Source organism: Poecilia reticulata, chromosome 13 (genome assembly GCF_904066995.2).
Source record: "Poecilia reticulata chromosome 13, P_reticulata-male-v2, whole genome shotgun sequence".
Taxonomy (NCBI): domain Eukaryota; kingdom Metazoa; phylum Chordata; class Actinopteri; order Cyprinodontiformes; family Poeciliidae; genus Poecilia; species Poecilia reticulata.
Window position 1 is genome coordinate 8,754,426 of NC_088842.1, and position 205,306 is coordinate 8,959,731.

The window sequence follows — 205,306 nt, forward strand, 5'->3', positions numbered from 1 at the left end:
CTTGAAGGTACAGTATTAAATCAAACCAGCTCACAATTCAAGACGAATGAGCTGCCATAACTTAAAAAAACAATCTTCAAACAACCTGTCTCTTGTTGTTAATTCATCTTGAACTTTAATTACAGAGTAAAAGCAAAAATAAAATTCTAGTTTACTTTAGTTGCATTTTCAAGGCAGCAGGTGAAGCTTCATTTTCAAGTTAAACCACCTTCAAATGTTTTGCAGTGTGGATGACCCTGCCAGGAGCATAAAGTGCCTGATAAGTTGGTTCCTGCAGTGGTGGTTCTAAACCAAATTTACCAGAGGCAGGCAGAGTGAGGCCAGTGTTTTTTTATTTTTATTTTTATTTTTTTTTTGGGGGGGGGTGTTTATGAAGCACAGAATGAAATAATAATTTTTAAAAAAACATGTAATATATTAAGTGAGCCAAAGAGTCACTTTGGAATGCTTGTGATCTAGGGTTTGTGGGTTAGGTAACGGAAACACTTTTTTTTTTTTTTTTTTTACATCCCACGAGTCACGTGATCAACAGCGGGATGTTGCCACTGGCGCAACTCACAAAGAAGAAGGCGACAGGAAATAATTGGAGGATGATGCTTGAACAAACTTCACGTGTGTTTCATTGATGTTTCCTGGAATTGCAAAAGCCACAAAATTGGGAATTTTCTCCTTTTGCCATTAGTGGACCATAGACAAAGTTTTGTGCACATTTCTAATGGAAACACTGCTACTGTCATCTGCTATCTGAAAACCTGATTGCATTTCCCCCATTTGGTATTTAATACTAAACAATGCATCATCAGCGTACAGTGGGTTACAATTTATTCAAAGAAACGGGAAGAAAATATTCCAACTTTAAACCAAATGGATTAAGCCCACAAAGAATAGTGGATAATTTACATTCTTATGAAATTAATTCAAGTTGGGGGGGGGACTTTTGCATAATCATTCAGTATGTTATCTAAAAAAAGAATTGGTCAAAATCACTGACCTCTTAAGTGATTTTGCAAAACATCAAGACCAATCAGTGGACATTTACTGAAGAATAAATTCAAACACTGTTCCCCCCCCACCATTTCCAACAGCAGCTAATGATCATCTGCAAATAAAAAATATAGAGAGAGTCTGGATACTTGACTTTTATTATGCTGGCAAATTGGCAGCTTCTCTATCTAGAGGATAAACTCTTATCTTTGTCTCTGACCATGGAAGAGATCTGCATAATGGATCGATCAAGTGAGCGCTGAGCCCAACAAGACTGTAGCAATTGTTTTACACTTCTGCACACAGCAGAAAATGTTGGGTTGTAATGTCGGAGTCAAAAATAAAAGTGTTACTTTGCAAAGTAAAGTTTCAGGAAAGTGCACAAAAGAAGTAAAGAACGAGCAAAACCAGAATCATTCATACATGGCCTGTGTTTACTGGCTGGTTGAGGGATTACATGGATTCCTTCTGACCTGGAAATGCCTCAGGGTTCGCCCAGGACGAGCTGAGTGGAGTTACTTCACAGAGAAATGTTTTCTGCTTCCTCTGCAACCTAGTCTCACTTTTTTAATCTCCTTTGAAAAGATGAGCAGCTTTACTTTGAATCGGCTGCAGATGACTGGTCTATGTGCTAATACAAGTGTTGTCAAAAGTTGTCAAAGATATATGCTTCTGTGATCCTTATTAAATTAATAGAGGTGTCGATAATTACATTGCGCTACTTTAATGTTCATGAGCAAATACATAAATGGTAAAGTAGATATAATCAAAAGTGTATTTGTGGAAAACATCTTGTGTATTCCTAAATTGGAATCCCCAAAGGAATATGTAAAAACAATAATAGTTCCTAGGATTAACCCATGAGGGACACCGTAGCTATATGTAGCTGCTGCTGAAAAATAAACATGCTGAATGAGATGTCAGCCAAAAGTCAAAATTAGCAGTATTTTAATGATTTTTGGCCAACCTAAATGTCAGGTTGTTGTAAAACACGTCCACATTCTAAATATTCAATTGTAGCTCCTGTTTGTATGAATTACTGCATCCATGCAGCGTGGAACGGAGGCGATGAAACCAAACTGCTGCTTGACGAGAGAAGAAAACTCATCTGCGTCGTTGTCTCCAAAGGAGTCCATCTTCCTCTTGACAATAGATTCTCTCTCGTGGTCATTAACTCTGGACTTTTGGCTCTGCCGTCCTGCTGCAAAATAACAGCATCTCCATAAAGTTTGTCAGTAGAAGGGAGCAGGAAGTGCTCTAAAATGTTCGAGAAGGTGGCTGCAATGATTTTAGACTTGATAAAACATAACTTCACACTGGACCTGAAGCAGTTTGGATTCTGTCCCTCTTCACTCTGCACAAACACAAACTCTTACCAAGTATTTGTGGTCTGCTTTCTAGTGCAAATATCTTAGTATACTTTAAATAAGACAAAAATGTCATTAAAGTAACTTTTCAGCAACATGTTGCTAAAAAAATATCGACTTCTTTTTTTAAGTCGATAAGTCCTTAATGTTGATGAAAAAGAAATAGTTCCACTGGTAGATTATTTCACTTAAACCACCATTTTGCCCATGGTATAAGGGAAATACTCTTCCAGTGAAACTAATACTCTTTAATTAATATTAAGGAATTATTGACTTATAACAAGCTCATATTTCTTGCTAAAAAGTTACTTTTAAGTGAGTTTTTGTCTTATCTCAGGTTACAAAGATGTCTACACTAGAAACTAGTAAGGTTTTGTGATTTTGGTAAGGTTCGGTGTTTTTGCAGCGCACTCTTCCTCCAGACTTTGGGATCTTGATTTCAAAGTGAAATGAAAACTTCACTTTCATTTGGAAAAAAAAAAAGGACTTTGGACCACTGAGCAGCAATTCAGTCATTTTCTCCCATCGTCCAGGTGAGACGTTTCTAATGTTGTCACTACTTGAGTGACTTAACACAATAACTATTACAGTTACAATGAATTAAGTCATTTTAGTGATTTTAGCTCCTTTGTTGTCTTTTTTGAATTAGAAGAGAGGGGCTTTGAATACATGCTAAAGAATAATTGGCCAAGATGTTGTGCTGCACAGGCCTTTTGCTGTGTAACTCTGTCACAATAAAAGTGCAGCAGAGAAGGCAGGAAACTTAATGCTTAATTAGTTTCGAATTAACCATTCAACATTAAGTTTTAAAATGTTTCCTAGTAGATAATTAACAACTTGGAGGATTTAGGAAAGATTTGTTGAGTATATTGTTGTTCCAATACAAAAATCTCAGGTACACAAAACTGTTGGAATGTAAATTGTTTTATTTTATTTATATTTTTATTTTATTTTATTTTTGGCAGGAATATCTTTTGACCCCTTGAGCTCTGCAAGAGTTAGTTTTGGTTGTAATGTTTTAATTCCATCACGGTTTAGGGAGAAATTGATATTATTTTAATCTCTGATGCATTAATTTGATGACTGTCACATGGCAGATGACGGATATTAGCAGGATATTATAGCTTTAAATAATCACGTTTTTTTTTTCAGGCTGCTGGAAGAAACTTTTATTATTCTGGAAATTTGGTTCTCATTAAGTATAAAACATTTTTGTTTCTCTAGCTAGTATGTGAGGTAATTTATTACTGGACTCAATAGACTAAATTTAGAGCAAATAAATAAATAAAAATCGGACGTCATCTAATCAACGCAATCGGCAGAGTTAAAGTGGGCCTCTGCTGCCATCCTGTGGCAAAAGAGTGTACTGTTCTCAGACAGGCTGGAGGAAAGACTTGCTTCCTTTTTTCTTTTCTCCCTGATCTTAAACAGCACGCTTCTTCTGAAAACCCCTCTAATGTGGCTGATTAATCTAATCTGACTAGTTGAAAAACAACTGTGATTAGAAGACGGGGGGCAAATACCTCCACAGCAAGCAACTCATTGATAAGTATCATAAAATGTAACAATTATTTATTTTTGTTTTGGGAGGCAAATATATATATATATATATATATATATATATATATATATATATATATATATATATATATATATATATATATATATATATATATTTTTTTTTTTTTTTTTTTTTTTTTTTTAACACGGAACCAGTTTGGTTTGGATAAGTGTTCTTCATTAATAAAATAACTCAATAATTTGGACAAAAAATATATATTTTCACATCTCCCAGTATTAGTGACGATACTTAGCAATGTTTCGCTTTTAGTTATTTATCATGACAAAATAAACCATAACTGAACCATATTGCATTTTATTTAAAACGAAACAAAACAACCACTCGTGGAAATGAACAGAATAGGTTTTCGCTTTGTGCTGACTATCAACATTATTTAAGTACTTTTCCAAATTCCTAATGCGCGCACTTAAAAAAAAAAAGATGTTTGTTGCAGCAGTGGCTGGCACAAGGTGGGAATTAAAAGTATTACATACTTGTCTCTCAGCTGGCTGGTTATAATAGTCTCATGCTCTCTCAGAGACAGACTCGGTCAGACCTTTTCAAAAGGCCTCTTGGGTTGCGCCGGAGCTTTTCAGGGAGCAGGGAGTGCGCAAGATGGGGGTTCCGGGGTGGAGAGTAACTTCGGACATTTAGCCAACTTCACCGAACCCAAACCCGTTTATTCATCCAGCCACCGGGGGGCGCTCTGGCTGTGCATGGCAAGAGTGAGCTGTTTGCCTCTTACGTCCCAAAGTTGAATGAAAACTTGATATGGAGTTACAAAATTTAGCGGTAAGTTGCTTGATATCCCTGTTGTTAGGCTCCTGTTTTCAAGAGTTGTTCATTTTACCGCTATAGGAAGTGTTGTTTGGTTCTGTTTTCTGTTTTATCACTTCCACGTTCACAGAAATGCACTCCGTAGTGAAGTTTATTTATTTTTGCTAATTTTGTGTATAAAACTATTTCAGATCCTGAAATACAACTGCTGATTTTTTTTTTTTGGTTAATGTTAAGGGTCTTTAGCTGTTTAGCTAAACAGCCATTGACCCATTTATTTATTTTTATGTTTTTTTGTTTCTTTGGGGGGGGGGGGGGTTACATCTTTTGAAATAATAATGCTGGGGTGGGAGATTGTTTCTGTCAGTCTATATTATTATTTGATGTCCATTTATTAAAGTTGATTGTATTGCCTGTTCATTCACCACAAGCTCCTATAACAAATCTAAAACATCAGTAAATCATGTATGAATGAAATATCAAATAGAAGAGCAGCACAAAGTTTACAGAAATAATAGCAGTAATGTAGTTAGGAGGGGCACAGTTGTTGATTTGCTCCCTAAAGGGGGGCTAGTTCTCCCAAATTCTGAATAGCACTGGAGAGAACACCAGACTCAAATGTAGCCTGGTTGAAAAAAACATTTTACTTTGTATTAGTGCGTTTTGTATTGGATGTTATGTTGTGTTTGGCTGAAATTTTTATTTAGTCAGTTTGTATTACTTGTTGTCATGTTGTTATTTACTTTGAGACCTTTTACTGTTTTGTTTTTTTTTTTTGGGGGGGGGGGGGGTTGTGAAAAAATTAAAATGCACGTTCAAAGAAACAAACCTGACCATATTTTATGACAGTTAAAGCTCAAGTGATTTTTTTTTTTTTGCTCTTGTATATAAACATCCTTTCAACTTTTTATTATTCAAATCAGTTCAAATGTGTGTCAGACCAATGAAACACAATAAAGACAACTAAAATGCTATCGGTATGATTCAAGCATCTCCTTGAATGTCTGGTTATTGTGACAGATATGTCACATGACTTGGATATTTTCTATATTTTCTATTTTAACTCTTCAGATGGAACACTTTCCTGTAACCTGCTATTGTAAATTTGTTTAAAGTGTGCTCTAAAGTAAGCTAAGAATAATCTAGAATGTGTTATTCAAGTGTTTTAACCGTTTCTTTGATTTGACCGTTAGAAACAAACAAAAAAAACAAAACTATTTTTTATAAATCAGTTGATACAGTCACAGTACCTCCATTTTGGAAATTATGTAGTGCTATATAAAACCCCACACAATATAGCACAACTGCTGTGGGAGGTCAAATAGATGCTGCTTTAGGTTGTGAAGGATTAAAATGAAAGAGAAAGCCGAATGAAGAATTTTCATTCAGAGCACCAAAATCGTATATTACATGTGCATCTTTACGGCTTTAAAGAGAAGAAAGGAAGTCTTTCACAGACGAAATAAAATCTGAAGATGAACATAATGTCAAAGAAGAAATAACAAATAATGTTGTTGATTTGAAGCAGAAATAAAAACATGTCTGTTTGTCAAGGCTGCTTGACAAAGACCACCTGGGAGTCAATAGTCAGTAAATAAGTTATTTTTCCTCCTGGCGAAACGTAACAAAGGGAACAGCTTGAATTATCACCTAAGTGAACAGATGTAAAAATTATCTGATGTGTAGAAGTAAAAATACATTTATCTTACATTCTTTTAATACCAGACAAAGATCATCTGAGTAAATGCAAAATGCATATTTTAATTGATTGTTTCATTTATTAGGATAAAGTATTATTAACTGGTTGCACGCCTTAAACTGACAATGAGTCTTGTTCATCAGTGTTGAAGAATTTAACCTTTCTTGGCGGGATTGTTTTTTTGTTTGTTTTTTTCAGACAAGAGGGTTGTTGGGCAGTAAAAGTCTATTCAATTTCATGACCCCGCATCTTATTTGGGTTTTAGTACCAACTTCACTTTGACTCTAAGTCAAAGTCTTGTCTTTAAAGAGTAGCACGCTCTAAACTTCATGGGGCTAAATTAAAAAATTGATACTTGACTGAGCCGTGGATACCTGCAGGCTCTGCTGTAGAGCCATTGTCCTCTGATAATGCTGCTTTTAGACGGCCTGTCAGTTTGGAACAGTCACGTCTTCCTGGGTTTACAGTTGTGTCATATTCTTCCCATTTTCAGATAACAGACAGACAGACAGACTTCTGAGAGACGCCAAAGCTTAGGATCTTGTTTTAGAACCTAAATCTGCTTTAAGCTTCTCCAGACTTCACTTTTCTTACGAATTTCAGATGCCTTCACAGAACACTAGAATTTACACTATATGATCTTTTTTAGCAAAGCACTTGTTTCTGTTTAAGATTTTGCAGACGCATTAATCGATTTTGCACCATTGACGGCCCCCTATTTTCATCTGACAATAGTTTTGTTTAGTCTAATATTTTCAATGAGGGTGGACTGGAACCTAACACCAAGTCCTTTTAAACTGACACTTTGAAATTAAAGTCTTAAAGGGAGGTATTTTGTAAAATCGACATTTTGAGCTCTTTATCGTGTTATAATGTTAAATTGGCTCTTTCGGCAGCCCTACCATGCCCTACCATGGCAGATCCTACCATTTGGTGGGGATCCTACAAATCCCCACCTATTTCCACAAAGCGTCCCTCCCCTGCACTTCCCCCATTCAGCTCCTCCGGACTAGCGGCTGCAGCAAGTAGCAAACACCTGATCGAACTGCTCAGCTGCTGAGCTCATCATACAAGCTACATCTCAGTCCAACACTCCTAAGAACAGTTGTAAAGGGCATAATGAGAAGCATTGCTGTGACGACTTCCTGAAGGCGGAGTTTCGGAAAGAGTAAGTAGTAGCTTCTTAAGGAGACAGAGGCCCAATTTCAAGGAGTCAAATTGCAAAGCCAAATTTTGTGCTCATATATACAGCTTGTTCATAACAACTGAAGCTAACATCGCTATTTTTCTATGTAATGGCTGGAAAATACATGCTTTAGTGTCCATCTGTGCACTTGATGGTAAGTAATAACAAATCAAGATGAATGAGTGAATTAAAAATCCAGTAGTGATGGGTTATCTGAATCCAGGCTTCGAGTAAAAAGGGGGCGTGTCCGATGTGTATTGATGATGGCACTCATCAAAATGTAATGTCTGTTACTGGTTTTCTCAATTGTAGATTATGTTTTTTTATGACTTTATATTTTTGAGATTTTATGAACTGCATTGTTGCTGAAATGTGATACAGAAGTAAACTTGATTAATTGTCTGAAATGGAGCCAGTGAGAGGAAAATCTCTGACATCTGGGAATACTTTGAGATGATCGCTCACAATAAAATTCTTCTTAGATAACAATAATTAACCCCTCCACCTCCCAATTTCTCACCTTCTGCAAAGTTCCACTATTATTTGTAGTTTGATTAGCAAAGATATATCAGCCTTGCACAGCAGAAACAGATTTAATGGTGTTGCAGAACTAAAATTCAACATGTAGCCAAATATAAGGGATCAGAGCCAATTATAAATTCAAGAAAAAGTGAATGCTCCAACAGGCACTGCACTCCCAAAACACTAAAACATCAAATGTCTTTATTGTCAAATCAGTCTGACATAAAAGAAAACCCAACACAACCACTGACGTTCAACATATACCAGGATTAGATTGGCTGCAAATCATTTTAATAATTAAAACATATGACAATTAAATATGGTTTCATTGATTCTTCTGCTACTAAATATGAGTTTGATTAAAACTTTGTGTTTTTAGAAGTATGATCCAACTGAGTGACAAGGCTGTTACAGTTTCACCAGCAGATGTCACTAGTGAGCCATGAAGCATCGAGTAATGAACCTTTTTGCAAAGCAAAGGGCTGGAAAGGTTCATTGCTTCATGAGGCTTCATCTGCCCATCACTAATATCCAGGTCAGGTCATCACTGCTTATAGAAACTAAATGCTGCTAGCATAAATTAGCGACTAGTGTTTTGTTCTGCATCTTGGAGCGAATCAGGTTCTTTGGAAAAATGTTCAGAGCTTGAACTGGACGCGGAGGTGTTGCTGAGGATAGAGTTCAGCTTGAGGAGCGTTACTCACCTCTGCCACCTACTGATCCCTGGCTGGTACTGCTCCCACAGGTGGAACTTACCTTCCAGATCAGCTGATGCGTCCTGTTCTTGCTTTTACTCTGACTTGAGTCCATTTTTTGAATGATAAATTTTGGTTTCTACTTGAGCTAAAATATATTAAAGTGTTTATTAAAGTTTCTCTCGATGGCCAACCTGTTGAAACTGTGGCAAATTTTAAATACCTTGGGTTGTTCCTGGACAGTCAGCTCAACTTTGCTGAAAACACTGACTATATTTTGAAGATCCGTTCTCAGAGACTCTACCTTTTAAGAAGACTTAATGATCATGGGGTGACCCAACTAGAGTCTAGTTGGGTCACCCCTATGTATTGAATTTTGGGGGGAAAAAAATCATATTTTATTTATCACTACAGAAGGGTTCAGTGAATGTGCATATGAAACTGGTGGGTTCGGTACCTCAAAAAAGGTTAAGAACCACTGATCTAGACTTTGATGTTGAGATTTTCTTTTTTTTGTTATTTTTTTGGTTTTGTGTCGTATCGTAATTGCATGGCCCTGGCATGGGACTTGTTTCGCTTCTGTTCATATAATAAAATACTTTCCTTTAATCTTAATTTTAAACTATATATATATAGTTGGTATATACCAAGAGTGTAGCAACAATGACTCCAAAGAACTGCAGGCCTCACTTACAGTACTCATAACCTCAGTTATGAGTACTGTCCATTCTTTGACCGTATAGACGGGAGAAAAATGGTTGCAAGATGAAAACAGCTGCTGAGCAAAAACAACAGTAAAATGTGTCTTATTTTTTCCAGAACACATCTTGATGATTCCCAAGACTTTTTGGGAAAGCATTCCGTAGACTGATAAGACTAAAACTGAGCTCTTTTGGAAGGGGTGTGTCCTACTAGCTCCGGGGTAGAAGTAACAACTTATTTCAGAAAAAGCTACATCGTACTCACAGTAAAAGTGACAGTCTGGGGATGTTTTGCTGCTTTAGGACCCGGAAGACTTGCTGTGATAAATGGATCCATGGATTCTGGTGTCTACCAAAAAAATCCTGAAGGAGAATGTCGGGCCATCTGTTCGTGACCTCAAGCTGAAATCAACATGGGTTTTGCAGCAGGACAATGATCCAAAACACACCAGGAAGTCCATCTCTGAATGACTGGAGAAATATAAAATACAGATTTTGGACTGGCCTAGTAGCCATTAGAAATGCAATTCACGCCCGAAAACCCTCCGATGTGATTGAATTTCACAATTCTGCAAAGTGGGCAAAAATTCCTCTACTGCTTTGCAAGTTATCACAAACATTTTATTGCAGTTGTTGAAGAACCTTGAAATAAGTTAAAGCAACATTTAATAAAGTATTTTTATGAATTTGAATTTAAATTTGAATTAAATTTGTTACTGCTAAAGGTGGCCCAGTCAGTTATGAGTTTTAGGTGGCAGTCACTTTTTCATACAAGGCCATAGATTTAGATTTCTTTTTCTTCCTTAATGACAAACATCTTCATTTAAAAACTGCATTTTGTGTTTGCCGGTGTTGTCTTTGACTAATATTTAATAGGTTCTATTGTTCTGAAACACTGAGATGTGACAAACATGCGAAAAATAAGGAAATTAGGAAGGGGTCAAAGACTTTTTCACACCATTGTACATACACTTATTCTTTTTTTAAACATCACAAATTTGAAGAAAAAATTAACGAAAATAAAAATGAATGAAAGCAATTATTCATTTTTATGTATATATACAATTCTCACTTTAATAAATTGCCTTCATGTATTAAGTTTTTTTTTTTATTCAACTGATTTTCATGCATGATTATAATTATATGGACCTAGAAAGTCCCATCTCACTTCACTTATCACCACATTTTATTTTTATTTAACATTTTCAATAAAAAGAACAGTAGAATATATCCCACAACAGTATTATTATCATTATTACTTAATTTCTATTATTTGTAGAGTCTCCCTCAGTTTGTGTGTGTGAGCGATGTAACGCTGGCCAGCTCAGAATTTATTCGTCATTGGTACATCCGGGTCCTCTTTTTTTTTTTTGATTGACAGTTGCCATGGCAACAAGCTAGAGCATCGCCATTTTGTCAGGAGGCTTTTTCCCCCCCCCCAGCTCAGTCTTTTTCAAATGTTCTCTCTTCCCGCCGGAATAATGCTGTCAGTGGATATATGTTTCAAGTTTTCGGATTTCGAAACGCGTCTACTGAAACGGATTAAGAAGATCGAGAGGCCGACGTTTTAACAGAGTTGGGAATAATTAGGCGGCGCCGCTCTAACTCAGTTGTCCGTGTCTCTGGTCCACCGGGCCGGTTCACTGCGCAGGTTTGGACCGCGCGCCATTTTGTGAAAATTGACACAAAATTCCTGACCAAAAATTATAAGAGGACGCTGCTTCTGTTTGGTGACTAGGATGCTCTGGATGTAACCGCGTTGTCGCGCCCGTCGAAGAGACCGACGCATTATCTGCAAAGACGGCGTTAAATCAGAATTTGGCGTAACGTTTATTTAGCGGCAGCTACAGTCGTTAGCTTCAGGCTAGTAGTCAGGGCAAGCGGCTAACGTTAGCTGCGTTCATTTTGTCAGCTAGCGCTAGTTAGCATGTTGCTTGTCATCAGCTGATAAAAACATTTGATAAATTTGCTTCGATTGTGGATGTTGGTCATCAAAGCCTTGGACATGAAGCGCTCACAGGATATGACTGACGAGTTTTTTTAAGAGTTTTTTTGCCGGCCAGAGGACGGGGGATTGGATTTACTCGCTAACCCGTACAGGGAGGGGAGAATCTCGAACTGGATAAGTTTCCTCATCATACAGTTTATTGGACTTTAAATGAAGATCGTGCCATCAGAGGTGAGCAATTCCAAGCTGTCCTGTTGCGTATTTATCGTTCATGTATATTGCCTTTTCTCTGATGTGTGCTGTGTGAATGGTTAACAATGATGGACGCGGTAGTGAAGTTGAAAATGGTAGCTTTTTTGGTGTGGCGGCTAGCTAACAATTCGCGAATCCGGTTCTGCTTAACGTTTGTTTTCAGTCAGTAGGTCAAGGGATGGCTTGTAATGTCGGACGGGAGGAGCATCCCAGCTGACTGTGAGTTATATGTCTGAGTTTGGACGGAGTGTCATGCTGGCACAGTTACTGCTAGCCCTGCGATATTAGACCTTGTCATTGTATGATTGAAGCTCTGTTAGCTTACCTCACACGATTTGATCTGCTGTCAGTGCTTAACTTTGGTTATATCGGGGGGTATGTTTCGGGTTTAACCGTTCTAATTGAGCTAACCCGGCTAATGGTCAGCGTTGACTTGTTGACGAACCAGCTGAACGGGCCCCACAGCCCGCTGGCTTGAACACAGCGTCACCAGCTAACGTCGGGTTGGTGAGCAGATATGCTCGTCTGTCCCGCAGTTTTCAGGGTAACGACGACAACGTTAGCTAGTTGGTCTGCTAACGGTAACGTGAGCCCGAATCCGTTTGTCATCTATTTGAGGATTTCGAGTCTCCCACGAACGATATGTAGCAAGAGAGGTGGGGAAATTAACTCTGAATATGCATCCTAAATTCTAACCATGACGAGATCTACCCAATCTACTGTAAGTATAGAGCCATTTGGGATGCGTCTATTTACATTGGGGCTTTCTTTTCCTTTTTTCCCCTTTTTTTAATTGTTAGGATGAGTTCTGTTTGATTCAGCTTTGGAATGGATCTATCGGTTGGGCGTGAGAAGATGACACACAGGCTCGTTGCTGGGATCTCTATCCATCTCTTTATGGCTTCTAATATCGAGCTAACCATCGTTATATTTACACATAAATAGGCCCGCGGATGCCGTAATGACTAGAGCCAGGAAAGGAACTGTTCATACGTTGGTACTGAACATTAAGGATCTAGCAGACGTTTAGAAGAAACTAAAAAAAAAAAAAAAAACAGCTACAAGTGTGCTTACAAAAAAGGTTTTTCTTTGCCATTACTGTTTCAATTCTCTAACCTGGACTTTTGTTATAATTTTTTTTTTTTTTATAAAATGAAACCCATAGTTGTCTTAGTTTAATGCTAGCTGATGTGTTTATAAAATAAAATATAAACAAAGTTTATATATTTCAGTTTTTGGTAAATTTGCAAAGACCTATATTGTAAATATAGCTGCTCCACCGGGGTTATGGCTAACAACTGCCTATTTTAAGATGATTTCATGTCATAAATAGCAGATTTTAAATAGCATATGAACTGAGAGGAGACCAACCTTCTTTTAGGCCCTCAGCAGTAATAATTTCTATTCCACTGTTCAGGGCTCTGAGCTTCTCCAAGCTAATTTATTCTTCAGCATTTATTTATCTATTTTACAACAGCTTCATGCCCTTTTTTAAAATGATCATTAATTACATATATTTCTCTTTGAACCACATGAAACTCACTTTTTCAATTATATATATATATTTTTAAAAAAAATAAGGAATTGCATCTTTAGTAGTCGAACTCCCACAGAATCCTGGCGCACCCAACGCACTTTAAAAAGTTTTCGGGGTGTCCTCTTCGTCTGTCCGTTTCTCACCTTTTCCCCAGCTAAAGTTCTAGTTTCAGCGCAATTAGATGAAACATGAGCAGTAAAGATTTGTAATATTTGTGTTTTTATCCTTTATAGTGGGTTGTGGTTTGCTGCTGGACTCTCCTCCCAGGATGATATGAAATTTTACAGAAGATGCACCCAGGTTAGCTGACGTATGGTAAAACTTAAACCCATTGGTGGGGGCATAGGTTACATTTCATTTCTTCCTTCTCCCCTTGTGCGGCTGCTTTAAATTCGGCATCTGATCCAACATTTTAGTACAATTTTAAATCAAAATTTATATATATATATATATATATATATGAGTTAAAAGAACAGTGCTCGAAGGGGTTAACTTATTTTTAAAAAGCAGAATAATAATTGAAGATGACGTCCTGAAAAAATATCCCTGTTTTTATTTTTCTTAAACTGCTTTGTTTATCTAGTAAATTTTTAAGAGCTAACATATATCTATTTTCTAGTTTGTAAATGTAAATATGACAATACAATGGATAGGAAAGGGGTATGTGCTAGTTCTCAGATGCGTTGCTGATCTGTGGTCTATCATCTTACAGTTCCTCTTCTTTCTGCTAGTGGATGTGTGGATTTTTTTTTTTTTTTTTTTTTCATTTTTTATGCTTTTCCATAGCTGGGTCAGGTTTCTAACGCTCTTAGACGGAGTGCAGGTTTTGGGCTGTGCAGCTATTTTGCTGTCAGGCTCTTGTGTTGAAAGCAACGTCTAAGTGTGCCAAAGTTCAATTTTATTTCTTGTTTATTTCTTGTTTTCTCATTGGAAAATGGGAGCAGCTCTGCCCTGGCAACAAAAGTAGGCTATTTGCATACTGCGTTGTGATTGGTCTGTGCATTGATGGGCTTGCCAAATCACGCTGTATCTCTGTGGTGATAGGCTATGCTAATTAGGTGCTGTTGCTGGGATTCTGAATAGTGGTTACTGTGTAGCACTGGTGAATTGTGTTGTCTGGAGAGAGATGCTGATAGCTGAACATGCTATTTAATAATTTTTTGATTCCTTCTGGCTTAAAATGAAGGATGATTCACTGTACAGTGTGGAGATGCTGTGTTTTCACCCCTTCTCACTGCTAAACCTGCTGTTTTTCTCCCTTTTCCTCACAAAGGTTGATTTATTGCTGTTGTATTTTACATTTGTCTTATACTGGAATGCTTTTTTTCTTTTTTTTTAAAACATGTTTAATAAATCATTGCTATTTATTAAACTGACAATTATCTTAACAATTTACTGATTTTTTTTTGTTATTCTTCACGTCTTTTAATGTGTATTTCTTATGTCTGGGCTTTATAAATTTAACAATGTGTAAATGTTACACTTTACTGCATTTTGTAAATGTCTTTTATACATAAAGATACATTTATAAATTAAAATTTTTGTTCATATTCGCTCCATTCAGCCAAATAAAGGTTTTGTTTATATTGTGCCCATACAGTAAGATAGAATCTTTTATCTGTTTTATTTGTAGACAAAAAAAAAATCTGATGCTACATAAATAATGTGCAATTGATTCCTATGTAAATGAATATTTTTTTAATTGCTTGTATTTTTAATAAATTCTATGTGTGAATCAATGCAACTTCTAACAGTGTTAATTTCTCCCAGGAGGAGAGACTTAAGCATGCAAACCTTCGTCCGTCCGGCTTGCGCCCTCTTTTTCTTTACACACTGCTGGTCTTCAGATGGCTGCTCCAATGCCCCATACGCACCAGCAGTACAGTGACCGCCACCAGCCAAGCACTGACCAATCTGTTACGGTCTTACCGTACAGCGACCAGACACCACAGCTCACTGCCAATCAGGTATCCTAACCCCATCCTGCTGCACCCCTTGGATTTAAAACACCTAGAACCGTCATACTTACTGTAACGTGCAACACTGCTTCCCTCTTTTTCCCCTCTGTCACTAGGCAAAAGTAGCAGCTTGTCAAATGATGTCCCCTTCAATTTAATCATGTTGTGCTGAATTACTCATTTTAAAATTCAATGATATGTAAAGTTAATAATTGTGATGTTATCTTTTTTTTATGTATATTTTAATGGGTTGTGTTTTTTATAATTTTTTTTTTTTTTTACTTTTGACACTCCAGAGGCACATGCCCCAGTGCTTTCGTGACCCAACTTCAGCTCCCCTGAGGAAGCTCTCCATTGACCTTATCAAAACATACAAACACATCAATGAGGTTAGTATGTTTATTTTTGTTTCACTCCATCCAGTTCTGTTAGATTTTACCATCTAAACGTGTAAACAATTTGACCTGGTCATGCAAGCCTACAGAATTTCTAAATGTAATTTGCAAGCCTAAAATAGACTAATAAAGCAAAATGCCAGATTAAACAATGTTGTAAATAAACTTTTAAAAGCTAAATCGTAGTCAGTTGTCATATTTGCTCTGTGTGTGATTTTTATGTGGGTTCATCTGTGAATTCGCAGGTGTATTATGCAAAAAAGAAGAGACGGCACCAACAGGGTCAGGGTGAAGACTCCAGTCACAAAAAGGAGAGGAAAGTCTTTAATGATGGCTATGACGATGATAACTACGACTACATCGTCAAGAATGGGGAGAAGTGGATGGACCGTTATGAGATTGATTCCTTGATAGGAAAAGGGTCATTCGGACAGGTGAGTTTAAAAGTGATTGTGATTAAAAATACTTATTTAAAAAAGGTTATTTTTGCCCAGTGTAAAGATTTTGTAAAACATTTCTCCCTCAGGTTGTAAAAGCGTACGACCGAGTAGAGCAAGAATGGGTCGCCATTAAGATCATCAAGAACAAGAAGGCTTTCCTCAACCAAGCCCAAATAGAAGTGCGCCTCCTGGAGCTGATGAACAAACATGACACGGAGATGAAATACTACATCGGTACGTACTCCCAGTCTGACAAAAACGCGGCTTTCTTTTGCTTTTACTAAAACAAAAATCAAATAAAATTCCAACTTGCTTCGCCGCAGTTCACCTAAAGCGACACTTCATGTTTCGGAACCACCTCTGCCTCGTGTTCGAGATGCTTTCGTACAACCTCTACGACCTGCTCCGAAACACCAACTTCCGCGGCGTCTCGCTCAACCTCACCCGGAAGTTTGCCCAGCAGCTATGCACGGCACTACTCTTCCTGGCCACGCCTGAGCTCAGCATCATCCACTGTGACCTGAAGCCGGAGAACATTCTCCTCTGCAACCCCAAGAGGAGCGCCATCAAAATAGTGGACTTTGGCAGCTCATGCCAACTGGGACAAAGGGTACGAAGCCGCGAGTTGTCTTTATCGGTGACTAAGATGAGCGATAAAGCTTCTCGTTTGTTTATTTTGTTTTCTTCTTCTCCATTTCTGTGTAGATTTACCAATATATCCAGAGTCGCTTCTACCGTTCCCCAGAGGTGCTGCTGGGAATGCCCTACGACTTGGCCATCGACATGTGGTCCTTGGGTTGCATCTTGGTAGAGATGCATACTGGAGAACCTCTCTTTAGTGGAGCCAATGAGGTAAAAGATTACTAGATATGTTCTGCCTCAGGATTTATGATGTATAGCATGATCAATTAATCTTTTTTTTCCCACCAGGTTGACCAGATGAACAAAATAGTCGAGGTTCTTGGCATCCCACCTAATCACATAATGGACCTAGCCCCCAAAGCCAGGAAGTTCTTTGAGAAGCTTTCAGATGGTACATGGAGTGTTAAGAAGACCAAAGATGGCAAAAGGGTGAAGCCAACTTTCTTCTTATGAACTGAAAACTATTTTAAAAATATTTGCGTTTTAAATTTTTGTCGTTTTTATTTAATTTTTTTCATTTCTCTGCAGTATAAACCTCCAGCTTCGCGGAAGCTCCACTCCATCCTCGGTGTGGAAACAGGGGGTCCAGGTGGCCGGCGGGCGGGGGAGTCCGGCCACGCTGTTGCTGACTACTTGAAGTTCAAGGACCTGATTCTTCGGATGTTGGACTACGACCCCAAGAGTCGCATCCAGCCCTACTACGCCCTGCAGCACAGCTTCTTCAAGAAGACTGCGGACGAGGGGACCAATACGAGCAGTAGCGTGTCTACGAGCCCCGCGTTAGAGCAGTCCCAGTCTTCGGGAACCACCTCCAGCACCTCCTCAAGTTCAGGTAGAGGTCACCGGAAGCAGGGACACGCCCCGATTAGAGATGCGCCAATCATTGTCTTTTCTGGCTTTTTACCAGTTTTTGCTTTTCTTTGATATTTGACTACTTAACTCCTGTTTTTTTAATTTTGTCTTTTCCTTTTTTGTTTTTTTAAGTAGTACAAAAAAGAATTCAGAAATACTTTATTGATCCAATAGGGAAATTAAATGCTGTTGTAATTCATATTCACTCAAGATTCTTCAGAGTTGTTTCTTAGAATGAGATTTGGTTGAAGTGGTAGCTTCTTTCTCTACTCAAGATAAATAAATTGCAAGATCATCCTAATTTAAGTATTAATCTAAACACTTTTGGATGTTTTGAACAATTCAAAATACTCTGAAGATGGCAAGAAGTTCCTTTTTTTGTTATTAGACTTACCAATCATTGACCAGATCAGAATAGAAATGGCCTTTATCATCCCATAAAGGAGAAATTTAGGTATAAGTTAGGCAGCCAAAAATATAACAGTTCATACAATAAGTGTTACAAATCAATGAAGTATTGTCCAATACCAATTGACTGGTGCATCTCTGATTGTGATAGTTTGGTTTCAGGATAATTTAGTAATCATATTTAAGGTTTGCAGCATGGCACTTCTAGCTACTTGCTGTTTTCTTTATCCATTATTTTAAAGTTATAGCCAGACAACATTGTTGAGGCTGGTGAAGATGTGCTTGTGACACTTGTTGTTTACACTCAGGAGGATCGTCTGGAACTAGTACCAGTGGCAGAGCGAGATCAGACCCTACCCATCACCACTTGCACAGTGGAGGACACTTTGGCACGACCATGCCTGCCATGGATGGTGACAGCCTTTGTCCACAGGTCAGTAAGTCAGTCGGAAAGATGTTTGTTCTTCTTTCAAATGAAGTTTTCTAATGTTGCTATATTGGAATTAGAAGTTTTAATATTGGCATAATATGTGCCATATTGTAAAATGTTATAATATTGTTTTAGTTCATTCAAAAGATTTTAACATTTGCTTAAAAAAGCTTTTTCCAGTTTAACATCTTAAAGGAATCATTTGGGCTCTGTTGAGAGTGTAGCATAAATCTCACATGTTGGATTACTTTGGTTTTATCTTTTTTTTAGGTTATTTACTACAGTTGACAGTTCCAATGAAAAAAAAAAGATTACCATGTCAAAAATACCCACCATGTGCTCCTTCATAAAGGTTTAAATGATTCTAAAAACGTTTTGCAGTTTTTAAAATGTAATTATTTTAACGCAACAAATTTGTTAACTGGAAAAACTAATTTCTGTTTCATTGACATCGTAATGCAAAGATGGTCATCTAATAAGGGTGAAACATTGTAATGCATAAAATAATTTTTTAAAAAAGTCTCCAGGTCATTTCTTATGTGGCCAATTTTATACCTACACATTTCCATTTTGTCACTTTCTACTTCTATTTCTCAATTATTGAAACAAGCCAATGTAAATTAAACCATGTCATATAAATTTATTTTCTTTTGTAGTGAAGTATTTTATTGAATTGTGGCAGAAAACGCCAAAGACACAAATATACTTCATTTCAGTTGGATATGAATACCTTCAAACTTTTTAATACAAGCGCTTTTCTGTTCTTTTGTGTCTGATTCCAGTTTGGACCGGTTGACTCTAATGTGACAAATTAGGATCCCAGATCAAATAAAACAATTATAGTTTAGGAATTTGGAGTATTTCCTTACTTTACACTAGGAGAAATGAAATGACATCAGAATGATAAAGTGCTTTATTAAGACACTCAAAGACATGGAAAAAGAAGAATAATTGAATTTAATGAATAGAAGAATATTATTACCTTCCTAACATTAAAGACATTTTTTACCAAAAGTGATTTGGGCCATTGTTTTTAGGAAGGTGACAATATAGAACACGACCTCATTCAGGGTTTCCCCCAAAGTATTATGAGCCTGGTGGGCTGCCAGGCTTTACTTGCCACCCCACAAAGCTGCCATGCAAGGACATGGAGTGCCCAAATAGAAGTGGAGTGACGATTGAACCAGCAACCTGCTGATTGCAGGGCAAACTCACACCACCGTCGCCACTATAGTCCCAAAGATGGATCAGGCTAAGTTCATAGTGGCCGTGAGGGGGTACGCACCAAATGTGCCGTGTCTGCATGGTATTGTTTTTAAATTATGGTTTCTGCTTGTGCACCTCTAAATTTTTGTAACTTGTAAAAAAAAAAAAAATTTTGACAAAAATACAGCTTGCTGCTGATGACCTGCCACTGGACTTGGCAGGTTTTCTGGGGGAAACCCTGGACATTATTGGATGTCAGAGTGGGTGTAACCAGGTGGATTGAGGTTGTTCTCTTTAGATTGTGTGATACTGACTCCTCTCTCTCACCTGCCACTCACAGGCAAGACAGCCTTACCCACCCCCACTGGTGTGGGGAGGCGGCGTCGGACCCGAGTCAGTCACTGGAGAAACCCACCCAGTTCAGGAGACCACCTTCCACGTTCCCCCCCAGCACCCGAAGGCCCTGCACCCCCACTCCCACTTCCACCACCACCACGGGCAGATGATGGCGACGCGTCCGCGCCCGCGCCACTACACCTCCCCGACACACAGCTCTTCGACGCAGGACTCCATGGAGGTGGTGCACGGCCACCTGTCCATGACCTCCCTGTCTTCCTCTGCCTCCTCTTCCTCGACATCGTCCTCTTCCACTGGGAACCATGGGAACCAGGCCTACCAGCTCCGCCACTTGCCTGCCGGAGCCCTTGACTTTGGTCAGAACGGTGGGCTGAGCATGGGGCTAGGTGCCTTCTCGAACCCACGGCAGGAGACTGGAATGGCAGCGCACCCTGCATTCTCCATGGGCACGAACACGGGGCCTGGCCATTACCTAGCGGAAGGCCACCTGGGCATGAGGCAGGGCATGGACCGGGAGGAGTCTCCAATGACTGGAGTATGTGTGCAGCAGAGTTCTATGGCCAGTTCGTGACTGCACTGACAATTTGGCTGTGTGTTTATTTTATTTTAAAATTTTTTTTCTTTCCTTTCCCTCCTCCTCTCCCCCCCGTGCGTCATTTTTAAAGGTGGTGTTTTTTACTACAAGGTGTGTTGAGAACAAAAAGCTGCTCACGTCAGAAGGGAGATATCACTGAACCGCTACTACAGAGAAAAAAACAACAACAAACCCTTTGTTAAAAAGTATATATGTAATTTTAATCCTTTTTTTTTTCCTTTTTTTTTTCTTTTTTTTTTTTTTTTTTTTGGTTTGTTTTTTTTTTTTTTCCTTTGCAATCATTAGGCACAAAATAATACTGCGGAATAACCATAGTGAGATTGAGACATCCATCTTACCATTTCACCAGTTTCATGTAACCACAAAGTAATCACCATATGGTATTATGTGGCAAAAAAAATGTCTTTGTTTTGAAGGAGCATTTCAGGAGCAAAGGTCAGAGCTTGTCTCTCAGCTAGCTTGTTGGTGAAGAAATGCTCTGGCGTCCTCTTTAGGTTCAAACTGTGGAGCGCCTGATATTACTCTTCCACTCGGTCAGTAATTAATTTTGCCCTTTTTTTTTTTCTTTTTTTTTAAAGTGAAATTTCACATAAAAGCTGCTTGTAAATCCTGTAGCTTGACAACAAGGGGGAAGTGTTTTTGCGGTGATATTTCTTGTTGGTCTTTTTTTTTTTCCTTCTTTCTGTGTGTGTGTGTGTGTGACTGTTAAAGGGGGGCACATAGCAGTGGAGTCCCTATGCGTGTGCTGGCCTGGTGGGGGGGCAAAAGGAAGGGATTCCCGCTTGGGGGAGTGAAGTGGGAGGTCGGATACTGACACCAGCCGACATTCAAAAAGGAGGAGGGAAGCACCACTACCACCACCCCCCCACCCACCACCACCACCACCAACAACAACAACCACCACCCCCAGACCCAGACCCCACCCCACCACCTCAGGCCTAGAGGCCCTGTTGTCCCCAACAAGACGCAACCCAGGGGGCGCGGGGGCCCGACACAGGCGAAGAGCAGCGACGGGGCACAGGAGACGAAAGGATCCGGCCCGGTTAAAGGAAGACAGTCAACGGCTGGTTCTAGATAACCCTTTGGCCTTATGACTCATGGACTTGGAATGGAAATGGAGCTGGACATTATCATTTGAATTAAGATGGCTTTTCTCTATTTTTTTCTCTCTCTTTCTCTTCCTCTCTCTCGGTCTCTCTCTCTAGACAGCCCTTAATTCTTTAAGGAAATTTAAAACAACTTAGAAAAGGTAAATAAGAATGGTAATCTGAGGCCTTTCTCGACAAAGATTTCGTCTTCAGCAGGGGCCCCACATAACAGGGTCTTATTGTACACAACAACCTCCTAAACATTACTTCCTTGAAATTCACTGGTTAAGGATTTTGCAATGGAAAGAACTTTCTATTCCAGAGTCTACCTTTTTTTTTTTTTTTTTTTATTTCCTTCCCCCCCTTTTTGCATGTAGTCCCTCATCAGAACCACCTGCACAAGTCTCTCCATCCAAAACATGGAAACTGAAGAAAAAGAAAAGAAAACAAAACAAAAAAAAGGAGTTAAGTGACTGCCTTTTTTCTCCTCAAATTATGCTGTGAATTTTACAAGAATTTATTTTCCCTTTGGATATGTTTTTATACCAAAGCAGTTGTTTTATAGCATATAGGTGTCTGTAACCAATAATGTAGCAGTTCACCACTTTGACGCAAAGTTTATCGAGATCTTATTTTAATGTCAACACAAAACAGCTGCAATATATTTACTTTTAGCAAAACTGGAGACCGTTGGCTATTGTGTACTCTGGCCAGATTTGTTTGCAACGTTTTACCAAAACTTTTTTTTTTCCATATTAAATTGGTAGATTATTTTGGGAGTCTTTAAAAAAAAAAAAACAGAAAAAAAAACTTTGGTATGTTAGAGAACTTGGTAGTTACTCTGCAGGCTACAGAGTAGCAAGATAGAGGCTGATGGTTTAAAAAAAAAAGGAGACTAATGCGATCTATTTCTGTGTTGTCGTTTTTTTTTTTCTTTTTCTTTTCTTTTTTTTTCTCTTTTTTTTTTTTTTTTTGCCCCTTCCCCCCCCATCATACTATTTCAAAGGGTGTTGCTGCCTTTCATACATCATTTGGTCAACTTAGCTAGTTTCTGCCGTGATGCAAGACTTTGTCATTGTCTTGCCAGGGTAAGGGTATTTGTGGTAAACCAGTTTGTGTTGAATGGTATAGTTCTGATTTTGGTAGGGCAAATCCCCATGATTGTTGTCCTATTCAAAGGGAAAAAAAAGGTGTCTTGTCAGCCCCACCATAACAGTGCTTTGCCTAGGCAGACATGCATGTCCTCAAAACAGTCAATAACCAGAATATTTTTTTTTTTTTATATCAGGGATTTTAAAGTGCTTTCTTTGTTCTGTTGTTCATTTTTACCACTTTTGAAATTTGAAAAATAAAAACAAACGTATAAAAAAAAAAAACTGCCCACTGTCACCTTGCCAATTAAGGGCGGGCCACAGGTCATGCTGTTGTCATTTTCTAAGAGAAACCATCCTTTCAGCAGTCATGCTCGGTATTTCCACGAACACAAATGTAAAGCTACCTATATTGAAGATTGGGGTTTGATCTGGATGTCAAGGTTAATTGCAGATTTGCAATCATTTTATTTCATTTTTATTTTCATACCCCGCTGAATTTGAGACATTTAGATCTTTTGTCAGTGGTTTTTATTACTGGCACTCATACTGGTACTAAACATTCCAAAAATAAAGACTGAAAAAAGAAAAAAATTTGACTGAAGTGACTCGTAAGTGTGCGCCTATTTCAGATCATGCTGATTGACCTCTTATTTAGAGCAGTTGTCATGAAATGCAGCCCCTTTTTAATAGTTGAAATAGAATTTATGTATATATTTATATTTTTTTAATAAAGGAAGTATAGAACTCACTACCTTGCTCCTGCTGGTATGTTGATTATGTTTGTCAATTTGGTGACCATTCAGTGGGCAGGAACTCCTGTTTTCTTAGTGGCAAAACCTTGCCTTTTGGCAAAGGTACTTGACTACATCAGGACAACACTATGAGGTAGGGTTTGAATCAAACAGGGAAAGCTAGATCTTCAAACCTTAATAATTTTCACAGGGTATATTGTAAGTGCATGTACATCACAAACCTTACTTTTGGTTATATGAGAAGCACATGGTTGAAAAAAAATGGTTCCATCTTTCATAATAAGCCTGTTGAGTTTGTGGGTTATACACAAACACAGATAATTGTCGACATATCTGAACACCCAACCGAAGTTGAAATCCTTTTTATTTAACTTGGATTTAGCTTTTTTTTTTTTCTTTTTTCTTTTTTTTTTTTTTTTTTCATTTTTTGGTTTCACTTTTTTTTTTCCCACTTTTTTTGTACATGCAACATGCACTATAGAATTGAACAGCATGGGGGAAAGGATAAGTCCATGTATCCACAGATTGTAAGATCTAGTCAAGACTTTGCTGTGTTTATGACAATGCCCTTTGTATTATATTAAGACAGTCTTATGTATGATATATAAAAGAAGTTAATTGAATCGCTTTGTGTCATCATTGTTTTTCTTTCCAACATTAACACCGCTGCTGCATTAAATAAAAACCATACCGAAAAAAAACGCACATATAGACGGTCCATGAAAATACTGTAGTATGAACACAAACGAGTATCGATACTCCTTCAGTAAATATTTAATGATATGTTGCGCCGTTGATGACGCCGTGGCTCGTTGGTCTAGGGGTATGATTCTCGCTTCGGGTGCGAGAGGTCCCGGGTTCAAATCCCGGACGAGCCCTTTCCATTTTGGCTCAACTTTGCAGTTTTAAAGACGGGTACATCTTTCACAAACTTTGAATAGATAATTGGATTTCTAGCACTTTAATAATGTGAATGGTGAAGCATAATACAGTTTATACTGGACACGTAGTCCTGTGACGGAGAAAAAGAGTGTGTCGTTCTTACCTAACGTTATTGAACTTGAAAAACGAATAAGGGAAAACTAAAACAATAAAATAAGGGCTCGTCCGGGATTTGAACCCGGGACCTCTCGCACCCTAAGCGAGAATCATACCCCTAGACCAACGAGCCTTCGGAATACCGGTCTCACAGTAAGAACTTCAACAGGGCTATGTGCGTCGGAAATTTCGTGGTTTTCTAATATGTTTTGACAACGTTTATTTGTAATTTTATAATAAGCACGTATAATAGCTACATTAAAGCTGCATAAACTATCAAGTTGCTTCAACAGCTGGAGAGAATTATAAATAAATACTTATAGCCTCAAAACCATCGACCTTTTCAATGGTATTCAACTTTACATATTTCATACTTAAAATGTTACGTTCAAAAATACGAAAGACTAAACAACAAAGCCAAATGAACGTCCGACTTCCACGTAAACGTCACCGCCATATTGTGATTAGCATTTTTCTTAAAGGCATGCACAGAGTTATGCAAAACAGCTTTCTTAAAAATATTTTAGGTTAAGCGTTGTGACTGTGTCGTCTCTTCAATGGATTGAAACCAAATATCTCTGCAACAGGACATTTTCTGAAACTAGAAAGATTTTTCCCCATTGGCTCTCCAGTGGTGTGTCTCATGGGTCAACTTGGGGGTCAATCATTTTTGCTCTGTGAATGCTCTCCCTCTGAAACATCAACAGAAAGTTAAATATATCAAATGGATAAAAATAAATTGTCTTCTTCTGACACTAAAGTTGTTCTGGATTGAGATTTCTATTAGGTTAAAGTGACTGACACAGGTGTGCACAGCTTGCACTAATTAAGTATCATTAAAACACAGATATTCCCTACATTAGGTTTTTAGGTACACAAAAATTCTGCTGTACCTAAAAATATGACCACATCACCCTCGGGATTTTTGAAGTCCAATTCAGAATTTATTTTAACATTCTGTTGACTGTAAATGCTGGTGTAGGTTTTTACAACCAACAAGAATATTTTTCAAATTGTTTTAAGATCTCCTGTATAGCACTTTGGACAACATGGACTGCATTAAAATCTGCTGTATACTTGCTTACAAAGCTCTAATTGTTTGCATGTTAGACAATGAATAAAAAACTGTGTCCTATCTTGATTTAAAGATTTAAAAAATGAAGATATTGTGTTTGTGGCACAGTAATCTCAGTTATTATCGCTTAACTACTATGTGTTAAAACTATTTCTAGTTAAATAGTTAAGCTGTCTCTCGCCCGGAACGTTAGCTGGAGATGGGCACCAGCACCCCTCCCGACCCCACTAAGGGACAAAGGTGTAAAGAAAATGGATGGATGGATAGTTAAGCTGTTAGTTAAAGGTAAACTTTTGTGATGTTTTGTTGAGAAAACCTAATTTCAAAGCATGCTTCTTTTTGGACTACAAGAAGAACATACCACTCACAATATGGCAGACGCACAAACGGCCTGTGTTTTATTTGCTCTCATCAAAAGCCTGTGGGCGGCAGTAGAATGCTGTAGGAAGTTAAGGTAGATAGAATAAAGAAGAAAAAAAAAGCCTGGCTGAAATTCTATTGGCCTATCTAATTATTCGATTGACCAATAGTTATACAAATGGTTCTCCATTCGTCCAATTACATTCGTCGTGGGCGGGACATGGCGCCGCAAAATGAAGTCGCATGAGTCTAAATGTAACTGTTGTTTGTGTGGCGGTTTTTTTGGGGGTTGCTGATCTGTTTTTGAGATGTTTGTGAGACATTTCTTTGCCAAAGTCATAGTCCGGCTTTGATTTGAGAATCACACCGGTGGACTTGGCTTCTTGAAAGGATATCAAGCTATCAGAGGACATTAGCCAGCGAAGTTAACTAAGCTAACTTGCCAGACTGAAACATGCCGAATTTTTGCGCGGCTCCAAACTGCACACGGAAGAGTACACAGTCCGATTTGGCATTTTTTCGTTTTCCTCGAGACCCAGAGAGGTAAAGGACCATAAAACGCATCGCATACAAAGACGATCTTAAAGTATTTCTAAAAGTCCCGCTAACTTTACAAGAGTTCCTTGTTTTGTGAATGTTGAGCTCATGTTAACTTAAAGTAATGTTTTACCTACGACCACATCCTCTTAGAGGTTTAAACTTTAGACATTAAAATACATGTCTGTTTGATTAGGTAAGTAATACATATTAAATTAAATCACTTATTCAGTCCTTGAGTAGCTTTTATCCCGAATATTAATAATTTATTTTTTACTTTTAATGGAGTAAAACTATGTTCAAGTAGTCCCACTACTTTTTGGGTACTCTGGTCGTTTTTTTCTGTCAAAATTCTATACTTTTTGCAAATTAAAATCCCCCAAGTTGCATTTAAAATGTAAATATAAAAGCTTAATGCTGATATTGTTACAGAGGCCATTAGATAGGACATCGTGACAAACAACAGACTTGGGGAATGGATTGGACAGGCAAATGATTGGAGGGAGAATCAATTGAGTGCTGGAGAAGCAGATAGCTGAATAAATAAATGGAGTGAAAAATGGATTGATGAGTGGATTTTGAAAATGGAACAGGAAATACAACCTAGTTGTACATATTTTTCCTGATGTTCTGTTTCAAAACTTATTTAGATTTGGAAAGCACTTAAATGTAATTCCTAAATCCTTGTTGGTTCTGAAATACTTTAGCATAGAACTTCAGACTTAGCATCTATGTTGGTGAGGAGAAGGAAAAACTAATTCTATTTTAGAAATTGTCCTAAATTAGACTCATTTGCTAAAACATTCACCCAAAGCATACATATGTATTTACATATAATTGTACAGTTTCTTGCTATAAAACAGGCTAAATGGCATTTTATTAACACATTTTAGGGGTCAAGTTTCCACTGGCGGAGAAAAATGAAGAGAAAACTTTTTCTTTCCACAAAAATATGTGGAATGTGGTTCTTACAATCATAATAGTCTAAAAGATCTATATTAAAAAACATAAACACTTTTACTTGGGAGAGTAAGGCTACATTATCGAAATTTAAAGTAAAATGTCATGTTGTAGAAACCTATTTGTTTTTGTTTCTAGATGCAGAATCTGGGTGGAGAATTGCCGTCGGGCGGATCTCGAAGCCAAAACAGCCGACCAGTTGAATAAGCACTACAGATTATGTGCCAAACACTTTGACCCTGCCATGGTGTGCAAAACTGTGAGTATCGACGCCCGTGACAAATCTACATCTGTGTAATTCTGCATTTGTATAATCTTATTTGGTTGTTTTTCATCTCAGAGCCCCTATAGGACGGTCTTGAAGGACACGGCCATCCCAACCATTTTTGATTTGACAAGCCATCTGAAAAACCCGTACACCAGGCATCGGAAGCAGATAAAAGAACTTGTAGGGAAAAATCTTGTTTAATAATTTAGCTATTAGCTATTTATATTATTGGCTATTTATTTATTTTTTTTGTGAGTTAATCCCAGTTTCTTAATTTTTCCTAGACTGATGAAGATATACAGAGGATTAAAGAGAGACGATGTAAGTATTTGAGGAGCCGTTTATAGGTACTTTTGTGTCGACATGACAAAATTGACTGGTGACTGGAATCGATTATTGTGACAGTTAATGGAATAAATAAAACGGCACATTCTGTTGATTTTTCATTTAACCTCTTAAGCCTTTTTTATACGATATTAGAAATGCATCACGTTGCTAATAAACAAATGTAATTTACTTGTGTCTCTTTGTCTCTTTCCTCAGTGGCTTCTGCTGAGCAGACCATCAAAAAAGAGGATCTGTCAAACATTGCTGACAACGAGCCTCAGCTCTCGGCCGACGAGAAAGAGTACCGGGATTATTTGAGGTCTTTGTTTGAGATTCTGTTCATGCTGGCAAAACAAGCAATCCCTTTGACCACCGGCAGAGTATCTGATGAAGAACTCAAGTCCAACAACTTCCAGGCCGTCATAGATTACTGCATGAATGCCGGAGACGAGGCTCTGAGGAAGAGATTTGAGGTGACTGCAGTGAACAGCGAGTATCTCAGCGCTGCCCAGCTAAATCAGCTCCTCGACGTTTGCGAGAACACGGTGAGGGAGGAGATGCTCATGGAGGTGAGGGAGAGTCGTTTCTACTCCCTGGTGACGGGCGACCTGGTCGAATTCGCCAACAGCAAACACTTGCCCGTGTTCCTCCGCTTCGTCAACCAGCAGAACGTCCTCAGAGAGGAGTTTGTGGACTTCCTCCCGTTTGTGGACGGAGACGAGGCGGCGCTGGTGGAAAGCCTGGAGGCTCTCCTGGTGGACCGCTGGGGACTCAGCATGGAGGACTGCCGCGGTCAGGCCCACAAGGCCACCGGGACCTCCACCACTAAGATGAAAGCCGTGGCCGTACTGCTTATGGAGAAGTACCCTCTCGCGCTGCACATGCCTTGCTCGCATATGGCGCTGAATATCCACCTCGCCAACAACCTGCCTTTCCCCAACGTGCAGATCGTCATGGAGAATCTGAGGAGGATTACGTCCTTCTTTAAAACCCCACACACTCAGGATGAGCTGGACAAGGCCATCTCCATTCAGTTCCAGAAGAACGAGGAGAAAGGAAATGCTCTCAAAAAGATGTGCTCTTCCGGATGGACGGAGCAACACAACATCTTTGACGTGCTGCTGGATATATTGCCTTCACTCCTGCTGTGCATGGACAGCATTCGGGACAATGCAGACGGAAAGTTTTCCAGGTGCATCACCGCAGATGCATATTCCATCGGAGAAAGCATCGCGGACTTTGAGGTGATTGTCACCATCGTCATCTTGAAGAACGTTCTGACGTTCACCAGAGCCTTCGGGAGAAACCTGCAGGGGGAAACGCTCGACGTGTTCTCCGCCGCAAACAGCCTAACGGCGGTTCTGTACTCTCTCAACGAGGTCAACGACAATATCGACGTGTACCACGAATTCTGGTACAGCGAGGCCGTCAGCGTGGCCGCCCTCATGCAGATCCCCGTGTCCGTCCCGAGGCTCTTCCTCCGGAAGCAGCGGGCGGCCGACCTCGGCGAGATCCAGGCCGAGACCTACTTCAAGGAGTACGTGACCGTACCCGTGATCCGCGGCATCATGCAGGAGGTGGAGGACATGTTCTGCGACAACAACCTCCGAGCTCTCAAGTGCCTGTCGCTGGTTCCGGCCGTCATGGGCCACATGAAGTTCAACACCACGGAGGAGAACTTCGCCGAGGTCTACAGCGGCGACCTCCCGAACCCGGACACGCTTCCTGCCGAGCTCCACTGCTGGAGAATCAAATGGAAGCACAGAGGGAAAGAGGTGCGCTTGCCCACCACCATCCACGAGACCCTGCAGCTGCCGGATGTCAAGTTCTTCCCCAACGTGGACGCCTTCCTCAAGGTGCTGTCCACCATGCCGGTGCTCAAAGTCGAAAAAGGCACAGGCGATACCGCCACCGAGCGGCTGCAGGCGTACATCGGCAGCGTGCCCGCGAAGCATTTGAACAAAAGTCTGGCGATGCTCCACATCAACACCCACGTCAAGCACGACCTGGATGTCATGGTGGACAAATACTGCCGGCTGTACCCCGAGGATGACCCCGAGGCTGAGGCCGAGGACGTTGGCGAAGACGTTATTGTGACCAAAGTGATCTGAAGCTTTGGCTCAGATTTTCACTTGTTATCTTTGAGTAAAATACCACAGTTTTAAGTACAAAAAAAAAAAAAAAACGGTGAATATTATCTTATTACTGCATCTGTAATAAATTTGTCATCTTAACGCCTTGCAGTCGGTTGTTTTAACAGACATGGTGCTTCTTAGCCCGCTGGCTGTAGCTGCATAATAGTTACTATAAAAGAGTTAAAGGTGCTGATACCATGACTTTACTATGATGGAGAATTAGGGCCACACTATGAGAACAAAAATAATAAAATCAGAATAAAGTCATGAGAATTAAGTCATAATATTACAAAAATAAATTTGTACAATAAAATAATACAAGAGTAAAGTCATATTATGACTTTAATCTGTAAAATAATTTTCTTAATACTGTGACTTTATTATCGTACGAGTTTATTTGCGTACCATAACTTATTGTGATACTGCAACTTTACGCTCAATTCAACTATTCTCTTAATTCAACTTTATATTCTCTTTTATATAACTATTCTCGTCATATTGTAACTTTATTCTTGTAATTTCTGACTTTATTTTATTATTTATTTTTAGTATGGCCCAAATACTCTGTTGTACTTCATAACTTCTTCACCAGAGACATTTTCAAACAAACAATGAAATCTTTCTGGGAAGCATGAGAGACGTTGGTTTATAAAGGAACCAGCGAAGCTTCAGCTGGTCAGCAGAATGACGGCGATCTCTCTGTCCGCTCCGAAATTCAAACAAATGCGAAGTGGATGTTTTATTATTTTTTTTATCAGTTTATGGAGCTTACGTTTTTGAGTGACTTTTAACTAAAAATGATAGAAAGCGTTTATTGTGTGATGTGTAAATATTTAGTGTTTCTCCAACAGACTTTGAGTAAAGTTTGAAGTTTTTGTACGGATTTCATTTGAGTTCTTGTACGCAATGACGCCGTAATAAAATTAATCAAATCTTTGGGGGGGTTTTTTTGGTCTTTTTATTATAGTCTTTTGATATTTGTGACTTTTGTAATAAATCTGATAACTTCTGTGTTTTTTTTGTTGTTGTTTTCTTCTAAATCAAATGATATGATGCAGGCAGATCGCTCAGTTTTTTAGAAAAAGGCTCTTCATCCGGGTATCAAATGGGAGCAGCAAGTTTGGTCATCTGTCTCTACTGTGTTTCTTTATCCAGGTTTTTAATAGTCTTTCACATATTAAAGAGAAAGTATGTTGGAAGTCCGTCTGTACTATGTTCAATTATCGTTTTATGCCAGGATATGTCTAAACAAAATGTGATACTTGGTTTTTTTTCTACTTGTGCTTTGAACATGATTTTGTATATTTTTTGAGAGAAATGTTTTCACTTGTTTTAATCAAATCTGTTCCTTTTTGTGTTTAAGTCATTAATTAATGTTTTTAGTCCTGCAGAAATATTAAAGTTGTACATTAAAATAATCTATTGAAGCAGGACTGTTTGGTTTGTTTGTTAGGTGCACAGTTATGTCGACATTAAACTTTCTCAGCTACAGTCACGTCCCAACTAGCTCTAATTGACTCACAAACAGAAACCAAAATAGTTTAATACACAAAGTTGTCAGTCATTAAATTGTTAGATATAGAAAAAAATATATATTTTAAATATAAATGTTGACAAGCAACTTCCAGCAGAGGTCATATTGTCAGGCATCAAAGTTGCTGAGTCACACAAACGTCTAAAATAGATCAAAGCAATTTATCTATTTTAGAGATTGTACTTTTGGTGACATTACCAGAAGTAAGACCTTACATATTATCTTAAGTGTTTCTCAGTATATTAGAATAGAATTTAAAGCTAGATGTTATTCAATTTAAAAAAAGGAAAAATCAAAACAAAAAAAAAGTTTTCAAGGTTTTTTCTGTTCATTTTCATGATCATGGACGTCAGTTTTACCTGAGGTCAATAAAACATATTTTTCATACACTTGCCTTCTGAAAAAAAGTTTCTCCATGCGCATATATGCTCTCAATACTTAAACTCTGTAAATTTCTGCAAAAAAAAAAAAAAAAACTTTCCGGGGTTCTGATTTATTTCAACGCCACAAAGTTTCAAGAATTTCAATGAGGATTTTCTAATATTTTGTAACTGTATGAATGTAGGCTGTACATTAAATCCACTTTGTTTCACTGATTCTTTTCTGACACAACTTCAAGCTTTTCATGTTCTTTGTAAATTCAGTTTAGATTGTATTAAAATCATTTATGATGACATATTAAGCGGAAGCAGGTAAATGCCGCCGCGCGTGCTATTTAAATGTGATGAAATCTGGAAAGTCCTTGAATTCTATGCAACCGAGGTGTGACAACCCTGAACACACGTTTCACTTTTTGATTTACTACCTTTTCATTTGTAACTTCATTTAAATGTGCTCCTGTGTTGTGTCGCCTGTCAGCGTTCATTTTAAATAAGTTCTATTCCTTTTTGAATGTCGTAATGTCATGGCAGCAGGAGGGTTAACTGTATCTCCTCCCTCTCCGCGCTGGACGGACGCAGACGGAGTTCAGGTGATGTTTCGCCGTACAACCACGCAGGGCATCACACAAATGTGGGGTGGGGTCGCTTTGATGCGCAACCAGACAGCGATGCTCACTCCACTGTTAGCCCCAAAGTCTTAAACTTCACCAAGACCGAGCACCCTGCAGGAGGAGGCGATCTGTTCAAGGGGAACTGTAGAATTGGAGACTTTAGAATCGAACGTCGCGCGGTTTTTTTTTTTTTTTTTTAATTATTATTATTTACCTCCCTCCTCTCTGCGCGTTTGTCCACGGATAGAGCCTTTTCCTCCCCTTGCCCATCTTCTCCAGTCAGCTTCCTCTTCAGGTTGAGCGTTATGGCCTGGCCGTGCATCACGCGCGCTTGCTGCATCAACCGCTTTTGGACCGAGCTGGACAAGGCGGACATCGCGGTGCCTTTGGTTTTCACCAAATACTCGGATGTGGCCGACGTGCAGCACCTGCCCCACCACCCGCAGCCCAGGCAGAAGAAGGCCGCGGCCATTGCCATAGAAACCCAGCCGCATCCGGAGGAGCGAGAGGCCGCCAAGGCACCGCCCGCGGCGGGGGGTGCCGCAGCGGCCAAAGACGGCGCGTCCGCTGCGTCCGTCATGCGCCAAGACTTCAAGGCGTGGAGAGTGCGCCCCGAGCCCAGCTGCAAGCCCCGGAACGAGTATCAGCCGCCGCCGGCTCCGTTCAGCAACGAGACTCAGTACCAGAAGGATTACAAGCCCTGGCCCATACCGAGGAAGAACGACCACCCGTGGATCCCCAAGCCCAGTCCCACCGCCGGCTCCAAGCTGGAGCACGCGGCGGCGGCGGCTGCGGCGGCGGTAGCAGCAGCTGGCGAGAGCGAGAGCGGCGTGGAGAAGAGCGAAATCGAGGAGAAGATTCAAGAGAAGGAGTCAAAGGAGGCGGCGAGGAGGGAGAAGTCCGCGGAGAGGAAAGCGGCAGAGAAGACGGAGGGACCCGCAGAGGTGAGCGCAGAGCAGCGGAGAGGCAGAGCCGCAGCGGACGCTCTCAACAGACAGATAAAGGAGGTCATGTCGACTTCTAGCAGCTACAGGTAAGAGTGTGAGGGTAAGCCGGGACGAAGCTGGAGCTTATATCCTGTAACCCTTTCACGCATGATAGGATTTTTGCATTATATGGGAATAAAACATATTCCACTTGGGGTACAGGAAGTCTTTAGACTCGTATGTGGGGAAAATCCGAGCATCTAGGAAGGAACCATGCAGAATTTTACTTTGGGCCCACCTCCTTACAGCTTGATTTACAGATACAACAATCAATGCGTCGACAGTAAATCAACCGACACAATGGGTTTCGCTTAATTAACACAGCAGTCACGTCACAAATTTGATCAAATAAATAAAAGTATATTCTAAAAATTAGTTTTTGCATAGTGATCCTGTAGAGCTTCCGAGTTCAGAATTTAACAGGAAGTAAACAAAGAGTTAAAATCACCACATGGTGTGGTCCTTTATTTCCTGAATCAATGAAGTAAAAATTGAATTAGTACAGTTTTTTCATGATGATGTCTTTTTTTTTTTAGCCGTTGACTCAGTTTGAAGTAGAGGTGTGCGATACTTCATATTGTGGTATCGATATAGCAATTAAATACAACGCCACGACGATACTGACCCGATGCTTTTTATTCAAGTTTGATACAACCTCAAACTGTTTTTTCCTGTTAGGTGTTTATTTTTGTGGGTTTTCCTTTAAAATGTTTTGTTAAAACCTTATACTAAATTTGGAAGAAGGTGTCTGCAAAATACTTTAATAGCATATTAACATAATAAACGGAAATAACAGAAAAACAAAACATATTTGTGTGCATCTATAAAATTATAATTTGAGAAACCAAATCTTACTTAGAGTTGGGACGCTAGAATACCTAAAATAAAATAAAATTTCAAGAGGGAATTTGAAACTATCTCACCATGAGAGTATCGATCTGATGCTGTTATCAACTTAGTATTGATATGCTATGCTAAAGTAGATCATTTGTTTTTAGGAAGCGGCCAACCTATGTTACGTTCGCCATCAACTGCTAAAAACAGTGATTACTTGTTGATTTATTGACAATTTTTTTTAAAGGTATGCCTGAAATGAAGGACCAGCAGAAATAATGAAATTAGCGTTGAAGTATGACTGATAAAATAACTAATAATGTTTTTCTTATTATATGTGCAACTGGTTTGTCAACCTGCACTTTGTGAATTCAAGTACTTTTTGACCTAAGCAGCCACAAACTGTACTTAAACCTGTGTGGCAAAGACATGTTTATTGATTGTAAACTATAATCTGTAATTAAAGTAAATTCAGTATCAGAAAAAAAAATACATTTAGCTTCAATGGCTCTGCTTTCTGTGCATCCAAATCCTTTTTTTGGACATGATCTACAGCTCCTATCACTATCTTGCTAATTATTTTACTAAAATATTAACTGTGCTTCCCTTCCTGTAGGACTTTGTGTTATGCATGGCTTTTCTGGACACTAACTGAAACTCGCACAATTAAGCAGTTCTGCTAATGACATGTTTTTGATATGACAAAAACACATAACTTACAGTCCAATAACATTATCTCCTGGTGAAGTGTTTTTAAGAACAGATCAGCTCCATTATTGGTGAAAATATCTCTTGTAGATCGTAATGCATGATTTTCACTTTAATGGATATTTGATTATTTTCATTTTATTGCCAACATAAAATAAAAATAAATTTTAAAAAGTCAGAATTTTTGTAATTTTTTAAAATAATTGTTAGTGATTTATTTTTATTGAAAGTATTTTTTTCTTAACCTGTGAGGAAGGATGTGTTTAAATACATGTTTTCTGATCTTACTCTAGCTTGCCAGCAGGGGGCAGTGTATGGCACACCACACAAGACTGACTCAGAAGAAAACGGCTTTAGTGTAGCTTTCCATTGTAGTGAACAGTGGGGTCAAACGGTCGATTTTCTTTAACTTTAACCCTAACGGTAGAGCCTGGTGCCTCACTGTTTGGGCTGGTGTCGAAGATATTTTTTTAAATATAAAAATATCTTCATAAAAATATCTTTTTATGATCTTTTCATGGAGCTCATGAAAAGATATTTGGTGTTTCAATGTCTCCTATTTCAGTCTAACCAGAAAGCAAGTGATACTGCAACAGATAAGGGTTTCATCATCGATTTCACCACCGCCTTACACTTCCCAGGATTACTACCTAATCAATGCTCTTGACCCCGAGAGAATCAGGTTAGTAAAAGGGTCTGAAGGCAACGGAGTGTGTGCGTGACATTTTCTGCAGAAAAGCACCCATCAGTCTTTTGACCAACATCAATTTTCATTTTCCTTTAAAGTTCGATTTTAACAGACCAATTTTCTCTCAAAGGGCTTCAAGGCGTACAACATGATCGGTGTTGGTTTTATTAAATGTAACAAAGGTTGACCACAAAAGAAAAAAAAAAAAGGTTAAAAATTTTTTAAATTATATAACATGCTGTTTACCAAATGAAAAAGTAGGATTTTTCAGCTTTAATGCATTACACGAGCAGGAAAAATGCAATATGATTCTAGTGGACTATCGAATCATCAATCAGAACCTGCCAAAGGAAATCAATGCTATTGATAAGTTTGACATAAAAACAAGTTGAGCCAAAGAAAAGATGATTAGTATAAAAAAGCCATCCTCTAATGACGCCTAACTCACTTTCTGATTCATTTCAGGAAAACGTTTTGACTTCCAGATGTTTAGTTCTACAGTTTTGCCTCAATAATCACTGATCCCAATTTACTTGTCAAAGTCTTTGGGGAATATAGGAAAAAAGATGCTGTTCTAACCATCCACAGGTCTACACTTGGGCATTTACCATCCAGTTAACCCAGAGAAATTAGATTATACAAATTTTAAAGTAGAACTTGAAACATCAAGTTCTGACTTTAGTGCAAAGAGGCCGTTTCTAAGCAGAAATGAAAAACCCAGTCATTAAAGGAAAAGCAGGCAGAGATAAATAGAAAAAACCTAATAACAGGTCATTTCTATTCGTAAATGGACAACAATTAGCATTGAGTTGCAGTTAAACATTAGTTAAATGTTTAGTATCTCTCTCATAAATCTACTCGACGATGAGGAGGCACTTTTTACCAATTCATGACGGAGTTCCTTTCATCGATTGGTTCGGTTTTAACGTCCCGTCTGCTCCGTTTTGAGAAACGCCTTTATAAAAGTTGATTTTGCTGTTCTTCTTAGGACCGAGTTTAAGGCGTACAAGGATGTAAAACCAGTGAAGCCGATCAAAGCTCCCTCCCAGTATAAACCACCCGGAGAGGAGACCAGCCTGGAAACCAGCTACAGTGCCACATACAAGGGGGAGCAGGTGAAGGCCCAGGCCACTGACAACAAGCTGCTGGAGCGCCGGAGGATACGCAGCCTGTACAGCGAGCCGGGCAAGGAGCCGGCCAAGGTGAGAGACCCCCAAACCTGCAAAATCTGACTATCTGTCCTCCAAGTAGCCAGGCTTACTCATATTACAGTATTTTCCTGTGGTTGCAAAAGGAAACATGTTCATGCTTTGACCTAATGACAGGTCGACAAAAGCCTTAACAATCCAATTCACCAAGCAATGTGGCTTCAATGCAATTCATAAACTCCTAACCATACAAAGTATGTTGCTTTTCTTTTTTTTTTTTTTTTTTTTTTTTTTTTTTTTCCATTTTCTTTATTGTCAATTTTTCCATACAAGTGTACATACAAACTTTACACTTTTCTTTTTCCAAGTGTTACATACATATTATTCAAGAGAAGATGCATATGCTATCTATACCTGCCTTAGTCATAACTTTGCCATTCTAGATAATATCCAGTCTATCCATTCACTTGTTGATTTACAAAAAAGAAAAGAGAAAAAACATAAGACAAAACAGAGCAAATAAAGAGAGCATCCAATATTTGTTTGTCTTTTCCCTCTTTCTCCTCACTCCTCTCTTCCAAGTCATCACAATTTTAACTCTCTTCTCATTGGAAATGAACTGTAAGCAAACTATTTACAGTCTGTAGCTCTATAAGGGCTCCTGTAACCACACTATTAATCAATAAAGTCTGACCTCCATGGTGAAATAAAACCCTGCCAATTTCTCCAATAATTCTTAAATTTTCCAGATTCTAATCTGATGGAAAACGTCAGCCTCTCCATAATATAAATATTATGCATTACGTCAACCCAGTCTTCCCTTTTAGGAGCTTCTGCCTTCAGCCATTTCCTAGTAATGGCTTTTTTGATTGCTATCAACATAATCCTATACATATAACCATCACCTGCTCTCGTAAGCCTTTCCATCCCTCTTCCCATGTACAGATCCTCAAATGTAAGTGGAATATTCACCCCCAGTACTTTATCCATACAATTCTTTACGTCCTGCCAATAGGTTACCATGAAGGCACACTCCCAAAATACATGGAAGTGACCCGCTCTGTCTTTTCCGCACTGCCTCCAGCATTTTGTATCTTGGTATTTTCTTTGTGCTGGTGTACTGAAATATCTTACAATATTCTTCCAGCCAAACTCTCTCCACGAAGTATGTTGCTTTTCAAGGCTTCAGAATAGCTAAAACAAAAGGTGAAATAGTAAATCAAACAATGACAATTCAGTTTAACTGCAAAAGCACAAACCGTGCTTTGGATTACAATCCCATTGCTTTCCATACGTATCTCCACCTTTGATAAAAATATGAAAAATGTCCTAAAACTGGATTTATATTTTACAACAATTTCTAAATATCACATTGAATAGTTAAACAAAAATCATCTACCCTTGAAATCTGACTGCCTACTCTCACTAGAACCACTTTATTCGTAGTGTACATAGATTAGCTTTAAGACTAAAGGACACAATTTCTGCCAATTGTGTCATGCTGTTCATCGCAAAATAACACGTCAGGGAATTTAGATAAAATTGAAATTTTTGTGTTCCACTCTCCTTCTGTCCATAACCCTGACTGGCCACTCCAAAAAAAAAGTTAGCAACAATCCCATGTTGACGATCCCATAAAGATAAATGTAATAAATATTGTAGAGTTCATTTGTAGCCCTCGACTTCCTTTGTCCAAATGGTTTAAGTTTGAAACGACACAGAGGACTATTTCTCTCAGCAATTCTTCAAAACAGGCAAGACCAGAGAACACACTCTCGTTGGTCAAATCTTTCTAAGTCAAAAATTGTCTATGAGAAGAATTGTATTATTTGCAGTCAGAGCGCAGACACTTGGAACCTTGTTTGATTGCATTAAATTAAGAACTATTTGAAAATCCTTGCAAATGTTTCATATAAGTTTTTTGGCTTGTGCCAGAAAAGAAAATCTGAAATCAAAGAAATTAAACGTTTCTCATGTTCCAGACCTATATCCTGTAAAAGCCCCGTCAGGTTAACTTCAAAATGGACTACACGTAAAAAGCTTATTATGTGGGAAGCTTATTATTGGGATTTTTAAAATAAATGTACTCAAAATAAAGAGGATAAGTGTAAAATATGGATTATGTTATTTTAAGGTAAGTGGAATGGTGCTGTGTATGAGTTTTTTTTTTTCCTATATCACACTCACTGATGTGCAATGCAGTGCAAAAGTCTCGAGTCATCCCTCGTTTCTTTACATCTCACATCAAAGGAATCAGATTACAGCTGATAAAGACAAATGAGGGAAAACAACAGCCAAATAAAATCAAAAGACCTTCAGACACACACACACACATGCAGACGCTGACTGATGCCACTTTAAAATAAACAATAAAAAAAGGTCTCGCTTCTTGAATCAACTGACCAAACCGAGGGGTCGACTCAAAACTCTTGCACAGCACGCGTAAAGCTGGTTTCATCCTGTGTGTAACGCTGGTTTGTTCACGTGGCCGCTCCCTCTCTCGTTCTCCTAGGACCTCTCAGAGACGGAGAGCAGCTCTGCTCTCCACCTGCTGTAGTCAGGTGTGTTCTCTGTTTCTTCCAGACAAGCATGGAGACTGACCCCCGGGTTGATCAGACGAATGCAGACATGCATTCTGCTCACGCACATTCTCACGCCCGGAATGCATCCCGGCCTTGGCGAGCCTCAGACACATTTAGCCACCAGTCCAGTCCGCTGGAGAACTCTCAGTCACATGCGCACCCTAGTCTGCGCCCACCTCTCTGGCTGCCACGCCCAGCCCACCTCTCTGTAGACCCGATGGGACGTGAAACATTTGCTGAAGGAGATTTAGCATAAGTGACTTGCAGAAAAGTGAGACCTACAACACCTTCAGTGAGTAACAGATAGGAATAAGAGCAAGAGGGTTTTAGCGCTGTCAATCACCCACGTGTAAGCGCTGCTCATGATTGCCGGTTTGCTGCAGCTGTTACAGGAAAGCTGTTTATCTACTATCATCTGTGGCTATGCTAACTAGCTTGCACAGCTAGCGAACACCCTAGCTGTGCTATGCTACGACCCTCCTCCTGGCTCTGATTGGTTGTTTCTCACTTAGCTGCAGATAGCAGTAGGACCACATCTGTCTCATATTATGCTGTGACAGATTTAAGTTATGCAATGGCGACAGTTTGGACAAATAGGTAAAAAACACATTTTTATTTTTGTTTTACTGCAGCATTAAGCAAACATATACAATCCCTGCTGAATTTAGCATTTTTTCTTATTTCCTCTTGTAGACATTACAATAGGAGTAGATTATTGCTGTTGAGCTTTTCACAGAGAAACCTCTTTAATCTGCAGTTGGCTGATTAGCAGCTTTGTTGCCTGTACTTTGCACTAGCCTCTGTTTATTCACAACGTCATTATTACCACCAGATGCAGCCTTCCAGAAGACATCTGTCATCATTTAGATGTTTAAGTTTACTTTTTCAAACAAAAGTTGAGCATGTTTTGCAACTTTTTTGCTTTATAGGAGATCATTTGTAGAAGCTGGAAGGTCTTCCACTAGGCTATTTTTATTTATTTATTTTTACTAAAGAGCAGAACTACGCTCAGTGGCTCGCTTTCAGCAGCTCTCTGCTCTCACCATTCCAAAGTCTGTATGTGAGCCAACAACCTGCAGTTGCAAGCTTGCTTGTTAGGTCTCTACATGTTGCCACCGCCAACAGTGTCTGAACTACAGTATTTCATCCTTAAAGCCATAAGACTAACATTAGATTTCTGATGTGTTGTTTGATTAAAAATGTAAAAAAAAAAAAAAAAGAGACTGCATGAACCACCATTATGTAGGAAGAAAGGCACAAATACTTTTTTGTGCTTTTTCCTTTCTAACTGCACTAACCACATGTTTATATACATCACCTATGTCATGAGGAGACATTATTTTAAGAGGAAGGGTAAAAAAAAAGGTATGTATTGCATGCAAAAATGTGATTTTTAGTCTAATAATAATAATGTTTTAGGCACATTTTGAACAATGTGCTCAGTGTTTGTTTTTTCATATTGAGGAAGAAGAATAAAATGTCTTTTTTCCCCCAAAATAATTTTTAAATGTAAAGCTAAAGCCAGCAGCTGAATATCTTGCTGTACTCAAAGATTCACTTAGTAACTTACATGCAGACATGTCTGTGTTTTCATGACTGATGGAAGATGGCTACAAGAAAAATCTCTGAAATGTTTTCAACCAAAGGGGCTAAGACTAGGGGCATGTTGTCCTAACAGTTTTATGCTATTGTTTAATGAGTAAAATATGTTTTTTAAAATTAAATCACCAATCTAAATGTTAAAATAAGACTAGATATCAATATTTCAACACATTGTTTTCTTTTTAAGAACTGAGTTTTTCTTTTTTTACTTGTTATTTTGTAAAAGCCTTATAGTGATTTGTTTTTTGCAGTATGATAATCTCACATTGAAAAATTTGGAAAAATTACAACTTTGAGTACATTATATAGTCACAAAAAAATTGCCCGATTCTTGTATTGGCCAATATTTTCCAGGCAACAGCACAGAAGTTAGGCTAAAAACAACACAAACTTTAAAGTATTGACAGGATCCCCCAAATTTCAAGCAGGTTGTCTATTATTTTTTTTTAAACCAAAATATTATTATTGAGATTTTCCACTTTGAAAATACAATCATGTAACTATCTGAACAAGTTTTCTTTGTAGTTATTACATGACAGTAATTATTCGGTTGTCCATTTTTAACCATTATACCACGCTAAGATAAACAGCAGCTGGCTCTAGCTTCAGTTTAAAACCCAGACATCATCCGCTACGTTCACACAGGAAGCAAATTCAACCCAAATCCGATCGTTTTTTTGCAAATATCCGACTGAACAGCCCAACTACAATCTTTTCCCACACTAAGAAAATAGAATTTGTGCCACTTCCATATTCTATAGTTTCTAAAGTCTCTGCGGACTGAACGGCCACGTCGTATTTTCTGCGATTTTTACGTCATTGATGTGAGGCCTGCTTCATGATTCGGTGCCAGACGTGGTAAATCCAGACGTAAACAATGGCCGAGACCTAAAATTGTGAAATTATGAAAGAAGTCTCAGTCAGTGAAGTGCGTCACATGACAATCCCACCACTACACAGACTACGCATTCAAACAGATTTCTCTACATTAGTTGGGCCTTCTTTCTATTGCGTTCCTTCATCTTGTTATGATCTTGTGACAATACTGCCATAGCTTAGCAACTTCAAAATTGATCAACAGACCCATTATTATTTTCATAAACAGTGTCTGCGATTTTTTATTTTTATTTTTGCGCGTTTGGGGCCGTAAACTGTTCACACAGAAAGTCTGATTGCGGACACACTACACGATAATATGAAATGACCACAGAAAAATTGGAGGCTCAAGACCTGCCGTGTGAACGTAGCCCATTTTTTTTTCAGACTAAAGGTCAATGCTGTGATCTTTATCCTCTTATTTTAAAAAAAAATTTTTAAACCCATCTTCTCTCTTCCAGGTAAACAAACCAACGTCTCGCACCAAACCAAAAAAGGCGCCGACAACAACGACCGGGAAGATGGTGAAAAAAGCTAAGGAGAAGCAGATGCCTGGTTCCCACCTGGCCAAGAAGAAACCGTCTGCGAACACACCCGAAGCCACGCCAGAGGGAACGGTGACGAAGAAGAGCAAAGAGATCAGCAACAGACTGGCTGAGGCCAAACATTAGGAAGGGCTCAACTCGTACACTTTTTAGGGGTGTGACGACATCGCAGAGAAAATAATTTTCTTCCTCCTTCGTTCATCTCCTCACCTGTTGTCAGGTTTACACGTAGGATCACATTTGAATGATGTTGAGCTTTTAGGATAATGCAAATAATTTCACTGTAAACCGTGTGTGAACGTGTGAATGTTTGTGACTCCTTTGTACTCCGGCGCACAGAACAGCTTTTCTATTATTGAGCACATAATTTGCACATATGAGTTCAACTTGACATTAAACTGAAAAAAAAAAATTGAGACATAAGTGTGCTTGTACAGTGTTGTGACAAAAGCCCAGAGCTAGCCCTCGTTACTTTTCAATTTTGCCTTAAAACAGTCCCAACTTTTGTGTAGGTTTCAAGCCATATTTCTCCAGACTTTTCAAGGATCTCCTTGTTGGAGCTCACCTTTCTCAGTAGTCCTATTTCTTGATTGCCATTTTTTTTAATTCAATTATTAGTCTTGTTTTTTTTTTTCTTGTAAATGCTTTAGTTTAACTTTCAAAGTGCAAAAAAATCCTGGATTTTGTTGTATAAAGCTGTATGCTGGTGAACAAAGCAAAAGAAAGAGAAACAAAATGATTTGCCTCGGTTATTTTTGTTCCACTGGCTGGTACTCGTTAACACAAGACAGGTTAATTGCCTAACTTAGGGAACTTAACTTTTTATGTCTTACATAATCTGTGGGTCAGTTTGAAAACAAACAGTGACAAATAGGGTGTATCATAAAAAATAAGTGAAAAAGTAGTCACTGATTGATGAAAAAGATGGATATAAAGTCTGGAGAACGTTTGCTCAAACCTGCTTAAAGAACTCAAGAAAGTTTTGTGCAATGCTAACAAAATCTAAAGCTGCTGTCATGCTGTTTCTTATCCTATCATGTATGTTTGCAAGTTACCTTTTTTTTTTTTACCATACTTAGTGACTGACTGACCATCTTGGGTTGAAAGTCCGACGCTCGTTACTCGCCAAACGAGTGCCCCTTAGTAGCCTAATAATTCGAAGCCAAATTAATCAAAAACAGATCCAACTACGAGCATCTGGCATGTGAAAATCAATTCATCTTCGTTGGCGCAGACAGACCGTCTGCATGTCATAGCATGAGATAAAATATAATTTAGATAACAACGTATCATCATTTTGATGCGTTAGAAAATTATGAGACAGGCTCTTTGCTGGAGATGTGTGCTACAGTATCAGAAGCACAGAAAGGTGAACATTATTTACTCAAATATAATATATTCATGTATTTATGCAGCTTTAAAGTGCAAGGCATATACACAACAGTGTGACGAAGGTGTAATGAAATGAGGGATGGCTCAAGACTTTTACACAGCACTGAAATATGTCTAAGAGGGCTTTTCTTTCTTCTCTCTGAATGGATGATTACTGACATCATTGTATTAAAAAAAATACGTCAAGGAGATTCTTTTTTCCTCCGTGATGTATCATGTGAGTGTTTTTTTTTTTTTTTTTGTAAAAAGCTCTGTTTTTTTTTCTGGTTTCCTACTTACAGTGCCTCCGCTGTTTGGTCCTGGTTTTTATTTCATTGTTCCGGGTGATATCTGGCGTAATCCGATTGGTTGTTGGGGAAATTCAATTAACTGTAATGTAATTGCTACAGCTTGCATGCAAGACCCTTCTTTTGGTTGAGTGGCAGACTGTACGCGGTCACAGTTGCACTCTAGCTTGTAAATGGAGCCTTTAAAGATAAATGTATAGGTGAGATACCTTTTTCAAGTATAATGCATGAGTAGGAATAGATTCTGTTCACAACGAGACATACGTTTAACTAATAGTCCCATTGATTAGTGGCTGGTACTGCTGTAAAATAACCACACCGGCATTTATGGTTTCACTCTGAAAAATGTTTCTTTCGATCTAAATGCAAACAGGATCCTTTGATTGGTTTCTGAAAAAACTCTATATTTTGTGGCGTTGGCCTCCACACATTCCTCTAAGTTGTGATTACATAGTTGAGCTCATTCAGAAAAAAATAATCTAAACAACACACAAAGGTCTCAAAAGGAAGAAACTATCTTAGTGAACGGGCCGATCTCTCCAGGTGTTTAAGGGCAAGGAATGGGCCAGGACTTCAAGCTCAGCTCTTTGAAATGCTGCTGACAGTTTCTGCTTCTCTGTGTGAGCGTGTGTGATTTGGAAAGCTTGTTTCTGTGTCTGATCTCCTTCAAGCTTGCTGCCCGCTAAGATCACAACCACCAGAAGTGCTGCTCTGCACTCTTAACACCTTGGTGCTACCTCTCTCATCCTTCACGCCGTGGGGTTTGGACCGCTGCAGCTTCGGACCAGACGGAAGTGACGATGTCATCATACGGGCTGTAGATGTGTTGTGATTCAATTTTTTTTTCTTTTCTTTTTTTTTTTGTGCTTGTATCCTCAGCTTGCTCTGAATGAACTGAATTAAAATAATGGTGCAGACTCCAGTTGTGTGACTTGTTGAATTATTGCTAGGTGTGTAAATGTGACATTAAAAAAATCAGACATGGGTTAACATAAGACAAAAACAATAGAGCATGGTCACTTTATTGTTTTCAATTATATTATATATATATATATATATATATATATATATATATATATATATATATATATATATATATATATATATATATATCAAAGAAAACATTTCTATGTTTGGAATCTGTATTAAAATGTACTTTATCTTAATCACGTAAAGAAACTTTATATTGTTTTGTTTTGGGGGAATATTTTAGAAAACCTTGTTTCAGAATGACGTTTCTTTTACTTCTGTTCATTTTTACTTTAATAAAGGCAAGAAAAGATATTAACACATTAAAGCAATTTCTTTTTTTTTTTTTAGAAAAAAAAAACAAAACAAAAATTAAATTGTAACCTGAGCTCCTGAGCCATCACGACAAGCTGAAGCAGTCTCCACTTGTTCAAGAAACAAAAGGAAAAGACCTGAAACAGAACCTTAAGCAGATCATATTCTTCCTCCCTTTTCGTGCTGGTGGTCACATTTCTGTGATCAAGCCATCCAGACAAAAAAAAAAACTATTAATAATTCAGCACTTACGGGGCCTTGTTTTTGCGGAGCACCATGAAATATTGAATATGAGCTGAGTGATGGCTCTCGTCTGCTTGGTTAGGGTTTCATCTTATTTCGTGTTCAGTTGCAGTTCGACAGTGAAGGAAACTGTCATAGAAAGGTCTTGCATGCATTTCTGTCGGAAACCAATCCGTGTGACCCGTGAATGTGAAAACAGCATCCGGAGGTCCGGTCAGTCAGAGATGAGAGATGGTATATGAACTAACACACAAATGCAGCTACTGGTCAGGAAGGATAATTGCGCTGTAGCATAAACAGCTTTTAAGTAAACCCCTTTGTTCGCTATCTGTATGTGGTTGGAAGACTTTGAGCTGTTACATTGCTTTGCTTCTTGAGGCTCTCTTTTGTGGTATTAATGCCAGCAAATCCTGACCTCTAGTGGAGATGTGTGGAATTGCTCACTCACCAACTCCTTCGGTTTCTGTGGATTATGTGTATTTTTTATAATCTCCAAAACTCCTAATACTGAAGCAAAATGTAACTAAAAATGCTGAAAGTTTTCTTGAGTATATTGTTTACTTGGAAAACATGTTACATGTGTGGTGTTTAAAGACAAATCTTTATAACAGGGCTGGATTTTGGAAGATATGGTTCAGTTAGAAGATTATAGCTAGTTTTGGGGCCCAGCTTTTCTTTTTATATTAGATTGATGATTCAAGTACACATCTTCAGCTTCCATTTGAAGGAGGAGTTTCTTTTCTTTTTTAATTATCTTTAATTTTATATTTCTAAGAAGCTCTCCTCCTTTTTAGAAACTGTAACTACTCACTTTACACCAGAAAAGGATTTAGTCATTTAGCTTTTTTTCTTCTTTTTATTTCCTTTGGTTTGTTATTTTATTTGTATTTTCTTTTAATTCATGTAAAGCACTTTGAATTGCCTTGTTGCTGAAAATGTGTTGTATAAATAAAATGACCTTCCTTACCTTCATTGTTTCTAGAAATTTGTCACATCCATACTAACACATTAAAATGACTAAAGTGCCTATGCCAGGTCAATAAAGTTATTCATACCTCTGGAAAAGTTTGATGCAACACAAGAATATTATTTATTATACTAAATCAGATGGGAATCTCACAATAGATAACTAAAAAAAATCAAAATCTGTATAAATGTTTTTTTTTAAGTATTTCTATTTAGATTTTTTTAACGGTGGTATGCTATACATACTGTATACTCTTCTCCATATTTCCAGTCTTTATTAATTTTACAGCTTTCAAACTCTTTTTATAATTTCTGACCAGCTTTTTCCAAGTTCCCACTAGTATTTTGATTTATCATCTTCGTGATCTAGGCCTCATGCCATTGGGCTAATTTTCAGCCACCTTCAACAATCCTCTACTAGTTTCAAGTCAGAGAGGTTGGGCCAATCCAGATTGTTAGAACGACTTCTTGTCAGAAAAAACTGTTTGTCCAAGATTCTTTTAAACCTAAATGTGGCAGAAATATGACATTTTATGCTTAACTGAACTCGGTTAAAAACTACAAATAAAGAAGGTGTGGTGGAACTCTTAAAACATTATTCTAGTATTGCTTTTATGTTCTTAGGTTTGAAATGCTAAATGGTAAATTTTTTAATGTTTAAATATTATACAACCTTTAAATAAGGTAGGTGAAAACTGACATAAATAATACATACAGGTTCTTGCCATGGCATAAATAGTATTTAGTTTCATGTGGAAGGAACTGGCAAAAAAGCATTTTACTTTAACATCATAAAAGTGTCAAAACTACAAAAACAGGGCCTGAGTTCTCCAATTAAAGTGCCATGTCACTGCGTGACATTTAGGGTGATTTAATAATGGAGGAAAGTAGCTGGCGGTATGCTCCCGACTCAATCCGAGGGAGCGACGAAGAAGAGCCACTTCCGTTTTCGTGCCGAAACAGGAAATAAACAAAGCAGACAAGCTGCAAGGAGGGAAGGAGAAGGAGTAACCGAGAAGTAAGAGCTGCTGACGATTTATATAAAAATATAAGAAAACCTTACGTTTTTATCGCTGTATTCATAACGCGACTGAAACTATTAAAAATGTCTAGCGTCTTTTTAAGAAAAAAAAAAACACAAATATGCTAACTTATCCCAACTTCAGCAACGGTTATGAAACTGTTAGCCAAATTTCGGGTAAACGTAACAAATTGGTTCAAACAGCAACTGATTTCCTGTTGGATTAATTTCGTAGCGAAGGTTTTGGAGATTTTTGTTGTTAAAATAAAAAATATAAGTGGGGCTTGTTGTTTTTTAGCTGCGTCGGAGGAGCACTGATCACTTATCATGATGACAACGAAGAGGCTGGAGAGCTTCGAGGTGATCTGTGAGTGGGACTCCTGCAGCTTCAGGGGCCACAGCATGGAGGAGCTGAGCGACCACATGTCCCTGCATCTGAGGGATTATCTGGGAGACAAGGACGCCTTGGAGGAGCTGGGTGGGTCTGGAGGAAACTCCATGTTAGAAACATCATATTCATATATATATAATGAATTTCCAAAGGGAGAATGCTGTTGAAGTAGTTTGTTAAAACTGTACATTATTTTCTGTAACAAACAAGCAACATATCTTGCAAAAATATGCGAGCTATTTGGAGAGCTGTTCCTTGGGAATCTGGGTTGTTTATGAGTCAGTTTATCCCGTGGAGTTTATCCATTCTATTTTACACACGTGGCCTTTTTGCATAATGTGTAAAATTCAAAAATAAGGATTTTTTTTTTTAGATAATTTACAACAGGCATTAAAAATGCACAATACCTTTAGTATCTTTTAATTAGTGTGATATTTAAGGGGGAAACATAGCACAGATGTTGTACTTTTTAATTGCTGCTCTCTGTTTCATTCCAGACGAGTTTGCGTGTCTGTGGAGCGGATGCGAGTTCCTTTCCATGGGCAGCCCCACAGAGCTGGAGGTTCATGCCTACTTCCACAACTACCACGGAAAACTCAAGTTCATTGGCTCGCAGCTGCTGAAGTCCCGCCCCGACCTCCCCAGCTGCAACCAGGGCACGCACAGCCACAACCTGGTGCCAGAAGGCTCCGAGGGATACGTGTGCCAGTGGGAGCATTGCGACGTGGGTGTCTTTTCTCAGTGGAAGTCTCTGCTTGTTTAACGATTATTGATTATTATTAAGAGTACTTTTTAAAAATCAATTTGCAGAGCACTTTTAACAATCCCGAGTGGTTCTACCGCCACGTGGACAACCACGTAGAAAGTGCCGAGCAGCAGTCTCTTTCCCAGCAGCAGGCGCTCTTCTGCAGCTGGGCAGGTAGGACGGGGGGCGAGGAAGTCCTCGTCGGTCGCCACGTTGCCGCGTCACAACGCGCTAACCGCCCCTTCTTCGTTCCGTCCCAGGGTGCGACGCCTTCTTCAAGATCAGGTACCGTCTGAGGGAGCACATGCGGAGCCACACTCAGGAGCGACTGGTGGCCTGTCCCACCTGCGGCAGCATGTTCTCCAGCAACACCAAGCTGTTCGACCACCTCCAGAGGCAGGCCGAGCCCATAGGTGGGGACACACCATTTGTTTTTTGTTTGGGGGATATTGAAATGTTTTTAGGGATGCTATGTATTTGCTAATGTAATTTTTTAAAACTCTAATTCAATCAGAATCCCTTGTGTGTGAACATTGTGGCAAAGCTTTTCCCAGCGAGAGGCTCCTGAGGGATCACATTCGCCAGCACGGTAAAAAACAGCCGTCAGTTTGTTACCAAATAAAGGTTATTTTCTGCTGTCTGTGTTTATGAGATAAATCACACTTGAAATGTTTTTCCTAAATAGGTGTTTAAATTTAGACCGAAATAGAGATGGGAGACATAGATTTAAAGATAAATCCGTAGAGAATTAAAGAAAATCTTTACCACAGTATTAGTATATTGTGATAACAATAAAAAGGGCAATAAGAACTATTTATTACTTCTTTTTTAGGTAACTGTCTGGCTGTGACACAGCAATCATAGTCCCACAAACACAAATGTTGCTCATGAAAAACATTCCTGTATGTAATATGCTTTTTATGTGACACCAGTCACCTAATGAAGAATTATTTGTATCATTAAGCTGCACACAGTAACTGCATTTATGGTAATCATGTTTTCAAATTTATTGCTGCACCTTTATTAACAAAGCTATGGCTTTTAAATCAAAATCTACTGAGAAAACTGATAGATGAAATATGACGTGATCACGTTCTCCAAGCTTTCTGGTTTTCATCTATCGTCATGGTAACAAGAACTTCATCTTCTCATTAACTTATGCTCTAAAGTAAACCTTAATGCACCCAAATCTTCTGTATTAAAACAAGACTAAAAACAGCAAGTGTTTTCAAGTGAAGGCTGATCTAGATCTTGTTTTTATTACTGAGAAGAATCGAAATAAATTTTTCTCAGTTTTCTTCAATCGGGCCCAAAATTCTCCATGACAAAGTTTTGATTCTGTGATCCTATTTCTACAAAAAAAAAAAAAACATAGTAAATAAAATTGCTAGTTTTTACAGTGTATTGTTAAGTAGGCAGAAAAATGAAATAAATTGCAACATTTTTGGTAATTTTGCCCCATGTGACAGAATAGAAGTGCTAAACATGTTAGCATGACTTAAATAGTCCTGCTGGGCATTGTTTGTAAAAACTGTGGGTCTGTTTGGTTCGCAGTGAACCAGGTCAAGTGTCCCTTCTGCGATATGACCTGCACCACGTTGGCAGCTCTGAAGATCCACATCCGCTTCCGCCACTGTGACGAGCGACCGTTTCCCTGCGACTTCTGTGACAAAAGGTAGACGTCCAAAACTGATCCTCGTCTTTGTATTGTGGGAAGATTTCTTTTATTCCTTGTTGTAGTGAAGATGCAGCAGGGCATTTCAAGAAATCAAATGTATTAGTCAGTTTTGCTTTTTACTCAAAACAATCATAAAAACAACATTGTAGTCAAGAAATCGTTGAAATTTCCAGGCTTTTATTTTGTACTATGAGGTGGTGTTTGAAAAAAGGAGTCGGAAAGAGGAGGGAAGGAGTGGCAGCAAAGGCAGAGATGGTAAAATTAGTTTATTGTGTGGAAACATTGTAGATTTTAAGACGCAGATCAAAAACGCATAATGTGCAAGAAATGCTGCTTGGTGATGGTAGCACCACTCTGCAAAACAAATAATCTGTGCAAAAGCATGTACGGTTAGTTTCTTTTTATTATTATGAAAAAGTTATTTATGGAAAACTGGTAAAGAAAGTAACTGGAATTTATGAAACACAATTTCCGTAAATTTATGTTTTAGGACCTCATTTCAACTTTTTGTCTCTTATTTCACTTTTTTATGTTATCTTTATATACTTATCTTTTCTTTTTTTTTTTTTTTTTGTATTTATATTGTTGAAGTATTTGTCTGATTTTTAATTTTATATATTTCCCAACAGTTTGGAATGTGTGTTAATTTCATTTATAGTATTTTACAGTTCTGGATAAGTGTATTAAAGAAAATTTATATTTTTGTTCTGAAGACCACCCATTAAATGTTGGATTTGGACAGAAAAACAGTGCAGGAATTTCTTCTTGAGTTGCTTTAGCAGTTCAGTGATGTAGTTTGTTTGAAGAGGACAATTATTTATTTGCCAATATAATGATAGTAAGTTTTTTGTTTTTTACAGAGAGTAAGTCAGAAAAGAGGCAACCCGAAGGCATTTTGTCCCAACATGCCTCTGTTTTATGTTTCACAGACATTTCTTGCTGTAAAAGGTTGGTTTTCGAACCAATTTGGGCTCATTTTAAAGCTGTATTAATTTTTTTTAAATGACAGGTTTAAAAACCAACGTGATCTCCAGAAGCACACAGATGTTCACAATGAGGGTACCGTGTATCACTGCACAGTTGAGGGCTGCGATTATTCCTGCTACACGCTGCAAACCGTGAACCACCACTTCAAGAGAGTTCACGAGGTCGTCAACCGTTCATAAGCTGTGGACCCGCTGACACAATGACACCTTTTTAAAGATATTTTATTAAAATGACTGACTTTTGACCAACAGGCTGGCGGGATGTCCAAGTATAAGTGTCACATCTGTGACAAGGTCTTCTCCTGGTGTTACACGCTCACGCTTCACCTCCGAAAGAAGCACGAGCTCAAGTGGCCCTCTGGGCATTCACGCTTCAGGTAAACATTTAGCTGAATGTGCCTTTAATCGTGCCCACTGCATGATTCTGCTTCGACTGTTTTCTATTATAGGGAATGTTTGTACATGTGATTTTTTTTTCTGGTGCTTTTAATCTAAAATTTTATGCATTATTTTTGTTTTGCTCTGTCAGATAAAATCCTGATGCAATAAACTGTAATGTGAAAAAAATTTGTGTAAAAAAACAAAGCAAAAAAAAAAAAAAGCTTAAAAGCTGCCGCAGACAGTACAATTAGGCTAATCAATAACATGGTTTGCACACAGATACAGGAAGGATGTCGACGGCTTCCTAAAAGTAAACATGGTGCGCTTTGAGACTGTCGAGGTGACGAAGGAGATCATGAAGAACATGGCCGAAAAGCCGCGGAACCTTCGGCAAAGTCAGAGAGCCAGCAGCGTGAAGAAGAAAACCGCCGTCGCCCCAGAGAGCGGCCGCAGCTCTCCCGCCGGTTCCTCCTCGCCCTCTTCCAGCTCCTCTTCCTCGTGTTCCTCAGACCTCTCTGGAGGGGAGGAAGCGTCGTCCCAGCACAGCCCCAGAGGAGCAGACTCCCCGGTCTACTGCATGATGACGACCATTCCTCACATCGACGACGAGCCCGGAGGAATATCGCAAGACGGCTGCGATGGCGGCGGTACTTCCGGTGCCGTCCAGGCTCTGACGGAAGTCGCGAGGGGTCTGGGGATGGACGTGGTTTAATTGCTCGGAACAGCCGAGACTGTTATGTAGCGCCGCTTTTTTTTGTTTTTTTGTTTTGTTTTGAGCCTCGGAGCTGACAGCAGAAAGCTGACAGTTTTATTTTTAGTAGAAACTTTCTGCCCTGTGCGCCTTTTCCCTGATGCGACCCATTCCATTTTAAAACTAATTTTATTGTCCAGATGTCAGGTTGCGCTTCTATGAAAAAAGCCGGAAAATGCACTGCTATAGTTAAGCACCTATGTGAATATATTCTTTACATATTTGCTTATCTAAAATTTTATTTTTCATATTATGGTCAAATATGGTATATTTATAGAAGCATAAGCATTTTTTAAAATATATTTTTGCTCTGGTGCACTGAAATATTTTACTTTTTGTAAGGTGAGAATTGGATTCCAACTAAAAAACATGAATTCAATACATTCGATTTTTCTTAAGGAGGTAATTTATTTGTGATGAGAACTTATTTATTGAACTGTGCAAATATTTTAAGCCATTTCTAATTTCTTTAAATTTTGCTACAGTTAAGTAGCAAAATTACATTAGTCTTTTAAAGTGGTTCTTAATAAGTCTGAGGGTTTCATTTTGATATTTGCTAGTTTCTCAATTAGTTTTTGCCTTATGTTAGGAGGGATTTGTGAGCCAAGTGGTTGGGCTTAAAAAAAAAAAAGAACCCAAGAAATGTAAAGCATGTGAATTCCTGGTTAATTGTGTTCTTAGCCAGCTGTACATGGGTGTATTTTCAACTTAAGCATGATATTTTAAAGCAAATAAAAACTGAAGAAACCACGATGGCGTATTAAGGCCATTGTAGATCTTTAAAAAAATAAAATAAAATAAATTCTAGAAAATTTCTAGAAAAAAACGTTGAAATTTCAATGGTTGAAAATGTTCCATTTTTGAAACTCAGAAATTTTCAAGTTTGTTTTGTAGCAAATTCCCAACTTTTTCTAGAAAATTTCTGACTATTTAAAAAAAAGGTGAGTTTTTTGGCTCTATTGCCTTAATATACCGTTGTAGAAACCTGGTTTTTAGAGGAATGACATTTGTCATCAAAACGTTTACAAAGCAGATTAAGGATTATAAGCATTCTCTGTTGTAGAAACGATCGGCTCTCAGGTTTTTAAAAGTCCAGAGGAAAAAATCCAGAATGAGAGTTATGCTCTACAGCAGGGACAGAAACGGCGGGAGCGTGTTCTGGTCTGGAAGGTAAACAGTCCAGAGAAGAATAAACATGAGGTGCCAACGTAGGCGGAAACTGCTCACAGAAATACTCTTTGAAGGCTTTCTGCCTCAGATGGACATCCACTCTGTGGCTCCACCTTTGCTCCCATGATGCAGTTTGATAGGGACGCAGCTCTGCACCTGGGAAAGAGACGCATCTGCAGCGACAGGACGCGTACAGCCTGCTGATGCTCGATGGCTGCGCCTGCATCCTGCGTGTGGAAGGGTCTGTACAAGGTGCGGTGAATAAAGAAGGGTCAGGCCACTCGTCTTCCGTTTCCCGCGTCAGCCTCTTCACGCCGCCGGAGCTGCGGCCCTCCAGGTGCCGCTTCCTGTCGAGGGAGCCGCTCGTCGGGTTAGTTTGGCAGCTCTTGGGTCTCCCCAGATCCGCTTTCTCATTCGGGTGGTGGAAAGCAGGTGCAGATGATGGGTGAGGTTCTGGTTGATCACTCGGGTTATGGCCGGCATTTATTGCTTTTTCTCTTCCTGCTGTGCTTCTAAACGCAGAGTCTAAAAGCAGACGGAGAAGAGTACGTTTTAAAAACTACAATTTCAGTCGCAGTGAGCATTTCGGGATTAAGCTCACCTAAATATGGGCGTGTGCAGGAGGGCTGGGGTTCTTCAGGCTGTTCTGAGTCTAGCAGGTTTGTGATTGGAAATTTCATCACCGTCTCCTGAGGAAGACTGGGATTTTTGATGCATTTTCTGTCAAGGTCATAAAAAAAAAAAAAAAGTTGCTTTTTTTTGCCATCCAAGCATAAAAAAAATTGCAGTTTTTTTAAACTAATTTGTAATTCAGCTGTGATTTTGTTACCAGTTAATCAGCACTTTGTTGAAATTTAAACTTCACTTATGAATTTATTTTATATTGAAAGATACATAAAGTTGGATACCTTTAGTTTGTGGTAATAAATCCTCCATGCAATATCGACATGTAGACAACTGCTGCTTCTTTTTATCTGGCGGGAAAAAAATAAATTAGCCAATTGCTATGCTAACTTTAAATCAAAGATATCTCGACATACATATTTTTCTTTCAACCAATTTAACCCTAATGTTTAGCTCTTAATATGGACTTTGGTCTACTAAGAGTGCCTCGCAAAAGTGTTCATATCAATACGTTTTTAAAATGTTCTGCCAATAAAAATCTGAAAGGATGAGACGTGTTCAGCTGATTTGAGTCGGAACAAGGTTTTACTCCGAGTTTGATGTTTCTTTCAGAGTTCGGTCACATTCGGGAGAGAGACTGTAAACACGTTTTAGGTTGTTTACTACAGTTCAATGTGCCACACAAAGAATTTTGAATGTTGTACATAAGTTTTAAACCCCGACTCATTTCGCTAGAGTTCTTCTTCTTCGATTAATGTTTTGCTTACCTGGGACGTCACACGAGGTGGACGGCCATCTTTCCTAGGTTAGCAACTGTAGCATATTTATTTCATTTTTTTGTTTTTTTTTTGCATGATAGATTGAAAAGTCCTCTCTGTGAGATGTTCAAACATTTGAACTGTAGTCTTATAACTCGACCCTGCCTTAAATGTCTATTACTTCTTCTCTGACCCGTCTGTTTCTTGGTCCACCCTAATATTCTCTAGCAAACATCTTATTTGGTACTCCCCCCCAGGTGTATTAATGTAAAGTAGACTGAACACACACAAGCATGGAAAGAATTTTAAAATTTTATGTTATTAAAAAAAACCCTGCATAATCGCCTTGGAGTATTTTGTTTAACACAAAATACTCCATTTTGTGTTAAACATAAAAATCCCAATAAAATGCAGCAAAGTTTAGAAATTGTTGACTTTGCTGCTATTGACGTAAAAAAAAAGTGAAAAAAGTTCTGTGGTTCTTGAAAATGTATTGAAAGGTACAACGCGTGCATGTGACATCCATTTTGAATACGTGTCAAAAATATATGTAGCGTATTGACAGATTAGTTTTGATCCTAGTTTCTTCGACTCACTGGAGATGTGGAGGACTTCTGTGCTGCTCGGTGAAAGGCACTGTCAAAGTACGGCCTCTGTGTTTGTCCGGGAGGCTGCAGGCCGAACTGGAAAGATGACCAGTTTCAGTGGCAGTTGGGTCGAAACACAAACAGGACCATCAAATATGACTTCCAATTTTTTTAAAAATAGAAAAAAAAAAAATCTCCTTACATTTCTGCCCTGGTATCCCATCGGTGCATAGGCCGGGGGTCTGGCTGGGAGGGGCGCGAAGGCGTGCCGATTCATGTTGATGCTAATAAATTTGAGATGCAGACAAAACGATTATCCATATATTATTCTACAAACTAGCTTTATATCCAGTCACTTTTATGTGGGCGTCTTTGGGAGCCACTTTTCGCCTGACAAACAACACAGTATCTCGTTACAGAAGATTGCATTACAAATGGTAATCCTGTTCTGCTAATCAGAGTCAATCCATTTATTAAGTTTAGACTGTATCCACTCCAAGGACACCTGATTAGCGATTAGTTTGGAATACCGATGCTGTTTGTCGGGGTGACTCGAATTAACAAATATTTGTCGTCACGGGCGTGAAAATGTTTCGTTTAATGGAAAGGGAAGTTTGTGTTGCACATTTCAGTGACAAGTTTAAGGCGATTCAAAGTGATCTACATGATGAAAATGTATATATATATGTATATATATATATATATATATATATATAGGAGTACAGTGCAGTGACATAAAGGAAACTAAAGAAAACTTTTCTTAAAATAAATCATTTCAAGTTAATATTAAAGACAACTTTACATAGGTTTGATTTTTAACCTGGATTTAAAGGATCTCAGTGTTTCGACTGTTTTGCTGTTTTTTGGAAGTTTGTTCCAGATTTGTGGCAAGTAGAAGCTGAGTGCTGCTTCTCCATGTTTGGTCCTTGTTCTGGGGAAGCAGAGATCAGAACCAGAAGAGCTGGAAGGTTGATCCAACAGCAGCAGATCTTTAATGTATTGTGGTGCTAAGCCTTTTAGTCAGTTACAAACTAATAAAAATATTTTAAAGTCTGTTCTCTGAGCCACGGAGAGCCAGTGTAGGGACTGTACAACTGGAGTGATGTGCTCTGGCTTCCTGGTTTTAGTGAGAACGTGAGCAGCAGTGTTCTGGATCAGCTGCAGGTTTGGGTTTTTTTATGCTGACCTGTGAGGCTGCTGTTGCAGTAATCAATGCGACTAAAGATGAAGGTGTGAATGAGTTTCTCTAGATTCTACTTTCTCTTAGTGGGACATTAGTCCCCTAATCCTGGATATGTCCCTCGGGTGACAGAAGACTGATTTTGCAACTGTCTTTATGTGGCTCTGAAGGTTCAGGTCAGAGTCCATCACCTCTCCCAGATTTCCCGCCCGATCTCTAGTTTCCAGCTACAGCTGTGCGTTGACTCTAGATCATTCCTCTTCATGCCCAAAGATAACAACTTGAGTTTTGTTTATATTTATCTGAAGAAACTAATGACATCAGTGCATCACTTTGTTCCAAGCATCCACTCAAAGACGTCACCTGGTGACATCGTAACATAGAGCTGCGTATCGACTGCATAATTAATCTTGTCTGTTGTAATCTGAGCTAGAGGAAGCATGTAGATATATAAATAAAAGAACCACTGCGCATGACCTGAAAGAAACTGAAAAAATAACAGAAATGTTCAAAAACGGTTTCCGTAATCAATGTACCGACTTGCAAGATTTCTACTGTTATGATTTAGTTTTCCATTCAGAAAAGAAAACAATTACTGATCTTGCAACGGTTGATGGACAAAAGCATCTTTAATAAATACAGGATAGATCACTGCTGATATTTTTAGTTTTTAAGTGAAGCTCTGAAGGTTCACTTAAAAACAGGTTGGAAATACATTTAAGATTGTCCTCCATGACGCATTTACTGCATGACAGTAAACAGCTTTGGTTTTCAGTTTTTCAATCCTCACAAATCATTTTGTCTGATTCTAGATGAAAGATTAATCTTTTCTTTAAAGGAAACTTTTCTATAAAGGAGCAGAGACAAAGCACTTCTCATATAAACAAACTCATCTAAAATCCTCACCCGTTTTTCTTTTTAAATCATGACAAGATTAAATCAAGATTCCACATTGAATGTTTTCTACATTTCATCCCTGCCGTCACAATGATCAGTGCAGGAAAGAATTCAAGGTTTCATGATTTTGATAATTGTTGGGACCAATAACAGTTTTTAAAAAATCTTTAAATCTATATAGTTAAACAGAAAAAATAATGTATATATTGTAATAAGTGAAAATATCGGTCAGTGGAGCCACTATGTGTTCAAGAAATGGACTTAAAACAAGCTTATTTGTCTTGCCAAAAAGTTAATCTTCAAGTTATTTTTGTCTTATTTCAAGACTAAGAACTTAAGTAAGTAAGTAAACAAGCATACAATTTTGCATTTTTGCTGTGCAAAACTTTGAGCTACCTTACCTGGTCTGGTAAAATTAGTGAAAAAGTCGGGCAGAAAATCTAGAAAACAAACATATTTATGCCATAAATCTCAGTCCTACCTGATCAGGAAGCTAAAGTATCATCAAATCCCGTCCGTCCTTCAGTAAAAAGTCCGTGTCTTGGCGAAGAACATCCAGTGGCTCTTCATCGCATCCAAGCCTCAGCATCTCACACACGGTGCTGCTCCAGCGCTGTTTGTCTCAGACGCCACAGTCTGTTCCTGTGAGCCGGTGTCGGCTCTCTGCGGCTGGACCGGGCCAATTAGTCAGTGTTACTTATCAACACCAGCAAAGACCATTAACTACTCCCAGCTGCTTATGTTAATCTAATCAGCCCTCTAAACCTTTCTGATTGAGTTTAGGGGGAAGACGGCTTACTGTGGCAGCCAGGAGGAAGAGAAGACGCAGCAATTTGAGATGAGAATGAAATATACATACATTTAGCTCTAGGCCCATTTTTTAAGACGCGTTTGAAGATTTTAAATGGCATAACAAACATAATTTTAATCTTACTTGGTGATATGATTTTTGGAAACATTGATTTTTTTTTTCTTTGATTATTACTGATGATTTACTGTTGAGAATTTTCCTTGAAAGGATCTCGATTCTCTTCATAAAGATGTTTTTTCTTCTTGCTGAAAGGTAATAGCAATGCAAAACCAACATTAATAGCAATACTATACGTCCTGTAGCAAGTTTGGGAAAAATGTTTTAATGCCAATGTCTTGCGAAGGACAAGCATTAGCACTATAACTCTTTTTTTTTTTGTCATTTTTTTAGATAATATGAGAACTTGAACAGATTAAAGGACCAGGTATTTAACAGAAGTTATTGAAAGCCAACAAAAATGGCATCACATCCTACATTTTTTTGTCAAAAAAAGAAAAGAAAAAAAGCCACTTTTTTGCCATAAAATATCAGTTTTGGCAAAAAAAAAAATCCAACTTTAGGAAGGTGACGGTATGTTTTTTTTTTTGTAAAACAAAATTGATTTTGTTGGCTAATAAGGCCCTATTTTCATCACAATATTCGAGAGTACGATGTTTTTTTTATGTTTGTGTTTTTTAAAGAACATGATGCGTCTGAGCCAAACGGTATCATGTGAGGTCACCGTTAAGCTGAACAGGAAGGCTGCCATTAATCAAAGTTCCTCCTCTCCCGCTCCTGGTAACGAACGCAGAATTTGGGTTTTCTCGTTTAAACGTCCCGTTTCCACGAACCGTGGGGACCCGGCCTTAGGGCTGGTTGTCCCGTATGCGGCCCCCCAAAACCCCCAGATTCAGACGACGTGGGCCACCCTTCAACCGGATCCCATTAAGAGGAACATAAGATGGTGATTGGATGAGGCTTTGGGATGACATGTTCTCCTTGATTAGCTAATTCCATTCTCACAACCGTCTCAATCCTGTTAGTGTGGGCAGGGTTAGGGCTGCCACGCTGTTCGCCCGGAGAACTGAATTTCACCCGCGATAAGCCGCGTCTCCACCGGGTGCCAGGGCTCATTAGACCGGCCTCAACGGCTTCTCGGGGAAAAGAAAGAAATAAGTGAACAGGCCTCAAAGTCAGCCTCTCGTGTGTTTTCTTCTTGGCCTATGATACGACTGATTCTGCCATCAATACATGAAAAGTGTATTTTTTTTAATTTTTTTTTTTTTTATCGTTTTACTGAAAATATTTAGATAGCTTGGTCTTAAAAGTATTACAAGTTCATAGTTTCCCTTTTATTTGTGTTTTTTTAATACAACACATGCAGTCAACATAGAAATGCAAATTTGGGGTATTCAGTGATTTTCCTGAATTGTTTTTTTCGGTTAGCAATTATATTTTCAAAGTAGAACTGGGAAGCCTACACACGTTTGTATTTGGTTTAAAATTAATCATTTAGTCCTCCGATGTGGCTCTTCTGACTGGAAATAATCGTAATAAACCATTTCCAGTGATCCAGCCAGCATGTCTCTTTAACCTCATGGAGTTAAGTATTAGGGTTATGGTAAAGAAAACTTCCAACCCAACACACTGTTCAAGTTGGATCGTCAATGTCACTGAAAGCATATAATATTAGCAGTTATAATAATTGTTCATTTAAGTGAAGGATGCAAATAATTTCATCTTCCTACTTTTCTGATAAAAACAAATTATTTTATTCCAAAGTGAAATTTGTATTTTGTGAGAAGTGGCTAACGAATCTTTTTGACCGAGTGAAAATCAAAATCTGCCATTGGCAAAACTAATTTTGGGTGTAATTTTTTATTTATTTTAAAAAATATTAGTCTGAAGTGTGTCCCTTAAATCAATCAGTTGTGGCCCTGACAAGTTAGGTCTAAATATTTTGCAACCCTTTTCCATCTTCCCCATCTCTCTGCTGTAAATAAGCATCCCTGATGATAATGTTGCCACCGCTGTGTTTCACTGTGGGATCAATATTTTATCCCCGAAAAAAAAAAAAAAACAATTCTGGGTTGAACTTGAGCCTCATTTCCACGTCTTTTGATTATTAAAAAAAAATAAGACGGAAAAATTTTACTCCCACCTCGCATTTCAGTTCCACTTTTGCCGCGTTGCATCTTATAAGACACCGATAAAATACGTTGACAAAGTGAAAATGTGTAAGGTAGACGCACTTTATTCCTAAAACAGAAGCTGCACCATCAGTAGCGGCACACAGGTATATGTACACATATACACACACAATTACCTAAATCTGTTATATAAAATATATAATCTGACAATGTACCTTTAATTCCTCTTCAGAGCTCATCGAGTTACTGTGCGAGAGAGACAGACAGACAGAGAGGTAAGTCTCATCCACTCACTGTGTGGGACACGAGGGGGAAAGAAAAAAAAAATGCCCAGGCCAGTTTTTAACTTCGTTTTTACAGCATGGCAATAAAAAGGTATGTATCCCCCTTTTGAAAAAATAAGATTCTAAAAGCAATCTACAGCAAATTCACTGTAACAGGTGTCTCTCTCTCTCTCTCTCTCTCCATCCTCCAATTGAGAAAAAAAATTACACTTCTTAAACCAATTCCTTTACAGCGAGATGTACACACCCTCTAGGATTTGTAATATATAAAAGATATTAAGCATTAAAAATTCCACATTTAAAAACTTACAATAAATAATATATGCAGGCATTTTATTAAGATAAAATTTCTTAGATTGCAATCTACTGTCATTAAAAAGAAGTTGGTTTTTTTTTTGTTTTCTTTTCCTCCTTTACGAAACGTCCCTCGATCATCCAAAATGCTAAAAATGGATTCTTGGCATTTGATTGATTGGGGCGGGACTTTTCCAGGTCGGTGTGTGAAGAAAGACGAACACCGGGAGGAAGGGTGGAGGGGAGGAGAAGAAGTAGAGAGCGCCTTTGCCACGTTCGCTCCAGACGGGAGTGACGAGCGCAAAGAAAAAAAAAAAAAGGAAAAATAAAAATAAAAATCCAGAGTTTGTCTTTGTGATTCCTTGGATCAGCAGTTTGATCTCATTAAGACTTTCAGAGCATGTTCATGATGAAGTTGTAGATCTGTGTGAGCACCACGAAGTGAACGGGCAGACACGAGCGCCGGTCCTGGGTGGCGGGGTTGCACGTCAGCCAGGAGAGGGCGTTGTACTGCTCCAGGACAAATCTAAAAAAAAAAAAAATAATGTAAATATTGAGGAGTGACTGATCTCATCACTCCTCTTTAGAGACGGTTTAGGTTTGGTTTCCTACCTGAGCACGTCGGAGGTGTGGTTAGAGTCCAGAGGGTGGGAGTGTTTACTGTGCAGGAGCTCGTCTGATTGGACAGAAGACACGTGCAGGTGCAGAGACGCCTGGGAAAACGATGCAAGTACAAACAGTCATTCATGTCTTCTTGCATATAAAAGGATCAAAGGTCGCATCACCTGAACTTATGTTTAAAAAAAAAAATTTGCATTTAATGAATCCATTAAAATAATTGTCAACTAAATTAGTAACAGAATAATCCTTAAGCATACAGATTAAAAAAGGCCATTTGCTGAAACAGCACAGAGCAGTAATTAAGTCAAAATTTTACAAATATATACATTTTGCATTTATGATAAAAAAAACAAAACCTACAGAATATTTTTATTCAAATTAGCAATTAATTTTCTTATTTGCATATTAATGCATTTTGAATATTGTGATAAAAGAAAAAAAACGGTTAAATAAAAATGTGCAAATTGTGCCAATTTTTTAAAAAATGCGATTAATCGTAAAAATAATCGACAGAACAATCAATTGCTAATATAACCGCGAGCTGCAGTCCTAATTTGCACTGAAAAGACTAAAGTAAGCATCGGTACCTTGAGGAAGAGTGGACACTGATTCTGGGCTTCGGGACAGGCGGACCAGAACCAGTCGGGCAGCGGCCCCGCCTTCGCCGTGGAGATGAAGTAACCCAGAGCCATGGGCTGCTGCAGGATGCTGAGCGCCTCCTCATGGGACTCCATCCGATCCGCACCCTGGCCCTGACGGCACAAACACCAACACATCGACTCACACTGTGCTCAGAGTTGTACTGAACCATCAGGTTCATCACAGAGGCAGCTACTAGATACGGATAGTTTTCTACTGCAAAAAACACAAAACGATACCACATTAAAGTAATTATGGAAATGAGTCATTTTAGGCTTTTAAAATGGACTGAATCACTTTTTTTCCCCCAGTGTGAAATGATGACATCGATCACTTCAATTTGGGGAAAAAAGAAAAACACTTTCTGTAGCTACTCAGTAACAATATGTTGACATAGTGCTGCTCTTGAGTACTTTTTTTTTTTCCTGAGTACTCCATCTCTGTAGAACTCGGGTAAAAACTGATTTAGGAACAGATAAAGATTGTTATGTAGCTTCTGGAACAAGCTTAGCCCTACGCATAATAGTAGAAATACTGAATTTCCCATCTCAACCACTTCCCAGACATTATGAGAGTATGTATGTCGATGTTGAGCTCTTGTGTTTTGGGGGAAAACACTCAGAGTTCAGACTTGTCGACCCGGTCTTTTGGTAAAAGGCCTCAAACGAAAAACGACATTCATTTCAGACTCTTCATTCGGACCGACCTTGCCCGCCTCTCCGTGGTGGTAATGGTGTCCCGGAGAGTGGACGGGCGAGGTCGTCGGGGAATTGGGCAGAATGTTGATGAGCTCTGCATCCATGTCGCTGCCAAACAAGTCAAAGAGTCCCATCCCCTCGGATCCGTCTGCAAAAAAAAAAAGGAAGAGAGAAACGGTTTGACTTATGGCAACGGAGACGATCGGATGGGACGCCGATGACTCTTTGAGGGTGGAGGCCTACCGGGGTTGATGTGGTTGAAGCTGATGTCGATGGGCTCCGAGGTGTTGGTGTTGACCTGCACCATGGCCGACGTGGGGAACACCAGGATGTGCGTGCAGGACGTGTCCTGCGGCGTGCTCAGCTGCGACGTCTGCATGTTGAGGGTGGTGCTGCGACCGAACACCGAGCCGGTCGACACCGAGTCTGAAACGCCGACGGATTTATATCCGTTTAAAAACAAAGAAACGGAAGCACTTTTTTTTTATTTTTTTAATCCACCGAGGTGAGTTTAAGACTCATCGTCTCACCTGGCATGATCACAAAGGACCCCTGTGGCTCCATGGCGACCAGACAGGCGCTCAGGATGCTGGGCGTGTCGGCAGCAGAGATGCCGCACATCCGACACGTCTCCTTCAGACGCTTGCTGAGAGACTGCAGGTTTGTCCGACTCAGCAGAATACTCCAGTCTGAAACAGACAGAGAAAAAGTAAATATGAGACCAAACTTTAACTTACTTTCTAAATAATTTGTGTAAGAAACCCAACTGTCATGTTGCTTGGTTCCAGCATGCGAGTTTGTTGTTTTGTACTGACATTAGCTAATGACGCCCCATTATACGTACTGGTAGTCGATTTTTAAATATTAATTTTTAGCCATGACTTTGTTAAATACACTCTAATGAAACGCCTGGTGGAAAAGGTATAAATAAAAGAGAATTTAAGTTGGTAAATCTGGACATGTTGATAATTACAAGCCCTTAAATTGGGCTTGTAATTTAAGGGCGGTTTAGTATAAGTTTTATTTATAACTTTTACTACATCGGGTTCATCTTATTGAGAGCAAAGATCTCTTTTATAAGATACTTGTAAACGGAGCAGCAGCATAAATAACTGATTCAGCACAGATGAGGTTGATCTCATTAATTTAAAACACATCAACGAATTTTGAGTAACAAGATCTTGAATCTGAAGCTCAGTTACTGATTTATTCCAGGCGTTAGAAGAAGAAAAATGTAATTCTGTCTTTTTTCCCCCCCATTCAGTTCCTACACTGGAGATATGAAATTACAAAGTATTCATGGACTGAAGACGGCACCTTAAATTTTAAAGACGAGTCAAATAGGAAGGAATAATACCAGACACGACTTTATATATAAACTCACAGCAGTAAATGAGGACCTGAGGCACCAAATGAGCCATTAAGTAGGCAACAGGGAGCTTTACACAGAGTTTCCTCAAGTTACAAATTAAGTTATCTGCTCCCTAGAAGCTGATTAAAACAACAACATATTTCAACGGAGATATCGACTATTTGTTTACTTCTTGTTTTTTTTCCTGAACATCCTGATCTTTCAGTCTTTGAGGTGTCACAGAACATTTTGTTCAGTCGGGATTTAGAACAAGTAGCTGCTAAAGCTGTATTTGTGCTCCACCTAAATGTTTAATGGTACCAGGACACGACACCGCCATCTGCATAAAAACAAAAAGTTGCAAATATCTCGTCTAAAACTATTTATGCAAATACAGAATCTTCATGGGCCCAGGACAGAACTCAGAGATGCCTGGTTTTACTCTAGAGGAAGGGAACGCTGAAGAACCGGAGAGACTAGTTGAATAAAGAAAAGCAAAAACAAAAAAAGAAACCCACTATTAAATATATTTTAAAAAGCAATAAAGAGGGTTAAAAAGCAGGGACACACGACATGATAAATTGTCCCAGAAGTTATCACAATAAATGATAATGTCGTCTTTTGACACCACTTTAAAGTAATATACTCATGATGACACAATAATGATAGAACTCATTCTTAAAAAGATCAGTAAACTTTAAATTCTAATGAACATTTAACACTTTAATTGAAAGATATTCTAAATATCGAAAATAAATAAACAAAAACAGCAGAAATTAGTAAAATGAATTGTGATGCGTCTGTTAACAAAATTGTCCTTCAAAAGAAAAAAGGGACCAGTTGAGACCAAAGCACAAACTTTAAGACATTTGTCATACAGTTTTGATAGAAAGAGAAAAAACTAATAAATCATGCAAATGATATAAGTTGGATAAACAGATAATATTGATATCGGCCCAAACTTTCAGATCGGTGCATCTATATCAAAACGCATCAGATCTTAGGTGTGTTTGTCTTTTTGGAGAACAGCGTACCTCTTAGCTCGCCGTGGCCCATCCTGCCGAGTCGTCCAATCACCACCCTCCACGGTAGTGATGTCACCTGGACCAGGCCGACACACCACTCCCACAGCTTCTGCAGGCCGACTCGCCTGGCAGAGCTCTTTTTCCTGCGAGCCCTGTGGTAAGACAACAAGCCGTTAGCATCGACTAATCTAGCATCCCCACTGCGCTGAGATGTACATTTAGTGTTTGCAGAGAGCACACACACGCACACACACCTGTTGGGAACGTCAATACTGATGATGCAGGACTCCAGCAGCTCGCCGTGCTGGTCGGTGCAGGACGCCAGTAGCCAGCGCTGGTCGTGGGACAGGCAGTAGCCGACAAAAAGCACGTTGTACTTCTGCGACGCCTCGCCGAACGTCTCCCCGAGCTCAGTCTGCTTGTCTTTCACCGGGGCCAAAATGAAGGACGGCGTGTACAGACGGAGACACTCCGGCCGCTGTGTATGAAGAGTTTCAGGGAAAAAAAAAAAAAAAAAAAAGCTTTGTTAGTTTCTAAATCAACAATAGAAGTTTCGCGTGGAGTCATTAGATCCTCTGGTTTTACCTCCGGGTTCTTGAGTGCCATGTCGAGAGCGAGGCCGGGCCCGAAGCCCGTCAATGCCTTGAAGTTGGTGGAGTTCGGCAGCGGCCGGCGACACTGGGTGTACACGGAAAAGGCCAACGACTTGAGGTGCTGGCTGTAGATGTGGCGGTCGCCGCTGTGCACCGGCTGCAGCAGGTACTGGCAGGGAACAATCTGAAAGGAATTGGAAAAAACACAAATCTTAGGAACTGAGAACTGGTCCAGGATGAGAGACATTCCAAACCTTAAACGCAATCAAGAGATTTATGTTGCATAAGTTACACGAGTTAATCATTGACGAAAAAGTTAACCCATTCAACTTTTTATCTTATTGTGAAAATTGAGATTCACTCAGCAGTAAACTGTAACCAAGTACTGATTTACTGAAGCTCTGACTCAAAATATGCAGAGGAAGATGATGTTGTTAAAGTTTACATCTTTAAGGCTTCCTGTACCATCACATAAAAGCTCTAAAAGAGGGCTGTGAAAAAAAAAAAAAAAAAAAAGATTACAAATCTAAAAAATAACACTTTCTGATTCAATATGTTGCCAAACAACCTTTGGCAGATTTACTGCCAAAAATCTTGTGACTGAATATTTTAGTCATTTATAATTTTTCAAGCCCTAAATTTGACCAACCTTCAACTATTAGACATAAAACATTAATTTTGACTAGAATATTTCAGTCTTGGTTCCCAAACATTTTTTCCAACATCATAATTCCACGTCTTTGGTACTCAAATGAAAACGTGAACATGAACATTTTCAGTCCCTTTTTGCCAAATTTTTAAACTATCTGTGCTAAAGTTTCCCATGAATTTACAAGTCAACTAGTGAATCAAAACAAGCTCTAATAATCAACCCTAACACCATTTATAATTTCAGATTATATTATAAACCCATCCATCCATTTTCTTGACACCCTTGTCCCTCAGTGGGGTCGGGAGGGTTGCTGGTGCCCATCGGGCGAGAGGCGGGGGTCACCCTGGACAGGTCGCCAGTCTGTCGCAGGGCAACACAGAGACACACAGGACAAACAACCACGCACACACACACTCACACCTAGGGGCAATTTAGACAGACCAATTAACCTGACAGTCATGTTTTTGGATTGTGGGAGGAAACCTGGAGTACCCGGAGAAAACCCACACATGCACAGGGAGAACATGCAAACTCCATGCAGAAGGACCAGGGCCGGGAATCGAACCCAGAACTTTCTTGCTGCAAGGCAACAGTTCTACCAACTGCGCCACTGTGCAGCCCCTATATTATAAACCTTTGAATAATAATAATAAAAAATATATATATTATTGACATGAGAAATATCAGCGCTAAATGCAAATCTATTTCCTTTACTTGTTGATGCTGTTGCACCAACACTGAAGCCATTAGCTCATATAGTCATATCTCTTGTGTGTTAGAATCCCCTCTGGCAGGTTGATGCAACTTTGTGTCACCGTTTAACAAGTGGAAGCACCACCTCAATTAGCCAACGTTAATTACTCCCCCCAACCCCCCGCCTGCTCCGACGACGACGGCCACACAGGAAAAGCGCCGTACCTGCACGGAGACGGCGTTTCTGATGTGAGCGGGCAGGAAGGGGAGCATCTCCATGAAGCAGCGCAGCAGGCCCAGAGTGTAAGTGCTGGAGTGAACCTCTTTGTCTGCGTTCTCGTAGCTGAAGGGGTCGACAATGTAGACCACGATGGCGGGCGGGTACGAGATGGCGTGGGACTCTCCGTCCGTCGGCTTGCCCACTTTGTCCCTCTCCATTGTGCTGCATGGACAGGAAAACAAAAATGACACATGAGCAAAATGTCAACAAAAAAAAAAAATTATAATAATTTAAATATTTGAAAAACACTAAGTTGGTAAGTAAACTTGTCACAATAAGCAATTAATCGCAGGATAAATTACAATAAATTATTGCTTTTTGTTGTGGGTTTTTTCTTTGAATATGTAAAATTTCTTCCATTTCCCATGTTAAGTTTTCTTTACAAATTTTGAGATTCAGAACTCGGGCTGAAAGCATTAAATTTGATTAATTGTGATTAATCAATTATAGAATTGTCAACTAATTTATTAATCGATTAATCATTAATTGGAAGAGACTCAACCACAAAAAAAGGTGATTGAGCAATACCTTCAGAGCAGTAATCAAGTCAAAACTGTACAATACCTACAAACATTTCACATTTAAGATAAAAAAAAAAACTTTTGTAAACATGTTCTACCAAAAACTCCACAAATGGGGTCGTTTTAGCTTCATCTGGTTAAAATTCTGTAAAAGAAAAATTATTTTTAAAAAACATCTTGTATTAAGCACCGTTCGCTATCCAGTTATCGCCCCGTAAAGGAAGAAAAAACAGAATGTACCATCGTTTCATTTGATTAATCGACTGATCGCCAACTAAAACGATTGTTTGTTGCAGACCCAATAGGAACCAGATAAAAATCGGACTGTAGAGAAACCTAGAGCTCAATTAGGCGTAAAATTCGAGCGCAGAACCTACCTCTCCTGCGTTTCCGCGGAGACCTGAGGCTGGCTGGATGCGCCGTCACCCAGACCGCCAGCGCTTTGAGAGTTTGTCTGCTGCGGTCCGTTTTGAGTAGTGCTGCCCTGCAGACCACCCGACCCGAATGGCATGTAGGAGCCCGGCTTGCCCGAGGCCATCGCTCCGTTAGTTTGAGAGCCCGATGATGAAGACGACGATGACGACGACGAAGGGGGAGGAGTGCTGTTGACCTGTGCAGGCTGGGAAGAGTTGGTGCTGGTAGTGTTGGTGCTCTGGAGTCCTGAGGAGGCGCTGGAAGAGGTGGAGGTCTGGGGGGCGGGCTTGGTGGGATTACGCTGCGACAAGAGGGAGCTGTCCAACGGCAGCTCAGACAAGTTTGGAGCTGGGAACAAAAAACCAAAACCTCCAGTTATTACTTTTATAAACTAAAGTGATGACAAATGTGGTAGTATTACTAAATTAATTACCTAAATCATAGCGACACACTTGCGCAAAGAGTTTGAGCTTATGAAAGGCTTCATTGTTTGATTCCCTGGCAGCCATCTTGAGGAACCAGTCGCTGAGGGGCTGCTCCGTCATGCTCCTTCCTTCTGGGGAGCCGACGGTCAGGACCCCCTCTGGGTGGCTCTTACAGATGGGTTTGTGTTGCCCCAGCTGGCACGCCTGGACGCAGAACGATAGCGGTTGCATTAAAGGAAATATTATTCGTTTTTTTAAGTCTAAAGAGTAAAAAAAATAAAAAATTCTACACATTTTTTCCCAAGATGAACTTCAAGTTTTCAGGAGGTGTAAACAATTTAAATTTGGCAACGTTTTTCGTTTTGGGACACGCCAACACAAAACAATGACACCTACTTAAAAATGTACAGATGTAACAGAGAAAACTGGAACGGTTTTGATGTTTTAAAATGAGACATATTGGCGTGAACGATAAAAATACTCTGACTTAAATGCTAAATGTTACTACAGTCTGAAATGTCCTAAAAACAGACAAAACAGGGAAAAAAAGCTAATTAAAAGGAGGAAATTAAAGAATAAACATCCAGAGAAAATTGGAATCAAATTTAAAGAAAAGTGAAACCATTTTGACTGAAGGCGATCGATACGATGCGCACCTCGTACATGACGCTCAGATCTTTGAAGAAGGTCTTGGCTCCACGGAGCAGCGTCTGGTTTTCCGGGCAGATGACGACGTATCCTACGTCCCTCTGGGAGCCGAAAGGGTCCAGCAGCAGCTTCTCCCAGTAGGGCAACCCGAAAGGAGACAGCACCACAAAATCGTACTCGTAACCGACCAGAAAGGTTGGGATGGGCAGAGGCTCAGGAGACTCGTCTGTACCTGTACGGAAGCAGGAAAAACTAAATATATATTACTTGAAACCAAAACCACAATATTATCGTTTATTGCAGTAATTTCTAGAAGAACTTGGCATCTCTGTGAACACATTGCACATACCGTACGAGCCTCTCCCCGCCATTTTGTGGAACTGCTGCCAGGTGAGCGGTCCCTGAACGCCCCACGAGCGCACGCCCTTCTTCTGGATGGTGTCCTGAAGCGCGGGCTGCAGGGACAGCAGCACCCGCAGGACGTCCTGAGAGTACAGCTTACTCATGTCTGCAGCTACAGGAGGGAGATGGGGGAGGGAAAAAAATTAGAGGTTTAATGTTAAACAGGAGAAGAAGAAAAAAAAAAAAATAGAGGGAGAATCTAGGGCGGGTTGACTAATTTTATCAATACATTAATTTTGTGGTTTTTAAGGGTTTAATTTTTGAGAAGGGGAGGATTTTGATTTCTTTCCATCCATAAACTTTTAATTTAAGTAAAAATATAAGGGTTAGGCTGAGATATGCATATATTTAAAACAAAAATATAGTCATAATGTTCTAAGAATACAGTAATACGAGAATAAAGTCAAAGTAATGCAAGAATGAGGCCTTATTACAAGAATGAAGTCTTAATATCAATATCCTGACTGTATTCAAGAGACTATTTATGGTTTTCTCATAAAATGAGAAAAACAGCTTTTGCTCCTTAAAATGGCTTTTTTCTTTTGGCAAAATTACTTTTTTTATTCTGACAATAATATGACTATATTCTTGTAATTAAGCAAAAATTCTCTCCAATACATAGAAGTAATAGAAATAAGACTCTTTTTCAAAAATATTTTGTCATTTGTCATTTCTTTTCTAGAAAGAAGAAAAAAAAATTTAAATCAGATGCAAGATCTGGTATGAAAGAAAAAAAAAAAAAAAAAAGGACATTTCCTTTTTAAGCCAAAATGACGCCCGGCCCTAGTGAAACGTAAAAAGAAAAGATAAAATAAAACTCACATTTGCATTTTGGCCACTGATGAAGGCTGGTGCTTTTCACCAGCGTTTCGTCCACTTTGCCTCCCGACATGTTGTCCATGAACTGCCGGCCGTGCTCCAGCGCCATGTAGCAGTCGTTGTAGCAGTCCCTCTCTTCCACTCTGAGGAAGGAGCTGGGGGCGGCGACTGCGGCGGCGCTGGGCTTGGGCCACTCCACGCCCGCCATGGGCGCCAGCGGGTTGGTGCACTGGTCCTGCAGCAGCAGGATCAGCTCATCTGGTGGCTTCTCCTTCAGACTGCCCCTCAGCTCCTCGAAGCGGCGCTCCGTGTCGCGGCCGGCGTCCGAGCTGCGCCCCACCACGTCCAGCTCGTCCTCCAGGAAGAGCCCCGCCGACTGGCCGAAGCGGCGGTTGGCCACGGCACTGAAGCCGCAGGTGCACGGGTACTGGTCCTCGCCGTTGTCCTTGAGGTAGACGCCCACGTCGGCGCCGCGGATGTTCATGTTGCAGACGCACACGCAGCAGCTGTCGAAGTTGCAGTCCTTGAAGAGGTTCATGACCGACTCGGAGAGGATGAGTGTGACGTAGAGGCTGTGGGCCTCCGGGATGGAGGGCACAGTGGCCGGCTCCACGGAGCTGAGCGGCCGGCAGGTGGAGGGCGTGGACGCCGGCGAGTAGAGGTCGGAGTTCTCGTACTTGAGCGAGCCCTGGACGCTGGAGGGCCCGCGTGGTGTGCGGGGGGTGCGCGGCGTGCGTGGGGTGGGCACGGAGAAGCGTGGCGTGGCCGGAGACGGCAGAATGCCGGGGCCGCTGTTGCTGGGCGGCGCGCTGCCGGGCAGGAAGGGCGTGTTGGTCTGAGGGGTGAAGGGCTGGTTGTAGTCCGGCTCCACGCTGGGGACGTTACTGCCGACACACAGACAGACGGTCAGAGAACATCACCCCAAAGAAAAAACTCAAAAACTTTCACGGTGAATTTTCAAACGTCTCCAGCACCACACTTTGGAGATTGAAGCAAAACATATTAACCAAAAAACAAAACAAAACTTAATTCACTATTACATGATTTTATTTCGACTTCATAATCAGTTTTACTTGATGTTTTGGTTTACATCTCTGTTTTCGGTTGCTATTTTTTATTTTGTACATTTTTGGTCTTCCACTTCCAGTGGGAAGGGTTCTTTAGAAAGCGAAAGTTTGTCAGTGAGAGGTCAAACTTCCATTATTGTGCCATTATCAATATAGCACTTGAAATCATCTGGCAAAAATCATCAGTGTGACTGTTAATAATAATAATGTATGTTACATTCCACAGCAGGGTAACATATTTTTATGTTTTAAAATGTCTCTCTCTCTCACTCACACACACTAAAACACCTGATTGCTCTGAGAACAACAAAAAAAATCCCCAAATTTCAATTATATTGTAAAAAGAAAAACAAAGAAAGTTACAAAAAGAGTTTCTAAAAATGTTCTCACTAAATTTTCTGGCATTTAGCAAACAGAAATAATTTTGGTAATTGTATCAAAGCTAACACAAAAAAGGTGTAGTCTGATTTAACCTCAGACAGTGAGAACGAGATGCGTTTGTCTTTTTATTAGGTGTATGAAAATATCCGTTTTCAACCGTAAAAATCACTTTGTTACAAAACCAAACCTTGAAAAACACCTAAATGAAATTCAAGCATTTTCGAGGATTTCAGGCACCCATATGAATGCTGAGTGACGAACATCAGAGGCCCAGAACTTGAAAAACATGTTCGTTACGTTAGCGATCACTACCTGTCTTTGGTCAGGAGGCTGACAGTCGACACTGGAGGCATCAGCTCCATTTTCCCCATGGTCCAGCTCGGCGTGTACACGCAGTCCTCTGGCAGTTTGACAGGCAGCAGACACTGGCTGGGTAGCGTCTTCAGGGGGGCGTACATGGAACAGCCGATGATGGACTGACATGTCTCCGGCTTGTAGACGAAGGAGAAATCCTGGAAATGGAAATGACAAAACGTAAATGCTGGTTCTGTTTTATTCGCCCTTGTGTTTGTGGCCGGCGGCGTCCGGAGCGGCACCTTTATCTCAGATGGCTTGGGGCTGCAGAACCCCTCCTCCACCTCGATCTTGAAGTGGCTGCTGAGCTGACTGCTGTCCAGCAGGGCGAGAGCCGCGCCCATCTCCAGGCCGTCCTTGGTCCCGGAGTTCCCGGGGGAGTAGCCGTTTTGATCCAGAGAGGGTGGGGTGGGATACATCATCATGAGGTCTGCTGAACCCACACAAGTGAAGACATTAATGAGTAAAAACGACAGCGGGGCGACGCACAATGATCGATATGGCATTTACAACCCCCCCTCATTACAAGCAAACTTTAATGTGTTTTACTGGGATCTCATGCAATCGTCTTAGCTTTACCAAAGCAAAGATCCCTTAATAATTTGTATTCATCCCTTTTTATTGTTTTACCGTGAATACCATCTGTTCAGTATCTGATTCCCCCCCCACCATTTTATTTTTACCATGAACAATTTTCCTTCACCTTTCCAATTGTAAAATAACTTATAGTTTATCACACAAAATCCCAATGCTGTGCATTAAAGTTGGTTGTAGCACCACAACAAAACATGAACAAAAAGCACTGAACGGCTCGTCTACATACACGACGACAAGGGATCCAGGCGTTCTGGTTTGGGTTCTTTAAGGTTGGTCTTGTCGTCGTTACCGGCTCCGGCTCTTTTGGATCCAGGCTGAAGAAAAAAACAGTTGTTTTTTTTCCTCACCGACAAGCATCAAGAGATTTAAAATGGCATTCTGGAGCGGAGGAGCACTTCCTCCAACTCACCTCTTGCTCGTCTTCGTCAGAGTTAAACATTTTTTCTAGGTCGCTGAGGGACACGACCAGGTCCTTCTCGTGAATGAGGCTGGTCGAGGCAGAAGGTTTGCAGCTCGACTGGCCCTGACCGTCTGCAAAGTGGAACAGATTGCAGGGCGACGTTAAGCAAGGACACTGAATACCTCATTTAGGTGAATGTTCAGTTGTAGGATTCTCTCTGACCATCTGAAGAAGTCGCTGTTCCTCCATCGTCCAACTGAATCCAAAAAAAGAAAGAAAAAAAAAAAGAAAAAAAAATTATAAGAATGATTTAACTTGCCAACATCGGTGCAGGCTGATAAACCATCCATTTATTATCTTTACGTTTGTTATAATTTGTACACTTTCATGATGCGTTATGACTAAATCTGCACATCAGAATTTACACCTGTCATTCACAGAGTCTGTTGAAAATCCCACTGTGCCAGCTAATGGTAGCAAATATCCATAACAGATTAAGATGCAATATACATCGAAAAATACATCGGTATCGGTTCACATTATTGGTTTTAACATAAAAAAAGGTCCGATATTTATTTCCATTTGCGTCTGGAGGCAGAGCTGAGGTTAGTGATGTCGTATTTGCTCTGTAATACGATAGTGATAGCAATGTAGCAAAGGATTGTGGGTAGTTTAAAGCAGAAAAGCAGTGGTGAAGACGAGTTGTTTTTCATTAAGGCTTCAAAACACCTAAATATGATATCAGCAAATATCGGTTATTGATATCGGCCCAAATTTTCAGATCGGTGCATCCTCCGACAAACCAGATCGGATTGATGGACCCACCTTCTGCTTCTTGTTGCAGTCCTTCTCAGGTCCATTCTTGTCCCTCTTCTCCGTAATGCTGAACTCGTCGTCTCCGTCTACGAAGGCGTACGGGTCGGACTCGTCGCCGTCCTCGCCGTCGCCCGCGGAGGAACCGAGGTGGCTGTTCCTCCGCTGAGTGTAGGTCCTGACCAGCTCCTGTGACACTTTGAGGGGACGCGAGGAGTTGCACATCAGCCTGAGAAGAGAGGAACCGGTAGGATCAGCACAGGCCTTCTGCAAGTTTCAGCAAGTCACATTTAAGGTTTTTTAAGTCCTTCTCTTTTAATGCCAAAGAGTTAAATTTAAGATCGGAAAACAACAAATACGGGGAATGGTTGGGGCAATGATGCTGGATTGCAATCAAGAATAGCAAAAATTGACATTTCTGGGGTGTATTTGTGGCTCTTGGCAGCATCTTTGTGCTTCTCACACTGCGTATGGCTCTCTACATATTCGAGAATATGCAAGATTAAATAGCCCTGCAACAACACATTTAATAAGTTACATTTTTTTAGTAATCCAAGACATTTTAAAGCCTTAATTTTAGATATACAAGTTGATTGAAGACTCTTTAAGGATGCACCAACTCTCTGTTTTGATCTGTTTTAATGCGCATTTGATCTGTTTTTAAGAAGAAGAAGAAGGAGAAGAAGTAAGGCTTACTCTGTGACAGACACCACCGTTTCCAAACCTCCTGATGAATCATCTCGTATTTTATCCATTGGTAACTGTGGCGTCAAGAAGCTGGAGGCTTTCTTCCTGGGCAGGTTGAAGTACTTCCAGGGGTTGTGAGTGGAGTCTTCTCCGGGTTTTATCGCCGAACCAGTAAACAGCGTGGGCTCCAATGTCTCGTTGTAGTTTGAGGGATAGGCCGCGCTGTCCGGCTGCGGCTCCTCCGTCGAGCCCTTCTGAGGCATCAGGCAGGGCTCCACGGAAGGCGGGTAGAACGCCTGGTGGATGGGCGTAGAGGAATTCTTGGCGCCGCTCGGCATCAGCTCACCATCGACGTGGTCGCAGGGACGCGGGCTGAGAGGAGGGGGCGGTGGAGAGCCGACGAGGTCCGCGGGAGGGCCGTGCGCGTGCAGGGAGGGGGCTTTGGGCGGCGCCGTGTCCGCGTGGTGCAAGCTGGGATACGAGCCCTCCTCCTGCGGCCTCGGGCAAAGTCTCTGGGTCTGCGGCTCCATGGACTGCTCCTCGCTCACCGAGTTGCGGTGGTGGAAGGGCGTCTGCGGTCTCCGTTGCTGCTTCTCGCCCTTCTCCAGCTTCTCACCCAGCTTGTGCTTGGCGGCGGGCTGAGGAGGCTGGCCCGAAGACGGCGGGTGTCCTGAGGTGCTGCTGGATCGCTGCTTCTGGTTTTTAGGCCTGCGTAGAAAACCCCCCCCAAAAAAGGAATAGTTTATTTATGATTGACCAGAATAGAACAGCTTTAACCTTAAAAAACTAATAAGTAGCTAGCTGGAAACTAAAAGTTACAAACTTTTTCTGATCAATAAACGCACCATAAAACCTACAGTGCTTAGGCTGGATGTCGTGACTGACCTGACCTGCAACTAACAATTATTTTTGTAATTGATTATTCTGATGATTAATCGAATAAAAAATAAAAGCAAAAAATTGGGGCGGTCTGCAGATTTTCATTTAACCACAAACTTATTTTATACAATATTGGAAATACATTAAAACATGAAAAAATAATTCTTTTTTTTAAAACAAAAAAGAATTGTTTTGCCAACAAAAAATAAATAAATTAAAAAAAGGAATGACAAAATTTCACGAGTGTTAAATTTTTTTATTTTTAAATTTTGTTTTACAGAATTTGAAGCTAAAACTAAGCCACTTGAGTTCTAGACATAACATTCACAGGCAAAGATTTTTCTTTTTTTGCCTTAAATGCAAAACCTAAATTTCTATTGTATAAATTCGGCCTAAAATCCGAATATTTTATCATTATAATACGGAACGATTATTTCAAAAATCGATTAATCACGATTGTTTCAGCAGTAACTAAAAGCTTAATATTTAAAATGGTATGATTTTTACACAAGCGAGCATTCAGGCTGTAAGAGAGAAAAATCTAAAACGTGCAACAGGAAGGCTAAACGGTACCTCTGTTTCAAATTAATAAATAAATGGCAAGAGGTTAATGTTTTCCCTACCTCGAGCAGTTGCACGACGGCCTGTGAGTCGGTTCCACAAAGTCCCAGAGTCTGCTTCTGTCTGGCTCCTCCTCGCAGGCTCCGTTCGTCAAGGTTGTAAACTTCCTCCTGGTAATCGGAGAGAAGCCACATTTTCAGTGAAGTCGGGACAAAAAGAAAATGAATCAGCTGGGAAACGTTCGGTTCCCTTTACAGAAAGGGATGGCAAGACGACGTACTTGTTCCCTGCTCGGTTTATGTTGTACTCCTGCCACACGGTTTCCACCATCTGGCTGGAAAGCCTGCGGGGGATTTTTCCGCCGTGGAGAGTGTTGTTAGAGCTGTAGCAATCAGACCCTGAAGACATCTTCAGCCATCTCTGGGCAGGCTGATAGTCTAGTGGAAGGAAAAAAAAAAGAAAACATAAGAGCAACAACGTTAACCTGGAGAAATTTAGAATAGAAAGAGTTTATAGACACGTTGCAAAAGCAAAAAGACCTTTAAAAAAAATTTTTTTAAAGGAAAAATAACGCAGAAACAAGTCAAAACCACTCGTATTCTTTTTTTATTGCTCTTTGTCCACTATGCTACATACTGACCAGTTGCCATAGCAATTGACTGACAACAGCTCCACTAGTGCGTCAGGATTCAAACGCCAAAAAACAGAAATATTTTCCACACAAACAGAACATTCAGTCCATTACAGTCTCACGTTTTCAGGTTTGATGTTTATTTTGCGATTATTATTAAGTGATTGTTTGAACACATGGGTGGTTGATTAGATCATTTAAACACCTGCTCTACTAATTATCTGTCAGAGTTGATGCGTGGGTTGCCTTTTTATTCTTTAACTGAACCAAAACACACCAAATTCCACGGCACATCTCCATGGTTAAGGTTGTCAGAATCAAGCTAGCATTGCTTCCCTCTCCCCTGCCATTTCTTTTCCTTAATTAAGACCTTATCTAGTTGTTATAAAGTTGACCATTAGTAGACAATTAGTGTATCCCTTTTTCTTTTATAAATCACATGTACATTTAAAATTTAGCACATTACATTCACAACTTGACAGCCAAAACCCAATTCTAGTCATTGTCACAGAGCAGCGTTTTGCCCTCCAGTGCGATCGCGCACATGTGACGTCACATTGCAACGCGTCTATAAGATCGAGACGTGAGCCGAACCTGTGTGGGCTTCTTCTGGTGACGTGGGAGGAGTCAGAGTGACCGAGGACATGGCTGAGTCTCTGTGAGCCGCCTGACCCTGGTGCGCGCCGCTCTGCATTCCCGGAGTGTTGGCCGAGCCCTGAGGGACCACGGCGGGGAGGTCCGACAGGGGGAGCAGCACCAGGCAGGAGGGGTACACCATCCTGACTCCGGCTGGTGGCAAGCACATTTAAAAAATGTTTAAAAGAAAGAAAGAAAAACTTCAAAACTTACTGATGTAAGGTGCTTGAATGGAGTTACGTGGTTCATCAACATCATTTGATTTTCTTAAAGTTGTGTTAAAAAGTCCAAGTTTGAACAAAATTATTTTCAAATTTCTTCTAGTTTTAGTCTTTACAAAAAATTAAGTCACTGTAAAAAGATTTTCTGCGTCTTACCTGCTCGTATTCCTGCCGCCCATCGGCGCCTTACAAAGTAATTCTAAAACCTTACCGACAAGGACCTCCACAGCAGCCAGGGAGTCATCCTCCCAGTCTGCATCCTCCATCTTGTCTTCCGGGACCTCCTTCAGATTGGGGCAGATGGGATAAAACTGCCTCCACTCCTCTATGAGCTTCTGCGTTGGGTGATCGGACATCTTGAAAGCTTGACTGGTGAGCGTCCCGTTCAGGCCATACGGGCTGAGGATGACTGCGGGGGCGAAGATTCACAAGACATTTAAGATCCAACGCCCCCTTTAAAATTTTCATTTTGAAATGACATATTTCACTTCAGATCCAAATTTCTAGATGTTTCCCAGAAATTTCGCAACATTCTGAATTTTTGTGTACAAAATATTGACGTAGTTGGGGTTTATTATTGGCACGAATATCAAAATAACACAATCTGTCTAATTCTCATTTGAGAGGTAGGTCATTTTGAAACAAATTTGATCATTTAAGCAGATTCTGCAACGAGGTAAACGGCCTACTGAAGTCAATATAAAACAATATTTAAAATTGAATTCAATTAATTGTGATTATATATTTTTACACTGGCTGGAATTTTTTTTTAAACAGCTAAACTTCAATAATTTCTTCTCAGAAATGATTACTAAAATCTACATAAATTAAAAAACAAAACAAAAAACAGCAAGGCTAATTTTATAAGTTGCGAATGTAGCATACTTCTGTTAAAAACAAAAAACTAGTGATTTCGTTTGGCAAAGCAGGACTTTAATGCACTTTAAGCTTTAGCTACTTTTAAAACCTTTAAAAACACTTAAATCAAAAGAGATTATATGAACTTGTAAAATGACCATGTCTTAATGTCTTAACTTGTACAAAGAGCAAAAAAAAAAAAAAAAAAGAAAAAGTAAATAATTTTTTTGATTTCTACAAGACATTTTTGTCAAACATCATTGACAGATAATCAACTGACCAAAAAATGGGACTCTTAAAACTTTTAAGAATTCTGATTCGTATTTTTTAAAAATAATGAAACATTTTTAAAAAAGGAGTCATTACTTCAGAATATTAAACTTAAGTTCCAAACATTTCCAGACTATGTGCAAACCATGTAAATAAAACATAAACTTTTGACTGCTCCCACCTTGCAGGGGGCTGGAGCTCTGCTGGGCGAGGCTGAGATGCTCCTCGCCGAGTCTCTGAAGAGGCTGATGTTGGGCAATCTCCACGCTCGTGCAGACATTGCTGTCGCCATGGACGAAGAAAGTGAAGGCGCAGGACAGGTGCTCGCTGCAAAGCGAAACAACAAAACATTTAGAAATGTGAGCCAACAAATATGCAAAACATCAGTTCTCTGACCAAGGGACCAGAAGCTAAACATCTAATTGTCACTTATTTCATTGCGAAATTCTAATTTAAAAAGTACAAAAATGAAGGCTTGCTCGCTTGTTTTTGGATTGGATTAATGTTAATACTGTATTAATTGTCTAGAGATTGTTATTAAGAATTCATTTTAATCACAATAGCCTCTGAAGGACGACTGGCAGGCCAAATAATTAACTACTCGTTTACTCTTTAAATAATTTCGATCCAAGACCTACTATTTTTGGTCTATAAAAATGTCAAACAGATTAAAATTGAATAAAATTGGTTTAAAAAAAAAAGTCAGGAACTATTATACAAGTACAAAATCATACAAAATCTTGCGCAAGGTATTTATCTATTGGATTTAAAACTACAACTTGGGGGAGATGGGGGGAGAATTGGTCACAATCTGGGTCAGCAAGTCAGGCCTCAAAGAATAATGTAAAATAAAATAACTTTCGTTAATTTAAATGACAAATCTGCGTATAGACACCTTGATGCTAAAGTTAATGAGACCGACTTGTTCTCAATTCGAAGCCTGCATAACTCCCCACACTAGCTTAAATTATTCACCAAATCTTCCTGCAGAAATGAGCCAAAAATAAACATGGGAAGTGATTGTAAGCCTTAAATATTACATGCGTACTTCCTAACCGTCTAGAAATCTAGAAAATGCACTGAAATAGTATTTGTTGACACGGCTGCGGTAAAACCACAGTGCCCACTCAGCATTTTCCAAAGACTCGTGTGTTTACCAGCTAGAGAGGGCCGGCGACAGCGAGGCTAACACACAAAACACACTTCTGTGAAAAGGAGCCGCTGCGTGCTTGTTGAAGAGTTGGTGTAAGCGTGTTGTGATCGCTTTAAATAGGGAGGGGGGGAAAAAATAGAAAAAGAAAAGTAAAAGGCTCTTAAAGGTGATCACAAGTGAATGGTAAATCACACACTCTTATACGCAGCAGCTCTTTGAAATAGCTGCTGAAACACATCCCTGAAATCAAAGAGAGAGCTGCCAGATGGAGCCGGAGCGACGGGCCGCGCTTCAAACACAAGAGTCACATGAGCCCAGCCAAAACGGAGGGCTCAAATTAGCTCGTCAGGAAACTCTAGGGCTCCCCTGGCCCTTGTTTGAGAGCAGACACTAAAAAAAAAAAAAAAAAAAACCAAGCTCTGCATAACTATTTCAGATCATCTAGTTGCTTAGCTTATATGCTTTTTGTTTGCTTCAAGCTTTTGCTTTTATGACAAACAGAAGATTTTGATCAACAGATTTGTTTGAGGATTTTGATGATGGCATTTGACAAAATGTAAGGTTTACTGCTCGTTCAGTGACTGTATGATGCTTTCATGACGTAAAGCACTTTGAACTGCTTGGTTGAAGAAAATTGACTTGACGTTTGACCTTAGAAGGATCTCAGGAACCTCGAACACATTCACATAGTGATGTAAATCATCTAAAACCATTTTAGACTTATGATAAAGCCGGTTGGAAATGTGAATCAAGTTAAACTAACCCCAAATTCAGAAACTAAAATAAATCAAGACATAATCTCTTATTAAATGCACCAATAAAGCAATAGAAATAAGCTTAAATAACATTTGTTCACCTAAGAAACAACACATAAGACATTTGGGAGACAACAGACATTCAAGCTAGCATTCTGACATCTATGAAAGCCATCAGGGAAAATCTGACCTCAGAAATCAAACAGAATCTCTTATTATTACTAATATTTTAGAGTGGGTGCTGTAGACTCTCAAACTAAAACCATAAAACTTGCTTGTATAAAAGCATAAAAAAGAACTAGAAACTCCTACCATCTTTTGTTTACAAATGCATCACCCAACACCAAGAACTTTGACACAAATTCTTGGGTTTAATGCTATGACACATTAATGGCTTAATCTGGTAATTTCCCAATTCTGAGTTGGATTTAAAATTAATACCTCTATGCAACACTTTTTCTTTTTAGGTCTTCTAGTCACTTGAACAAAAAAAACAAAAAAACAACAAAAAACCCCCCAATCAGAATCCAGTCAAAATTTACAATTGGTAAAGCCATGAACAAACCTGAAAATCAGTATTGGCCAAATAAAAGCTATGTGGTGTACCTCTAAAGTCAGAAAAAAAGCCTATTGGGTGGCGTTCTATATACTGTATTTCTCCTTTAATTTGACCACAAAAAAAAAATAAAAAATCATCCCAACTCTAGAAAATTCCACAACTTAAAAAAAGTTACATGTCTCCCTAAAATACAGCTGGTCAGATGTATATTAGTGTTAACCGAAAGATGCAGGGAAGCCGCAGACAGCTGGAAATCTCTCCTCGTATTTGACCAAGACATGCAGTTTTGTATTAATCTTTGCCGTTTTTGTAAGATGAAGTCTCATAGCTAGAAACCAACATTCTAATAATAGCCATGCCAGTTTCAGCAGCACGTCTCCAGCTGAATCCCAAAAGAGAATTTTTAATCATTAAAAGGATGTGAAAGGCCACCGACTGTTGAGCTAACTTTCAACCACAACTTTCACAACATCTGCTCAGAAAAACTTCCCTCTGCAGGACTCATAAACACACATCTCTTTCTGACACATGTATGAGAAACTTGACAGTCTTAAGAAAAAAAAACAAAAAACTTTTCCGTTAAAAAAAAACGAAACATTAGCAGAGTCTTGCATGTTGAAAATCTGAAATAATACCCAAACAGAAAGCATAGACTAAAATTTGGCATGACTGCAAAAACATATCTGCAGTTGCCAAGCTTCTGCCTCACAAAGCACCTCAAACCCCAACTCGGCTCCTTTAGACTAGCCAGCAGCAATTAGAATATACCTCGTTAAACTGCACATCTGCTGAGCTCGTCATACAAACCATTTCTCAGTGAAATGCTGTTAAAAATGCTGTTAAAGGGCTAATAGAGGAGCAATGTTGTGGTGACTTCCTTTCAGAAAGACCAGGAGTTCTTTTAAGAAATATTTGATATACGCAACATTTTTATAAAAACTAAAGTTTACACAGTTACTTTATTGTACAATAAAATGTTACCATGTGCCTGAAAAGCGCATAACACTGCTCCTTTAAAAAGTTGGACATTTTAACGTGAAATGTCTAATGACTGTGAAAAAGTCCTTCACAGAGAAACTATGTTAAAAGCAAATTCTTAAGACATATTTGACCTATAACCCTTTTGAGTTCTTCCTTTTGAATAAAACCTGCACATGCTTTTTTTACTTAACCCAACACTCAAATGTGCTTTTACCAGAGACATTTTTCATAAAGCAGAATTTAACTCATCTGTGCTCTCAGCACCTTTTTTTTTCAACCACTGCTGGATTTGATTGACGCCTACCTCTTATTGATGATCTTCTCCTCCTTTTGGTATGGCTTGACGAACCACTTGCCGATGCGAACGAAGCCGCGGTTCATGAGGCAGCGCTCCAACAGGTTGTGAATGGCTTTGAAGAGGAGCGTCCGGCACTCGTAGGACAGGCCGCTCTCCCACTCGCCATTCTCCTCGCCTGGAACAAGACACGGGCATTAAGTCACGAGACCAACGAAGTGCCTGACGTTAAACGTAAACAGGGATGAGCAACACATGTCAGAAACTTGCCGACATTATTCGGTTTGCAAACTAAATGGGACCACTAAGGCGATTCCACGTGTGAAAAGATTTGGTGAGGTGCCAAGAAAACAGCCGTGAACCAGAAATTTATTATTTTCAACTGGACCTGCTTTGGCCGGAGACCGTTTGGTCTGAAACTCAAAAATCTGATCAGTCCATCGGTGAACACACCACACCAAGTGCTAAAAGGTCTCACTGGCTGCAACACTCTTTGGTGTAGAAGTTGTTACAGTGAGAAGAAGACGACTCAGAGTGAGCTATTTTCAGTTTCTGTGAGGTTTTTCACAAAGTCACAAAAGGTGTGAAAGGTTACTTAAGTTAAAATGGAAACTGAGGGCCCATTTCCTCAGGTTGCCACAACGGAAAGCTAGATTTAAGCAGGTGTCAGTCATTTCACTGCTTTGCAAGTCTGTATTTTTACATCTACAAGGAAACCATCAGCTACCTCATGCCAATTCATACCCACTTCAGGGACATGATCTCAAAATTACAAAACAGTAAATTGACCTGAACCACTTCTGTAGCTAAAAGGAAATATCATACGACAACGTTGGTCTGTTTTATCCTTTTGAGCATCTAGAAGTCTCTCTTGATGTGATCGTCTACTTATGAGAGCAAAGATTTATTTAATTTTTTTCCCTTTATGGGGAAAAAAAGGTGTTGTTGCAAACTTGCATCTAACAGTTTTGGGTCTGAATGTAGTCATGTATCCCCACTGATATATTCAAATTGAACTCTCCTTAATAGCAAAAACAAATACGTTTTTTAATAACTGTATGCATGTTTACACAGATAGGGCTCCGTTGTGTGATGCTGCTTTTGCTTCAAGCATAAATATTCATCTTTTATGACAGGAAATCAGAAAAGAAAAAAAAGTAATGAATAGAAAACAAAATTTGAGATTAGAAAACAAACTGCAAATCTTTAATCTGAGCATATCTATTCTTTGTATTTAAATTTTAGTATTAGATTTAAACACTATAGAAAAGAAAAAAAGTCTTAGCAGTCTTTCATCAGGGATCAGTTATTCTTCCAAAGATAAGTTAAGCATTACTGCTGTTTCAGAAGCTTAGCTGAGATTTCTCAAAAACCCTCATTCTGTATGTGTAATGGCTAAACTCTGCAGTCTGGCATTAATACCTGATCCAGTCCAAAACTTCTCTTTTTAAAGGAGCAGGGCTTTATTCTCAGATCTTTTATTATCAATTAGCTCTTGACACAGTTTATAATGAAACGGCTTGAGTGTCAAACATGAGCAAAGTTCCCACAAATTGTAGACTTTTTCCCACAAGTGCTAGCACAGCAGCTCGACTGAGAGCAATTTTCAAGATCAATCATTTGCAAATATTAGTCCTGAGCAAAATTGAATAAACACACACAAATTAGGGCAGATGACGGGCTGGACAATAAGTCACTGCAAAAAGTGAAATTCTGTGGGGGGGGAAAAAAAAAAAAAAAAAAAAAAGGCAGCCAATGAAGATCAGCACTTCCTCTGCTGGCACTCAAACACAAACAGCAGTCTGCAGTTATGACAGTAATGAGAGCTGTCGTCGTTTCCGTGGTGACGCCTGCAAGTACGAGCTCTGCAAGTCAACAAGTTTGATTAATGACAAGAGTCCCTGAGGGCAACACGGTAATGCTAAGGAGAGGTGGTAGTGTGATTCCCTCAGAGAGGGGGAAATGGCTCGACGTGAACCAACCGCTGCGCCGTCGAAGCTTTAAGTTACGTACGGGAACTAAGAGAGAGAGAGAGAGAAAAAAAGAAAAAGCACAACAAAACTGTTGCAGCACTACTACGGAAAGGCATGCAGTGGAATGCATGCGTCATTAATGGTGCCAGCCACTTTGATAACATCAAGATGGTAAGAGAGGGCAAATACTGAAGCACCTACATTTTGTGCTGGAAAACAAGACCAGGAAGTCCGTCTCCATGTGCAAGAACAAAACAATAAATGCCAAATGATATCACTGGGCTGAGCAGTGCTGTCACAGTAACATTTCACTTGTGGTTTTGTCCAAACCAATGCACAAGAATTTTGTGGCACATACTGGAAATGTGCTGCACTTCAACATTTTAGTGTAAATAATAGGACGCTTTGTGAAAAAATGGTTGTTAGAAGAAAGAAATGTGTTGATTTGCTTGCTGTTGTACAGTGTAGGATTGCGCATTTAAGTCGAATTTTCATGAGTTCATGCAATTAAGGCAAAAACATCTAAATTAAAAAAAATTATAAAAATTGCCCTCTGCCAGACGATAAATTGTCCCACAAAATACAGCGATAATATTGTTGTTTTAAGACAATTTTCATGTATTGATAATGGTATAGCAATTCAAGTTCAGCCTCTCAAAGGCTAAAACTTTGTAAAGAACACTTAACACTGGAATGTGTTAAATATTCTAAATAAATCGCAACCTAAATCAATAATTCAGATTGGCTCTACTAGTTTTTATGTCTTTTTTTTTTTTTACTTGCTGTAACATTAATTGCCCTTTAGGACTCGAATAAAACTGAACCTGAAACAAAAATAAAAACCATACACAGCCAAAACCACAAATAAAATGAATTATGAGGCCTCGGTAAACAAAATTTAACTTAAAAAGGTATCAGAATAAAAATTATTGAGCTCTTTTCAACTTATGTATCCCTTAACAACGAGTGGGTCAACCAGGAAGTGATGAAAGCAAAAGTTGCTGTGATTTGACCACAGAAATCTGTCGACAGTTTTAGTCGACATGAATTTTATGATCTCATCTTATTTTCCTTAAAAAATAAAAATAAAAAAATTGGCACAAAAGTTTCTGCAGTTTTCCTCTAGGCTGCCATATGTGTGTGTGTCATGTTCTTTCCCTACAGTCTAGAGAAGTAAATACACACTTGTCCCTTTATGTCAGTCAGGAGTTTGGCTCCAGTGATTGGACGGCGCGGTCTGAGCTACAGTTTCAAAACAAACTGGGACTGAACATCTGATAACTGCATAATAAAAAGCTCTTCTAAGGTCAGAGTGGTCTAAAGTACAGACATGCTTCTAGTTAGGCAGCGGCAGACGTAGATTTTGATGATCTGTAAGGTTTTGTTAGTTGCACAACTGCAAGAAGCTGCAGAAATAAACTTAGGGCCTATCTAAAACTTGGGGTATTTCTTTTTTTATTTTTTTTTTACCCAAGAAAAAAATATTTCAAGTTTTGGGTTATTTTAAGTCTGCTGCACCACTCGTTTGTCTGCTTTTGCTTTTCTCACAACTTCAACTATTTAGATACATGGCTGCGCCTGCATGTGTTAGGATGTTTTCACACTTGATGGGTCTGGTGGACTTGATTTGATTAGGGACCAAAGTTGCTACATTTGTGACATTTTTCAGCTGCTGTGGTTCACTTTCACACTCTGTATGGAAACAAACCATACAGAGTTTGTTTGCATGGTCTCTGTTTTCCGTTTTTTCAAGCAGAGATTTGAAAAAATCTGTTTCAAACAGAGATTTGAAAAAATCTCTGTTTCCCTCCCTCACTCGCAGGGGCCGCTGCACCAAGAACCACTGAAGGAAACGACACAAAAACCTCTGAATCAGGCAACGAGCGCAACTTCGCTCGTCCCAAAAATGTAAGCAAATTTAAGCGGTTGCAGGATTTCTCTGCTCGTTAATAAAAGACCACAAACCATTTCTCCCGCTAGTGTTAGACTTGTTTGTTTGTTCTGGTAGCATTTACCCAGAATGCAAAGCGCTAAAGTCATCTTCCTGCTTTTTGGAGCCGTCTCCTGTCCTTCTGGCATTCGCATTCAAACAGCACCAGGCCGATAGCTCGGTTTGTAAGCAGGGCAGAGTTTGCTTATTTTGTCTGCAAAAAAGTTTCACTGTGCATTCACACCTCCCTAAATGAACCAGACTTTCTAGCAAAACAAAGAGGATGAAACAGGGCTGGTGTGAACGCAGTCTTAATGTAAAGCACTTGCACTTCAACTTTTATTAATCACATTGGTTTGTGTAAATAATGTGATTAAACTAAAACAAATATGTAGTTAACATATTTACTTAATGCTAGTCATCTTAGTCATTAGGTTGTAACCAACACATGCAATGCAAACTTTCTTTTTTCCATCTGGGGGTTCACTTTGAACTAAATCCTAATTTTGTTAATTTTATTATTTTGTGGGAGTCAAAAAAAATTATGTTCATTGTGGGGGAAAAAAATTACACATTTTTCAGGATGAAAAATAGTGTTTTGAAACATACCATGCAAGCAAAACTAAGTAAAAGAAAGCTAAGCATTTGCTGGCGACACTAGGTCTGCACTCCTCATCAGCTGGCTGAAAGAAGGCACCTACCAAGACAGATTCCCTCAGCAGGTGACAAACGATTCCCTTGCTTACAAGAAAGACGAATTTTGCTGTTTGGAAATGTTTCTTAACATATAAAGAACACAGATAGCCATGGTGTGGACTCTAAAGGAGCTCCATCCATAACTCTTTATTAACCAAAGCCATTTTAAACGTAGAGTTGGCAGGCTTACGAGTGACTGCAAGTGGACAACCTCAGCAGATAGCCTGACTAATTAACCGGTTAAAATCAGTTTGCTTTACTGCCGATTACACAACGGCACATATTTTAGTTTCAAATGATTCCGCAAACGCAACGTTATTTAAAAAAAAATCTTCTATAGACCAATGCACTTCTGCATTCCAAAATGACCACATCATGTAGTGCGACCCAAATCCTGCTGAAAACATGCAAATGGATGCATTTCACTTACTCGAGAGCTCATTGTGGATAAGCTCAGCGAAACTGGGGTCATCCCCCCACCAGAAGAGCCAGAGCTCCCTGCGACCCGGGGTGTGGTGCCTCCTCCACACACTCAGCACATCCGCTGCCAGGCATCGGCTGAAGCTGCACAGGATGGGGTCCTCCTCGGTCACCGGGAAAAGGATGGGCGACGAAGTGGGCCCCTGCCACACGAAACGCCGCCACTTTATCCCCGTCAAGTCAGCCTGAGAGGAGGAGGAGGAGGCAAACAAAGTGAGGATTTTAACAGTTTGGAGGCAACTGTCAGTTGTTTACTGCATGGCTACGCATGAGCGCATTTCCCTTTACAGTAAGCTGAAAGCAGGTACATCCATATATATTTTATTTTTTTATTTTTTATTGTACACAATAAAAAAGACAAAAGGAAGAGAATTGCTGACAATAATTAAGACAACACAAACAGGCCTCAAGACAACTTTCTCACTGCTTTATAATAAAGAGCTGGTTCATGAGTGCAATTTAAGACAGTAATTGACCTATGTGATCCAAAGTGTAGGATTATGAAAAAAAGAAAAAGAAAAAAAAAGAAGAAAAAAAGGGTGTTTAAGTTAATTCGCCTGTTGACCCGACCTGTTACAGTAGCTAGCTCTGAAAATTCCTGTAACAACTGCATTGTAAACACAGCTCGACTCCGCACTCATAAACAACTCTTTTATATAAAACTGCGATGCAACATGGAGTCCCCCATGTTATGAAAGTTAGCCAGGTCACGGTTTTCAAGTTACAGGCCCGGTAATTCCTTCACGCCAATCTGCAACTGACGTTACAAAGCTTGTTGCCTTATTAGCCAAAATGGCTTTCTGGCCTCTCAGGAACATAGCAGCTAGTGCTAGCAGCGGAGACTTACTAGGCAGAAGATGTTGGAGTGGCAGTCCTCCAAACTGGCCCCGTTAGGTACAAAGCAAGAACTCATCCTTTCACACCGTGACGGCAACGTTAAAGTCCATTGTTTCAATCGCCTTTCGGGGCAGGAGCCGATAGGTGTAAAACTCGGGTGTCGAAGCGACGTTTGAAACGCTCAGCAACTTCTAACCGGCGCTAGCCGCCGCTAGCCTGGCGGCTAAGCTAACGTTAGACAGGCAGCCAGGGAGCGACAACTGTAGGCTTGTAGCAATTTGATTCATCAATCCTATTTGAAATGTATTGTCTGATCCGGTTAGGCTCAAGCCCACAATACCGAAGGATCAGCCAGACAACGTTAACGCAACCACAACATTACAAGCGTTAAAATCCAACATGAGAAAAGTTAAATGCGAAAGGAGAAAAATGAGCTAGAAAAACTTCATCACAAAAGCTTGGTCCCTGGTATGCTAATGCTAATGTCAGCTAGAAACAATTTCAAAGCAAAGGAACTCTCCCCTCCCCCTGATCTCAGCTAGCCTGTGCTAACACCCGAGCTAACATACCAGAGCCTCAATAAAACAATGAGCTACACCGCCCTGATGTACACTAAAAACACCACGTCGCTCCGTCATTATAAAACTGAACCTAAAACAGATTAAACGTCACAATCTCCGAGACTACTCGTCGGCTGCTCTTGTCTGCCTGGATCCATGGCTCCTGCAGATTTCCATTATTTCACTACATGGATTGAATTCTTTTAATGGCGGCCAGGAGGACAACTCTGCCTCTCAGCTCCCATTGGCCAAAATGTGTTGATGGGGGGCGTCATCCGGCTTCAAGAAGCTCCATGACTTCACAGTTTACAAGATGAGAGCTCCAGAGCGTCTGTCATAGCTGCTAAATGCACCTTTTGTAACGCCGAACAACAAACGGTCATTAAGCTGAGAGTTTGGGTATAATGCGGAGGAGTTCATGTCTGACAGAACCGGATGTTCTGTCACTTTTGCATCAAGCAGAAGACGAATTAGTGGATCAATACATTTTCAAAATTAGCAAATCAAGTACTTTTCAAAAACTGCATGTTTTGCTTCTTCTTATTTTATTTTTATTTTATTTTATTTATTTTTTTTGCTTCTGACATATTTTTGATATATTTTGGCATATTTTACATGGCAAAAAGTTGAACTATTTCCAGATTCATTACTGTGAAAGTAACAATGATTTCTCTGACAGTTACACATGTTATGTTATGGTTCCAAATGTATAAGAGAAAAATAGATTTTTAAAAATGAATTTTGGTCATTAGAATTATTTTTCACAAGTTTAATTCTTTGGACTGGAGGTTCAACTTTACTGTACTTTATAAATATTTAGAAAAATGTATACATACCATTTCCAAAAAGCAAGTAAAACTAAATATATGACGCAGCAAGTAATCTAACTTTAGATTACAGGTAATCTAAAGTTAGATTACCTGTGATTCTCAGATGTATTTAGCATAATTCACAATGCACATTTTTGTTTATAAATAGATATAAAGATATCCTTTGGTTAATAATGAAACAAATTATTAGAAGAACAAATCTTATTTAATGTGAATGCAGAAAATGACATAAACAGCAATGCAAACACTAATGATAATGGATAAAGTCATTAACAAATTGAATACTTCTTTCCTCCAAACAAAACATTTTTCTTTATTTACTTCTTTATTTACTTTGATTCATATGTGTATTGTTATAATTAATGTATAGCACATAACTTAATTATTGAGCAATTAGTGAGAACTAATAAAACAAACTCTCAGAATTTAACTAAAAAAATGTAATCCACATTTACATTTTTGCTTCTCTGCAGAAACTTTCTCAGCCACAATACTTTGCATTTACTAAATTGAGGTCAACATTTAAAACGCAACCTATATCTTTGAACCCCCTATCTAAAAATCTTATTTGTTGAACCATTTAGATTTTAACTCACCCTTTTAGTGTTTAGTGTTCTCATTTTCAGACAACATAACAAAAACATGATGCATGAAACTGTTTTGTTTACTAGGAGCATAAAATGTAAGAGTAGCTTCAGGTTAAATGGCTCTTTCTCTGAATGGGCTTCTACAGTTCCTTCTAGTTCCAGTTGACAAAATTAGATCTTTTTTTTTCAGTAGGAGGGAGCGAGGCAATTCAACATCTTACACAAAGACAGATATAGACTGGCATGAGATTCTCACATAATCATATCCCAGTAAAATCTTGATTATGCTATCAGAACCTAGTGCGTGCTATAGACAAAAACAATACGCAGAACAACATTTACCTGGTTAAAAAACAATTCATGTTCAGTTAACAGCTGGAGTGACACTAATCTTTCTGGCCGTAGTTTTTTCTTTTTAATGTTCAACTGATATAAATGTGACAAAATCATTGTTGTCACGCAGAACTTTGAAGCCTCGGTAGATTTTTGTTACCTGCAGATTCGATATTGATCTCAGTGACATTCAGTGTATTCTACACCCTTAGAGAAATGTAACCACTTTCACAGATGACTGTAACAAACATAAAAATTAAAACCTGTGATGCATAATTGAGAGACATAGTTAATCTGGGTCAAACTTGTCAGACAATCTTAGCGCTATGCCACGAGTACAAAATCTGCAACCTTGTTGAGCGATGGCAATGTTTTACCAAATCTTGTGTTGAAAGTTAACTTCAACACTCCAAAACCACAAAATACCACTGTCATGATTTGTGGTTGATTGCGGTGAGAAAGAACACTGAGACCCAGGTTGAAGAAGACAAAGATGAAGGTTTAATGTAGAAACAGTCCAGATGCAAGCAGCTCAGGGGACACAGACAGGCAACGTGACACTATGAGACCAACACTTGACGAGGATCCGACAAGAGACAAAGACAACAGGTGGACTTAAATACACAGGGAAGGTAATCAGGGAATGAGACACACCTGGGAACAATCAACAGGGAAGACAGGACAGGGACAGGACTAAACACAGAAAACCTCCAAAATAACTACACAGAAAACACAGAACTCAACAACCACAAGTATTTTTGTCTGGTTTCTTGTGCAAATGTTTTGGTACTCCTGAAATAAGACAAAACTAACTTTCACGTTACTTTTAAGCAAGATACGATATAGATAATAGGTCAGTTTTATCTTATTTCAAGGGTATGAAGATATTTGCACTAGAAACTAGACAAATATACTTTGCAAGATTTTGTGTTTTTTGCAGTGAAATCATGCTTAGTGGGAGGCTTAGCAGAAGCATAATAATTGTTGAAAATATCGAATGAGGTATTGATTTTAAGCTGGGAGGAATCTGCAACTGATCATTGTCTATTGACTTGTAATTTTACCAAAATGCTGTCTGGAAGTAATATTAAAGTTGTAGCATGGCCCAATCAGAGCCCTCAACTGAATCTGACAGGATCTGTAGAGGTAGCTAAACTTGAGGGTGATACCAAAGAGCCCTTACCGTCTCGAAAACTTGGAGTTTGTGTTCACAAAATCACCAAAAGTGCCGTTGAAAAATGCATAAATCTGGTCGGCAATTCTAAAAAGAGTTTGACTTCCACAGAGCTTGAATTCCTCTAGAGATTTTTCCAGGTATAGATGTTGTTTGATATGTCATTTTAAAATAAAATGTTGTTATAAAGCATTTAAATTTTGAGAGATGCTTCTCAAATCAGAAACTAATTTCTTGGTTCAATTAAGTATAATAAACAAATGATTGTTCATTTTGTACATTTATTCAATTTTTTTTTAACATTCCTCCATTTTTTTTTACTTAAATTGTACAGTATGCACAAATTATATGCAAAAAATGTTTTTAAAGGATTTATGTATCTGTCAGTTTATGGCAACCTGGTATTTTAATCAGATGTAAAGAGCCACTTATTGACCAATGTGTTACATATATCGAAAGCTGTGGGGCATGTTAGAAAATGTTTGAAAAAATGTTTTAATCCCTAAAAACTTTTTGGAAACACTTTGATTGAAAAAACAACTCTGACTGGGGTTATCCTTCGTCTTGCATCAAAGGTTAAATGTTTTCATTATATCTTTTACTTGATGCGCTCATGATGCCTGCCTGTCATTACCACATTACACCACAAGGCGGAGACTCAAAGCCAGCCTTCCTTTTGAATGACCCTCCCATAAAGGCGGGCACATCAGATGCATCGAGAAAATGTCAACAACATGCCGGAGACTTCCAGAGAAACAGAAACCGTGGAGAGAGGGAGGGACAGACAACAAAGAGACCAAGAACACCAGACGTCTCGTAACGTAGTGTCAGTGATATCTCAGTTAGCGGACGACAATTTGACTCTTGTGCGGGTAGGACGCTTTGCTTTCGGTTTGTTTGGAGGCAGCGCGATAGAGAAGTGGAAGTAGCGCTGTTATGAAACATTTTTTCTTCGAAAGGGGAAGAAATTGGTGGTTTTCTGTGAATAAAAACGCTTACAATTACCTCTAAGCACTTCCTCTCTTGAACATGGTGTCAATGATTCAGTGCACTGTATGCGCGCGCCCCACCACCACCACCACCATCATCAGCAGCAGCAGCTTCTGCTGCTCTTACGCTGTCATTACCAAACAACATGCTCTGCTACGTGTAAGATTTCTCCCCTCTTCTCACCTGTACACAGCCCTCACAGCTCTCTCCTGTCTCACACAGAACATTAGCACTGGTCTGGCTGTTGCCGGTGTGGTTGTAATCGCAAGGAGCATCAGAGTGGTAAGCTGTAGGCCAAATATGTCCTTTATAACCAATTAAATCTCAATTTGGGTACCAAAGGATCATTTTGAAGTGGGAGAATTGCATGAAACGGATGAGCAAATCACAGTGACTGGCAAAGGCATTCACAACCACTGAACAATTTCACATTTTGCCACATATCAACCACAAACTAGCACGCGTTTTATCAGAATCTCTATTGATTGAGAAAAAAACAAAAAGCAAAGCAGCCGAAGAAATGATTTACTCAAGAAGCTTGAGACTCTTGAGAGAAACATGAATGGAACCTTCAAGATAACAATTGTGTGCCCAAATATTTTATCCATGAACTCAAAGCAGTTTTTATATGTATTCTGCCAAATTACATTATTGTAAAAAAGAAAGTTCAATGCTACTTAACTCTAAGAAAGACCAAATTTTAACAATTTAATGGGAGATTGCATCAAATTTTGCCACAACTGGCACTGTATACATACATTAATGATCGGTATGTGGGCCGAAATAAAAATGGGTTTTACGCCTCTGGTCTATATGGTTTTAAGATCTCGTTTAATGACAAATTTCTAAAAGTGTATCTTGCTTTAGCACCCAAACTCTTTACTCTGATACCCCTAAATAAAATATGGTATAACCAACTGGTTTCAAAGTTTACCTCATTAGTTACCTCATTAGTTAATCTCAAACTAACAGATCCCCAGGTTTGTTAGCTGTGTCTTCAGCACTATGAAGACAGGTCAGAGAAAAGATCAAATTAGGGTCAGGTTACACATTTCACAGAGCTCTGTTTAATCCATCATCTGATAATAGAGAGAGGATAGCAAAACTGCACTTAGCCAAACAAAACAAGAGTGAGCTACATCCCGTTCTTGTTGCTAAAAAAGTTGCAAGTAAGAAAATAAAGTAAATAAATAAAAAAAAAAGATGAAAAGTTTAGGACAAAATTATTTTTTTTAAATCCGGAAAACCTGCATGACTGTTTTTTTGCAACCCTTGTCTATAGAAATCTGACTGCTTTGCGTATCATTCATGTGTCTAGTTTATTATTTCTTTAGCAGGTCAAAATCAAAAACTACAAAAAGTTTTGCAATTATAATTAAGAAGAAAAGTACTAAAAATGTTTTTGCACCTGTTGCACTTTCAACTTGACATTTTTGGCCCAAATGCCAAAAGGTTTGGACACCACCGGCTTAGATCAAATAAAACCAGTGTATTAGAATGGCCCAGTCAAAGTTCAGATTTAAACCACGTTGGCAATCTGCAGCAAGAGTTGCGACTTGATAAAATGTGAAGCAGTTAATGAGGTCTGAACGCTTTTGCAACACGCTGCTGGACGTATTCCGGGGATTCCTTTAAATGTCGTCACTCCATCTTATTTCATCTCTCCAGATTACGAAATTTCAAGCCGCTTCCGAGATCCCGCTCCGTTTCATTGAGGGGAACGTCAGCCTTCGAGGAAAAGTTTGTTCCATCACAGAGAGAGGAATAGAAGTGGAGCACGTCCCAATTTATCTGCCAATCATCTCTCCGTTACTGTCAAAGCACCGGGGTAATATCTACTGTTTTATACTGGATTTATATTTGCTCGAGGATATGCACTGATAGACCTTAGATTTTGTTGATTCTAATAGAGGAACAAGCAGGATTACTGTGGAAGAAACATTTTCTAAAATTCATAAAAATATTAGTAAAATCAATTTATTTAAAACTAATAAAATGCTAAATAAAAATAAGCAAATGCAAACTCAGTAATGTGACGGAGTGGTAAGGCCATTGTAGATAAAATAAAACAATAATACAGAACACAAAATGCTGAAATTTTTAGATCGATTTCACATATTTACAAGAAAAAAATGAGATATTCTCTGATGTTAGGAAAAAACGTAAATTTGGGAGAAAAAAATTTACGTTTTCCATGACCGACGGCTTAAATTTACAATACTAAACTGTTAAAACCAGCATATTCTATGACATTATAAAGTCAGGAATTCAATAAAAGCTTAAATCATGGTTGTTTGTTTGAATCTTTATGTGCTAGATCGCTAACAAAATGGTTTTTGGACAGAGTTAAGACGTTGTTTTTATTAAGCTGGAATTGTATCCTTACAGAACAACAGAAAGAAAACCACTTTTACCAAAGTGTTAAATCGATTGCGCATTTATAAACCATAAATGTTGAGAGCACACAGTCTAGAGTCTTTATTTCCAACGTAAAACATTTCAGGCCGTGCAGTGGAGGATAAAGGACAACAGCTCAGTCGTAACCAATGATTTACTCTGACATGGTTCATAAATGCCATTTCTCTCCTCTCTCCAGATGCGTCGACGACTCCGCTGCTGGTGCATCTGGCTGGAGTGGAGCTGACGCCGGAGGGAAAGACGTGGCTGCAGAAGAACCTGGTTCCTCCTCAAACCGTTTGGCTGAAACTCATCAGCAGAGAGGACGACATGCTGCACTGTCTGGTGTCCCAGAGCCGGGTGAGGCATCGAATCATCCTCATACCTGCCACCGATGGTGTATATAAACCTTTAAATGAAATTAGTCTTTAATTGAAGTAGCACCCCACTGCTTAAAAGAAATCTACAATCGGAGTGGCAATTTAAAAGTTTAAAACAAACAGAAGTGTGTCAGACAAAACTGGGAGAGACACCTTTTTTTTTTTTTCTTTCATTTTAAGCTTATTGTAAGTTCTCATTAAGAACTTCCATTAACTGAAGAAGCTTTTCTTCTTCAATGGGTTTTTTGTTTTGTAATTTTCTAGCCTCCTTCCGTCTGTCCAGCAGGGGTCGATGTGGAGCTACTGCATGAACGAGGAGCTCCTCCGGCTCGGCCTGGCCCGCAGAGCTCCCATCGCGGGGCTCCCGCCGGGCTCTCCCCTCTACTGGCGCCTGCACAGACGACTGCACAGGGCAGAGGTGAAGGCGGAGAAGAAGGGTCGGGGTCTGTGGAAGAAGGAGGGCTTGTGGGAGAGGGCTGCCAAAGCCCTCAAACACAATCCGCTGCTCAGACTGATGGGGAGGATCTTTAGAAGGACTCGCGCTGAGTGACTCATTAATCCAAGTCAAACACTTCGTTGTCGGGCGTTTCGAAGGCCACCGCTGCTCAAGGACGCAAATTAATTTTATTGATGGAGACTGTCCACAGCTTAAGTAAGCTTAGAGACGTCGCAAAAGCTCGAAAAATGTGAATACAAAACTGGAAACAGTGGGTCAAACTTTCTTCTTTTGTCCTTTGTATGGCAAGAAGTCAATACACTACATTCCTCTTGCACATGTTTAAGACGTTGGTGTCATTTAATAAGCTGAACAGTGTTTGGAATATAAATTAAAAATAGTGTTAAAATCAACATTGTAATCTGTAAGATTTCAAAGCCTATGTGTTAATGTGTGTGTGTGTTTGACTGGGACTTCCCACTTGGGGTGGGATCACTTAATGGTGTTCAAAATAGAGAGGGACGGCAGGGGTCCACTTGTCCACTGTTGCTATGGAAGCACTAAACGGGAAACACAAAGCGCCCTAAAGGCTAAACTCTATATTGGTTCCTCTCAGATCCCAATGGGATCCCAATATAAACCATGTAAGGAGCACTTAAAAAGTTGTTCCTTTTGTGTGCAGTTTTACCAAGTCTTTTGCAACGTTTAAGCTTGAAAGTGGAAATAAATGGGCCATAACCTCCCTTTCCAATTTGAAATCTATATTTTATAATTAGAAATTAATGCAAAAATCCCACAGGGTAATAAACTGCAGTTTTAGCTACTTATTTTATTCCAATAAGGCACCTGCGGTCTGACTCGCACATATACCATCTGTTCACAGTTGTGATTGCGCTTGCTCATGTTACAGCTTTCTGCCAGAGTCATACTCCATTTATTTCTTAGCAAAGGAGGGAGGTCTGTAAATGAGGCCAAACCACAGTGTGCCCCGTGGGGTGCGGGGGTCCTTGGTGCAGTGAGAGTTAGCGCCGTAGCGCTCCATCCAGAGGGACACAGGGAGATTAGTGCAGAAGGGAGGAGGGTCAGAGCCGTGGAAGGGGATTTTGGATCCAAACACAAAAGCGGGAGAGGAGGAGTCACAGAGGGAAGGGGAAAGGGAACCAAGTAGAGTTGGGGGGGAGTGAGGAGAGTGGGATGGGGGAGAAAAAGAGAGGGAGGGGTGCCGATGAATCAGTTTGTCGTCTCTTTTGTTGTGCAAATGTCACGGGGGACTGTTGCTGCCATAGAGCGTTGTGATTGGTGGGCAGGTTTTAAATTGTAAGGTGCATTCGGGGGGCTGATGGGAGACTTTGAACTGTCAGCGAAGTGAGGAGCAGGAGGGAAACCACGGCTCAGACAGAGAAGGAAGAGGAAAGGTTTTAACGGCAGAGTTATTGATGCCGATCACTGAACTGATTAGTTGATATAGTGTATGTTTGTTTTTTTTTTGTTTTCTTAAATCTGGTAATGTCTGTGGAGACCAATTGTTGGAATCAATGTGCTGACTGCCTTTTGTATTACGGCTTATCTCGCCGACTTAGAATGTCATAAAAAAGTAAATTTGTTTCTACAATGCAATTCAAAAGAGGAACTCAGGCATTATGGGGTTTTTTACAGGCAGAATGATGTATTTCACTTATTTATTTCCAATAATTTAGATGATTATGGATTACAGCAAATGAAAACCCACAACTATGTTTCTTACAAACTGAACAGTTTTAGATGATTAAAATCGATAAGAAGGATTTTATCATTTACAAATGTTTACTTTCTAATTGAAAAGAAGTTTCTTAACAATAGCTCTTTGCTGCTGTTTTTGTGCTAATCAAATATGGTGGTACAGTTGTCATTAATCATCTTTTGATCAGAATTATACATAGTTTGTAGAGTTTATAGATGGTTGTGTTTCTCCCCCTTCTTCCAGGACAAATTTGGACTTCAATATCGGCCAATTCTGTCTTCTTGACTGTGCAGTACAGGCCTATCAACCAAAACAAAAACTGCATTTAAGTGATGGTACATTTTAATCGTTTACGGTGTCGTCGGATTTCAGGTCCTGGTGCGAAATGAAATCAGCATCTCTACAAAGTTTGCCACCGTGAGGCATGAAGAGAATAGACTGCTGCACTCGATAAAACACAGTGAGTGGACTAATACCAGTGGATAAAATGGTTCCTCAAATCATCCCTGCCTGCTAAAATGTCACACTTGACCTCGTGCATCGTGGATTCTGACCCTCTCCACTCTTCCTCCAGACTCAAGGACTCTAATTTTCACATTAAATGCAAAATTGGCTTGAATTGTGCAGAGGTCTTTAGACCATTGAACAACAGTGCTGTCCTTTGTCTCTGATTCAAGATTGGTTTAATAGAAGGAATGCAGCAGTCATAGTCCATGTCCTGGATAAGTCAGCTTGAGTCCGTCTGTAATTTTTGTGAATCTCAGCCAATCTCTTGAAAGAGATTCACTTTATATTCCTTCAAATGTTGGGGTTTGTGCACTTTTCCCTGTCATCTTTATTAGCAGTCAGTTTTTGTGACTTACCCTCTTTGTAAGGGTGATAGCGACTGTCTACTGGGAAACTGTCTGGTCAACAGCTTTTAATTGATTTAACTTTACATTTCTGCTCCAAAAATAATTATTTGTTATTCTTCTGAGATATTCAAGTTTGACCTCCAAGTTTTAAATGCAGTTATATACAATTATTTTCATTTTATTAATTAAATTGTAAGACCAGCTCACATTTATATGTTAATGGCATGAAATTTGAACTCAAGTACCAGTTTAAGAAGGCTAACAAATAAATAAACAGAAAAACAATTAAATAAAATAAAAAAGAGCTAGACATTGGAATTAAGTCGTATTTAAAATTGGAATTAAGTCGTATTTAACTATAATACACAGACATAAGCAAGAGGTTAGAATTATAATTAGGATTCCTTTATTGTCATTGCACAAAAAAGAACAATAAGATTTTAAAAATAGCAGCTCTAGAAGGCAGTGAAAAAAGAGTAAGTATATACATAAATATAAAAAAAAAATATATATATATAAATACATACAAATAAAAATACAGTAAAACAAATAGAAACAACTGAGACGTTTGTTTCCACTTTGGTGGATAAAATATTTCAAGTGAAGCTTTGTCATAGTGGTTAAGTCTTTTAAAGTTAATTCTTGACTGATATTTAAAGTAATGTTTTAATTATTTTATGTTTTTTACACAATGCAGCAGTCACTCTGTTTCCCCTTTTTTCCCAAATTCAGTCAGAAAAATAATTTTGTCTCATTTACCTTTTGTTTACAGCTCACTCTAAGGACAGCCAGCTCCAATCCGAAATCCGTTTCAGGCTTTTGCCAAACTCGCTTGTCCCACACCAGCAGAGGTTATTTGAAAAGGCACCATGCTTGATGTAGTGGTGGGTACTTGCCCACACAGTGCAGGGAAGTTGTTCTGACCCCTCTCTGTCTTAAAACCAAACCTGTGGGATTTCAACTAATATGTAATGCGATGGATTTCCTCTTTCTGAAGGACTGCTTCTGCAACCGCCGCTCCTGAAAGGGACTAAGTTTTGTGAGAAAGCTGAGAACAGTTTCAAAGGCTGAAACTGAAGCAAAAGACGTAAGTATGCTGATATTTCTTGTGATGTCTGTGTATTTTCTTAACCCCCTTTATGTAGTGCATTTTGTTTCCTTGCTGATTCCTAATTGTGCACATTTCCCGCTTCGCCAAGCTGCACACATCCTCCTACCTGTCACTTTACATTTACAGCTGTACACAGTATCCAAGCACATGTTCAACTTTAGGAAAACAGGAACCACCAACATTTCAGTCCTTATCTTTATTGCGTCCCTCCAGGATCAGACAGAAACCCATTTCTCTCCCAGGATGATTTCAATGCTCATTTACATATTTGTTTTATGTTTTAGCCATCTACCTGGGCTTCATTGGTGTTGCAGTCAATACATAACCAGTATGACTGATGAGGCATTTTCTTCCACAGCTGAATTTGCTGCTTGTAGCTGGGGGAGCACAACAAAGGCTTTTATTACACTCAGCCGGTAGCCATCCCAGTGAGAAAGAGGCTGGCACTCCCCCTCTCTCTGGTTCCCCCCTCTATCTGAAAGGACCGTCCTTGGGGAGTTTTTTGATTTGATTTGAGTGGCTTGAGCGTGGTTGACCGGGTGTGAAAGACAAAGAGGTTTAAAGTGACAGACAGCTGGTGTCACATGAAAAAAAGATGCAAAGATTTTCTGTTTCTATTGCTCCGGTTTCATGCAAATAATCTAAATTCAACATACGCCCGGTGTCTTTTTGTGGTTTTATTGAATTGTTCCTCAAACGCAATCAGGTGGTTGTCACAATTAAACACTTTCTGGTAAAACGCCGGATAGCAATTTTCTAACACGCCCACACCCACCGTGAAGACTGCCTGTGTGTGTGTGTGAAGGAATGCATCAGCCGTAAAGAAACTCCCTTGTTACTATGAGACTGGGAGTATTGTGAGGAGTGTATCAGCTTTCTGGTGTTGGGTTGTAGGAGTGGAAACTTGACTCTGGGTGCTCCGAACCCTCATGAATAAATGAACTTTCCTTTGGAGGAGCGTACAGCAGGAGACAAGAGGATGGGTTGTTTGGGATTGAATTAAACACTCTCTCAATACGCTGCCTTGTAAAATTATTCATATTTCCCAAGCGTTTTAACATTTTGCTACTTTACAGCTGCAATATTCTATGTGGGTTTTTTTTTTGGGGGGGGGGGATTTAAAACCAGAGACCAAAACAAACCATTATGTAGTTGTGAAATGGAAGGAAAACAGAACTTTGTTTTCAAGTTTTTGAATGAATAATCTTAAATATGTGGCATTGATACTTTGGGGTTTATATTGCTTCTTTTACAACTGCAAGACTTTCTTTTTCTTTTTTTTATGTGTCCGACATTGTGGCACTCAGAATTGTTGTCTGAGTGTCAAAGATGAGGCCCAAAAAATTTACTTTCACAAGTGGAGCATTACGGCTCCACTTTACATACTGTATATATCTGGAACTTTGTTTGAAATTGCTTTGTGTTTATTTTAAATGTAATGGATGCAGAGATGAAAAATAAAGGGGAAAAGGTGAGGAAAAGCTTTAGAGGGAAAGAAGATATAGAGAGCACAACTCTTGCAGTCTGCCTATACACCTGCAGAAAAAGAAAAACAAAACCAAGAAACCACAACACCTAACAACATACACATATATAATAACAGCTATAACATCATTGGAAAGTACACAGTACATGAGGATACAAGATGTAGTAAGTGGTAACTGTAGCCCAACTAAGAGTGTACCTGACAAACACCAGTGTGTGTGTGTGTGTGTTTCCATTAGCTTAGCACATCTGCAGATTGAATTGTTTGCTCTTTATGATTTTCAGAACAATTCAAGCACAGTCAGAGTGGATAGTGATTGAACATCTATTTTAATTCCTTCTTAAATTCCCCTGTTGGATTCAGTTCTAGACTTTGACTGGACCATTCTAATAAATGAATTTATTTTTTGATAAGGTGGCCCTGTGGCCAGCTTAAACCTGCAGGAGGTTCTTCATCCAGGACTGTCTTGAATTTAGCTCCTCCTGACCCTGCAGAAGAAAAGCATTCACACAGCAACATGCTGCCTCTACTCTGTTTAACCATACACTGTAGGATGAGCAGTGCTGTCCTCCACACATAGGCCAAAAGTTGAACTATGATTTCATCTGACTTCAGCAGTTTTTTCACATTTGCCGTGTCCCCTTGTGTGGCTTGTGGCAAACTTTAAAGTGGACTTTTTATTGATTTTTCTACAATGTCTTTCTTTTGGCCATTCTGTCTGAGCAGTCATATTTGTGGTGTGCATGACTGATATTTTTCATGTCGAAAGATTCTCCCACTTGAGCTCTGGATGTCAGCTGCTCTTTACAAGCTACCTCCTGGCTGCTTCTCTTATAAATACTTTCTTTTCCCAGCCTGGTAGTTTAACTGAACGACCTTAGTCTTGTAGCTACGCAGTTTACCGTTTTCATTTTGAATGATTAATAGAACAGTACTTTAAGGGATCTGCAAAACTTATTCTTTTTTAAAACCATTCTTGTTTAGAACATCTCCAAAACTTTATCGCCAACCTGTTTGTTTGTTCTCTGCTGTTCACGATGCTGTTTGTTCAGTAAACTCTGGAGAACATCTGAGCCCTTCGCAGAACATTCTGATATTCAATACACACAGCTGGACTCTGCTAGTAACGTGACTTCACTTTAGAAGGAGTTTAATTCAAATCATTGCGAAACTTTTGCAATTTTTATTTGTGAAACATTTTGAAAACCATTTAGTTTATGATTATAACATGAATAAATTCAGAAATGTTCAAGGAGTGTGAAGACATTAACAGTAAACTACATTGTATATTTTAGGGTTGTAATGTGGAGATGGAAGGCCAAAACTCCATTCATTGAAGTTGACAACTATGAATTTGACACGTTTTGCAATATGTTACTGTGCAGAAAATAAAAGTGATTATGAAGGAAAGTAGAAACACTTTAACTCTAACAGTGAAACTAAATATCAGACTCTGCAGAACATTTTTGGCATGTGTGACACATGATCTGACTTAACACTCAAGTTCACAGTAAGCCAAGCCCACCTCACAAACAGTCAATCATACACACAGTCAATCATACACACACGCATGTGCACATGTCAGCCTGGTCCTGCATGAAGAATTTAACCAAACACGGACAAACAGCACATCTGCAAACATAATGATGAATATTTATTTATTTCCAACATCTAGAATAAATCTAATTTCATGACCTACTCATAAATGTTCAAAAGCTTGAGTACGGTCTTAAGAAATGTTTCACTGTCTGATCCCAGGAGTCACCAATCTGCTTATTTTGACTTATTTGAGAATAAGATATACCCTAGATTCTTTGTTCTCATGACTTTGTAATATGTCTTAAAACTGGCTAATCATTGGCCACCTCCGCAACACAAGAATGCCCCCACACCAGGTAACTCTACCAGGAACAGGTTAAAATATCACCACTGGATGGAGAACTTAAACTTAGGAAACTTTCATGTCTTTTTCCTAAACCAATTGATTTTCTAGCAGTACAACTATTTATCAAGCTATGTATGAAACTTAGTAGATTGGCAAAACAATAAAAAGTCCTGTTTGCGCAAAGAAAAAAAAAAATTCAAAGCAAAAGCTGTACTGTAGAAGTGAACATATCCACATGAAAAAGTCTGAGTTTATGATATTGCTACGACAGTACTTTAAAACCACATCTTTGTTTTCTGTTGTCAGTGCTTAAAGCAGAGCCTTCAATGAGTCACTAAGTGTGAAAGCATCTGGGTGGCCATCAATGGGCCAAGACTGTTTACTCGGTTCTGGTAACTGTTTAACAAGCAGCCGCAACTTACTGCTTTGACTCTGTAGAGCAGTGGCGTCTACAGTGGGTCCTCGAGGGCTGGCATCCTGCATGTTTCAGTTCTCTCCCTGGTGGTGGTAGTAACAACCTCTTCAGTAAGTCAATGTTCTTCTTAGGCCTCTAAAGAGCCATCATTTGATCCAGGTGTGTTAAACCTGGGAGAGTACTAAAACATGTAGGATGCTGGCCCTCGAGGACCGACTTTGGGCACCACAGCTATACAGCAAGGGTGTCAAACTCATTTTCATTTTGGGCCATAGAAAAATCTGAATGTTCTTAGAGGGCCAGAATATATTGAAGAAACCAAATAAACGGTTAAAATGTCAATAAATAGCTGTTCCTCCAAGATTTTGCGCTTGTTTTAGTTGATTTTTTGCAATCAAAATGACAGATTTTGAAGTGCCAATTTAGAAATGTTTGTAAGGATTTTTTAAATGATATTTGTAGTAATGTATGATGTTAAATGTGACTTTTTATTACCATCTATGACTTGACATCAAGTAAGGCTGAGGCAGCAGTCATTTAAACTCATTATTTTTGACCAATCTTGAGAGAATTTGCAGTAAAATCAGAAAAAAATGTGGAGATTTGTTGATTTTGTGTGCATTTTGCAGATTTGTGAAAACCTGGAAGGACTTATTGATGTTATTTGGAGTATAGAGGGCCACATGAAAAGGTCTGGTGGGTCAGATTTGGCCCCCGGGCCTTGAGTTTGACACCTGTGCTATAGAGCATAGAGGAGGTCAGCCCATGTGATGTAGGGATCTTTACCTTCCCTACAGGACAACGATACTGAGGTTGACACGAACCTGAAACAAGTGCTGTTTTCTTTTTGTTTTTCACATTAAAATTAATTGTTTAGAGAAAATATTTGCAATAAAATGATCAGTACTAGAAATGTGCAAAAAATCATTCAGTTAAGTTTGTTGGTCTTTTGGAAAGGACTCCAGTCCTCCATACATTTTCAACAGGATTGAGGTTTGGGCTTTGATCAGGTTCTATTGAAAAAGCTTTAGCTGTTTTAGCCATCAGACACAAATTATCATTATCGGAGGAGTAGCTACAACTCAGGAACCTCCGATGCTTAAGCTTACAATAACCTGGAAACGTTTGTAAAAAAAAGAAAAAAATACACAACAACTGCACTAACGTCTACGGTCAGTAGTGAATATATGAACATTTTCCATATGTGCAACGTATACATGGAGCTGTGATCTGGAGTGGCTGCAGTTGTTCAGTTTCAGTAAAATAATGTCTCCAAAGAATGAGGCTAGATAACTACCAGATTGTTTTATCAGGGAATTTCTTGTTCCCAGATGAAACATGCAGTATTCCAAGATGAGCGTGCCAGGATTGATCAGGGTCAAGTCATTTTTGCACATGGATTGGACCTTAACCCTAGAGAGAATTTTTGGAATATGTTGGAAAAGAAAGATCTTGATGATACCAGAAAACACTGGATGGATATAATTCTTTCAACAGTGCAGAAGCTTATCAAAACGATGCAACAATGAATGCATGCCACATTCAAAGCTAAAGTTGGTTCAATGAAACGATAGTATGTGACTATTGACAAAAAATGATTGCCTGTGTCGTTGACACTTTCTCAATTTTTTTCCCATGTAGAACATTTAGGACAGAAATCCACTTCTAATCATGAGATTAGAAGTGCACAATGGCACTCCATTAAACAAGAACTGCATGTGTTAAAACTCTGCGGATGCTTCAATAAAACATTAATGCGCAACTGTTGTAAATAATGAATACAGACAGGAAAAAGGGGCATACTGTACTCCTATTAGGTTTTGTTTCGTGTGTCATTTGCTATATTCCGTTGAAACATCAACGTGAGGAAAACTTTTCACTTAAAGGCATTCTCGACCTACTTCCTGTCTGATGGAGTCACTGTGGCAGAGAGGAATTTATTTTTGAGCGTCTCTTCCACCCTGAGAAACCCAGCAGAGACAGAAGAGCTGAATTCCCCTGAGGTTTCAGCTGATCAGAGGTTACTAAAGTTATACACAAACTAGAGACATGCTACTAAATTCTCTGAATAACAAAAAACAGAAAATTATTCTTGCTTTTTTTTTTTTTTTTTACAGTTAGAATTAAATCAGCCAAGTTTTTGTAGATGCTTCATGTAACTCTTTTATTTTTGTTCACATTGCTGTTTGCTAAAGAGCAAAATCCCCTGCGGCTGCTTGCCGTCACCTTTACCCACAATTCATAAAAACATCTATTTATCCAATTATATTCAACCTTTGAGAATACAAGATATTTGTTGATTTGACAAAGAGTTTATTCTTCTGGATTAGGACTTGAACTTTGCTCCTTGTCTTGTCCATCACTGCCTACTAAACACGTCTGCTGCATGAGCAAATTCAGAAGCTGTGTTTGCATAAGTTTGCATGAATCTAATGAACAAAGGAGAGATCCTGGTTAATCATTTAGTTTTATTATCACCTGATTTGACTCCTCTTTGTTCACTGTAGAGGTGACACCTGAGACTTCAGCCATGTCATGGCTTTACTTGCCGGCTGCGGACTGCCCCTTTTAGCCTTTTGAGTCGAGGGTTACATTTACGGAAACTGAGATTAATGTGCGCAAAAATGACATACGCTGAACGAGTCTGAGTGATTGTCACATACGTACTAAGAGTCCATAAAGAAATTTTGGTCCCAGTTCAATCAAACTCCTGAACTTTTTACAGATCATGTCTCTTTTTAACTATCTGCCTCTTAATTATCTGCATCACAGCCAACAAGTGCCGTTAAATCTCCAGGAAACAATGTGTCCAGTGCTCTGCTTCTTATGTTGAACTCCTACTTTTAATTTGGACTCTGTTATGAAAACATAAAGTCATTTATAGAGATTGCTCTATAATTAAGCTGTGAGGCCCAAGGGGCCGTTCTCTGTGTCTCCAGAGCAGCTTGGAGACGCTGAGACTCATGAGCAGCAGCCGACTTTTATGACCAGATCCAGTGGCTTTCTATCTCTTTAGGTTTGTGCTATTCTTTTTTTTTATTTCCAGTTAGAACAGAAACTAAAAACAAGATTTTTTTTTTTGACTTGGTGTGGAATTCATTAAGGCACATACATCAATTTTTAACCCTCTGTGTTTCAAGTTTAAATCTTGCAGCTACCATTCAAAATATAATATTTGCAAGAAAATAAATTATTAAAACATAGTTTTAAGTATACAGCAGTCATCTAGTGCTTGGCATAACTTTCCCTACCAAACAGCCTAGAGCTAAATTGTGAAGTGAAAGGAAAAGGATAAATGTGTTTCAAACATATTTTACAAAAAATTATCTGAAAAGTGTGGCATTCAGATGCTATTAAATATTCTCTAAATCCTTTCAGAACCAACTAATGATTGAAGACAGTCCATCCGTGTGTAATTTTTTTTTTTAGATCTTATTGTAAACTGTCCTGTGAAGGCTCAGATGAGATCAAAATGTGGTTTCATCTTCCAACATGGAAAATTGTGCAGTGGAAAACATCTCCATGGTGAAACATGGAGGAAGCAGCATCACCTCTGTGGGATGCTTTTCTTTGCCGGGAAACATGTCAGAGTTGATAAGAAGATGGAGCTGAAAAGCTTTGATGCAGGGGTGGAGGGTAATCATGTTGAAGCACAACAAACACCAGAGCTGAAACTGAGTGGTTTAGTCGACCTTTATGTGCTTTGGTTTAGTTTCATGTGTTATAATGGCCCATTCAAAGCCCAAGCCTAAATCTAATTTCATCTGTGGCAAGTCTTAAAATTGATGTTCACAATCTGAATGGCTTTCAGGCATTTTGCAATGTAGCACAGGCAAAAATATTAGCTTCTAAGTCAGACATACTCCAAAAGACTGGAAATATAATACAGCGAAAGGTAGCTGGACCAAGTATTAATTTTGAGAACTTGCATCATTTTCCACTTCACAATTACAGATTCTACTTTGTGTCGGTCATTCACATTAAATCCCAATAAAATACTTTGGAGATTGTGGATTTATTTGGGTTTTTTTTTTAAAGATGCAGCGCAATGTAATATCCTTTTTTAATAGCTTTACATTATGTTCTAATGTTATTCCTTCTTTAAAAAATACATGGATTTGCTTTTATTTTTTATGCATGTTTGAGAAATCCTTGAATCTCCCATGGCAACCATTCAACTGTGCAAAATGCCTGTGTGGACCTGGTGCTGATTTCCAGGACGAAGCTCCTCCTTGGAGCTGCGGTTGTCAAGTTTCAGAGCATCTGGCTCACAGAGCATCCATCCCTTACTTAACTCCTTCAGACTAGCCAGCAGCAATTAGCAAACCTCTGGTGGAACTACGCTGAGCTCATTATACAAGCTATTTCTTAGTTAAACTCTGGTAAAACAAAGGATTAGTAGAAGAGCAATGTTGTGATGATTTCCTGAATGCGGGGTGTTGGAAAGAGCAGGATTTTCTTAAAGAGACAGAGGCCCAATTTCAAGGTGTTAAATTACAAAGTCAGATTTCTTTTAAGTCATATTTGATATACACAGCAACTTTATAACAACTGAAGGTAATATAGTTACTTAACTGTGCTATAAAATGGCACTATGTGGCTGGATTACACATAATACCGCCCCTTTAAAAAAATGTAAATGATGCAATAAACAATCCAGTGCAACAAAGGTGGAGAAAAAAATAGCGTTAGTTGTTGTAAAACCAACCATAGCTTACATTACAGGCATGGTTCAAAGTAATGCGGTGGCAGGGTCAAAGGAAAATACTTTCACCTCAAGAATACTTGACCCCTAACCTCTGCGTGTTCAACGGTAACCCCTCACCAAGTCGCCGGGTACCAGACGGCAATAAATATCCCGGAGGCTCCGACCCTTCCCAGAGCGGAGCACCTCCGGCGGGTGTGCTTCTGAGAGATAGAGACGGCGCTGATTTGAAGCTTTAAATCAAGTGGACAGATGAGCAACAGGTGGGGAATCACAGAGTGCTGGCTGTGGGAGGATCAGTAACGACAAGAAATCAGGAGGACAAAGCGGAAAAAACCTGGAGCTCTGATGGAAAGAAAGAAAGACAAATGAGAACACCTGTGGAGAGAAAGGGAGGAGAGAAGGCGGAATGAATGAAGGGTATAACTTAACTCCTCCCTTCAATGCAAATAAGTTAAATCTGTTTAGCATGAAATTACATTTTTTATGCCCCGTTATCGTTCTGCAGCAGCACATTAAAATACTTATTTTTTCTTCTCCTTCATAGGTAGGTGATTTGTTTTCCTTCCTCTTCCTCTGGCCATGAGCTCCCGGGTGGTGAACAGGAAAGGAGAGCCACAGTACCGGCGGCACTTCCTCACAGACAACAGCGTCTTTCAGGGTAAATATCAAGAGGCACACACCATCAAATGCATGAAGCACAAACCAGAAACCAGGCTGATACCATCATATGTACAAGGAATGAACACTAGAGGGAGACTCTGTGACATGTTTGTGTTTGATAATCAGCTTTTTTAAATATCGCAACACAACCAATACAACTGCATCAATGCATTATGGGAGTAAATATGCACATAAATAACATAGTTAACTTACGAATGCTTGTATTTCTTGCTTTTATTTTAAGAACAGTTGTTATTTCTGAGTATTTCCACTTTTGTTGTCTTGTAAAACATAATGGATTACCCTTCTAGTTACCATCTGGACACATCATCTGGAGCATTTATACGCCCTGCTGTGCTAAATGTTCTACTGGATAGAAAAACACTGGATTTCCCCCCCGCCCTTCTCTAAACTCTCCTATCCCCTGAAAGCTGAGCTAAATCCAGATGTTTTACGGGATCAGCGTGATCTTGAGCTGAAGGTTTTGACACAGTGAGACTTCCTGCTGACCAAGCCACCGGATAAATCCGTGGAAAATCTGATAAGTTGGCGTGTCTCTGTGGGCTGTCACGCCCACTGCAGACAGACCTTTTATTGCCTCACCTAGACAGCGACCATCTTTTATGTGCTTTCAAAGGTAGAAAAAAGAAACACTGGCTCAAGAGCCTCTGTGCTCTTCTGCAGGGGAGGAGTTCATCAGATTAAAGCGCCGTCTGTTTCCTTGCCACTTCTTTTACCACATTTTAGACATGGACAGATTTTATTGTCATTCAACAGTACATCTAAAAATGTACAAATTGAAAGAAATTTCGTTGCAAGGCTCCAATAATAAATAAATAAATAAATGAATAAATAAATAAATAAATAAATAAAGTGTCATTATAAGTATATATAATGAAAGATTGTTTAGTATCCCTATGGATACTAAATAATCCAAGACCCTCCTTATATATATTAAGATATATAATATTTTGCATTTTAAACAAACTTATTACAATTAAAATGTTCTCTGGACGGATTATGATGAAGTAAAAACAATTGGCTTACTGATTTTGATACATGTATTTGCTCTAATAAACAACAATTATGTAACAATCCATTATTTTAATTGCAATCCTATTACATGCATTTACTGTGTTATGATTTAAAGGTCCAGTTTAATGTAAATCTCTTAATTCTTGCATCCAAAAACAACCGAAGTTTTTGTTATATTGTAATTTTATTTTATTTTTTTCATTTTTGGGGCAGATGGGTTTATAGGTATTATTTCAATTCAATTCAGATTATTGATACCAACTTGAGGCACTTTACAAAATACTTACCTTTGATCTGACTTATTAAAAAAGTGACATTTGTGTTAATCTTGGGGTTAGTGATAGGAATGTGAGGTACACCCTAGGTACATGCTAGGCAGGTCCATGAACGCCCAACCACCTTTGAATAGTTAAAATACACAAATACTTGTGATTCCATAAAAGAAATGACTATTTTTATAGTTCAATCGTCATATAATATATATTAATACGCACAGTGGAAACTGTCTTGGCTCTACAGCAGAAGCTAACAACCATGGTTTTCATTAGGGCTGCTTCTTGGTCCCGGTCAGAAACAATCAGTCAGAACCAGAAGGAAGGTTTTGGTGCTGTCAACCACTCTCATGTACGCGCTGATCAATGTGCTGATGGTGGAGAAACAACTTGCAGTTACACGGGAACTGTTTATCTGCCGTCATCGGCAGCCATGTGCCCTGCACATTCACGACAGGCAGGGTCACGGGGAACTAACTGTAGCATAGCAGAGAGCTGTGAACAGCACATACACCAGAGTGATTGACCACGCTAAGCTCTGATTGGTTGTTTTTTGACTGAGCGGTGTATTTCTGCAGATGGCTATAGGACCACAGCGAGAAGGCAGAGGAGCTTGATCTTTTCACAGATTTTTGTATTCTATTGTACTGTCAGGACATTGAGACAGCTTTAACAAATAGTCAAAAACACATATATTTTTTGAAATAAAGGTTACTTAACGCAATTTTAAGCTAGTAAAAGTTAAAGCTGGAATATCCGGAGAGAACTGTTGTTATGGGGAACATTTAGCACTGCATAATGTTGCATGTCTATATTACATTTATGACCAATTTGTTTTGCCAAAATATGAAGTCTGAACATGGCAAACTTCAGCTCACTCTAATTGCTGAGCGGGTAAAAGCCTATTGTTATGATATCATTGACATTATGATCAGTTCTTTGGTCAAAGTGTGACGGTAACGCTGGATTGCACTAATTAGCAGGTGAAACACTAATGCACTCATTCTCTATTGTCGGCTTAAAATAATTGACACAATCAACTGATGTTGACATAATTGAACTAATTATTGTAATTACCATAGCTTAATCATAAAGCATGTTTTACCATATTTTATTTTATCATCACTCCACCAAACCTCTGCACCATTCAATTCTCCAGCTTTCCTTTCTACTCCAACAAACTGGGTCAAAATGTTTTCACCTACTGTTTTGCTAAAACAACTTCAGTTCTGTCCAAAAAACACAAACCCAGCATTTGGGTTAAGTAAATCACCCCGCAGCTGTTAGAGAGTTGTATCTTTGCAACCCTTCCCAATCTGTCTGCATCCCTCATTTCCCTGGCAGCCGGTTCTTTCATGTCAGCCAAGGACCGTTTCAGTAAACATGTGTTTCTCTCTTTTTCTGTGTGTCTTTTTTTCCCCCACATGACTTTCCTCTCACTTCATTTCTCCCTCAGACCTGCCTAATCCCAGTGCATTCCTCTGTTCATTTTTGAAATTCAAACTGGCTGCATGGTTCTGCTTTGGTCATGGTCCATAAACCAGTCATGGGTAGTGAACTTTGACTTTTAGGTAGCTGTGAACACACAGCATCTCGCCTCGCTCACACCCATTGAGGTTTTCACATTTTTCTCAAATTGCAGCAAAATGAAGATAATTTTACTGGTGTAAAATTAGTTTGAAGCAGACAGAAATCGACTCATGGTTTTCACTTGTGGTCTTCTACACATTTGCATTCAACCCCTCTAAAAGTCTAAATGTCATGCTCAGTCAGATTTGATGGAAACAGCAGTTTCAAAATCTTATTGACTGTCTGACTGTCTTCTCTGTCCTTGCTAAAATAATAAAAAATAAAATCTCCACAGAATGATGCATGTCTCATTGGGGTATATCTACAGAGTAATGTGATGTGTTGGTTCACCCCAAACATGGTATTTTATGTTTAACAAAAATGGCTTTTAACTTCTTTGCCGTTATCTGACTTGAGCACCAAAACATTTTGTGTGTCTGCTGTGGCTTTGTTTGTGCCAAACTGCAAACAAAACTTATTTCTTTCAGCAGTGGCATTCTTCTTGACGCTAAGAAGCCAACCTGTTGACCTGTGGATTTCTGCAGCTCCTTCACAGATGTGTTTAGTATTTTTTTTCCTTTGTATTTTTAATGAGATTGTGATGGACTTTACCAGATACTTCCCTCAAAAAAAACCCCTATATAACTGTATTTTTATTTGGGGGTATCAGTGTAAAACATGCAGGTCTTTTATTTCTGAAAAAAAAGGGAGAAGTATACGCATGTTTGTCTTTCCAGTTTTCCATTTCACGCTCTACTTTGTGTTGAATCGTTTACACAAAACCTCCCAAAGAAAAACACGTTGGATGTTGTGCTTCTAACGAGTCAGAAATGGAAAGAAAAGAGCAATCAGAGGGGAATCCTCAAATATCGGATTCTGAAAAAACAACAAAATCACAGCCACACCGGTGGAGGCAGAAACAGATGCGTTTTGCTGGTGGGGATGTTTCAAGCTGATCGATTAGGTAACCTCTGGGACGCTCCTCTCTCCTGCAGCTCTAAATGAAAAGGGCTTTCCCTGCGTGGACCAGTGAACAGGAGCAATCTGGGAGCTCCAGACTGACGAGACTCACATTAGGAAAATGACTCAACCGGGAGTGATACGCTCCTGGCTGGAAAAGGCACACAGACACGCACCCGCACACAGTTTAAAAGCTTTTCCTTTTTCTTTTTTTTAATGCGGACGCCACAGTTGGGTCCCTCTCTTTTTCTCTTTCTCTCTCTCTCTCTTGGGAGCGCCGGTTTAAATTCCCCGCATAAACTGAAGAAGATCCGAAAAGAGACAGACGGCGTAAAGTGGGTCATCGCTGCGCATTGATGCCGTTTTAGTTGCATTTTTCAAGCCAAAAAAGAAAAAAAGAAAAAAGAAAGAAAGAAAAATCAAACAAAACAAGCGGATGTGGCGCCAAATGTTTTTTTCTGGTAGGGAATTCACATTTGGGAAGCAGATGAAATGCAATAATTGCCACTACTCTGGTGAGCTGTCCACCCACCGCGCCACCCCTCCCCTCCTTCCTTCCTTCTCGTTTTTGCGCGCTCTATCACCCACTTCTCTCTCTCTCCACGCCCGTCCTGAGCTGTTGCTTATTAACATCCAAGTCTCTCGTCAGCCCCGTCGAAGCGCGTGAGAAATCGGCTTATCGGTTTTCCGCCGCGGCGTTTTGCGCCTGATGAGGGGAGAAGATGTGCTGCGCGCAGACCGGAGGATGAGGATAAACCAGGTTTAAGGGGTGGCGGGGTGGAGGGGGGTGGGGGGCGTCTGGAAGAAAAAGGGGGGGCCAAGAAAAGTGACACTCTGTCCTCATGGCGCGCTTCTTTTGAAACGCCTCATCATCATGGACGCATTGGTATGTTGGCATTTTACCGCTGCCACAAATAGGGAATAATTATTAGAGAAAGAAGAAGAAGAAAAAAAAACATGCCCAAAGCGCACGGAGGGACAACTCCAGATCTAAATGGCGGAGCTTGAAGTTTGCAGAAATCTGAGTTTGGAGAGGGGTAAGTGAGCCTTTTGGCTTTCTGTCTCCACAATTTTCTGGTAGAGGTTTGTAGTGCCCAGTTTACCCCCCATTGCGCTGGCGATTGTGCAGAATTTCATCACCAGCGCAGAAACAAACAGTGAAGAAAGGAGCGTTAATTGGATGACTGAGTATTTGCATCAGGGAGTCATCATGCAAAACCGATGCAGGTGAAATTTTGGGATGCAGGCGACGATTTTTGATGGAATTTCATTTGCTAATTTAAGAGATTTAAAGTCCGTCATACGAGAAATGTAAATGATGGGAGTGGGAAACTGTCCCTGGTGCTGAAATCATCTTCCCCCCTCCCCCCTGCACCTGGCACTAGGGGGCAGAAAAGCGTCGTAATATTTCCAATTGAAAATACTTCAGTTTGCCAGATTATTCACACTCCTTGCGGAGATTTGTCCATTCCTGATTTATATATCCGGTCATCACACTGTCTTGGTGTGAAGCTCGCCGAGAAACCGATGATGCGCACATCTCTGTCACATGAAACGGCAGACGGAGAAAAAGATTATTTTTGACATCAGCAAAACCCCTCTAAAAAGGGCCGGTGCAGGGGCAGTTTGAGCTCCACGTTTCATTGCACATTAGAAGTCCCGAAAGGGTTTCACAGTGACCACTTTGCAATGTGTCAAAAAAAAAAAATATACAAAGGGGCCCTGGCACCTGAGGAAACAGGGATGTGTCAAACCGTCAGCATTTTACCCAGAGCTTTCTGTTGGGAGCCACTGAGGTCTGACGCCTGCCTCTCCTCACAAGACAGTCACTCGTTTCTTCAGTTCTGGCAATGCTCTAACTTGATGAGCTGGATGCAAAAGCGAAAAGAGGGAGAAAATAGGAAAAATCGGGAAAGGAAAAAAAAAAAAACGGTTGGAGCATCATCAATGGCAGCTAATCTCCTCCACATGGAGGGAATGGCTTTTCCATGTAAAATCTGTTTTCCCCCCTTATGTGTCTCTATTGTGCTGCAAATGATGATGAATCTCAGCACGTTCACTTGGATTTGTCTCCATTCTGTTGTCTGTGCCAGATCCTCGAGGTAGCTGTAGGGCACAAACTGCAAGCAATCACCAGGAGGGGAACACACTATCATCTGTTAAAACCTTACTTCTGCTTTTTACAGCTTTCCTTTCCTTTCCTTTCCTTTCCTTTCCTTTCCTTTCCTTTCCTTTCCTTTCCTTTCCTTTCCTTTCCTTTCCTTTCCTTTCCTTTCCTTTCCTTTCCTTTCCTTTCCTTTCCTTTCCTTTCCTTTCCTTTTCTTTCCTTTCCTTTCCTTTCCTTTCCTTTCCTTTCCTTTCCTTTCCTTTCCTTTCCTTTCCTTTCCTTTCCTTTCCTTTCCTTTCCTTTCCTTTCCTTTCCTTTCCTTTCCTTTCCTTTCCTTTCCTTTCCTTACCCACTCGCTCCCCTGGGACCATCATGCGCACACGAGATTTTTCACACACTGACTTACTCGATCTGTTTCTGCCGTCTTAACCGCAGGAGCGTCACACTTCTTCACTCTTCAAACATTTCCTAGTACGCATTCTCCAACTGTGCGAGAGGATGAAAAAATTTCAGATTTGAGGGTTCAGTGGTTTCTGCGGCAGAGAAACACCTGTATCTACACGGGAAACGGAAAGAAAATTCTGCACGAATATTGGAATTATCGTTTCATTTTCACGAAATGTAATCAGCCTCACGCGTGTCTGACTTTTTTTAAGCCTCTGTTTGGTTAGAAGAATCTTGTATGCAAAGCAAAAAGTTCAGCTTTGCTGTCATTCTTGCTGTATTCCCTTCTTATAACTTTCCTTACTTCCTGCTGCTCTTAATAAAATGTCCAGTTTGGGTAATCTCTCTTTGCCCTTCACCCCGTCCTGGGGTTTGGGCCACCAAAGGTAGAGCTCTGTCCTACGGCCATTCTTTATCGTCTGCCATATTTTTGACATCTACCTCCAGATCTCGTTGCCAGGTGTTTTTTGGATAGCCTCTCTTTCGGTTGCCTTCCTTGCCAGCATGCCTCTGTGGGCCCCATATGGGGGAAAGGAGGGCTGACATATGGGTCCCATATGGGTTTGTCCGCAGGTTCCACGGTGGCCCCACATGGGTTTGCCCATGTAGGGTCACAGCCTACGTGGGCCCTAAATGGGCAAACCCATGTGGGCCCACCACCATGTAGCGCCCATGTGGGCTGTGGCCCTACATGTGCAAACCCATGAGGGGCCACCGTGAACCCGCGGACAAACCCATATGGGACCCATCTGGTCACCCCTCCTTTTCTCCATATGGGGCCCACCTTGGCATGCTGGCAGGGTGCTTCCACCTCCGATTCTGTGCGTAAAAATAAGCGAGTTGCTGCTGTTTACAAGCTAGTTTGATGCAAGAAAAGTGTTTCCTTTGCAGTTTTGCAAAGTGTTCAGATTTTGATACAGATGAAAAACCATCCCATGTTACTTTTTATCAAAAAATATTATTATTTTTAATTACTCTGCTTCCATTAAGCAAATTTGTTTTCGTAATTTCAATTTGCTCTATTGGTCAACGGAAACGCAGTTACAGACAGTGTCTGATCAGAAAATGTGGAGAATCCTTCTGAGGCAGCTGTTCAGGAACGTCTGGATTTGTTTCTGTTGGAAGCTTTGCCTGTCCTGCAGTTTTCAGCGGTACTGACGTCACACTGGGATTGGACAGTCGGAACCGGATGACCCAGGTTTTTTTTTAGCTGGATGAAGGCGACTCTTGCTTTGCCTGTCCTTGCCTTGACATCTCCATCTGTCAGAGGACTTTCATTAAGGGTGATTGAGTTTTATTGGAATCGACTATAAGGATTTCGCTTTGTCCAATGCACATCAAATAGTTGCCCCGTCGACAGAGTCTTCCCACCCGAGCTGTAGATCGCTGCAGCTCCTCCAGAGTTGACACGGACCTCTTGACCTGCTACACTGACCATTGCTGCCTATCCTGTTGTGTCATTAAAGCACCACAGAGGCAGCCGTGACTTTTTTTCCTCCTTCCCCCGCCACCTCCTCTCTTTCTTTTGCATGTTTCACGTGAAGGCGCTGACATCAGACAGTTTGCGTGACAGTCTGTCTCTGCCGCCAGAGATACTGTATCTCATTTTGCGCAGCAACGAGGCGAGAGAAGAGGAGAAGCTTTAACCTAGCAGGAACAGTCAGCATCAGTCTCGATCATAATGTGCTCATGAAACGTGCGCATGTCCTCCAAAGCGCACGCAGACTTCACTTTGCTCCTTTGATGTCTGTGCTGCGCTGCGGCAGTCAGGGGGACACCTCCTCCCTTCGTCCCCCCTCCGGTAACATCTCTTGTGAATGCATTATCGTTCGGCGCTGTCGTGTTTATTTTCATTCTGGTGCCTCTCCTCACTCTGCACCCCTGGAGGCACCGAGGAAACCATTTGTAGTTTTGGTGACTCGAGCGCTGCCTTAAGCGGGATTAATTAGGCAAAAGCGAGTAGCCGTGAGATAAGAGCGCGTCTTTCTCTCTTTTTGCTCCATCATTTCTGAACCTTTTATGTTTCTAATAGGTGAGTGGTGTGTATTTTAAAAATATTTTCTCCTCACTCTGTTTTAGCATCATTAGTGTGCTATAAACTGGTCTATATTTTAATAAATCCCTTTAGGTGTGAAAGGTAAAGAGCAGGGTTTTTTTTTTATTGCATAAAAATGACAGTGCACAGAACTGCACTGATGAGTTGTGAGTTCAGCCGAGATGCAAAACTCCTCATTAAGGATTTTTTGCACACATGTAGTGCGTCTGTTGACAGCCCTGGTGTGGAAACAGCTTTTAAACAAGTATATTTTATTGCAGTACTAGTTTTTAATTTAAAAAAAATCAACAACAAATAATTAAGTTACTTTAACAATAAAAAAATACTTTACTTAAATTTGAGCTTATTATTGTTGTTAGGAAATAACAACAATAACTGTTGTTATTTCCTAACAGTTGTTGGAAATAACAACAACTGTTAGGAAAGAACAACAACTGTTGTTCTTTCCTAACAGCAGTTGTTGTTAGGAAATAACAATTTTTCCACAAACAATTAATCAGATTAATCACGATGAATCGATTATTGAAATAATCGTCAACTTATTCACTAAACGATTAATCATTGTCCAATGATTTTGGAGGATACTGACTCCAAAAAAGCCATTTGCTGAAAGAACAGACTCAGAGCAGTAAAGCCAAAACCTATAAAAAACATATATACATTTTGCATTTAAGAGAAAAAACAACTTTTTCTATAAGTTTCTACTTATACTAAAGTTTCTACTCAAAGTCCTTTGCTAAAAGGAATATTTTATAGCATTTTAGGCAATAGGTTTTATTTTCAAAAAAAATAAAAATCTAGTTTTTATTTTCTAATTCAAAAACTGAATTAAACTTGCTGTTTATTTGCACATTTTAAAGTATTTTTGATGTATTGTATAAAGAGGATAATGGAAGAAAATTGTTTTACCGTCCAGTGAACCTTCCTGTATTGATTTGACCATATGGTTCTGATTTTTAAAAACTCAATAATGACCAAATTCCTGTTTTCTGGAAACGGGTGAAACATGCTTTTCTACAAACTAATATGGTGTTTTATACCAAAACTCATCTGAAGTTGCCAAAAAAGATCAATCTTAGGCTCAAAGCATTTGGTAATTTTTTTTTTAGCAAATTCTACAAGTTTACATTCATACTTTAAAGACAAAGGCAACTTTTCCCTAGCATCCTTCCTGAATAACCAGTCGGCATGCAGATGGTGGTTATTGATCAGAATTAGGAGACTTAGCAGCCCAAGGATTGTAATCTTCTCCAGAGTGCCTGGTCACAAGATAAATAAAGGTCCTTGTCCAGTCTAGAATTAGGTGGTTAAATTAAATAGTCTTCTGGACCACACCGACTGACAACAGATTGAATCATGTGATCTACTGCTTATTTCCTGCATGCTGGGAAACCTTTCATCTCAAATGTAGAAAATAAAGAGGGCAAGCTGAACTTAAAATAATGACACTTAATCAACCTGTTTTATAATTTATGACATGATGATAAAATATGACCATCCTTCAGTCGCTGTGTGCTGCATCCTGCTGGCTGAGCGAGTGACACAATTCCACTTTTGTCAAGGGGTTGGCTAAGTACTGTCACAAATGTGCAGCAGAGTTCCTCCCACCATGGAAGGGCCTGATTTCTCCTACGCATTTATCCAGAAGTCATCATCTGTCACAGCGCTGTGCGCCTGACTAATTAAATTTTATAAGCTGCCTAGTGTCCTTAGAGGAACAGTTGAACAGGAAGAGGACTGGATGTCGTAATCTCAAATTCAGGCCAATATTCCCGATAAACTCATTATCGGATTACAGGAGGTACAATTTGGAGTTTCTCATCTATTACCTCGGCGTGGTGATATAATCCGTGGCTAACAATAATAAATAAATAACATTTTCCCTTTAGCCCATTAAAGGAAATGTCTCCTTTGCAGCGTAAGGAGAATTATATTGAAACATGGGATTATCATACCTGCAGAGATAACAAACCCCCCAAAGTGACAGTTCTCTTTATGTTTGTAGATTTGCATTAAACTTTTATACTTCTGACACAATTTGTGTGCCTCAGGTTTTTATGTTAAAAATTTGATCCTGTTCAAAGCACAATCCTCCTAAGAACCGTTTCCATTCAAGTCAAATTATGCATCTTAGATTTTAGTTCAACTATATATGACACATCTGTGTAGAACAAAACTAAACTGTACATTTGAAACAATCTACTCTCATCTTTCTCCATTCCATCCATTATCTAAAAACACTTTTCCTTCCTGGTCATCAGGTCGGCGAGAGGCGGGATACGCTCTGGACAGGTCACTTTTTAAAAACTGAATTTGAACAATATATTGAATCACAATCTCCATATCTCATTTGCAAAGGAGGGCTTCAATACAATAATTAGTCAACTATAACTCGTCAAACGATATGCATAAATGCTCTTCTTGCACGTAATTTGGCATAAGCTTTCAAAATTCAATTTAGTGTATTTTTAATATTAATATTGTAATGCTAGCTTTAGTTTATTTTATCTTATTTTATTTCTGAAGCTTGTCCTAAAGAGGATACTGTATTTGAGTCTGCTTTTCTAAACTGTTTTTGTGGTTTTTAATATTTCAAAGTATTGAACTCCAGGGCCATTTTGAATCATGTTATATTTATATTTATGGTTGTTAACCAAATCTGTCTATTGGTATAAATAAAGCTGATTGATTGATTGATTGATTGATTGATTGATTGATTGATTGATGCAGGTCAGTGGGCTATGAGGAGATGGGTGGGAGACGTCTGATGTAGATCAATATGATCACATTTCTTAAATTTTTTTTATTGCAATTATTTTCCTGATGCTGTGTTGCCCAATTATGACTAAGGGTGAAAAAAGTAAAAGTGAGCACATTTTTGTATAATTTGTAATTAATAATCAGTGGGAATATTTAAGCAAAAAACACAGAATGAGGTGACAACCCAGGGTTACGTCTAACTACCTGGTACAGTTGAGATTGTGGAGCTACAGGTGAAATTCCTGATGGTGCCCTTTCACAGAAGAGTCCATTAATCAATCAATAAATCAAATTTTATTTGTATAGCACATTTCAGCAGCAAGGGATTTCAAAGTGCTTTACATAATTAAAATAAAAACAGTATGTGACAGTGAATAAATAGTTAGAAAGACAAAGAGAATTTTTTTTTTTAGAAAAAAAAAAGTTAAAAAAGATAAAAACATTAAAACCCGCATCCCTTGTAGGACTTCAGTTAAACGTCTCACACCTCAGAGTTTAGTTAACATGTCATGTAACAAGGATTCTCACACCCCTAGTTATAGATTCATTTAACTGGGACGTTTTCCGGGGGGCTTTACATAGACAGTGTGAAAGAGAAATAAAAAGAAGTTAATAACTAGATGAAAAGTAAAGATAAAAACATTAAAAACATCAAAGACATCAAAACCCGCACTCTAAACCTAATTTAGCCATAAGCAACTCTAAACAGGTGGGTTTTAAGTTGAGATTTAAAGGCACCCAGTGTTTCAGCTGTTTTACAGTTTACTAGACGTTTGTTCCAAATTTGTGGTGCATAGAAGCTCAATGCTGCTTCTCCTCGTTTGGTTCTGGTTCTGGGGATGCAGAGCAGACCAGAACCAGAAGATCTGAGGGGTCTAGACGGTTGGTACAGTAACAACAAGATCTTTAATGTATTGTGGTGCTAAACCGTTCAGTGATTTATAAACTAACAACAGTATTTTAAAGTCTATTCTTTGAGCTACAGGGAGCCAGTGTAGGGACTTTAAAACTGGCGTTATGTGCTCTATCTTCCTGGTTTTAGTGAGAACCCAAGCAGCAGCATTCTGGATCAGCTGCAGCTGTTTGATGTTTGTGCTGTGGTGAGCACGAAAACCAGACTGGAAGGAGTCAAAGCGATTCATTATTGTTAGGAAGTTATTTTAATTGTTTAAAAACTGCTTTTTCAATAAGTTAGCCATTCATTAGTCATTTGATGTCTGACATTATTGCCTCCTGCTGTTCCATTTATCTAGGAAGTTGGCATTTGTGATGCCACACTGAGTTTTACTTCATTCTGGCTGCGTGGTGGGGAAACCGGTTGGATTTAGTGACTAGGCGTACCGGTAACGCAACATGATAACGATGTACTTCCTTAAAACTGTCTATGCTTCCAGAAATAGCTGTGTCTTCTGCCCTAAAAGAGGTTGTGTGGTAATCGATACAAGATACAATTGGACAGAAGATGAAATGAAAAGTTTTTTGTGTGAAAGTTCAGATGCCATATTGGATTTTGTTGTATCTAAATAAGATTGGACTTTCAATCGTCTGCCTATAACCTGACTATGGGAGCTCCCAAGTGGTAAAAAGTCTGAATTAATCAGGAGAGATCTATGAAGTCCTCTGTTGTGTCAGCCATTTTAAGCTCTAGATGTGCTGGGTTAAGAAAATCTTCACCAGCACAGACTAAGCATGTGCATAGCATAGCATGAGATTAAGCAGCAATTTAAGGTTATTGCTGTGACTTTTGCTTTTGTTTCTTGAGCAGTGGTGTATTTGTGATATACAAAAGATAAGATTAATAATAAAAAAAATTATGTGAGTTGGAGATTAAATCACATATTCTGCAGTATTAGGTAATACTGCTGTTTATGCAACTTTCTAAATTGGAATCCCAGTTTTGGAAGACATTTCTGTTTTTTATAAGCTTCAGAAACTTCAGTTGCTTTACAATAATGCAATGCAAAAGTAGTCTAAAACGAGACTATATCAGGTTTACATTTCTTAATAAATTGCATGTATTTGTACCATGTTCATCAGTTTCTCCTCTTCAGGTATGGTTTTTATGTTTTGAAGAGCGGCAGCAAATAACCTATGTCTCCTTAACACAAGTCGGCCATTTTATTTGCAGGAAACTGCATGGTGTAAAATACTAAACATTTATAGTATCGTTATTGTACCTCTTCTTTTCAAACAGATTTTGCCATAAGAAACTTTACAGATTAGAAACAAATCCATCAGACACAAATCGTGTGGATGTAGGACTTTTCCCCATCAATGTGCAACATGTATGGTGTTTTAGACTGGTATTGGATTTTTGGAGATTATAATTATATAATAATTATAATTTTCATTGTTCAAATTTGAAGTCCAGTGTCCATATGTAAACAGAAAATTTAGAGGGTGAAACGGGTGTGAAAGTAATTTATTAATCAATTAATCAATTGGCTATTGATTAATAAATTACTTGATTAATCGCGATTAATCACTCCTGCCCTTGTTGGAAATGAAAGTAGCCGCATCAACTGAAATGCCTTGTAAAAAAACAACTTAACTCAGGTCTTCTATCATTTTGCAGTCACACTGTGTACAGACAAACTGTAACAGACCAAAAAAAAAGGCCTCTGTGAATCAGGGGAGCGTTACACGAAATACAGCCAGATGTGCGTTGATTGACTCGTCTGTTATCACACAAGCAGACACGCATCATCCCACATGCCCAGCCATTAAATCTTACTTCTGGTAGTGCATTATTATGAATGTTATGTCATCGTTCTTATCCCCGTATTCCACTGGTTGACCTGAATGAACCCACCCGGTAAGCTGCCCCATTCCCTTCCCATAATCACGCAACAAACAACAATAACAGAGCTGTTAAATCGCGCTTTCTAAATCTGCGCTGCGGCAGCGGCCACAGCTGCACATGTTCTGAGAGAGCTGCGAACATCAGAGAGAAGTGGATGGCAAAACAGGAGGTGGGAGTGGAGAACAGATGACCAGAAAGGTAGACGTGTGTACATGTGTGTGTGTGTTTCCAAACAGACGAAGGCGCCGCTGCAGATCAGATCACAGGGGAAGAGGAAGATGAACAGCAGGAGTTTTGAAGTGTTTTCTCCACAGTTGAAGTCTGAATTCAGTCAAGTCTGAAGTCAGAGCTGAAGCTGATGGTTTCAACTTCATCCGCAGCTGCTCCTGCTGCGTACTGGGACTGACCCGAACTCTGGTTGTTCTCTGCGCGTCCTGATCAAGAAATGGGTGAAATCTGTTCTTCGCTTTTCAGTCGCGCGGTTTTGTCGAAGAGAAAAGTGCGATCGACCTTTTTCTACGGCTCCGTCGAAAAATCCTCCGGGGCTTCCCTCCTGGCGTGTAACATTTACCACATCGGAGGCACCGTGGCCGTGCCGCACAAATGCAGACTCTCCCAAACTGGTAAGGTGGAACAAACAATTTGGTGTGAAATTGTCATTTTTGTGACATTTAAGGAACCTAAATGCCAAAAAAATAAAGCATCTTTCCTCTACCTTATCCAACTTTTCCTACTTTAATCGACAGGTTTTCCCTTTTCTGTCACAGAGCAGGCCATTTTCCAACGCAGGCATTGCTGACAATCGGGTTGCATGGCGATCATTTTCCGTGCTCGTGCTATTTATAACATCACACGGAGCAGATACTCATGTTTATGCATCAAAAACATTTCCAGGATGAGCAAAAACCGTCACTTTGAACCTTCAGAAATCTTGTTTATTAGAGGCACTGTGGGTAAATTCACCGTCGGTCGTTTTCACTAATCATGTGTTATTTATGCGATTCAGAGCCAGCCAGCCAACCAAAGCTGAAGCACAATCATGATTAAACCTCTGCACACAATCACCCTTCAGGTCGCAAGAGGCGACCGCCGGAACCATCCTCTCCATTCAGACCCATTGTGTTGTTGTCTGATTGCCGCGCTCCTTGTGTTGCATCACAGTTGAATCGGCTGCCACGTTGTTTTGGCACGGGCGCCTTCCGACGCATGAATAGTGCATGAAGAACCGGGCAGATGCCAGTGAATATAAATGTATGTAGATATGAATAAATCATGTAGAAACTACGCAGTGTCGTCCGTTCAACTTACCTCTAGTACTGTTAAAAATAGAGAGATGTTTTACAGAAGCTTAAAAGAATCAAAACATTACTCCTGATTTTTTTTAAATTTTATTTTATTTTTTTGTGTGTGGCTTTTTCTGATTGAGGATGACAGCTGAATAAAAACCAGTGTCACTGATAATGTCACACCAGGTGCTCTGTGTTTTAGTCTCCTTAGACGGATCTAAGTGAGGAAGGGCTTTCTTCATCACCTACCTTATTAAAATGTGTTTGAATTGGCTTCGGTCTCTTTGCCAACACAAAGCTTTGATCTCCTCTATGCTCTGCGCCTACAGAGATGATGAGTTGTTTTTTTTGTTTTTTCTTTTTACACACATGGATTCAGTGGATCAGCCACAAACACTGAAGACACAAGCAAATAAGACACACTTACAAAAAGAGAAAGGAGTTCCAACTTTTAAAATATGTGTTTAGTGACAAGTAATTGAGTGAAGTTGGTCAAACTTACTTTGTTTACATTTACAATCTAGAAAACTTTAGCAATGGACTTGGTTGAAGTTAATTTGATTACTTGTGTCGAATTAGCGTAATATTTCTAAGTCGGACCGCCTGTTCTCGTTTTTCAGTGTGCATGTTCTTGCGTTACCAATAGTCATATTTAAAACCATTAAGTGTATTTTGTTGTGTTTTAATATTTTCTGCATATCTGTGAAATGAAAGGAAAAAAATATATCAAAATGTATCTTTTTTTCCTCCAAATTACATCAAGGTGAAAAGATGTTTAATCTTATTTATTTTCAAGAGGAACCCATTCAATGCAGAGACGGCCATTTAGTTGAACCGTTTGTCATTGGATAGTTTTATCAATACATTCTGCCACAGTGGGCCTTTTGAGGACATTCTGGATCTTGACCTGAAATGAAAATGGTTTCGATTCCCACGTTTTAGATGAAGGTATTTTTATACCACAGAATGACCCAACCTGAGTCCAGACCTGAACTTAAAATCTCTAGCAAGACTTTAAAAACTGCTGTTCATAGATGCTGCACATCCAATTTTATTGAGTTTTAGTTGTTTTGATAAAAAAAAAAAAATTAACGGAAATGATTTCCTAACCATTTATTATTGTTTCTTTCACTTTAGTTTGATGCACTGCTTTGTATCAGATTGTCACATTCAGTCCTAATAAAACATAATAAATTATTGGATATGAACACATATTCAAGGCATCATTATGAGGGTGAAGCGTTCTTGTCTTTTTAAATCCTCTGTAGGATTACACAGCGAGTCTGGCCAGACTCAGACATTGTAAAGACTACAAAGCATGACCCAGGGCTGTACAGGATCACATCAATTTGACAGCTGGGGGTTAAAGAGATACCGAGTCCTATTTTCCGTCTCTGCGGCCGGATAGATAATGATAGATATTGTCTGACTTATATGATCTGAGGATTATTGCTTAAATGGACATGGAAGAAGAGATGAATGATGAAAATGTTTAGGGCACAGAGCAATTAATGCAAAAGAAAAAAAAATCTACTGGGCATTAATTCTCATCTGGCATCATCATCTGACTTCCCATTCCCAGACAGATAATACGTCGCCCACGGGGTTTTCTGTCCGCTTTTTCAGTTTTCATGCCTAGTTGATTTAAATCGAAGTACTTGTCGTAAAATTGTGATGGTGAGTTGCTGGAGAATCAGTAAAAAAAAAAAAAAAAAATATATATATATATATATATATATATATATGTAATGGTAATGGCGAACCAACCGGACATTGTGGTGGTGGATAAACAACAGAGGAAAGCCATTGTGGTGGATGTAGCAATACCAAGTGATTACAACATCAGGAAAAAGGAGCACGAGAAACTGGAGAAATACCAAGGCCTCAGAGAGGAACTGGGAAAGACCTGGAAGGTGAAGACCACAGTGGCGCCTGTGGTCATCAGGGCCCTCGGAGCAGTCACCCCCAAACTGGAGCAGAGGCTAAAACAGATCCCAGGAACAACATCAGACATCTCAGTCCAGAAATGTGCAGTTCTAGGCACAGCCAAGATACTGCGCAGAACCCTCAAGCTCCCAGGCCTCTGGTAGAGGACCCGAGCTCAGAGGATGAAAGAGACCACCCGCAGAGGGTGAGAAGGGAATTTTTTTTTTTATATCAAGGATTGGTGGGAGTGTAATGGCTGTAGGCTATGTCTTTTATGAAGTTATCGCTTTGAAATGTCAGTCTTGCATCTCCAGATGCTCTTTTGTTGTGGCCAAAGACTGACAAGATTTTTCTTTAAAGAAAAATAACACATTTATCTTAAAGGAAGTGATTTAAGAGCAATCTCAATCATTTTAGGAATTATGAAAAGTGTTCATTTGCTTTATTCTGCCCTACATTGTTGTCACAAGATTGTTTTGTTTGCCTGTGAGTATCTCTTCTGATCATAACTTCTGGATTTGATCAGTACTTGAAGCCACTGTACGACTCTGAATTCAGTAGTTAACGATGCTGTTGATTTCAAAAGTGGCCCAACAAGATGAATGATTCATTGTGACCTATTTTATTTTGTTTTGGAGTAACACATTTCTCTGACCAAGTTCTCTCCTCAGAGTCTCGTTGCTTTTCTGTAACTTACTGTTAAAGTTCTCTCAACAAATACTTGCTCATAAATAATTATTTGAGTAGCTTTGAGGTTTAATCCCTAAGGAAAGATGTTGGCTTATGATGGAAGAGTTAATGGTTGAGACAAGGTTTGCACAATATTAGAAAATGATGCAACTATAAATTTATGGATAAATATAGGGGCGCTGTGTGGTGGTACAGTTGGTAGCACAGTTGCTTTGCAGCAACAAGGCATGGGTTTGAATCTCGGCTTGGCTTTCTGCTTGTGTTTACTATTTCTGGTTGTGTATTCATGGGTTTTCTCTGGGAACTCCGACTTCCTTTCAGAGGCCAAAACACATGATTGTTCGGTAACCTGTGGCCCCATGTAGAACTGTTGTGTACACAAAAAAAAAAATTGTGATGCAATATTTGATGCTCAACTTTCATGCATGTTTGAGGAATACTTGAATCTCCTCTGGTAGCCATTCAGGGAGGCATAAAAGCTACCTCATACAAAGCTCCGCCCATTTTCTCAAAGCTCCTCCTTGCAGTCCTCAGCCAAGATACAACGAGTCAATTTTGTGTTTCAGATCGCTGAAGATGAAATCATTTTACTTTAACGGTGTTGTTACTTTAGATTTTATACATAAAAGTAATTGTTGCGAACATCTGTTAGCATCCAGTATAAGTGCTGCTCTTCAACAAAAAAATGAAGCAAAAAAAATAAAAAATTGACCCAGACCTTGCTTCTCAAATAGAACAGACTTTGATCCCCTAAAAATCAATACGTTTAGACATATAAAACGTATAATGAGAGTTTGGGGATAAAGGCAATATTTAAACTCTTATATTTACTCCTCCCATTCGACAGTCAGAGAGACGACATGCGAAGACGTCTCTCTGAATTTTAGTTGCCATGGCTTGTTATTTAACCAATTGTAATCTCGGATTTTCACAACAGTAATCCCTTGTATTTTATGTAACGTCATGCTCAGATACTAGAAAGCTTGACCCTAGCAATCCATTAGGCTTTCGTTAAATCCGTCGTGCCACATCCCTTGTCAGAGATCTCTTCCTACTTCCAGTGACAAGCTGAAATTTAATACAATTAGCAATGAGCTAAAATCCAGCTGCATTTGTAAAACAGATTACCAGAAACTCCACAATTACTGTACATGGCAGCTTGTGATCTCCTTGATGGATCTGTCACTTTCTTTTCATTGTGTTAGGTGATTTAAATTTCCAGGATTCGTGTGTTTTTTGTGTGTGTGTTTTATAATCCCTGGAGTAAGCATCTGCGACCAATAAAAACTTGTCAAATATCCAAACAAAATTCATACCAAAGCCTGTCCTCGGGATAGAGGGGCTGTTGACAAGCGCTCTGCTGAGTGTGTGCACTGTCAAGCATGCTTAAACATGTGTTTTAGCGCCATGAGTGGTTTGACTTTAGCTGTCTTTGAAGATAATCATCCGTGTCATCAGAAGAGGCATTTTGGTGTTTTTGTTAGCAGCTTCTGAATGTGTGCTTTTTGCAACACCACCAAAATCCTACTACTTTAGAAAAAAAAGAATAATTTACCCTTAAATTTTTTGTAAAGTTTTTCATTTGTCAAACTTTGTCACAGCTGGATACCAAAAACAACCATGTTCATCAGTCTCTTACTTTAAGATGGGAATATTCAAAAAATTTTCAGTTTTGAAAACTGCTGGTTTGGTCTTTAATTTGCTTAAATGATCCCATTTCTGACTTACAAATAACTTACCCCAAAACTCTGTTATGGATCTTGCTCTTATTAAATACCTTTATATTTTCACCTTTCTATCTATATAATTTTGTCATATATGTAATTTGACCTTTAGGTTGCCGTTGTCTATTTCTGCATAAGTAAAACAAAGTTCTGTGGCACTGGTAAGGCTGGACAATAATTAGATTAATCAATTATTTTGGTTTTTGAAGATTTAATTTTTAGAAATTTGTTTGGAACATGTGAATTATAGAAACTCATTGGATTTCCATAGTCAACAGTGATGTCAGCTCGCCCAAGGCTGCCATCTATTTTGACAAGGTCTACAAGCTTCTATTTATTTAGGCTTCAGGCCGACTCTATGACAGAATTTTAGGTCCAGGCTATGATTTTTATTTTAAATTACAAGAATAAAGTCATATTATTACAAGAATAAAGTTTTATGACAATAGAGTCGAAATGGCAAATGCATGAAGTGGCACACAGTGGCACAGCTGCTCTGTATGGTATGTCTGAAATGCAAAGACAAGACATGTAACAAAAATAATAATAGATGCCATTTATTTATTTATTTATGCTTGTTCACTGATGTACTTCTAATGAATTTACACAACTCCTACTTAAATATTGCAGCAATAACCCAAAATAATATTTCTTAATCTCATGATATGCTGTGTGGACTCTTTGTCTATACTGAGATTAATCACGTCAGGATGCTGAATGCTTGAAGTGGCTCTAACAGTAGGGCTGACTCTCATATTCTGACTAGCTATTGGTAGGCATCCATAAACACGTGGATAAATTGCTATGGAAAATAACATGGCAGTGCCATCATGATAACGTTGTCCTAGTACAGTATCAGTCATCTTAGTGGTATATTGAATTTCTTACACCTTTTTACATCACCCAATACATATTCTATACAGCAGGGATCTTCAGTTCCAGTGTCCTGCAACCTTTTGATGTGTCCCTGATCCAACACACCTGAATCAAATGGCTGAATTACTTCCTCAAAATGTAGTCAAATTATCCAGCGCCTACAGCTCTGCAGCCTGACATATGAAGTATGTAGTGAGCAAGCAGCATAATGAAAACCCAAGAACACGCCGGATGTTTTGGGGACAAAGTTGTTGAGACAATTAAAAGAGGCCTAGATTAAATCAGAGCATTAATCTGAGGGAGAGATCCATAAATCTGGTCTGAAATAAAGTCTTAAGAAGTTTTATTTAACGTTTTCCAAGTAGGAGAGAGAAAGAAAATGTGTCCTGGGTCAAATGTGAGCAAAATTGAATTTTTTATATGATGGGAAAGCAGCACTTCGAATAACACAGAACAAAGCACCCTCAACATGAGACACGTAATCAATAAATACTTAATTCCTACTTAAGTATTTATTGATCCTGTGTATTGATGGTCATGAATTCAGGTTTTCTCCCCATCAGATGCTGATCTTTGACTAAACTAGACATCAAAGATTGAAAATATGAACAGAGCAGATGCTTTACCTTTCAACATACGATGTGAGTTTTCGTTTATATATCTGTGCTGCTGAAGCATGCTTTGTGTCCTACATCTGCAGCACAGTGAATGCGCTCGTACGTACATAACAGGCTCCACTAATGAAGAGGGAAATTTCACTTTTTGTTGACATTGCTGTCTGTGTCTCTTGAAAACGCTGTCACAAAACCCAAAAAGTCTGAAGTTTTACCTTTTATGCTTGCTGTAAAGCTGGGCAGTACGCGGCAGTCGGGCAATCAGACAGTCTACCTTTATACTCCCATCTCCGCCTATCCTTTCTCCTCCGCTTTTCCCGTTTCTGCTCATTTAAAGATCCTTGATTTAAAGCTTTGCTTTAGGTGACTGCCAGAACGCCGCAGACTTGTTGTAGCACAGCAGCGCCTTGGTGAGCCACCATCTGCCCACGAGTGCTTTGTTGGAAAATAGTTTGCACATCAGCTCGCGGGAGAGTCGTGTTGATGCTGATGAGTAGTGACATTTAAAAATGCCACTCTGTTTAGAACATAATACAGCATTATTCAAAAGTAACGCCATAATAAATTCATCTGAATTCTTTTTCCCCATCAAAAAAAAAAAAAAAAAAAGAACAAAACAGCAGCAAACACCAAAGAGCAGCCGGTTACCATCGACACCTGGACTGTATTCACTCTGAGATCTGAAGATGCTGAAGTAGATTTGGTTTTTTAATGACTTTTTTTGACAGATTTTTAAAAACTTTTTTGAAATTTACATTATGTTGTAATGCTATTCCCTCATCAACAACATACCTGGAGTGTTGCTTTGACTCTTTCATGCATGTTTGAGAAATCCTTTAATCTCCCATGGCAACCAGTCAGCTGTGAGACACTCTTGGTGGGACCGAGCGCCGCTTTTGAAGACGAAGCTCCTCCTCAGAGCTTACAAACTTCCTTCTCACAGAGCAGCCATCCCGCAAAAAACCTCCCCACTCAGCTCCTTCAGACTAGCCAGCAGCAATTATCAAACACCAGGTGGAACTGCGCCTCTGCTGAGCTCCTTATGCGAACTGCTTGTTGGTGAAACGCTGATAAAAACGTTGTTATAGTGTTGATAGACGAGCGCAGTTGTGATGACTTCCTGAAGGCGGAGTGTTGGAAAGAGCAGGGCTTTCTTAAAGAGACAGAGGCCCAATTTCAAGGACTTAAATTGCAAAGTCTAAGCCATATGTGAGCATTTTTATAACAACTGAAGACAGCATAGTTACTTGATTGTGCTATGAAATGATTCAATGTGCATGTAAAATACATAACATCGCCCCTAGTGATTTGTCCATTTACTGCTTTAGCACTTGGTGGAAATCTCAGAAACAGACACTTAAAAAAAAACTCTGAAAATGAATTAAAAAAAAAACACATCCCACCTGCCTCAGCATGATGGAAAGTTTTTTTTTCTTTTTTTGAACAGCCCTCAGGTTCTCAGTGAAACTAAGAACAGAGAAAGATACAAATGAGATGAGTGTCCCTCTTTGGGCCATTTCTATTTTTTCCCTCCGCCAAGTTTCTCCCGGCAGCAGGTCAGTGGGTAACAGAGAAGCAGCCTTGTGCCTTCACACAGTGGCATCTCTGTTGCACCTTGGACGCTGAGTCACATCAGCTGCTGTCTGCTAATGACTGTGCGACTCTGTGACACGTCACCTTACTTCCTTCTGAGAAAATATAAATAAAACCACACACACCTGCTCCCTTTGTGTTTTAAATGAGTTTTCTCAGCGCGGTTGTTGTGTGTTGTTGCCCGCAGTGGAGCGATGCATGAGTGTGATGCAGTCCGGGACGCAGATGGTGAAGCTGAAGGCGGGATCCAAAGGACTGGTTCGACTCTTCTACCTGGATGAGCATCGCTCCTGCATCCGCTGGAAGCCTTCACGCAAGAGCGAGAAAGCAAAGAGTGAGTAGAAGGACTTTGATGGACACATCTGCTTTCGCAATAACATGTCAGCCTATGTGCAGTCTGTGTTTTTATTTTTATTTTAAGACTATTTTGCTTTCTTTTAGCATCCAGGTTAGAAAAATCTCTGTCAGAATCACAGGGAATAATAATAATTATAGTTATGACATGTTTTATTATTTTCTTGCCTTTCAGAGATTTACAGAATAATGTAATGAAGACCCGACAGTGGGTACGGAAAGTATTCAGACTCCTTAAAATTTTTCACTCTTTGTTTCGTTGCAGCTATTTGCTAAAATTGAAAGAGTTCGTATTGTTTTTCATGAATGTATACTCACCTCGACAGAAACCCCCCCCCATAAATGTAGACATTTTTGCAAATTTATTAAAAAAAGACAACGTGACATTTCAGTTTTTCCATTTTATAAAAATTTGCAAAAAATTCAACATTTCTGTTAAGATGGGATTCTGAGTGTAGATTCATGACACCTTTTGAAACCTTTCGCAAAAGAGTGAAACACATAAAGTGGTCTGAATATTTTCTGCACGGTTTTATCATTTCACACCATTTGATTTGACCTTACAGTGAATTTGACAAATACTCCCTTTCTGATGGACATTTAGCAGAAGACAAGAAAACAAAAACAATAGCTTTTTCTGTAAAAAAAAAAAAAGAAAAAAAAGTAGATCATTCTGAGTTCCAGTGAATCAGTTTGTTTAGTCTTTAATAGTTTTGGGATATTTCCAGAAGGGATTTGTGTCTTAGTGATGTTGAAAGACGTGATGAAAACCTGATGTTAATGTTAATAATTACAAAAATGTCAGAAAACAAAAGGCAAAATTGGCAACAATTTGTGCAGAGGCTGGCAAGGTGACATTTTGGAAAGAATAAAGAGAAGACGGCACAAACTTCACACTGTGGACAGCAGTACCTCCAGAGAATGTTCAAAGTAGTGGTCAGGAAGTGGTCATTTATGATCTAAAGATGGCAAAAAAACAGTAAAATCCATAAAATAATTTGGGCTGGGGTGCTGAGACTGAGTGCCTAAAATTGTATGATATACCTAGACCGCAGTGAACTACAAATCTGTGGTTTATAGGAAAATAAGTGAAGGTAGAAACAAACTGATGGATCGTCTTTCGCAAGGCGGGAGCAAAACTCATCAATGGTCTGCAGAAAATGTTGGCAACAAACAAAATGGGAAGAAACTGATGCTTAGCTACATGTGGAAACATATTAATTGTTGCTAAGAGCAAAACATTCCTGAGGTGGGAACAAACTGGTGCTTGAAATGTGTACTTGGCCAGCATGAAAGCCTAACCCCAGAAGGAACAAAACTCTTAAAATGCAAAACGCTCAGGGACAGGGTGCTGAGTGGCACAGTTGGCAGAACTACAGTCCTCGATGTGTTTTTCCTGAGTTTAAATACTGAGTTTAAATCCCGGACTTGGGCCACTTGCTCCATGTTCCTCTCTATCTCCACATTGTTTCCTGTCTGTCTGCTGTTGAAAAAAAAAATCACTACTGACAAAACAAAAGTGTAATAGAACAAATTAACCAGCATCCATTCACGAAGAGAAGATGCAAGTTACATGCAGAAAGTCCCTGAACGGCATTTGAACCCAGGACCGTCTCTGCAAGGCAGCGGTGCAGACAGCTATGCAACCCCACCTTATGAAGAAAGCTGGAAATTGTTAAAGAAATGTCTGATAAATTTTTTTGAGTTGGGTTGTCTGCAGATTGTACTTGAAAGAAGTGTTTAAACCGACCAAGTATGACATGTAACAAGTGTGTAAAATGACATAAAATGGTATGTTTTAATCTTTGACTGGTGTTTTAGGTGTTGTGGAAGTATATGAAAAGCAGCCCTGACTGTGTGAATCTGAGTTTAAGAAGCTAAAAAAAACACACAAACATTTTCAAATAATTAGAATAGTGCATTGTAAATCGTGATAATCTTTTCACTACTTCCTTTTCTAATAAAACTCCTGTTTTTCCTAGAGTGTCTGTTGACGTTTTTTTTTTTTTTTTTTTAATCCCAGTCTGCCACACTGCTGCGGCTCTGAGGGGATTAACATTAAACATCTCACTGCCCTGTCAAAGCATCATTGTCGCTTCTTTTATCAGGCAGGCTTCACACATCCTACCAGCTGAAACACACATCTGTCCCCCTGTTTGTGTGTAAATGACAATACATACGTGTGTGGGTGTGTGTGTGTGTGCTGGTGAAATGTCAAGATTAGATAAGCTGCTGAGATCATCTCTGTTGACATAACGAGAAAAAAGACAACAACGTCCTGGTTATTTAATTTAATGCGCTTGTGTGTGTGTGCGTGTGCGTGTGCGTGTGTGTGTGTGTGTGTGTGTGTGTGTGTGTGTGTGTGTGTGTGCGTGTGTATGCGTGTGTGCGTGTGTGTGTGTGTGTGTGCGTGCGTGCGTGTGTGTGCGTGTGTGCAGAAGGTTGAAACAAGGCTGCCATGTTGTTTGTCAGTCACAGCAGCATTAAAGAGCCGAGATTATGTAACAGAAAAATTGAAATTTAATGTGTCGGGAAAACGGTCGTGCATGATTTCCATCCACGACCGTTTAACATAACATTACACTTATTGTAAGTGTAATGTTTGACTGGGGATACTTTAAAAAACCCCAAAGTTTTATTGTTTTAATGAGATAAATCATTCAAGTTGGTGAGGTTCTTGAAGCGATCGAAACACATTTCCACAGTGGTGGACGCGGGAAGAGGTGAAAACGCATGAGGAGCGTCTGTGTAAAATTCAGAGCAGGACACAGTTTACTGCAGGCTGTTCTTAACACAGACACGGGATCTCAGATAGCCGAGTTTATACACCGATCTCATTAGAGCGTGAAACTCTCTGACGCCTGCGGCAGTTGCTTACTCTCTATTGTTACAGATCACAGACGGGAGAGGGGAACGTGGAGGAACATCATTTTGTTCACGGTTTATCTTAAAGAGTTTGGCTTTTATTCGTTTTGCATTTTACTTTCAACTCTTTGTCATGACACTCCGAATGATTAGAGTTTGAAAGGGTAAGACGGTTGCTACCAGTTTTGTGCAAGCTCACACTTCAGTATGCAGGTCAGCTAACTTCAAGTTTTCTTCGCAAAGGATGGGATTTTTTTTATTTTATTTTTACTTTTTTGATTATGTATTTTTATCTCTTAGTATAAGCTTTTATCCTGGACTCTCTTGTTGCATCATAAGGTGACTACTGGCACAATGAGTTAAATCAGGACAGATAGAATTACAAATGCATATAAATTCCACATTAACTTTTATAATGGCTTTTATTTAATGCATTGTTTCGGATACATTGCTGTACTCCCTTATGTTTTAATCTCTTCTGGTAATCTAAAGGTTTTGGAGTTGAAATTGCTTTGATTCAACTACAAGGACAATTCAATTCATTTGATTTAAGCAGTGACTGCAGGAACACCGCTGTAGGAGTTGTCATTATGGGTTGCCATGCTTTAAAAGTGAAATTTCTCTTTCAGCACTTTAATCTCAGACAGAAAGTGACAATTTTTGAGATAAAAGTCCGATTCTTTTTTTTAATTTTTTTTTTTATCGTGGCTGTTTATTTTTTTTCTTTACTGGTCTTTTATGTTTTTTTATGTTTTATGTTTGGGCATTTAATAATTTTCAATTCTTTTTTTTAATGCAAACGATAATTTGGAAATCTAAAGTGTTACCAATCTTATTAATACCAATAAAATAGCGCACACGTCATAGGTGACAGTAGCAGATCAAATGTTGACGGCAGTCATATTGTGTCCGTTTCAAAGCTGTGAAATCCTCGGAGACTCACAGATGGCGTTGCTGTTTTAAAGGTGACTCTGCAGAGATATCCAGTGTTCTAAAACCAATACCAAGGGATTTATGCTGAACACTGCGGTCACTTGGGAGCTAACAGCTTGACCATGAAAACATTTTTAGCTGTAGATTAGGGACACTTTGACTGCTTTGTGTTTTGAACGGGACTGCTGATGCAGAAAAAGATATGCTCTGTAATATCCCTGTTTGTTATGAAAACAATAGCATCTAATGGATTGTTAAAGAGGCACTTTTAAAAAAATAATTTTACATTTCCTTCCTACGATGATTTATCCAGAGAGGAACAGGACTGGAATAACATGGGGGAGATTTTAAAGATTTCACCCACAAACCCAGTCTGCCTGTAATTTACCTCAGCGGCAAATGATCCCACAAATGGTCATTTTGAAACGGGGAAAATCTCATAACATTTAGACACTTGTTATTTCTGCGCCACACTGTTGTCCTAATGTGCGAAATAATTTGTCACCTTCCTCATAGTGTCCACATCACAAGAGTAGCCTAAATTTATATATAGCCTAAATTTTGATTACATATTGTGCAAAGTGCAAGTCTCATTTTGTCCACGTAATTAGTCTGTCTTATGTTTACAAGGGTTTAAGATGAAGACAAAACAACGTCATATTTGTAGCTTACACATTGTATAAGAATGTTTAGCCGATGCAAAAGGTTATTACATAAATCTAAGTTCGTAATTGTTTCAAGAATTCTGGGGCCAAAAATGATTTCCAACAGAGAGACAGTTTCGGGTGGGTGAGGAGAAATCTGTCCTCTTCACCTTTATACATCCGCATCTTCTGCACAGTTCACACCATCCCTGATCCATGTTGCCAATGACAACACGACCGATATGGTAATACATTTTTGCTTATTTTGGAATGACTCAGAACAGTCTTTTGGCTTCAGAAAATTGCTTTTAAAATGAGATGCAAAAACAATTATAAAAACTCACGACAAGGGCTGATAGAGGTTTATTCGTGTTTCGTAATTATGAAAGGTTTTATGATTCTGAAATGAGAATTCGTGTGCACTTCAACACTAGAGCATTTTAGCAGCGAGAGAAAAATGAAAATATTTATTTGGTAATTATTTGTTCTTCCTCTGTTTTCTATTTAGTCACCATAGATTCCCTCTACAAGGTGACGGAGGGCGGTCAGTCGGATATCTTCCACCGGCATGCGGACGGGAACTTCGATCAGGCTTGCTGCTTTACGGTTTACCATGGAAACCACATGGAGTCCCTTGACCTGGTGACGTCGAATGCAGAGGAGGCCAGAACCTGGATCACGGGCCTCCGCTACCTGATGGCCGGGATCAGTGACGAGGACTCATTGGCCAAGCGACAACGCACACACGACCAATATCCTTCCGACTGAATCCCTGCTGTTTCTTTTTCTTGTCACAACCAATTTACATCCATCCATCCATCCATTTTCTTGCACCCTTTTTTCCTCAGTGGGGTCGGGAGGCCCATCTCCAGCCAACGTTTCGGGCGAGAGGCGGGGTACACCCTGGACAGGTCGCCAGTCTGTCGCAGGGCAACACAGAGACACACAGGACACACAACCATGCACACACACATTCACACTTAGGGGCAATTTGGAGAGGCCAATTAACCTGACAGTCATGTTTTTGGACTGTGGGAGGAAACCGGAGTACCCGGAAAAAACCCACGCACGCACAGGGAGAACATGCAAACTCCATGCAGAAAGACCCCAGGCCGGGAATCAAACCCAGAACCTTCTTGCTGCAAGGCAACAGCTCTACCAACTGCGCCACTGTGCAGCCCTTTACAACCAATTTACAGAAAAGTGGAAATAAAAAACATTCTAGGTCAATATCATTTTATTGACAGGTCCCTGTCTGCTGATTGGAAAGCGTGCAATCTTTTTGTCAAAATCGCTTCGCCGTGGCGTGATGCGAATTATTCTTTCGGCTCACGCAAAAACCGAGGCATATCGTATGGCTCCGTATAATGTATCTCCGTCTGAGCTTTCATTTTAGTCTGAGTGTTTTGTCTCAGTGGATAAACTCCCTGCACGTCTAAAGCGGGGAGATATTTAAAACTGCGCAGACAGACCTCATGTCCGGCTTCCTTAACGTGCGTGTTTCATGTGGATGAAGCAGACGTTCGAAGAAGCGGACAAAAACGGAGATGGCCTTCTGAACATCGACGAAATCTACCAGCTTCTTCACAAGCTGAATGTTAATTTGCCACGCAGGAAGGTCAAGCAAATGTTTCAGGTGAGAAAACAACACTGACTCCATGCTGCCGATGCAGTTTATTCCCACGTGCTCACAGAAATGTGCCTGAAATAATAAAAGAAGATAAATGATTACAATTTTAAGACCAAAGTTTCAGTAAGTGAAGTCGACCATTCTGTTGACCTAAAACGTTCCTACTTTCTACCACATTCTGGGGATTGGAGTGCAAGTTGATCATTTGAATTGATAGCTTTGAGTTGTAATTGGATTTTGATAGCTAGGTTGTAGATTTTAAAAACTCTTTTTTTATTTCATATCTTGGCTTGTCTTGTTTTTTTAAAATATTTTTTGTAAAGAAGAAGCAGAAAAGCAGTTGTAGTAAAAGAGTCTCAAAATCAAGGGATGTGATGGCAGAAGAATTTACTCAAACACCTGCACACAGACAGTGGCGCAACTACACATTATTTAGGTGGATGCGAAAACATAAATCGGCGCCCCCCATCATCCCCCCCCAACCCCCACGGGAAGGAACGTCAGGGTGAAGGAGCGACACTCGCCCCCCCCCAGGCAACGATACGTGAAGGGTAAAACTCGCTACATTTGCCTCGTTTTGTGCGCGAGGTGAAGGAGCGTAAAGCCCCCTCCAGACTGGGTTTTTTGCGCCCCCTCTGGTGCTGCGCCCCTATGCGTTGCATACCCTGCATACCCACTTTTTGCGCCACTGCACACAGATTAGATTGATTCCCAAGTTTTTTGGGGTACAAGTTTTGCAGAATGAATTCAGATGGGAAGTTCTAAAAGATAAATGCCGTAATCCTAAAATCTTTCTTTCACAACAATTTTAGCAAAACTAGTTTAGCTAACAGTTCCCCCAAAGGTTCTACAAAAGCGGTCAGCTGCAGATTGGTGAAACGTAGTTCAGTGAGTCTCATTTGCATTTTTATCTGAAAGAGGCAATTGTCAAAGACTGAGCAGGAATCACCCAAAATTTAATCTCAGTTGCCATTTCATGAACAGTGTGACAGGCTGAGATAAATGTAAATAAATGAATGGGGGGGGGGGGGTCATCGAGGCGACCGACAGTACTGAGCAAACCAGAGGAGTGTGTGTCAGACTGTGTGTCCTGGATTCTTCTGTTAATGATAAACGGGAGCAGGTGTGACAGGCGGCTGCACAGGTAAAGCCGAACGACAAGCAGTCAGCAGGGAAGCCACGGTCATTTCTAATTATATGCATATTTATTTGGCAATGGTCTCACCTCAACATGGAAAATATATATAGCTTAGCTTACGCGATGATAAGCAGGTGGTTAAAAGTGGGTGTGCTCTCATAAGGGCTGACGAAACGAAGACCACAAAACCCTCTGATTCGAAACAGACGGTCGTATTTCAACAGAAAGTTTGGGAAACTGATACAAAGTCTCAGTCAGAGGATAATACAACAAACAAAGGTTCTATAATTCATTGGCTCAGGGAGGCCCAATGAGATCTCTTTCCACTAATTTTAAATATTTAGTTGAAAACCATAAATTGTCTTCCTTCCATGTCCCAATTTTGCACTACTTTGTGCTGACCCATCACAAAAAATGGATTGTACTCTGTGCTTATGCTGAATGTGTGTCGAAAGGTTTGACGCATGAGAAAACCAATGCAAGGTGCTGTTGTGTTTTTCAACCTAAAATCAAGTTATTCTTAAAATTCATAAAACATTTTTGTCAGGATCACAATGTGTCTTTTAGTAATCAAGGGGTTTCTCTCAATCTTTAATATACAATATAGTTACGTTTTACATTTGGCGCCATAATTAAAAATACCCAAAGTCACTTTCTAAACTCTTCCATTTTCTATTACCATTATTCAGTCGACAGAGTAGGTGACATGCTTTCCCCCCCTTTATCCCAGTTTAAAATAACCCAGTAAAATAACTCACTTTTTGGATTGTGACCAACCTGAGAAAGTTGCTGCTTTATTTTCTCCAGTTTATGCTGTGATAGACAGTACCATTGCCATTTTAACAGCTTGTGCAGCCTAAAATACCTAAAATCTGTTTACTTTCTGTCGACACATTCCAAGTCCACCGGACTGATTTATCCTGCTGCTTGCTTTGTATTTAGATTCTGTGTGTGTGCGCGTGTGTGTGTTATGGGAGCATGAGGGAAGGGATATGTGGTGCTGTTAGATTAGTTGTGGAGTCGAATGGACCAAGCAACATACAGCTAATATCAGACCCTGAAAAGATGCAGCAAGACGGGGGGAGTAAAATCAGCAGAATGGATCAATGTTTAGAGAAATGTAGGCTTAGAAAAGAAAAAAATAATCATTTGTATTGGGGATTTGTTGGTGTTGAATCGCTGGTACATTTTGCCTGATTTAGCGAAATCAAGTGACAGGGTAGCCACTGGCTCTCAGCCATTCATTTTCATACTTTTCTGAAAAATTTCAGAGATCAGCTCACACCATCTTTCTCTCATCACTGCTATTATTATGAGTGAGCTACAGATATGAATCGCGGTACTATCGGAGACGAGAAATTGCTCTCTCACACGCTTCAAACGATTTTCGGATCGCTTTTACGGATCCTGAACGGGAAGCAGTTGTTCGGACTGCTTTTTTCAGAAAAAGTGACTGCTTCAAACAGATAGAATTCTGTCTCTCCCTCACATGACAGTTGGCTGACAGTTGGCAGAGAGCCAAGCTTCTCTTTAGAACTACAATGACTGAAGGTTAGAACTACAACATGGCGGAACACTCAGTGTTCTCACTCAGTTTTAAGATTAGTCTTAATCAGTGACAGTGGCATGTGAGGTATCCCTAACATCTTGTCTTACATTGACTTCCTCCATTCAGTGCTAAACACATCAAATAAATAAGAAAAAATCCTAAAATCCTATTTTAGGGAAAAGGCTACTTCTAGTGCACTGCTAAGGCTAATGCTAAGACTAATGCTAAGGCTAATAATAGCACTAATTAGCAATTAGCAGCCAGCCAGCCAGCCAGCCAGCCAGCCAGCCAACCAACCAACCAACCAACCAACCAACCAACCAACCAACCAACCAACCAACCAACCAACCAACCAACCAACCAACCAACCAACCAACCAACCAACAAAACAAACAAAACAAACACATTTTATTTGAATAGCACATTTCAGCAGCAAGGCATTTCAAGGTGCTTTACATAATTAAAGAAAAAATAAAAACAGCATGTGACATTCAATAAACAGTAAGAGAGATTTTGAAAAAAAAAAAAAAAAAAAGATAATGACAAAACCAATGACAAAAAAAAAAAGACAAATTTTCACTTTTCATAAAAACATAACTGCACAATTCTTGTTGAGTAGTACTTATTGTAAGTTAAGTAGTATTTCAAAAGAGCAGAAGAAATCTTATGTTTTTTTAAACAATTAGCATTTTGGCTAATTTTAGCTTATACACTAATTTTAAGATATTGAATGGAGTAAGTCCATGTTACTCAACATGCTTGTGACTCTCCTCATGCCATTGACTACATTGTAGCTTACTTTAGCATTGATGCTAATTTTCAGCATCAGAACGCTGGGTTAAACCAACGAGCACACTTTGGCAGGCCCCGATTAAATTTTGACACAATAAATTACCAAAAAATAAAATAAATAAAATAGAAACAAGCTGACTACAATAACAAATTTCAGCACATAAACTGAGCACAATGCATTTGCTCCAAGAATAAAGAAAGTCTAAGTTCTTGTCTTTTCAACTGAACAATATTTCATTTATTTATTTTTTGTTTTAATCTTTTTTGTGTTATTTTTCTTTTCTATGATGGTGCTGTTGTCGGTTTTGTTGAGGAGGGCAGGGGGTTTGTGCTTCTTGTGGCACTTTAGACATTAAATCCTCTGTGCCCGACTGTCAGAATGAATCAACTTAATTTTTCATTTGACTAAATTGTGGTGACACCGACTTTATGTTTACTCGTTCCTCGTGAGAAGGGAATCGTATTTGCTTTGTGGAGCCACGCAAACCGGCGGATGAGTCGAACCATGACACACAGACGCTCATTTGTATTACAAAATAAAAAAAAAACAAAAAAAAAAAACATTGCATTGGATAGATGACTGGTGAAGCTTTGATTTTGAAGCCAAGAACTTAACATGTTCTGTAGGAAAGCAGTTTTTTTATTTAACATTTAAACACCAACAGGAACTCTTTCTTTCGTATCGATAAGCAATGAAGGTTTTATGTAGGTAAAACAGTGTAAAATAAAAGAAATCACCTTTTCTCTCTGCTCAGGAAGCAGACACCGACGATCATCAGGGCACGCTGACGTACGAGGAGTTTTCCGTCTTCTACAAGATGATGTCTCTGAGACGGGACTTGTTCCTGCTCATGATGGCGTACAGCGACAGGAAGGACCACCTGACTGTGGAGGAGCTCGCCAACTTCCTGCGCAATGAGCAGAAGGCGAGTAAATAAACCTGGCGGAAGTTTCTCTCCATGTAAAAACACTTTCCCTTCAGTCAGCCTCTTTAATTTAAAATGTTACCACGGAGAAAAAGGCTTAATTTATGTTATTACGACATAAGTAATTCCTCATTTGATGTATCACAACTAAACTGACTTGTTTTGCTGGAGCTCTTGACTTGTTTCTGATTTATAATCAGTCATTTTGTTGTATTTAATTGTCCCCAAGATCTACGATAATCCACATAAATTCTGTAAGCTAATTATTTCACCTTTCTATTGACCAAATGTCATATTATTATAGTCACTATTATTAAAATTAGAAGAAAAATTGGCATTATTTTTACATTTCTGGATTTTTATACTGTATATTTGCATAATTTTTTTCTCTGTCAACACTTGTAAGAAATGTATGTGTCACTTGCTGTATTTTAGTAAGTAACCATGTTTTTTGTTGCCTTTTTTTTTGTCCAATTTATTTATGTAGATGACCAACGTGACGTCAGAGTATGTTGCAGAAATTTTCGACAAGTTTGAAGTATCAGATGAGAACAAACAAAGAGGCGTTTTGGGGATAGAAGGTAACGTTCTTGTTAGTTCTTCCCTTTCCAAAGCATCTTTGGTGAATTTACATCCAGCAGATGATTTCCTCTCATCCTGTTGTTTGTTATGGCTTTACTGTATAAGGCTATTTGTTAGTGAGCATCAAAATGACTAAATATTTCTTTGAACCTATTTTAAGTGGTGAAAGCCATGCAGAATGACATCCGAGAATACAGAAAACTTCTCTTCAAAACTAAAGACAGTTAGGACATTATGAAATGAGCAGTATACCATATTACTTAAAAAAGAAAACAATTGTTTAGTCTTAAAACGTAAAGACATATTGGTAACACTTTATTTAACAGCATGTTAAATAAAGTGTTTAACATGTTGTTAAACACTTTATTTTTAAAGTGTTTAAAAATAAACATACAGACAATCACACTGTCATGTCATGTTTATGACACTGTCATAAACATGATGTAACATCTGTCATGAAAATAAAGAACTCTTTATGAATGTTTATGACAGTTGTCATAAAGAGTCATTCAGTAAATAATGACACTTTTAATGCAAAAATGTTCTAAAAGTTGCCTTGAAAGTCCATTAAAAGTAACAACATTTTATTAAAATGTCATTATTTTCAAAATAATGCAAAGTTGGCATTTTTAATGGACTTTTAACTTTACATTAAAAGTGTCATTATTTACCGAATGACACTTCATGACAACTGTCATAAACATTCATGAAGATCTCTAGATGTTTATAACAGGTGTTATATCACGTTTGACAGTGTCATGTCAGTCTTATTCACATCCTGTCAAATAAAGTGTTACTGATATGCTTCCTGTTGTAAAAATACAGAAAAATAAAAACACAAAAAGGCAATTGTTTGTTCATTTGATTTAGTCATAATGTGACACAAACTGAACTGAACATTTTTCCCAGCATGACCATTTTACTTAGAGTGATGGAGCTTCATTTAATGACATTTCTTAAACTATATCAGGTGCTAATGGGAGTTTAGTCAAAAACTCTGGCTGATGTGAGAAGAATAAGAACAGCTCAAGAGTTTTTAGGCTGAATGTTGGGCTTAAATTAACTTTACGGAAAAAAAAGATAAAAATCAACAGATTTGAAGTACAACATGTTGTGAGTAATGATTATTTCTAATACATGCATGCAACTGTTTGTGGCATGCATGTATTAGAAATACATGCATGCCACATTTGAATTTAAATGTTCAAATAAATGAACATTTAAATTATAAAACAATGTATTGAGCTGCACTTGTATATTTGTGTTCTAGACTTTTTGACGAATGGAAACACATAAAAACACTTTCAAACTAATTGGTAAAATATAGAGTTTTATCCCTGATAATCTCCTTTCATGAAAGGCGGGGGGAATAGATGTCTATAATATTAAAAATATAAATTATTGCAACCTAATTAAGTGGCTGAAAGGTGGCCTTGAAGAGGAAAGAGAGGAAGGGAAGGGCACCTGTTCTGGGAAAACTGTCTGATTAAAATATGAGGCTTGTGGAAAATAGAAAATGAGACATTGTTGGGGGTAAGAAGGGGAAAGCACTAATCTTTTGTCACTAAAAAATGAACGCATACTGCGACTGTCTACTTGGTCAGACTATGATGTCTTCCATTCAGCCTGGAAATGTATCAATTTTCATATTGACTGAGCTTTTATTTTACAGAAGCAGTCACAAAGGTTTACATGAATTAGCGAATGTAATGTTCATATATAAACTGACTCCCACTACCAAAACCAGTGCCGCCTACCTCATTTTATAAACCGTATGTAAATTCTCCTTCCTTTTAAATTTTACCTCCTGAAGCTATTTTCTCGTTATCACTTTGCTTGATTAACGTTTTTTTTAAGTTAAAAGATTTTTTTTCTTCATTCTCACTCCTCATTATGTCTTGATCTCACAATGTTATTGTGCTTTCTTTCTCTATGAAGCACAAATAGATTTGTTGTGTCTCATAAAACAGGGGCCAACGTCCTGCAACTTTTAGACGTTTCCATGGTGATGTTTTTACTTGTGCGTTGAAGCAGAGACACCCGGTCCTTGAAGCCTGGATTTGACGTAGAACATTGAGATGATAGTCAGTTCAATATCTAATTTTATGTGATTCACATTTTGCACAAATGTGTCATTTAGATGCTAATGATTAAAAAAAGTGTGAATTAATAAAAAGAAAAAAAAACACATCTTTTTTGCCAGCCGAAGGAGCTACATGCTAATTATTCTAAGATTTTGCATAAATCAAACAACGAAATGACAAATCGATGGTGTTTTGCACTCAGAAGTGTAAAAGTCAGCTTCTTTGAGATGATACGAATGATAATTTTTCAACAAAACACTCTGTGTGTTCTGAACCGAAATCCGAGCACAAAGGTTGAGGCTGTGACCAACTACCGAAACCGTAGCAAAGTTTTTAAACACCTTACGATCGTTCAGAGTGACTGCTGGTGATTGATATGGAGATTCTGCAAATAATTACATAGTAGACTAATCAAAAAAAAAAAGTAGAGATTCAGTGAATAGAAACGCACGAGATATGAAAGAGCAGTGTTCAGCAGTCAGCTTCAGATTTCATTTGCAAATTTCACAACAATTTTATAAATCATGATCTCTCTGCAGGTGAAAACCCTCAAACAAATATATCCAAACAAATTAGTTTTTCAAAACCATATCAAATGGATATCTTTGAACTTTTCTATAGATGTAAAGCTTATAATAAAGGATAAAGGTCAAGCTTTTACAAAAAGAAGGTGTTTTTTATATAAGGGCTGTTGCACATAATGTATATATAACTTCTCAGCATGTTCTTTGGATTCAATAAGAGCTCTTCTTTCTTAGAGTTGTTATCATTTTTTGTGAGGAAATGGGAACACCCTGTCACTCTGTGCAGCAAAAGCAAAGAACAACCCTGAAGAAGAAGCAGAAACTTCTTCTTTTAGCTTTTTAAACTTTTCAACTTTTGAATTCCGAATGCAGGGTAGTGAAAAAAACCTATTTTAAACAAATTACAGTAAGCTTTAGCAAAATTTCACATCTTTCCATGATTTACATTTCAACATAGTTGAATCTCCAAAACATGAGTTTAAGATGCTGACATGTCTTCCAGATCTCAATTCAAAGTGACCAAGTCCATGAAAGAACTGCCTCTCATCCATTTATTTACATTTTATCCTGCTGCTAATGTCTGAATATGAGTGTGGCGCTTACTGCCACCCAAATATTTCCTCCTGTTGCAGCTCTTGTCTGCTTTTGATCTGTCTGATGATGCTGCTTGTTCGTTAAGCCGAGCTCAACACCATCGGAAGTGGTGGGATAAACAGTGCCACGGGGAATCGTCTTGTGTGAATAATAAGTGTGTTTACCGCATTTCGCTATCTCATAGTTCTTTGGAGTTTATCGCCTGGCAAACACATTGGCAGACAGACAATCACCACGTTAAGCATGACACATAAAAGCCCTTTTTTTTGTGGACGAGGGGAAGCGTCGGACTCGGTAGATGCAGATGGCGCATGGTCTGGTGCGATTCCAAGCCGATTTATCTTCTTTTGTTCCTCCAGGCTTCACGAGTTTCATGCGCAGCCCGACGTGTGACATCTTCAACCCTTTGCATCACGAGGTGAACCAGGACATGGAGCAGCCGCTGTGCAACTACTTCATCGCCTCCTCTCACAACACGTACCTGACCGGAGACCAGCTCCTCTCGCACTCCAAGACGGACATGTACGCCTGGGTGCTGCAGTCCGGCTGCCGCTGTGTGGAAGGTGCGCTCGCGTCTGCGTTCGTACCGAAAAAGAAAAAGAAGAAAGAAAAAAAAAACGTCTAGTGGAAATTCTGTGTTATGTTAATAATGGCTCAGTCAGGATATCATTTCTGCCATCTCACTTGTCATCCTGTCATGGCTCAGACGGAGCAGCACCATCGTTTATGCTATTAGTGACACTCTGGGTTTCTCTTAGTATGACTAATCAATATGTCTGCTGTGAAAATAGACTATTGCAATCCGTGTTTTTTTTTCCCTTGACTGCTTATTGTTACGACAAATTCTGTCATTTAAAACAAAAGTGTTAGTTCTGTTTTATTGATTGCTGTCAAGAATCTTTTTTTTATGTCTAGGATGTTCCCTGCTATTTAAAAAACTAAAAATAAATACTATTTCTGCCCAAGACTAATTTATTTTATGTCGTTTTCCACAGTTGATTGTTGGGATGGACCCGACGGAGAGCCGATGGTGCAGCACGGATACACCCTGACGTCCAAAATAACATTCAAGTCCGTTATAGAGACCATCAACAAATACGCCTTTATAAACAACCAGTAAGTCAGAGCTGCATGTCGCTAGGAAGAAAGGAAGTTTGTGGGCACAAACTTGTTTGCAACACTCACTACAAAAAATATTTTCATGTATGGAAATATGCAATTGCAAAACTACACTTTTAATTAACCGAGATCAGCGCAGCAAATGTTTTAAAGTGCGGGATTTTTAATAAAAAATTTAAAAAAGTGTTCCACTTCTAATCAGCTTTTCTGACAGCCTCGTCACAAACAACATGGCTGCTTGTGATGAGGTTGTCTGACAGATTCTGATGGTGTCAGAGACAGGAAGGCGGTCAGCCCTCTGAAAAACTCAGCTTAAGGTTTATGCAGGTAAACAACCTGATGCCACGCTTTCTGTCATGCAAGACCGACTTGTTTTACGCAAACATATCTAACCACGAAATTATAGAAATAAATAAAATACAAAAGCTATAAAAAAAAAAAAACTTTTTTTTTTTCCAGGAACTGTGATTCTGGGAGTAATTAGCACCTATAAGTGAACCATCTGCTAAGCGGAGTGTCGTCTGGCTCCCCGAGGAGCAGCTGATTGTCTCTTTGGGGCCCGACGGTACCTAAACAAAGTTGTGACTGATGCGGTTTCGTGCTGCCATATTGGCCCACTTTCACTACTCACAGCTTCTCATCTTGGCAGTGGCTGAGTTATAAAGATGTTTATTTAATTCAAGTACAGGCACTGTTTCAACTTAATTATGCCAAACGTTGCTGCCTCATCCTGCCGACTGTTGGAAATATAAAATTAGATTAAAGTCAAGTGTCCTAATTAAAGTTGTGCAGACGTAACAAGCAATTAACGCATGCTAGTATTTTAAAAATATAGTGAGGTGCTTTTTTGTCAATTCGTCAAAAGCAGAAGAATTACAAAAAAGACATTACATTTCTTAAGTGCATCTTTTTTTTGGTGATTTTTTTTATGTTGCCGTCTGAACTGCAAGCTAAATTGCTAAAGTCTGGTTGCAGCTTGTTGTTTGTTAGCCTATTAATCTATTTATTTACCTTTACATGCTGGGCTGTGTATAAACACACACAAAAAATAGTTTTTGACAGTTTTAAATAAATTTTCCATAAAGCTACATACATGGAAAAAAATCAGGTTACATGCAAAAATCTATATTTAATCAAAATGTTTCAAATCCTCTAATATTTAACATGCATAATTGCTGCCTTTGTCAAATACTTAAGCCTTCTGAATTAAAATAATGCAAATAATACAGAATTTATAATTCTGTAGTATTTTTTTTTATCTTATGCCCTATGCTCTTTTCTTTTGCCAAACTTGCTGCTGTGTTGCTAATATGCTGCAAATTTACAAGTGGTAGAACAAAAAGCTAAAACTACAAAAAAATGTATTTGTATAATATGGGTTTAAAAGCTGTCTTTTTCCTAAAGAGTTTACTCAGAATAACACAATACTCTTTTTTTAAGCCACTCTGAACTTTTATCTTCCAAAACGTAATTACTCTGAACCCTGAATCTGCCCTGGGTTGTTTGTTGTGGGTTTTTCCCATGTTGGAGCTGTTCATATAAATTACCTGTTTATACAAATTATCCACTCAAGATAAGGTCATCTGACCTGCTCCTTCCTGGTTGACCGCAGCAGATGGTTGCCAAGCGGGAGAAAGGAACGTAAGAGATTCACTTTGCAAAAGTTCTCAACCTTAAAACTTATCAAATTTTCACAACAGCTTAATTCTGACTTGTTTAAAGTGTTAAACATAATGTAAAGTACCTCCACCGGTTACATTTCTATTTCTTTTTTTACACTAGTGGATGAGAAGACGGGGGATGCGCAGGTTAAAGAATGGTCCCAACATTATTTTATAAAGTACTTTTTTAAGAATATATTTGTTCATCTCTGACTCTCCAAAGACAACACACACCTTTGCTAATTAGAAAAAATGTCTGCAATTCTCATGAACTCACGCCTTATTAATTTCCAATCTGTCATAATACTGACAGATTAGTAAACTCAACACACTTTGCTTTATCGTCATCTCCCTCGTTTCTGTCCTGCTTTCTGTTTCCACCAGAAGACAAGAAGACAAAGCTGATATTTTATCCTCATGCTGTTGTGATTAGTAGCCTCAGGGCAACATTTCACTGCAAAAAAACAAAAAATCTTACCAAGTATTTTTGTCTCGCTTCAAGTGCAGATAGCCCAGTACTCTTAAAACAAGACAAAGCTAGCTTACAAGCAACTTTTCAGCAAACTATCACATCTTGTTTTAGGTCAATAATTTCTGAAAATAGATATCAAGTAAAAGGACGATTAGATTTTTCCACCTATGGATAAAGAATGTCTTGTTATAGGAGGAAAAAATCTGAGCTACTTTACAGTTTTGTGGAAAAGGTAGATTGAATGTTTCCTTGGTGATGTAAGTGACACTCGGAGACATTACTACATTTACAAACACACATGAAAATACCATAGAAGAAGAAAAGGTGGATTGCAACAAGGATGAAAAATCAAACTGGGAGTTTTTGTTTTCCCTGTTCTTCTGATAAGTATTCAGGTATTTTTTGGTGGTTTTGAGCAAACTTTCTCTCTCTTTTTTTATCCTTCTTTCAGATATCCGGTGATTCTGTCCATCGAGAACCACTGCAGCATCCAGCAGCAGAAGAAGATTGCCGAGTACCTGCGGGAAATCTTTGCAGACAAGCTGGATGTGGGAGAGGTGCTGAGCAGAGACTCTAAGATGCTGCCCAGTCCGCACAGCCTGCAAGGGAAGATCCTCATCAAAGTAAGGACACATCAGTGGACACTTAATGGCGGGACGGACTGGGCATCTGTGTTTTTCATTTTTAAAAGCCACAAAACGGGAGGAGGACTTATTACTCACCTTTTCTACTTCCACCCTCCCTCTGGTTCCTTCCACTCAATGTGGAGAATAAAGAGGAAGCACTCATTAGCTGTCGATATATATATTTTTTTTACCTAATGTGCGTTACCAAGGGTAGGGGGAGAGTGATCAGAACTGCATGGCCACTAATTACTTCCTGTGAAGAGGATGAGGAGAAGGAAAAGTGAGAGGAAAGTAGGTCATTTTATTAATCATAAATGGGACGGAGGGGAAGTGGAAGTTTCTGGCATAAATTAACTCGGCGACAGACTGCTGGCTTAAATATTTTGTATCATATACAGTGCAAACAGCGGCTAATTGGTGACTCATTTGGGGTTGTCACGTAATTTTTTTATTTTATTTTATTTTTTTCAAATACTACCAATTTTAGCAATGGAACAAAAGTAAATCAGTTTTATATTAAAGATAGAATGTGTAATAAAACTTAACTAAATCTTTTTGTACCCATATTAGAAATTTTCTTTTAAATTAAGAGGCACGAAAAGCCGAATTTCAGGCTAATTTTTCCTAAAACACAAAAGTTGTCACGAGTTTCATCGAAGCAAAACAATAAAGAAGGAAAAGTGACACTGAAAAGTCGGTGCAGGTTGTTGACGAGTTTTTATGATGTTTGTGCTCAATGTTTTCACAAATATGAGAAGTTGCACTAAAACTCTGTGTGTTAAGACTTTTTCATTTGTAATTCTGAAGAATGCTGATGCTAATTAATCCTCCTTAGTTGCCTGGTGTTTGTAATAAGTTTTAAAAAGACACAATGCTGCGTAAAATTATAAAGGCGTCCCTCTATTCTTTTTACTTTACCACGATCAAAGACTCAGACTTTGAAGTGATTCTTTTAAAGTCGTCTTAAGCGTTATTCAAGTCTTCTGAAGGGTTTTGCGTCGTTAAAGTTTACAGTTTTCCCGCTCCAGCACTTAACTCAAGCAAAAGTATTCACAAAGATATTTGGCACCTTACAAATTTCCCGTATCTTTACTGTTTTGTCACATTCTCATGTTGCGTATTATTTTCAAATTCTGATACCAGAGAACGACTACCTGAGCAAAAGAAAGCAAACAAATATGTTTTGATTTCACTTATCAAGTGAAAAAAAAGCAATCCAAACAACCAAGACAGGAGGCTGCTGCAGCCAACACTATTTAATTTTCTCTGGGAGTGTCTTTATAAAGGGTGTGAATGTTAAACTGTGTGGAATAAACACGGGTTCATTATGTCGACGCTCAAAGTCTTTGCATTAAATTATCACAATTTACAAAATCATGCAAAGTTGGCACTTTTAATTGACTTTTAATGCAACTTTTAGAGCAACTTTGCATTAAAAGTGTCATTATTTACCAAATGACACTTCATGACAACTGTCATAAACATTCATAAAGACTTCTTCATGTTCATGACAGATGTTATGTCATGTTTATGAGAGTGTCATGTCAGTCTTATGCACACCCCTTCAAATAAAGTGTTACCAATAAATTATGTCTTTATACAGCCTACTGGTGACAAAGTGCCTAAAAATGTACTTTAAAATGGTAAGTTTTTACTGTTATGGAGAGACGTTGTTTCATCCTTTGGGTTTTGGAGCCTAGCTCTGTTTGAAAGGTCGACGCATCTAAGCTTAGTGGCTGAACAAGCAAACATCCATCCATCCATCCATCCATCCATCCATCCATCCATCCATCCATCCATCCATCCATCCATCCATCCATCCATCCATCCATCCATCCATCCATCCATCCATCCATCCATCCATCCATCCATCCATCCATCCATCCATCCATTTTCTTTACACTCTTGTCCCTTGATGGGGTCAGGAGGGGTTGCTGGTGCCCATCTCCAGCTAACGTTCCAGGCGAGAGGCGGGGGTCACCCTGGACAGGTCGCCAGTCTGTCGCAGGGCAACACAGAGACACACAGGACAAACAACCATGCACACACGCACTCACATCTAGGGACAATTTAGTCAGACCAATTAACCTGACAGTCATGTTTTTGTACTGTGAGAGGAAACCGGAGAACCCGGAGAAAGAACAAGCAAACATGTTTTTGAAAATAGTGAGGTACTGACCAGAAATTGTTTAAAAAGTAGGTAAAACGACTTTCAGAAAGCCTGAAGAAACATTGACTCAGAGTGCATACCTAGTCTGAGAAAAAAGGGACCAGAAACTCTCAAGCGACAATTCTTGAAGTTTAATTTTATTTTGTTTGTCTCATAAAAACATACAAAAAGTTGATAAAAGTTAAATCTGCAAGTGAAATCTTTTGAACTCTAGATTAAATTTTTACACCAAATTAAGTGTTTTTTATTTTTATTTTTAATTTTTTTTACATTTAACATTGAAGGTTTTCCTATTTATTACATTACCGTAAAACAGAAAGCTTGTACAGGGGCTTAAAGCTGAACGTACAGTCTGCCTTACCTGACCTGACAACATTACTGAGAGGAGCACACCGGCTGGGAAGCGGCGTAGGTCCATCTGTATGTTTATTTGAACGAATTGTCATGTCTGAGCCTCACATGCTTATCTTTCGTTAGCACCTGCCGCGCTCTGAACCAGACAGGTGCTCAGGAAGAGCAGCGGTGCGTCGGTGCATTTGACATACCTGCACTCGAAGTTAGCCGAGCGCCCTTAGGAAAATAAATCGGACGTTGCTTCGGTGGCATCAAACGTCACATCTAGATTACTGAAGGCTTCCAACAATTATTAGATTATCAAATAAACAGTCTTTGTTGTGCGAAGACGGTCTGTATTGTTGGATTCCTGGTTTGTTCGCTTCAGGTCAGATGTCTTTAAAAAAAAAAAAAGAGCGATATTGATTTTTATTAAACTTTTTTTACTGCTGCCCTTCTTTCCTCTCCTCCTTTCTGCCTCTCGTTGGCCTGTGGGCCAGCAGAGCCGGGATGGGATGGCACAGCAGTGCAGAAAGAGATATTTAATAAAAAGGTTTTTGAACCATCACACATAGAAAGCAGGGTGATAGACTGCTTGTGCCAGCGGTGGAAGCGGAGGGCGGCGGTGCCTGGCCGGGAGGGCGGGTAAATGTACCGCAGGAAGCTTTAAGCCTCCAGTTTTTATTAGGAGAAGATGCTTGGAAAATCCTGACTCCCACTCACACTTTGAGAATGGCTCACTAATGGGCTTTCAGTGCGTCCAAATAGCTTCTTAGGGAGTTTCACGGGGATTCTGCAGATGTTTGTGTTTTCCTGAGTAAGAGATACAGTATGTGCCCTCTGGAGTGCCTAAATGTGGCAGAATTTGTTTTCGCTATGGCTGGAAATTCAGATAAAAGACCATCAGGAACAATAAGGTTGCCTAGTGTACAGTGCTGTGAGAAAGTATTTGCTCCTTTACAGGTGTTGCATTTTTTGTCACTCCTAAATATTATCTTTGATGGTTATATGAGGTAGATGATCTCTGAAAAATATCAACCTCCTCTGCGTCTTCCTCTGTGGCCCTAATGCCCATCTGCAGAGATAAACCACTTGGTCAGAAATAACCAATCAGAGCCAGGAGGAGGGTCTTAGCGCTGTCTACGCACTGCTAGGCAACGGCGAGCTCCCTACATTCAGAACCTGTCCTGAATGCTCAGTCTCGTTAGCATAACCACCGATGACGGTTTTCCTGTAATGGTAATTTGTTTCTTCGCCATCCCATCAGCACATTGTTCAGCACGTACACGAGCATGACTGACAGCGCCAAGAGGTTCCTGCTGGCTCTGATTGGTTGTTTCTGACCGAAACACAAACAAGAGCTTGATTTTTTTTTTTCCCACAGATTATATGCCTCTCATAATACTGTCATGGCACTGTGACAGTTTTAACAAATAATAATAATAAAAAAGCATATTTTTTATGAAAGTTACATAATGCAGCTTTAACCACAAAGCTCATCGTTGAACAATAGGAGAGCTCCAAGACAAAACAACAGCGTTGAAAAACAAGCTGCATTTTCCCAAAAATACCTTTGGAAAACTTTTCGTTAAACACCCAGAGATAAAACCAAGACTTTTTGGAAGATCCTGTTCCATCTGATGTAAAACTAAAACAGCTTTTAAGTATCGGAGTACCATATACTGACAGCAAAACATGACAGTGGTGGGAAAAGCGTAGATTCCCTCCGCCCTGCACGTAACACAGAATTGTTGGGCTTTTATTTTTAAACCATCCCCGAGGTTCGACCTGCGTGGGCTTCTGCATGTAAACAGAACACTGAAGGGAGGGACCGCGCTGCCCTCGGCGTGGAACATCCGACGATCAAACAAGTGCGTTTTTCTCTTTTTCTTTCCCTCCGTCCAGGGGAAGCGCCTGCCTGCCTATTTGTCTGCAGACGCCGAGGAGGGGGAGGTGTCTGACGATGACAGCGCTGACGAAATCGAAGAGGACTTCAAACTCAAAAGCAGCAATGTAAGCTGCAGGAATGTGGCTGTGTGTCTTATGTGTTAAGCAAGCATGACTTTTATTCAGTCCTAAAACGTCGTGGCAGAGAGATTCTCAAACATGTCAGCCATGCAAATGTGAGACTTGAATCTCCGTTAATCTTTTATTTATAAGACTAATCTTAAACTAATCTGTCAGTCATTGGAAAAACTTAATGAGCTGCTTCACGGCTTTGCGCATCTGCAACATTAGCTCAGTTTTAATTTAATTTAATAGATTGTGTTATTAGATATCCCCTTTCATTTCAGTTTAGTTTTCATTTTGATGAATGCGTGATGTGTGGCAGTGCGGCTGAGGCCGAACTAGAACACGGAGTTCTGATTTCAGCGTTGTTGAAGTTTTACTCTACATTTTATTCCTTTAGTTTCGTGTAAAGTGACAAAACAAAGACAGGCAGCAGATTTTACATGAATCTGCTCAGCACAGAGAGTCTCCAGCAGATGTGTTGAAATCCACAGTAAAACCATACTCTGGTGTAAAACAGAGCAAACTTCATCGCTACAGATTTAACTTTAGATTTGTGTAGAAGTATTTAATCAAAAAACAGAATGTGCATAATTGGCAGGCATTTAAGACAAATGGAGACCGATGGATCTTTTTAATTTATTAAGATTTAAAGACTCATTTATCAAAAAAACCAACAAATTAGAAATGCAAACAGATCATCTAGTATTTGAATATATAAACGTAGAAAGCTATACATTTGTAGATCCCAACCATCCTGGTCACTTAAAACAGAATCCTCTGTTACATCAAAATAAATTAAAATCTGCATTTGGTTTATCAGTCTGCTTTTTTTCACTTCGTGTTTCTCGGCCAACAAATGGATCCGCAGCATATTTTTCAACCCTGCACAGGCAACAAAACCGAGGTTAGTTAATGTGATCTTGATGATGCTGCAGTGGAGATAACGACTTCAGTAATCGGCCAGCGATGTTTCTGGTAATTATTGTCAGCAATGTTTTAGGATAACCAAAGCTTAATGATGCAAGTAGAAAAAAAAAAAAAGAAAGTGAAAACTGAAGGAGCGTTTTCATTTCTCTTTTGAATTCGACATGAGGTTTTACACCTGCGTGACTAACATCGCTGACATTTTCACCACAAGTCAGATTCACGCGGATCGCTCACTCGCTGAGCGCACGCCGTTTTCACATTCATCCTTAGTCATCATGGTGTTGATATTGTCTGGCACTGCGGTGCCAGGAACATCATTTCCAAATTTAAAATGGGGTGAAAGCACTGGTTTTATTCTCCAGTTTGGTTTCGTGAGCATAGAGTCGTTTCTCTTTATTAAGCTGGCGGCGCGGCGCCGCAGATGCCACAGCAGATGATCGTCGCCATTTTGACAGGGATGTTGGCAGGTTACTGGGAGTTTCTGCTCATTACACCAGTACGCTTCCACAGCAGTGACTTGCTAGCACTGCACCAATAGACTGACGTGCCTTTGTTGTGGAAAAGAAACTATTTCACCAAGCACTGTCAGGTGAAATCACTCAATCAGGTTTATTCATATGTCGTGCACAATACAGAGAGCTTGTAGGACAATCAATAATGAAGCAGGTCTGGGTAAAAAGCAAGGATAAGGAATTAAAAACAAGGTCTGGTTCTGATCCAGCAGAAGAAAACAACTTCCAACCTTGTACATGTAACCCAAATAGTTATTTTGGTGAGAGTTCACAAGCATTTAATATAACATGATGAGCAGATGTTAACTTGTAGTAATTTATTTTCCACCACACCCTTTATGTAAAAGAGACAGAAGGAGTGTGGAGAGAAAATATTTTGTTTTATTGCTGATGATTAGCATGCCACTGTCGTCTGACATTTAGTGCTAAATGAAATGAAGGAGAGACAAAGAAACAGAGGTACTACCACAGATGCAGACGTCTAATTGCAGGTCGTCATGCTGCAGAATGACAGAGTGCTACCCATCCTCTGGGTAATTTATTCTTTGCCTTTGGACTCGCAGTCAAAAGTGAAAATTTTAGTGCTTTTGTCTCTTAGGCATTTCCTAGTTTTAAAAAAGAGATTATAAAGCCCTTCGACTTTTCACATTTTGCCACAATGCAACCATATACTTCCAATTTCTTTTATTCAAATTTTCTTTTCCACAGAGACATTAGGTTTGCACTTGTCTTTGGTTTTCTTTTCTCTATTACTCTTACATAAACTCTAACACTCCACATCACCTGAAAATTCTGAGGAAACTTTTCTTCAGAGGGAATAAGAAAACTAATCGGAGTTTGTGGAAACATGGGTTGAGATGGAAAGAAGAAGAAGAAGAAAAAAACAGGGCAATCTGGAAGAAACCTTGATTCAGGCTACCAGACTCTGGAGCGGTCCACCGTCTCACAACCAGGAGCATCAAATCTGTATTCATGTGTCAGAGTGACACAGTTAATGCCTGGATCTGACTTCAATTGAGAGAGTCCTTCACAAGACTTGGAAAATTGCTCTTCACGGATGTTCTTCATCTAATTGGACTGAAACTTCATTTAGTTTCCATAGAACAAGTGGCAAATAAAATATCTGTATCTGTGTATCCATTGACCAAAAAGATTGTGCAAATTGGAATTACAAAAATTAATTCGCTAAATGGACACACTCCAGTTTCAAAACAACTCATGTTTTTGATGAAAAGTTCTTTTGCACTAGGATGATTTGGTTTTTCAGCCGAATCGACATTTGTGTATTTTACAAAACTGCAATGGAAACACTTTTTTACGCAGTTTGCAAACAGCAGCATCGCCCTTATTTGTCGCCACTGGCCTTCATGGAAAATGAGCAGCTGGCTCCACCAGAGGCCTCACAGCATCATCAATAGCTCAGTTTGTCGGCTCTTCTGTAAAATATCAGACTACAGTTTCCACAAAACGTTGCATCTGCTCCCAAATATAAAGGGCACTCTAAGTGTTACCATCCATGGTTTTTAATGACTTATCGTGTGAGCAGGCTTATTCATGTGTGATTTGAATTGCATTTCTTATTTAATGGAAACATCACAATTGCAAAATTGTGTTTTTTTAAAAAACATTATCAGAATATAGAAAAGCACAGTTACTGTCTAGATGTGCAAAGCTGGAAGAGACATACCCCAAAGGATTGGCAGCTGCTACTGCAACAGCAGGCAAGGCGAGTTAAAATAAGCCAACGTACGCCAGATTTTAACCCTTTCATGCATGAATTATGATCGTTTGTGTTTTTCCTTTTTTTTTATTTCCTTAAGGCATAAAACAAATAATTTTTGTAAAAAAATCTTTATTTTATTTTATTTTTTTAGGTGATCAATTGTAATTTTCTCCAAATACAAAGTTATTTGAAAAATACATCAGTAGTATTGTTCTTTAGGGGTTATCTGATGTCACAATATTTTTTTTTACCCACAAGAGTTGTCTACAGTAGAAGGAGGGACCGGGTCAGTTGGCATCCTTTTTTGTCTGTCAGCCATATTGGATTTAACAAAAATAATTTCTTGCATTTTCAGCTGATGGCTAGTAGATGATAGTGTATTTTATGATGCATTAGTGTCCATTTTAGTGGTCTGTGTGCATTTATAACATAAAAATCCACAAGAAGCAAAAAATAAAAAGGCTTTTAGATAGCTGTCCACTGTAGTGACCGCTATGCATGAAAGGGTTAAAGTGTGTATTTGTTTAAAAATACTGTGTATAATTTCCTTTCACCAAGTTCATCAGTCACATACATTCCTCGGTAAAACCATGAAAGATTGTGGTTGTAATCTGTCAAAATGTGAAAAGGACATTTTTGCCAGCAGTCAGAAACCTCCATTCAGGCCTGGCTCTTTGAAATTCGTTTCAGTTTGCCATCTGTCTCGAAAACTGAGCTCTCCCTTCCTCTTAGGGCAACGGCAATCACCAAGTGGAGTCTCACATCAGAAAGAAACTGGATTCTCTTCTGAAGGAGTCTCGGATCGTGGACAAGGAGGACACCGACAGCTTCAGCATCCGAGCTCTGCTCCGAGCCACGCACCAGGGCCTTCAGAAGAACCTGCGCCAGGTACGCCCCGCTCCGCACAGCCCACCCAAAGGCAAGCGAGGCGGCTTCCGGGAGCCGCACTCGCGGAGGAGAAACCCTTCGTCAACATGTGAAGAGAACGAAGCGAAGAGGAGGGGAGTAAAAGTAGGTTATCGTGTTAGTCACGGAGGAGGATTCGGGGAGTAAAGGAGCAGACCAGCTCCTGCCTGGTCAAAACGTACACGGCGAACAGATCGCAGAGCTCCTCCGCACTGTTTCTGCATCTTCATCCGAAGCATGTCAAAACGGGAAGAGAGTGAAGACGGTCTATAAAAAAAAACAAAAAAAACCTGAAATGTTACTTAATATTTCATTTTGTCGCTCGCGTCTTGTCTTATTTTTAGAGATTCTCGGTTTCCCGCCTGCCGTCTCGGCGCGGTGGGTGTAAGTGCATCAGGGTTTCCTATCCGCTCTAATGTAGTCCTACATCGGCGGTGATCCCCTTCACCTCATTCTGTCTCTGAGGCTTTTTCTCTCCAAGTGTTTCTAGCTGGTTTGTTTTTGCAGCTCTCGCCCACTGGCTCTCTTCAGCTGTCTGATGTTTTATTGAGCGCTGTTTGTTGCGCCTACTTCAGCTCCGAGGCTTTAGGCTTTAGAAGACTCTCTAGGTGCTAATGTGTTCTGTGTTTCACTACCTAATGAAACCCAGATATGAATACAAACAAAAAAAAAAGCTTGTTGACGTAGAAAAGGAGGCCCTGAATATCTTTTCTGCTTTTTCTTCTTCTTCTTCTTTGTTCAGAGCTCAAAAGGAGTTCTGAAGAAATCCCAAAGCAGATCCCTTATCACAACACTGAAACAGAAGGTAAGACAAAGGAAGACGGGCTTTCTCCGTTTTTTAAAAATTTTATTTATTTTTTATTTTTTCTTCTTTTTATGTGTTTGTGGAGAGGTTCGTTCAAATTTAGTTTAGCTGGAGAGAGGCAGGAATATTTTGCTTGTGTTCATCGAAAAACATCGACATAATTGGTTGGTTGGGTTATAGTAGTTTGGTTCTATCGTAGTACAGTTTACTGATGTTTAATGTTTCATCCTTTTAAAAGTTTTCATTTCCTAGGAAACTTTGAAGACATTATTCTTTTTTGCCTTACATTTGTTTTTTAGTTTTTCCTCTCTTCCTTCTGTTCTCCCAACGTTACACATCACTTTTCTTCTCTCATCCCTACCTGCTTGTGTAATATTTCCTTTCACTCGAAATGCACTTCGTCATATTACTCCTTGATTCACTTCCTGCTTCCTTCCTTTCCTTTATTTTTCCTTTATTTTTTTACATGCTTTCTTTGCGTCCTTGTGTCCTCCCATCTCTCCTTCAGTGCGTCTTCAGTTTTGTCCTTCCTCGATTCATTACTCTCTTTATTCCTGCCGTAATTCCTCACATGTACCATTCTGTCATTTGTAACTTCTTCCTTATTCCTTCCAATTTTCCTTTTCTCATCTTTCCTTGTGTCCTTTACTTCCTTTGTTGCGCCATGCCTCTCTTCCTTCTTACTTTCTATCTTTTTTTCCTCGTTTATTTAAGTCTCCTCCTTCCCTCCGTCTGTCCATCTCTTTGTCCCCTTCCCTTCTTTTTGTCATCCTGTCTTCCTCTCTGTCTCTTCCCCTCCTTTTTTAGCTTTCTCTTGTATGATTGTGCTCCACTTCTGTCTTTTCTACTCCTTCAGTCTTCCTTCCTTCCTTCCTTCCTTCCTTCCTTCCTTCCTTCCTTCCTTCCTTCCTTCCTTCCTTCCTTCCTTCCTTCCTTCCTTCCTTCCTTCCTTCCTTCCTTCCTTCCTTCCTTCCTTCCTTCCTTCCTTCCTTCTTTCCTTCCTTCCTTCCTTCCTTCCTTCCTTCCTTCCTTCCTTCCTTCCTTCCTTCCTTCCTTCCTTCCTTCCTTCCTTCCTTCCTTCCTTCCTTCCTTCCTTCCTTCCTTCCTTCCTTCCTTCCTTCCTTCCTTCCTTCCTTCCTTCCTTCCTTCCTTCCTTCCTTCCTTCCTTCCTTCCTTCCTAGGCTGGACTGACTCATTTCATAAAGAATCAGAAAATGATAAAATAATAGAATATAAGAAAACATAAAGCACTGAATAACATTTTGAATGGGAGGCAACATAATTTTGTGCCATTGAGCGTCGATCGTATTCATTTAAGTAAACAATAGAGAATCTACAATTTGCATGATAATGCAGATCTAAACATGCTGTATTAATTTAAATTTGCTCTGCCGTCGTCTTCGTCTTCGATGAAAGATTTCCCATCTCAAATGTTGTGAAATATTGATTCCGTAGATCAAAGTTTTCATCATCAGCCACATTTCGTCCTCTTGCAGGATTTTTTCTATCCTCTTTTCCCTCCTGCATTTACCCACTCAGGTTTCCACTTCAGTCTTTTATGCCTCCCTCTTTGCATATCATGTGCCCTCCCACGTCTGTCAGTGGCTGTGTGCATGCATGTGTGTACTGTATACAAATGTGCACACACACACACATACTGCGGTGTGTTTGTTGGAAATCTAAACACTATAATTACTAAACATTTCTAATCTTCTCAGCCCCCCTTCACTAAGGCTCCTCTCTTAAAGAAATGAAATACTGTTGCTATTACGCTAACACACATTCAAACTGCTACTGCTAAAGCACACAGCAGCGTCTATTTAGTACGACGGACATAATTTACTAAAGACACTCGTGCTGCAGCCCTCTGGCCACTGAAGAACCGCCGGGCTGGGATCGAGTAGGCGGCTTCGTACGTGGTGCGTCATATATTTAGCAGATTTTCCAGGTTGTCAGCTGAAGGCAGAGCATACCTACACAACAGAGAATACATTTCTGTTTTTGAACTTCCATGTGTGTTTCAACCCTTCCAGAGGCACTCCAAGTCCAGGCTGGCATGTCAAAGCGTGGAGAAGGAGGAAGAGGTTCAGGAAAGGTCCGGGAGAGAGGCTGGCGGACAATTCAACAGGTGACCTTTGAACTGCTTCACCACAACAGGATAGATATTCATACTCACAAATAGACAAGTAATTTTTTTTATTTATACAATTAGAAAACAGAGACTAGAATTAACATAAAAATAACCACCTGCCCTTTTTTAATATATATATATATTTTCAGGCTACAGTGATGCTGTTGTTTCAACATATTGCAGCCAAATCTTGATTTTATTTGCACAGTTTTAATCACTGAATAACATTTCTGCTCATCCCTGCTGTTGTGCAGTTTTTATTGTAAATAGTTTGTCTTTTTTAAATGCTTAAACACACATGTATATGCAAATTAATCTACTCAATTGCACATTTCTTTGGACCACAGTACGCTACTTTTTATACTTTCACAGTATTTGTGTTAAATTGTTGCCCTCACTCTGCAGTTTCTTGTTCTTTATTCTGCTGTTTATGTTGCGTTGTCCATCTTTGCGTGACTCTTCTCGCTTTATTGCCCGTCACTTTGCCGCTGTTTCGCCTGAATTCATATTCTCTTCTATTTTCTGGTAGACATTTAGATTAAGTTCCTTGCGAGTGGAAATTGATTTTTTTTAGCTTATTTCTTAATGTTTGTTCAAGTTTTCCTCCTTCTATTCTTTGTTCCTGTTTGATGATTCATGTATGAATGTCTTCAGGAATTATCTCAGACGCTCCCTTAAACGCGGCTGACTGTGTTTGTCTGAGAACACGTATGCGTGATTTGCAGATGCACTCGTGCAACAATGAGAGAGCATTGCGGCACAGCGTGTGTGCTGGTTCCCATTAAGCTTTTTGCCTTTGATGCTCCTTCCTGTGGTTTGCAAGCTGCCTCTTATGGACAATCCTCTCTACCCTGCCACGAATTTTTCACTGTAAATGGGTCAGTGAGACGGTGACCACATCGTACACCAAAGTCTGTCTGATCGCTCTCCTGTCCTGTTTTTCAAAACGTATTTTTAGGGGTGGACGGAAGAGGAAGACAATGAAGCTAAGTCGAGATCTGTCAAACCTGGTGGTGTTCACCAATTCTGTCGCCTCGCAGGAGTGCTTAAATGAAGGTGAAACAAAACCGACACCTGCACACACAAGCCGTAAATTGCAATGCTTCTCAACCCCCTGTTGACATTTTCTCACTCCCTGCCTCTGTTGTTGTTGTTGTTTTTCAGGGACTCCAGGTGATGTTTTGTCTTTTAGTGAGACCAGAGCACAATCTCTGGTCAATCACAGGACCGAGCAGTTCCTGGCTTTTAACCAGAGGCAGCTGTCGAGGATTTACCCCTCAGCCTATCGCATCGACTCGTCCAATTTTAACCCGCAGTTCTACTGGAACGTTGGTTGTCAGCTGGGTGAGAAGTTGAATTGTCTATTTAAGATTTTACTACTTGAAATTATTCACACCTCTCAAACTGTCTTGTTTTTTTTGTCAGTAGCTAAATCTCAAAGAAAATTGTGTGTAATTGAGGTCCTAAAGGACCAACTTTCCTGTCCCGGTTAAAGAAAAGCATCTCAAACGTTTAAAGCTGCCATTTCCATGTTTCACAATGGCGATGGTGTGTTTAAGTTGCTGTTTACAGCACCTTGTATCGCAAACATATAGCTTGTTTTTCCAACAGTGGCTTTCACATGAGACTGCAAATGCATATCAGACTTATTTCTAAACAATATTGTGAATTAGGAATCACAGAAATATGCACAATAATCTGGCCTGAATGCATTAAAATGTGAAAAAATGTAACAAGTGTTAATACTTTTGCAAGGCACTGCAAAACTTTTATTAACAACAAGTCACATGTTAAGAATTAAAGACACAGTATATCTCATATATTTATTAAGACAATATTCATATGGTGCTGTCTATCCACTTAATGGCATACAACTTTAATTTCTAATTCTGGGATAAGCTTTGGGGTGAAACGTGTTTACAAAGATGATTCCATGTAATGTTTTTTTTTTTCTGATGAAAAACAGGAAACTGTTAAACGCGGCTAAGAGCTCTGTAGTGATTCATTTCATAATTAATCACCTGATGAAGTGATTAATTATGAAAACAAATTGCGAGGTTGGGCATGATATAAAAAAAATATCTAAATTGTTACGTTTTTGTTACACAAAAATTCAAAACCTAAGACTAGACTCTTGAAAAGGGATAAAAGTAAACCTTACTGAAGAAGACAATGATTGATAAATAGGTAGAAATAGTTAAATGAAACAAGACAGAGCAGAAAGCAAGTCAGACAGTACAAAGCGGGAGCTCTGCCAGAATATTTCAGAAGGTGAAGAAGTCACGACACATTTCATTAATATTTTAAGAACAATCACAACGTTCTTTCTCTCTTTTACTGATGAAAAACATGGGGGAAAAAAACCTAAAGCAATGGTTTGTGTGCCTTTCCTTCATCTATCTCCCCTTTAGCACACAACTTCTGAAGACTGTAGAACTGTTCTCAGTTCTAGTTTCAGGCATTTCTGTTCCGTCTTTCTGCAAAAAGCTCGTTTGGATGTTTGCCATCTTGCTGCTACGTTTTTGAGAATCTGACCTGCAGCAAAAGTGATGCAATTGTCTGCTTTGAGTTTGGTGTTATTTTGCAGCTTTGCTTTTCTGCTCTGGTTAAAATAATCACAGCAATATTTTTGACTAGGGTCATTTCAAGGCCACCTTCCAGTGCTGCTAAGTTTAAGCAGTGATGCTGATTTTTTTCTCCTTTTCAGGTCAGTATCTCCAATCTTCATATCAGAGTTCAGACTGGGCCTTAAAACTCTGACCCGATCCAACCCAATAATTAACTTTAATTATATGCCTGAAGTAAGCCCAGCGTATTATTTTCATTAAGATTTTACTGCTTTCGTTTTTAGGCCACTATTTGAGTAGAAAGTGTAACTTCTGCTGTTTTTAGCTCTGGTTGAGCGCCTTCCAGCTCCATTTTGTCGCTTGTTGTAACCTCTGGGTGAGTCAAGTGCAAATCATCTGGGTTGTGTGATTGATAGCAGCGGCGCAGGGCTGGGCAGCAAGCGGATTTATTATGCAGTGCGCTGTGCTTGTTACAGTCTAATGAACGTCTGCACCTTACTTTCTTGCTGTCCTCAACACGTTGAACTACCGAAACATGTTTTAAACTTTAAGTAGATTAACACAACTTTATATCATGAGATTACGTTTGGTCTTATCTGTGCTGTTTGTATTGGAGGCTTATAAACTCACCACAGAAGCCCGAGCCCGATCCGACACGACCATAAAGAAAGTAATTTTGGCCAAACTTGGCCCAAAGCCATAAATTTAAACCCTGCTTCACCCTATAAACAAACTGAGAATTATTTATTTTTAAATTTACCCCTCAATGCAGTCTCATTTACGTGAAGTGTAGGTGGCGTTTAGGTGAAATTTCATAACTAACTGGATGTTTTTTTGTGTTTTTCTTAGTTGCATTGAACTATCAAACAGACGGGCGGATGATGCAGCTCAACAGATCCAAGTTCATGGTGAATGGCGGTATTGGTTACGTCCTCAAGCCCCCTCCAATGTGTAAAGGTAAAACCAAGCACCGAATAAACCCAAAAATACCAAAATACAGATGCAGTTTATTAGTGAGGCTGTGGAGGTAGTATATTTCTCAAATTATGAGGTATAATTACATTTCAATTAAGTGTTGCGAGAAAAAAACAACACACTTAAGAATTTGTTTTATTTTCAATCAAATGGTAGCCTTTTTACCAGGTATTTAAGTCAAAAGCACCAGGATTAAAATGAAGATACTAGAGCTCTCTTAAAAAGTCTTACTTGGAGAATTTTACCATCCCTCTTGAGTTTTCAGAGAGGTTTAATGGCTTAGAAATCTGATCACCCCAGATTGCTGAAAGTAAAACTGCTTCAAGTTTGGTAAAGCCAAGATAACAAATATATTACATTGTGTGTAAGTTGTCAAAAAAAATCCTAAAATGTAGAATCTGAGGCGTTGCGCTGCAATATACAGGTTGTTTTTTTACATATCTGGAGAGCTGTAAAGGCTTGTAGGTTGTGGGAAAAGCCCAGAAAAAAAAAGTTCCCTCACAGGAAATGACGGAGACAGAGGGCCTAATGTTAGAATTAAATGATGACATTAATTAAAGTTGCTGCTCTGCCATCTTTTACTTCCTGTAGGCTCCTTCAACCCATTCAGTGATGACCCACTTCCAGCTTACCCCAAGAAACAGCTCGTACTCAAGATCATTAGTGGACAGCAGCTGCCCAAACCACCAGACTCCATGCTGGGGGACCGCGGCGAGGTAAAGACAGAGCAACGCAGAGCTTGCCGTTCTCACACTCTCCATCTGTCATTCTGTCTTTTGACGAGCATAATTGTTTCTACACACACGCTTGTTCTCCCACGCTCGACCGCTCGGGAACTTAAAACTTGCTCGCAGCATAAATAAAAGCAGGCGCCGCAGCAGAATTTTGATTCTCTCTGCCGCCTTCAGATCATCGATCCATTCGTTGAAGTGGAGATCATCGGTTTGCCCATTGACTGCTGCAAGGAACAGACGAGAGTTGTTGATGACAACGGTAAGAAAAACACTCGAATGAGTCAGTGAACTTGGATTCAGTGTTAGGTTTTATTGGCTCTGAAGGTTTTTGAAACATTTTACTTCGTATTGCGAATAAACACTTCTTGCTGATATGTAATTGTAGTCAGGTGCATTGTAAAAATGTAGCATGTGTTTTGTAAGGGCAATGTCACAGTTGTGCGGCAGTTAGCATAACACCAAATAAATCCAGCTTGGGTTCCAAGCTACATTGGACATCATTCTTATAGCCGTGGATGGTTTAAACATTTCTTTGTTGTTTCTGTGGAGACAGAAAAAGATTAAGCAATCATCAAACCTTGACATTTTTTTAAGATTAGATTATCAACGCAGGCAGCGATCGCTGAAACAGAGTTCATCATTTGTGTTACTGCAATATCAGCCTTTGCAAAGGTGTAATTCAAGAGATGCAGAAATGACACAGATCCTAATCATTGTGAACGTACGTTGTCCTCAGGTTTTAATCCAGTGTGGGAGGAGACTCTGTCCTTCACACTTCATATGGCTGAGCTGGCTCTCGTGCGTTTCCTCGTCTGGGACCACGACCCCATCGGACGAGACTTCATCGGTCAACGGACTGTTGCCTTCAGTAGCCTGATGCCTGGTCTGTGTACAACTCTGCCGTTTTATCCTTAATGTTTTATTGAGGCACTGTGATGTACGAAAATGCATCACGTTGTGATTTACTCTTACAGTTTAAAAACAATGGGGTTATATTATCGGGTAACATGATTTCACAATGTTCACTATAATTCATCCCAACCCTAACCTTTCAACCGACAGCGTGTTGACATCTGTTCCTAAATGCACCTTCCCCTTAATATATTTCATTTCTAAACAACAGGTTACCGACATGTTTACCTGGAGGGCCTGACTGAGGCGTCCATCTTTGTGCACGTGTCGGTGCATGACGTCTACGGGAAGGTAAGAGCTCTGTAGCGTTTGCCTTTAGTCTCTTTTGCCAGCTGAAATTATATCGTATAGAAAAACACATTTCATTCCTTCTCAACACATCAGTCAACTGAGGCTCTGCTCCTTCCACTATCTTCTCTCTCCAGTGGAGCCCTCTTGTCCTGAACCCAAGCTTTACCATAATGCACTTTTTAGGAAGCAGCAAGGTATATGGAGCCCCTGAGCTCTCTGCGGTGCTGCATGAAAAAGCAATGCATGCCGTTTGTGTGCAGTGTTACATCCAAAGGAAATGTTGGGTGGATGAATTTTAGTCAGCTCGCAATCTGCTTGCCAAATTTGTTGGTTTTATACCATCATTGCTATTTTATTGTTTTTACCCCCCCAGAGGTCAACAAAATGGTAACAGCATGGTATGCATGTACAAATAAACAGCTTCTTGCATCACATTTGCTGTACCTGAGGTGTAAGGTTGCCATCTATAGGAAGTGTTTTTAAAAGCATGCAAGTTCAGTTCACGAGCTTCTATGTGTCCATAAAATTCACTCTTTGATTCACTCATTTTCATTCCCTTTTATGACGTGTAAAAGCCTGTGTTCTGCATGTCAGAAGTGCATTTGTTTTTACAGTGTATGATAAGGATGCGTAAGAGTAAATCTGCATAACTTTAATATACTAAAGTTGTATAGGGAACATTTTTATGTTGGTATTTAGGAGGTTTTTTTCTTCCATAACAATTCCTTTGCAGCAACTACTGCAGAGGCAATCAATTATTGATGGTTGTGCACTTCTAAAGTAAATAAATGCATAAAAGTTCTCAATGGAAGAAGAAATACATAAATGGCTGTCAAAAGTTCAGACACGATTACATGTGATTTTGGACCTGGTTTGGAAATTCATATCGAGACTTTTTATGCCTGTCAAATTTATGACTTCTTAAGACACTTCAGAAACTCTGTTTTCAGTCAGCCGACATTCCTGCAATAACATTTTTTATTTATTTGTCTTATTTAATATTTAAATCACCTGAGAAACTGTAGTTTGGGTTTTCTGAGCTGTAAATTATAACGATGCAATATGATAATTATCTAAACGGACAGCATTTCCTTTCACTTTTTGAATAAAATCACAGAAGTTCACTTTTTAGTGATTCAGTCTGTTACATTTACAGCTGTGTACGTCTTTTGCTGATTTCTTATTTCCGATGCTCAGGGTCACCAACTGCGAGGCATTCGAGGTTTCTTCAACCGTTCCTCCAAGTCCTCCGTGGACACGAACACCTCTGGTCTTCGGAAGCGCTCAATTAGTGATCATCTCCTGCGTCGAACAGCCAGCGCCCCGGCAAAGGGCCGGAAGAAGACGAAGATGGCACTATCGGAGTCGGTGGCTTCGATATCTGATCACAGGAATGGCACTGATGCAGGGGCTTCAGGAGGAGAAGGGCTCTCAGCGAGGGCAGAAGGGGCCGAGAAGCCACTTCAACCTCGAGCCCCTCTTGTCCATAGACCCATTTCCATGCCATTAGACAGACTTCTGCAGGGGCAGCTGTCAATCTGCTCCCCAGACAAGGAACAGCATGATGTGGGTGCAGACACCATAATCGGTGGGTATTTTTGCTCTAATCCAAGTTAAAAGATTTTTAGACTCATACAATTTACATACAAACTACTACTTGAAATTGTCAGTATTTATAATTTGTCGTCTAACAATTTGATGCTGTTATTTTTTGTAATAAGGGCAATAAGAGTATATCAATCCAGCCGATTTACCACAGGGTGAATCGAAGACGATTTCTGTCCTTCTCCTGCAACAGCTACATGCACAGTAACCTTGTGAACTGTTGGACCTCACCCTAATCTCCATGAGACATTAACATGCTTTTCCTGTCCCATCTTCATTTTCTGTGTTTCTTTATAGTAGAGAACTGACTAGGAAATCCCTCCAGGTAATGAGAAATACTGTTGTCCGAAGGCAGCATTGGTCAAAAACGTGCAAGCATCGCATTCACCCAGTGTACTTGGTCTGAAAATGGTCTGAGAGATACATTAGTGTGCCATCAGCTCCCATTTTACCAAGCCAACCCCATTTTACCATTTTCCGTGTTTGGTATCTGCAAAAGTGTCTCCCAGTTTTATTGTTCCAACCTCAAAGACCCATTGTTTCATTGTTTCAGCTTTCCCTTGGCTGTTGTTCTTACTGGTCCATTTGTTTGTGTGTAGATGTTGCCTTGCCAGGGCTGACCCGTCAATTGTTGTTTTGCTTGTAAGCTTTATAGTCTTGGTACCGATTATGTTGTCCCTTTGCCCTCTCGTGCACAAACAGTTTTGGTCTTACGAGACTGCTTTGAATACGAAAAGAAAAGGTTTGCTACCAGACATCTGGAACATTTATATTCAGATGTTCTGAATCCAGATGTTTGAAAAGTTAAGTCGTTTTCTACTAACAATCTACTGCAAGAACAAATGTTTTTGTAACGATGCTAAAAAAAAAATAGAACAAATACTGTATTCATCCCCAACTTGGGAAATTACTTGGTTTGATCAATATTTTACGACGTTATACAATAACATTGACATTGAAACATTTTTAGAATTGCTTATTTCTAAAGCTCATTGAATTTGTAGCTGACAAGAGAAGCAAACCAACAAAAAAGGTGTAAAATATTTTGGTTACAGTCACGAGATGTGCAAAATGGGACAAAACGCCTACTTGTTGGTACGAATCGGTTAAGGGGCTAAGTAACCTGTCCCCCATGTGACATGTCAGCCCATATTCACTGAGCTTTTCGCTGCCTTTTCTGTGTCCACAGGAGCTTCCCGATTCAACAGGCCCAGGTCTTCCTCTGCGGATGCTTTCTTTGAACCGTCGTTTTCCGTTAAATCGCTTGTCTCCACCCCCCCAAAGACAAACAGAAAGAAAGAGCGTGATCAACCGGAGGAGACTTCCTATCTGGTTATTGGTGGTGGGGGGATAAGAAAGGAAGAAGTATATGTCAATTACCAGTCAGAGCAAAGCAAATCCAATAACTTCCCCAAAGAACCAGAGAAAGCTGCCTCTATGTCGCCTTTAACAAATAGCCAAACAACGTCAGAAAAACCAGAAACATCATCAAATAGTACAACATTCACTCTTGCACCGTCAAGCTCCTCCTCCTCTTCCTCAGTACCTTCATCTTTGCCAGCTGTTTCTGTAACAAGCTTTGCTCCCAGCTCTTTACATGACAGCACCATATCGAGACTCATTGATGGAGTATCTTTAGGCATCGAACAAGATACTTGTTGCTCTGTTTCTGCTTTAATTGATCAGTTTGAATGCACTGGTGATCTTAGGAATTTAACTACACCGTCTCAGACTGTCACCTCATCCCACTTGAACTTTAGGGCTACTTCACCTAATTTCCGAAAAGATCTAAGGTCTCCTCTCATAAACAAAATGGCATCTCCTAAAATCAAACCGCTGACAAACTCCCAAAAGTCAAGTCATGTGCACAGTAACATTTGTTCACTCAACAAGAATAAAGATAAACTTGCTGCAGCTCTCATCTGGAGCCCAGAAACTGCTGAGCTTGAAGAGGTCTACACTATCCTGGATGAGGAAGTTTTGACGCCTGTGTCCGTGTACAACCTGAGGAAGCAGACGGTCCATGTTCAAGCAGATACTACAGGGAGCACGCCTTGCAGCAGTCTGGGGTCCTCACCTGTAAAAACTATTCAAAACTTAGGGAAAGGAAGCAGTGGGGAAAGAATGTGGGGTGAAAGACAAGAAGTTGTGGAGCCAGAGGAGAGGGTTTACGAGGAGGTGGAAGATGCTCCATTTGCAGCACCTAAAACAGAACGAGCTACTTCTGAAAGGTACATGAGCTCCTTCTCCAGTGACCGCGTTCAGACTCTCCACCATTCAGCTGGAGAGTCATTTACAGAAGTGGAGCTGAACGTTGATGAAGATCCATCGCAGATCATGCCAAACCAAAGCAAGCAGTGGGGTAGGCTTTCAAGCCCAGTGAAACATCAAGCTATTTACCAAAATCACAACTTCTCTCGAAAGTACCCCCAAACACTGAGCCCAACACAATCATCTCATCTAGCATCTTCACAATTTTCATTCCCAGTGAATAAGCAATGCCGTCAAATGACTAATCACCATCAACAAAACGGCTCACAACTTCCACTGGGTCAGAGTTATATCAGCTCCAGACCCTTAAACCCCGGCGCTCTTCGTCAGAACAGCTACCCCATACCTAAGGAACTGAACAACAGCCAAACGTCCGACTTAAGGAGCTGTAGTTCGACGCTGCTCTTTAACGAGTCTCATCAGCAAAGGCCTGAAAACAATCAAATTAAAACAGAGAGAGGGGGATTCCACAATGGTTTTTCCTCTGCTGAAAGTTTTCTGCATCAATGTTCCGCATCTCAGAACCGGTCCAGACAACGAGCCCTATGCTCTCCTTCTTCTGAATGTAAAGCATCGCGCAGCCAGCTCGACCATACTTGTATTATGCCCTCATTAGAGTCTAAAACTTCTCAAAACATCCAACTACACAGCCAAGGTCAAACACAGGTTTTACAGACTGGGAAATACAAGACCAACCTCATTCATAGCAGACATAATCAACCGTCCAAAGTCAGAGACTCACTGCAATCAAATTCAGGAGCTTCATTAGCTTATCTACAGTCTTCACTGTCTGTCACTGACTCCACACCCCGTAAGCCATGCAAGTCTAAGTCTCTCGGGGACCTGACCTCTGAAGACATTTCCTGCAACTTTCAAAGCAAATACAACATAATTAGTCGCAGTTTCATCACTCCTCATATAACGAGGCCAAAGCCTATGGATACAACAGGCAAACACTCTTTTCACACAAAGTCTAATGATACACTTACAGAACAGCTGCGCAGACTGGTTAGCTTAGAGTTAGACGACGGTCTCAAAGAAAGACCACAGTCGACTCAGTTGCAACAAGAAGCAAAAATCCAACCGCCACAACCCCAAGAAGCAAATGTAATCCCAATTGTTTCCGGAGACACGGACGACTCCCCTCCTCCGATGCTTGCCCGACGCTTGTCTTCGCGAAGCCAAAGCCGAGTGCGCCACATCAACAGCCGCGCCCGCGAGAGACAACAAGAGGCCCTCAAGGCTCGGCCGGGGGTGGCAATCAGCAACGGCGACAGCGTTGGTGGAGTAGTATGGAGGAACAAACCGTCCCTGCAGAATCAACCACCTAACAGACACTCCACTGGCTCCTACATAGCAGGCTACCTAGATGAGCTGGAGGACAGAGGACTCCCCGAAGGAGCCTGCACGTCGGTACGTTACGGCAACATGGATCACTTCAGAGATCGGTACTATACAGATGACTCTCTCCCACTTGGCATCACTTCTCATTACGATTCTGAACCTGAAGTCTACTTTCTACTCAGGTTGTAGGTGTGACTGACTGTGCCATGATGCGGAACGAAGGGCAAAGTACTTAACCTTCTTTAGATTCAGTTATACCAAAAGCCAGAAGACCATTAAAATGAAATATTGCACTTGTTTTATCGACATGTCTGGGCTGTTAATAGTCTACAATATATTGTAAGTGAAATGTTGCATATAATCCACGGTTGGACCTGAACGCATGAAATGTCCACCTGTATGAAACGTCCACTTTCCTGTCAAGAATGATGTTGTTGGCTGTGTATTGTCTATATTCTCCCTAATGTGTAAATGTACTTGGGGACTTTGGCTCCCTTCAAATGGCTTCCTGAACAGATTGTACAGTATCTTGTAATCTTTGTGTTGTACTGTCCAACGTTATGTATAATAACAATGAAGCAAAAAAGAAGAAGTAAAAGCAGAGAAATAATGTCTTTCTTTGCATCCTTTGAATGTGTAGATAACGAAGCGGCTACTTTTAATAGATGGGGTTCATCTTTTCATCTATCAAATGTAAGTCTTCCTCCTCTTTTCAGTGGAACTTCCTTAACTGTGTCGTTTATAAAATGCCCCTGATAGGATTTTTCATTTGAGGTCGGTTTTAGCAGAGAACCACTTTGAACTTCACATATATATGTTTGTGCATGTTACATGTGAACATGTCAAGCATGACTATGCACTAGTTTATACAATAGATGTTGGATTACCCGAACACATTTGCACAGAGCAAACAGAGGTGGTAGGCATGTTTGTATTAAAAGTGCAATACGGCTCATTTAACTTCTGTACTTGGACTTGTTAACTCTCGACAACCTGTAAAATTTGATGGCAAGAAAAAAAAAAAAAGAAAATTTGGAGAATTGGAATTTAAAGGTTTTTATTTTTATAATTGCTTTGATACAGACAGTGAAAATACTCTTGTTCTTTCTGGTTATTTTGTTTTGTACAACTTGACGGCTTGAGCGAATGAAACGATGGATACAGAGTCAGACGGAGGAAGAGAAGACAACAATGCTGTTGGTTTTTTTTAGAGAAAAGTTCCAGTATTACGCCACACTTTTTTTTTCTTTGTATTGTTGCTCACTGCAGAACTGTGAGGATTTTTCCTATCAATGCAATAAAAGATAGAAATAATTGGTTTGAACACACTGTGTATTTTCTCTTTTGCTAAACAGTTTTTTTTTTTATCAGATAGTTTTACAAATACATATAAAAATTATAACAGTTTTAGGCACAAGTCAATTTATTTATGTGTTAACCATTCAGATGTCACTTTAACATTTACCAAATAAGATAGTGGAGTGGTTCAAGCTTACAATGATAATTTGTGTGCAATTTGTTTTATAATTTTACACCTAAAATTCTCAATTTTTTCTGAATATATTGCTCCATCACGCACAGCCAGTGCCCCACATTTGATCATTTTTAAAACTAAAAATTAGAAAAAGAAAAAAGAAACTGAAAATGATCATCAAAACACCCCGCTCAAATAAAATTACCCCTGTTGCCTTTTTCTCCAGGTGCCCATTAAACGTGAAGAGCAAGAGACCGCAAATTCACTATTCACGAGGGAATTGTGTATAAAACTGGCATGGGGGAATGACTGCTCAGTGTCCATCAGAGTTGTTAAAACATTTTAATGGTTTCCCATTAAACGTAACACCAGCTGGACTCTCTGCATTAATGAAACCTTGGAGAATATTCTGACCAAAGCAGCTGAGAAGAGAAACTGAATCTTCCTATTTCTATTTAGTTTCCTTTTGAGGTTGTTATTTCTAAATATCTGTAGCATAACAAATGTTTTTGAACATGTTTGAAATAAAAAGAAATATGAACAGCAACCTCTGATCCTGGTTGAGGTTAAGCCACCAATCAGTCACCGGCTACTGGAAATTATTTCAGCACTAGTTAGTGCACACCACAACATAACTGTTTGTGTTACCTTCATGTAAAGATCGGTCTGAAATGCCTTTTCTAACTATTTTAACAGGAGCAACAATGCATATGACTTTAAATGCATTTTGTTGGGACTAAGTTGATCAAATGTCGTTACAGAAATGTATTGGCAACAAATCAATCCTACTTGGATCTTGATTAAATCCAAAGCTTGAGAGTAAAAAAAATAAATAAATCATTTAAATCGAAACATTCATGGTCCAGAAATGTGACGTATATGGAGAATGTGTGTGGAAGGTGTGCTGGTCGGATTTGACCGAAATTCTCAATATTTAGCATAAAATTAATCCTGCACATCTCCCTGAAAACCTAAGTGAAAAGTGGTGGTGGTAGCATCATGCTCTGGAAACACTGTTCTGTAGCAGATACTGGGTAAGGTCCACAGGAAGCTAAACAGGACGATGCCTAAAGGAAACCTGTTAGAGGTTGCAGAAGATTTGAAGGCTGAACCGAAGGTTGACGTTTCAGCAGGACAGCAACCTTAAGCGTTCAGCCAGAGCTACAGCGGTTCAGATATGAGAGTTTGACAATGAGAGTTTAAATTTATCAACTCATCATCTCATGTCATTTTTCCACTCCTCTAGTGCTGACTGAGACGACACATAACAGATCAGTAGAGAAAGAGAACGTTCTTTAGGTCTTCGAGGGGCTTTGTGGGGTTTACACAAAAGTTAGAAAGTTAGTTGTTTTTTTTTTGCAATACGATATTTGTTAAATGTTCAAGTGTAGTTTAAAATGAATGTCGTGTCACCTGTCCAAGTGTAGTTTAAAATGAATGTCGTGTCACCTGTCCACGGACCGTAAAACCAACAAAGCAAAACACGCACCACTTGTTTTTCCCCTATGTGCCGCCTCGCTGTAATTGCATAATTGGACGTAATTGTGTGTGAAATGAACAATAATTAGGATTATGAGTTGCACACCTGCGGCTCAGCAGCACTTTCTGCCCACGTGAAACTGAACACAGTATGGCTCAGTGTTTAACCTTTTTTTTTAATCAGAAACATGCAGAGGCTATTGAATTTATTTAATTTAAAGGTACACTTTGGGGGTACATTTTGACACGAATGTTCATATTTTTTTAACTTTAATGGCAAAAGAACATCACAATTAGAAATAGAACGTGGTCATATAGCACATCTGTTGGCTTATTTGAATGACACAACTGGATGTTTGAATAGGATTAGTTGTTGACCGGTGCCACTGACCTCTCCCTGGCCGCCTTGCAGTGGGTGATAGAAGCCAAACTCATCGAACTACACACATCCGTCTTCGAACAGATGGTCGGACCAAAGTTGTATCGGCAGCTGCTGCCAAAAAGGTGCAGAATGAAGAGCCTTTCCTACATGCTAAGCTGGACCGGCTAAGATGGTAAACAGATGGCAAAAACTGACAACACCATCGCTTCCGTCGGAGGAGGCAACACGTCACGTCGTCTGAATCACAAGCGGAAGAAGAACTTTAGCGGTTTGACTTTGCTCTGTCACCTTCTGTCACACTGACGTTTAGAAAAGATCTTGAAGCAGGCTTAAACGAGATTAGCTTTGTACTCCGGATATTAAGTCACTGGAGTCGATATAATTCTTGTTGAAGATGAAGATGAGCAACAAAATAAAACATTAAAATTAGTAAATAAGCTCTTGGAGTAGGATAATGTCCCTAAGATATCTATGAAAAGATGTTTGTTAAGTGTTAAAGGGAAACTTGTGTTATTGTTTATTACACACCATTAGTGCCACAAGTACCTGTGGAAATTTCTATAAAACTTATGTAACCGAAGTATTTTGGAGATTTGCGCTTTCGTTCTTCAAGTACTTTTGCTGAATAATCCATGACTTCCTGTTTTCCAGAGCAATGAGTCTGAACTGACGCAAAGCACCGCTCTCTGTCACTTCTCAAAATGGGAAAGCCAAGCAAACATGTGAGAAAATGCGAGACAATGACTACGACAAAATAAATATCTACTCACTTTAACCTGCCTACATTTATAGTCGGAGAAATAAATAAAGTTTAACACAACCAGACCTTGGGCTAATTGTGTATTTGTGTAATTGTTCTGTATTTAAACTCGGTAGTCATTTCTTTAGTGAGATTTTGTGCATTTATAGAAATCAAAACTTTTACTAACTTCTTCTCAGGGTGCTTTAGGGAGAAGGTTAAGGGATTATCAGCCCCATGCTGCCTGGAACCTCAGTCTATAATCCTATTCCAGCCTATAATCTGAAAGTCTATGTGGCAAAGAAACTGGAGGTGTCATTCAATTCTTTTACACAAAATCCTGAAAGTAAATGTCCAGTCATCGGTTTTTGACCTTAGGTTGACCTTAAGCATTTGGGTTTTCAGAACAATAAACCAAATATCCAGTTAAGACAAATGTTTTGGTGTGGCCTAGTCAAACTTTGTATGCTCCCGCTTGAAAACTCTCCACCTTGGCTGAACTAAATGAATTCTGTAACGAACAAAGGATAAAAAATTCATAGCCAGAAATCACAAGCACTTGATGGCAGCTGACTCCTGTTTTCAATAACTTTTTCCAGGTTGATTTAAATGATCTAAGTTCATTTTTCACCAATTATCGTTATTTTTGTCTAATATTACAAAGTATTTAGTGATCAGAAATAGTTAAGTGTGACAAAGAAAGGAAAACTGAAAATGATCTCTAAGGGAGAAACACGTTTCACTTTTCTGAAAAGTGAGCTAAAACTCTAAGGCAAACAAACAAAAAATCTCTTTTATGCAATATTTTGACTCTGCCAAGAACCCATTCGGCTCTTTTAGGATCTAAAATGCTAATTGCCGCCCTGAGGATTTGCATGTGCTGGATTTTAGAAAACTAGTTCTAACACAAACCAAAAGATTGGAAGATGGTTTGTTGGTATTTCAGTTTAGAAATAAACAGATAAAGATGCGCAGCATTAAAAACCCTCAAAATGTTTGACTTTTTTATTTTAAGTGTTAGTTTTGCCTAATTATATTGAGCTAATTTCAATTAAACTTTTCCAATATTACATAGCAAACTGTTTTTGTGTATTATTTCTTTTTTTAATGCTTTTGCATTTTCACTTTATCACACCTCAGTCACTCCCCTCACTGCTCTGCCTTTACCTCTGAGAGAGATAATTTGATGGCGCGTCATCCTGTTCGCTGTGACTCCACTCTGAACTTCACTCACATATTTAGAACATCGTCTCTGCTGCAGAGCAGGAGGGGGAGGCTGCGTTTTCATGACTTAACATAGTTTTGCCGGCACTTTCTCTGTCAGAGACATTTAATCAGTCTAGATGAAGACTTGAAGACTTCAACTCGTTCATGTCGCTTAAAGATTTAAAATAGCATGCAGGTGTTTTTTGTGTGTGTTTTTTTCCCCCAAGATGTTCTGTAAATTTATTCTAGAAGGTGTTTTGCATTGAAGCGTCCAGACCCGCTCCGTCCACCATGTCCCTGCTGGCCCGGCTCGTCGCTCTCTGGCTGGTGGGCACACAGCTGGGGCCCGGGGTGGGCATGCAGCCAGGTCAGACGCTGACCTGCTCCCGGTGGGGAACACCCAGTGACAGCGGGTTGTTTGAGGATGGGGACGTAATCATCGGCGGGCTCTTTAACCTTCACTACATGCCTCCTGTGAAGGACCACAGGTTCACTCTGGAGCCAGACAACAAGCCCTGCACTGGGTGAGACTCAGGAAGTCACTTTTTACTTTTTACATCCCTATTTTGATGAGTTGACTGTTTATCACATTTAGTGTGTTATCAGTTTTTGTTTTTTTTAACAGGGTTTTGCAAAACTATTAATACACTTCAACTCCATTTTTTTCTTTCAAATGCTCATCACATGACAGCCATCAAGTTCAGTGATGGCTGAATTTTATTGGATTTTATCTTACAGGACTAAAAGGTTGTGAGTTATTGTGGAGAGAAATGAGAACTGTGGCATGGGTTTTGGAGGGAGTGTGCATACATCAATTTTTATCTTTTCCCAGAATCCTTCTGTACCATGAATATGATTTAATCTAAGCAATTCCATTGTGAAAATCTGCAGTGGTAAATTTCCAGTTTATGCAATCACTAACAGGTTATCTTCTTGGATTTCCCTGTATTTAGGTCCATTCAGCGTGTTTGAGTGTCGTTCACATTTGCTGTGTCCATGAATTTGGTACTTAGCAAACTAAAAAAATGGAAAAAAGTTTAATGGGGTATTAATGCTTTTCAAGTTACCAGTTTGCTAATGCATTTGCATTTTTATTTTTTTTGTAACCTCATCTCTCCTGTTTCTCTACAGTTTACAAAATCTCCCACTGCAGTACATCTACGCGATGGTGTTCGCTCTGGAGGAAATCAACCACAGCTCCGCCTTGCTGCCGGGCGTGAAGCTGGGCCACCGTATCCATGACGGCTGCGCCCTCCCTGCTTGGGAGATGCAGGCTGCGCTCTCATTGGTCGGTGGAGACGCACCGACCTGTAACTTGGATCAGCAGGAAACAGAAGTCGCAGCAGGTAATTGTCTTGTTTCGTGCAGAAACAAGACAATTAATTTTGTAATGTTGTTTTATTGCGAAAACAAAATTACATGTAGCACTCTTTGTAATGTTATTAGGTGAGCAGCGTGTGCCTCTGATCATTGGTGGCTCCTCGTCTATTACAGCCCAGATACTGTGCAGACTCCTGGGACCACTTTCTGTTCCTCTAGTGAGTTTCCTGATGTGACAGATAGATACATCATACCCACAGACTATAGATAGAGCATTTCTTACAGTTTATATGCTCTACGATTCAGATTAAATGTTGAATTTTGCAGTAAACGCACATTTTGTTTTCTCCCTTTAGGTGAGCTACACCGCAAGTTCTCCAAGCTTAAGTGACAGGCGACAATATCCCAATTTCTTCAGAACCATGGCCAGTGATATCTATCAAGCACGTGCAATCGCTCAGCTTGCTATAAAGTTTAATTGGACCTGGGTTGGAGCAGTGGTGGTCAACAATGAGTATGGCCTCATGTTACTGAAGGTTGTTCCATTAGATGTATTAGTTTTGTTTTGTTTGTTGTTGTTTTTTGCAAAAATGCAGACTTTAATCATCTTTTTGCTAAGCGATATTTAGGAAAAATTTGATCTGTGTGCTTTTGTATTCAAGATATCAGGAACTGAAATGTGTCAACTACATATTTAGCCAAATTGTCGAAGCTCAAACATCACAAAGACTAATGAGGAAGAGAAAATATTGTGACATTTGGAATTTTCATAAACGATATTGTGATTCCAACATTTGACGATAATATTACTGTTGGATCAATGTCCGACAGCCTTAATTTATTCCCTTCCAACCTTCTTATTTGTGCTCCGAATCAGGTGTTCCAGGAGGAAATTCAGGGGGCCGGGGTTTGCCTCTCCTTTGTGGAGACCCTTCAGCGAGAAAACATCGTAAGTGACGCCACCCGAGCAGCGCTCGCCATCCAGGCCTCGACCGCGAAGGTGATTCTGATCTTCACCTGGTATACGGACGTAATGGAGCTGTTCCTACAACTGGAGAAACTAAATGTGAGAAACGGAAATGAAAAATCTTTATATGAGCTACTAAAGACGGCCTTTATTGCATCATTTCTGATATTTGTTGTTGTTATTTCTAGGTGACTGACAGACAATTTCTGGCAAGTGAGGCTTGGAGCACCAGCACCGATCTTCGGCAAAGCGCCTTTTCACGTAAAGTGGCGAGAGGCGTTCTCGGCGTTGCCATCCGGAGTTCATCCCTGCCTGGGTTCGGGACTTTTGTCCGGAATTTAAACCCGTCGCTTCGCCCGAACGACCAGGTCCTAAAGGAATTTTGGAAAAAGGAATTTGGATGCAGTCCTGGGATTGTGGCAGCTCCTTCGTCGACTTCTCTCCCGCCCTGCAACGGCACAGAGAGTCTGTGGGACGTGAAAAATCTCTTCACTGACACCTCGCAGCTACGGGTGACGTACAACGTCTACCTGGCAGTCTATGCTGCAGCCCACGGCCTTCACTCCTTACTCTCTTGCCCCGATGTCAGCAGCTCTCCAGGACAAAACGTCACCTGTTCACTTCACACTCAAATCAAACCCATGGAGGTAAAGACATTTAATGCATGTTTCAGACTTTTGTGAAATGTGTATTTAGATTTGGACCTCATATTTTATGTGCTTGTATCATCTTTTTTTTTTACTTTTTGTTCCCAAGTTGTGGTATATGATAGCAAAATCTTCCATCCATCCATTTTCTTGACACCCTTTTCCCTTAGTGGGGTCAGGTTAGCTGGTGCCTCTCCAGCTAACGTTCTGGGTGAGAGGCGGGGTTCACCCTGGACAGGTTGACACAGTTGCAGGGCAACACAGAGACAGACAGGACAGACAAGCAACCATGCACACACACACACTCACACCTAGGGTCAATTTGGAGAGGCTAATTAACCTGACCAGTCATGTTTTTGAACTGTGGGAGGAAACTGGAGAACCCGGAGAAAACCCAAGCATTGCAGACCAGGGTCGGGAATCGAACCCAGAACCTTCTTGCTGCAAGGCAACAGCTCTACCAACTGCGCCACTGTGCAGCCCGCAAAATCTTGGCAAAATCAATAATTATATTAAAAAAAGAGAAAGAAAAGTGAACTAGAGGCAGTTGAGAACATAATTTTAAATTGCTAGCCAGTAAACCGTTCTATCAGTATGATATCTAAAAGATGATCGGTTCTTCTTCCGAGCCTGCGATTCCTTCATTCTTCTGGGATAAAAATTGTTTACAATGGACCGACTCTTTTTCTGTGATTGTGGAGAAATGTGTCCCTTTCATCTGTTTACCTCCGAGGAGCTCACCAGCTTGTCCTTATTTGATGATCTTTAGAGTAAAAGTATTCAATATTTTCTCTTTTTGTGTTGCTATTTAACATCACACACCCATTCAATGTATTTCTACTAAGATATATATATTTTTTTGTTAAGAAAACAAACTGTTCTTGTGATTGGCGCGAGAGATTTATTTATTTATTTTTAAAACTACTGTTGCAGTTCCCGAGCGAAGTCCAGAAAGAATTGCTGATTGTGAATTTTTGTTTCACGTTTTCAAAACTTACGGGCTTTCTAGCTCTAAAACATGAAGATGTATTGTTTTTACGGAATACCAAGCAGTAGTTTCAAAAACAAGAATGCTGTAGTAATTTTTCTTCCCACTTCTTGGCCTTCAGCTGATGGAGCAGCTCAGCAAAGTGAACTTCACCACACCGCAGGGCGAAGCGTTTTATTTCCAAGGTGCCGACATCACGGCGAAGTATGACCTCGTGAACTGGCAGAGCAACCCTGAGGGAGAGGTCAACCTTGTTTTGATTGGTCGTGTGGAAGGCTTTGACCTCCACCTTAACGAGTCTGCCATTCTGTGGAGCACAGGGTCCAGTCAGGTATTCCGAATGAATCAGTTTTTTGGGGTTTTCTGCAGTTATTTCTTGTTTACTCTTGAGACTGAGGAGCTGTTAAACCTTTTTTCAGGTGCCCGTTTCCGTCTGCAGTGAGAGGTGTCCCCCTGGTACACGGATGGCCAGCAGGAAAGGAGAACCCATCTGCTGTTTCGACTGCATTCCATGTGCTGATGGAGAGATCAGCAACACAACTGGTGAGGATGGAAGTCTCGAAGGAAAACCCTTTTCAGCCTTTCTGCCGTGACTTCAACGGCGTTCTCTTCCGTTTCTATTTGTTCTGCGTTCAGGATCCACTCAGTGCAATCGTTGCCCATCTGAGTTCTGGTCCAACGCCGAGCGCACCGCCTGCATCCCTCGCCAGCTGGACTTCCTTTCCTTCAATGAAACTTTGGGCATCGCCCTCACAGCAGTGGCCGTTTCTGGTGTCACCGCGACAACTGCTGTGTTCGTGGTGTTCCTTTACTACCGCCAGACGCCGATGGTAAGCCGACGGATGTTCGACGTTTTGATGTTTTGCATTTGGAAAACGAAACCATTCAGAGTTTGTCGGTCCCCGTGTCTTCATAGGTACGAGCCAACAACTCTGAGCTCAGCTTTCTGCTTCTCCTGTCGCTGAAGCTCTGCTTTCTGTGCTCGCTGGTTTTCATCGGCCGCCCCTCGGCGTGGTCATGCCGGTTCCAGCAGGCGGCCTTCGGGATCAGCTTTGTCCTTTGCATGTCGTGCCTTCAAGTGAAGACAATCGTGGTCCTGGCGGCGTTCCGCTCGGCCCAGCCCGGCGCCGAAGCCCTCATGAGGTGGTTTGGTCCCGGACAGCAGAGAGGAAGCGTCTGCCTCTTCACATCGGTACAGGTAGCGTACCTATTTATTTATTTATTTTTTAATATTGCTTTTACTCAGAATACCGTTTACATCCCTGATGAAGTGCGATGTGTTGAGACCTTGATGAGGCAACAGATGAGAACAACATGATACCATGGTGAATCATTTCAAAACTTTCTCTACATGTACGAGACAGACATAAAGAAGAAAATAAACATTGTGTAAAACATTGGTGACATACAGTAAGAAGTATTTAACATTTCCCTTAATATTTACCTTTTAAATGATTTATAGTGGTTTATTTTTTTACTTCTGAGAGCAAATGTCTTGTACAATGTATTAATAGTAATATTATTATTGATATTGTTTTTAACACTTTAAGCATTTTTTGTGTACCTTTACCTGTTGCACCTGAATTTCCCCCTTGTGGGATAATAAAGGCTATTTTTAAATGGCTACTTAAATCTACAGTGTAATAACATTATTGCCATGACCACATTTCCCTTTTTTTTCTAGGTTATCATCTGCGTTATTTGGCTGTCACTCAGCCCCCCGGAGCCTCGACCCAACTTGAAGATCCCGGGCCTGCAGGTGACCCTGGAGTGTGCCATGGCCTCTGTGGCGGGTTTCTCTCTGGTGCTGGGCTACATTGGCCTCCTGGGCTGCACCAGCCTTCTTCTGGCCTTCCTCGCCAGGAAGCTCCCCGACAACTTCAACGAGGCCAAGCTGATTACCTTCAGCATGCTGATTTTCTGTGCCGTCTGGGTGGCTTTCGTCCCCGCTTACGTGAGTTCACCTGGAAAATACGCCGTGGCCGTGGAGATTTTTGCCATCCTGGCCTCGAGTTACGGTTTGCTTTTCTGCATCTTTGCTCCAAAGTGTTTCATCATCCTTCTGAGGCCGGAGAAAAACACTAAGAAGCATTTGATGGCAAGGTAGTTATTTCAGGCATCCCCTCTGTTTTATTAGTGTTATACTTTATTGTTTGATTTCAAAGGTTTGGTTTTTCCAGATGTTGCACACAATGTTTGACAACCTGTAAGAAATTATCATAATTTAATGGGTGCATTAATAAAAATATGTTTTGATTCATTCAGTGTGTTCCTTTGGATACATGTTTTTATGTTAAGAAAATTTAGCTAAGAGTTAAAGGGGAGGATAAAAGCGTGCTAATTAGAACTTTTATACATCCTCCAAATGTGACTACGTTGTTGTTTAAGTATCTTAATTATTAAAATATATTAAATATTGATGCTACATGGATGATATTGTCAACAGCCACATTGATTTCTTTATTAAAACGTTGTAAACTAATGATCAAATTATTTGCATTTAAGAGCTAGATGTCTGCTAACCAGATCAGGAACGTGACTGTTATTCTTTGCTCAATTTAAAGTCCGGTGCTGCCATCTGCTGGTCAGATACCAAAAGTGCTTTCAAAAAGGTCAATAGGATTCTTTCTCTCCTTACACAGAAAAGTTGGACAAGAGCAGACCTTGAAATGCATTATAACTTTTGAAAATTCTGTTTATGCAGTATGTCTAATTTGTAATAACTGTGTAACGATACATGTATGTTCTGTGCTATTTAAAGTTTTTGCTTCAGTCGCGCTGGGTTGTTTCATTGTCAAGTGTAATTTACTGCAGTTTGACTAAGAATTTACAACACTACAGAGATTAAACAAATGAATATTTATTTATAGAAATGAATTTACATTAAAATTATTACAAAGCAGATGCAGTGATATTTTAAAGGTAACATTTCAGCAAAAAATAAATTCATTAAAATAAACTTTTTGTGGTTCTGATATTTTGTGTTCTAACATTAATTTGTTTCATAAACATCTTTCTCAATAACTTTTCATATTAGTCAAAATTTGTAAATTGATTCCACCTCTTAAAGCATTGAATAGCATCACATTTGTTAATGTGGCAACTACAAACCTCTGCCTACTGCAAAGGAATATAATGATATAGAACAATGTAAAGTAGCACAAGTTTACAAAATAAAATATTCCTGATCAAATCAGAACCAAGAAAGTGTGTGTTGTACTTCTGTATTCAACTCCCCCCCCTTACTCTGACACCAAAAAATATTAATGAGTGCCAATGACTGATCTCTTTTTATGACTGCTTTTCTGATTGGTGTCACATTTTATGATGTACTAATCTGTCAGGAGTGAGCTTCTAGGTGTTCATGATGCAATTCTCCAAGGTTTCCACAGTTCAGGTAGGAGAAATGGTCAAGTCCTCCACAATTAATCATTGACTTCATGAATGAGTGACAAGAAGGAAATCACTACCGAAAAATGGAGCTCAGTCTGCAGCTTGTCACATGCAAACACGTTGAACAGTGACCTGGTGAGAGGAGATGACCATGTGAATGCTTGCACTGCACATTGACCTGCACACACACCGTCCCCCTGTGAAACACAATGCTGGCAGAATCATGTACTTTTTTGTCAGCAGAGATAGAGATGCTGAGCTGATGTGAAGATGTTCAGAGCTACAGAATTTGTTGTCCACCTTCCTGCAGAAAGTATTAAACAAAATCAAATTAAAGTTTTATTGTGCCACACCAAAATGGGAAAGAACATTGAAGGAGACCCTGTACTTTTACAAGCTATTATTTTATTGTTCCACTCCTCTTCCCATCAGAGCTTTCTTTGTGTTTCTTTCTGGTCTCAGCAGAATTATGTAACATTTAGGTCCAAACAGCGCCACCAAGAGGCCAAAGCTGGAGGCCAGGATGGCAAACACCTCCACTGCATCTGCATATTTACCCGGAGAGTTAATGTAGGCAGGAACAAAGGCCACCCACACAGCGCAGAAGATCAGCATGCTGAAAGTGATGAGTTTGGCCTCGTTGAAGTTGTCGGGCAGATTCCTCGCCATAAACGCCAACACAAAGCTGAGAAGAGCCAATACACCAATGTATCCCAGTAACACAGCAAAGCCAATAGTGGAGCCGACTATACACTCATAAACTATCTTATCATTGTGGTATTTGGTGTTTTTATGTGGAGAAGGAGAAGAAGAGACAAGCCAGGCAGTGCAGATTGCTGCCTGAACAGAGGTGAGAACCAGAACGGTTCCTCTCTGCTGTGAAGCACCGAACCACTTGAGACTGGCTCCCCCTCCTGGCTTGGAGGCTTTGAACACAGCCAGAACCACCATGGTTTTAACCAGGATGCAGGACACACAGAGCACAAAGCTGATCCCAAACGCTGCGTGTCTCAGCTGACATGTCCACAGTCTGGGTCGTCCGATGAACAGCAGAGAACACAGGAAGCACAGTTTAAGGGAAAGCAACAGGTTGAAACTGAGTTCTGAGTTGTTGGCTCGTACTATCGGTGTACTGCGGTGATAGATGAAGATCCCCAGAACGACAGCACAGATGAATGTTCCCAGCAGTGAGGCTGCTGTCAAGCAGATCCCTAAAGGTTCCTGATAGGAGAGGAACTCTGTTTGCTTAAGAACACAGTGATCTCGCTGTGGGCTGGACCAGAAGTCCTCTGGACAGCTGAAGCACTCCAAGGAATCTGACAGAAAGGCAGGAAGAAAGTCAAACCGTGTTTTTGTAAGACTACATCGTGAAAAATCCTAATAAAAACTATTAAAACTCACTAGAGTAATTACTGATCATTCCCTCAGAACAAGGGATGCAGTCAAAACAGCACTCAGGTTCCCCCTTCTTTCTTACCACACGAGTTCCTGGAGGACAGTTCTCGCTGCACACTGACCGCGGTGGCTATAGGAGGAAAAATAAGTATACATTTCTCATTAGAGTGACTTTACAAGTTGAAAAAGGGACAAAAAGAAAAGAGTCACCTTTTTCGATTCAAAGTTCCAGAAGATTTTGTCTCCATCAAGTGTGAGTTGTTCGCCATTAAAAGGCGACATTTTTACGTCGCCTACATGTTGAACTTTCGTTTGTCCATTAGGGAGCCAGAGCCAGTTCATGACGTCATATATTGGTAAGGCATCACCATTCTCATCAAATGACACTTGGTCACCAAATGATGTGGTGAAATTAACCCTCTCTAGATAATACACCAGCTAATGGAAGGCAAATGAGAAAATAATAATGTTATCCAGTGCCGTGTTGATGTTGATATGTAATACTATGACCATACTGTAAAAGAGTATAGAATTATTCTTAAAACAATCTTAGAAATGTTTTATGTTGGTAGAGAGACAACCACCTAGCCCTCAATGGGCAGCCGCTTAATCATGGAAGAGACATTTTAGTGCACCAATAAGCTTATAAAGTAAGTTGTCAGAGACTTTATACTCGTGACATGCAGTCCTATCTGAGCCTGAAACACCTCAACTGGTTCCTCTCGATGTAGAGAAACTATGGCTCTACTCAGAGCCCCCAGATGATTGAACTCATCAAACTATTGCTAAGAGAGAGCCCAGATACCTTGTGGGGGGAGTTTGGGTGTACGAATTAGCAGGTCTCTTGATGAAGGCCTTTAAGCTCCATTTATCACCAGTGTTTTGTTAGAAAGTGAGAAAGTCAAACTAATTTCAGGCGAGAGTTGGACTTCGCCATGCTTGCTCTTGTCGTTGGTTTTGTTCATAATCTTTTTGGACAGAATGTCTATTTACAGCCAAGATGTTTGCTGCAATGTCCTCAGGAACACAATTCTGCTTTTTGCAGATGATGTGGTTCTGTTGCCTTTATTATACCATGATCTCCAGTTTTCTCTGGAGTAGACCACAGAGGAGTATGAAGGGTAGCACTGTTGCCTTGCAGCAAGAAGGTTCTGGGTTTGATTCCCGACCCCGGTCTTTCTGCATGGAGTTTGCATGTTCTCCCTGTGCATGCGTGGGTTTTCTCCGGGTACTCCGGTTTCCTCCCACAGTCCAAAAACATGACTGTCAGGTTAATTGGTTTCTTTAAATTCTCCCTAAGTGTGTGTGCGTGGTTGTTTGTCTCTGTGTTGCCCTGCGACATACTGGCGACCTGTCCCGAGTGAACCCCGCCTCTTGCCCGGTCAGCAAAACTCCTGACCCCTTTAAGGGACAAGAGTGCTAGAAAATGGATGGATGGGTGGAATTTTACAGGTTGAGAAAGAAGCGCTGCCCCAAGTGGAGGTGGGTTTGATCCTGGTCTGTCCACCCTTATCTGTGGTCACAAGCTCTAGCTCTAAAGAAAGAGTTTGTTTAGGATACAAGTGGCTGAAATGAGTTTCCTCTCCTCTCCCTTAGAAATAGGGTGAGAAGCTTGGTCATCTGAGTGAGGCACAGAGTTGAGCCACTGCTCCACCACATCAAGAGGATGTTCCTGGAGGAGAGAATGAGGTACATGTCCCTGGGAGGAGACCCAGAGGAAGACCCAGGACAGAACTGTCAAAGACCTGTAACGTTTACTGTACCTGCCATGGTTGAAGTGTTTGCAAAGTTGCACAGCTTTCCTCACTAAAAGGCCCTTTTCCTGGTTCACACCTCAGCAGCTCATCAAGTGCGTATGCCAGAGTGTACACAGCTTTGTAGACGTTGTACTCAGGCCTGAGATCAGAAACGTCTAAGAACTCAGTCTCCACAGCCTTCAAATCCTCGTCTCCAGAGCAAATCCTTCCCCCATTCTCAACCCAGCCCGACGGAGCTGGTGCAAATTTACACTGAAATGTGAATTCCCAAAACTGGTTTGCCTGGAAAACGTAAGAGTAAAAATTTTTTTAAGGATTATCTAATCATCATGGCTACACTTAATGAATGAAAAGTCACCATGCTATTTCCATAGGTGGTGGTGTGTTGTAGATCAGCACGTGTTTGGAGCAGGAAGTCCTTGAGGCCTGGTATCTCTCCTTGACGGATAGCGATGCCCAGTGTGCCCCCGAGGTACGGCATGAGGTCAGGGGTCTGCAGCACGGCAGCTGTGGACCAGGCTTCACTGGCCAGCCACTGAAGGCCTGTCAAGTTCTGCCTCACAACCTGTTTAAGGACAAAACATGAGCTCAGCTAATCCACACAAAATTCCATCTAAAACAATTCCAGTTTATAGATGGAATTGTTTGCCATCTATAAACTCTATAGCTCTGGGTAAAAAAAATAAAATCTTTTAAGCAGAGACATTTTTTGAACGCTTATAATATGAACACCATTTCACAAAGCCTACACCGGTCAAAACTATTCCTCTTTCGTTGTTCATTTTTGTAAGAGTCGCCTATTGCAGTGGAATAAAACTCTTTTCATTACATGAATGTCCTCAAAATGCCTGGTTATTGCTAAAACTACCTTTTAAACTGTTAAAATAATAATAAATAACTTTCTCAGCTTTCAATAAGTACTTCTAAAACTTAGATTATGTTTTTATATTCTCAGATTAAAGTAATTTGATTCAGAACAAAGAAATACTGATTAGATTTGACTGGTAAGGTAATATGTGAGCACTTATCTATTATCCTCAAGTTGTATTTATGTGAGTAGAGGCCCATAGTAATACTTCCAGATTTGTCCCGTGAGCCTTGAATTTGACACTTTGTCTTCAGAGTCTTTAGAAAAGGACAATATTTTTTTTCTACACTGACGTGACATCCAGTGGTGTGTGTTTTTTTTTTTTTTTTTACTTCCCATGTTGTTGTTGCTCACATGCTTGATTCTGACACTTTATACTTTTAGGAAAAACAAATAAGTGTTAAGACCAACCTCCTCCATGAGGTTAATGATCTGACCCTCATGCGCAAACACAACAACAACGCGGGCCGTGGATTTCCTCATCACATCCACGATCCTCTTGAATTCATTCAAGTCTTTTTCCCAGGGCAGAATCTCCACATAGGCCAGACAGCCTCCTCCAGACACACCCAGGTCAGAGTTGAAGGAGCGGGCGGCTTCCAGCCCGTAGTCATCATCACTTATCAGCAAACCCGCCCAAGTCCAGTCAAAGTGTTTCAGTATCTGAAGCATGGCATTCACCTGACAACACACCGAAAGAAACTCACTCAACAGGTTTTAAAGGTAATCGATCAGCATGCAGTTAGCATCAAATTTCCTCATGTTTGGTATGTTTTTTTGTTGTTGTTTTCTTGTTTAGACCAGGAGGTTTGACTGATTGAAATTGACACAGATTTCTTCTGAAGATGTAAATAAAAACGACTCCTTTTGAAAAATAGTCTCAACACATGCAATGTGGAAAATTATTTATGCTACTCTTGTTGATGAGTGGAAAACTTTTTTGTCATTACAGCAATCAAATTTGTCATACATGTGCTCATGATATTTTCTTTAAATGAGATAATCCATGCTCTGTAGAGAGGTTTACGTTTTGGAGGTTGGAAGGCCTCCTTACTGTCCACCTCATGTTTACCTCAGATTCTCTGTTGGACTCTTCAAAACATTAACATCACTTCAATTCAGAAGAAAAAAAAACGCGGGTCGAATTAAAACATTGCTTCTGTGCATAATTTTGCCAAACTATTGTGAAAAAAATGAAACTATCCACTTATGTGATAGCACTCAGTGAAGTATAAAAAAAATCTTGAGCAAGATTGAGATTATAATGTTGCTTTGAGCTCTGATATTCAGAATTAGCACGACTTTTATATTGTTGTACCAAAGAACAAAATAAGTAAAAAACAATAGTTGAAGACAGTCTGTCAGACTGAACATCATCTAAAAAACATACTACTTCCAGAGCAGCAAACAGAAAATCTCATGATATTTTCACAAGAATTACAATGACACAAACATACCTTACCACAGTCATGTAAAACTTCTAATTTTTTTAGTTGAAATGAACAGATCAAAGGACACATTTTTTCACTTTTTCATGTCATTTCCTTTCATTCCAAACTTTTTTTTTTTTACCTGGAAAGCGTCACTCGGGATCGTCCTGAAGAATGAAGGAAACCTCTGCCGATCACTTAGACAGGCACATGTGGCAAAATAACTCACCTGTGAAAGAATCAGACTAAACTTTTAAAACCAGAGAGAAATCATCTCCTTCCATCATTACATTTTACATACAGACAAATCTGTTATTAGACGGTAAAGCTGGACACTCACCATTGGCACTCTGTACAAACCCAAGACAGTGGAGATGGCAATCGTGCGTGTAGAGGAAGAATCTCCCACAAGCCCCACAATTGGAGGGGCTCCTTCACACGTCTCATTCAGCACAACATGCTCCTCTTGACCGCTGATTAATGCCAGCGCTGCACGAAATCCAACTCCGAGAGTGAGACAGCTGTCGTAGAGACTGTACCCTAAAGTCACGTTGGGTAAAAGCTGATCGTCTCTGTTGATCTCATCAATGGCAAAGGCCATGGTCTGAGCCTTTCGAAACCCTAGAAAATCAAAACTGACGCAAAGAAACAAAAGGTTTGATGCTGAAAAGTATAACAGTTCATTTTCTTAAATCTAGGAATCAAAGAGGAAAAAAAAACTATAAAACTACTTGAATAATCTATCCAGAATATTTCTCAGATGATAACACCCGATTCTCAAATGCTCAAGACAGCCTTTCTTGCTTTGGTTTTCCTCCTGACACACCTACCTGTGGCATGTCAGCTGTTGTGGCTCGGCGGTGAATAACTGGTCAGGAAACACGGAGAAGAAGTGGACCTGAAACAGCCCTCCGAGTATCAAATCTCCAGCCTTGTGCATGTCGTTTAGATGAAATTTTCCCTGTAACAGACAGGAGGTGGGAAACAAAGAGGAGGGCGCAGAGGAAAAAGCACCAGAGTGCAGCAGTAGAAGAAAGAACAGGCTTGGGCGCTTTAAGTTTTGCGTCATATCCATTTCGTTGAGCCTGGTCGATGCGTTTCAGTGCTTCCTCAACTGGTTTTATTGACTACGCTGCCCAGCAGGGCAGAGGAAGAGCAGTGGGCAGGGCCTGTCATGCATTTCAGTCTTACCTTGAACTTAACCATCATTAAGTTGGTTAAAAGTTCAGAAAAATGTTAAATTTTAATATCTATGGCCCTGATTGATCATATATAGGCCAAAACAGCAAAAACCCAGCCTGTTGTGATTTGAATGTGTATTATTAGTCAAATTTTACACACGTTAAACTTGTATGAATTTTAAATACTTCAGTGGAATTAAAAAGGGACATGGCGACATGACTCCAAGCTCAGTTTTAAGCACAGGTATAAGATAGATATTTGAAAATGTAGTACTAATCATCCAGTACAGTAAAAAAAAGGCTTTTGGAGATATGTCCAAAGACCAACAGCAAGTCAGCCATTTTGGGTCAAAGAGTAAATTTAAGGGTTTTTGACATTTTAAATGTCAAATTTTGACAAACACCGCACAGGCAGAGGCGGTCGTAGTCTGTTTGGCTCCCTGGGCGAAACACATTTCAGGCCCCCTCTCCACAAATCTGTACCCAATAAAAGTAATGCTTCAATTGTTGACTGTGTGTCCTATCACTTTGTATTTTTTTGGGTGTTTTGATGTAAAGCACCTTGAATTGCGTTGCTGCTGAAATGTGCTAAACAAACAAACTGGAGAACTGGTGGATTCACATCTTTTGATTCTCTACCTAATTTACACAGCAAACTTTCACCATCAGTCAGTCAAGTCAAGACAGAATTTGCTTGATGTATATATTTTTTATTTTCACAATTTACCAGGATCTGACGACAACAACCACAATTCAACTTAAAGGAAGTTAAAGTTGGGAGATCACGTTTATCTTTCATTTATCTATTCAAATTCACAATTTCATGCTGTAGTTTCTTATATGTTAATATTATAAGGGTCAGAGTTTTCTTTTCATAAGCAATTAAATTGATTTAAAATAAACTGCATTTCCATAGCAATGCAGCCATAAAAAAACAAAAAAAAAACTACAAATATGTCATCACACAAGAGAGAACAGAAAGTGATACTACTGGCTCAGAGTTTATGTGTTTAGCTGTGTTTGTTGTTAGAATGAGTTATTGCTGCACTTAATGCTTTACTTCGAATGATGATCGATGATGTAGAAATTTTATACCAAGATTCAATAATTCTGTTTCAGCAATCATATCAGTCCATCAGATTACAGAGTCTACCATGAATTTAGGAAGATATTCATGTTTGCCTAGTTTAGATAGTTGAACAAATTTGGATTTCGGCCTGTACACTGGAAGTAAACATTTTGATTCAGATCTGACTCTTTATCTAAAACTTTTGGTGTAGTTTCTTTGCAGTTCAATCACCCAGCAGGTTTTTACCTTTCAGTAGTTCCTATCGCGCTTCGCCCCATCAGAGCTTTCTTTGTGTTTCTTTCTGGTCTCAGCAGAATTATGTAACATTTAGGTCCAAACAGCGCCATCAAGAGGCCAAAACTGGAGGCCAGGATGGCAAACACCTCCACTGCATCTGCATATTTACCAGGTGAGCTGATATAAGCAGGAACAAAGGCCACCCACACAGCGCAGAAGATCAGCATGCTGAAAGTGATGAGTTTGGCCTCGTTGAAGTTGTCGGGCAGATTCCTCGCCATAAACGCCAACACAAAGCTGAGAAGAGCCAATACGCCAATGTATCCCAGTAACACAGCAAAGCCAATAGTGGAGCCGACTATACACTCATAAACTATCTTATCATTGTGGTATTTGGTGTTTTTATGTGGAGAAGGAGAAGAAGAGACAAGCCAGGCAGTGCAGATTGCTGCCTGAACAGAGGTGAGAACCAGAACGGTTCCTCTCTGCTGTGAAGCACCAAACCACTTGAGACTGGCTCCCCCTCCTGGCTTGGAGGCTTTGAACACAGCCAGAACCACCATGGTTTTAACCAGGATGCAGGACACACAGAGCACAAAGCTGATCCCAAACGCTGCGTGTCTCAGCTGACATGTCCACAGTCTGGGTCGTCCGATGAACAGCAGAGAACACAGGAAGCACAGTTTAAGGGAAAGCAACAGGTTGAAACTCAGTTCTGAGTTGTTGGCTCGTACTATCGGTGTACTGCGGTGATAGATGAAGATCCCCAGAACAACAGCGCAGATGAATGTTCCCAGCAGTGAGGCTGCTGTCAAGCAGATCCCTAAAGGTTCCTGATAGGAGAGGAACTCTGTTTGCTTAAGAACACAGTGATCTCGCTGTGGGCTGGACCAGAAGTCCTCTGGACAGCTGAAGCACTCCAAGGAATCTGACAGAAAGGCAGGAAGAAAGTCAAACCGTGTTTTTGTAAGACTACATTGTAAAAAATCATAATAAAAACTATTAAAACTCACTAGAGTAATTACTGATCATTCCCTCAGAACAAGGGATGCAGTCAAAACAGCACTCAGGTTCCCCCTTCTTTCTTACCACACGAGTTCCTGGAGGACAGTTCTCACTGCACACTGACCGCGGTGGCTATAGGAGGAAAAATAAGTATACATTTCTCATTAGAGTGACTTTACAAGTTGAAAAAGGGACAAAAAGAAATGAGTCACCTTTTTCGATTCAAAGTTCCAGAAGATTTTGTCTCCATCAAGTGTGAGTTGTTCACCATTAAAAGGCGACATTTTTACGTCGCCAACATTTTGAACTTTCGTTTGTCCATCAGGGAGCCAGAGCCAGTTCATGACGTCATATATTGGTAAGGCATCACCATTCTCATCAAATGACACTTGGTCACCGAATGATGTGGTGAAATTAACCCTCTCTAGATAATACATCAGCTAATGGAAGGCAAATGAGAACAGGGTACAACAGAGTTAGTTGTTGTATGATATCATGTTGCTCTTTTACCTGCACTGTAAGACGTGATTGTCGTAAGAAGTTTCTACTAAGTTTTAGCTGAAGAGAAATGAATGCCAAAAATTTTTCACAAAATGTGAAAATCATTTTTGTCTTTTCTTCTGCTTTGCACTGCTTTATCACAACAAATTGGAAAGAAATTCAAACAATTTTAGGGTTGCAACAACACAATATAAATATATTAAAATCTAGGGTCATGAATACATCTTAAAGAGTCTTTATGTTTCATTGTCAAAAACCTGTAACGTTTACTGTACCTGCCATGGTTGAAGTGTTTGCAAAGTCGCACAGCTTTCCTCACTAAAAGGCCCTTTTCCTGGTTCACACCTCAGCAGCTCATCAAGTGCGTATGCCAGAGCGTACACAGCTTTGTAGACGTTGTACTCAGACCTGAGATCAGAAACGTCTAAGAACTCAGTCTCCACAGCCTTCAAATCCTCGTCTCCAGAGCAAATCCTTCCCCCATTCTCAACCCAGCCCGACGGAGCTGGTGCAAATTTACACTGAAATGTGAATTCCCAAAACTGGTTTGCCTGGAAAACGTAAGAGTAAAAATTTTTTTAAGGATTATCTAATCATCATGGCTACACTTAATGAATGAAAATGTCACCATGCTATTTCCATAGGTGGTGGTGTGTTGTAGATCAGCACGTGTTTGGAGCAGGAAGTCCTTGAGGCCTGGTATCTCTCCTTGACGGATAGCGATGCCCAGTGTGCCCCCGAGGTACGGCATGAGGTCAGGGGTCTGCAGCACGGCAGCTGTGGACCAGGCTTCACTGGCCAGCCACTGAAGGCCTGTCAAGTTCTGCCTCACAACCTGTTTAGGGACAAAACATGAGCTCAGCTAATCCACACAAACTAGATCAATTAAACCGAAACAAAATCAAACAGTTTAATGATTTTAAAAGCAATCACAGCAGGAGTTAAAGACTAAAAAATGTGAACCAATTTCAAAATATATATTTTTTCCATCTAGGAAATAACTCCAGGGTGAAACAATATTTTAAGCTGAGACAAGTTTGATAACACTGAATATCATCTTGCAAATCTCACTCTGGTAAAAATGTGCTATGTCTTATATCAGTTGAGTTGCTTGAATCTTTTCTGTTATGTTTTGCTAAATTGGTGGCTTTAAAAATGTATTCATCGTTTACCATAAAGAGAAACAAATCATTTTTAAGACCAACCTCCTCCATGAGGTTAATGATCATACCCTCATGTGCAAACACAACAACAACGCGGGCCGTGGATTTCCTCATCACATCCACGATCCTCTTGAATTCATTCAAGTCTTTTTCCCAGGGCAGAATCTCCACATAGGCCAGACAGCCTCCTCCAGACACACCCAGGTCAGAGTTGAAGGAGCGGGCGGCTTCCAGCCCGTAGTCATCATCACTTATCAGCAAACCCGTCCAAGTCCAGTCAAAGTGTTTCAGTATCTGAAGCATGGCACGCACCTGAAAACACACCGAAAAAAACTCACTCAACAGGTTTTAAAGGTAATCGATCAGCATGTAGGTAGTATCAAATTTCCTCATTCCTTTGGTGTGTTTTTTTCTTTTCCATTTACATAAAAAGTTTGTTTCTGATGGGAAATAATAAAGATTTAAACCAAGGATATCAAGAAAAAAAATCATTATTATTTTGTTTAAATGGTAACATTTTGATTTATACCCTTCTTGTTCAGTGGAAAAATCTAAAATTTCTTATAGGTGCTGATAAGTTTTTTTTCTCCATCTAGATCATTCATGTCCTGCAGAGAGCATTATCCTTTTGAGGTTTTGGAGGTTGTAAGGCCTCCTTACCATCAACCTCATCTTTACCTCCCAAAACATGATCATTTCCACTCAAGGAAAAAAATAAATAAAATAATAACGCTGGTCAAATAAAAAGATTGCTTTAAATTTAAATCTGCCAGTCGTGTGAATAATTTTGAGTCCAATTTTACTTTCATTTTGTATGAAATAAAGAATTTGATTGGTCAAACAAAGCAAATGTTCACTTTTTCATATTTTCGTTCATTTCAAAGTTTGTTTGTTGTTTTTTTTTTTTTTTACCTGGAAAGCGTCACTCGGGATCGTCCTAAAGAACGATGGAAACTTCTGCCGATCACTTAGACAGGCACATGTGGCAAAATAACTCACCTGTTAAGAATACACATTGCACATTCTTACATCTTTTTAAAGCTGTTTCAGTCGTTACATTTTACATACAGACAAATCTGTTATTAGACGGTAAAGCTGGACACTCACCATTGGCACTCTGTACAGACCCAAGACAGTGGAGATGGCAATCGTGCGTGTAGAGGAAGAATCTCCCACAAGCCCCACAACTGGAGGGGCTCCTTCACACGTCTCATTCAGCACAACATGCTCCTCTTGACCGCTGATTAATGCCAGCGCTGCACGAAATCCAACTCCGAGAGTGAGACAGTTGTCATACAAACTGTAGCCCAAAGTGACATTGGGCAAAAGTTGAGAGTTTCCGTTGATTTCATCAATAGCAAAGGCCATGGTCTGAGCCTGTCTAAATCCCAACAGATCAAAACTAACACAAAGAAAACAAATAAGAGTTAAATGATATAACTATGCCAAATACTTCTCACACAAACGACTGTGCTTCTCATACTCAGCACAGTCTTTCTGCTTTCAGCACCTTTCCTGGTTTCTCTGTAAATGTGCCTCCGACACACCTACCTGTGGCACGTCAGGTGCTGTGGCTCGGCGGTGAAGGACTGGTCAGGAAACACGGAGAAGAAGTGGACCTGAAACAGCCCACCGAGTATCAAATCCCCAGCCTTGTGCATACCGTTTAGATGAAACTGTCCCTGTAACAGACAGAAGGAGGGAAACAACGAGGAGGGCACAGAGGAAAAAGCACCAGAGTGCAGCAGTGGAAGAAAGAACAGGCTTGGGCGCTTTAGTTTTGGCATGACAGTCATTAGATTTAGCCTGGTTGTGATGTTTCCCTGCTTTCTCCAGTTTTTATTGACTACGCTGCCCAGCAGGGCAGAGGATGGCGAGTGGGCAGGGCCTGTTATGCTGATATGCTTTCCTGGCCTTTTATTTGCTAAATACTGACTAATTTGATCATGATCATTTGAGCATCAGCAGAGCAATGAGTGATATTTTTACTTCTTTTTATGAAGAAAAACAAGCATCTACGTTTAATGCTTTTTAAAAATACAGATTTGAATCTATTTACAAAGTCGCAGACAATTTAAGACATTCATGGACTTATTTTGGTATGAAAACAGAGAGAAAAAGAAGACAGTGCCCTCCAGGTAACATGCCAACATATTTGCCATGTCGTCTTTGTCACCCAACGTCTATAATTCTACATTTATTCAAAACCATGTTGAAAAAAATGCTGAATAATTATTTTTGCTAATTACATAAAAGATAGAAAAAATTTTAAACTACATAACTTTTAGGTAACAGCTGCAGAACTGTGCGGCACAGATAGTAACAACCAGAATATCTATTGCGAAAAGGCTCACAGGTTTATAACTGACAGGAAGTGGCTGTATGAAAAATAAAATAATCAGCCTAAGACATTTCGATTTTAAAAATAAGTATCAAAACATTTTATATACAGCCTGTGGTGAATGTTTCAAAGGGTTGAACCAGTAAATTATATGTTGTGATGATACTTAAGAAAAGCTAAAGACATAAAATCCTTTTATTTTAAAGCATGAATCTCAGAAAAATAATTCTCAGCTGAAAATAAAGCCTGACCTGACTGCAACAATTACTGGTAGGGAGATAATGTGCCACCTAATAATTACAGAGAGAATATTTTGCTAATGGTTAAGAAAATTAATACTCACTTCAGAATGATTAGACTTTTGATTAATGAGGTAGCAGAAACATTTTCTTTCTCCGGTTTGTCCACATTAAGACATGAATAATGCCAGAAATTAAAGAAGAGCTCCCCCATATTTAGCTGATTTATCTTTAATTAGTTTTTTTATGTTAGGCCAGCTACAATATTTGTTTAACAATGGCTTCTCATTCCTTGATTTGTCCCTGTAAGATCTTTACACTTACCCTGAGTCTTCTGTTTTTTTCTGATAAAGCAGAATTTATAGGGCAATTAAAACATTAAATCAGATGGGGGGGAGGTTCTGTAGCTAAATGCCACCAGAGGTTGAAAAAACTGTGTAAATAATCTGAGTTGATCCAAGTTACAGATTTGAACAAAGAAGCTCAAAAGCTTTTAATCCCGTCCCATTACAAAATTACACAATCGTTTCGCTTGCTCCTCATTTTTTGTGCGTGGAATATTCAGAAAGTTAAGTTATGTGAAAAGCTTTGTATTGAATTCGAGCTTCTTTAATCTTACAGCATTCATGTTGCGGTTGAATTAAACTTCTTCGAAGCAGTTCACTTCCCCCAACATCTTTTACCTTTCAGTAGTTCCTATCGCGCTTCGCCCCATCAGAGCTTTCTTTGTATTTCTTTCTGGTCTCAGCAGAATTATGTAACATTTAGGTCCAAACAGCGCCACCAAGAGGCCAAAACTGGAGGCCAGGATGGCAAACACCTCCACTGCATCTGCATATTTACCCGGTGAGCTGATATAAGCAGGAACAAAGGCCACCCACACAGCGCAGAAGATCAGCATGCTGAAAGTGATGAGTTTGGCCTCGTTGAAGTTGTCGGGCAGATTCCTCGCCAGAAATGCGATCAGAAAGCTGAGAATAGCCAGTAAGCCAATGTAACCGAGTAACACTGAAAAACCAACGGTTGAGCCAACGACACACTCATAAACTATCTTGTCATTGTGGTACAGAGTGTTTTTATGTGGAGCGGGTGAGGAGGAGACAAGCCAGGCAGTGCAGATTGCTGCCTGAACAGAGGTGAGAACCAGAACGGTTCCTCTCTGCTGTGAAGCACCGAACCACTTGAGACTGGCTCCCCCTCCTGGCTTGGAGGCTTTGAACACAGCCAGAACCACCATGGTTTTAACCAGGATGCAGGACACACAGAGCACAAAGCTGATCCCAAACGCTGCGTGTCTCAGCTGACATGTCCACAGTCTGGGTCGTCCGATGAACAGCAGAGAACACAGGAAGCACAGTTTAAGGGAAAGCAACAGGTTGAAACTGAGTTCTGAGTTGTTGGCTCGTACTATCGGTGTACTGCGGTGATAGATGAAGATCCCCAGAACAACAGCGCAGATGAATGTTCCCAGCAGTGAGGCTGCTGTCAAGCAGATCCCTAAAGGTTCCTGATAGGAGAGGAACTCTGTTTGCTTAAGAACACAGTGATCTCGCTGTGGGCTGGACCAGAAGTCCTCTGGACAGCTGAAGCACTCCAAGGAATCTGACAGAAAGGAGAATTATGTATCATAGGTGCAGACAGATGAAAAAAGCAAAACAAAAAAGAGGCCTCCTCATTAAATATTCAGTTCTTAATCAACAAATGTTTCCATGGTAGTGTCTAATGGATTTTTTGTGTGTTTTGAATCCCCCCCACCCCCTGAATAGATTTAATTCCAAAAATTAAATTAAATGCATTTGTAAGGCATGAGCCTTATTAATGCATTCCACAAAAGATATAAATAAAGATGCCTTTAGCTGTAGCTGTTGTTAATCACCCTCCATGCGTAAAGCCTAATTTATTATGCATCTTAGATTAACATTTTACAAGGCATTATATTCTGTTTTATTTATTTATTTTTACTCATAAGATTTCAATTTAAATGAGCAGAAATTATCCACGTGTCCAAACGTTGCTGTAGTAGAGTGTGCTCATTTCCCCCCCCACACCTTTGTTTAATGTAATTTTTTTTAAAACGATGCTACCAAAGTAGCTCAAGTATAGATACTCACTGGTTTTGTTATTGACCTTCCCCTCAGAGCAAGGGACGCAGTCAAAACAGCACTCAGGTTCCCCCTTCCTTCTCACCATGCGGGTTCCTGGGGGACAGTTCTCGCTGCACACCGACCGCGGTGGCTGAAAAAGAAAAAAGAAAATACGTACATAACGTATTATAAACTACACCCACCGAAACTGTAAATGTGAAAAAAAGAGAGAAAGGAGTCACTTTTTTCGATTCAAAGTTCCAGAAGATTTTGTCTCCATCAAGTGTGAGTTGTTCACCACTGAAAGCTGACATTTTAACCTCGCCGACATTTTGAACATTTGTTCGTCCGTCGGGGAGCCGGAGCCAGTTCATGACGTCATATATCGGTAAGACGTCGCCGTTCTCATCAAATGACACTTGGTCACCAAATGATGTGGTGAAATTGACCCTTTCGAGGTAGTACACAAGCTAACAAACAGCAAATCAGACAAGATTTTATAATTTTTTTTAAATATCTTTGTAACAGAAATGTGTTCAATAAATCTCAAATTCCTCTAACATTCAGAGAGTTAAAAAAAAAGGAGTATCTGGGCTTTTATTTTACAAATGTAGCTGTCTATCAGTTTCATTTTGCTCCGCAATAAGAACCTGTGAAGTAGTCAAAAGTAGTCAACCTTCTTTTACCTGCCACGGTTTCAGTGTTTCCGGAGCGGCGCAGCTTCCACTTCCTGGTTCGCATCGCAGCAAATTGTGAAGGGCGTGTGCCAGAGCGTACACGGCTTTGTAAACGTTGTATTCGGGCCGGAGGTTAAAAATGTCTAAGAACTCAGTCTCTACCGTCCTTAAATCTTCTTCTCCAGAGCAAACTTGCCCTCCGTTTTCAACCCAGCCTGCAGGCGGCGGTGCAAATCTGCACTGAAACGTGAACTCCCAGAACTGGTTTACCTGAAATGCATCAAATCTTTACAACGTGTCACTTATGAATATGGCTGGACGATAAATCAACAACAATATATACTGTGATAGACACATGATCAAGATCAATAGGTTATACATCCGATAGAATTTTCAATAAATGTACAGAACTCTGAGCTGGAACAGCAAAGCATTCTGGGGGATGTAGGCAGAGGAAGGCCTGCTAAGCAAGGTTGGTGGCATCAAGTAACTCCCTCACTGTTTGGTTACCTAGCAACAACCTGTTGAGTATCAAGTTGTTGCTAGGAGCAGCTTAAGGTTTCAGAACCGTGTCTCTAAAGAAAACCTACATTGGCTTAAAGTGAAAACGGGACAAAAAAAAAAGTAACGTCACAAGTTTGGCAGTATTTCAGACATTTAAAGGAAAAAAAAAAAAAAAAAAAAACTAATCTAAAAATATTGATATTGACTGATATGAAACACATATCATAATATAGGTGTTTCATATACCTATATTATGTATATGAAACACATATACATAATATAGTGTTTCATATACATAATGAAACACTATATTAGACATAATATAGTGACGATGTCGCTTCTTCAGCCACATCGTCCAGCCTGCTTGTGTAAGTATTTGATAAATCTCACCATGCTACTTCCATAGCTGCTGTTGTGTTTTATATTAGGATTGATTTCCAGCAGGAAGTCCCTGAGGCCTGGTATCTCTCCTCGACGGATAGCGATGCCCAGTGTGCCCCCGAGGTATGGCATGAGGTCAGGGGTCTGCAGCACGGCAGCTGTGGACCAGGCTTCACTGGCCAGCCACTGAAGGCCTGTCAAGTTCTGCCTCACAACCTGTTTAGGGACAAAACGCAATGTCAAATTCTAACTCTACATATTGTATAGAAAGTAACTAAATGAAGAAATCTGTAAAATAAAAAATAATGCGTATGATTGTCATTGGACAGTAACATGATAGCCAAAAATGTACTGTTTTGTGCTTGAGGCCGTATGTTTGGATGTCACTATTAAATATCTTAAAACCTTAGGTTTTAAGATATTCTTTCAGGGATTTAGATTTAGATTACAGTGACGCAACGTCTCGGTTTTAGAACAGAATTATCCGTCTCACTTCTTTAACCTCTGACCGTCTCTGAATCCACCCCGAATGGAGGCCAACGTGAGAAAAGACAAACGTCACCTCCTCCATGAGATTGATCATGTGGCTCTCGTGTGCAAACACAACGACCACCCGAGCCGTGGATGCCTTCATCACGTCCACGATTCTCCTCAGCTCCGGCGCCTCGTTGTCCCACGGCAACACCTCCGTGTAGGCCAGGCAGCCTCCGTCAGACGGACTCAGATCAGACTGAAATGACTTGGCGGCGTGGAGCCCGTAGTCGTCGGCGCTGATCAGCAATCCCACCCAGGTCCAGCTGAAGTGCTTTAGGATCTGAATCATAGCATTCACCTGAGGAGGCATGGAGTGAAAGGGAACATTTTGTAGAAAATCTGATGAGAATGAAATTCGGAGGAAATTACAGGACTCGTGATTGCCGCCTAGGAGATTTCTACATAATGTTTTAGAATTGCCCAATTATGTCTAACTTCTGGACCCATGTGAAATTTCTAACATTTCTACTCCTGTTTTTTTTTTTTTCTTTACTTATTGATATTTCTGACATCTCTCTTAAACAAATTCAACTTAAATTTTTCTGGATTCACATCTGCTAAGAAAACAATTACATAATAAAGGGTTTACACCTGATACGAAGCCTGTAAAGAACTGCTAACCTTTAACATACAACTCAACAAGGTCTCTTCTAACATAACTCAGTGGAGTCAGTAGCTATCATTGTATGCACATTTGCTACTTGATGTTATGTTTCTTTTTCCTTTCTTAAGCATTTCAATACATGCTTAATATGCTTACAACCTTGTTGAAAATCAGTAAAATGTTGATTACAAAATAAAGAATGTTTCACGGGAATCAATCTATTTTTCTCTGCTCTCATAGACGGATGTTTTTTTTTAATTGATTTTCTTTTCCTGCAATATTTGTTGCATAGATTTTACCTGGAAAGCATCACTTGGTATCGTTCTGAAGAAGGACGGAAACTTCTGACGGTCACTTAGACAGGAACATGTGGCAAAATAACTCACCTGTTAAAAATACACATTTTATACATGTTTTTTTTCTTTTTAAAACAATAATAATTATTTTTTGGACCAATTAGTCGGTAAAACTGAACACTCACCATTGGCACTCGGTACAAACCCAACACGGTGGAAATGGCGATGGAGCGCGTGGAGGATGAATCCCCCACAATTGCCAACACCGGGGTTCTTGAACAGTTATCCTCCATCACAATCTCCTCCTCTTGTCCGCTTATTAACGTCAGCGCTGCACGAAATCCAATTCCCAGTTTAGCACAGTTGTCGTACACGCTGTATCCCAGAGTGACGTTGGGCAAGAGCTCGGCGTTCCTGTTGATCTCATCTACTGCAAAAGCCATGGTCTGGGCCTGCCTAAATCCTAGAACGTCAAAACTAAAACAGCAACACAACGGGTGAAACAATGAAAACACAACAGAGGTTTAAAGCTAAACATTTTGTCGAAGCAAAAATACACAGAAAATGCATGTGGGGTGTTGACTTAACTTATCTCAATGTGTTTTGCACACTTACCCATGGCAGGTGGGATGCTGGGGCTCAGACGTGAAAGACAAGTCAGGAAAAACTGAAAAAAAGTTGACTTCAAACAATCCCCCCAGAATCACATCTCCAGTCTTGTGCATGCCGCTGAGATGAAACTGTCCTTGTGACCGACATGAGGGCGGCTGAGTAGAGGGGCTGATGCTGTAAGAACAGAACGAGTGCAACAGTAGCAAGAGCAAGATTTTGTCTTTACGGGAATACATTACTGTCATGTGGCCACCCCTCTCTTTAAACTCGGTTAATTGTTTTGTTTTTAACTTTGTCACTCCACCCCTTTTATTGACTTTCAGTGTTTGCTCACACTGCATGCCGCCAATAGGAGTATAGAGGACAAACAGTGGGCAGGGTTTCAAATGTAATTCAGTTTTGACTGATTTTGGATACGTGAAACGTTATTATGTAGTGATAATAGAACTAAATCAACTGTTACAACATTTAAAGGGCCCGTATTATGTAAAATCGACTTTTTTGTGCTTGTTGTTCTCTTATCATAAACATACCTGGAGTGCTGCTTTCATTTTTTTCATGCATGTTTGAGAAATCCTTTAATCTC

At 39.6% G+C, this 205,306-nt stretch overlaps 11 protein-coding genes, 1 long non-coding RNA gene and 2 other non-coding genes across 25 annotated transcripts; 8 read left to right on the plus strand and 6 right to left on the minus strand.

Annotated features, from left to right (window-relative positions):
* Nucleotides 1–10,657: 10,657 nt before the first annotated feature.
* dyrk1ab (dual-specificity tyrosine-(Y)-phosphorylation regulated kinase 1A, b) lies at nt 10,658–24,069 on the plus strand. Of its 5 annotated transcripts, none has more exons than XM_081614369.1 (12): nt 10,662–11,671; nt 13,463–13,529; nt 15,000–15,196; nt 15,484–15,576; nt 15,828–16,016; nt 16,109–16,256; nt 16,346–16,632; nt 16,728–16,874; nt 16,953–17,093; nt 17,193–17,496; nt 18,233–18,357; nt 19,901–24,069. In XM_081614369.1, the coding sequence occupies exons 3-12, from the start codon at nt 15,077–15,079 to the stop codon at nt 20,486–20,488; spliced, it is 2,142 nt and encodes a 713-aa protein (XP_081470495.1). In that variant the 5' UTR covers nt 10,662–11,671; nt 13,463–13,529; nt 15,000–15,076; the 3' UTR covers nt 20,489–24,069. The 5 variants fall into 5 exon arrangements, with proteins under 5 accessions (XP_081470496.1, XP_081470495.1, XP_017163642.1 ...); XM_017308154.2 differs by lacking the exon at nt 10,662–11,671 and adding an exon at nt 11,678–12,413; XM_017308153.2 differs by lacking the exon at nt 13,463–13,529.
* Nucleotides 24,070–24,154: 85 nt separating this feature from the next.
* On the plus strand, nt 24,155–31,576 carry thap12b (THAP domain containing 12b). Its single transcript, XM_008425049.3, has 5 exons — nt 24,155–26,462; nt 27,555–27,675; nt 27,757–27,864; nt 27,969–28,005; nt 28,228–31,576. The coding sequence occupies exons 1-5, from the start codon at nt 26,374–26,376 to the stop codon at nt 30,120–30,122; spliced, it is 2,250 nt and encodes a 749-aa protein (XP_008423271.1). The 5' UTR covers nt 24,155–26,373; the 3' UTR covers nt 30,123–31,576.
* trnap-cgg (transfer RNA proline (anticodon CGG)) lies at nt 24,253–24,324 on the plus strand. Its single transcript has one exon. It is a non-coding gene; the product is annotated as a tRNA-Pro (tRNA).
* trnap-agg (transfer RNA proline (anticodon AGG)) lies at nt 24,546–24,617 on the minus strand. Its single transcript has one exon. It is a non-coding gene; the product is annotated as a tRNA-Pro (tRNA).
* A 1,400-nt stretch (nt 31,577–32,976) lies between the features above and the next one.
* Nucleotides 32,977–45,241, plus strand: map6b (microtubule-associated protein 6b). 3 transcript variants are annotated; one of them, XM_008425048.3, is made up of 4 exons: nt 32,977–33,704; nt 36,876–37,089; nt 39,548–39,596; nt 42,557–42,680. In XM_008425048.3, the coding sequence occupies exons 1-3, from the start codon at nt 32,977–32,979 to the stop codon at nt 39,590–39,592; spliced, it is 987 nt and encodes a 328-aa protein (XP_008423270.1). In that variant the 3' UTR covers nt 39,593–39,596; nt 42,557–42,680. The 3 variants fall into 3 exon arrangements, with proteins under 3 accessions (XP_008423270.1, XP_008423269.1, XP_081470498.1); XM_008425047.3 differs by lacking the exon at nt 39,548–39,596 and having other exon boundaries at nt 42,557–45,241; XM_081614372.1 differs by lacking the exon at nt 42,557–42,680 and having other exon boundaries at nt 39,548–39,598.
* A 2,439-nt stretch (nt 45,242–47,680) lies between these two features.
* Nucleotides 47,681–53,605, plus strand: LOC103474226 (histone H4 transcription factor). The gene is made up of 10 exons (XM_008425050.2): nt 47,681–47,830; nt 48,132–48,311; nt 48,722–48,948; nt 49,035–49,143; nt 49,230–49,382; nt 49,484–49,558; nt 50,524–50,644; nt 51,657–51,795; nt 51,886–52,010; nt 52,294–53,605. The coding sequence occupies exons 2-10, from the start codon at nt 48,161–48,163 to the stop codon at nt 52,724–52,726; spliced, it is 1,533 nt and encodes a 510-aa protein (XP_008423272.1). The 5' UTR covers nt 47,681–47,830; nt 48,132–48,160; the 3' UTR covers nt 52,727–53,605.
* A 718-nt stretch (nt 53,606–54,323) lies between these two features.
* Nucleotides 54,324–58,473, minus strand: LOC103474227 (uncharacterized). The gene is made up of 6 exons (XR_535130.2): nt 58,383–58,473; nt 56,107–56,188; nt 55,914–56,000; nt 54,844–54,909; nt 54,537–54,655; nt 54,324–54,460 (listed from the first exon to the last, which is right to left on the minus strand). It is a non-coding gene; the product is annotated as an uncharacterized LOC103474227 (long non-coding RNA).
* A 2,534-nt stretch (nt 58,474–61,007) lies between these two features.
* On the minus strand, nt 61,008–90,114 carry LOC103474228 (mediator of RNA polymerase II transcription subunit 13-like). Its single transcript, XM_008425052.3, has 30 exons — nt 89,305–90,114; nt 88,408–88,642; nt 83,388–83,556; nt 79,817–79,962; nt 78,719–78,916; nt 78,245–78,439; nt 77,300–77,456; nt 77,082–77,189; nt 75,589–76,287; nt 74,905–75,121; nt 74,302–74,335; nt 74,089–74,210; nt 73,906–73,993; nt 73,325–73,515; nt 73,041–73,240; nt 71,284–72,164; nt 70,409–70,573; nt 70,068–70,291; nt 69,420–69,615; nt 68,950–69,334; nt 67,997–68,213; nt 66,419–66,610; nt 66,088–66,311; nt 65,843–65,985; nt 63,988–64,146; nt 63,701–63,883; nt 63,466–63,605; nt 62,708–62,872; nt 62,112–62,212; nt 61,008–62,025 (listed from the first exon to the last, which is right to left on the minus strand). Exons 1-30 carry the CDS (start codon nt 89,368–89,370, stop codon nt 61,893–61,895), a joined length of 6,333 nt encoding a protein of 2,110 aa, XP_008423274.1. The 5' UTR covers nt 89,371–90,114; the 3' UTR covers nt 61,008–61,892.
* Nucleotides 90,115–93,455: 3,341 nt separating this feature from the next.
* On the plus strand, nt 93,456–97,394 carry c18h3orf33 (c18h3orf33 homolog (H. sapiens)). Of its 3 annotated transcripts, none has more exons than XM_081614849.1 (5): nt 93,456–93,650; nt 93,991–94,050; nt 95,437–95,596; nt 96,365–96,525; nt 96,810–97,394. In XM_081614849.1, the coding sequence occupies exons 1-5, from the start codon at nt 93,489–93,491 to the stop codon at nt 97,074–97,076; spliced, it is 810 nt and encodes a 269-aa protein (XP_081470975.1). In that variant the 5' UTR covers nt 93,456–93,488; the 3' UTR covers nt 97,077–97,394. The 3 variants fall into 3 exon arrangements, with proteins under 3 accessions (XP_081470975.1, XP_008423277.1, XP_008423276.2); XM_008425055.3 differs by having other exon boundaries at nt 96,829–97,394; XM_008425054.3 differs by having other exon boundaries at nt 93,457–93,650; nt 96,832–97,394.
* Nucleotides 97,395–100,469: 3,075 nt separating this feature from the next.
* plch1 (phospholipase C, eta 1) lies at nt 100,470–174,571 on the plus strand. Of its 4 annotated transcripts, XM_008425058.3 has the most exons (24): nt 100,470–100,642; nt 109,705–109,818; nt 132,723–132,869; nt 137,840–138,083; nt 138,838–138,967; nt 143,196–143,366; nt 143,854–143,947; nt 147,510–147,713; nt 148,146–148,266; nt 150,854–151,025; nt 155,437–155,544; nt 159,439–159,594; nt 160,355–160,417; nt 162,451–162,545; nt 163,507–163,604; nt 163,713–163,892; nt 165,965–166,072; nt 166,682–166,806; nt 166,999–167,083; nt 167,561–167,707; nt 167,948–168,027; nt 168,162–168,221; nt 169,225–169,615; nt 170,822–174,571. In XM_008425058.3, exons 2-24 carry the CDS (start codon nt 109,740–109,742, stop codon nt 173,434–173,436), a joined length of 5,673 nt encoding a protein of 1,890 aa, XP_008423280.2. In that variant the 5' UTR covers nt 100,470–100,642; nt 109,705–109,739; the 3' UTR covers nt 173,437–174,571. The 4 variants fall into 4 exon arrangements, with proteins under 4 accessions (XP_008423280.2, XP_008423281.2, XP_008423279.2 ...); XM_008425059.3 differs by lacking the exons at nt 100,470–100,642; nt 109,705–109,818 and adding an exon at nt 113,629–114,693; XM_008425056.3 differs by lacking the exons at nt 100,470–100,642; nt 109,705–109,818 and adding an exon at nt 123,959–124,449.
* A 97-nt stretch (nt 174,572–174,668) lies between these two features.
* On the plus strand, nt 174,669–184,709 carry LOC103474231 (extracellular calcium-sensing receptor). Its single transcript, XM_008425063.3, has 11 exons — nt 174,669–179,051; nt 179,659–179,873; nt 179,974–180,065; nt 180,204–180,383; nt 180,725–180,913; nt 181,003–181,461; nt 182,571–182,780; nt 182,869–182,992; nt 183,086–183,279; nt 183,366–183,647; nt 184,134–184,709. The coding sequence occupies exons 1-11, from the start codon at nt 178,819–178,821 to the stop codon at nt 184,554–184,556; spliced, it is 2,601 nt and encodes an 866-aa protein (XP_008423285.2). The 5' UTR covers nt 174,669–178,818; the 3' UTR covers nt 184,557–184,709.
* Nucleotides 184,710–184,816: 107 nt separating this feature from the next.
* On the minus strand, nt 184,817–193,089 carry LOC103474232 (extracellular calcium-sensing receptor-like). The gene is made up of 9 exons (XM_081614850.1): nt 192,123–193,089; nt 191,633–191,927; nt 191,435–191,521; nt 190,274–190,543; nt 189,353–189,559; nt 189,001–189,276; nt 187,448–187,675; nt 187,244–187,367; nt 184,817–187,158 (listed from the first exon to the last, which is right to left on the minus strand). The coding sequence occupies exons 1-9, from the start codon at nt 192,365–192,367 to the stop codon at nt 186,248–186,250; spliced, it is 2,643 nt and encodes an 880-aa protein (XP_081470976.1). The 5' UTR covers nt 192,368–193,089; the 3' UTR covers nt 184,817–186,247.
* Nucleotides 193,090–193,177: 88 nt separating this feature from the next.
* LOC145554662 (extracellular calcium-sensing receptor-like) lies at nt 193,178–199,360 on the minus strand. Its single transcript, XM_081614845.1, has 9 exons — nt 198,000–199,360; nt 197,556–197,850; nt 197,361–197,447; nt 196,491–196,760; nt 195,914–196,120; nt 195,561–195,836; nt 194,997–195,224; nt 194,793–194,916; nt 193,178–194,707 (listed from the first exon to the last, which is right to left on the minus strand). Exons 1-9 carry the CDS (start codon nt 198,242–198,244, stop codon nt 193,785–193,787), a joined length of 2,655 nt encoding a protein of 884 aa, XP_081470971.1. The 5' UTR covers nt 198,245–199,360; the 3' UTR covers nt 193,178–193,784.
* A 129-nt stretch (nt 199,361–199,489) lies between these two features.
* Nucleotides 199,490–204,668, minus strand: LOC103474263 (extracellular calcium-sensing receptor-like). Its single transcript, XM_008425103.3, has 8 exons — nt 204,294–204,668; nt 204,112–204,198; nt 203,237–203,506; nt 202,684–202,890; nt 201,799–202,059; nt 201,355–201,582; nt 201,140–201,263; nt 199,490–200,630 (listed from the first exon to the last, which is right to left on the minus strand). Exons 1-8 carry the CDS (start codon nt 204,549–204,551, stop codon nt 199,708–199,710), a joined length of 2,358 nt encoding a protein of 785 aa, XP_008423325.3. The 5' UTR covers nt 204,552–204,668; the 3' UTR covers nt 199,490–199,707.
* Nucleotides 204,669–205,306: the final 638 nt, after the last annotated feature.

What these genes read in the sequence shown, in the direction of transcription:
- dyrk1ab (XM_081614369.1), top strand. Translation starts at nt 15,077, where the DNA reads ATGGCTGCTCCAATGCCCCATACGCACCAGCAGTACAGTGACCGCCAC. An exon ending in GAAAAGGGTCATTCGGACAG is followed by an intron (nt 16,017 to 16,108) that starts GTGAGTTTAAAA and finishes TTTCTCCCTCAG; the next exon opens with GTTGTAAAAGCGTACGACCG. An exon ending in TCTTTAGTGGAGCCAATGAG is followed by an intron (nt 16,875 to 16,952) that starts GTAAAAGATTAC and finishes TTTTCCCACCAG; the next exon opens with GTTGACCAGATGAACAAAAT.
- thap12b (XM_008425049.3), top strand. Translation starts at nt 26,374, where the DNA reads ATGCCGAATTTTTGCGCGGCTCCAAACTGCACACGGAAGAGTACACAG. An exon ending in TTTCCTCGAGACCCAGAGAG is followed by an intron (nt 26,463 to 27,554) that starts GTAAAGGACCAT and finishes TTTTGTTTCTAG; the next exon opens with ATGCAGAATCTGGGTGGAGA. An exon ending in CTGCCATGGTGTGCAAAACT is followed by an intron (nt 27,676 to 27,756) that starts GTGAGTATCGAC and finishes TTTTCATCTCAG; the next exon opens with AGCCCCTATAGGACGGTCTT.
- map6b (XM_008425047.3), top strand. Translation starts at nt 32,977, where the DNA reads ATGGCCTGGCCGTGCATCACGCGCGCTTGCTGCATCAACCGCTTTTGG. An exon ending in TCGACTTCTAGCAGCTACAG is followed by an intron (nt 33,705 to 36,875) that starts GTAAGAGTGTGA and finishes TGTTCTTCTTAG; the next exon opens with GACCGAGTTTAAGGCGTACA. An exon ending in CGGGCAAGGAGCCGGCCAAG is followed by an intron (nt 37,090 to 42,556) that starts GTGAGAGACCCC and finishes TCTCTCTTCCAG; the next exon opens with GTAAACAAACCAACGTCTCG.
- LOC103474226 (XM_008425050.2), top strand. Translation starts at nt 48,161, where the DNA reads ATGATGACAACGAAGAGGCTGGAGAGCTTCGAGGTGATCTGTGAGTGG. An exon ending in GAGGCAGGCCGAGCCCATAG is followed by an intron (nt 49,383 to 49,483) that starts GTGGGGACACAC and finishes TAATTCAATCAG; the next exon opens with AATCCCTTGTGTGTGAACAT. An exon ending in GGATCACATTCGCCAGCACG is followed by an intron (nt 49,559 to 50,523) that starts GTAAAAAACAGC and finishes TTTGGTTCGCAG; the next exon opens with TGAACCAGGTCAAGTGTCCC.
- LOC103474228 (XM_008425052.3), bottom strand. Translation starts at nt 89,370, where the DNA reads ATGAGTTCTTGCTTTGTACCTAACGGGGCCAGTTTGGAGGACTGCCAC. An exon ending in AGTGTGTCGCTATGATTTAG is followed by an intron (nt 69,335 to 69,419) that starts GTAATTAATTTA and finishes TTTTGTTCCCAG; the next exon opens with CTCCAAACTTGTCTGAGCTG. An exon ending in GAAACGCCGTCTCCGTGCAG is followed by an intron (nt 66,611 to 67,996) that starts GTACGGCGCTTT and finishes AATTCCTTTCAG; the next exon opens with ATTGTTCCCTGCCAGTACCT.
- c18h3orf33 (XM_081614849.1), top strand. Translation starts at nt 93,489, where the DNA reads ATGCATCGAGAAAATGTCAACAACATGCCGGAGACTTCCAGAGAAACA. An exon ending in ACAATTTGACTCTTGTGCGG is followed by an intron (nt 93,651 to 93,990) that starts GTAGGACGCTTT and finishes TGTCTCACACAG; the next exon opens with AACATTAGCACTGGTCTGGC. An exon ending in GTTACTGTCAAAGCACCGGG is followed by an intron (nt 95,597 to 96,364) that starts GTAATATCTACT and finishes TCCTCTCTCCAG; the next exon opens with ATGCGTCGACGACTCCGCTG.
- plch1 (XM_008425056.3), top strand. Translation starts at nt 124,272, where the DNA reads ATGGGTGAAATCTGTTCTTCGCTTTTCAGTCGCGCGGTTTTGTCGAAG. An exon ending in ATGCAGACTCTCCCAAACTG is followed by an intron (nt 124,450 to 132,722) that starts GTAAGGTGGAAC and finishes TGTTGCCCGCAG; the next exon opens with TGGAGCGATGCATGAGTGTG. An exon ending in AGGTCAAGCAAATGTTTCAG is followed by an intron (nt 138,968 to 143,195) that starts GTGAGAAAACAA and finishes CTCTCTGCTCAG; the next exon opens with GAAGCAGACACCGACGATCA.
- LOC103474231 (XM_008425063.3), top strand. Translation starts at nt 178,819, where the DNA reads ATGTCCCTGCTGGCCCGGCTCGTCGCTCTCTGGCTGGTGGGCACACAG. An exon ending in ACTACCGCCAGACGCCGATG is followed by an intron (nt 183,280 to 183,365) that starts GTAAGCCGACGG and finishes GTGTCTTCATAG; the next exon opens with GTACGAGCCAACAACTCTGA. An exon ending in GCCTCTTCACATCGGTACAG is followed by an intron (nt 183,648 to 184,133) that starts GTAGCGTACCTA and finishes TTTTTTTTCTAG; the next exon opens with GTTATCATCTGCGTTATTTG.
- LOC103474232 (XM_081614850.1), bottom strand. Translation starts at nt 192,367, where the DNA reads ATGGATATGACGCAAAACTTAAAGCGCCCAAGCCTGTTCTTTCTTCTA. An exon ending in TCATTAACCTCATGGAGGAG is followed by an intron (nt 189,560 to 190,273) that starts GTTGGTCTTAAC and finishes GTCCTTAAACAG; the next exon opens with GTTGTGAGGCAGAACTTGAC. An exon ending in AAACACTTCAACCATGGCAG is followed by an intron (nt 187,676 to 189,000) that starts GTACAGTAAACG and finishes GCCTTCCATTAG; the next exon opens with CTGGTGTATTATCTAGAGAG.
- LOC145554662 (XM_081614845.1), bottom strand. Translation starts at nt 198,244, where the DNA reads ATGACTGTCATGCCAAAACTAAAGCGCCCAAGCCTGTTCTTTCTTCCA. An exon ending in CCACCTATGGAAATAGCATG is followed by an intron (nt 195,837 to 195,913) that starts GTGACATTTTCA and finishes TACGTTTTCCAG; the next exon opens with GCAAACCAGTTTTGGGAATT. An exon ending in AATGATCAGTAATTACTCTA is followed by an intron (nt 194,708 to 194,792) that starts GTGAGTTTTAAT and finishes CCTTTCTGTCAG; the next exon opens with ATTCCTTGGAGTGCTTCAGC.
- LOC103474263 (XM_008425103.3), bottom strand. Translation starts at nt 204,551, where the DNA reads ATGGCTTTTGCAGTAGATGAGATCAACAGGAACGCCGAGCTCTTGCCC. An exon ending in GCAGCTATGGAAGTAGCATG is followed by an intron (nt 202,060 to 202,683) that starts GTGAGATTTATC and finishes GATGCATTTCAG; the next exon opens with GTAAACCAGTTCTGGGAGTT. An exon ending in GGAACTTTGAATCGAAAAAA is followed by an intron (nt 201,264 to 201,354) that starts GTGACTCCTTTC and finishes TTTCTTTTTCAG; the next exon opens with CCACCGCGGTCGGTGTGCAG.